The 276,806-nt window shown below is 33.3% G+C and overlaps 19 protein-coding genes, 2 long non-coding RNA genes and 4 pseudogenes across 45 annotated transcripts; 8 read left to right on the top strand and 17 right to left on the bottom strand.

Moving 5' to 3' along the window:
* Window positions 1–5,958: 5,958 nt before the first annotated feature.
* On the top strand, window positions 5,959–33,459 carry LOC128180284 (uncharacterized). Its single transcript, XM_052848260.1, has 17 exons — window positions 5,959–6,049; window positions 6,298–6,358; window positions 7,509–7,654; window positions 8,192–8,295; window positions 8,769–8,989; window positions 9,262–9,362; window positions 16,243–16,339; window positions 17,355–17,437; window positions 23,989–24,153; window positions 24,479–24,547; window positions 26,529–26,640; window positions 27,174–27,290; window positions 27,702–27,853; window positions 29,753–29,835; window positions 30,480–30,618; window positions 30,812–30,979; window positions 33,058–33,459. The coding sequence occupies exons 2-17, from the start codon at window positions 6,313–6,315 to the stop codon at window positions 33,238–33,240; spliced, it is 1,986 nt and encodes a 661-aa protein (XP_052704220.1). The 5' UTR covers window positions 5,959–6,049; window positions 6,298–6,312; the 3' UTR covers window positions 33,241–33,459.
* Window positions 33,460–37,637: 4,178 nt separating this feature from the next.
* On the top strand, window positions 37,638–61,774 carry LOC128180099 (monocarboxylate transporter 12-like). Of its 4 annotated transcripts, none has more exons than XM_052847940.1 (6): window positions 37,638–37,873; window positions 48,913–49,739; window positions 55,143–55,286; window positions 55,961–57,043; window positions 58,876–59,001; window positions 59,382–61,774. In XM_052847940.1, the coding sequence occupies exons 2-6, from the start codon at window positions 49,502–49,504 to the stop codon at window positions 59,561–59,563; spliced, it is 1,773 nt and encodes a 590-aa protein (XP_052703900.1). In that variant the 5' UTR covers window positions 37,638–37,873; window positions 48,913–49,501; the 3' UTR covers window positions 59,564–61,774. The 4 variants fall into 4 exon arrangements, with proteins under 4 accessions (XP_052703900.1, XP_052703901.1, XP_052703903.1 ...); XM_052847941.1 differs by lacking the exon at window positions 37,638–37,873 and adding an exon at window positions 38,100–38,246; XM_052847943.1 differs by lacking the exon at window positions 37,638–37,873 and adding an exon at window positions 39,096–39,235.
* Window positions 61,775–62,121: 347 nt separating this feature from the next.
* LOC128181339 (E3 ubiquitin-protein ligase TRIM56-like) lies at window positions 62,122–65,563 on the bottom strand. Of its 2 annotated transcripts, XM_052849703.1 has the most exons (3): window positions 64,145–65,563; window positions 64,025–64,057; window positions 62,122–63,926 (listed from the first exon to the last, which is right to left on the bottom strand). In XM_052849703.1, exons 1-3 carry the CDS (start codon window positions 65,307–65,309, stop codon window positions 63,280–63,282), a joined length of 1,845 nt encoding a protein of 614 aa, XP_052705663.1. In that variant the 5' UTR covers window positions 65,310–65,563; the 3' UTR covers window positions 62,122–63,279. The 2 variants fall into 2 exon arrangements, with proteins under 2 accessions (XP_052705663.1, XP_052705664.1); XM_052849704.1 differs by lacking the exon at window positions 64,025–64,057.
* Window positions 65,564–65,999: 436 nt separating this feature from the next.
* Window positions 66,000–69,163, bottom strand: LOC128181078 (uncharacterized). The gene is made up of 2 exons (XM_052849334.1): window positions 69,096–69,163; window positions 66,000–67,529 (listed from the first exon to the last, which is right to left on the bottom strand). The coding sequence occupies exons 1-2, from the start codon at window positions 69,098–69,100 to the stop codon at window positions 66,062–66,064; spliced, it is 1,473 nt and encodes a 490-aa protein (XP_052705294.1). The 5' UTR covers window positions 69,101–69,163; the 3' UTR covers window positions 66,000–66,061.
* Window positions 69,164–89,570: 20,407 nt separating this feature from the next.
* On the bottom strand, window positions 89,571–95,381 carry LOC128180794 (leucine-rich repeat and fibronectin type III domain-containing protein 1-like protein). The gene is made up of 2 exons (XM_052848950.1): window positions 95,285–95,381; window positions 89,571–94,155 (listed from the first exon to the last, which is right to left on the bottom strand). Exon 2 carries the CDS (start codon window positions 93,833–93,835, stop codon window positions 92,312–92,314), a length of 1,524 nt encoding a protein of 507 aa, XP_052704910.1. The 5' UTR covers window positions 93,836–94,155; window positions 95,285–95,381; the 3' UTR covers window positions 89,571–92,311.
* Window positions 95,382–100,876: 5,495 nt separating this feature from the next.
* On the top strand, window positions 100,877–105,519 carry LOC128181168 (serine/arginine-rich splicing factor 10-like). 5 transcript variants are annotated; one of them, XM_052849462.1, is made up of 12 exons: window positions 100,877–101,016; window positions 101,293–101,409; window positions 102,704–102,807; window positions 102,916–103,039; window positions 103,232–103,270; window positions 103,456–103,485; window positions 103,804–103,836; window positions 104,012–104,044; window positions 104,207–104,239; window positions 104,478–104,507; window positions 104,610–104,672; window positions 105,058–105,519. In XM_052849462.1, the coding sequence occupies exons 1-12, from the start codon at window positions 100,952–100,954 to the stop codon at window positions 105,176–105,178; spliced, it is 792 nt and encodes a 263-aa protein (XP_052705422.1). In that variant the 5' UTR covers window positions 100,877–100,951; the 3' UTR covers window positions 105,179–105,519. The 5 variants fall into 5 exon arrangements, with proteins under 5 accessions (XP_052705422.1, XP_052705423.1, XP_052705425.1 ...); XM_052849463.1 differs by lacking the exon at window positions 103,456–103,485 and having other exon boundaries at window positions 100,899–101,016; XM_052849464.1 differs by lacking the exons at window positions 103,456–103,485; window positions 103,804–103,836 and having other exon boundaries at window positions 100,900–101,016.
* Window positions 105,520–108,971: 3,452 nt separating this feature from the next.
* LOC128179816 (probable serine/threonine-protein kinase pats1) lies at window positions 108,972–147,587 on the top strand. 12 transcript variants are annotated; one of them, XR_008243143.1, is made up of 5 exons: window positions 119,920–120,149; window positions 123,114–125,962; window positions 126,186–126,353; window positions 136,646–136,869; window positions 147,467–147,587. XR_008243143.1 is itself a non-coding variant. In XM_052847444.1 (5 exons), the coding sequence occupies exons 2-5, from the start codon at window positions 123,205–123,207 to the stop codon at window positions 136,647–136,649; spliced, it is 3,021 nt and encodes a 1,006-aa protein (XP_052703404.1). In that variant the 5' UTR covers window positions 119,920–120,149; window positions 123,114–123,204; the 3' UTR covers window positions 136,650–136,751. The 12 variants fall into 12 exon arrangements, 10 of the variants coding, with proteins under 10 accessions (XP_052703397.1, XP_052703400.1, XP_052703399.1 ...); XM_052847444.1 differs by lacking the exon at window positions 147,467–147,587 and adding an exon at window positions 127,256–127,346 and having other exon boundaries at window positions 136,646–136,751; XM_052847443.1 differs by lacking the exons at window positions 136,646–136,869; window positions 147,467–147,587 and adding exons at window positions 127,256–127,395; window positions 128,894–129,031.
* On the bottom strand, window positions 129,471–132,907 carry LOC128179819 (uncharacterized). The gene is made up of 6 exons (XM_052847450.1): window positions 132,798–132,907; window positions 132,647–132,699; window positions 132,427–132,555; window positions 131,042–131,147; window positions 130,890–130,933; window positions 129,471–130,801 (listed from the first exon to the last, which is right to left on the bottom strand). Exons 1-6 carry the CDS (start codon window positions 132,890–132,892, stop codon window positions 130,311–130,313), a joined length of 918 nt encoding a protein of 305 aa, XP_052703410.1. The 5' UTR covers window positions 132,893–132,907; the 3' UTR covers window positions 129,471–130,310.
* LOC128179820 (uncharacterized) lies at window positions 137,714–140,555 on the bottom strand. The gene is made up of 6 exons (XM_052847451.1): window positions 140,419–140,555; window positions 140,281–140,333; window positions 140,059–140,187; window positions 138,811–138,919; window positions 138,660–138,703; window positions 137,714–138,577 (listed from the first exon to the last, which is right to left on the bottom strand). Exons 1-6 carry the CDS (start codon window positions 140,511–140,513, stop codon window positions 138,087–138,089), a joined length of 921 nt encoding a protein of 306 aa, XP_052703411.1. The 5' UTR covers window positions 140,514–140,555; the 3' UTR covers window positions 137,714–138,086.
* A 222-nt stretch (window positions 147,588–147,809) lies between the features above and the next one.
* On the bottom strand, window positions 147,810–157,152 carry LOC128179818 (uncharacterized). 3 transcript variants are annotated; one of them, XM_052847447.1, is made up of 6 exons: window positions 157,011–157,152; window positions 156,865–156,914; window positions 156,639–156,764; window positions 149,412–149,562; window positions 149,262–149,305; window positions 147,810–149,173 (listed from the first exon to the last, which is right to left on the bottom strand). In XM_052847447.1, exons 1-6 carry the CDS (start codon window positions 157,145–157,147, stop codon window positions 148,683–148,685), a joined length of 999 nt encoding a protein of 332 aa, XP_052703407.1. In that variant the 5' UTR covers window positions 157,148–157,152; the 3' UTR covers window positions 147,810–148,682. The 3 variants fall into 3 exon arrangements, with proteins under 3 accessions (XP_052703407.1, XP_052703408.1, XP_052703409.1); XM_052847448.1 differs by lacking the exon at window positions 156,865–156,914; XM_052847449.1 differs by lacking the exons at window positions 156,639–156,764; window positions 156,865–156,914.
* A 2,337-nt stretch (window positions 157,153–159,489) lies between these two features.
* Window positions 159,490–164,616, top strand: LOC128180841 (uncharacterized). Its single transcript, XR_008243261.1, has 3 exons — window positions 159,490–159,984; window positions 163,099–163,210; window positions 164,479–164,616. It is a non-coding gene; the product is annotated as an uncharacterized LOC128180841 (long non-coding RNA).
* Window positions 164,480–169,119, bottom strand: LOC128180840 (uncharacterized). The gene is made up of 2 exons (XM_052848998.1): window positions 165,938–169,119; window positions 164,480–165,697 (listed from the first exon to the last, which is right to left on the bottom strand). Exons 1-2 carry the CDS (start codon window positions 166,168–166,170, stop codon window positions 164,509–164,511), a joined length of 1,422 nt encoding a protein of 473 aa, XP_052704958.1. The 5' UTR covers window positions 166,171–169,119; the 3' UTR covers window positions 164,480–164,508.
* Window positions 169,120–184,051: 14,932 nt separating this feature from the next.
* LOC128180626 (uncharacterized) lies at window positions 184,052–188,570 on the bottom strand. 2 transcript variants are annotated; one of them, XM_052848769.1, is made up of 6 exons: window positions 188,466–188,570; window positions 188,318–188,367; window positions 188,093–188,221; window positions 186,103–186,232; window positions 185,953–185,996; window positions 184,052–185,864 (listed from the first exon to the last, which is right to left on the bottom strand). In XM_052848769.1, the coding sequence occupies exons 1-6, from the start codon at window positions 188,546–188,548 to the stop codon at window positions 185,374–185,376; spliced, it is 927 nt and encodes a 308-aa protein (XP_052704729.1). In that variant the 5' UTR covers window positions 188,549–188,570; the 3' UTR covers window positions 184,052–185,373. The 2 variants fall into 2 exon arrangements, with proteins under 2 accessions (XP_052704729.1, XP_052704728.1); XM_052848768.1 differs by lacking the exons at window positions 185,953–185,996; window positions 186,103–186,232 and having other exon boundaries at window positions 184,054–185,864.
* Window positions 188,571–188,587: 17 nt separating this feature from the next.
* On the bottom strand, window positions 188,588–190,312 carry LOC128180625 (uncharacterized; annotated as a pseudogene).
* Window positions 190,313–190,768: 456 nt separating this feature from the next.
* LOC128182237 (uncharacterized) lies at window positions 190,769–193,595 on the bottom strand. Its single transcript, XM_052850830.1, has 2 exons — window positions 193,353–193,595; window positions 190,769–192,493 (listed from the first exon to the last, which is right to left on the bottom strand). The coding sequence occupies exons 1-2, from the start codon at window positions 193,593–193,595 to the stop codon at window positions 191,765–191,767; spliced, it is 972 nt and encodes a 323-aa protein (XP_052706790.1). The 3' UTR covers window positions 190,769–191,764.
* A 1,331-nt stretch (window positions 193,596–194,926) lies between these two features.
* On the top strand, window positions 194,927–196,153 carry LOC128182236 (uncharacterized). The gene has a single exon (XM_052850828.1). It carries the CDS (start codon window positions 194,927–194,929, stop codon window positions 196,151–196,153), a length of 1,227 nt encoding a protein of 408 aa, XP_052706788.1.
* An 8,008-nt stretch (window positions 196,154–204,161) lies between these two features.
* LOC128182235 (uncharacterized protein F54H12.2-like) lies at window positions 204,162–205,544 on the top strand. Its single transcript, XM_052850827.1, has one exon. It carries the CDS (start codon window positions 204,162–204,164, stop codon window positions 205,542–205,544), a length of 1,383 nt encoding a protein of 460 aa, XP_052706787.1.
* Window positions 205,545–211,573: 6,029 nt separating this feature from the next.
* LOC128180623 (golgin subfamily A member 6-like protein 2) lies at window positions 211,574–213,393 on the top strand. The gene has a single exon (XM_052848765.1). It carries the CDS (start codon window positions 211,574–211,576, stop codon window positions 213,275–213,277), a length of 1,704 nt encoding a protein of 567 aa, XP_052704725.1. The 3' UTR covers window positions 213,278–213,393.
* Window positions 213,394–221,460: 8,067 nt separating this feature from the next.
* Window positions 221,461–227,549, bottom strand: LOC128180624 (uncharacterized). 2 transcript variants are annotated; one of them, XM_052848767.1, is made up of 6 exons: window positions 227,414–227,549; window positions 227,268–227,317; window positions 227,047–227,172; window positions 222,613–222,712; window positions 222,463–222,506; window positions 221,461–222,374 (listed from the first exon to the last, which is right to left on the bottom strand). In XM_052848767.1, the coding sequence occupies exons 1-6, from the start codon at window positions 227,530–227,532 to the stop codon at window positions 221,773–221,775; spliced, it is 1,041 nt and encodes a 346-aa protein (XP_052704727.1). In that variant the 5' UTR covers window positions 227,533–227,549; the 3' UTR covers window positions 221,461–221,772. The 2 variants fall into 2 exon arrangements, with proteins under 2 accessions (XP_052704727.1, XP_052704726.1); XM_052848766.1 differs by lacking the exons at window positions 227,047–227,172; window positions 227,268–227,317; window positions 227,414–227,549 and adding exons at window positions 224,612–224,740; window positions 224,836–224,885; window positions 224,982–225,225.
* An 8,289-nt stretch (window positions 227,550–235,838) lies between these two features.
* On the bottom strand, window positions 235,839–237,051 carry LOC128182234 (uncharacterized; annotated as a pseudogene).
* A 5,875-nt stretch (window positions 237,052–242,926) lies between these two features.
* LOC128182233 (uncharacterized) lies at window positions 242,927–246,078 on the bottom strand (annotated as a pseudogene).
* Window positions 246,079–251,284: 5,206 nt separating this feature from the next.
* On the bottom strand, window positions 251,285–256,323 carry LOC128180628 (uncharacterized). 2 transcript variants are annotated; one of them, XM_052848770.1, is made up of 6 exons: window positions 255,819–256,323; window positions 255,669–255,721; window positions 255,448–255,576; window positions 251,798–251,945; window positions 251,650–251,690; window positions 251,285–251,567 (listed from the first exon to the last, which is right to left on the bottom strand). In XM_052848770.1, the coding sequence occupies exons 1-6, from the start codon at window positions 255,917–255,919 to the stop codon at window positions 251,440–251,442; spliced, it is 600 nt and encodes a 199-aa protein (XP_052704730.1). In that variant the 5' UTR covers window positions 255,920–256,323; the 3' UTR covers window positions 251,285–251,439. The 2 variants fall into 2 exon arrangements, with proteins under 2 accessions (XP_052704730.1, XP_052704731.1); XM_052848771.1 differs by having other exon boundaries at window positions 251,864–251,945.
* A 3,060-nt stretch (window positions 256,324–259,383) lies between these two features.
* LOC128180629 (uncharacterized) lies at window positions 259,384–265,507 on the bottom strand. The gene is made up of 5 exons (XM_052848772.1): window positions 265,402–265,507; window positions 265,252–265,304; window positions 265,031–265,159; window positions 259,671–259,811; window positions 259,384–259,553 (listed from the first exon to the last, which is right to left on the bottom strand). Exons 1-5 carry the CDS (start codon window positions 265,500–265,502, stop codon window positions 259,399–259,401), a joined length of 579 nt encoding a protein of 192 aa, XP_052704732.1. The 5' UTR covers window positions 265,503–265,507; the 3' UTR covers window positions 259,384–259,398.
* LOC128180630 (uncharacterized) lies at window positions 261,042–261,695 on the bottom strand. The gene is made up of 3 exons (XR_008243242.1): window positions 261,414–261,695; window positions 261,263–261,315; window positions 261,042–261,170 (listed from the first exon to the last, which is right to left on the bottom strand). It is a non-coding gene; the product is annotated as an uncharacterized LOC128180630 (long non-coding RNA).
* Window positions 265,508–271,082: 5,575 nt separating the features above from the next.
* LOC128182232 (multiple epidermal growth factor-like domains protein 10) overlaps window positions 271,083–276,806 on the bottom strand; it is an 8,946-nt pseudogene continuing 3,222 nt past the window's right edge.

The following is a 276,806-nucleotide window of genomic DNA, read 5'->3' as shown; positions in this document are numbered from 1 at the left end:
TTATAAATTGTTAACTTAGTGAATGGATCTATTTGCGCCATACAAGTGCTGGCACACCAAAAAAGGAAAACTCGGAATGTAGTTATGGTTGACGTGTCATTAAAACACTAACTGAATTTGTCCATGAAATTTAAAATCATACATTTATAAAAAACTCTGAGCTCGTACATATGCACGTGTATCAAAATTGATAATAAATCGTATACGACTTGGATTTTCGATGTTATTTTGACTATAGCATCTTTTTATATCCTTATTCATGATTCTTATGACAATTCTTTATTGCGTATTGTGGTCGAACGAATTCCGCTGGTGAATAAACAATTTAAAAATACACGCAAAAACGATTTTAAAAATCCATCTTTTTTCGAAAATTATAAACCTTTGGACTGTATTAAAAGGTAATCACAGAAGTTTTATTACATGGTGCCCCGCCTTGTTTCCAACGCCCTTAAATCTTGATATAAGCAGGATTCAGAAATAAGCCGATTTCGGAACAAAAATAGGCCTTCTATACCTTGCACTAAAATTCCTTAAAAAAAAGCTTTTTCTGAAAATAAGCTGTAAAATTGAATGTCATTTAACATGCCATTGAATAATTCGAAATTTTAAACTGAAATTTTCTTTTTCATTTTATCTAGAAGATATTCAACATTTTGATATTATGTTTTAAAAAATACATATTAAATGCAAAAAATGTCAACCCTCATTTAAAACCCAAACTTTGAAATATAAAACCTTTTTTTTTTTTGCATCTTATGAATAGTCTTATTTAAGTTCTGAAAATGTGCAATGCCATCAGGTGCCATTAATTACAAATCAGGCCATGATTTAAAAATAACACGGTTTGCATGGAAAATAAACACCATCTTTCTTACCAAATATACTTTTTAAAAAATGATAGTCGCGGTTTATTTGTAAGATTTTAGGTTCGTTGTTCTTTCATGAAAAAACAAAACAAAACACACCATGTTCTTTATAATGTTCCAATGGGACATGTATGATACGATTGACTGAAGACGGATGTTTGGGATGGGGTGGGGTATAGGGGGTTGGAGGGGTGGGGCTAAATTCTTAAAACCATGATAAAGGAATTATAAATCACAAGATCTGACTTGTTCGTGTAATTCAGATAAGAAACCACACTTAAATATTACGTGTAAACATTGGAGTGAAATGTTGTCAAAACATGTTTTCTGAAAATTGTAAAACTTGTTCTAATACAACTGGCATTTTTTTTTTTAGATGTAGGCAATTATGGTACTCTTCAGCATACTTACTGTCCCTTTGCGACACACAAGGTAAAATTATATCATGCTTTTAGAATTCTACATTGTCTACAACTCGCAACTGGGAGTCTAAATGAGATTGAAAACATTGAGAACATATCAGGCTGAAAAGTGCTACTGTAAAGTAAATTAGAACTCGGGTATGTCATGTTTCACATTTCCAATGAATACAAATTGTCACAAAGATATGAATGCGCTTCCAAACCCGCTGGTGTATTGGTGAATAGGAATAATTATACCGGTGTCGTTTTCCTTTAAAAAGTGAAAACTAATCAGTATCCTTTACTAGATTAAGTCACAATCTATATTGATGAATTCAAGTTGATAAACATTGTAAAGAAAGTTGATTGTCGAACGAGTATTCAGAATTTAAAGACAAAATTGGCGAGGAACTCTATACTTGTTACGAACTAAATTCCAGTGATCTTAATGAGAAAAGCCGGGGTAAATTAAGCCAGATTAGTTTGCTCTTGAATATATGTCCATTCACTTAAAACAAGCAGTATTTCTTGATCTAGCATTTAAAATGTGAACTTTGGGAACAAACCTATAAGTACCATACAGATGCTGCCGCACAAGAAAGGAAGTTAAACTTTAGTCAGCTGGTGTACCGTGAAACGTCATTTGGGTGTCTTCAAAAAATTAAAAACATAAACATTTATTTACAAACATTATGCCGTAAATCTTCTTCATTTGAACAATTTAAAAGATTTTCACATTTTGATTGAGGGGAGTGCTCCTAGTTGTTTGTCTTTTTCTTTATTGGGGGGGGGGGGTGTAATGTTGTTGTTTAGTTTTTGATCTGCACAAATCAAATCAATACCAATATATTAAACACATACAGATTTGCGAAGGATGTGATTAAATTGAATATAGAGTGAATAACATAAAAAAATTTCTATACTTGATCTTGTCATTTGCTCTCTATTCCTCGAATTCATATTTTTGATGACAAGGTCCAACCCAAACAAGCTTAGGTTGAATGAGACTATTATTGCTACTGTGTTTGTCTCTTTACAAACAAAGGATTCCAAATAAAAAATGACCTTTTTAAAAGATTGCATGTCGGCTGGACTTGGGATTTGCAGGTTGTCCGACATTTAGTTTAACACGCAAATAGAAATAATACAGAAACACAATCGCTTTTCCCCCGTTCGCTTGGTTTATGAAATAAGATAACTTGGAAAAACCCAATAGATTTCAAAACCTGATTAATTTTGTAAGCCAATATGTTCTCGTTATTATATTTAATGCTGCATCGTTTTCTGTAACTTCCTTGTACAATCTATGTTGTTGTAACATATAAATATAATCCCAGTTGTCTAGAGTAACTCATTTATTTCTAACACAATATACATTAGACAATTCATTTTCCGTGCGGCGACCTAAATTCCAATAATGGAAGCTGTTATTAGTGTTGTAATTTTTTTCCCTTGATTTTTTGTCATTCCCCAGAACTCTTTTGGGAATTTCTGTATTTTACGTTTTTTATCACATAATGACATTATGGATAATGGGTCTTAAATAACAAACTAACTTGGTACCAGGGTAAGTACCTGAAAATGAACGTAAATCGGTTAAAGTACACAATTGTTCAGTGAGAATCAACTTTATAAGTTCATTGGGATTTTAATGCATGCTTGCAATAGATACTTCTTCCTAATAAAAAAATGAAATAACACAGGGCGATAAACCGTCTTTAAGCAAGTCCTTAAAGGTGGCTTAAAGGTGGCTTGAAGGATATACGATCTTTAAGCCACCATTAAGCCATCTTTAAGCCACCTTTAAGCCACGTTGAAACTAAAGGTAGCTTAAAGGTGGCTTAAAGACCGTCTTTAAACTACTTTTAAGCATCTTTAAGCCACCTTAAAGGAGAACTTAAAGATGGTCATTCATCCTGTGTAAAAAATAAACTAAGAGGCCCGCGCAAAAAATGGAAATACACGTATATAGTTTAGTTGACCAGGAAGTGTTTTGTTTGTCGTCATATCAGTCTGGACAACGATTATGTACATGCATTTTAGTTTATTTAATCATATTTTAATACATACATCATGTATAATTCCCCCTTTTTCTTACGAAATTTCATTAACATCCATACATGTAGCGCTTTGGAAACTGACATGACTGAAATCTACACGCCCTGAAACCTTCGTCGATCTAAGAAAAATCACGAACTGCAAGGAAATATTATAGTGATGTCAGCATCATGTTGTAAATTTTGAATTTACTGGGTGGCAGTTGATACAAAATTTACAACAAGATAACTAGGTGGCAGCAAATGCAAAGTTTACAACACGACAACTAGTTTTCATGTTGTAAATTTTGCATTTACTGCCACCCGGTAAATTCAAAATTTACAACATTACATCAGACTCAGATTTCCATTCAAGACGATTTTGCTGTTTCTTTTACCTGACGTACATGTACTGATGAACATTAAAAATAATTGATACTGACGTACAATCAATTCATAATTTATCAAAAGAAATATGTAAATAAAAACAAGAAAATGCTTTCTTTGATGATTCATGTGGGTTATGAAGGTAGCAATCATTGCAATGTCGCCACCTTCATATCCTGCATGAGTCACATTTTAATGTATAATTGGATATATACAATAAACATTTGTATATAACCCCCCCCCCCCCCCCCCCAGTAAATGTCTTTATATTGGTGAATTTGTTAAATCTGCAACAAAATATGAGTGTATATACTTAGGAATTTTTGGTACATTGTTTCCAGGGACGTATACGAAAAGACGAAAAGGGCCGCATAAAAAAAATATCTAGTAATAACGTGACATGATCTAATTATAACGAGATAATTATTTCGTAATAACGAGAAAAGATCTCGTTGTTAAAAGATCTCGTTCATACGAGATGATTATCTTGTAATAACGAAAAAAATCTCGTATTTACGAGAATTTATTTCGTTTTTACGAAAAAGAAACTCGTTTTTTTATGAAAAATATCTCGTATTACTAGATATTTTATGGTAACTACGAGTTATTACGAGTTAATTAGTTTGTAAAACTGAGAAAAGATCTCGTAATTACGAGATAATTATAAAATGCCGTTATCTTGGAAATCTATTAAAACATGTACATGTAGATGGTGGTTACCAAAATTTCACTCAATTTGATAACGCATCATGTTTAAATATACAGTCGAACATGTACGAATCCAGATTTTTTTCGGGAAGGGGGGGGGGGGGGAGGGGTCAAGGGCTAATTTTGCTTGTTTTGTTTGTTGGGGGGGGGGGGGGGCAGTCGATGCATTTTTTTTATCATAATTTTTATAACACCCCCCCCCCCCACACCGAGGCCTATTAACGGTGATTTTACTTCAATACTTCAACGAAAAAATAGGTTTTGATCTCTGCAAGGGGTAGGGTGTTTTTTTCTAAATTCGCTGAAATTAAAGAACTAATTGTACAAATGTGGCAATATAATCTGAGATGATGCTGCAATGCGCTATTTTTCTGTGGTTTCAAATATTTTTTCATTTAAAACTAGTTTATTGACCTCCTTTGTCTAAATAATGCAGTTTGATGACAATAATATATATTACAAACTATTGATAGTTATTTTTTTGTTGTTGCAAGACTATGAATAAATTAATATTATAAAGTTCTCACACAGAATAAAAAGAATTTTTAAAAAAAATCATAAATAGGTATAGTTGGATTAATGAAGCTAAAAAAAGAGGACACCCTCTGAATAATAAATAAAACCAATCATAAATATTTGACACGAGACTGGTTGAGGGACACGTACATTTATCGATCTGGTTGTTGATGTAGATATATTTTACCCAATGCGATTGTGTTGACCTTCCTCGTGTTAAAGTTCACATGGTTACAAAACTCGGTTTCGCTTACAAGTGCAGAGATTTTTTTTTTTCAAGGGGAGGGGGTCCAACGGATTGTCCAAGGGATAACTGTGTTTGTCATCGGAGGTGGTCCGGGGACTATATGTTTTTGAATTTTCTAAGAAGGAGGGAGGGGATGGACCCCCCCCCCCCCCCCGGACCCCCTTCTAGATCCGTGGATGACTTAGCAATGGTCAAAAGTAAGGATTTGGCCTCAGCACCATTATGGCATGTAGTAGGTACTAAGTAATTCCACATACTAACACGCACATGGAATTGAAATAAGTATTGAAATTGAATTACAATTATTTAAAATTGACTTGAATTAATAAAATATATATACTTAACACTAATTATACATTCCGGCATGTTTTATAGGGAAAGAGAGACCATCTCAATGTTGTTCCCTCGTTCAGGTTTGTCCGTACTATATATGAGTATTATCGAACTTTGTAATTAAAAAACCACATAAAGAAATTATAAAAATATTGAAAGTTTACGATATTAAAAAAGAAGATAAAACATGGTAATACATCAGTCTAGTATATTGGATATAACATGCTTAAGCTATAAGCAATCTATCAAATATTGACCATGTAACGAAAGGCCTATAAAAATATATATTATACTGTTATAAAGTCAATATTCACTATACATAAGAATTGGATATATGTGACTGGCAAGGATTTCATTTACACCCGATTTACAAATAATACACCAAAGATACTATCCAAATTTTATTTTACGAGTTTAACATACAAGTTTATATGCGTCCGGATTTTTAAGAGCCATCTGAAAACCTTTCATATGTTGTTTGCAAAGTTCGCGCTTGCGCAGACTATATTTACGTTGAATATTCGGGAAAACATCATCTGACATTGACATAAGGTTGGTTTATAATGTCCCTTTGAGTCCTTTTATGTGATTTTGAATGATCAGCAATAATATTTTCGTACATTTTATTGAATAATACTTGTCATATTAATTTTCTCTTAGCATGTCATTGTCAAGAAACTGAATGCGAATTATTTTAAAAATTGCTGCATTTTAATAATGTACATAATCAGTTCATGTTTTATCTGTTTATGATCGTATTGTATATACATTGGTTAATATGGAGTTTATCATCATTACAGCTGTAGAACGTATATATGGCATCACTGGAGATTGCCAAAGCAGGCTGGTTATGGAGACAAAGTACGTAAATTGAATTCTAAAGACTAGCTGTGTCAGTTAATTATAACAGCTGCATAATACACATGTAATGGGATAAGAGAAATAATGACGGACCAGACCAGGAATCGAAACTGAGCCCCCTGAATCTCTAGTCAGGTGCTCTACCAACTGAGCTATGAGGTGCTGGTATTTGAACCGATCTGAATGTCACATTCCTCCCATCTCGAAGATCACGTCCCCAGGCTCTTCCCCTGACAGTTCATTTTTTTCAGTTCCAGGGGTTGGTAATGACACCAAATGTAATGGGGATGGGAGAAATAATGATGGACCAGACTGGTAATCAATCCAGCTAGGCCTCTTGAATCTCTAGTCAGGTGATCAACCAACTGAGCTGTCTAAATTGAGTTAATTGTTATTTGAACCGGTTTGACTGTCACATTGCTCCCCCTGAAATGATCTCCCCCCTAAAAGATCACCCCCGTCTTCTCTTGGCAGGAGTTAACCTGTCAGTTCCAAGGGTTGGTCATGTCACCAAATGTAATGGGATGGGAGAAATAATGACCATGAATTGAACCTGGGCCCCCTGATTCTCTAATCAGGTGCTCTACCAACTGAGCTATCAGGCACTGGTATTCGAACCGATCTGACTGTCACACATATTATGCATTTTAAAACAGAAAAAAAAATATTGTGAATCCATTCTTTGAACTATTCTATTTAAAAATAATACTGGGACCATGCTGTACCCAGATCTGTGCAAAAAATTACATAACTTTAGGTTATGGACTCCAATATACTGTGGAATCATCAAAATTCCTGGGGGACAATTTTCAATGACTGCTTAAATTTTATATGTGCTTGGGGAGGTAATTTTGTGTATTTTCTTATATGGTACCCTCAAAAGAAATATGACTTTAAAACTCTAATTTGTTAATTCGTGGAGGGTGTTAATTCATAGTTGAGAGGTACCCACGAATTCCACGAAAATTGAGCCACCACGAAATCTTATGATTCCACAGTAATTGAACTTAAAGTCCCACATTCAGGCAAGTCAATTCATATGTATGGTAGGTGCATGTCTTATTACTGGTAGTTACCCAGTGCATCCTTGAATTCCAAAAAATGATGAAATTGTAATCCTGTATCATCAGTAGATTTTCATTTTAATTAGGTTCAATTTTGAAGAGATGGAAGAAAGAATGGTTTGTGCTCTACCAGAATGGAGACTTGAGATATTTTGAGAACCCAGACAGCCATGAGCCTGAAGCCCGCATTGTTGTCCCTGCTGTCTGTAAATACATTACAACTGGAACATCGGTAAGTTGTTTTTTTTGTTTTCAGGCACGTAGCATCAGGGGGGGCCATTTAATTTCATATTTCATAAAATTTACATATAAGAAATTGAATTATTATGGAGTTGGCCCCCACTTTGTTGGAGGATGTTAAGAATTGATATGAAAATAAGGTAATTAGGATTGAAATTGAAGTTATATACTATGCCCCCCCCCCCCCCCCCCCCCCCCCCCGGATTAGGATTTTGAAGATTTTTGGAAAGTCCTATTTCCCTTTTTTTTTTTTTTTTTTTTTTTTTTGGCTTGTCAAGATTTTTTGGATGAGTCTGACCCCCCCACTTTCAAAAACGATGCTACGTGCCTGGTTTTAATATTGTAACAGATATTTCTTGTTGATATCAGAGCAATAATGGCATATGATGTGATTACGGACTTTAATACAATATGTGTAAATAAAAATATGGAATATTATTATACCACTAGCTTTAGAGGGTCTCATAGTGGTATTGTTTTGGTATATATTGCCATCTTTTTACCTGTTTTATTTTTGTTAATTAAACAGGTGGATGCTACTCCTCCAGATGGTAAATCAAAAGATTGTTTACTGTGTCTGGTGATCAAGGATGGGGAATTGAAACTGTGTGCTGAAGATGCTGATGACATGAGGTATAATATTAGTTGCAGTCTTTAGCTCCTGGTCTGAAAAAATTTGGATGGACGACCTGGGAGCTACAGTGCCTCCCATAGTAAAAAAACCCTGCAAATATGGCGCACAAAAAATTGCGCTAGTTTTGGACTGTTATTTCTGAACACATTCAGTACAAATATTTGATTCCAAAAAAATTCCTTGGACATTTTACTACAGATATTATCAGGTAGCTTGCCTCTGTTATTCTTTTAAACACCATCATCAGCCCCTAAATTGAAGACATACAGTTTCTTTAGCAGTATTGTTAAAATGGTGACTATCATTTAAGTCAATTTCAATGTGAATTTAACATACTTTATTTTCCGAGGTCAGTTGGCGTGTTTGGGAAAAAGTCTGAAGCAAGTAAAGATAAGATATCGGTTGTTTATTGTCTGAAGAATCTTTTTGAAATTTATTAAATCTAAATTTTGTTTTCTGCTACTTGTACTAGAGCTTGGCAGATAGCATTTGAAGAGGCACGCACCATACTTCCCCCCTCTGGCAACCCCCCTCCATATAATGCAACTGTGATGTACCCCGGGCAGCAAGAGGTGCAACATCACTACCCCATACAAGTGGGGGGCCCATCCAACATTGTTTACACCAGCACCTACCCCAGGGTAGGAGGAGGGTATCCAGGCCAAATTATTGCTTTACCTGATGGGACCCAAGGTAAGTGAAAGTCATTATGGTGAAGAGAATTTTCGACATTCTCCATTGTTATTAAAAATGATTTGATTCTAAATGTAACATTGATTTAATTTGCTAAATGATGCATTTTAAGAGAAATATTTATATAACCTTTATTGTAAACAGTTGTAAACTAAAACATGTGATGATGGAAGGTGTATAAAGTACATGAATTGTGTAACATTTAAATGTGATATCTGTTTTTGGCAGCCAATGCCTTTGAAGTTAAGCATGTATGTTAATGCTTGTTTCAGTGATGCAGCCCAGTAATGTGGTGTACGTTAACGACCCCTACTATCACCGCCGCCGCTACGACTCCTCCGATGTGGCACTTGGGGTGGTGGCTGGTGCAGCGGTAGGATCTCTCATGTGGGGACCAATGTTGTGGTGGTAATCATGCCAGGCTATCTGCACAAGGCATTTCCATAGTAAACTACAACCCCCTTTCCACCTCTTCAAACTTAATAACTATTAGTTTAATTGTGAGATGGCAATTTACAAAACTGCATTAATTGACTCGTTACTTTGTTATTGTAATGTAATATCATATGACCAAAGAATTATTAACACATATATTTTAAGAATTGTAAGTCTTTGGTTGCATATGTTACACAGCTTAACTTGCTTTTAGATATTCACGCAGCAAATAGATATGTAAATATGTGCAATATTTTCCTTTATGGTTTTTAGCTCACTTGAGCTGAATGCTCTAAAGAGCTTTTTCTGATCAGTTGACTGGCTGTCTTTCCTTCTGTATGTAAATATTTAAGATTTTTCAACTTTTAAGTACCAGTAAAGCTGAATCGATTTCTACCAAGCTTGGTACATATTGATTAATTTTTTTTGAGTGTTTGATAATCCAAAAACTTTGAAAAAAAGTGGGCATCTTGAACACCTTTTCAACATTGGATCCCCAGGATGGGGCGCAAAGTTCACACTCAAGAACTATAATGCTCTAATTTGTGATAACACTATACAAATATGTAAATGATAGAGAGCAAAACTTAAGATCTGTTGTAATTATGACCCTTGTTATAAAAAAAAAATGGGCCTCCTGAGTGAGGTAAATAAGGTTCAATTATCAAAGGAATATTTTAGGAAAATCTTATAAAATGATGTTCTCAAGATTTATAATTGAACAATTTGATTTTACTTTTCAAGCATCCTTTTATACATAGTGTAGATGGTAATAGTTTTTTTCAATTTGTTCAGTCCCCAAACTTCTCCCTCTTAAAGTTCAGAAACATTTCAAAAAGGATACAATTTCAATTGCCAAGTGTTAGACAGGTGAGTGATGTGGCCCATTGGCCATTACATGTGCGGTATATTTTTACATTATATTACATTTCTTTAAGGCATAATATTGTATTTTGATTAAGGTGCCTCACTACACCTTGAAATAGTTCCTCAAATCAACAGAAAATTACTTGATTATGATATATAGCATGATGGATAAGAAGTATATGTGTCAAATCGGCAAAATAATGTGCAATTTTAGATAAAAAAGGATATTTTCAAAAATTTCATTCAGTATACATGAACAAAAACCCCAGGTGGAATCGAACTCATGACATGCAGTTCACAAGCCTGATACTTTAACCACTGAGCTATTACGATATACACCGAATCGATTGATACAAACAATTGAACAAAACATTTAAATCGCCATCTTGTGACGAAGTGTCTTAAAAAGTATAAGTCTCGGTGTAGTGAAGTACCTTAACAGCAAAATAATAAGGACATTTTACAAATAAAGTTTACAGCAACCTGTCTCTATGTTGATTTGTGTTAAAGAGTAGTGATTACTTATTTTGGTTTTGTACCTTTATATTGTTATCATTAAATTTATTGGCATTGATTTTCCCTGATGTCAGAGAATAAGCATTCCAATATTGTACCTGGTATTTCAAGATTTTTTGGGTGTGTAACAATTGTGTGTTTTATATTTCTTTTTTCTTATATTTCTTTTTTCTTTGTTTAATATATGATTTTATTGTTGATATACATAGAAGACAGAATTAAGGAAATGTCCAAAGCAGAATACCATCTTATATTATGGTTGCATTGTCACACAGCTGAGTTGTATAATAGGGTTAAATGGCTTTTTTCACTAAATATAATTTTCTCTGTTTATAGATGATTTTTCGGGTCATTCATTTTCCATTTGTATTAGTTTTTTGTACTAACATAGTGAAGGACCAGAGGAGTGCAATTTTTTTTTCAGAAGTAAACAAAATACTGAGTACCTTTTTTCTCTCAAAGCATCTTTTCAAGCTAATTATGAATGTTTACTGTTTTGTTGTGATCTCTTTGCTTAAATGCAGTTGCAATCTCATCATCATATTAATGCTTATGGTTGTTTTAATTAATATCCAATCAGTCTTTGACACAAGTTTCCCTGGTCTGACAGAAAGTCATGTGAGGGTGCAGTTGTTTCATGAAATTATCATAGTTTTCATACCTTCAAAAACTGAAGCATTTTGCTTGTTCCATAGGTGGATTGAAAATTAACGTTTGGCTCGGGGAAAAACCTAAAGAATGATGTTTTTTGTTTTTGTATTTTTTCTTTGTCAGTTTGCTTTGGTGTACAGCAATGTTTGTGCTTTGAGTGTTACCTACTCATAAAATTTCTAGCTTCATGTATATTAACCTGTTTTTGTTAAAATTGATAATAAAGAAATTGCATGTATACAGTCGTTTAATTCTTTTGTACATTTTTTTTTTACGCAGTTGAGAATTTATAAAAATTCATCGAAACCTTTTCACAAATGATTTATACTTGGAAACAAAAAAAGTAATAAATGATAGATGAACTGTAAAAATGCAATTGCAAATTTAACTGATTTTTTTTTATGAACTCTAAACTATATTTCATACTTTTCTTTTCTTTACATTGAAAGTCAAAGTAGAATGAAGTTTCGATGTTCAAAGAATTACTGATATTGAAGGGTAGTTGGATCTGTAGTAAGGGTCAGCACTGTATAAGAAAATACATTTTCAATAGTCATTAAAAATCTTGATTATAAATACAAAGGGTTATTGGAGTCTGGTGTATAGTGTCTTCCATTGGGATAAGTCTGGCCATTCATGTGACCACCATTCTTTCTTGAATATCTATAGGATATAATATATAATTATATATATAAAGTTTCTTTCCCTAGCTTACAATTCACCAAAAGAGTTGTTTGTGGGTAAACAATGTGCCATAAGTAAGATTCCCTTTGTAATAAACTTTGTCTTGAGCTGATTATCTGTCCCTTTGGCCTTTATCTGGCTCGCGTTTCACCCACATGATGTTCATTGGTAGAGGATGAACAGTGACCTTAAATCAAGTTTCCAGGTCAGATGTCAAGGTAAATGGCAAATCTCACTGTAACATTGATTCTCGTTTAGAGCATGTTTTCTGTTACATATACCTACATGTAATTGGCTCATTATTTAACTATTGCAAGCATGCACATAGTGGAGTGCAATTCTGTATATCTTGAACAAAGTTCTCAATTAATAGCAGATCCTTGACTAGGGCTAGCAGATCTAAGAGTAAAATCCTTGTCCATAGCATATTTGCAACTTTTTTCTTAAGTAATATATAGTATCTCATCTTCGGTAGCCAAGGGTGATGATCCACGGTGTTTCTCTATTCAAGAGAATACCGTGGATCGTCACCCTTGGCTATCGAAGATGATAGTATCTGTGTCTAAATAATTTGCATTGACCTTAAACAAAATGTCTATTTAGGTTAGATATGAAGGTATAGCAAATTGCTACGTGGAATGATCTTGTCCAGATCATTATATTTTTATGTTCTTTGGTTCATATCTGAATGCCAAAATAAAGAGGTCTTTTAGTCTCTTAATCTGGTCTGATTTAATGAAAAAATATAACGGCAAATAATTATTATTAGGTCCAGCTTGTTTTGTTTTTGTTTTTGTTGTTGTTGGAATTAAAGTGTACTGAGTCAAAAAAATATGCTGGCCTTCATGGAAATGGCATTAAGTAGGTTAAAATTGCGATTCAAAATGACGGACAACCAAACTTAATAATTTCTCTTTACAGTCTCTTCCTTATTGAAATTTTATAATAAATTGGACCAGCATATAGTATTAATATTGTATCACAGCAAACGTCTAGAAAATTAAGCTGGACTTCCCATAAAAAGGTGTTATAAATTCTGTAAAATCCTTGTTTTAATTACAGCTTTAAGCATATATTCACATGCTGCAATCTTGAACTGAAACTAAGTTCCATGATGAAGGTCAGTTTGATAGGGCATATTAAAAGAAGGACTTGCATGGGTCTTTCTTTCATCCTCTCCATGTATGGTCCTTGCAATGTTAGAATGATGCAATTTACATTGTTTATTGACAAATGATGAATTTTGTACATATTGGTTTTCATCAAATGGAACCCTCCCCCCTTTCCAAATTGCTGGATCCGCCTCTGTAGATGGTTTTGTAAACAGTGGTAAATAATAATTTACATGTAAGTATGTGATACGTTTGTATATAATTATAAGTATGTAGTTGATAAGATTTACCTTTTTAACTTCAATTGTCTCACTTTCCATATCTACATAATTTACATTCAACAAGAGGCCCATAGGCCACATCGCTCACCTAACTGAGCAACAATAGCCTAAATTAAAACAAGCGTTATAGAGCCACATACATACTATCTGGACAATGTATTAAAACAAATTCTTATGTCTTAAAAATTGTACTAATGTTAAATATCTGAAAAAATTATACTTATTTTATTTTCAAAATATACAGTTTGATATAATAGTCTGTCCTCCATTTTATACTTTTTCCTATTTTCATTGTACATGTATATATTGTATATTTATGCTTATTTACTATTTATACATGTATATCTACTACTTATCTATTAATTTATAAAATGTACCTCTGACTTTTGAACTGTATATAATGATTGACCTCATGCACCATTTCATGGTTTGAGCGAATAAACTGAATTGATTGAAATTGAATTGGTTCTTGAGAAGAATTAGAAATGTAAAAAATTTACAGAAAGACAGATGTACGTCGAACAAGCTCTCTTAAGCTTTCAGTTCAGGTGAACTAAAAATGGTGACGGACCGTGATTGTTGTAAAATAACTATAACAGAATCAGGCACATAGCACAGTTTTGAAAGTGTGTGTAGGGGGGGGGGGGTGGGTTGGGGGGGGGGGGGGTGGGTTGGGTGGGTTGGGGTTTTATCCAAATTAAAATCTTGACGTCAAGCTTATAAAAAAATTGAACCCACCCCCATGGCACGCCAAATTCACAAAAAAGAGCTTATCATAGTTTCACATTCGATAAAATAGGTTTACGTTAGGTTGTAAACTAAAGTTTTACGGACAGAAAACTATACTTAACGACGATATATATTCTATATATTTCACATCTGTAAACCATAGAACTATTGCGATCTTCCGCTATGTTTCAAAAGTGTAAAACTATAATTAACACTGAAAAACAACGAATCCAGATTTAATCACGATTGCAAAACGTAGTTTATCTGATAAATATAGTTTCAAGAGTGTGAAACTATGATTAACAAATCTAAACGATAGTTAAGGAATGTTAATTATAGTTTACAGGTGTTTATCTGTATTTATCAGCAAATATAATCATCGTAAAAGTTATTTGGAGACGGATAAACTTCGATTATCATTTGTTAACTATAGTTCACAACTTTTAAATATAGTTTTACAGATGAAAACTAAAGTTAACAAATCGTTAACTTTAGTTTGCGGTTCGAAAACTGTAATGAGTTAAATTACTATGCAGTCGATATATAAACCTAATTTATTAAATGGGCAACTATATGTTTATGTCCATTTTTGTCAGTTTGGCGTGCCATATCCCTCCCCCTAAAAAAAACAAAAGAATAAAAACAAAAAAAACCCAAAAAACAAAACAACAAACAAACCAAAAAGAACGATGAAAACAAAACAAAAAACCCCACAACTTTCCAAAATGAATCATATAAATCCTAATCCGGGGGGGGGGGGGGGTGTAGCGTATCTACTGTAGTGTACCTATAACTTAAGTACTAGCATTGCTAATTTTTTTCATTTCACTTTAGTTTTTGACATGAATATGGTCCCAAAAAAATGCACCCTCTCCTGATGTTACCTGCCTGAGATTTTGGCTGATGTAACCTGGAATTTGGACATTGAACTTTTTCGAGGAACGAGTTATCTAGGAAGTGTCAGCCCGGATGTTTACAATACAGAAAATGTGTCGTGTGCTGTAAAACACTTCGTCAGATAACGTGATAAAAAAAGGATAAAAGATAAGGTCATTTCAATGAAAAATGAAAGTTAAGTTACCAGATTAAGAAATCAAAGCGGTCATATAAGATATCAGGTAAATTCATATATTTTATTTATGTCTCTGATGAGACGAAGGGGTTCAAATTGTGTAGATTTGATGAATAATTTTACATGATCAGCTGATGCAATGAAGTAATTCGATTCATCATGAGCTGTACCAATTCATCTTATATTCTTATTTACATTTTTTATGAACTCATATTATTACATAATAAATACATGTACGTTTTATTTGTAAGTAAACAGGAAATATTTACATTTCCCAGTGTGTTTGAAATAAAACAATTAACAAATCGCAATCATGGTAATGTCAAGTATTAAACTTTATTAAACATTATTATACAGCAACTGACATACTGTGGGACGCAAGCACAGTAATTTGAAAAATTATTTGATTACCTCGTGATATTCGGAGAATTACTCCTTATTAACTAAATGATGAAAGATGTGTTTATTATTTTTAAATCAGTATGTGTAGTTTCTGTAAATTCTATTTACCTTACTGTGCACTGTGCTACTAAGAAATATTTCAAATTGTATGCTGTTGTTATAGATTATAATGTTAGAATATAAAACATATTTTATTTCATTTTGTTATTAATAGTACTTTGTGGGGGGTGGGGGGGGGGTGGGGGAGGCTGTTTATGCATGGATTGTACAATTTTGATTCCCAATCTCCAAAGCAACGAATATCTTGAGAACATTAAGCGTTTGCATGCATGGATATGAATGTTTAAGTGTGAATCTATAGTGAAAAAGGAGGAATAAGCAAATTGAAATGAAAACATATTATATGACTAAACCAGGAATGGTTATCAAATTTGATGCCTTTGGATCTCTAGTCTGTAGTTTGATAGGTGGAATGAGCAAATAATTAACATTGAAACTATGTAGCTAGAAGAGGAATCAAACCTGGGACCCCTGCATCTTCCACTGAGAAACCCAGGCAGATATCAAAGCTGCAACAACTTAACTAACAAATCTTTCAAAAGTTAATTGGGAAAGATATTAAAGATTTTATTACGTAAAGAAATTAATATGCAAAGTATAACTATTCATTATACTTCATATATTCAGGTCAAAGGTGTAATATGTTTTTATTTCATTAAGCAGACAAAATTTTGGAAAATAATACTTAATATAATCTGATTAGATCTGAAATCAATTTCCATTGAATTTTGATGTTTTTATTCTATCAGCTTTAAGAATTGATCATTATATTTGTTGATAGCAATTACCAATTTTATCTTATTGAGATAAAAAGTGAGACCTAGATATACATGGGTTAAAATGTATATAACCTGTGTAACCTAGAAATTTAATATGCGTACATGTACCTTAATTTATGTACTTGTATTAATTTACATGTTCATATACTTTTCAGTTGTACATGTAGTAATGTATCTAAAAACATATGTTGATAAATGCAAAAGTATACACTCTAATAGGATTGATTCAAATTTGTTTTGATCATAAGAATTTATGAGTTTGTTATTTGAACATTTTTATTGTGTTAGATACAAAATGATACATTCTTTGCCAATTTCTTATACAGAACAAGTCTGTGACAACCCGTAAACCACACACCAAATGAGGTTATCACTGGGGGGGGGGGGTTGGTTCTTGTGTTGATCATATAACAACTGATATTGATTTATCCTTTATCATTGCCACTTGAACGATAACTCAACTATTTGCGCTTTAAGTATGTGAACAGCAGTGTCATATTATAATGAATTGCAATTTTGGATGCACATATTGTACTGATTAGAAATATATGAAATATTGTTTACTGTGCATATCAAGTACAAAATATAGATATGCCAGCTAAAAGAAAGAGGAATCAAGGTATCTATAGTTGTAGATTACATTAGTATTTACATATAGTATCCAAACTTGGTAATTTATATGTTTTGATGGACATTTAGAAAGGGCTAATTAACTGTTATGCACAAAAATGAATCAACTGGATGGATAATACTAAATAATTTTTTTGTTCAATTCAGGACACAAGTCTACAAGAAAAATGAGTGCAAGAAAGAGAAACAGGAATGGAGATTTCATTGGAGAAGAGGCTGACCATCAATCTGTGAGTGCACATGATCCGAATAGCAGTGCAAATCAAAGTTATCAGTTTACTGTACCTTTATGAAGCATACATTTTACCTTTTCTCCTACAAAACTGGTGCAATAGCATTTTACGTGTATTGAACATATTAATGCATGGTCCTATATGTGTGTATGTAGATATATTCTGACATAAAATATGAATTAAGGTCTTCCGTTTCCAACGGAAGACCTTTCTATTATTGTGCGGGAAAAATTATTTTTCTTTTTTTTTTTTTTCTTCCTAGACGCGAACTTTGAGGCTTCATATCTTGCTTATTTCTGAACGGTTTTTGCTCAAATTTTCAGGGCTAATGTACTTTACAAAACACTATCTTAAGCAATTCATAAAATTTAGAATTCCCCTTCCGTTAAAGAGTTATTCCCCTTTTAAAATTTTTTAGGGCCTTTTGTTTCCAGACAAAGGCTCTGAGACTATGATAGCAGGGAATGGGAATCCAACGAATTTGAATAACAGAGACATTGTAGTTGTGCACATCTGTTTTTGTTTAAAGATTACGTTTTTTATTTAGGAAAAGGTAGGGGATCAAAAAACAGGATTCAAAAAAGTGCGAAACTTTAGACATATTTTCCTTTATATCTTTTAAACGAAAAATATTTTGTTAAGACATGTAGAATAAAAGTTGTGCAAAATATAGAGGGCTTTCATTTGACACCAATAAAAAAGGGCTGGCCCCTTAAATTAAGGGCCAATGGCCCCTAAAAAATTTTGCTTAATAACTCAAAAACGGTAAGGATTTTGATATGGCTGTCGCTGGAAAAGTTGTTTGTTGGGATCTCATAAAGGTCGTAACAATGTTATTTTGTATGTGATTTGTGTAGTATGAGTGTAAAAAGCTTTACATGTTGACATGTACATGTTTTCATTTGACAAGTTAACGAAAGTCTTTGTGCGTACAACTGGCATAAAGTTGCCGCAGAAAGTATGCTGGTTTATACAGGAGGCATTAATTCATAAGAATTTTTGTTGTTGTTGGAGTATACGCTTTTCCTTTAGGAGTTAAAATTATTGTTGTTAAGTTCTTGTAGTGCACAATCATTAAAAACGGCAATTGTAAAACAAAACATTCTTTTTCTTTTCTAGTAAACCTCAAAATATTGAATTAAAAAACTCTATGCATTACATTTTAGTTATTAACTCCATGCATTTAAAATCTACCTTGAATCAGAGCTGCATGTGTGTGTGTACCATTACGTAAGCTCTCCCTTGCCCGCGGCCGAGAAAATCGGTTACCATGCTCGCGGCTGGACTACCTAGCGGTCAGCGGTTATCTAATACACGAGAGTTGCGTCTCTCACATATGAGTTTATGTAGCCGCGAACTCAAGAATTGTTTTAGTTTTGATTACGCAAAATCTTTTGTGGATTAAACGATTGGATGTCAAGTAAGAAATAGTTCATTTAATTAATAAAAGCAATGTCATTCTCTAAAGCAATAATAGACATAGATCAATTGTGGGGTTTAAGTTTAAAATATATAACTTCTATTTGATAGAGTATGGTCATTATACTGCAAACTTTTCAAATCTTCCTTGGTTCTGAGCTGTGCGATTCTGTGCTTTGTACCTTTACGCAATCTATTCTTCGCCCACGGCCGAGGAGATCAGCCACGGATGCATTACCTAGCGGTAAGCGGTTATTTAATACACAAGATTCGCACACCGCGACTTACACTTACATGCATATGAACGTGTTTGAGTTAATATAGCCGTATATACAAGAACTGTTTTAATTTTATGTTATAAAAGTTTGTCCTACTTGTATATATATTTAATTAAATATTTGAGTGTAAATGAATATTAATGAATGATATTACTCCAAATCGGAAAAATCGTTAGACATAAACTAATGTTTCGTTTGTTTAAGTAAAGTACTTTAAAAACTGTACAATTAATGTTTTAAATCAACACCCCCCCCCCCCTCTCAAATATTAAACCTTTAAATGATGATCATCCCTCGCACATGGCTGAGGAGATCCGGCGCGAGTGGATAAGTGATCCGCCGTCGGTTCGTGTTCTTCTACATGTACCTTATGACGCGTTTATGTTTCATATTTTGCACGGACACAACTATATTTTATTATGTTTTCAACTATTATATTGGTTTAAGATGAAAAGATAAATTTATTTTACTTGTACAGCTGATTAAGCATTGGTGTATACGATAGCGTACAAGGTAGTTTAAAAATCAAATCAAATTATAATCAAAGTTCCATGTTACATGTTTGCGGTAGGTGCTAGCACGATAAAAGAATGTCCTGAGTTGAGACATTCGATGATTATTTAAAAGAATATTCACATGAGTTTTAAACAACTTTAGATTAGATTCTATCGGTCACATATTAATCACTTCTGTAGTTTTTCTACATGTTCGTTTCATTATGGAAGCGAACTCATTGCTGCCCCCCCCCCCCCCGCCCCCTCCTCCTGCCCCGCTGACAGGAGCTCGCGCTGTATTTTTTATTTTTTTTGGCGAAACGATATCAAGATCTGTCGAAAATCATTTTTGGTGGCTTCTTCTTATGTGTAACATTTTGTTTCACTTTCCCAACCGTTTGTTTATTCGGTCAGTCTGTGTTAATTCAATCGCCACGTGCGACCGAGAATCTTGCGAGAAGCTTCAGCGCACACAGCTCAGAACATATATAGCCCCGGGTCATCAATTGTTATGTAATTGAGTAACAGTTGGAATGGTGCTTTTACTACATAAAATATAAATAAAAAATCATCCAGAAAAAATGTTACCGTAACTCAATAGTCAATACCAAAAATAAAAATCCGTATGATTACAAACTGAAATCGGTTTTTCAGTATTCGGCGGGATTTGATTTTTCTTCTAACATTAGTATTTTTATTGGTTTCAGAGAATACGATGTAAAAATACAAACAGGAAATAAATCTGATATTATTTTCATTGATAATGTTGAAAAATATTTAAAATTAAATTAGTCACATTCGTTAGAAAACAATGTTATACAAACATCCGATAATTTTTTTCCTATGTCGTATCATTCGCGTAAATAAATATGTTCTGTACATATCCATGTACCTCAGAAAAAATTCAAATGATTAAACAAAAAAGAAAGTTGTAATTACTATTTCGGATTTTTTTCAAAGTAATTTAAGAACAAGAAATAAAAATGATTTAAATTTTTGACTCAATCTTCGTATATATTACCGGCGCTCCTTACATGTATAACGGCGTACAGTGTATATAGATTATCATGATCTATTTGAATTAAGTTCCATTCGTAAAGATTCCCATAATAATTAATTGCATGACTGTGTACATTGTAGGCAAATCCCTGTGCGTTTATTACGTCTTGTTTTCCGTTAACAGTGGTTTAAGTAATTAAAATAATTACTTGTAAAAATATCTGTAATCGGGATTCCAAAGAACTTACTTCCCGCAATTCATAGAAATGATCAGTATGTTTTCTTTCTATGTTTAAATTTAATTTTGTTCAAATAATTAATAAATTTTCTATCATTTAAATTGTGTGCTTCATCAAATACTGATTCCAATTACCTTGAAGTCATTAATTTTTCCATTGGCTATTGACAAAAAAAGAGACGCTTGACCATCCAATGAAAACAAATACACAGAGTTTGATTGACAGGTTCAGCCAGGTGCAGGTCTCACCCGATGTCCGAGGTTATGTGTGTCGCGAGTGGTCTCAATAAGAGTTATCGATGTAAATAAATTAAAAAAGATAAATGCTTATCAAAACATGCTCGTGTAAGTTAAAGTTGATTAAGGCTTGTTCAAACAGAAATCATATTTTGCTAACTGTATTTAATATTTTTTATGTATAGCGAATTTTAATATTGTACAGTCATTTTACCGGTAACGAATCAGTATGCGGTTTCTCGTGCATGCAACTATTATTATCGGAATTCCAAATGTTTTAATTTTTTGTTTAAATCGCGTTTCCCTTCTAAACTGTATCAAACCCGAAAAAATAAAGGATGAATTACGGAGACAGTAATTTCAACACCCCCTCCAGTTTCCTAGTTTTGAATTCGTTTCCCAGTATCGAATTAAGCGCCCTTTATCACTTCTGACCGAATATTTTGAGGCGAATTAATTTCAAAAATATACTAGAGGTACATGTTAATGGACTTATAAATGAACAAGGAAAAACAATTGTGGGAATATGTCATTTAAACAAATTATATGATCGTTATTTTTATCATACCGTTTTCCGGTCAAATTGAAACTGGACTTGAACAGTTTTCATTTCCGTTACTTTATAATATTGAATTTTCATACAAACACTTTATAGTAGTAATTGATGATAAGTAGTTGCCATTTTCCTTTGTTTTTCCCGTATATCTATCAATTTTTGCAGCCAAATAATACTTCTGTCGCAATGAACCGTAACTAGGAAAACTACACGTGGTTCTATTTGAAGTCGTAATTTCATTCAAAGCTCCATTATTATTTGCTATGATGTATTATCTTTTTAAATAAATTATATTTACTAATTATTCACTAAATAGGGATCAATAACAAACTTATTTTCATAGTTAGGCTTAATTGTTTTCACACTTTCGTTTTTTCTGCTTTGAACATCCGGCAGCCCATATCTGGGGCACATTTTTAATTTGTAAACAATTCGGTAAATAATCGTGCAAATGGCAAACACTGATATAATATTTATTTCTATGTTATAATCACCTAGCTAGAATTTTTTAAAACCTCAACTTTGTCTTCCACCAATAATTTTTCTAAAAATTATTCGATACTGGCAAATATTCGTTACCGGTAAAACTGTACCAGTACTGAAACATCGTATAAAACGTTATATATACATGTACTCTGTAACAAGTCGTCTTTTAATACATATACCTTTCTTTTGTTTGTTAAAAATAAATTCAATTTTGTAAAAAGATAAGTATATCATTTCTTCTAGATTTTTTTTTCATGAAAATACCTACAAGAGAGTTTTGCCAATCACAAACAGTTTAAAGTACATGTAATGTAAAACACGGGCTCCATTTTGAAACAAATTGTCAGAGAGTTCCGAATGAAATCATGGTTCTCGCACGCTTTGCTCGAAACGATTTAAACGCATTGTCCGAAATTCTGCACGCTTTGTCCGAAACGCTAAACGGTTTACACGAAACGCTTCACGATTCACACGAAACGCTAAACGGTTAATACGAAACGTTTTTCGCACGTAAGTCGCACGCTTTTTTTTGTTGTAGTAGTACGTTTCAGGGTCTGTAAATTTTGTCAGCACGCAACAATTCTTAATTGCACATTGTCTTCAAAAATTTACAAATATTTAAATAAAGAAGTTATCTTAGAGAAAAGGTTACGTGTTTTGTAAACGGGTTCGGTTTAAAATAAAAAAAAAAACCACAATTCCTGACATGACACATGAGTACATACTGTTTATTACAATGCTTGCTACCCTCTGAAAATTTAACTCGCCATTAAATATCTCATTTTTTAAATAATGTTTGTTACGATTACATAAACTGTATGCGACAAATAGTTTTCCTAAAACATTTTCTTATTTTCTTTTTCAAAACACGTTTTATATGCAGGCTTTCAATCACAACACGTTTTTATAACAAAAGCAGAACTGAAAGTTTAGTAATTATAATCGTTTGACACCATATCACATATATTTTCAACTCGCAGCAACAACGGAAGACCTACTCGTGGCTTTGCCACGAGCTCTGCTCTAGTTTATCATTTATTTTAATTACTAACAAAAGCTGAAAAATGCAAAAAAAAAGTACTGAGTTTATACATTGTAGATCTATCCATAAATATCAAGTTTTTATTGAAGCCTTTATATGTATCCCAGACAACAGATTTCATTGATTGGGCAATTGTCCACAATTATGGGTATACCCTTAAAACAGCATAGTACACTATAGTATAACGATGTAAACTGATGCCCACAAATAAAGGAAAACCACAATATCAAAATATGTTAGATTATGGTAGGTCATCATCAGAAGATCAATGAATTCAGCAAGAAGATTTTTTAGTCGACACCTTTTTTTTGAATTTATATAAAGAGGCCATTTGTTTGCATTCATAGTTAGGTAAAATAATCAATATTTACTTGTTGGCATGTATGAAATTAAGGAAGCCTAGTTGTGACCACTATTCACTGTTGTAATCACTAGAGTGCTACATATGGGTGGGCTGTCCTCAGGTGTTGGTCAGAGACAAGAACAAAAGATGACAAAGTTTCAATCTTTTAATGAGGATGATTATACACTGTGTTATCAAACTAATCTTTTTTTGTCCCTCGGGGGTATAAATTACATCCTGGTCAAAAATAGATGTAGTTTTTTCATATTGGACATGTGTCACCTATAGCAAAGAATGAAAGTTCAGAGATAAAGTAGTGAATGAACCTTGGTACTGGCTGTTTGTTCGGAGAGTTCAATAGTCGTCGTTTGGACCGTCACTAATAAAACAATCATCTGAATGCTGCAGATCTAAAGTGCAGCAACAATCTTTGACGACTGATACTATCAATATAAGTACTCTGGATTGGGTTGTGGTGGAGCATTTGAAATTTGCACAGACATGAGTAGAAGTGTTGTTGCTGACAGGCTCTGTCCTAGAATAGACAACATGCAGATTGAGAATTCAGTTGATAATAAGGAGAATGTGTTTCAATGCAATGGCAAACTAGGGCATAAAATGGTAAGATATACCCATGGCAAATTCAGTTCCTTACATTGCTTCATGATCACAGCTGATATTATAAATGTAGCCTTTCTCTTAATGTCATTGTGTCTTCGTCTTTGCATAAGCTGGTAATTGTCTATGTTGCACACAGCTTATTTTTTTTTTCATGTATTTTGTACTTTGATGCATTCATCTTTCATTAGAATCTCAACTCGATCAGTCTCTTGGTGCTGTGTGTCTTTACATTGGACAAATTTTTGTTGTAAATTCCCTAGTCATTCGATCATCCATTTGATTTTGAATCATCCAATTTCACTCTGCACATTTTTTGTACTGCAAGAAACCAACCAAGGCTCTTGGTGAGTTTAAGCTCCTGAAACCCTCTGGCCCAGGAAAACGCCATGTCCAGGTAAACGTTAACGAATATGCTAGACTTTTCATGAGTGCTTGCCAATGATTTTCATTCACTCAGTTTCTGGGGAGATCTATCATCTAAGCTATGAGCAGCAAAACTTGGTCAGGACTATGGACAACAATGTAGATGACATGTAACAGGTGTGACATATTGTCTCATTTATAATAATATGTAAAAGTGAGGAGGGGATCTAAAGTCTAAGTAACCTTACTCAAATTCATGAACCAGAGAAATTTAAAAGGAATAAAGCAAAATCAAAGAAAACTAAAAAAGAAATTGATGTGTGAAAATTCAAACATCCAGTAATTGAATAATTGATATTAAAAATTTGGGAAGGGGGATTGTGTGATTATGGCAACGGATTAACACTAGATTTAGACTTTATCATATTTTATTAGATGTACTTAGTTACTAGATAATTTTATATCAATGGAGTAATTGGCCTATAAGTTCTGAAAGTTTTTTGTTCAAACTTCTGGTGTTTGCTGCATGCTTTAATTTGATATCATTTTTCATCCATTCATTTATCTCACACTTAATTTAGTTTAGAGAAATGGAGTTGGTGGGTACAGCATGATGCATGTATTTTAACAATGTAAGCAGTACTTTATTTATGCAGATGTTATTGTCTCCACAATATCCCCATTCCTATTAACTTAACTCTCAAGAGCTCTATGGAAAGACAAGTACCCTATGATGTAAATTGTGTCTCTGTATAGTGTTGAGGAAGGATCTAGACAGAGTGTTCTCTTTAGGGGTTCCTTTCTAAAATTTGGACTTTGCTGTTGATTTTTATTTGCAATTTGATGTTGGGCTCTGCTTATAAATCTGACCTCAAGCAAAACCTGAGCGAACACAGAAAGTGTACATGTGAGATGTTGACATGAAATACCAATGTCACATGTATGACATATTACTCTAGATCTCAAGCAGGCAAAGTCCAATATCATATCAAAGTCCTCAAGATAATTACTGATTTGTATACGTAGAAGTGGCACTGAATGGAAGCTTTATTTGTATTGTGTGACGATGATAATGCACTTACATATGACCTTAATTTGCAGTAGGTGCTAAGTCCACATACCTATGGATGAAATCCTTGTAGGGTATACAAATGTAGGGTCTGGCTGATTTTGAATAATTAACCCAAAGTTTAATGAAACTTTTATTCTGCCTGCATGAACTTAATTATTCTCTTTTGAGAAGTGGACAGGCATAGCCTACATCCACTTCAAAAGAGAATAGAACTTAATATTCTAGAATTATGGTAGATGCTTAGCTCATCTAGTGTACCATGATATCATATTTGATAGGAAATCCCTCTTCTGCTCTATTATTCTAAGGCTTTGGCTACATAATAAACTCTGACTTATTCCACATGCATGAACGAAATGTTTTAGGATTAAACTGATCTTATGTGATTAAATGAGATTCATTTTGTAATCTTAACTATTTTTGGTGAAGAATATTTTATTTGTCTATGTTTAATTTCTTCTGCATTTATATACTGTAATATAATATGTATAACTATGTGCATGGCAATATTTCACATCAGTATTAATGATGGAGAGGGCTTATAGATACATGTATATATGCAATGCCAATTGCTTAGTCCAGTTACATGTATGTTATTTATATTTTATAAAATATGTTCTGATCTGATTTAATTAATTAAGGAATTTTAAAAAAGATTTCTATTTAAGATGTTCAGTCAGCTACATGTAACATTCTAAGGTTCGGATACATCATTATGTTTTAATACATGTATTATGCATACACATTTATCAACAGTTTCAAACTTTATTTTTTCTTTTTTGCAGCCACCAAAACAGTCGTTAATTTTTCAGAAAAATAAAAAATTGATTTCATGTATTTTTTCTACTTATAACAGTAGTAATATACTGTAAATGTACTCAAGGAATTCCTAGATGAGTAAATATGAAATCTAATATTGATATATTGTCTACATTGACAGCTAGCTTTGAGCAAACCTGCCCCTTTTTCGCATGATGAAGAGGCAACTGCAGAAAATGAAAGTGTTGACTACTCCAACAAAATTAGTCTGGAAATGGCCAAAGCGGGTAAAGGTATGTAACTGATGCCTATAAAGTTTCTAAAAAAATTGTACTTGTAATTTTGCGTCTTCTTCATCCCAATGTATAGCCAATCTAAGAGGAACAAGTTTACAAGTCTGCACAGTAAAATCAGATTGTTGATGCAATCTAGAATTATGTGTATATTACTTGTACAGAAATGTATTTCTGGAGAAAAGTAAAATCCACTGAAATTGATGGTTATCAAACATGGGGACAGGAAAAAAGAGATTTCCTGTTGCCAAAGTAGGATGCATAAAAATACTATGAAAAATGCATGTAAAAGTTAAGAGTTAAGAAAATTCTACATTTTATACTGAATTTTTAATCCAGGATAAACTTTTAATACATTTTTATGTATATATAAACACACAACCCTATATTTTGAAACCTACTGTTGGAAATTGGGCTTATGGAGATAAGCGTTAATTCCTAGGCATTTTATTTTATACCATATTGATAGATAGATCGAGTCATCTAATAATCAGACAGAGTAAGGATTTCATGATTTTCCTTATTTCAAATAGCTCCACGACCAGTAAGGGTGTATGCTGATGGTATATATGACATGTTCCACTCGGGGCATGCTAGACAGCTGATGCAGGTCAAACTTGCCATTCCAAACGCATATCTAATTGTTGGAGGTAAGGGGGATAACTTCAGAGGACTTTTATTGAACAAGCAAGCTTCCGAAATTCGATAAAAAGATATCTGACATATTGTTTGTAGCTTAATTTTGCAAGGTAGAAAAGGGTAGAAAACACACAGCATTTTGGAAGGAGACCATATCCCATTTTAAAATCATGCAATATTCATAATGTTATGCATTTAATTCCTTCATATTACATACTGTTTCTCCACTAATCACAATAAATAAACTTTTAAACTTTTTTAAATTCTTGCTTGGAACTGCTTGGCCAATTTTTATGTTGTAACATATGTTTTACTTCAAATGCAATATACATTTTAAATCCTTAGACATCTCAAAAATTTTTCAGTCTGAACAATGAAAGTTGAAGAAGGTTCGACTGTACTATTTATTTTCATCCATACAGTTTGTGACGATGCTCTTACACACAAGATGAAGGGGAGGACAGTAATGAACGAAGCGGAGCGTTACGAGGCTGTAAGACATTGTAGATATGTGGACGAACTACTGACAGGTGCTCCCTGGACGGTCACAGAGGACTTCTTAAAGAAACACAAGGTATCAACCAGCTTCAATTAAATAACATTTCTTATTGTAATTAATTGAAGCCTTGATTTTGTTTTGTTTTGGCAGTGAAAACTATCATCAAATTTACGAGGGCTGGATAGCTGCATCTTCGATAGCCAAGGGTTTTCGGTCCACTTTGCTCCCCATAAACCCTTGGCGGATTTCATTACGAAAACTCGGCGATGTGGTGGCTTTTTTGAAAATAAATATGAATTAAATTATAACTTAGGGAAAGCACAGAATGTTTTATTCATAGTGTTTTGTTAGGACCTGTACCGGGAGTGAAAAAGTTGATGATTTATATGAAAGCTTTCATGCTATAAAACCAGATATCGTTGTCGTGAATATTGCGGACCAAAGAAATTAAATATAAGAGAGCTCATTTACCTTTAAAGGGACTTAGACACGATTTGAGATCAAAAATTTATTTTTATTTTTTATGTTTAAAATAATACTGGTGCATTTTAAATGATTGACCAAAATATTGAAAGTTAAAGTCAAGTTACAAGCGAGATACAGAGGTAAGAATTGATTGTTATGTAAACAAAGCTCGAGTCTTATAGTTGTTTACAAAAAAATGTAATGTAGTATAGAATTGCCATAATTTAGACAAAATGACATGTAAAAAACAATTTAAACTAATTCAATATCTTCATAAATACTATTATCAACAAAAGAAAGTTACATTTGATTGAAACTTACACCAATACAACACATATGTAAAAATGACAATACAGTATTCGAGCTTTGTTTTAAACAAAATTAAGAATTATGAACTCTGTATCTTGCTTATAACTTGATATTTGACTTCCAAATTTTGACATAGCATTATAAACTTCTATATTTAACGATCATTGTGAACATTAAAAATGGATAAAATAAAATTTGAAAATTTTAAGTCAAATCGTGTCTAAGTCCTTTAAAAGCAATAACCATAAGCAGGAACGTATATACTAACGGGATAGGCAACTTCTACATGTACATTTGCCATGTTCACTTCCCATGCTATCACGCGAGTCTTGACAAGTTTGTAGAACTATGTTCAATCCCAGTAAAATATACAGGTTTTTAAAGCAATCTGGTTAGACCATCGATGGGGAGACACTGTACTCAAGAACTTGTGTCTCAACTTGTTAAAAGTACCTAATGTTTTACCAAAGATCAAACGTGTTTTCTTTTAAAGTTTATACACAAATGTATTTACAAGCACTGCGATTGGATCAGATACTCACAGCTGCAGCCAATCATAAAACGGAGCTTGTCAACGAGTTTTCGTTATGAAATCTGCCAAGGGTTTATGGGGAGCAAAGTGGACAGAAAACCCTTGGCTAGCGAAGATGGGATAGCTGTGGTCTTAAATGTTTAGAATAATTAAATGAAGGAAGTTGAATGGTCAACAAATTAAGCATCAGGATGTACCCTAGATAATTTTTGACTAAATCATGTAAATATAAGTTTATGGGGGGAAAAAATTGTATCTTAATTGTTAATGTAGATCTTATTGGTAATTTGTTGACCATCCAGCACCTTTAAACACTGTTAAAACTTTTAAGCATTGACACTAAGATGGATAAAAATTTTGAAAATTTCATTGCGTGTAGTACTGGTAGAGTTTCTTAATAATTTTGACAATGTTTATTGATTAAAATACAACTTCTATTGTTAAATCAAAAGGAGATTGTGAAAAGAGCAGCAGAAATGCCATTAAATGAGTTATTTCCCCCTTATATATCAACATCTATAGGAGTTTATGGCTTAAATATTTAAAAAAAACAACAATCAGGTACTTGTTTATAATTAAAAGAAAACAAAATAAATGATTTATTCCCCCTTTTGTTTAATTGTTTAATTTAAAGTTGTTATGAGTCTTGATAATCTGCTGACTTTCAGATTGACTTTGTGGCACACGATGATCTACCCTATGGAGCAGGAAACACGGAGGACATTTACCAAGGTCTCAAAGACAAGGGCATGTGAGTTTCTCCTACATACATTGCAAACCTATGATGCCCTTTGATGCTCCTATCTATCCTACTTCAGAAGCCTGTTCTAAGCTCTTGAAAAATGCTGATTTAGTCTTTATAATTTAATTGTGGGAATTAACTTGGAAATATGCTGTAAATGTGAAATTTCTGCTTGGAGGTAATTTACACCTAATACACAAATAAAAAGTATTGGGTTTAATATCCATCAGTTAGCTGACTTTCTTGTGGATCAATTGTATGATAACTGTAATTACATGTATATCTATATGATTGTGTAATATGGAGAAATGCTGGGGTAAATTATGAAAATACTTTCAAGGTATATTTAAATTGTTTACATCTTGGATTCTCGTACATGTGTAACTACCAATACAGTAAAAACACGCTTAGAATGTTATAATGAATTGACAATCATAGTGATGTGATTTTCATTTCCTGCGGGTATTAAACATATTGTGAAGTTAACTGATACCGGTATAACGAATTACGTTTATAATGAAGCAAAATTGGCAGTCCTTTTTACTGTACCTAGAAATATCCATGCATGAATTATCTGATCATTATTTGTAAAGAATTTAATAAGAAAAATTGTTAGTGGTTTAGAAATAAAAAGAATATAATTAATTTTATAGGTTCCTGGCGACACAGAGAACTGAAGGTATATCAACAACTGATGTCATTGCCAGAATCATCAAGGACTATGATCTCTATGTTCGCAGAAATCTCAGTCGAGGCTATTCTGCTAAAGATCTCAACGTTAGTTACATGAGGGTGAGTTGCATCATTTTCTACACCAGTCCAGTATAGAAATTCTTTAAGCAAGATTTATTCAGTAGAAAAAGGTGGTGCAGATTACTGGTATGACTTTTTGATGAAACTATAATAAAACTGATCCATACATTTGTAATTTCATTGCTACTCTTTTCTTTTGATATCAAATATTGATATTTTTTGTTGCTTTCAGGAAAAAAGAATACAGTTTGAGACCAACTTGAATTCCATCAAAGACAAAGGGAAGGAACTGATAGACAAAACCAAGGACAAGGGACACGAACTTCTACATCGTTGGGAGGAGAAATCCAAAGACTTTATAGGAAACTTCTTGGAAATGTTCGGCAGGGATGGAAGACTGGTAGGTGATTTAAAAAAAATTAATTATCTGTATTTGTGATTCTGTCTATAATGATTTCAAATGTGGGTGGTAGACGTCGTATTTCAAAGCCAAATTTCTCCTTGACTTCAGATGTACACTTATAAAGAGTGGCACTAGGAAACTGCAGACAAGCAAGGTTAGGGAGATGCTTGATTTATACCAATAAGTATTTGATTTGAGATCATTGTTTCGCTCAGCTACTATCATACTCCAACATTTGCACTTATCTTTTTTTCTTAAAAAAACTTATTAAGATCAGATCGTTTGATCATAAATGTAGATTGCTTCACAAAGATATAAAAAAAAAAAAAACTAATGGAAGGCCATTTCCTGGTGGCCTATCGAATAAAGTGTGATGATGTCAGGTATATAGGAATGATTAGTAACCAGTCTAATTGGTCTGGGCCATTTGACATTGTGGAACATTTCTGATGTCGGAGCACGATACACAGGGTTGAGTCACCTGTCAGGCACGTAGCATCGTTTTGAAAGTTGGGGGGCCAGACTCATCCAAAAAATCTTGACAAGCCAAAAAATAAAAGGAAAACATCACCGTTCATTTCTTTATTTTCAATGTCATTTTTTACATGGTCCCAAAGAAGTGGGGGGAATAACTCCTTCATAATTCTATTTTTTATATGTAAATTTTAGAAAAATCATTGCTGTGACAAAAAGTAGGGGCCAGGGCCCCCGATGCTACGTCCCTGCCTGTACCAGAGGATTGCTCTTCCTTGCCATTTAATTTGGATAAAGGACTATATATGATATGGGCCTAAAATGGCCCCCTAAAATGAACATCATCATTTTACTGTAATTCTTTGTTTTCTTTGTACAGATATATGTGATGTTTTTACACAATGTTCATTTTGATTCAAGTGCCAACAATTTAGAAATATGACATCGTAAAGGCAACTTTTTCCTCTATTTTTGCATTTTGAGCATAAAACAGCTTGTTTTCAAGCAGTTTTTCTTTCAGATAACATAGCTAGAGCGCATGCTTGAACAAACAAAATATTTTAATCAGAGATGTATCTAGCCAAGGCTAATACGTGACAAAAAAATTTTCCTTGTTCAAGCATGCACTCCATATTTCCCATTCATAAAAAGATAAGAAAAATGTCAATTTTTCACTGATTTTAATTGAATTATAAAAATGGTATCAATTCTGACGTCACATACTGCCAGTGATTGCAAATAAATCAAATAAATGGGTGAAAAATAAATTTTACATCAACTCTTCTGAAATATAACATAATATTTTATTGTACCAGAAACACTTTCAAAAATGGCTATTTATGGAGGCCAGATTTGACTCATATCATATATAGTTCTTTGAAATCAGTGATCTTGTTACATTAATTAACTTCTTTTGGAACTGAAAAAAAAAGTTATGAAAAAAGGGAAATAACTGTTGAGAACGTATATTAAAAGAGGATTTACAGTTGAATAAAATTACAGTGTGCACACTTTTAAGGATTTGCTTATTGTTATTAATACCGTAAACAAGGTTGCATAGCAAAGTCAGAGACAGCAAGGAAGGGGCAGATCTCTCCCTTTTCAGATTGTTATTTTCATAGTGATAACTGCAGGTTTGACCATTTGTAAAGCCAGGAAATTATACTATTTAGTAACAATTAAAATATATCAAATATATATCTGACTGTCACAAAATTGCCAGTGACCATCTGGTTGGGTGTCTAAATGATCATTATGATATGAACTTTAATTGGTTTTTCTTGTGAGCCTTAGGATGTAAAGATATTCATATTCTTGACTGGATGACACTCTCAATGTCATGGACACAATTTAATAATTTGACTATACACTGATAGTAATATTCATTTAATATACTGTAAACACACACATATATGGAATCATTTTGCAAATTAATTACATGTACTAAAAAATACAATTTAATCAAAATTAGATCCCTCCAGTAGTAGATCACAATGTGTAGCATTCCGCTTGAGAGGATCAAGTGATCTAAATTTAATTAGATTGAAAAGATGAAGAATTGAATCTTGATATAAATGTAGTTTGTTCTTCTCATTTTGTAGTCAACGTGGATCAGGGCCATTTCTCCACCAGCCAGCCCTACCCCAGGGGAAGGGTCCCACAGTGAAGAAGATGAAGATGAAGAAGAATTGGAGCAGATATTTGACCACTCCAAAAAACCATCATTCACAGCTGGCCCTCCTCCCAAGAAAGGCCGCAAATCTCCCTCAGAGGACTCCTCATAACTGCTGCTTCATTTTATTTCCATTTGATTTATAGATACTTGTATATGATGGCATATCTGAGACTGAGTTGGAGCTGTTATTTAAGTTGTGATGTCTGTACCAGTCATTATTTGTGGGCTGTTGTTGATTGTTTTGCAGTCTTTTATATACCATAGAATTTTGTCTTCAAACATTCTTGTCATAGTTTTCATATAGTTCATACATGTATTTTATGTATTTTTAAAAAAAAGGATTTTTTTTTTTGGGGGGGGGGGGGTTGAGATGGGAAGGATGGAAGTTGAGAGGGTTGGGGAAGAGATGTTAAAAACTGTCATGATGTTAAATTACCTATGAAATGTTCTTTCATTCATGTTAAACTTCAATTGTTTAACACTGTTTTGTTTGTTCAGGGTTTTTTTAAAATTGTGTATTGTGTGTCAAAGATTTACAATTATAACTACAAAAGGTAAATGTTAATATATACAGTTAGGACTTAAACCTAGAGGGTGATAGGCTTGATAGAAGGAGAAATTTTGTTTTCTTTATCGTTAAAGTCTATATTGCTGTTTTTATGCAGGTGGAAATTGAGACATCAATTGATTTCTTCTGAGAATAAAAATATATACAAATTATTCATGGGGAAAGGAGGGGAGTGGGGGGGGGGGGGGGAATACATGTACCTAATTTTTAGGATTGCATGGAAACACATTCATTACTTTTCTAGGTCTCTTGATTCAGAATGCCGAGCTGAAATACCTTATTGTTGAAGATTTGTACATTGTAGGTCTAATATAAAGTTGATTTTTTTTCCCTTAAACTAAATTGTACATTTCTGTTAATCTGTTAAATGTTCACAATTGCCATATGTTTTATTTGTATTTCTCTTTTTTTTTTTTAAATTGAATGATATCAGTTAACATCTTTTACACTAAAGAATAATTTGATTCTTGTTGAAACGCCTGAGTTACTTGGTTAGCTAAATAAATTTATTGTATAATATGATTTGCCCACATCACAATGTAACACGCAAGCAAATTCATACTGATCCTCTTGACATTACTTTTGAATTTTGTACAAATCATCATTTTTTCAGATAATGGCAAGGTTTATTTAAATAAATTTAATTTCTACCTAAGTTTTATTAACTTGTGACATTTTATAAAGAAATTTAATTTCTACCTATATTATATATTTTATGGTGTTTATAAATGAATTAAATTTCTACCTATGTTTTATGAATATAACTTGTGACAGTTAATAAAGAAATTTAATTTCTGCCTATGTTATATGAGTATAACTTGTGACAGCTAGTTTATAGAACGTAAACTTAACAGAGGAAAATATTAAAATATTCCTTTGATAAAATGAAGATTTATCTCTACCAATACAAATAATCAACATTCTTTTTTTATGCATAAGAACCATATATCATGGCCACTCGTACACATGTAGGTGCTGTGGCATTATTAGATACATTTGTAGTTCCATTTCTGCAAGCATGCATGTTCATGTAGAGTGATATATGTTTTACTGTATTAAATTATAATCTAGTCTAAATTGTAGTCGAATCATACTTTGAAATTTACAACTGCTTTTTTATTGTGAATGTATTATCATGGAACTTAGTGGATATTAGATTTTTTGCTGTGTCTATGTTTAAGAAAGCAATTCAAGGGGAACAACTTCGGTTGTACTACTAATTCTAGTGACAGTGTTTATTCTTGTCAGTCATATATATCTTCAATCTTGAGACATGCTTCCTATTTTTTTTTACAACCATCGATATTTGTTATCTACATTTACATTTGTATACATGAAATAAATCTATTATTATATACCATCATTGTTTGTTTACTTAGTACATAAATAAAACTCTTTGATCTCACTCACAAAAAATGGGAGGATCTATGATTATTTCCTTGGGATACTATATATAGCTGGTCTAAATGATGAAGTTGATAAAGACTATGTATATCGTTAGTCAACAATCAACTCTGAGGACTATACATGACTTGAGTATAGATTACAAAAGATTTTTGCATTGAATTAGAATCATATTTGCTAAGAACAGGAAAGTAATTAACATCAGGATCAGTCAGTTTTGGGTAAGGAGTATGTACCTGGTGTGTGCATGCATGTAATGAATACACTAATTGCATGTCTACTTTTTGTTTTATTCTATTTATGAATGAATTTTGAATCTGACACTACCAAATGGGGGCTTTTTCTCAATTTCAAAGAATATTGTCATTTGCATACAGATAATCTTAATGGCCGGTTTCAGATAAAAGTAAAGAATTTTATAAAAGCATAAAGTCACACTTCTAAATTAACATGCACTAGAACATCAGCACATGGAAGAAAAGTGCACCAAAACATGTTGGGTGAAGTCATTTTCAGAAATGGGTCATTATATGCATTGCTTGTAAACTGTTTAACCTTGAACTAAGTGCATGAAAAAAATGACCCTTTTACATTGAAGCTGTTATGATAAGGGGAAGGAAAAAAGAGTAAGTTTATTTTTAAGAGTGTTGAGGAGTATTAGATGTTTTGCTTGTGAACAAAGCTATCTGACAATTTGTTTTTCTTTTCCATCAAGAAAATTACATAATCTCTACAACCTTATAGCCTTATTGCGCAACAACTAAGAAATCACAAGGATTAGCAATTGGGTTTTGTTTTAACTCTAGCTATCCATGAAAATAGAAAAATATATGTGCGCATTTTGTCATATTTTGCGCTTTACTTTTGTGTGTTAACAGAAATTAAAGCCGAGTTAATTATAGATGTATTTCATAGATAATGAAAGTAATTGTATTTGACATTTACTTCGAATGCGTGATTATTATCAGACAAATTATAACAATTTTGTTATGAAATGAAATCATATACGAAACTTGTGCGCATTCTCCCGAATTTTCAAATTTATGAGTTTGGTTTATGGAGCTTACGTTGAGGACATTTTAATTCGCATGTAAAATCCTGATTATTTCAAACTATATACATGTAACATTAATACATTTTTTATATTTCTAAGTACTGTGGTTTCATCAATTTTCGTTGAATACCAATTTTCGTGGATTTCGTTGTTAAGTTGATCCACGAAATCAAATATTCATTGAAGTTCAATTTCAACTAACATTTTGTATTGATAGGATCATTAGCCACGAAATTACGTATCCTTGAAACTGTGGTTTTTTGAAAATCCACGAAAAATGATACCCACGAAAATTAATGAAACCACAGTACATTCAGAAACCTGAAAACATGTCTTAGATATAGCCATGTATGACAACTTTTAAGCCTTGTTTGATGTGGGTGTATCAAGATTTTTAAATCAATGAAAAACCAAACATTTTACTTGATAAACTAGCTAGAACTACGTTGTGGCTGTTGCTAGACACATTATGGCTAAGTGAGGCATGTTATCCATATATTTGTTAGAAACAGATTCTGGCTACATTTTATCGAACTTTATCTTAATAATGAGCAGATAATTGCAAGGTTTTATTTACACAGAAAGGTTCAATTGATAATTTTATCATAGTCGTATTGGCAAAGATGATAAACTATATAAATTGCTTATCCAAATGTGCCTAACACTGATAAACATTTTCATTGATGAATACCGGTAAATGGAACAAGATGATGATATTTTTAATTATTTTTTTTCATTTGAAAGTTATAATTGAGCCAAATTCAGAAGAAGGAAGATAACGTCCTAAAACTTTACTACTAGCTGCACTATACATTTCTGCTGATCCCTATGCTGCCTTTAAAAAGTATGAGGAAAACATTAGTCAGTCTCTCTCTCTCTCTCTCCCTCTCTCTCTCTCTCTCTCTTAAAAGTAGAATGTGTAACAATATTATTCAAACAAGTATTTAAACGCAGTATATTGCAGGTAATTGCCCATCATCTGATAATGTAACTTTATAAGTACTTTGAGGAAGAAATTTATATGTATATTAATTGTTTTAATATTTATGTTAATTTAAAAAGCATGCATATGTAAATTGTGCAGGTTATATGTGTCTATACATTTCCTGATATCCCTGCAGATAGTAAACTCTGCATTTCCTGAGAGTATCTTAAGTTTAAAAATTGCCAGCTAGGATATTCAATGTTTATTGCACATGTTTTTTTAAAAATTGTCTACTAGCTAGCCGACATGCATATAGGCATCCTTTTTTATTTTAAATTGCCTCCCCAATTGAATATTTCATATCTTAGTTTGCTTGCATTAAATATATATTTATATCAAGGCAAATATGTATGTACCCACTTGTGCATTATTTAAAACAAGCATTAATAGATAAGTTATAGCTTACTATTATCTCATTATGCATAAGAAGCTATTTTTAACTGAGGGCAGTTTATTTATTTTCGGTGTCAGCTGTAAAACACTTTATGCCTCTCAAGTTCAAGTGGGTAGAAGTGACTGTATTAAGCCAGTGAGGAGATGAATCAGTTATGAGTTTGGACAACACGTCCTGTGACTTGCCACCGCTGATATTGGCCGCTTATTGATTTTTCAGGTGGAAGGATCATTCGAGAGTGAAGAATGCAGTGTCATAACATTTGATGGATTTTCCCCTACAACTTATTGGAAATTCTCTGATCAGAAGGAACAAAGAAAGTACACACTACATCAAGGTTTGTAGGGCATTTTATCATGAGTCATAACATGAATACATTATTTTCCTGGTTGTAGAAGGAAGAACTACTAATAAACACTCCTTATTTTTTTATTGATCGAGGTATTTAACTCAGACAACTGGATCAGCTGTTTTTTCATTTAAATTGCCACGCTGGTAGCATTTGTTATTGCGTCTTCACGCTTTCCACTCTATTTCTCTCACTTGCATCACATGTTAGTCACATGATCTCAGTGAAATCTGCAGGCTGAACGCATCAGCTGTGGATCACATGACTTCTTTGTGTACAATTGTTTGCCTTCTGTGTGATCAGCAGAACTAATCAGTGAAATTGTTGAGTGGAGATGCTGGTTTTCAATTCAGGACCACTGGTAATTGTCATTATTTAACTGTATATAGTCTTCAGTGTTGATTTTACTGTATAGTTTGTAATATGTTTTTCATTATACTATTATGATGCTGGGTAACAGTAACATGCATTACTGTATAATTACTGTAGATGCTGTATATTACTGTATATTACTGTAGATGCATTAAGGTTAAGAGATTACGTCTTCATTCAGCTTTAGATTTCTTGCGGATGCTGAAATTAAATTAAATCATGCAGCTCCTTTATTAATTGTTGCATGTCACGCATTTTTAAGAATTAAGGAAATATACAGCTCCAAACTGACTATAGCAGTAAAAGTTAATTTCCCTTGACTAATTTGTTCTTGCCTATAGCTCTCAAATAAATATCATTGATTGTAGAACTTAATACTTGTTCAAATATTGGGTGTTAATGGAAAAAAACAAGAGAAAGTTAGATTGCTCACAGTTATTCAAGTACAATGCAACGTCCAATACTAAACAAATCAGCTGATATATCTATGTAGTGTACCTGTAAATAAAAGAGTTTAAATGTTCATGCATGGCTGCTAGTAAGTTTTAAGTACAAGTACTGCGTAATTTGTTGCAAACACATCATTATAGCCATTAAGGTTTATTATGCTGCATCGGCAGGCCGGGGCACAATTAAGAGATTCGACCTGGACACCTGATATCAGTACCCGTGGAGAGCCACAAAGACATATGTCTGTTATTCAGATCAAAGTTATTATGATAGGTTACCTGACTCTTAGGGCAGATTATGTCAACACAGTCTTTGGAATTCTCGTATCTGCATGGCTTGGCATTGACTGAGTTTTTTAAATGCGTATTTTGGTATATATTTTTAGCTTTGAAAGTTTGTAAACAATCTCATAGTCACATTTTTCTGTGACTCGGATTCTAATTAGTTGTCTTGAGTGGATCATTATGGAAAATGTTTGATTTTCTTGGAATTGTAGCTATAGGGCCATCTGAAAATAAGTTGTAAAATGTGAGTAATTAAATGGGTACTCTCTCTCTCTCTGTCTCTATCTGTCTGTCTGTCTCTGTCTGTCTGTCTCTCTCTCTCTCTCATAATTTTAACACCTGACATTGCTGTTTTTAATTGAGTGTTGTTTTTCTATATATCTGTGAACCAAGTAATTAAGTTCATAAGAAAAACTTAAGGTATCAGCTGCTATATGAATTAAGCTTGTACAATGTACATGATCTTTATCTATAGGTAAGAATTGATCAATTACCCTAGTTCAGGTGTTTGAGAATGTTCTGTACTTTTCATAAATGTTGAGATTATATATATCTTTAATACATAATGCATCATTCTTGCATGTAGTAAGAGCATTACAATGAATTATTGCTGGGGAAACATTTCGTCTTAAAGTTCATATGATTGATATATATGAAGTTAATTACCATACCAAAGGCGAGTTCTTTTTCACATTTGTTTTACAAATCTGCAGTATATTAACTATGAATAGGGTTTTCCATATCCTTTGAATTTTTTTTTCAAGATGTTAACATGTAGACATATGCAGTGCTTTCAAAGATCTTTTTTTGTTGCTTTTATAGCTGACAAAACCAAAGTTTAGGTTAAACATATATGATTTGATAAAGTTTCATATTTTACCAAATAACTGACAGTATCTAAGCTAGTCTCCTGCCATGTAATTTTTTCATGAAACATTAACATTTTACTGAGCAAAATAACTCTATCCTATTGCCATTAATTTTATTGCTTGCATATATATGTAGATGTATATATTTAAAATGTACACAGTTTAATTTAGGCTCATATGAAGAACCCTCATTAATAATGCAATATTATTCAATCAGGAAACTTTAAAACTTACACAGAAATGGAGAATATCACTTCTTGATAAAATATAAAAATATTAAATTGAATGTAGATTTAATTCATAATCAAGTGATATTTTTGTCCTGTGTACTAGGTAATTATTTTCGTTGTAAAGTTTTCCTTCCTCGATGTGCGATGACCGAACTATTTAGGAGCAGCTGTGATGTTCAGGATTGCCGTAACTAATTATTATATATAGTGCTAGATCATGCATAAATTAAACCTTTCAAGCAATCCATTATCAATTTTTTTCAATCTATTGTGCGATATGTTGTGCTGTACAAACATTTATTGATTTGAGATGGGTTTTTTAAACACATTAAGTTCGGTTGCTATAGTTTGGACGATTTCTTTAATGTTTTATTAAGCCTTAGTTAGATCAAAAATAGAAAAAATCACCAGCTTTCAGGTGACATGACTATATATCTCCCAGAATCAGTGAAATGAAAATCAATGAAGCTTTGATTATCAATGTTCACAATAAATGTTAATGTACGTAAATTAATGCTGCTCCAGAACCAGAACTCTGAAGAAAGTTCCGGAAACCCGTGCAATAACCCATAATAAGAGCTGTGAATTATGCGTAAAGAATGTGACTTTTGAGTGAAAGTGTGAAATCTTTCGCAATTAGGTACCAAAAATTCTCTTGTTTTTTGTTATGAGTGATGAAGTAGTGCCGTTGTTATGTGATGTAGGCTTGATGTGGCAGCGATGCCTCTCAGTATTGTCAAAGCTAACGAGGGGTGATAGCAGGTAAACAATTTGCCCCCTGTTTTTGTTTTGCTTGCCTGCCAGTATATATAAGCAGGATGGGTATAGAGAAAGACCCCAAGAATTCTTGTACTGTGTCTGTTTGACATTGCTATGCTCTGGAAGTGATAATTCGTTCATTGAGTACAAGGTATACAATTTAGGTTGTTTGCATACAAAATACTCCTGGTGTAATATCCTGTGATACCTTATATGTATGAGCTATTGTCATATAATTTTGGAGATTATAAATGCCTTGAAGGCTATGTACCAAAAGTTTATATGACATTTCTATGTGTTGGAAGTACTTCGTGTGATATATATCTTATTTTCTTCAGTTAGTGAATACAGGTATGTTAAATATGATATATCATTTGAACATAGGCCTACATGTATATTTATATACACCATAAACATACAGGTATGTTAAATATGATATATCATTTGAACATAGGCCTACATGTATATTTATATACACCATAAACATTTATTTCATAGCAAGAAAATTTTGTGAGTATATATCTTCAGAACTTTGTTGGCTTGAATATTTCTTGTTAAGTCTTTTGAACTTGTGAAAATTTACTTACATCAGGCCTTGATCACTAAAATAAGTCACGGCATTTTTTGTTCAGTTAAAATTGCGTGTTAATCATAAAACAAAGTCATCATCAGTTAAAGCAGGTTTGCAGTAATAAATGGTGACAATTCCTTGTGATTGTAAACAGGAATATCATATATTTTGGTATGTGTACTAGCTGTCTTAAAGTAATCGTTCTTCTCGTCAGCCATCATTGTAATGCTGTAATTGGTTATCTCATCAGCTGCGAGTACCTGGAGTACTGAAATTGACCAATCTCTATCAAGCAGTGGAGATTTCTCCATTATCATACAAATTAATGTACATTGTTAGTAGATGTCTTTGTCATTGCATTGCATGAATCCAGACTCTATAAGGGATGCATGAACCAGACTTTTTGGTGTCAGCTTGTTCCAAGTTCTAACAGAAAGGTACTATTCTTATGTAAATTGAGTGAGGTCCATTAATTGATCACTTTGTTTCATCTTGCATCGTAGTCAGTTTTTCATTTCTCCCCTTTACATTTAATGAATTATTCATTGTCTGATTCTGAAGTAATTTTTATCAAGTGCATGCTGTGTGCTGCAGTCATATGCACACAGTTGAGGCAGCGCCCTGCTTTAAATTATAATGTGTGTATTACCATGATTCAGACTTTCTCGAATAACAGTTATGTAATACAATATTGTTTTTTTGATATTAACTTGAAATATAACATTATTGATGCTGTAAAAATATGTAAACATCCACTTTGAATAATGCTCAATTTTTACAGTAAAAAAAACTGATGATTTAAAACTTGATTCAAGTTAATGTCTTATCTATACTGCTTGACTGGTCCTACTGATGGTTTATCATATGCTCTATAGCTTCGGCGGAGCATCAAATGCAAATCTAAACACTTTAAATCTTTCGTATACAACCAGCAATTTGAAAAGGTTATGTGTTAAGCTTTATATGAAGAGACCTGCAGTCATCCGCTGTGAAGTTTGTGAAATTATATATACAGTTTCTTTCTATTAAATCTTGGTTTTCTTGTATAATGGATATAAAATGTCAAAAGAGTTAATTCATATTCATAACATGTTATCACTCCATTTTGTTGAATCAAAGGCTGGATGCAATTATTGCTAAATAATGTGTGTATTACTCTCTCTCTCTCTGTCATTAAGTTTAATTATTGTCATTATTTAACGTAGCTCTATAAGATAGCGATCACGTTACAAAGCATCAACTTAATGACAGAGAGAGAGAGTTTGAAGATAACCATAGTTAAAACAGGGGATTCATTATATTTTTCACTTTAAACTTCATACACAGTCTGTATGACATTTGCATGTAAGTGTATATTAATTCAATTGGCTCAGTTTTCACAGTTACCTATGTTCACTTTATCTAGTTTTCCCTGCAATCTTAAAATGAACAGATTATGTGGCAGTTGTTGAATGATAATTATATAAGAAAAAGAAAGTGGCTTTTATTTTACAGTAGTCTGTGCACTTAAGTTAAGATAATTGAATACAAATGCCCATTATGTAGCTATGATAAAGAATCATTCTTTTGGGTAAGTGAAAATATGCACCATATCATCTTGCACTGAAGAAATTGACTAGCTATTTATATAATTACAAAACGTTTGCTACATTTTTGTAATGGGAAATTTTAATCATTTATTAGCAATTATCAGAAATCAATATTCTTAAGCAATCAAATATTTGCAGTTTTTCATTTCTTTGCCAAGATAACTAATTTCATGCACAATGGACTAGGGATATATATATAGATTCGGATATTTGATAGTTTTTTTGCACTTTTAGTACTTTGATTAAATTTATGTTTAAGGATCATCTGCCGGTACTTGGATAATTTTATAAGGACTTTATTCACTGTTTTAACCATGTGAATTAATTACCGTAGCAAAAGAACTCTGTAACAACCTGGGGGATGGTGACCCAGAATATATAATTGTCAGGACAACTCTCAGTTGCAGTCACAGTTGCATTTTCAGTACTTTGATTCCATGATGTAAGGATCATTTAGTTGAATCATCTTACAAGAACTGTATAAATTGTTTAATATTGATACATGTTTACCTTGTGAATTAGCAAGATCATTCTGTAGCAATTTGAGAGGTGGTGGTGCATGACCTGGCAAAATAAAGCTGACAATTGATACCGGGGTAATTCATCCGGACAACACTCAGTGTGTTCACTTTGCCTTAGGTTCTTTTTTTTTATTGATTTCTTTCCACTTTCTAGTAGAAATTGTTTAATTACCCATGCATACTTAAATAATGTATAAAGTAAAATCAAAATAGCACTGTACATGAACTGGCAAATACTAGGGGCAATAGACTGACTCTCTATATTGTGAGGGTCAGATAGGGTCTGTTGTAGAGAAAGCTCTGCAGTTGGAAGCTAGAGTACATATACATGACCCAGCATATGGCGATGCAGATGCATGGGCCCAGGTTCAAATCCCCATCTGTTCTGTCATTTTGTTTTTTGCAGAAATGATGACTATTTGAAAATGTATTGCCTTATTACATTACCGTACATTCTAAAAAGTTTGTGATCTTAAAATGTAATTGACTTTATAATTATGTGAATTCATCATGGATATACATTTATCCAATTTGGATCAAGATTTACTGATATGTTGATTTTATGAATCAAATGAGAAAGATATGTAGTATGTGTTCAAATGTCCCAAAAATATCAAAACAATTATGTTATTTGTTAACTTATGAGTAATTTTTACTGATTGAATAGGAGTGAGAACCAAATGTCTATAATACAACCTTGTGCACCCCCATCCCCCAAAGACCCTACATATTTTAAGTCAATAAAGATAAATGGTAAACCAATATCTTTTGTCAGAGGGGGAAATATTTGATCGAGTTCATTAAGTAAAATACAATAGCTGAGTCACTGTCTGCATGCATTCAATATAAATCCCACAAAGTTCAATGGTACATTTATACGATGTAACACTCTGGGTAGAGCAAAGGTCATCTCTTAAAGCTCTTCACGCCTACCTCAGTATGTTAAAAATAACTTGTCAGTAAAAATATGTTAAGGATGATACACATCATAGTCATCATTAAGGATGTCACTTAGTCAATGTACTGTCAGATATGGCCTCCTTAATTGTATTACTTCAGACAAAACATATTCTTTTACACCAACAGGAAGGACATGTCTATGAATTTAGATGTTAACAGATTATATATATCTCATTGACAATGTGTCAAAGGGATTACCTGGGTATTACATTGTAACTCAGTATATGTCAGTGAGTAATAGAATCTATTTCTTTAAAACTTATCATATAGTCTATTTTAACATGAAATGCATGCATGTATGCATAATGAGATGCACATATCACCAAATTAAACTAACATTAAAAGAGTAAATAAATCATATGATTCTTTTATTACCTCAGTATTTTATAATGTTGTATATAATAACAAGGAACACATAAGGTTGTCATTATATAATCACATGTTCTTTTTCCTATGATGTCATTTGGAAGATAATTTGCATATTTCACTCTCTTGATAATTACACATTATTTGAGCCAAAAAATCATGAAAATGACATCAATATAACTAGCAGTTACCTATCTGATTCATACATGTACAAAAATAAATGCTGAACAATTTTTCTTCTTGGCCCATTTATCATGTTTTTACAACTACAAAATGTTAATTTGTAAATGTAAAAAAAAAGTCAACTGAAAGGTAATTTACCTGAATTTTGTTGACAATTAAAGAACATGTATATGAATATCAAGATAGTCAACCCCTATTTGATGTACGCTGTAAACTGAATACATCAGCATTAATTGGGAAGTACTGCATGGAGATGACAGGGACCACTGTTGTTTGATCTTCCCTTTTACTCCTCCCTTTATCTCTTGCTCCAGGTTATAATAAGTACCAGAATTAGCGAGAACTACCATAGGGAACCCATAAAGAAAGAATCATCCAGACTTCTCTTTGAAACTGCTGACTCTGATATATTCTTTGATATATATCTCTTAACCAACCCATTCCTGCTCTGTTTTCTTGTGTTTGTACATCTGACAACTTTAGAGGAACTTTACTGTTTGGAAGAGCTCTGAAAACAATGAAAAGCAAGGTTGTGCTACTTTTAATGAATTGTTAAGGAAGCTTTGTTTTGTAAACCACATGATGTCATTAACAATTACAAGTGAAATGTGCACATTTATTACTTTAAGTGATTACCTTTTGGAAATTATTCAAATATTTTTATTTTTCCTTCTTATAAGTTTTTTTACTCCGGTGACCTACTGTTATCCGTTTTCGCCTGTCGTTGTGCGTCGTCCGTCAACAATTTTACATTTTTAACATTTTCTTAAAAACTACAAAGCTAATTGTTACCATTTTTGATGTGAGGCATCGCTATAGTAAGAGGAATCTAAATTGTGGCTCTACCATCCCCGGGGCACCACAGGTGGGGCCAAATATGCAAAAAAAAAAAACCAAATTTTCAAAAATCTTCTTTTCTACTCCCATATATGTAAGGAAAAACTGGTTGCATGGTTATGATGTCCATGACGCCCTCTCCCAAATGTGAAATTCATGGCCCCTGAGTCATGGGTTCTGGCTCTAGGGTGGGGACAATATGGCCATACAGTTAAAATGTATTAAATCTTAGAAAATCATCTTCTCTGCTCCCATATAATTTTGTTAAAAACTAAATGCATAATTATGATGTCCATGAAACCCTTTACCAAAATTTCGAAATTCATGGCCCCTGTGTCAGGAGTTCAGACTCTAGGTTGGGGCCAAATATGGCCATATAGTAAAAATGTATTAAATCTTAAAAAATCTTCTTCTTTACTCTCACACATGTGGGCAAAAAACTGAATACATGGTTATGATGTCCACTAACTCCTCTACCTAAATTGTGAAATTCATGGCTCCTGCCAGGTCAGGGGTTCAGGACATGGGGGGGGGGGGGGCAATATGGCAATAAAGTGTTAAGGCATATAATGTTTAAAAAGTTTCTTCTTTAGAATTATTTTTACCAGGAAGTCCTCCACAAAAATTTTAAATTTCATGTCCCCTGGAGTATGGGTTTTGACTCTAGGGCAGGGCCAAAATGGATGTATAGATGATAATGCATATAATGTTTAAATATTGTGTTCTTTACTCCCACACAACTGAAAGGAAAACTGAATTCATGATTTTGTAGACCAGATCTTTCAGTTTTTCACCAAAATTATAGGTTTCATGATAGTTCTTGAAAGATTTCAGGCAGGGAGGTGGTCATTATTACAAATTTATAATTTTTCTACTCCAGAATGAAACCTAATTAAATGCATAAATTAGACTCCTCTACAAGTTTGTGTATGGGTTATATGCTACTCAGGTGACCGTTAAGGCCTATTTGCCTCTTGTTTATAGTATCTTCTCATTAATGAAAAATTTAATGAAATTAAGATACCAATTGGTTCTCATGAGTATAGATGTGACTCTGATATTTAGATACATATTATTTACCTATAACTGTATTAGTTAGTGTTGGTACAATACAATCTGATTAAACTCAGATCTTTGATCCGCTCCAACAAATTTAATGTCGCTACAAAAAGATCTTTGATCTGCTCCAACTAATTCGATGTTGCTACACAAAGATCAGATCTTTGTGTAGCGACATGGAATTTGTTGGAGGGGATCAAAGATCTGATTTCAATCAGATTGGGTACAATATACATGTATATAACTTTCCTATAAACTTCAAAAGTTATCCCTGAATGAAGCATGTGTGTCTCTGCATAGTAACTCTTTCTTTACCACAATTATATTGAAGTTAAAAGTTGTTCTGGTTCTGGATATTTGCAAAATTTTAAACTGGAATTTGAATTTGTTTGTGAGAAATAATTCAATACATCTATACATGTTTATATATGGCCCATTTTAGCAATAATATTGGAAGATGAAGAAAACTGCTTTAAGTCTTATATTGTTCATCAAATAGTCAGATCAGAGTCTTTGAAATAAAGAAGAAAAAAGGGAATTATTTTGGGATAAACAAGAAATAAATATAAATTTATATACATGCCTGGTCACATTCCTCTTAGATAATTCCATTGTATTAGGATTTTACTATCATGAGAAAGCCATTATACATTTACAAAGTGGTTGTTGACCTGGCCTTTTTAGAATTCTTTCATCTGCTCATAAAATTTGTAACTGAGGTACGTAGTACACAATAGCGTAACTTTTGTGTGGTGGTTGATTTTAAGCAAAAAATATTTCATTATCTTTTTGTTTTGGTGTGATTTTTCCAACTGCATCACATTAAATTTTATAGACAGCTGCAGCAAGCTACAACAATACCCGCCTCTTGAACACAAACTTTACAGATGGTCAAATCTGTGTATCACACATTGGTTACACAGGACAATACTCGCCTCCTGAACACAAACTTTACAGTTGGTCGAATCTGTGTATCACTTACTGGTTCCTCAGGTTTAACTTAGTAACAAGTTTTTTTGGCTATCAATGACAATACTCACTGTATACAGGGAAATATTTGCCCCCATTTTATTTTTGCCCCATTTGTCCTCATTGTCAGTGGGCAAATTTAAGACTAGGTGAATTCAAATGTCTCAAATTATCTCTCTAAAACACAACTGTGTCTGGGGGAATTCAAGTACATATATCAGTATATATGAAAAAATAGAAAAGAGTTTGCAACAAAAAAATTACAATGTACATTGTATTTTGGTTCTTTTCCCTGCAATGCACAGTATATATATCTCTATGCAACTTTAAAAACAGAAAAAGTTGCTGAGCCTGTTTTTTTGAGATACATGTATTATGAGGAAGCAAAGCTGCTCTTGATTATAAAATTAAGTCCTCTCTCTCTCTCTCTCTCTCTCTCTCTCTCTCTCTCTCTCTCTCTCTCTCTCTCGTTAAAGTGTATAATGAATCAATCATGTACAAAAATCTTGCAACCCTTGTACATTCAAGAAGATAGAGGCTATAGTTTAGAAATATTGTCTTGATGCATTGCAATAATTTTCTTAAAATTTTAATATCAAAATTTAAATTGTTGCTATTGAGTTTATTGAGTTATGAAAGCAACTGATGGTTGAATGGTACAGTTTATTGAGGAAGGCACCAGGTGCAGTAATATAGCTAGGATTATGCAATTTTAAGATTTATTGTTTTGAATTCATAAGGTAGCCTTTACTACACAAAGAAGGACAAAACAAAAAAATTAACTATTGAGAATTTATGTTCTCCAACCTAGTGATACAGCAGATCATATGTTTGTCGATTTTAACCTAGGTGAGGACCATTCAATATTGAATCATGTTTGACTTTGTTTAAATCATGTAGATGGCATGTTGAATTTAGAGAGATAAAACCACTTGACATGTATATGAATAAATAAAATGATTTGATTATGATAAACACCCGTCTTTAATTTGTTTGCTACTTTTTCAGAGGTAATCCGCTTGAAAGTGCCATCCTTCTAGGTCAAAAAGGCCATAGAAGTCTGTGATCACTGCGTGCTCTCTCTTCTGTTACCGGTAGATGACAGGGTCCGCCTTCCTGGCTATGACAACCATCTGAGCTCTCTGTAATAGGGAGTGGATTATTGGCAGAGGTTGCACTCTCTTCAGAGCACATTGTTCTCTGGTTTTGGCCCTGAAGCTCTCTGTGCAACTACAAAGCAATTGTTTCACTGTGTCAAAAGTTTTACTGTGAATTAATTCCATCTCACCACGCAGACTACATGGAAAGTCTTTATCCAGGATATTATACTCCCTTTCTCCTGATTCCTCAATCATTAGGAAAGTATTTGGAGCAGTCCAGTGATTATTTCCAGAGAGCTGGCGGTTAAATTTCCAATTTCCTGTTGGACGTAAAATTAACACATCTTGCATGGACTTCAGTTTGAAATCTGAACCAGCAAAAGTCTGAAATTGTTCATCAAGTGGTGCTATTGTTAGACATCATTGATTTCTCTGTTTGAAAACTGCCACATTTTCATCTTCATCGGTTTTTAAATTCATCAAATTTTTGAAGTGCCATGGGTCAAGGACGAGGCAAGGGCAAGCATGGCGTGGGGACAGACCACATGCCAGCCCCTCCTGATGGGGGGTGGGGATGGTTTGTGGTTCTGGGATCGTTTCTTCTACACGTTATCGCCGATGGAATCGTTTACTCCTTTGGGGTCTTTTACATGGAATTCTTGACATACTTCAAGGGAGGTAAAGGAGAGACAGCTTGGGTTGGCTCCCTTGTTCCAGGAGTCACATTGCTAGTTGGTAAGCTACATTTTACGTCTATATGTATTATTACCTGGTAATTCAAATTAACCTTGAAATGCTTCACCATTCAAAATATGCTGAAAAAAATCTTTTAAGTTGAAATATTAGAGCATTTGTATAAAGTGTTTAGATTATAACCACATGTATGTTTTGGTCATCATTAAAGCTGAGTATCTGATGTACATATGTCGTATTGATGATAAAACAAAGGATTGAGTAGACAGACTAAAATTATGATTAGTATGTAGCATTTATTGATATTTTAGAAAACAAAAGACAGATAAATAAATCGATTTTACATTAAAAAAAAAAATATTGATATGCACATTTAAAACAAATTTTGTCTATTCAAGATATTTTCATTATTCAATTAATATTTTCATTATTTAATCTATATGTGTATTTATATGGAAGGGTTTAAAAGTTTGAGTCTTACAATCACAAGCTAGGGAAAGTTAACAGGTTGTTGAACCCTGTCAGACAGACTGACAGACAGGGGGCAAACTCTTCTTCAACCAGCCTACACAACATAAAAGGCCATGTTAAGTAGGGAAACCTCTGAAGTTATCACCTTCACAAAGTCAATGTTGACAGTCAGTATTGATATTGATCATTGTCTGTCGGCCTGTCTGCCAATCCATGTAACCTTGCACTATATGATCAGTGAGGTCCTCACACCCAAAGAGGATGATGAGCTGTTGAGTTATCGGCTTAGCAAGCTAATGTTTCAAAGAAGTCTTTGATGGGGGACTTTAAAGAATCAATTTAGCAGCCTTTTTTCTTACGAAACCCCTAAAGTCACTTATCAGAAAATGAGATTTATTATTCACTTCCACATGGCACAATAAAATACAGGGAAACCAGTTGAAAACTAAATGTGTAGTAAATCCTTTTTAGCTCACCTGAGTAAATGGCTCAAGCAGTTGAAAGTTTGCCTGCTGTCTATGGTTGTCATAAAGAATCACTGACAATCAAACTTGAATTGAGCATTCCTGTTCAATTGATAGTTGACAGTTCAATTGATGGCCCAGCCCCACTTCCAAAAGGGAAAGCATAAGAAAGGGAGAGTGAGAATAGACAGAGATGATTTAAAAATCTTCTCTAGAACAAAATAGCTTGTACTATTCAAACTTTTACATAATTTTACCTTACACACATGTAATGAATTAAATCAAGACACTAGGGGATAGAAAAGGGCTGTAACTGGGATTCAAAGTTCTTCATAGACTTTCATGTGGGTCAGAATTAGGCCATTTAGAGGTAGAAATTCAATTCTGCACAGAAAATATAATGAAATATCCTCCTTAAGAAATTGTGAATGAGTTCATTTGTAAAGGTATGGTAAAATATAATGTGAAAGATTAAAGCAAATGGAAAACTAATTAAGATTTGTTAAATGAAATCAAGCTAGTGTGGAACAATATTTATGATTATGACCACAAGGGACCAGAAAGGGCACAATGCTTGTGTCATTATATATTTTCTGTTTTTTCATTTAAAGTCAGAGAGGGATAATGTATTATCACTCATTAATCATAATTATGCATCTAAAATTCCTTTCAATAAGATGATTGTTATTTTGTAAACCAGTATCTGAAGGAGCATAAATTATCTTGTTGCTAATAAGATGAATAATGATAATAATTGCTTAAAATAAATATGCAAAAAAAGTAAATGTTATTATCTTATTGTATTTAATATAGTTAAACTATGAGTTCCCAATATACTTGTGTTGAACGACATTGTTGCTCAGGTGAGCAATGCGGAACTCGGGCATCTTATTTTGCTTGTTTACTGCCAAAAGTTCACATTATAAGTAATACACTCCAGTATTGTATGTAATTATGAAGCTCCTTCGCGATAAAAGATTAAGTAGAGCATCCTTGCGCAGTGCATTTTATATCTACATGTTATATGATGTATGTACACTGTATATGTATTGTAATCTTTGACCTTTGTTAAATGCACCTGATCATGCAACTGAATTCATTCTTTGGCTTGCATCACTCATGACTGTTTAATGATTTCATGTATTACTTACTAGGGGAAAATTCCTCCACATCACATGCTCTCCCAGGAATTTATAATGATAAGATAAAAGCTATTTTGACTAAATTTTTAAGGAATGAAAGCGTGCAATATGTCATTATAATACTTGTACATGTAAGAACACAAATATTGATTTTGATGACCAATCTTCAGCCTATAGGAATGTTTTCCAGAGGTAGTCCACCGGGCCCTACCACCACCCCTAGCTTCCCTATTATTCCTTCCCACTAAAACATCTTTCCAGAGATTTCTTTTGACGAATAGTTATAATTTTCCATACTATATGATAATAATGGGAAAACATCCACTTAGAAAAAGAGAAATCTATGTAAAATCAAGTGCCCCTGTAAAATGTGAGGTTTAAAAAAGGACTGGGATGCAGTTGAGGACTAGGGGAGGGGGGTAGCAGGAGGACTAGGGGAGGAGGGTAGCAGGAGGACTAGGGAAGGGGGTAGCAGGAGGACTATGGGAGGGGGTAGCAGGAGGACTAGGGGAGGGGGAGCAGGAAGACTAGGGGAGAAGGGTAGCAGGAGGACTAGGGGAGGGGGAGCAGGAAGACTAGGGGAGGGGTAGCAGGAGGAATAGGGGAGGAGGGTAGCAGGAGGACTAGGCGAGGGGTAGCAGGAGGAATAGGGGAGGGGGTAGCAGGAGAAATAGGGGAGGAGGGTAGCAGGAGGACTAGGGGAGGAGGGTAGCAGGAGGACTAGAAGAGGGGTAGCAGGAGGAATAGGGGAGGGGGTAGCAGGAGGACTAGGGGAGGAGGATAGCAGGAGGACTAGGGGAGGAGGGTATCAGGAGGACTAGGGGAGGGGGAGCAGGAAGACTAGGGGAGGAGGGTAGCAGAAACATTTTTTCTTCTAATATATATCCCTTATCAGAGACATCTTTTTTGAATTAATTTATAAAAGGAGTCTGCACTTCCATCCACTCCTCCAACCCAACAGATTCGTTCATAATGAGTGTTAAATTTAGGGATTCATACACTGAAATAAAGAGGGTATCAATAAAGGAATTGATCATGTAACATCTTTAATGAATCAATGCATAAGATGTTCGTTATGCAGTGCTTAGAGGTTCATGGCAAGAGGTTTTTTACTTGGCACCACATCATATTTAAAGGATAATAAATATCCTAGCTATACTTACTTGCTATGACTAATATATTCAAGTATTATCCAACAAATGTTTTTGACACTCAATAATTCTTGCATGTTTTCAATAGATTATAATGATTTTTTATGCACAGGAAACTATTTATAAATCAATATCAAATACTTAATTGTGACCCAAGTTGATATATTTCAGCAACAGAGAGATAGGGTTTTTACCCTTATCGAAAATGTTAATAAGTGTAAAAACTTTAAGAAACCATGCAGTCTTCCCTCTGATATCAGAAATACCAAAAAAGTATGGCTTCAACAAGTGAAGTGAAAGAATGAAGAAGAATGTTTAGAGATGGATATAAATTTTATGACTTTATAAGATATACATGTACTTTGTTTCTTTATTATTGCATTGTTCAAACACAATGAACTTGACTATAATTACCCATTGATCACTAGCATAGTACTTTTTAGTTACTCTAGTAGCAATTGGAGTTTTTTTTCGAAGAGTGATACTCAGGGTACTTTATATATGTCAGAATATTAGTAATAGTTAATCCTGTCTCTAAAATGTTTGGTCTAGAGAGTGAATACTGAAAAATGAGGTCATTTCTCTGAAATCTAATTTGATATTTTAAATCACTTGTGATAGTAATATTTTTCCTTCCCTTTAAAGGTGATATGTTTCACATTTCATGATATGATCATAGTATGTGTTTCACCTTTAGACCTTTCATGGGTTTTATCAGTCTGATGAGTTTGGTTAGGCAGAGTTTGATATTAATATCTTATGAACTTGAACTTTGAAAAGTTTGAATGATGTGATGTACAGTACTGATCGTACCCAACCTAACACCAGAGTAAACTGTAACTAAACTCGCGGTTTACTTTCAGGGTTTACTCCGGGTTTACTACTGGTTTCACTTTTGGAAAAAAAGGTGATATGTTTCACATTTCATGATATGATCATAGTATGTGTTTCACCTTTAGACCTTTCATGGGTTTTATCAGTCTGATGAGTTTGGTTAGGCAGAGTTTGATATTAATATCTTATGAACTTGAACTTTGAAAAGTTTGAATGATGTGATGTACAGTACTGATCGTACCCAACCTAACACCAGAGTAAACTGTAACTAAACTCGCGGTTTACTTTCAGGGTTTACTCCGGGTTTACTACTGGTTTCACTTTTGGAAAATTTGTGTCCAGTTGGCCCAGGTTAACTTTGGGTTTACTCACGCCACGGTCCTCAGTTGCGGTTTGCTTTTATGCAGAGGTCCTCTGTAAACATTGAAATCTGAAGCAGACCTGTCTTTTATTTAATTATCTTACTTTCTGTAATTCCCACCCCTTGTATATTCCAAATATACATTTGGTGTCTGTCTCAGGGGTCTTTTTCTAATTGAGGTTTACTCTCTTGGTTTACTTTGGGTTTACTCTGGGTTTACCTGGGGTTTACTCTGTGTCCACTCTAGTAAACCCGTAATAAACCCAGAATAAACCCAAAAGTAAACCCAGGGTTATAACCTTTCTGTTAGGTTGGGTCAGTACTGTACAGTGTTTGTGCAAAAATATTTGGTCAGAAAATATTAAAAAATCAATAAATTCAATTTCAGTAGTTTTCTGTTCTTGGTAATTTAGAAGTATAAATTGCATAGTATGATATCATTTAAATTTCGTAATGGGAAGGTATGATTGGAAGAGTTGAGCTCCATTTGGATGATATACAAGCATTCTCTCTTGGTTAAAGTGGCTTAGGGGAGAAAAACAAGGGCCAGGAAACATTATGGCAGCTAATACAGAGCCCTGATGGCAGGTTTGATGGCTAGTGACCCTTGATTAGGTCTGTAAAAGCCATGGTTATTAGTTGTCAGATTTATTGAGTCTGGATCCGTTCACTTGAATGGAATAGAATGGACTTCCAACAACTCGGGCTTTCCTCATTTTTCATCCATTGACAAGTATAACAATGTAATTTTGTAAAGATGATGAATCTTAGAGCTTCTTCAGCAGCATTATATAGAACCAGCAGCTACATTTATGCATGTTTAAGTTTATGATATGACAGATTCGTTTTTCTCTGTCACTGAACTTAATATAAGAATGTCTTACATATACTGGTACTTCTTAAGCACATAAAATGAGTTCATTTCGGTCTAAAAAAAACTCTGTTCTTTATTACATGTACATCATCATGGTAATGACACAATTAATACTTTGTTTTGACCACGTGTACTATTTATTTTTTAGGACCAGTAGCCAGTGCTTTGACCAACAGATATGGCTGCCGTGCAGTCACCATTGCTGGAGCCATTGTTGCCGCCATTGGTTTCATCCTTAGTCTTTTTGCACCCAACATATACTATCTCTTCTTCAGTTTTGGTGTTTTATCAGGTAAATTTTGATAATGCTCAAACTTCAGATGGTTAGCAACTAAGAGAGACAATATATCAGCTGCCCATTAGCAATTACTGCCAAGACTATGATATAACTTTACCATGGCAACCCTTTTTGATCTGACTTAATGTTTTTTTTCCCTTCCATTAATCAATTTGCCCAGGTAGAGTAGCACAGTACACTTGAAGCCTTTTTGTGATTTTTTCTTTTTTCTTTGAGATAAGTCTACTTCCTTCAATATGAAGTTTCAATGAGACCTTATCTTGATAGTTTGTCAAGTTCATTTCATACTGAGTGATAATCATTAATACCTGAAGTTTTTAAAAGCACTTAAACCCAATTCATAGGATTAATTGAACATCAGTCTAACTATAAAATGTTTTCTTTATTATGTAATCCACTTTATAAAGGTTAATATGATAAAAAAAAAGAATGAACCTGCTGCATGATGCTGATTTTTTTATTAATACATGTATTGAAATTTTTTTTTCAAAGTCACAATCCTAATACTTGCAAGAACAAATAACGAAAAGCATCTGATTTTTTAATTAATACTTTTACATTAAAACTGTTTTGTATGGCAGATTTGGAAATAATCTTATGGTAATAAATTTCAGGTAGTTATTGAAATGAATCTATTAATATGTACATGTATTCATTTTAACACACAGGTTTAGGATTTGGACTGATGTATCTTCCGGCCATTGTCAGTGTATCCCATTATTTTGACAAGAAAAGGTCCTTTGCAACAGGAATTGCAGTGTGTGGATCAGGCATAGGGACATTTATCTTTGCTCCAGTTTCAAAACTCCTTGTTGATGAATATACGTGGAAGGGTGCTGTCTTGATAGAAGCAGGAATTATTTTGAATTGCATTTTATGTGGGGCCTTATTCAGACCTTTGGTTGTAAAACATGAAAGAGCAGATACAGAATATGATGCTAAAAAGTCTGAAAAGTCGGAGAAAGAAAAACTAATGAAATCCGCAGAATCTAATGGTGTTCACCAGCAAGATCTTCCTGACATTCAGAAAACAGGAACCAAAGACACTTTGGCCATTCCAAATAAACACATACAGAGTTTAAAAGTTGAAAATGGAACTGACATTCTGTTCAGAAGTGAAGGGGCCATCAACAATATCGCCTCTAATTCATTGTCACAGTCACCATCCAAGCAGTCCTTCCATCGCCAAACATCCACTCGCTCACACCAAGCGCCAGTAGCTGGTCCCATGTATAGAAAGGACATCTTCTACAGCGGAAGTCTCATCAATATTCCCCAATATCGATCTAACCCAAACCTTTACGTGGCCAGCATAACTTCCCTCCCCGACGTTGTGCCGGACGACCAGGACTGGTGCCTGTTTCGTTTCCTTGGCCTCTCCTCTGAAATGAGAGATGCCATCAGACAGATGATGGACTTCTCGCTCTTAAAAGACGTCATTTTTCTTCTTTTCACCATTTCGAACATTTGTACAAGCATTGGGTTCAACATGCCATATATCTACCTCCCAGATCGGGCTCACGAGTATGGAATAAACAAGACAGATGCCACATTCCTGATATCTGTCATTGGGATAGCCAACACGATTGGTCGGGTGGTGTTCGGTTGGATGGCGGACAAACCGTGGGTGAACCGCCTGATGCTCTACAACACCGCCTTGTTCATCTGTGGTGTGGCTACTGCTCTCTCTCCTCTCAGCAACAGCTATCCTTTCCTGGTTTGCTATGCTGCAGTGTTTGGTGCATTTATAGGTATGATGTAATTTTATTTTACATGATGTTAAAGCAATATGAGCTCTATTTCTTTTGTTGATATATTTTTTTTGTAACATAATCATGCTATTAAGACAATTCTGAATGTAACATAAACCTTTATGATTAAAAAATTTAAATTACAGAAGCTGAATAATGTTATTTTGCTTGAAACAGATCCTTTAAATAGCTTTTCCAACAAAAAATATGACATTTAATTGTTTGTAAGACATAATACTTTTTGTCATTAGTCTAGTTAATGACACATTTGCAATAGAAATTTCAAACATTTAAAATTGTGGCTCATATGTTGCTTAATCAGAATTTAGAATTCAAATATTTTGTGATTGATTTGGAGTTAATTGAACCGTTTCACTGAGCATTTTCCCCTCATCGCTATATTGACAGCAATTTACTCGAAATTGAAATCTTCACAGATGAATAAATTCTTTTTCAATTTGAAGATGTAATATAAATACAACATGTAATGCATTTTATTGATTTCACTGCTTTACAGGTTATGTTGAAAAAAAATTAGCAGGCTTGATATTAAATGAATATGTATCATTTAAAAACAGACTTTTAACATTAACGCAAATTCATGATTTATCTGAGTGGAAAAGAAATCAAAAACCTGCTTGATTTAGAGTAGACATTTGACAAACATAAGTAACAATATTTTTGCATTTGTCATTTGAAAACAGACTTCTAAAATTGACGCAAATACATGATTCAAGTGGAGTTAATATCGAAGTTGAAGAACTTTCTCGGTTTAAATCAGACATTTGACAAACAATAGAAATGATATTTTTGCATTTGCTTGATGATTTAAAACCCTGTTCACCTGCGATGTCACCAATAGTGAAACACCATCCCAAGATTTATCTCTTCTTAAAATTTTCCCACTTTACCTCTGCATTTTAATTTTCTTCCAAAATAAAACTGACAATCCTAAAATATATGCCGTAAGAGCAAATAAGAGATGTTCAAGGGCTCTTTCTTACGTGCATGATGAATTTATGAATGCTATATGTTCCTCTATGTTTATCCATACACATGATACAAGTGTCATTAAAAATTTCGACTGTTTCAAGTACTGTGGCACAAGTGGTGTTTTTCTAAATCTGTCGTGTACCATTGTCATGTAACTTTGGAGTGTTTTTGAGAGTTGTCAATCACATGATGATGATTTGAACCATCAGCTGATCATGATGGCTATATGTTTAAAATAACCAAGGAATATTCAGGTATCAAAGCAATAACTTTATGCTTAAGTTTGCCTAAAGATACGACTCCTTTTATGTCTTTAGTACAATTTATTCGTCGACACAGGACAAGAAATGATCAAGGAATGGCTATACATGTATATAGCTTTATTGACACTTAATAATAATTTTACAGACATATATACGTAGATGCTGTTAAGAGACATAGCACATAAAGTCATGCTTCAAAAAGTATTATGTTATTATTAAAAAGCATTTTTTCCGGCTCTTTCTCAGAGCTGTATAGACTCCTTCATAGTAACTGCTATGCTGCTCTTTTGCTGGACATAATGGCATTGTTTGGTGAAATATGATGATACAGTCAATTTGTTTCATTCACTGGTACGTACATCATTTAATTATCAATGACTAAATCTGCAGCAAAGTACATGTATATTAATTTGCCCTGCAAGAGAGTATAGTATTGCAGTTATTGTGATGGGGTCTATTTTGACCGTGTCAAAGGTCCATATGGGACTCTTTTCAGAGTAGTAGAAACTTGCTGAATGTTTCCTACATGTGCATATACTGCTAGAATTTTTCATTGTATTTTTTTCTGGGTTATAGGAGTGTATGTGGGACTGACCTCAGTTGTCCTTGTGGACCTCCTTGGGCTTGCCAAACTGACCAATGCCTTTGGACTGCTGTTGATGTTCCAAGGTCTAGCCACATTCATTGGACCTCCAATTGCTGGTATGGAGAGAGAGAGAGAGAGAGAGAGAGAGATGTATATATAATTCCATTTTTCAGTTCTTTGCCGGTGATAACACTACATATGGATTTTGTACTATACAGTCCAATAAATTCAAATGACGTATAATCAAGGTGCATGGAGGGTTTGCTTATTTACATTCAAATAATTACTTGAACAATTGCTGAAAATTACATAAATATCAGTAAGAAGAAATCATTCTTTGAATATTATGAGGTGATAATTTGGTTGGGGCATGATCAAATCTATCATGAATATAAAAAAAGTAGATATTCAGTTACAGTACTATTACAGTAATATGTCCTTATAAATGTACCTACAGTATATAATTACTAATGAATGTTGAATTTTATGATTACAGGTTGGTTGTATGATGGCACAGGAAGCTATGATATTTCTTTCTACGTTGCGGGTACCATGGTAGCCATTAGTGGAGCCATGCTCTACTTTCTGCCATTGGTTCAGAAATGTCTTGGTAGGAGACCTCCGAAAGATGAAATAGAGTTATCCATCCCAGACCAAGAGACGCAAGACATGGCATGATGAAGTGGTTTCCTGGTCATCATTTTTCTTAATGGTGAAATGAGAGCTGAAATCAACTGCCTAATGAAAGACATACAGCTTCGAGAAAAGGTCTTCTAAAGGTGTGGAATATTGCAGGACTGAGTTTTATATTGGATAAATGTCATCCAGAATTTTATGATGATAGTCTGACAAGCAAGAGGATGATTATTTATTATGCTATTTGACAAAGCAAATTTATTTTAGAGCTTTTTAAATATCTACTATTCCTTAGACGAAATGAAATGGTTGACTCAGTTGAAGACCATCAGAGGTCATTCCAGAAATGATTCACTTCTCCTTTGTTTTTGACTTTGAATTTCATACATATTACAAATGTACTTATGTTTGCTATTATTATATCATTGGGTATCACCTTTACACGTAAACTAGCATTATTTAGATAATATATACCTATAGAATAATACATACATTCTTTTTTGGTATAGAGATACTTAAATATTCTTTAGCTTGAATAATGATTTTTTAATCTTAAAGTTATATGGTATTTATTACAGTCATGTATAATTATCACTGATTTGCCTCAATATATGGTGATTAATCACATGTAATAATTTTTTATATTACACTGCAATGTTCGATAATATGTCACAAAAAATGCATACAATACATTTGAAGCAACTTAGGCTCATAAAATAAAAATACATGTATATTTAAAAAAGAAAAGGCTAAAAAAAATTGATAAAAAATTTTCCCTGTGTTTTTGGAAAAAAAAAATGATTTCAATTCAACTGTGTAATTTTCTTTGCCCTTGATAATATAAGGGTTAGGGATAGAAAACACAGTCAAGTAATAGTAAAATTGAAAATCTTATACCATAAAATATCATGGGAGAGCTTCTATATGTCAGCTAATTCAGAATGTGAATGGAAAGGGTACATTAATAGTTGATATCTTTGTAAATGTTTATAATCGTAATAGCTGGTTTTCATTTTAGTTTCACTCAAACATTTTTAATCCTTGCAATTAGAAATTGTTTACATGTACATGTAGCTATGTATTGTTAGTGGTTTTAGTACCTAATTATGTATTTCACTGCTGTGTATTTACTGTATTTGATCATCATAGTGTGCCTTGCATTCTCAGTTTATCAGACAAAGGGAGATCATACATAATTTTTCTATTGATGTTGATATATTGACATTTTTTGAATAGGAGTTTTATATTACTTAAGGATATTATTAGATTTTTCTTCATCACAACAATCAAATATATTTTATTCAACCTTTTGCCAATGATGAATATTATTTCTTTTTTAACTGATTTTTTTAACCCATTCAACTTTTCTTAACTAAAACAAAATCCTTGAACATTTCAGGGTTGATCTTATTCTGCCTATTTTGAATTTAAAACAGATTCTAGATAAGTGGGCATTTGTGGTTATTTTTATCACACCAGATCATCTTAAACCACAATATTTGATTGTGCAATAACTGTTTATGAAAATGATAAAAAAAATATTGTAAGCTAGTCAATGATTTTTAATTTCAAGAAGTTGAGATGTAGTAAATGTTATTTGTGGTTGAATAATTGTACAAGTCTTCAAAGCAATATTTAATTTAATAATTTGCAATATTAATTGTTTTCTTGTTGGAATGTTGTATGCTATGTTCGAACATTTTAAATTTCTGCTGTTGTCTTTATGCACGTCTTACAATGTATTATTATATGTTCTGATTTATTCTTAATTATAAAGTACATTAATTTTAGGTATTAGAACTGAAAGACTTAAACATGTTTGATCTTTTTAAAGAATTTAATTTATTTGAGTCCCTCTTATGTTGATTTTTTTTTTAATAAATTTTTAGATCTCTACACATGTACGGGATACAAATAACCACACAAAACATTGATGTTTTTAAATAGTAATTAAAAAATATTTTTAGGTATGTACATGTACAATAGGTATGCTTGTACAAATAGTTGGCTTTTTAAAAAAAAAATCAAATTGAAATACTCTGTACCTGTACTAAAAAACAGCTGGCTAGTTTGATACACTATCATGTATGCTATCACAAGTTGAGTTCATCTGAATTGAAGGAGAGTTATTACTGATTATTGATGTTATTATATAACATTTATATTTTAATCTCAATAAGTGCACTAATTGAATGTGAAAATATGACTGTTTATTATTGATTAATTATGTTATAAAATTTATATTATACTTCCCACAGTGTTCAGTGTTCATTTAATAAACAGATACAGAGACATCTTGTCAAACAAGTTAAACAGTAGGCCCCTGGGCAACATTGCTAACATGAGTGATAACTTTAAAATATTTCATTTTTGTACCTAAAAATTCATATATGCACATATTATCCTGGACACCCATTCATTTTTTTCTTCCGGGGGATGGGGGTGGAATCCGAGGCATATTTTGGTAATTTTACTATGTAAATTTAAGAAATGAATTTTCCCGACCCCACCCCCCACCCCCCCGCCCTGCCCCGCCCCAAATCTATATCCGTGCCCCCAGTGCCACCAACACTTTTTTTCAAAGCTTTACAACAAAAACGAATCTCTATCTTGTCTGTCAGAAGATTCTTGTCTGTAAGCAATCAAGATATCTTTCTATACTACTTTATTAAAATAATAGACTCGAATTTTTGGGCTTTAATACCGAGGAATCGGAAGAGTAATGATTTTTGTTTTATATATTTTTGTTTCATTGGTACTTGAAGATTACCAATTTGTTGTTATTGTTTTTCAGTCAAGCTTCGCCAATTAATAATTTACGAAAATTCCTTTAAAAAATTCGGAAATTATCTGGATTGTTTAGATTTTACAATCTTGCACATGCGCATTACATTTCATGCTAAATCATGGAAGGCTCTTTAGTTTAAGTATCCACAATATCGTAATTGCATGGATAAACTCAGAAACGATGTTACAAGTACATGTACGTGTACATTTTCATTGAAAATTTGCCTTATATTCTGTTCATCAAAGGAATACAGGAGATAACTCTAACTCAGTGCATTTAATATGAAATATCCCGAGAGTTCCAAATGTCAACATGGTGTGTAAATTCGAAGCGGGTAAAAACGTTGGTGAAAAAGTGTTCATAAAAATGAATTTAAGATGAAAATTTGACCGAGTGTTATTTTCAATGCAGCCTCGTTAATTTTCTCGAAAATCGTTTCGGAGCGATTCTGCATTTTTTTTTAGCTACATTACGGGTATATTGGAGGCATCTTAACTGTGGTGAAGGCCTGTTCCGAGACACAGTACTAGTGTAGAGAAATTAATAGCATTTTTGTAGTCTTAAATCTTGGTTATGTAAATGTCAACAATACGGTGTGTCGATGTATCTATTTCGTAAATGTCCGATAAAATATGCAATGTCAACCCGTGAACGCAAGGGTAAAAATCTAGTTTTATGTGTCATTGAAATCATTAGCATCGTTGAATACATTTATCTACACGTATCAAAGTAATAATATTTGATTTGAATAGTGATGAAGAGTTGGGGTTGAACTTCAATATGAAAATTATTCAAGACTTTTAACAGTTTCTGGACAGGTATTTTCTAAATACACGTACAAACTGTTGTCAAAATCGGTAAGAGCTACCTCACTCGTAGTTGCTGGGTCAACAAAATTCGCGTTATATCCATATTTACATGTAGCTATGCAAATTTTCACTGATAGAACACTTTAAAAACAATTATTTCACTACTCGCTTTGCAAATGAGCAGGAATTTCTTGTATTTCGTTGCCTGTTCTAAGAGTCATGTCAATTTTGACCTTACTGGGCCAGTGACACCCAAACACTGGCCACAGGGGTCGGGTCACCTCTAGATTGGTAAAGGTATAAAGGTTCCTCTGGTTGGTACAGTCAGCAACAACCAGCTTCCGCCGATCTGTGTCCACCAGGAATCCATACGTCACGTCCACCACTGTTCCCGCGTCAATTCCGGAGAGAGGGTCGTGAGCCAGGTTGCGACCATCATGGCGACACCACTGGCACAGCTGTTTGTGTTCCTCGCAGTGTTGAGCACAAAACGACCAAGCGTTTCTATGGTCATATACGTAATGCCCCGAGTCAACATCACTTCGTCGGTTGATGATTCCGATTTCAAACACAAAATTTACATTGTCCAACTGCTTGTGTATTTTGAAGCTGACATGAACCTCGAAGTAGTGTTTGCCGGGATGTTGAAAGGGTCTGCTGCCGACCACTCCCCGGTACTTCCTCAGTCTTCTCTCACTGTGTGGAAGCTGAGCTGTGTAGCCCAGGCTCTGGTTTTGAAGAGATTTCAGATTCTCGCTGATTTTTCGGTACTGATGAACTGTGTCAGGATCGTACACAAATTCTGGACCTTTTAGTGAAAGACAGAAAAATAATAATTTAGACGTTTTCATCTATGAAAGCCAGTCTCCAAGAAATTTCTTGAAAAAAAAGTGACGGAATACATACATAGAATATCTCCAAGTCGGATATCACCCTCAACTGCAAAATAGGACATGGATATCATAAAAAGTTTTAGAGTTTTAGTTATCATAGATGCAGTTTCATTAATGTATACATTTTACTTACTTGAAGGTGTACGCGCACCTGTTGTGCCAACATCAGTCCTCCCACGCTTCCAACTCAATTTACGCGTATGAACAACTGTGCTCAGTTGCCCCATTCCAGTCACAAACCTCAGAAAATCATCATTCATTTTCACGGGCTCAAAGGAGGGAGATTCTACCTGCAGTGTTTTCTTGAATTTCTGACCTGTCAGCATTTTAAGCCTCCGATACAGAGTCAAGTGCAGTGGTATGAATTCTGTTGGGTCGGCGTGGTTAGTGATGCTATTGGCGAACTCTTTGGCATTTGTCACGTCATTGATATATGTCTCTATATGTCTGGATCTATAGATCATTGCGGATTTTTTGTTTTCACACAAGGCAGCAAGCTTGGATTTTAGTTCCTGTTTTCGTAGATCAAGCGCCTTGTGGCATGCTTCAAATGCATGTTCAATTTCTTGCTCTATCTCGTATTCTTTAATGTCGATGTTTAAGAGTTCCTGTTCTGTTTGTTGACTTATCATTTTAGCAGTATTTACATCGTTTTGTAACATCTTGAACACTTTATTCAATTCAGCAGTTTTCTGACTGTGGATATCTTTAACATTCACAATGGCGTGGCCTTTCGTCTTGTCATGATCACACACAGTACACGTTGTACACACCAGCTGATCACATTCTTTCTTCGTGCAGTAGAAAACTAAAGGTTGACCCTCGTGCCCTGGTTTTGTACACTTAAGTTTCCTTCGGAACACCTCTGGCCCACTGGTCTGAAGTTGTTTGATGTCTATTGTGGGATGAGTTCTGGACGCAAGACTCCTCCGATGCGCACGCGTGCAGTCTAAGCACATGAAGATATAGCACTCTTTACAGAAATCGGCTGCGATGTTGTCGTCAGGACAGTCTTTGCAAAGAATGTCGGAAGATCTCTTTCGCACCTTTAGGAACTCTATCAAATTCCGTCTGGTGGAATCTTTTGGAAAGACGTAGATCCCATCGCTTGGCAAAGCATACTCTACTTTGCAGAATGGACAAACCATCAGGTTTCCTTTCAAGATTTTCTTCATACATGACTGACAAAATGTATGAAGACATGGAAGAACTCGCGGGGTGTGGATTTCTTCGTCGAATTCTTTGGTACATATTCCACACAACAGAAACTCGTCTTTGACATCTTCAGCACGAAGCATAATGGATAATGTTTTCACATGGAAACAGACATACGATTTGAATTTTGTTTTTGGGTGAATATTGAAATTAGGATACACAACACTCAAACCACCCTGTTCTAGATCAATCTTTACAAAAGAGAGTTGAATTATTGAAAATAAAACTATGTCCTGTTTTTTAAAGACTTTCAAAAATTACCGGCGCATTTGATTTAAGACAATGGGAAAGATTGACGAGCATTTAATTGTTTAGCCTTTGTAATAAGTGTAATACTATATAGTATGACAGGTGTATTTTTTTTTTTGCAAGATTAAATACATTTCAAAATAGGCCAACCATTTTGAGTTTAAGTGGAATATGTTATCAAAAAGATTTCAGTTGAGGAATAAGTATCATTTTAGGAACTTCAATAAATAGATGCCTCATACATCGGGTTTTATTATTTTCATTTCTTGCAATTCGTTCAACATCGAAAGTTGCTCTGAGTTTTAATTACATGAAGATGAAATATAGAAGGAGTGGAATTCAATCTGGCCCCGCCGTCACCAACTTTCATCAAACCAATACTCAGCCTCAAGCCTGACTTTTGACCTCAAATTCATACACTTTTCTCTAAGGATTTGAGTTGAGTGATTTGAAAATTTTGGTGGCGGCGTGGCCTGGTCTGCGAAGATTACATCCTCTTGCAGAGAGTAATAAAGAGCATAAAGTTCAATTAATTGATAATTTTTTATTCATGATATTGCTTTCTATACTATAAAACTGAATGAGTTCAATGATGACTACAAACACGTCCAAATGTAAACTTGGTGACAAGGTTGCCTGGTGTGTTGTTCATCTTCATCCACAATGGCCAGCTTGAGAATTGAGAGATGGTCCCATAAAAGAAAGCCTGTTTCTCATTTATGAATCTCTCTGGGAAAATTCCTTGAATATTTGTCACCGACCACCGTTCATTTTCCACGGAAGGTCCGAATGTGATGCTTTCTGAGTGAGTCATTAAAAGGCCAAGTGTATTGGCACCTGGAACCTGCATACTGAGGGCGTCATCCGACAAAATGGTAAGATTTCTCTGCACTGAAGCATTTGGGATTTGAACCGTTGTATTTGTCAGTGGGTTGTTAAAGGCTGTCATAACTTTACCACTTGTGATGTTTCTGTGTATACGCTTGTCTAACACAGATATAAAGTAGTTTCCATTCTTTGGAATCATATCAAATGTTAAGTATCCCTCTATATTAAACAGGTTCAAACTTCCTTTACTGTATATCTGCGTAAAGGACGATCCATTATAATATAGAGTTACGGTTTTGTTCATCAAAACTTGCTGAATTCTCATGTCTACATGTGGTTGTATAGGTTGGTTTGGTTGTGTTACATTAACCAAAGGTATCTGAATGTCAGGTTTCCCCTGGGCCCGTCGCTGATCGATAACCTTTTTGAACTGAGTCCACGAAGTTTCGTTCGGTTCTTCAAACTTTTTAGGCGCTTTCGTATATTTAGGATAGGTTGAATTAATTAGTTCCATTATATCGTCTCTCAAGCAAGAAAAATAAGGGCACTTCCAGGATAGAGACGAGTAAAATAGAGAACCGGGCGTTGATCCCATCTCCAACCATGGAAGAAACTGCGAATGCCTTGACCAAGTATCCACAGCGACAACGTTTGGTTGTTTAGTCGTTGCAAGGTCGGAATAGTTTGCAAAATAAGAGAAAAGTTCAACAGCGTTGTAGTATTTCCCCGCCGAATATCTAGAATATTTATCTGGATCCAAAGCATTAGGGTACTCTAGAACGAAATCCAAATTAAACACCACAACGTCATTTGGAAAAATCTTGAAGGGTACAATCCCACCCTGCTGAAACATTCCGTTCACAGGATCATTCGCAATATTAAACACTTCGTTTGGAACGTCGGATAACGGATTTTGGAAAACGTTCAAGATGTGTCCGGTGTGAATGTCCCTATAGACCAAAAACTCTCTAGACAGAGACATATAATCGCCATCTTTCGTAGGATACTTTTGACCAATATTGTAACCTTCTAAGTAAAACAGTTTAGTAACTGTCTGTCCGGGTTTTCGGCCATAGACGGTTCCATTGATGTAGTTAATTACTTCAGCATGTGGGGTGAGCGAAGATGATGTTCGTATAATGGATTCCAGATTGGTCTTTGGGTCGTTCAAGTCAAACTGCAAGGATACTTTCACAAGTACCACTAATACTGCAAGTCCCAATAAGCTGAAAAATAAGTCAAAAACTAGTAAAGATATATAATTTACAGGTAAAACACGGCGGAAATGTTACAAAGAGAATCACGTTGTACAGTTTAAAGCGACCTGAGCGTTAATTTGTTCTCAACCTGTACCCATTCCCACTTAGCCAACACAGATCTTCCTGTATTTTACCAGTATTTCTTCAAAATGTTAACGTTGGCCAAGTGGAAAGACACCAATTTTACGATGTTTCATTTTATTATTTAAAACTACATTTACAATATAGATTAAATGATGGTTTATAAATTAATGATTTTACTTTTAAAATATTGGATATACATACTAAAGTCTTGTAATTTAAATAGTCATTATTTTTTTTTAATTCATGGAATTAGAAGATTTGTTTACACTAGACTTAATTAGTTGATGAGAAGTTATGAACATCATATGCCCATGGAAAAGACGAGAAAAAGAACCAATGTGCTTTGCAAAACATTTATTTTTTTTCAAATTCTGAAAAAACCCGAAAGATTTACAAACTAGCTTTCTCGTTTTTAATGGAGATAATTCGAAGTATAAATTTATTCATTTATCAAGACCCAAATAATATGCCCTACTTGATAACTTTAAGAATGATTATACTGATCCAGTTAACTACCTTATCAATATCTCGTTCTCTTGACTTGCTACTATAGGTCACGTGTACATGGTATCTTGTTGTCCAGAAATGCAGTCATACCTTAGGGGCAATCGGTTTTTAGAACGCAGTTCGAAATTGAATGGTGAACTGCGTTCTAGAACGCAGTTCGTAATTCAAAATTTAGAATTCATATTTGGGGCCCGAAATTTTCAGGGGCATCTACTAGTGGTATTTCACTACCACTGTGAAAATATGGTGATGCAGCTATCTCTAGTTTTTAAGAATCGGGCTTATATGCAATTGAATGGTGAACTGCGTTCTAGAACGCAGTTCGCAATTCAAAATTTAGAATTCATATTTGGGGCCCGAAATTTTCAGGGGCATCTTCTAGTGGTATTTCACTACCTCAAAAACTAGAGATAACTGCATCACCATCTTTTCACAGTGGTAGTGAAATACCACTAGTAGATGCCCCTGAAACGCATTGTATGTGGTACATGTAATTACATGTACATTGCAAGTAGACAACACTAACAAATGTACATGTGCATGTATATGGGCCTTTTTCAGAATGTATATGGATAAATCAACCTAATGGGCTAGCCTGGACGATTTCAAGAATAAAAATTTAAAAAGTATTTTCTCTCGATCATTTTTTTCCCAATAGGACCTCTTATCTTTATATCTGCATTCACTATATAATATAATATAGGTATGACTCAAATTAAATCACAAAGACAATTCCTCCTTTCAATTTAATTCAGCTAGTTTAATCTGTGTATACCTATTTACAACATTTCTTCTACCAATTAATTTTATGTACATGTGACAACGAATCATTATCTTTGCAAACGTGAACAGTTTTAGAAACATTAAGGGGAAATACTGTTTTTTATATTTGTGTATAGATATTTAGTACAAATTACGCAAACATGATAAACATATACTTACTACATTTCTAGCGATTTCTATAGCTGAAAGGCTACCAGATAAGATGAGCTGGGTGGGTTTATGTACTTATCTTAAGAACAACGTGGAAGTCGATATGTGTGATTTCTGTGATATGACTTATCTAAGAGTTTCAATTGCATGTAAAATGTGATGCTATTCGATTTACAACGTCATGGAAAATATAATTCATACGTATTGATTTTTATTTTGTTTCCAAAAGTCAGATTAGCAGGTGTTAACGGACTTTATTTTTTAGCTCACCTGAGTTAAACATGTGAGTAATCTCAATTTTTCTATGTAATAATGCATATCTACAATAACCAAAAAAAAATACAAAAGCAAAAACAAAACAAAACGAAAACCAACAACATTTAGGAAAAAAAAAACCCCACAAAAACCAAAACGAAAAACAAAAATTTAAAACAAAACATTAAACTGATCTATAATTTTTTTCTTTGGAGGTTTACAAGAGTCAGGTCCTCCTCTTAAGGGAGAAACATTAGAAAATAATGAAAAATAGGGTATGCTGTTTTAAAACATATCATAAAAACAAAATTTGCATTTGTAGCTAGATTTAGCTTTTTAATCCATGGTCCCTACCTCTGGGTTAGACAGAATCTACTCTAGCCAGAAGAAGGAAAGATTTCAAATCGAGATGGGAGACAATAAATGAACAGATATAATTACTTTAAACGCTCATCCGAAGATAAATAAGAGGGGCTGAGTTATGGAATTGTCAAAGTGTTCAAATAACACGTAAATCATTCTATTATTCATACATTTGGTGAACTTAACAAAAATGATAACGAGAAAATATTTGGCACTGATCTCCATGTACCAATAAATACATTGGACAGAAATAGCACAGAACTTACCTTATTCGAATGAAGCTAGTTTTAAAGGATTTTTAGAACCTATTTAATTAATTAGCAGACGTAATTCAGAAAAATTATTTTTCAAAACTCGTCGAATAAAAATTATTTAAGAATTTTCATCATATGTAAGCATTACGAAAAAAAGTAAAATGGGAAAACATATCATAATTTTGTTTTAGAACACCAGGCATCGCATTGGTGGCATGCATGTTACATTCATTGTTAATTTATTTTTAGTTAAATTGATTCATTTTGATATTAATGATTAGTTAAATTCTTTTCCATGCACCAAAAGTAATATTTTTATATTCTGTTTAAGTCGTAGAAAGATATTGGGTACCTGATTTCAATCATGTTGAGGTCCGTAAACTCGCAACAGTGATTTTAAGGTCCTTAGGGCTAAACATTTTTAGTGATCTATTTGTCAACTACTTGCTATATGTAACTGCTTGCAGGTTTACGTCATTGATAATCATTTGTCTCAATTGTTCGTTTGACAAAGAATTTTAAAAAGAAAACATGGAAAAACTTTGTCAACATCATAGATAATGACACATGACCTAACTATGATTTTAAAAATCTCCTAGTAAATTAATTAACATGCCGGTTAAATATTATGTCTACCATAAGAAGAATTCTATAATATAAGATCGGAACCAAGGGAGACAATGCTAATCATAACTTAAATACATGTAATACAATAAATCTATGGATTACCCCTCTTTCATTTACAGCTAATGGACAGTTTTGACACTGATAGGTCTATTGGTATTCTGCGTGTATTCTGTAATTCCTTTTGATGTGTTACATGTCAAGCCAGGTATTGATTTTCTACTTGTGATAAATGATTCTAGTCGTTTTAATATCGAATATATGTGTATGTTACTCTCAGGCCTGATTTCTCTCTCCTGTTTTTTTTTAAAGAAAGGCGACGATTTTTATCTATAAAACACCCGTCATTGACCGATAATCTCAGAGTACACACCAAATCAAAAATCTATTGAACGGTGCTTAAAATTTGCCCATGAAAGTCAGGTAGAGACTAATTATCTCAATGATTCTTAGATGGGGTATTGTGACAGCCTAATGACGTTGCATTTCATTAATTATATTGGGTGATTAGTCATACCTGGTAAAGCTGTCGGCTGCTGCGGTGTGTTGATAATATACACCTGATCGGACGGCGGTGACTCAAACTATCAATATTACACTTTTTTTCAGCAGCAGTAGCAGACAGGAGACTGTTTGACTCATTATCCAGATCAAGTTCACAAAAAATATTGAAAAAGGTATATCTTGTTTCTGTCAGTTATGATTGATTTTTCTCTCCTGAATGAAATTACTTTCGACGTTCGGGATGAATATATGTATAACAATGCCACTGTATTACTTTCCACACTTTGAGTATTTCTGATTTCATTGTAATGTAGGACTAAACTATTTATTTGCAAAATTATCGCAAAGGATTTTTAACGGACAAAATAATAGAATATAAAATTCTTCAACATCTGTCATATTATACAACCTATAGTGATAATGACAATGATTTGAGTATATTTGTCGAATAAAGATATATTCTACAATCAATAATGCAATGTGTGGATATTAAGGTTTTCTACAGTATTTATAAAACATATATATTTTTTTTATTCCTTGCAAATTTTTACTGAATTAACGAAAAGGTCAATGGGAATTAATATGCTTGACACAGGTAAATATTTGTTTCATGGCATGAGATATTGTTAGTGTCAGCGAACAGATGATATACAATCTTTTTTATGAGTGTCCACTTACGTACGTAAAGATAGCAATTTAACATAGCATGTCATTCTACTTTCATCATGAAACTACATCATATTATCATATTCAATATAATCATTATCAATATGTGCAGAAAACTATACATGTAAATGTACATCGTGGGTTTGTGTGTGTGTGTGTGTGTGTGTGTGTGTGTGTGTGTGTGTGTGTGAGAGAGAGAGAGAGAGAGAGAGAGAGAGAGAGAGAGAGAGAGATTTTTCCCATCGTTCATCCTTGGTTGCAACGTGTTGTACTATAATGCTAACAAATGCACGTATTTGGCCTTTCGTATGAAACCGTGATATCTACTACTGCATAGTCAATTCTAGTCACATCACCAAGGTGTGAGATATATATTGATGATTATACATACATACATACATATATATATATATATATATATATATATATATATATATATATATATATATATATATATATATATATATATATATATATATATATATATATATATATAATATTGACCATAAATCTTCTCAGTCATTTTCTGATATTATTGAAATGAAATTATGTAACGACTAAAAGGTCAGAATTTAAACCATCGGTATCTTGTTGTACATTCCGCCTTATATCAGGGAAAGAAATCCTAATTAATGAAAGTAAATCATTACAGGTAGTCGGAAGATGGGGAGGTATGCTAATGCGAACAGGTGTGCAACATGATAGGTAATTATTTATGACACAATTTGATATTTATTCCGAGATGTACTCTTAAATCTTTGTAACGGGAAATACGATTGTGTTTTTTTAAAAGGATTTTTCGAGAATGGAGATATGCAATGACTACGCAATAAAATGTATTTGGGCGTTTTATAAATAATAAATTTGTGAATTAGTCTAAATATTTAACAATATAAATGTAAAAACACAGGTGGAACTTACTAAGGTATAGAGGGAGGGGGTAAAATTTATCTTAATATCTTTCTTGAATAATCGAGTGCATGACCGGGGATAAACACGGTATCATTTAATTAAGATAAAAAAATTTTTTCCTACAAACGTTACTGCATTTAACGTTTAAACGCGTCTGCTGCTATTTGCATGCATTTAATTACCACAACATCTCTCTCTCTCTCTCTCTCTCTCTCTCTCTCTCTCTCTCTCTCTCTCTCTCTCTCTCTCTCTCTCTCTCTCTCTGAAATCGGAAGACTATGAGTAAGTGTAACGGACGGGATTTAAATGATTTTGTACCTAAACTTTCGAAATTAACCTCTCGTCGAATCACGCAAAATCTCGCCAATTGCATCACCTGAAGCTCGTTCATCTCAATAAAATGCAGTGGTGTCTGACCCGTGGATTAATCTAAATCGCTTAAAAAACAAGGGACAGATAATGTTCATGGCCATGATAAAAAAGTCCATAAACAGATTCTCTCCTTGGTTCATCGGGTAATCGACCCAGTGCTTCAGTTTCGTTAATCATTATGGCTTGTAAATTTGATTTTATCTTAATTTCATTGCTCTTAAATCCGACTAACTGACAAACAGGAGATTAAAACGATTGATGACTTTCCATGAAGACCCATGATTCTGCCACTTTCATCCTCTGAAGCACTAGATATATGCTAGCACAGATGTGCATATTTTTTTCTTTGAGTGAATTTAACACTTATTTTTGCTCTGATGTTTTCAATTTATCATTATATTATATAACAACTAAAGTGATGTAAGGGCAATCTGATATTCCTTCAATTCTTAGCTACATTGTATTTTTGTTGTGTATAAATGCAATAGATAATAAAATGTGAATAAATTATGCACTCAGTCACTTGTTTGGCATGCGTTATGCAATTTAAGATTTTAATGAAATTATCTCTTCAATTATGTTTTTTGTTGCTGAAAATACATCCATCAAAATTCTGTAAAACGCTCTGATTGGAATTTCATATTCGCTGATTATGTTTCGAGATTTCTTGGGACAATGCATGCACCCTGAATATTTGCCTAATATTTAATAAATGTGGACAGTCTCGTGCATGGATGGATATTAGACTTTCCGTCTGAATTTTTTTTATTTGAACAACCGATTGGTTCATTGATCTTCCAAAGATTATCTAATGATTACGTCATTTGAGTAAACCTGATAGTCGAGGAGATACAATGGTCAAAATGCTAACCATGATAAAGGGTGTGCTTTTGATTTGACATGGAAAACAACCAATCTATTCAAAAATAAATATAGGATATGGTGACTAATATAATTAAGCTACGTTTTTAGGTGCACTGCGTGATCTAATCCTGTTGATGTTTCGCAAATAAGAGAATGTTTTAAACTAATTTCGTCTGGTCTCAATGCGATGCTCTGTGGACCTGCAGGAAGGATGACCAAAGAAACCACGTGACTCCACTCGAACACCCGCATGGCGCCAGGAAGTTACTGCCGCTGTGAGTCAGGGTCCGGTGGAGAGAGAGGGAGATGGAGGGGGTTGAGGCACCGATCAGCTCCGCCTTTTCAAAGAGACTTGTTTCTGATGTAGCACAAGAGATCGGTAATGCTGTGGGAAAATGCAAAGTAATAAACACGGTGATAGATCGTTTCATCCTGGGCTCATCTATTCCTCTCCAATTGGAACAAATAATTCCCACAAGCTCATTACCGACAGATAACAGAAATAGCGCGGTAGCATCCGGTGATGAATTGGAAAAACACCTAGGAAATTAGCCGGTGCCTCGGTATCAATAAAAATGGATTGATTTTGGGTGGAGGGCTGACCCAAAAAGGGTTGCAAGATTCGAAGTCTGAAATTGTCACAAATGAGCCGATTGCAAACAATCAATAACCAATGATTTCAACGGATGAAGCTCCTCGAGTTAAGGATAAAATGGCATTAACAAATATAGATCGCTCGTAAACTTTTCGAATACGGCTTTCAGCTATAGGAAGAAAGCCGCACCTGTGAGCTCGCATCGCACAGAAAGCAATTGATTATGGCTATAGAAATCATGATCTTTTTTTTTCTTTTGCTTTTGACGAGCGTTATCTTTCCAGATGTCAAAAGCCGACATCAAAACGGGAATAAAAATATTCATTTCACTATTAACCTTTGAAGCCAAAATTTAATTTCCACCATTGACTTCCAGTTTAAGGTCACTTTCATCGCCAGCGAAAATAAAGTCGCTCTCCGTTTTTCCTTCCTTCGACGATCAACAAAGCGCAAATTTTACAACTGTTTGGTCAATGAAGCCCATGCTAATCAGGAGCAAAACATTCAGACATAGTATTGATATGCTGAACATACTGCCGTATAACGTTCTTCTTTATGGCGTCCACAGCGGGACTCTTTGCCTTCGCCAATAAGACAAATGACCAGCAATATCTTATCTCGACGGGACCAGTTAGAGTTTGATTTATACGCTAAGTAGCTGTTTCATATTCATCTCTGTATGTTATGCACTGAAATCTTGCGATTCTCCCTGTCTTGTATCAGGTTTCGAAAGAATGTTCATTTTCGGTCTTTATCAATTTTTACATTTTCTAAATTTCAGCAAAATGCCTACACCTGCGTTGAAGAAGACAAAAAACTCTCTCTTTTTATTAACACTATTATGTTATAATCGTACTCCCCTTGTAATATCTTGTAATATTACTCCGATAGTTTACAAAGAATGTAACAAGTGCATGATACACCTTAGATGGTTTGCACCTTTGCAATACTGTTTGCACTACTATCTTGCACATTTAGTAATTTACAAGTATATTCATTTTTATCTCCGGAAATTCAACGGGGTTCGATTCAAATCATAGCGACAAAGCAGTAGGAAGCGTATTAACAACGAAGATCAGGCAACATGTTGCATATATATATTAACGTAGGTAAAATCACCACTTCCCTTGACAGATGGTGTTTGTAAATTATAAGTCTTGGCAATCCAATATCTCCCTGCAAGATTCTGGCGCCAAATATCACGCTCAGAACCAAGAAGGATGAGATGTGTTGCAACATAATCATACCGACCACGCCGAAATCCTGTCAGCGCTTATTTCAAAGGAAGTTTATTCTGATTACTCCAAGATTTTTTTACGCCAGGATTTTAAAAAGAATAATGTAATTTGCTTTGAAAAGTTTATTAACCTATTATAAAACTTAAATAAATATTTCTTCTTTTTTTACGCTGCTCTCTTCGATACCGGTTGTTTACACTACGTATATTCATTTTCAAACCACCAACTTTCCAATTGGCAAGCTTCGCTAGGCTCGGCAATAGTTGGAGAAATAAACAGACGAAATATTGATTCCAAATATGTCCTAACTTTGACCTCAACTGATCCTGATTCTGTTATTGATATTGATATACATGTATCTCTCTCTGAGAGAGAGAGAGAGAGAGAGAGAGAGAGAGAGAGAGAGAGAGAGAGAGAGAGAGAGAGAGAGAGAGTCTGATAATAAATATAGTTTCTTTATCATAATATTTATTTGCAGAGCTTAACTTTACATTTTTAAGTGAACACGACATTTCTGACTATTTCGAGATATTCTACAAAGTGGAATCAGCAAAGAAATAGGCAAGGGCTAGCTGAAGGTTTTGTAGTGTGTAATTGTAGAAATGTATATATACAGCGAGTTCAGTTATGATGAAAAAAAAGCTAACACAGAAAAATGAATGAATGAAAGCTAGAAGTGCATGAAACTTCAAATGAAAGAAAAGTAAACTTTTGTGTAATATCAAGTTCAAAGCTTCTGTGTAAAGTCAACTGTTTCAAGAGATCTTCAAATTTCAAAGCATTTATGAAGTAGTACATGTTCGTAAAAGGTTTCAAGCATATAAAAGCCTTCAGTTGTAGTTCCTAGGGTAATTGGTCATACAAAAGTGCAAGAATATATGAAGTTATGTAAAACGACGTGTATTTACTACCGACACATTACATATGGTATAATTGTTGGTATGCAACAAAACAAAGCATGTTTTGGTTAATAAAATTAATGTTCATGAGTTTAATCATCATAACTTCTGGTACACTACACACCTGACCAACGCACGTACTTCTACCAGGTGCGAATAGTGTTTAATATGGACCAGGGTTAATAAAATTTAATAGCTTGCAGGACACGGTATGCATTGTTATATGTTCAAAGGTAAATCTGTATGTGATTGCAATAAACAAAACTTGCTACAACGCTATCAAAACACTGAACCTTGATACATTCGCAGGTGTGAAATAAAAACTCGAAGCACAATATCCGGATTCATACGGCAGGGTCGTATTTTTTGGCTGTACTTGTGAAATTAAGACCAATTAGAATAAGAATTTGAAAAATTTAATCCCAAACATATGGTTATTCTGTTCTTTGTTAAAATTCATATGCACTGTACATGAAAAGAATTTTGTAGAACATATAACGTGCTATATTTACAAAATAACACATGGGCTTTCTTTCTCTTTATCTTTTTGTGGTTTTTTCGTCCTTATTTTAATTTTTTTTTTCAACTTGGAAAAAAAAGAAAGAAAACACAAACGCGTGCTTAAGGCAGCTACTCTAATTAGAACGAGCATTAATTAAGTGGAACTGTACATGTCTTAAATACGTTAGTATGAAATTGAAAAAGAACTTCCTTTCTAAAGGTCGACTTGAAAAGAAAACGACCTACTTATAACTTTTTTAAAAATTCATTTCCTCGGATTTGATAAGATCTTTTCCTGTTTGGCTACGAAAACCCGTATCGTTCCGCATGTAATTGCCGTACTCTATATCAGATGATACCGTGGGTTTACACGGACTGAAATTAAGTCTTTGGATTGGATTATAATCTCTCATCAGTGAATAATAACAAACGGCACTGCCTGTAATAAAATGATCGTTTACTGTAGATTAACTGGAAAGGTATAAATGTCTGCGGAGATCTCGTGCCTAAAATAAACGGATGATGGTCACTGGCCCCGTGTAGCCCCGATACAGCGGTTAATTAAATTATAATCATGATCTTGTATCAATGATCTTCCCCGATTACAATTATAAATAAGATGGCCCTGATATTTTTTTTTTCATATCAAAGAAACTGTTTTTCTTTTATATATCTGTAGTACATGATAATAGATTAGGTTGTTTACAATATTTAATAGACGCTCTTGAATATTCGTTTACATGTACGTGTTCTGAACACAATTATAGATAGATATTTTTGTACTTGTATCAAATATTAAATTAGACTGAAGAAGTGTACATGTGTCTTTGAAAAGTAAAACATTTGCGGAAAAAGTATAGATTTATTAAGATTAAACGTATATTAAGCTAATTTAATCTTTTTTTAATCAACTTGGGGTTCACTCAGATCTTTCATTTGATAAACAATTACTTTGAAATACATATTGCGAAATGTGCCAGTGATATTGATCTAGTACGAGTGGGAACAGGAGGAAACGTTATATAAAAAAAAACAATCGCGAAGATTGATGGAACTTAGTAACCTATATATCTACATGCAGTAAAAACGGCATATCCAACTTTCAAAAATATTTCAGTAAAAATTAAAAGTATTCTATAATATCCAGCATAGAAATATTTGGTAAATTAAAGAATACCATAATATATAAAAGAATGTTTGAAATTGAAATGAATATTCCCGTAATCAAGATTTTAATGCATGCACTTGCAAGTGCATTAAAACATCTTGATTTATAGAACACTTAAAATCACATGAAAATGTCAGACATCAGATAAATTTTAGAATTTATAACATTTCTGTTCGTGATTATTTGGTTTAGATAAAAAAAAAATTGTAAAACATCACGGGTCTGTGACATAACATTCACGAATGTATAAAAAATTATTTTCACAACATCGGAGAACCTCTTCCTTCTTCAGCTCAGCGTTAGATATCTGGGCCTTGTTTGTGTATCGGCTTTGAGAGATCGAGACACATGACACATTGGCGCATAACACAGCTCTGTAGGTGGTTTCTGAATTTATGCAGATGTGCGAACAGGAGATGCGCACAGGTATTCAAAGTGACAGACGGCAGGTATTAATAACCAACACCTGGCAGCGGTTTTAGTGCAGTTCCCTGTATAATGTTGCCTTACAACGCCTTTTAATTTTGCAAAACAGCAATACTAGAAAGTTTCCAATTTTAATGCTCGAAATACGATATATTTTATACAATATCTAATTATTTGAAAAAGTGCATCGATGATGAAATCTTCTCTTTTTATTTGTTATGGTGTATTTAGCTGAAGGCCATTTTTCAGAATCGCTTTATATTTCCTTTTTTTTCTAGATCAAAGATGATTGGTAAAAAAGCAACCGTGTTTTTTATTTAGAGTTGCCATTCATCAGCGACCAGAATCAATACACAGATTGTCATATATTTGATTAATCTATTGAAGGCGTATTACTGGTCGTAAATCAAATTACTTTGTTTTCATTAAATTGCTTTTGTCAAGCGAAACTTTATCGATAACAATTTTCCCATTCGCCATTGAGCGCTGCCAATTTTATGGGTTCTTGATTTTCTACAATATAATAATTATATATATATATATGTGAAAAAAACCCATTTTACTCGAGGTCATTTACTATGTAGATGTCATTTAGACTTTTTTTTCAGAAAAAACTAATGTCATTGAACACTAAAATAAGTTTCGTAAATTGATAAACTCAACAAAAAGTCTGTTGTGAACTAACAGACAATTTATCACCTCTGCAAATGCCATTCTTTGCAGGTGCGGAACAGTAACTCTCAAGAGACAATATTCTGACCACACAGGGTAACCAAATTTCATTTTCTTTTATTTCTGTTTCTTCTAATATGCACCGATTTGCTGGTTCCCCACTGAGATAAAATGGCGGATCATCTACTGCAATTTGCCCCCGTGACGTCAGAACAAAGGATTTTTTCTTAAAATGTCTTGTGACAATCATCACTTCAAAAAAAATATATGACTACTCTACTCAGACGTCTTTTGAATAATTCCTTTTTATCTACAAAGCAGTTAGATTTTACAATGTATTTAAAAGGATTTTTAAACAAATGTAATTGATTTTTGAAAAACTTCAAAGATATGCTGTTGCATGGAGGTCGAAATAGTGTCACTATAACATTGAAAACCTTATCAGAAAATTGGAAGTCTTTGAACGTAGGGCTGCACGAACTTCTTGTACATGAAAAACTCCCCTGTAGTCATTCATCAAGCTCTAGGGCCACTGTCCATTGATCTAAATGACTACCTGACAGTTAGATCATGGGTCAAAACGGGTGTTGGTTTGTGATGGTTAGGGTTTGGGTTTCATGACATGTCGCCAATTCAAAACTAAATTGATATCCCTACAAATCTGTGTTGCTAAAACAGGATAGGCAAAAGTGAATTGATTTTGACAATGAGTGTGAGTTTATTCATTCTTAAGCCGAAAGACATGCATATCGGATCACATTGTAGTAATGAATATAATACACTTTAGGAAGTAAATATTATACTAAAGACAATATATCACAGAAGATACACTTTGTAATTATGCATTAGAAATACTCAAAGATTGTTCATGCACTTTATATTTTCAGCAAAATGTTCTTAATTAAATTTCAAAAAATAATCACATTTCACTGTAAACATAATCCATGAGACAACTTTAAACATTACATCAAATTCATCTGCTAAGCAAGCTTCTGATAGATTGCCAATCGTATAACAGTGGCCTTAATTAGAATATGAGATACTCCATTATTCCTTGAAATGAAAGAGAAAAATTAATATCAACGATTCCCTCTACAACTCTACGCACGTCTTATTTCCGAACCTTTGTTTTGTTTTTGTTTCTTCCTTTTTTTTGTCTTCTGACAGTTTCTCCCATTGACGTGCATCACCAGATGGTGTCTTGTATACGGCTGTTGTCGGAACTGTGGGGGATCCTGTCAATAGGTGCAACATCTGGGCTCACGATGCCCCATCGCTGTGACAATCATCCCCTAAGTACATGGCCTTCTTGCAGACATTCAAAGAACAATACAGCATTGTTTACAGTTGTCCGTCTATCTGTTCTATCAGAATGGCTGTGAGAGATGAATATTTTTATTAGGTTTGTCAGTAATTTCTGTATCATCAAAAACATTTTTCTCGGAAAAGATTCCTGGTCATGTAACTCGTATGTTTCCCCCGTTTGTATACAATGTTTAATTTGCCGATAGACAATTGGAAAATTGATATTGCTATAAAAAGAGAAAAGATACAATTATCTTTAGTTACTTTGTGCTGGTTTTAGTTCATCATATTGAGGTGCCTGAATACATGAAAAAGTTTAGTATTAGAATAAACTGTTTTTCATTTAGTTATAATTGGAAGGAGACAAACAATCTGCTTGCTAAATTGATGTAAACATTATTTGATGGTACATTGTAGGTTATCGAGAGAGAAAAAAACCCATTAATAACAATAATGATTATAAAAAAACTGGGTCAGAGAGTATTTTAACAGAGAGAAAGCGTTTAACAACACAAGTATTTCGCTCCATCGATGAAGAAAAAGAACAAAAGGTTCGCCAATTGATTATGAGTTAAAATTTACTGAGCATGCATGCAAAATGTAAGCATACATTGCATCATAAACTGATAAACTATTATTTGAACTTGTCTTTAGGAAATTTACTATACTGATGCAGACACATAGTATACCTATTTTATTCTGGTATTACTTTATTTTCACTCGTCCATTGCCAACATGTGAAACAACATGAAATGATAAAACGTCGATTTCCCCTGACTGTTTAGATGAGCTGATAAATTTTTACGGATATAATTTCGTTTGCGGCTGGTTTGTAAAGAAAACTCGCTACTATTGATAAGCAGAAGAACTGACATGTTCTAATTTTTGTTACAAAAATAAAATGCCAGTATTTGCGATAGATATAATTATTTACATTACGAAGCTGTCTTGGTTTAGATTCGTTTACACCAGACCCCTAAGTCTGCATGACTCCAAGCTGCCAATGTTCCTGATCTTGGCAACAGGTATAGAAATATCAATTACTTTAATAGTACTCTGTGATTAGGATAAATAAATAACGAATAGTATGGCTGTTTCTGCATTACGATTACAGAATGATACGGAAAGTTCGTGTAACAAAACATAGACTACATGTAATTGATCATGATTAACTAACCTAAAACATACAAATTCCAGCCACAATTCTTTACACCTGCCCCAAATAAATGTCAACTTTAGTTTGATCAGCCATTGGTAGAGGATTCCTCTTCAGATTTAAACAGTCTTTGGAATGGCACCGGCTCCGGGCCTGCTTCATCGTGTTGGTTATGGTCGTAAATTGTCTTTGCAAGCATTCATTTACTGGTATTTACTATACTCATACAACTTATTTGAAATATTATTTTCGACTTCTTTAAGAGATTCCGTTTAAAGGATTTTGTAGACGTTGTTACTTGTGATATAATTGAAAACTGGACGTCTGCATGCAACACCAATCATCGGCAATTAGCATAATCATTTTGGTTACTGTCTATGTATTTACAAGCTTGAGGCTTTCACCAAATTGGAAACAAATGGACATTATTAGAAACATAGTTTTAAAGCTGCTTGGTCCGATTTTTTTGTAATTACAGTATCAAAATTTTTTTCATACAAATCATTTATCTTAGAAAGTTATGGACTTTCTCCTATTTACACCAGCAGAATCAGTCTCCTTTCAAAGTTAGAAATATTCAAAGTAAATAAAAATAATTTCTGTTTGGGCAAACGAAAAAACAAACCAAAATGCATCACGGGAATGTTTAGAAAAGGAAACTGCATGGTTTCGTCCCCCGAATGTTTGGGGTTATTCGACCCGCATGCTATGCATCGATTGTAAAGAAAGGAGACTTTAGAAATATTGGCTAACAGAACGTACACATGTTTATTTGTAATTTGTTTGATCATTTCGACCTTTATTTAAAGCGATGTCAAATTCGTAATAAAACCATTCCCGTCTCGTCGTCAGGGGTGGAATTTAACATGAGGCGAAATAACGCGGTACCTTTTAATGTCGTTTGTTTTGTTAGCAAATTTTGTACGTATTTTTCTTCATTGAATTTTGGCATAATTGACAGGTAAAACTACTGCAATGTCTATTTTTATACATATACTAAGCACAGCCATCGTTTAAAAGCGTGCATAAAATTTGATATAAAATCGGACCAAGCAGCTTTAAGATTTTCATTTGCCATTTGCTTTCAATGTGATGATGCGCCTGTTTGTGAAATGGTATACAAACTTATTCCAAAGAGGTCAATGCAAAATTGATGAGTTATTTTCATTTGACAAAAAATTGAAAATTGGCACTGTATGATTTGTTATTTTATTTAAGAAAACAATTATTACATTAAAAAATGTAATTATACAAATCGACAAAAGATTGTAATGGCCTGTTGTCATGGTTGTATAGTAAAGAAAAGGTAAGTATCTTGAGAGCTGGAAAAAACAGGACAATATACAGCTGTTTGTTGGACAGAAATTCGATGGCAGAAAATGTTCTCGGAGGAAAAGCTGGGTATACATACACATTGACAGTTGTTTGAAGTTTGCATGATATCTATTAATGCCTACATTGTATACAGAGGCAGACATCTTCTAGAAGTCTAGATCGATAGTATCAATATATCCTGTTGCTTATCATACGGGAACAGACTTCCGGTTCGTGTGAAGTCCAAACGTGACTATAACTAATTCATTTGTCGGTGTTCGTTTTTCAGCATTTGCAATACTTAAAGAAAGTGGTTTCTAGATTGATACACGTAATCAAATAATCTTATATATGTTTTTTAAGTAAGGCATTGTGTGTATCTCAAGTTCACACAGACTGGCACGTTTGCATGGGGTATATTCATAGCAATGACTGTGACCAGTGAGTCCAAGTATCGTATTTTATCCCTCGTCTCTCAGAGATACACATATATGTCGTTACATTGTATATATTTCATTATATCTTGTACCCGACATCTATACAACGGCGTGACAGGCGAAGAAAAGGTGTGTATTTCAGTACAAACAAACCAAGACATGAAGAGCTAGCAAGGAGGATTCAAAATGTCTGACACAGCACGAAAACCTCCAGAAAGACATTATATCTATGTATCTCCAAGAGAATTATCGGATTACTGACATCGGATATTTTTATGAAGGGGTCTGTGCCTGTCACTTTACCTTGTATTTTTGACATCTTGTTAATCAAAGGCGTTTTAACCTTGAGATACGACAATCAACGGATAAATGTTAAATACATATGGTATTTTTTTTTATCCAAAAGCAGATAAATGGTATTTTTTATGTTAGGTATTTCGTATTGTTTCTTTCCCTTCATTTGTCTGATTACTTAATTGACGATATGATATGTATCCAATTATAAATGTTTTTTTTTAATCCAAAAGCAGATAAATGTCATTTTTTAAGTTGGGTATTTCTTATTGTTTTCCCCCTTTTTATATCTGATTAACAAAATGAAATGTATTCAAATAAGTATTCAAAGTCGAATGAATTCTTTATGATATGAAAAATGTTATCAATCGACTTCAAAACAAAAAAGTTGCGAGAGGGGTTGTTCTTTTTTCATGTTATCACGGCACAATGCATTTTGGAATGGAGGAAAAAAATCAATGAAAGTTCGCCGCAGGGGAGACACGGAGGAGTGTTTTTATCCGTGGAATGGCGCTGCGTGTGAACTGATGTGTATTCACTCAGAAAATAAAACGCTCTGAAATGCTTTTTAGTCCTCTTCGTTGCTTTTTTCGTTTTATTTGCACGACTTAGCTCTTGGTTTAAACAGTTAATCAGCATCGATTTCGCTTTAATTCAATTTTTAGAATTTATAGTTCGGTTGTGGGTTACATTTATTTTTTTCTCCAAACGTTGATTAGTTTTTCCGTGTTTATATTACAACTACATAAATGTTCCATATAACAGTACATGTATATATATATATGAACACATAAAGAAGTCCTAAATTAAATTCAGCGTGAGGAGATCGAGCTGATGAGTAAACTAAATGTTGTAATAAAAAAGAAGACATTTTTAGAACATATAGCAAGTCTTGACACGGTGAAAACGTCAAGTGGACAAGCGTAAAGATAAAATCAAACACACCACAAGAGAACGCAGACGTTTGTACTATGACCGTAAATCAGAGACACCGTGTGTTCCTCGAAGCAAGAAGACCTCTTGAGGCATTTTATGAATGATACCGATGGACACCAAAATGTTTTGCAACAATATTCTTGACGATTTTTGAAGATAGTAATAAATTTAAAATAAACGCTGTGCAACACAGAGGAAAGGCAGGTAGAAAACACTAGTAGACATGCCTTGCCAGCTGTTTTCTGAATAATGCAACACCACACTAATTTGTAATGATTGGCACTATAACCCCACAGTTTGTGTTAATTTTCATTATTTTAAGGGTCTGTTGTTTATTCTTTTATATGAGAAAAATAAACTTTGTTGATGATATGCGTCAAGTCGAATCATGTATGAAAGTGTTTCTCCAAGATTATTGATTTTGTACATGTAATATCCTTGGTTTTCTCCACTTTTACTCCGATTCTGTCACAACAAGGGTTCCGTCGCTGACAAGTGAGAAAATATCGTCCAATTTTATACAGCCACTTCAGTTGAGCGTCTCAAATTGACGCAAGTTATCGCATATGAAGTCATTGATTTTTTCAATCGCAATTTACTGGAGTTTGGAATTAATTTTTTACCTCCATGACAGAAGAGCTCTGGTAAAACCCACTTGAGATTGTACGACCGAATCTGTGCAAATATCAACACAAATCTTCCGCTCTTTGAAAAGACAGTTACTTGTTTGAAAACCCTGCTTGAGTCATAATCCAATAAGACCAAAATGAGACACTAAGGGACCCTTATGATAACATTTCAATATTTATCCTACGGTTCAAAAGACCTTTTCGATCAGGATGACACTCATCAAACTTTGGAACCGATTATCCCAAAGTTGTATTGCAAAACTGCGCTGTATTTGCTAAAGATGAAAGGAGCCATACTCGTTGATCCACGAGAAACGAACTTAATTGTTTCGATCAAATTGTTGTAGATTTTGTCTAATACATTTTATTAAAAGCTTATTATCTATGATTTGGCATAAACATTGTAAGTACAAAACTATAAAAACCATACATGCATTGATACATGGAGATCACTGATACATGGAGATTAATTAAATGCTTGAACCACTTGCTGCTGGTAACCCCAGACCTACGTCCGTGCATTTCCGGTGTGAACAGCGCTTTTTTTCAGAAACGTCTTATTATCGATAGAGCAGAAAGCCATCGGGGCATCCACGCTTATGGAAACAGAAGTTTTTGTCTGGATTTTTTGTTTGTATGAACACCGATGCTTATCATCCTAATGGACCAATTTGACTGGATTACCGCTTTTGCTATCGTCCTTTGTTATGTGGTACTTAACATTGTTTTATTTTGGTCCACCAAGCACGCAATTGCTGTGTCATATTTTCAGGAGAAAGGCAGGAAAGAGTCATATTCAGAATCATAATACACTTAACATCGATCCATGATGCATTGGATTGTTATAGACCAATAAAGCACAGATGCAATAGTGTTTTCTTGAGATCTTGCAGTCATTTTTTTTTTCATTTTGATATAATTAGCGTAAACTTCAATTCAACCTACGGCGGAGCAAGAAAGATTCCTATGTTCTTGCTTCGCTGCAAATCACACCAAACTCTAAATAGGAGAGCAGTTTAAATGAGTTAATCAGGGTGTCAAGAAACTTAGAGGTATCTCGATACCTGCTACCCTCTAATCCCCGCACACTTAATTAAAGCTTGGGCAGACATTAATATTTCTTCACAGGTGTCTGGTCAATTTTTCATCTTGCGGATGTCAAGAGTGGGCAATGGCTACAGGGATAAATCTTACTGTAAATAGCAAACACTCCATGCAGATACACTTGACTTACTCTATCTAAATCTTGATTTGAATTGTACATGATTTTTGGACTTTATAATTTCCTTCAGGCATTGTTAAAGAGATCATTATTTCGCGGTTTGGTGAATACGCGCCATCTCTTGTTCCAGTAAATTCCCTGAATGTTAATTGCCTATACAGGAACTGTCAGAAAGGAGAACTTATGTTAAAGGGGTTTTAGACTACGATTCATTGTTGTGAGAAGAAATCTGAAACCAGGCCGTTTAAGCAGTCGCTTTACACTAGATTGTTGTGTTGAACTTACATAATTAAAATTTGAAATACGATACTTTTAGTATTTGTTTTTTTTATGTGTATAAAAGTCTCTAAGTAAAGGCTAATGACATCGAACGGATGCAATCTTTATTTTTCTTCCATAATCTCTATAATGAATATTTACGATAAACTTAACTGGGATACTAGGCAAATAAACTTTGACTGAGATGAGTTGCAAAGTAAGCTGTGAAATTCTCTTCCCTTTCCTTGCATGAAGAAGGGTTCTCTTTGAAGGTGTGCATAGAATTAATTTCATGAAAATACAACTTCTGTGTTCTTCGAAGAGACATTCATGTACGAAAAAGCGTGGTTTGCACATGGGGGATTTCGATAACAACATGTTTGGCAAAAGAAGTTGTCCGATAAAGATATAAGCTTTCTTCAGATCTGACGGTTGGAATGCTTTTACAATGGAAGAATAAGTTCATCAAGCTAATTACGATTAACTTTGTGACAGTTAAACAGACAGAATACGTATTATTGTTTACAGTTGGGCTGTAGAAAAACCTTGAGTAAATTTTACGATCACAAGCATACTTTCGCCAGCGCCTGCGATTGCCCTGTTAACGAACAGCAATATTTATGAAAGAAAAAATAGCAACGAAGTAATTGCATTATGGAAAATCTGTTCAAACTTCACTGACAGTGAATAAATTATTGATGAACTTTTAAAACGTTGTATTTAGACTTGAAGCAGCTCCTTTTATCAACAATCCAAGAATATTATCCCTCGTGCTATTTTTGTATCGTTGTGGAATTAGAACAAGACATGCAGTTTATTTCAGATTTGATAATCCATTTGTAACATAAGCTACTCAATGTAAATTGTTTTTCATTCAAATGAGTTCTGACTAATCGATGATAAGAGATTTTTCTTCAAATTTCGTGCACTGATAAGAGCGTAAAATAATAATTAATATCCCGCGATAAGGATCTCTTTTGTTCCTGCGTCTTACGGAGCTTTACGTAGCCTGTCAAGTTAGTTTGTAAATGATGTAACTTAGAGTTAATTACTTAGTACACCATTGTATAGGAAACGATATTACAACAACATACCTACACTACCAGAGAACTGACATTTGACATTGAGTAACGGCCGCGCTAATAATCCTAATTAGGGACAACATTAACAACTTGTTCACATTCACACAATTGGTGACCAAATCCATGTTTCCTGTATGATCTCTTGAGACATTTGGAGACAGGCTTTGATATAGAGATTCGTGTCAGCGTGTGGCCGCAGATTGCTGGGTACTAGAAGGACACTTGACTAGAGTCCGGATCTTTTGAAGCACTCTATGTTACACATTTATTCTCATTATTTTAAATCAATCCCTGAATATTAAGTTTTTCCAGACATAACTACAAATTTTGATATATCTAAGTTTCAAGTATTCAGCTTAATGTATAGCTATCGTCTGAAATGTCATAAAAGTTTTGAAAAATGTTTCCAAATTCATAACCTTTTTTCTCTTATCATCGAAAGAATTACAGAAATGTACATATTTTGAAGAGGGAAGTTTATATCTTTTGAATCATCCATCATTCATGACGGAGTCTGAACGCATCTCCTCAACTGTTTTGCATGTATGATATGTCGCCGCATGCAACGAAAACGCTTGCTATCGCCAAAATGCCATTACTTTCAGACGTCTTAAAGTTTTTAATCAACATGCATCTGATGAAAAGCTTCCCACTGGTGATGAGTTGGAAACAGATGCCCTGTGTGGTATGGAGGTATATCTACAGAGGTTCTCCCGCGGAATTAGTGTTTCCCTTTCTCTCCAGCAGACGTTATTGTTCGTCTGTCTTATGTCAGGAGAAAGGACGACGAAGCTGGGATATAAATATTTAATTCCATGTAACAAAAGTTAACCCAGAGCACCTGTACTCAAAGGATTACTTTCTAGCACCTGCGATATCAATTTTATTCATGTCGGAAAGGGCAACATACTTCTAGGATAAAAATAAATTTTTCGCACTCCTTTCAAACTTTTAACACATTGAAGATATATTTCATAAGGGATACGGTAAGGTAATGCTTGATTCGATTGATAATAAATCCGGGTTGTTTTGAGTGAATTCTGTCCTATTTGGTGGATATGTCCGAACTGAAACCTGTCAAAGGATGTCCATTAGTAAATTGCGAAGTAAATAGGGACGCGACGTTAGCGTATTAATGCTAATTCACGCCTACGTCAATCCGAGGGAAGACTTGTAATTAGGTTCATTTACCCCCGACTCCGTGTAATTATTTCCTGTCCAGATTGTCAATTAAAATTGCAATCTTGAAAGGCATATATTTAGTTCGAGCATGTATATATTTTCATTTTTCAATAAACAAGCTATTTAAAAAAAGTTCTTGCTTTTGGCACAATGTTTCTCTTCCAAAAATAAAGGTATGTTAAACTAATTTTGGCAAATTTGATATGCTAATAAACTTTAAGTGTTTATCAAGGACCAGAAATATAAAGCAATTAATTTTCCTATTTTCTGAAATTGCGCGAAGGTGTTAAAGGAAATCAAGACTTGATTAAGTCTTGATAAATTATAATTCAATTATAAAAAAAAGAGAGTCCACGTTCATAATTTCTTGTAATGTTTTATTTTATATTCATTATTTTTTTTTACTGTAAAATCATAAAAAACAAATAAATACGCCATACATTCATGCAGTCAATTCCTTTCATCCCACATTTCGTATTCTTCACACTAACACCTTCTATCAGCATCAAATGTAACAATCAATACATCATTATATATTTACATCTGCCATTAGGTTTTTTTTTTTACAAATAACAACGTACAAAAATACAACCAGAACACAGAACCGGCAGTTACGTATAAAACAAGAGATAATTAGCAAAGGTCTTGTAGCATAACACTTTACAAACATCGTGGCGTCACCAATTACGTCATTTTATCTACCCCAAACAAATTGTACGTCTGGTTCAAACAATTAACTTCTTGTTAATAAAATCTGTCTTAACACCATGAAGACATTAATATGAAATAAAAATTACTAGCGCATGCCATTCGCGTTTAGATGACAATGTCAGCCTCGGGGCAGCTTCGGGTTTATGGAGAAGCTATCAGATCAGATCTCAAGTGACCATAACGTGTACATACGAGTGGAATACACTTCTACTACATGCAATTAAAATACAGGCGCACAATGCTCGTGTACATAGGTACATGCAATTTTGTGAAATATGACCACAATAAATATTTCAAAATGAAATATTCAACTAATTTTACCATCCTCGTTCAAACACTCGATCTGATAATTGTCTGAAAGGGACACGAAACTCTAAGTACTGAAAAAATCCAGCAATTAGCAGTTTCTAGCAAATGTTTCAATTGATTCTGAATTGGGCTTGTGATAAACAAACGTCAGGAACAAATATTTAGTCACAATCTATACATAAAGAAAATTTTAACTTATTAGGTAATTTCTACCAAAAATAAGCCAAAAACCACACAGAAAAATTCTTAAACAAATTTTAGGGGAGTTTAAGTGTTTAGGTATCGATTTTTTTGTACCCGAACAAGTTACCTTACCATTAATATTTGATAGAGAAGAAATACTGGTTAAATGGGAAGAAATATACGTGGGGTCCAAGTATTGACCCGTTTAAACTGTTTTGTTCAATACATTAACATGCAAACGTTATACTACTGATTCTGGCACCCCCCTGTGCGAGATGAAAGCTGGGAATATATCTGGAATAACTTACAACATAGGAAAGCATTAAATAGAATTTATCAAAATTGGATCCTTTTAGCACCAAATTAAAGTCAAAGTAATTCCGTCTGTTAAAGCATACAGACCAATATAAATTTATTTCTAATTCCAAAATTTCGTCGATTGGAGTTTGTTCAAACATGCATAAATATGTAATGGTTTTGAATGTGCCTGACAATTTACAACATGCGTGTTCTGAATTAGCACTGGGTCGAAAATAAATGCAAATTATCTTCCGCTTTCCCCGAGAATTTTTACTGCTTTATAATAAACGAATGGCCAAATTAGGGACTTAATTCCCAGACTAGCGTGAAACCGGAAAATTATCTCAATGTGTCTGTGGGATGAATAGGACTTGATGGCAGTTAGTTTCAAGTACTAGGTTATATGCATATGGTTACTGTGTATTATTCTCCACTTGATGTATGTACATCAACCAACATCCGACTAGGTCGGCCCATTTGAGTAACAAAAAAATGTTCTATGATTTATAAAATATCAAAATAGCAAGAGGGGCATAGACTAGTAGATCATTCCAAGATTTTCATGGAAAAAGGATATCTACAAAGTCATTCCTTAATTACATTTTGATTCTATTTAGCACAAAACATTATGTAATTTATAAAGAAGCCACGTAAATTTGATCTGGTAAAAGAGTTAGTATTGGGTTTCATCTTGCAGAAAGATTGTTATCTGCCGGTTTATTACAAGTTAATTGTACAATTTCTGACCTCAATTGTCCCCTATCTGCTTTTGGAATGATGTTATCTCAGGAGGGCGGGTATATGAGCAAAGTAGATGTTCTTTGTGTGTGTCGAAAGAATGCTTTCGGTCCAAATTTAATAGCCAGACGAAGAAGACTGTAATTTAACCCCACAGCGCGTTTAAGTACACAGTGTGATACAATCCTACCCTGTAATTCACCAATCATTTCATCTTTTTTTTCTAGTTCTGTATCGTCACTAATACAGCCTTATACAAATTTCGGGGGATACCGCCAACAAGTGCTCCACGGTAATGAATTTTGTAATAGATTCTCATAAAATTACCACAGCCTAAGTGATTTTCTAAAATGACGTACAGATCTGATAAAAGAGAAAAACATGCAAGATTAATGACACGATCGTGGACCAATGAGAAATGTATCGCCCAAGGCCTCTATCAGCGATGACTGCTGTTCATATAATCTACAAATTAGCAGTAAATTAAACTGTTTTGCACTTTTCTGCAGAAAGAGAGATTGTTGTGCGATTATGCACCATGGACGTTATAAAACACTCCAAATAACCAGTAGTTAGGGTCAGAATTATTCTATGTTTTTTTTAAGCGAGATCACCAAAAAACTCACAAAATCGATCGATTTCTTTGTTTCATTTGTCGACTTGGGGACAAAGACTCGTCCATTTTATTCAGGTTTGAAAATCCGACATAAAGGCGAGAAGATTCCTTTTCAATATTGCACATGATTCTCCTGACGAGGAGAAGGTGAAGCTAAGGTTAAGCCCTGCTCTTATTATGACAGCGCCTTCCATTAGATTTTAGAATTAGCTCAAGCTTCCTTAAAGAACAAAACACATCCTAGACTTGATTATTCTGGAGAAGCAGTTTTTCTGCCGGCGAGAAATTGTTCACAGGGGGCGATTTTTCATTCACCGGCGGTGGGTGATCGCGAAAAAGCTTTTCATGGTGACGATAAAAAAAGTGAAAAATGACGACACACGCAATGAGAGTGAGAATGAATGTACCAACGACAGCGCCTATTATGTCCACCACTGTGTAATCCGGGGACTCTTCAGAAGGAGACAAACGGTGCTCCATGCTCATCCCTGCTTTTGTAGCATTTGCATTAATAACATACACTTTCTCACTTGGTTTGGGTTGTTTCTGAAATATAGTTTTGCTATTTTTCTCCTCTATTTTAGCAGAGAGTGTTGTGGCTTGTGTTGTTGGTTTAAGGGTTGGTGGTTTTTCTGGTTTGGGGGTATCGGGAATCCCTACGTCACGTGGATAATGCGTTGGCCAGAAAACGTTAAGGGACAACGTGACGTTTCCCGCCGGATTGCTGGCCACACACTGATATTTGACGTTGCTCACAGAATGAGGATTGCTGATGTACATCACACCCTCATTATCCTTGATTTGTACAAGGTTAGGTTTGGGTGGAAATGTTTCAGATGAATTATCAGGCTTTATCCAGTGAATGGTAGGAACCGGGTCTCCGCTAGCAAGACACGTTAACTTACCGACGCTCTCTTCAAATATAAGATCTACGTTTTTAAACACTGGCAACTGGCACGTAAAATCATCTTCAGTTAAAGCACCGAAGTCTTTGCCCCTTAAATTAGGTGGGGATCGACAAGAGGGCTCCTCTTTCGATGGTATTTTGTTTTGATTGTTTTGATCATTGTTATAGAAGTCAAACAGCCATTTCAGCTCACAGTTGCAATGAAAGGGGTTATTCCCCAATCTTACGTGACTTAGTTTTCGAAACAAATAGAGCCATTCTGTTCCAAAAGTTTCTATCTTGTTTTTATCTATCCACAAAGCCTTTAACGTCCCATTCAAAGGTTTAAAAACTTCGATTGCAAGAGAAGAAATGGCACATTCGTGAATATATAATCCCGTTGTTCTAAGTCCACCAAAAGCGTTTGTGGACAATTGTATTCCCGGGTTGTCATTTAAAAACAAATGTTCCAGGGTTAACCCTCTGAACGTGTAGTCATCAATGGCCTTGAGACGGTTTTTGCTGATATCCAGCCACTTTAACTTTGGTAAATCGGCAAATGAATCCAAGGAAACGTATTCGATGCCGCATCCTTTTATAAAGAGCTGTTCCAGTCGGGTGTAAAAGGAGAAATTACTCCTCTGCAAAGTTGTCACAGAAAACGGGTTGTCGTTAAGATTTAGCTGAATTGTATCGGCAGGTATTCCGTTAGGAATCTGCAATAAGCTTTTTCTGGAACAGTACACGTTTTTGGTAAGAGAAGGGCAAAAACATGCACCGGGGCAGTATGCACTATCTGCAAATACATGTAAAAATTCCCACACAAGGAATATCCACTGTATCAACAGCCTACTGCGAATATTTAGATGAGGGAACATGGCTGTCCTGAATTGAACCTGCTATTTCCTTCATAGCTGATCGACATATTTCATTTTAACAGTGTATCTCACTGGCCGCGTTTCCGCTTCTCTCCTCACAGAGTGTTCTCATCGAGTGTGCTGTATAGATTTTCTACGCTATGCTGCGAACGCCCCCTGTTGTCGTTTGCGGGCTTTAATATATATTCATCATGCGCGTAATCCCGGTTTGCATCTGAATTGCTGGATTATTATGTATCAATTACAGTTAATTCACAGCGCTACTTTAGCCTACAGGAACAGTTTGTGACTGTGCGTTTCAACCACGCCCTTTGGTAACACTGCAATGAAGAAAAAAAATATACGTGGAATTCAAAATTAAGAAATATCTCAACCTGTAAGAAAATGAATGATTTATTGCGAGTGAAAGACGAGATGCCTTCACGTGTTGTTTACAAATGTTATTGACATTTCAATTTCTATGATAAAATTGCCCAAAAATATTCATCGATTTGCTTCATTTGTCATTATGGATATCGGGGATCTCATAAGCTAAAAATGTAAATTCATTTAAAGGCACTTTCGCTCTCAAGTGTGGGAACCTTTTTTATAAAAATTCATTGTCGGTCGCGCAGGTGAAAACAGGTATGAATAGGGAGCAGTGCGAGTAAACCACTTTAATTGTAAAGGAACGTATAAGTATTAATTAAATACTTTGTTATATCCTGTTCGATGACAAGTAAAAAGCAATACACGATTAAATAATTAACAGGTTTGGCTGGAAATGAACTGTCGAACAGATAATTGCCTGCATTCAGCGATTGGAATGCTTTACGCATAATAAAGCATTTTAATGTTTGTAAAAAAAAGTAACGCTTTGTGTATGAAGAAAAATCAATATAGACTATTAGAATGGCAGGATGTACATTATCTTCAGTATGACTTTAATATATATACGCAATGCAAATAAACACTCAATTGACAAGACGTGAAATGCCCATAAGAAGGTATTTTATTGATTTGAATAAAATGCCGTGTAAATGTTTACTACACAGGGGGATCAGCCGTTATGCACACAATCTCTAACTGTATACTTTATTATTGGGGGTTATAATAAATAAACCGATTGCCATGGACAATAAAAACGACCCTTCTCTGTCCCGGTGGATGGCATCGGAAGAACTGTGTCCCTATCTCGTTTAGTACAGGTTTAGATAGATTTTCTAACAGCTTTTCAATCCTTTTTCAAACACATAGAGTTAATGTGATTAGTCTATGGCGAATATTACCTTGGGGTGAGATGACGACCTCAAAATTCTAGTTTATCCGTGAACATTACCCAATGATTATGGAAGAGATAGAAAGATTTCGGAGTTAATCTATACACAGAAGCCGCGAGGCTCAATTTCGCTGAGAAGAAATTAAAAGTATTTTTAAACTTTGCTAGCGTCATAAAGCGGAATGACTTACCTTAAGCCACCAAAATCGCTACTTTGTAATACCTTGTAGTACAAAATAACGTGTACACGTATACCGTAACTGAATTGTCCCCTGTATTGGAGTAACGTGGACACATATACTCGCAACGCCACGATAAGTCCCAACAAAAATCTCAAATTATTGATATCAAGATGTTCTAGATACAGGCATACATACAAATCCAATGCCTTGTGTGGGCTTCGGTAAATGGACTGGGGTAGATACAAATGTTCCTTGATTATACGTTACACCGGCCGAGCGGTAATTGATTGGGGATCGAACGACAAAGACTGTCTTGTTTGTCTATTACGAGATTTGTCGCCAAAATGCCAGAGGCCCCGAGATGTACAAATCTGATAGTGGTGAACTATGACAGATTCTTCTTGAACTTCAGTGGAAATTTTGATGTATTGGGTTTCAATCGAGCTCAATCACGCTTTGGGGGGAATATGATTGATCTGTATCTTAATTTCATTTCTGATGTTTGGCGAGAAATTGATTTTTTTTTCTCTTTTATTTTTCATGATTTGTTGATAGGAATGGGTGGAGGGGTTACTGCTGGAAGGTAACGTACGCGCTGATACAAAAACAACATTTGATTGAACAGTAAGAATATTATTACCTAATTTTTTTTTAACTTAATGGATTTCCATTTTGTAACTAAAGGGTGTTTTTTTCTTAAATTAATGTTTGTTATTGTTTAAGAATGGTTAAAATCTTGACTTGCAAATATACGCTCGCTAAATTACTTTAGAAATTTATTTCATTTCATAAATCCATATAAGATGGGAAAAAAATCCTACAGTTCAATATACGTAAGAACATAGTAACGTAATTAAGTTTTTGTTGTTGTTGTTGTAATGATCAGATCATTTACAACTTAAGCCAGAGCCATCATTCACATTAACGGGTCGCTCACAATAACCTCGTCATATGCATGTAAGAAGAAATTAAGAAATTGCATGTTCCAACTCATTAAAGTGACATGAGATTTTTTTAACCATGAAGAATGGGTTCTGTCAAAATGGCCCTTGATTTTACACTGCTTGAGGTACACTTTTGACTGGGTCTGGTTTACCACTAGGAGATTATGTAGCTGATCTCTACACCACAAGTAGCTTCCTCTTGTCTTAAACATGAAGAGGTCAATTACAGTTAACAGTCTGAGTGTAGATCTCATTGTGTGTACTCTCCAGATTATAGCATTCCGTGTTTGTGTGATCCAGCATGTTGACTGTGAATTGCTTTGTTCCATGTTTTTCATGTTTCACAGTACTAAAAACTCATTTGAGTGCATTGTGCAACGTGATGATTTCCAATTTCCAATGCGAAGCAGTAATTTACCAAGCTTATCCTTGCAGTACTCCGTCTAAAGCAGGATATGATAGACGATAGGCTTTTGTAAAAGATGGAACTCCCTTGGTCACTTCTATAGCGGATGTAAGTCTGCAAGTGCAACTGTCCTTCCCATCAAAATATATATAATCAAGCCGTGCTCTAACGCCTGTCATGTAAGAGTAGGAAACATTTCCACAGAACAAACATTTAGAACTACCTAATCCAATCAGAGATAATAGAAATGCATGCATTCTTTTATTTGCGGTTAACGCCTCTCTATTTTTAAACTGAGCTTTTGTTTGAAAATGTTCCTAAATTGTATTTTTCATCTTTATTTAATTTCCTGCCAATAAAACAGCGTTGTCACGTTACGCCTTCCGTGAGTTCAGCATTAGGTCTATATGTTTTTCCTATTAAATCTCTAATCTTATAAAATCATATCATGAATTTTCAATTTGAGGAAAATGAAAGACAGTTAAATAGAATAATTGCATCAGTGCATGCACTGGTGCAAAAGTTTACCCTTCAGTTATCCTTTTGGTGGCATAATCATCAGAACAAAATGCCCCATTCACAGAAAATGAGATTTATATCAAATCATCTACTATTGATCTTGAAAGGGCGGGATTAAACATTTTTTTTGAAAAAAAAACAAATAACCAAACTGACTAGGCACGTTAAAGTTGCTGTAATATTTCGCTGCTGATGAAGTTATCAATATTTGTTTCGAGTGAATAGAGTAATTACATTGAGTGGTGCTTAATTTTCTAAAATCTATGAGGTAAAGGGAATATGTCTATATACATGAAGTACCAAGTGGAATTCTAGTACCAAAATATCATTCAATGAAGACTGGTTCTGTATAATTGTGTTCACACCGTACATCTACTTGTTTGGACAATATCCTTTTATTCCATAATTATATTCCTTTAATTAGACTAAACCAATAATACTGTGTCCTAGATTTTGCTGTCTTTTTGTATTTTTATGCATTTGATCATTTTCTGTTGGATTCTATAGCTAGATGTGACCTAATTGATAAGCCATAGTCATCATCATAGATATTAATGGTAAAGGGATGCATGCAACGTCTAGTAAAGGCAAGGGATACTTAAAGCTGTTATATATCTAGACAAAAAAAAAATGTTTCTTTGGTCTTCGTCCAAGTGAATACTACAGAAATAAACAAGTTCGCCATTTAATGATTATCGTCCGTCTGCTTACAGTGGATGACCTCCAGGAAAAAAGCACGTGCAGTGGCGATGAAAGATGGGGGTTCGTCTTGTTTACGGAATAAAATGGTAATGTCTTATGGTCAGAGGATTCTTTCTCGGTAATAAGCGTAATTATGTTATCTTTGAAGGGTACGGTCTTTCAGGAATTGCTCTGAAAATGAAGATGTTAACATGGGAATAATTTTCTTATCGCGCTAGAAATTTGGTTCTCGTGGAGAAGAGAAATATTTTCCATCTCAAATTTTTAAAAATTTTAGGAATGTTATTCGAAATCGTATTGTGAAATCCTTCATTTAAACTCAAAACAGATGAATCTGTTGAGAATTTTGACAGTTTAAATTCATTACGATATTACTACCAGTTTGATAATTATGATGGATTTGACACCGCGACATGTGTCTCTCACACACACTCACACACACACAAAACCCAAAACTGATAAAAAAAAAAACCCTGAATGACGGATAAAATTCAAGTCGATTGTAAATTCTTTAAAAAAGAACTTTCTATGAATTTATAGTTTTGAATCTGAATCGTAGATAAAGAGCAAATTATTTCCGCATTCCGTGACAGTACTCATTAACACTGTGTGAACTTTTCCGGGATTCCTCATTTATAAGATTTGGACTGGTTTTTAGTGTAAACAAAACCATTAATCTAAAGTGATGTTAAAAAATATATATGAATATCTCAAAGATGTGCCAAAAATCCCCGGGGAACTGGACGAAGTTGTTACAGAACGGAACTACTTTATATCATATTGTGATTAATGAAAAAAATAAATATGAAAAAAGCAGTTGGGAGCGGAAAGATAAAAAATAACGAATTTTTAGATTTAATGGATGCATATCAAGCATGTTTGTTCAATGTATTTTTTGTGTTTGATTAAAAATGTTATTAAAATTGTTGATTCGGTTCATCCCATGTTTTATCATAAAGTTATCATAAGTTGTTCGACATTTTGTTCATATCAATGCTAACTTAAACATCAGACTGTTTTTCTCCACTCAAAATTTGTGGGATAGTGCCAAATGGGTGTGTTGTTAGCAGCTACGTTTTAATGAATTTCTGTCTTTAACACTTTGCATATGATGGAAAAAATATCAAAATAAAATGTTATGCATTAAAATGAAAGAAAGAAAGAAAGAAAGAAAGAAAGAAAGAAAGAAAGAAAGAAAGAAGAGGGAGTTATTAAAATTATGCTCTCTCTCTCTCTCTCTCTCTCTCTCTCTCTCTCTCTCTCTCTCTCTCTCTCTCTCTCAAAATTGAAAAGCTGTGGTCATGCATAGACCTAGGTCTCCTTTTGATCCGCCAACGATAAAGTAAAGAGCCATCTTTATTCTTACACGATATGCATGCAACCACTGAATTGGTGGTTCTACAGAATCCATGCGCGGATCCAGAAAATTTTTCCAGGGGGGGTCCGAAGGATAATTGTGTTTGCCAGGGGAGGTCCGAGGCATATTTTCGCGATAATTTTACTATGTAAATTTAATAAATTTTCATTTTCCAGGGGGGGTCGGGACCCCCCCCCCGACCCCCCCTCTAGATCCGCGCATGGAATCTGTATTGCCTGCAACATTTACGACAATCATGTTGCAAAATTTACGACAGTCATGTTGCAAAATTTACGACAGTCATGTTTTCAATTACATAATGACGGCCATCACATAGATGCAAGTGTTACATGCAGGTATAAATAATGCATACAAAACCTTGCACGAATCACATAAAACAACGAGCTAACGAGGAACATTATCGCCTTGATTCCCTATGTCGACAGTTAAAGCAAGTAATGGTCGCTATTGAACTCCCTCGTATACAGGGAGCATGTTTGGAGTACGCGCGTACATGTATACATGTAATGGTAGCGAGTGTAATTATGACGGACTATGTAGAGATATTGAACTTTCGATGAACTCAGTCAGGGAATGAAGGAAACGATCGCCATTTTCTTCCTCACTTCTAAAATAAACTTTGAACTGGTGTTGTCATTTCTACTGGTTGTAGAGTTACAGAGATCCGTTAATCGGTCCATTTTATAAATTGAGCACGCTGCGTATATGTACCGGTATAAAACCATGTATGTATGCTCAGAAAAAGAAAATTATTAGATGATTTTAATTTAAATATCATTTTAGAAATATCCATGTACTAAATAAAAAATACTCTAATCTATTTTAAGATTAGAAGCGTCATGATTATATATCAGAATTTACCGTACAAAAATGCAACATGTACCGCAAATTTATTTTTCATTAGCGTCTGCGGTAAGAAAGACAACTCTCAGTCAGGACGCTGACGTTATAATTTTTAGGCAGCAAAGTTCCAGAATGAATTCAATATTTATTAGTTTTTTTTACGATATAAAATGGTTTGGAACATTTTAAAATGCTTTTTTTTTTTTATAAACCGCAAACATTTAACGCTTTTTATAAACCGCAAAAAGCGGTTTATAAAAAAGCGCAAAAATGTCCAAAACCATTTTAAATTTAATTACTATGATATCGTATAAAACTAATAAATATTGAAGTCATTGCTTATAAATTATTTTTTGGCTATAAATTGTAGATAAAAACAGTCATCTGACATCAAATTCTACAAAACTCAAACATAATGTCAAACGGATATATATGACGTTATACCACAAGGGCTCGTCACGAAGTTTTTCAACCTTTTATATATACCACCTCTATACTATAAAATACACAAGTTGTGTATTTTATAGTATAGAGGTGGTATATATATAAAATGTTAAAAAAAACATCGTTACGAGCCACTGTGGATATATACCCTTGTTATGACTGACTTTTTTCTCTCCGTACATGTACTTTAACAAAAAAAACCCCCAAAAAACCAAAACAAAACAACAACAAACAAACAAACATAGAGATACATTTATCCTGGATCCTTATTTTGTAGTTCTCTCTCTCTCTCTCTCTCTCTCTCTCTCTCTCTCCCAAAAAGGATGTGCATCACGCGGTTCGAAACATTTCTGGTACAACCGACGAAAGCGTTAGCGCCGAGCCTCGTTGTGAAATTCAGGTGACCGACATTGAGGGTAGATCGAAAACTTTTCATCATAATGTCTCGTTACTCCAGACCACCCAACTCTTCATTATACGTCAGAAATGTCCCTTCGACTGAAAGGTTTGATAAAAGATTAAATATTGTTGCAAAGTATAAATCCTGACATAAATTGAAACGGAATCTGTATGCAAACGTTTGTCGGACATCATAAACATGGCAGCGATCAGAGAATAAAGCCGTTGATAGAAATCTTGTAAAAAACGAAAATTATTTATTTTCAATATTGACAATCTAAAGTCCTAAGATATATAAAGATTTTAAGGTTTTTATTTAATTTGTGTAAAATATGGTTGAAATTGCATGAAATGCTTAGTTTTTCAAAATAATTGATATTAGGGCAGAGGAAATGGCGGAAGAATTGCGAGCATTGTTTGGTAAATATGGACCCCTCACAGATGTCTACGTACCAGTAGACTATTACACACGAGATCCCCGAGGTTTTGCTTATGTACAATATCCTTTATTTAGACTGACTAAGTCTGTTTCACTGTTATCTTCACTTGTGCATGTGATTGATTGTTCTTGTTTTTTCTTTATCAGAGTTTACAGTTGGTTGATGACGGTGTCACGTTTCAAATTAAAGTAGGACAGTTTGACAAAGGTTTCTTAAAACAAGAAAGGCAAAGATCTTGTCAAGCAAAAAGCCTCTCAATTGTACAGACACAGTCACAGTCAGTGTGCATGTTGTTACGAGACACAACAGTGTCCTCGGACAAATCTACGCACTGCTACTAAAGTACAGAAAAAGACACAGTCCCATCAACTTTGCATTTTCAGTGCAGCTGATAATTTGAGGTTTATGAAAATTTCATTCTCTTATCAATATCAATTCTTACTACTACACAACCTTTGTAATAGAAATGAATTTAAAAGGGATGATAGATAACTGCTTTATGCTAAGGAAACAGTTGCACATTGGCATATTCTTATGATTTTCAGAAGTGAAAAATCTCAATGATAATTTAAAAACCTTTTTTAAAATTCATAGCATGTTTTGTCTGTGCAACTGTAGCCTTTTTTTGCATTAATTAAAGCCATTGTAATCTAATATTCAATGTATTTGCTTTTTGTTTTTGAATATTTGATTTTGATTATTATCAACATGTTGATTGATTATATTATATCTAATTTGACTGTTTGATAATAATACTGTATTGATGTTAGTTAGTAGTTAACCTGACTGACCAAGACAAAGATTACAAGACAAGTCACAGTCTTCAATTCAAGTCACAAGTCAGGGCCCAACAGATCTATCAAGGAAAAGATAATTAAAGTAGCACAAAGCAAAGTCAAAGAGTTCAAGTTAAAGAAAGCAAGTGAAAGCACTGAAAGAGCAAGTTACAGATATCAAGTTCAAGAAAGCAAGTCAAAGCGCTCGCACACAGAGAAAAAGTCAAGAATGTCAAGTTAAAAGCAAAGAATCACAAGTCAAGGGACGGTCGTTATACAAGCAGAGGTAATGATTTGTCAATCACTACAAGTCTTTGCAGAGTTCTAAAGGTTCTGATAGTGATTTGGTTTACACAGATGTGACAGTTACAGGTGACAGCATCAATAGCCTAAAGTACTGGTATCCACAAGTTTGCTTTCAGTGCGCTTTGTCAACATTGTTTGAAAATCCATTTATGTTTTCATTTAAGAATAAAGTTTTCTTATTACTTTTGAGTTGTAAAGTAAGATTTTGTACAGTAGTGTCAAGCTTTACTTTCATTGTAAAATAACCAATCAGAATCCTTAACTAACCCACGTTTGAAGATTCTCGAGATGCAGATGATGCTCTCTACCACTTAGACAGAACAAGGTTCTATGGAATGGAGCTTGAGGTGGAATTTGCCAGAGGAGATCGCAAAAGTAAGTGGTCGATATGCCAATGAAAGACATTAGTGAATTGTAAATGCAGTTTAATCCAAGTGGTCCATCCGAGTGGTAAATAATGAATGAAACTTGATCCCATTTAAGCACCAAATCAGATGAGATCAAAGGACCGTGGAGGAAGACGAAGCTCCCCGTACAGAGATAGCTACTATGGAGGCGACCATGACAGGAGACGGAACAGGAGGCGATCTAGGAGCAGAAGTCCAAGGTGGGTACCTTTAGTAGGACATATTAAATGTTAGGATAATGAGTGTTAGTAAACACTAATCATTAACTATAATATTGGTTGAAAACAACAAAATAACACACATCCACCCCCCCCCCCCCCCCCAAAAAAAAAAAGTTATGGGTTATTTTAATGTGTATGATATATAGTAAATTTTTTTCTTCTATAATTCAGATACAGATCAAAGTCCAGAAGCCCCAAAAGAAGCCGAAGGTAGGAGAGTTCATAAAGAGAAATGATAGATACGTTTCTAGAAATAAGAAATGGAGAGTATGAGAACTTCATAAGATACAAATGTAATTTGAAGGGTATTTTAAAAATGTTGTCTTTTAAGAATTAGTTTGTAGTAAATCTTTATATTAGTTGGGATAAGTTATTCGCGTTGTCACATTTTTCAGGAGAAGTAGATCCAGGACACCTGATAGAAGGTAAAAGTGTGTGACATGTTAGTCACTGCATTTGGAATGTTTACATAAGAAAGTACTAAGCATTCGTAATTAATGAATGTTTCACGGTAGCTAAAATTAATCAACCAGATTGGAAACTACTAAAATTATTACTCTCAAGAAATAATTTCTAAGTATATTATGAAAAAAAAGTGTTGAGCATACTAAAAGTTCTTAAAAACCAAAAGAAGCGTGCAATATTAATTTCATTTACCAGGAAGTGGTATGAATAAACACATTAATATTTGGTTTGAATCCAATAATTTATTGAGGTATATTATTAGAGATATACTTTTGCAGGAGGAGTAGGTCCAGGAGTCCTTATGAGAGAAGGTAAATGGTTCAATCAGATCTCTCTGTCTACTGCTGTCTAAACAGAAAGTTTTATGGCTTAATCTAGATTCTACTTTAATCTGTAATAACAAAGTATGTTTAGTATCAGAATACAGCAAGAGCATGTTAACTGTCATGGTCAGATCCATACTAATGTAGTGATATTACTTTACAGGAAGAGTAGATCCAGGAGCCCTTATGAAAGAAGGTAACTGCATAGAATTCTGGCTCTGTTAGCACAGTAAAATGTGTTTGTGTAGTTTTCTGATACCTGTCTAGAAAGTGTAAAATTACCTCAGTTATTATATACATCAATATTTAATCATCACAACCAAACCTTTAAATGAAAATCTGGTTGATTATTTTACAGGAGGAGTCGATCTAAGAGTCCGTACGAGAGAAGGTAATGAGGATGTCTTGATATGACTATTCTTGTGTTGGTGCTCTACTCTGAAACATGCTAATGATTTTGACAGAGGAAATGAAATTTATTAGAATAGTTTGAGCTTAGCTACAGTATGAATGACATAAGGTGGTTGAATTTTTAAAACTGCAATTAGAACATGATCTGAAATAGCTTAGTAAGTACTCGTATTAGACTATAAAAAGGGTCTACATATGAATTATTTAACTATTTTTAGGAAATCCAGAACCAGAAGCAGAGAAAGGAGGTGAGAGCTTGGTGTAAAACTATTTGATTGTTTTATGTCTGCAAATATACCGTAATTATATTAGGAATGAATTCACTGAATGTATTGATTGTTTCATAACAGAAGAACACCATCAAGATCTAGGTCAAGGTCATATGAGAGACGTAGGAGTGGCTCCCCCAGAAGGTATGAACTTTTGTTCTTGTGGGTGGAGTTGATTTGTGTAAGATAGGTGTGTAGCTAGCTACTTTTGGTAAGGGGTGAGATCAAAAGATCTATGACGTGAAAAACTAAAGTCAATTAGTTTTAGGGGAGGTTAGGTTATGGGTGCAAACGTTTATGTCATATGACATTGATAATAACATTGAAATGTCTATTTTACACCAGACATCATTTTCGTTAATGATACTTTAACAGTACTTGATAACCCAACAGATCAACATTCACCATATTTAGTTTTGAAAGGGAAGGGAGATCTTGATGAAAACTATGTGAATTTAGTTTTCTGTCTGACACCAAACTTTTGATCTTACCCCTGTGGTAATCCATAATGTGGAATCTCTATAAACAGATCAAGGTCTTACAGTCGCTCTGCCTCAAGGTCACCAGGACATGGAAAAGAGGAGTCGCCGGCAAGAAACGGTCACAGTCGGAGTAGAAGTCGAAGCCCTCCCCCTGTCGCTGACCATTAAACTTTAATGATTGAACAAGACTTCCATTTTTAAAAGATTGACGTTCGAGCAACAAAGAATTTCTTTTTCTTGTGAACAAATGTATCGGACAGATACACAAACAAGCTTTTTTCCTGAACTTTTTATATTTTTTTTCTCATTTTGAATGTATTACATTGTTGTAATCTCATACGGATCAAGCTTGCCACATTATGATTTATATTCATTAGAGTTGTTCAAATATTTATTAATTGATCAAAAAGTCATCTGTTTTTTGTCAATTAACAATAACATCAGACATATTTTTTTTAGCACAGAGAACACATTTCTTTTGTCTTGAAATAAATGCAGTGTTAAAAATAGTTCATGATGTTTTTCTTTGAATCGTTTTGATGTGGATCCTTTTATTTGCAGACTGTTTAACTATGGACAAACTTATGAGTGTTCAAAATGTAGAAGATGAGGAGATGTGCATGTTTAAAATGTAATACAACAGATAATAAATTGTATGCTGCTGGATTTAATCACTTTTACCAAGAGCTTTGAAAAAGATGCAAAACCTGTGTTTATTGCAATGTAAAAAAAAATTGGTGGAATTACAGAACCAATTCCTTTTTCGGTTGATATTTAACGGGACTATCTTCTTAAATAAATTTGCATACCATAATGATGTCCCTATTACAGAAGAAAAAAAAAATCTTTACAATATAACATCACAACTACATGAGGTATTATGATTGAATGAGACTTCAGTGGTCATTTTTAGAATGAAAAGTGCTCAGTTTATGAATATTTGCCACTTTTTCAGAGTAGATGAACTGTTAAAGCTACGTACAGATAGTGAATATTCCTTACTAAACACTAAAAAAGTCTCTTGCTACATTTATTTCTGTGCAATGATCAATTTCTTAATGAACCACAGAAGAAAGTATGTTTCTTTTTCTTTTTTTTCTATTCTCCCCCTCTTCAAAGCATCTTTCACTCTTTCTCTTCAAATATTCAATTATTTTTTTGATCAAGAAAAGGGGGATTTCCGGCCATCTTGTACAGATGAGAACTAAAAATGTAAGAATCTCTTTGAACAGACTTGTTTACGCCATTACGCCATTTGGAGACTGACCAAAACTGTTGTCAAAAGACAAAAAAGCAGTAAATATATTTAAAACATATTCATATTTTGTATGTACGGAAATTGTCACACAAGTTTTCATCACTTAGAAGTGGCGTTGAAAGCATATTGAAAGGGGTGGGGGCTAGACTTCTCAAAAAATCTCGTCAAGTAAAAAAAAGGTCTTATTTATGGTTGTGTCGTTAGAAAACTGGAAAGAGGGGTGGCTGAACCTCCTAGCCCCCCCCCCCCCCCCCCAACCGGTGGTCCGACGCCTATGCGAAGAGTACTTTAGTCATTATAATAATTAAAACAGGCATTGTTATGTACTTGTGAATACAATTTGCGAACAAAACCTACGTAATGTAAAACATATTTATTGCTTTACAAGATGGTCAGACATCCCCTTTAAACTACAGTTTCAATGCGGATGTACACTACATTTTCTGATCAATGTTTTGTTTATTCTGTGGCGCCAGTTTCAATGTCTCCCATCCATGATGTATGAAAATCTCCATAAAGCTTGGAAAACCAAAGCAACTATATGGACCAGTTTGCTAAATCTGATTAAATATGTACTGAAAAGACATTCGAGAAATAAACCTATAATTATAACCGATATAAGAAAAATAAATAAAAATTTATTAAAAAATATTGACTCTTTGAATAAGGGCGACTCGATAGAATAGTACATGTAGACAACCAGAGTTATCTTAATAGAATTAATTTTTGTTCTCTACGTTCATTTCAGGCACGAAGCATCGGGGAGCCCCCCCCCCCTTTTTTTTTTGCACAGCAAAGATTTTTCTTAAATTTGAAAAATCATGAAATTGCCCCCCCCCCCCCCCCCGAACAATGAAATTGAAGTTGAAGTAATACTTGCTCCCCCCCCCCCCCCCCACCCGATTAGGATTTTAAAGCTGCTTGGTTCGATTTTTTTCGAAATTACAGTATCATACAAATCATTTATCTTACAAAGTTATGGACTTTCTCCTATTTACACCAGCAGAATCAATCTCCTTTCAAAGTTATAAATATTCAAAGTAAATAAAAATAATTTCTCTTTGGGCAAACGAAAAAACAAACCAAAATGCATCACAGGAATGTTTAGAAAAGGAAACCGCATGGTTTCGTACCCCGAATGATTGGGGCTATTCAACCCGCATGCTACGCATCGATTGTAAAGAAAGCAGACTTTAGAAATATTGGCGAACAAAACGTACACATGTTTATTTGTAATTTGTCTGATCATTTGTCTGACCATTTCGACCTTTATTTAAAGCGATGTCAAATTCGTAATACAACCATACCCGTCTCGTCGTCAGGGGTGAAATTTAACATGAGGCGAAATAACGCGGTACCTTTTAATGTCGTTTGTTTTGTTAGCAGATTTTGTACGTATTTTTCTTCATTGAAATTTGGCCTAATTGACTGGGAAAACTACTGCAATGTCTATTATTATAGATATACTAAGCATAGCCATCGTTTAAAAGCGTGCATAAAATTTGATATAAAATCGGACCAAGCAGCTTTAATTAAGGTTCTGGAAAGTAATTATTTTTTGTTTATTTTCTTTTCTTTTTTTGCTTGTCAAGATTTTTTGGATGAGTCTGCCACCCCCCCCCCCCCCTTTCAAAAACAATGCTACGTGCCTGCATTTTCATACATAAATGACTCGAACAACCAAAGCCGTTTTTTTTTAGTTTTGATTATAATATATAATAAGATAAATTCAGTTATAACTCAGAATTGATTTTCTTGGTGTAATGAATCAGTTCAATTTTTTCAGTAACATTCTGTTGAACATTAACACGTGTAAGAGTTATCGAACATAGCTAAGGATCCATTGCATCGAGAAAATTAAAATTGCATATTTTATTTCTAGAGCTAGTTTTAAGTCGTGAAAAAAAATGATACAGTTTGTAGCTACATTCTGAGGCGCCAGTATTCTTATAACGTCAGGGATGATCCTGGGTCACGGCACCCACTATATGAGGATGAGGCGCCAGGAGCTTATCTCAATAGAATCTGAGAGTAACTGTTTTTATTAATGGATTTAAAATCATTATCGGGGAAAAAAGACTATTACTACATGTATATTTTTTTCTCTGTGTCTTTTTTTGATCGCACATTTACAGGAACAAAACTTTATTCACCGGGGTATTGGATAAAGTAATTTGAATATTGATGAAATTATTTATCCTTATATATTTTTTTAATAAAACTTGGTTTTCCACCGTTATACAGCTTCAACATTTATAATTGCAATTGATCGTTTTTTCGATTTTGATCGTCCGTTAACGCACTTACGAGCAAACACTGGTGACAGCTTCGTAGAACTACAAAGATTTCAAAAGACCGAAGGAAATTGGAAAGGAAATGAGTGACGTTTCGTCAATAGTGACGTATTCATTCGCAATTCAATGCTGACGCAACAACTTCAGCTGCCCAGCGAGGTTCCACCGTCCATTTCCAATGCCCTCTTTTGGTTTTCTTCACTCTGATGAGGAATTTACAGGAAGTGAAAGCCAGACACAGAAATCTGGCACGCTCATATTTGTCGATATCAGATTATCAACATTGTCTCCATTTTTAGTCGAAGATAAAGAGAAGAATGTTCCTTGATCGGCATAATGAGGCATGGCCCTATTTCTATCGATCCCTTTCAAGCCCTGTAAATACATTAAACCTCCGAAGTTTTAAATTCTTTGATCAATGCGATATTCTGGTTCTATCACAAATCAACGTATGCTTGGCGAACCTTAGTAACAGGCGAGAACTTTAAATCTGAGAAATGGGCTCGCCGGTGTTTCTCGTTCTGGAAATGGAAATTACTTTCTTCCCTCGTGAAACAAAAGTTGACAGGTAGGGTATCTGATTTCTTATTTATTGTTGTCACTCATCTTCGGAATAACTAAATATTGACGGTGACCTCCAGATTATGTGTTTTTAACACATCTGACAGCTTGAAGTGTGTTGACAAGTTTGTATATATGAATACACAATGTAAATATGTATATATGTACCTAAAACTTCAGATCATTGTCAACGCATGATCTGCAAGTCCGTATTTGTGTGAACTAAACAAAAAAGAGCGCTGATTTTTTGTACATATCTTGGCAAAGTGTCATAGATGTGTAGAGTACTAATGAGATATTTAAACATTGATGTGTAAGGTTGTATGGTATTTTTTTCTTGCTTGTAATGAATTGTCAATCTGTGCACACCTGAGTATTTTCTTTAGTATACATACACGGGTAGGTATGATAGCTGTGGTTTTGGAACGATCTTTTCATGTATATAGGTTATCAATGATTAATGATGTTTTATGTCACATATCGAAACAAAATTCCTACTCGTTTAGTAACCGTCAAGTCTCTCTCTCTCTCTCTGAAAATGAACCAACCATATCAAATATTGCCAGGAATATATCAGCTATTTAAATTAAAGTTAATTCAGAATGTACGGTTAATTAAAAGCGGCAAATCTTATTTTGCGTAAGTGACCCCCTCCCGATCTTTTACCACAGGGATACCCATCATAACTTGTGTTGGCACCCCCACTGACGAAAACAAGTTTACTTGTCCCAGCTTTCGTTCCCATTCTATAACGTTAATTAACTGAATTATGTGAACCCCGGTCTAAAGTCATTAAGCCTGCTTATTGCATGCAATGTTTTCTTTCGAATGTTGGTTTACGCGGCGAGGCTATTTAATCTTTAAGCTGCCGAGATTAATTAAATAAACTTAGATTGGTTTTATGGGAATCGGCATGGACGGAGCTTTTATTGTCAAGAAGACGACAAATCCAATAAAATTTTGAAATATAAAGAGCTGATTTGATAATCCATTGTAATCTTTAATCCTAGCCTCTTGCAGTTGTTGTACATTATTGCAAGGTGCAGTTGGTATGTAAGGCAGCCAGTAAAAGGAAAGTCCATTCATGTATTTTCTCACGTTCAAACGATTAAAAGAAGAAAACCATTTTAAATATACATATTTTTGACACGTGAAATAATTTTTTTTTCACCGTTATCTTTCTGTAATCTTTTGCCAGTTTTAAAATAGACATTTTGTGCTAAAGAACACACGTTCCAAGTGATGCATATAATTGTTTTATTTACACGCTCTGCGAAAGTCAATGGGAACGGGTAACCTGATGCAAGGAAAGCCATTGTGTATTTTACCTGCATACAAACAGAATCAATGCTCAGTAAACAGGTGTAGATACAGTTGTTTGGAGCCTTTTAAACACGGGTGTCGTCATGTCCGTCCTTCGTCAATGCTGGATTAACTCGAACTGTTTGTTGATATCGGGGGAACCAAAGATCAATTCGTACCTTGACATATATAAATAAATACGTGACATTAGAGAGAGAGAGAGAGAGAGAGAGAGAGAGAGAGAGAGAGAGAGAGAGAGAGAGAGAGAGAGAGAGAGAGAGAGAGAGAGAGAGGACGGACAGACGGAGAGAGAGAGAGAGAGAGAGAGAGAGAGAGAGAGAGAGAGAGAGAGAGAGGTGTCAGTTGTAACAGGACGTTTCATTTTGTCACGACTTTTCTTGAAAAACAAAATAATGGTAGCCAAGGGACAAATGTACCTATTTCCTTTATTAAGAAACCATCATACGCGTGCGATGTGAGGGCATTGTTTTAATATTTTAAATATAATTGATTGCAATGGTACAATCGTGCATGAATGAAATGTCTATTTTACTGCATGGTACCTCGGGCTTTAACTATTATACCGTCTTGATCTGTGTATAAAAGGGATTGATTTCTTAATCTCATTAAAATGTTAGAAAAATGGGACTAAATGCTTAAATCTGGTTAACATTCCAATGGCTAGGGTGCAACTTATAGCGCTGTATGCACTTCTAATGAATTAAGGGGTCTGACTGCAATGGTAAGTGAAAATTTTACTTATTCTCCATTTGCAATTCATTTTAATTCATGTAAGCATCCCCCGATCACCAATAGTTCATAGTTTGATGTTCTTTATAATATTCTTCCGTGTTCCGTGTGTGGAGGATTTCCCAAATTGTTCTGTCTATGGTCATTAAATTTTATTTTAATTTGACAAAAAAAACCAACAACTTAATGTTAAAAATACTACGGATCAACTTGTCTATGTTAAAGTGAGATGTTTTTTATTGATATTTAAACAGCAGGATATTGCTAACTAGAATCTAAATAAAGAACATTTCAAGTTATTTGATAGATTTTATCAGTTTATGCCCTTTAATAAAATTGTGAACAATTTCACAGGATGAATGACCATCTTTAAGTCCTCCTTAAAGATAGCTTAAAGGTGTTTAAAGGTAGCTTAAAGACGATCTTTAAGCCACCTTTAAGCTACCTTTAAGCTATAAGTATTGCTTAAAGGTGGCTTAAAGAAAACGTAAAGATGGCTTAAAGGCAGCTTAAAGACTATCTTTAAGCCACCTTTAAGCCACCTTTAAGGACAACTTATAGGTCCTTAATGTCCAAACTTCTTTAAGCCACCTTTAAGCCACCTTTAAGCTACCTTTAAGCCACCTTTAAGCCATTAAAAAAAATTTAATTCAATATTGTGCTTAATTTCCAACAAAATGTATTAAATTTATGAAAGAAAAGGTATTAAAACGGTTTTTGTTCTAGAAAGAAAAATAAAAAAAAAACACAAAAAAAAAACGGCCACGGCGAGAATTGAACCCAGGACCCTTTGTTTACTAGCATCACCACACATCCTCTGCGCCACGGCAACTTACATATAAGTGAGCGTTTTTATATCCTATATATCAGTGGATATTGAATCACTGTATTGAATGTGTTTACTTGAAAAGATTTTGACAAACCATTCAGTTTGTAACAATCAATTATATCTAATTTATAAATTACATGCATGCATGTATTTAGAATGAAATACGGAACTTGGTCTTCAGTGAACAAAAATATATTATACCTAAATGGAAACCGTTAGGTTCACTATAGTAGGCTTTCTTAGTTAAGAAATTTAAACCGAGTAGATATACGTTCATCTAATTTATAGCTATAAAAATGTAAGAAAGAAAATGAAATCATTTCTTTTATTAAATGCATTGATACTATTAAGGTATTTGTTCAATTTCCCGCAATTTCCCGGTTTTCATGATCGCGGCGCCGTTCCAATATGTTTAAATATTTACAGGTAATTGTATGTACATGTACATGATTTTTAAACTATCAATTCTATAAAAAACAAAATTACCAATTACCGGTGACGTATTTACTGCATGTGGCAATTGCAAATGACTTGTACATACAATTGTATGATGTGCCAGGCCGGGTATATTTGACATATTTACCCTTATACATATATTTAAATAATCAACCCCTATTTATGATCACCGGTACATTAATTAATTAGCCTCAAGATTTTACTCTTACATACATGTATCGTTAATTTGTAGACGTAACATCTTTGAAACCCAGAGCTAGGAATAATACTTTGAAAATGAATTACAAATGTAAATTAACTTTTATTCACTAGACTTATCGTATACTCGTACATACTAAGATTCAACGCCTTTAGAAACCCTGACGTGCACCTGGGCACACGACACACCTGTTGTGTATATCTTGTATATTCTGTGTTAGTTCCAGGGGTTTTCTTAAGTTGGAAAAACAATAGACTTTAATTAGATATACACAAACATGCACCTGGGCACACGACACAACTGCTGTGTATATCTTGTATATTCTGTGTTAGTTCCAGGGGTTTTCTTAAGTTGGACAAACAATAGACTCTAATTAGATATACACAAACGAACAAAACTATGTCTAGACAAACAAAGCAGTAATATCCTGCCCGATATAACAAAGGCAGTTGAGAGTCTTTTCATCTTTAACATGTATCTAGCAGATCTAGAGTTAGAAATAATTAAAATTGAAAAAAAAATACAAACCTTAAACCGATTAACAAATTAAATCATGCATTTTTGGTTCATTATCTTTATTTTGTTTAATAACCGGATGAACTGAGAGAGAGAGAGAGAGAGAGAGAGAGAGAGAGAGAGAGAGAGAGAGAGAGAGAGAGAGAGAGAGAGAGAGAGAGAGAGAGAGAGAGAGATAGAGAGAGAGAGATTTTTCACCGATTAATTTATAATAGGAAACAAACATACTTGAATTAGTTTTATGCACATATTAAGATACAGAGACTGCGCTCATACCTACAATAATTTGAAACCCCCCAAAAATTATAAAGAATTTTATAACGGCAATCTGTGTCCATCAGAGCGGTGCTGATGATAGCGATCTGTGTTTAATGGAGCGACGATTAAAACCGCCTGGAACACCCCCCCCCCTTCCTTGGAAATTATATTATCACTCGGATGACCCCCTCCCATCTCTATAAAAGAGCTTTTGCATTTAATATATGTTTTTATTGTTCAGCTTGATCAATATTGACTTAAAGGCCACTTAAAGACAGTGTAAAGGCAGTGTAAAGAGAGCGTAAATGCCACTTAAAGATGCTTAAAGGTGGCTTAAAGGTGGCTTAAAGGTAGCTTAAAGAAGTTTGGACATTAAGGACCTATAAGCACTTGCTTAAAGGTGACTTAAAGGCGGCTTAAAGGTTGTATAGCCTTTAAGCTCCTTTAAGTCACCTTTAAGCCACCTTTAAGGACTTGCTTAAAGATGGTTTTTCGCCCTGTGTTTTTAAAAGGAAATTAAGCAATGAGATTATAGTGCATATAATCAATTTTCACCCGAAATTAAAGATCTAATGATTACACTTTAGGAACTCAAGTGCTGGGATTAACATTGACTGGTACATCCATGTAGGTTAAAGTGCGAAGAAAAAATGGACTTTATTATTAACCACCCATGACATAACACAAGGGTTTGGGAAAAAACTGAAGTATGATCTAGAATTATATTCCGCATTCATAAGCATTGTGCAATGTAAACCCATGTGGATTTTTTCGATGTTGTTGAATGTGTACTATGAACCAACTTAGTCTATTGTACACGCCCGAGAGATATCCTCAAGATTCACAAACAACTGTAACTCGGGCGGATATTTCATTTTTGCAGACATACGTGTGCTCTTTCGTTTAGAAATAAAATTACAAATTTCATGTTATCCTCATGCGTCTCGAGGAATAATTTGTTGCCAAAAAAATATCACACACCCGTTATCAATTAACCCGTTGACGTAAAACAGTTTCAACATAGTAGTTGTGTTCATTGACCTTGTCCACTTCTTTCATTCGTTCGCGTGTAAATCTCAGTAAAAGTGGAAGCTGTTTCATTGCCAAGAAACGTAACTCTTCATATCTTCGATCTGATAACTTGCTGCCCGTTCTTTTATTAGAGGTGTTACGGTGAAAAGTAATATATTACTAAAGCAGCTACAAGTATGTTGCTTAAATCATTTAGTAACCGCCATAAAACATAATTCAATCGTCTATCGGCCTTGATATATTTTAATAAACAAACCATGAATGTTATTTTGTCAAATATAATGAAGATAAGGAAGATAAACATCGACTCCATTTTTATCCCACCAGTATTACAGTACACAACTCCAATGTCTTTTATTGACCAAATAATGTGTTCCTGACATTTCTATTTGATATCGTCTGATTAAATCGAACACATTCTGTCCGCCATGTTATGACATTGTTTGGAAATACACAACCCGTCGACATTTCTTGATATTAATTAAGAGCATTCCTATATACATTCATATATTTGGCATGTTATTGTTTTCCTGCCCCTGAGAACCTTGTTCAGCAGTGATGGGTGTGAGCTGAGAATCTCTACCTCTAACTTACAAAGCCTTTTGATTAACAGCGACATTTCAACTTCAACTGAGTTAAATCTTTAATTCAAATTCTTAATGACGTCATACTCGTTGAGACTCGGGTTGCCTTACTACATGTAAACACGGTTGCTGATTATTGTAGCTAGCTGTTGCATTATTCAATGAACGTTACATGCAAAGGCACAACATTTCTTCTAGACGAGTTGGTTACGAGTTCATTTGTGGTTTCTATCTACGATTTCCCTGGCTAACATTGATAACATTGAGGCGGTTTGTTCGCTTGGAAATTCTGGTTTGTATAAGTTCTTGTTGTTAGGTTTCTTTTCTCAGAGAGAGAGAGAGAGAGAGAGAGAGAGAGAGAGAGAGAGAGAGAGAGAGAGAGAGAGATCTCACACGCACCTCTCGAAAAGCTTTTAAATATTTGAATGTACTCGATGATCTGATGTGATCCCATTGAACTGTTTTACAAAAACTTGTCTATAGCTGTTGATCAAGCTTCATATACTTCAAACTAATCTTATATAAAGTGGTAAAATTCATGCAATATAATTTAAAAACATTTTTAAGCGTTTTCCAATTAAATTTTTCTCTCATTGTCATTGATTTGATCATTGCCGAACTCAAAAATATGTGAATTTTTTTTTAATTCATTGAACAATTACCTATATTTATTTGTATCCCTTCCTTGATGTATCAGAAATAACTTTTTGCACTTTTTGCAATTTTGGTACTATTTATTATTTTTTCTGGTAAAAAAAAAAAGAACAAAGAACTAGTACGATTGCGTGGATATTACGAATTATTTCAGTTATTATAGGTCATGCATGTATATCGATAACTCTACGTGCTATATTTGAATACAGGGAAGTATATCGAAGCAAAAATAACGGTGCTAGTACCATGAAAACATTTATTTTAAGGTTCAGTGTTGTTATGCTGGGGTAGGGAAGTTGGGTCCTAATACAATCTGCTGCCAAAATATTTGATTATCAATCATATTTGTAAAACTGAAATATTAAGGAAAAAATATACAGTGAAGAAGATATAAGATCGGATGATTTAGAATTGAAATTCTCTTTGTCCATTAATAAACAACTTTATTCCTCTTTCACTTCCCGCTAATTCTCTCAAATCAGCGGGTGTAACGTGTGTAACTTAGCCTTACAGTACAAGTCATACAGTGTCAAAAGAATCGAAATTCACAACACAGACATTGTCAGAACTAACATGTCACATTCGTCAATAATTCTCATTGATTAAAAAAGAGCAAATTGTTCAGAACAATTGCGATCAATTCAAAATTAAAGATTCTAGATGTTTAAAAAAATCTTATATGTTAACGGCAATCAATTTTTCCAATTGCATCAAAATTAAATCAAACAGCTGATTTATAGATTTTGTTTGCATGGGCTATATACATCGTAAAAACAAATAAAAGGTTTGTGTAATAGACAAGCACATTAGAGGGTATGGTAAACACGTGCTTTTATTCTTATAATGATGATAAGACGTTGATAATGATTATCATAATTCATTCATAAGACATATATTTGTAATTGACATTCCTTTATTACATGTTTGTAATTGCCACTCCTTTATTACATGTTTGTAATTGCCATTCCTTTATTACATGTATATGTTATTGTCATTCCTTTATTACATGTTTGTAATTGCCATTCCTTTATTACATGTATGTAATTGACATTCCTTTATTACATGTATATGTAATTGTCATTCCTTTATTACATGTTTGTAATTGCCATTCCTTTATTACATGTATATGTAATTGTCAGTCCTTTATTACATGTAGTAACCTTAAAGGTTGAAGCTTGTGCTCATTTTTCCTTGGGTCGTTTTAATCTGAGAAAACTAAGGCCCTGTTGTTAAAATTTTAAATAAGAAAATATTGATCCCTGGACTTATGATCTATTTTACGGACAGTGCAATATTTCGGTTAATGACACACATATTCCGTATACTAAGTAATTATAATACGATGTACAATTCAAATCAAAGGGGAAATTTTCTTTTTTCTTTTAATGTATAGATTGCAATAAATAAATTCCGGGTCTGAGTTCTCTAAATCTTTGAATGTTCAGTTTAATATACAACGGTTGTAAATATTCTTTAAATACATTGTGCATCCTGACAGCAATTGTAATGAGAAATATGCGTGATTTCAGGATGTTTTAGCGGGCCATTTATATGTCAATTTTCTCGTCAAAGACGGTGTTTATATGTGTTGTATATTTTCATATCCTCTTCAAACAAATTATAAAATCCGTTAATGGAGAAAAGAGCCCCTTTCACGACAATAAATTTGTCGGGAATGAGTTCGATTATCGATGGATAGACTTGTAAGAAATTTTTTTTAAATCAGATGCTTGAAAAATCTACCTGGGAGTAAATTCACATCGCCATGCAGCTCTATACCTGGTTTGACATGTTATGTATGGGAGTGTACTTTATAACACTGCCTTTGTACAAGTCTGTAATGCTATTTCACCGTAACCATTTGATAATATACAGTGGTACAGGAGTACTGTGTAATATTGGATCAATTCGATAAAGATGGATTTTCACTCATCAATACGTTTTATATGAGTTGGTTGAATTATTATTAATTTAAATACATGGAATTTAATTTCACCCACGAAAATTAAACGACAAAAACTGTTATTTAAAGTTTACCTTCTTGACCATCCCACTCAGTCCCAAAGAAAATAAAAATAAAAAAAAAACCCCAAAAGTTGAAAAAATGATTTTGCTGAGAAACAACTAAGAGTAGAATAAATTGATGCTGAAAACAAGCCAAACTCAATGTCTCGTATGTACAATGAATTTGTCATTTCTTATGCAAGAACCAACTGTTGTAGCAGTGTAGTAGAGCGAAAGTTTACTTGTGTCATTTCAGAAGTCTGAGGCAAAAACATCTTGGATTTCCTATGTTTTATCGATTCATATATGGCGTTTTCAACCGCGTCATGGGTTGACAAAGCTAATGAAATTGAAAAACGAAATGCTATATTCCTACGTTTGTAGGATTTAATAACTAACTTCGATGTATGCAAACAGTCTTGTCCTTTTGGTTGACCATGTATTTTTTTGGATATACTAAACAAATTGGAACTCATTGTTCTTAATTTGTTTGAAGACAACCAGGCTTTACTCCTTTTTTTCTAGGAATCTGTAAAACTTTTGATACAATGTGGCGTCTAGCGTTATTCGAAACAGGTGTTCAAATCCTTACTTATGTCAAGTCCGATATCAACATTGATGGCGTCTATAAATATCAGCGCGTTTTTCAATATAAGCAACAAAAAAAACTGTCCTTGGACAGTGACGGATTCACCCCCGGTCCCTAAAAGCAGTAGAAAGGACTGAAGCCGGGGATCTGGGTGTCAGTAGGGGAATGTTCCCTGTATGATACTCGATATTGATGAACAACTCAAGTGTCAAAGGTTGGCACTTTGTCCGTAGAGTATAAACTATGTTTATCCATATCTCAGGATTACAATATCTACCCAGGGTACACGCTCGTTTGTAATTACGTTTGATAAATCGGTATTATATTACCGGTAGATGTGCACCCTTAAGCACTCGTCGGATATTTATTCTAAAATACTTCAATCGTCAGCGAATCCAATAGAAAGCTTCCGATGGACACTTTCACTGTGGTTATAAATCTCCAAGAACGGGAAAGGCATGCTGTCGCTTATGATCCGAACGCGTCGCTATTTACCCTTATATCAATACAATTGCTTTAAATCCCGGCTTGTATTTTCACAAAGGTATCTGACAAGTTTGGTATTTGCTTGTCATAATCATAAATCAATATATTTTCTGGCCTGTCTCTTACCACTTTCCAGATAAAGCGTGGTTTCCATGATCTGAAAGAGAGTTTCGGATCCCCTCCTAAATCATGGTACCGGACAACGATTGTGAGCATGTAGACTTGTTTTATAGAAAGAGGGGAGTTTTTTTTTTATATTATTCAAACCATATAACCAAAATGAACCTAGAGATAAGACAGCAAATTCTGCAATATAAATCAAGGAAACTTAAAATACAGCTATTCCCAGAAGCATTCTTTTTTCTCTGTAAAGTTGTACATGTATGTGAACATTAACTCTATTTTAATATTGTCATTATATTGAGCACTTGGTAGTTGAAAAGGAAAATAAGCTATATTTATTTCAATACAATTCTTATTCAAAGTTTTTTTTTCATTTGAACTCAAAAGATGAAGCAGCATAGTTTAACTTCCAGTCTAATTACTATATTTCAAGTTAAGAGCCATGCATTTTATTCAGATAACATTAAGTTTTCTATCTCAGTTGAAAATATATTATTTCAACAAGAGAGAGAATTCTGGTTCCTTAAAAATCTGTTTTTCATCATGTCCACATACTCAAATCACCTTATGATCAAATATTGTCTTCTCTTCGTGTGCATTGTTTGAAGTAGGTAAAACCTTTCAGTGGGAATAATAAAGATGATATTTAAAGTGCTCTGTGTTTAGTTTGATCTTTAATTGTATCTTGAGTAAATTAAACCCAAGACTAACATTTCAGAGTCGTAAGAAAGAATGAAAGGGAAAACTGTCCTACTTTGTTTGCTCGGCAATTATTTGAATTACATGCAGTATGTTTTAAATTCTTTTCAACAGGTCACACAAAAAGAAATGTATTTGGCACTTCGTTTCAAGAATATTTGCTATAAACACACAGAAACCAACAAATATTTCGTTCTTTGCTACCCATTGATGGTTGAGAGACTGCTTCTTATTGGCTGACAAATTTTTCAAGCATTTTTGTGATCCCACGTAGCGACGTTATTCATGATCATTATAAAGTTTGCTCATGTGAAGCCTTCTGAAGAATGCTTTTATAATTTCTATAGGGATTACAACATTTATCGGAAACTCTTTGAATATAAAAACGCGTATGACAAGTGATTTAAAGGCTTGTAGCACATCGTAATTTAACATTTAAAGTTAGTTTTCCCTCGATATTGTCCATATTGAGCAGTGGCTGTATTTTTCTAGTTTAACATTGTTCGTTAATTTGAGTGTGTTCAGGTGGATTATTGTCAAACATGGTGAGTATAATAGTGTCATCAGAGGGGAAACCCTAGCGATATCACATCTCTAATGGTGATAATCTGGCTACATACATTCGAAATCGACATCACTATGTCTATTACTTCGAGATTTATGATAAATTTTAATAATATTTTCGTAATATTTTAATTGTCTCAAAATGTTGAATATGAAAACAGGGTATATCTCAAGTAGTTAAAATTGAATACCTGTACTGACACACCGGTATCGAAAAATCCTATATTTTAAAGCCAATGGGCAACTATTCGTATTTAGAAGTGATTAACCATGTGTATTTCTTACGAAATGGTCTTAAACGCAATTGTCTTTCTTAACGAAACTGAGCTCTTCAGCTCTTAAGTAAACATTGAATAAGAATAGAAAGTACAGCATGAAGCAAAGTTAGGCCGACACAGAGTAACTGTTGTTCATTCTTGTATAACCAGTTAACGACTTAGCACAAAATCTAATTACTTTGACATAAATACATTGGCTACTTATCGATATCCCAAACCAAAATATTGGTTCCCTCTTCTTTGTCCCCCGACTGAACTGAGATATTAACTATCGATCGTGGCCCGATCTTCGTATTTGCACTAGTCCTACGCAAATTAAAATAAGTAATTTCGTACGAAGTTCATTTCAGACGTCTTGGTTTAAGTATTGAGCAAGAAGGGTCACGTATCCTTGCAATGCAATGTGCATTAAAGCTAAGGAACCCTGTTTGGTGTATTAAATATCTGTCACTATTTGAAAGTTTTTTTCCCCTTCGATTGACTTGTTTTAAGGCACTTCATTTGTCCATTTAAATGCAGTTTGACAATGATCTTGTCTGGGGGCTACCGAGCCACAATGGTATACCGTTATTGGATTGGTTAAGGATTACCGGATAATGGAGAGAGTGTTTTCTTACTGTCGCTACCCCGTCTCTTGTGGATACTTTTAAAAGTCTTGTCGTCGTCGTGTGGTCAACAGATGGAGTGTTGTTTGGAATAAATTAACTTCAAACTCTTACTAAATAAGGAATTGACGTGTCTATATCATGGAAATGGATTCGATTAATCACGTAAGCGTGAAACATTATGATATTTTAATTTACTAATCACAAACACCGTTGTCAATTTATTGTAAATATAAATAACTAATTAATGATTTTAAACAACTTTTTAAATTTATGATGTGAACAATTTTTGTGTATCGTTTCCTCTATTTGTTTGCATATTACCTGGTTCCGGGTTGGTTCCAATTAACAAAAGAACTCCTCGATAAGGAGGTAAATTGAGACAGAAGTTGACTGATTTAGCCGTTCCTGAGCAACAAGAGGAAGAATAAATATTTTAAAAATTAATTATTCATAATTGCACGCTAATTGCTGTTTTGTTACACTACTTATGGTTGTTAAACAATTTTATCCTCAAATAGTTCTTTTCAAGTGAGATATTTTTCAAATTTGTAATTATTTAAATTCTTAAGAGACTCACAACCAGTAAAGTACAGTCATTTAATAGCTAAAACAAGGACTTTTTTGTATTTTTTTAACAACAAACCTGTTAGTTAAAATATTTATTTGTCCAAACAATGGCATCGACAGGATCTTTTATTCAATACTTTCTTCGGTATTGAACGTAAATTAAAAATGCCAATCAATGTAATTTTCTATTTGACTCTACATATTAAAGAACACCGGTTTTTTCTTCTGTTAAGTTTATTTTCAATCAGTCTTGCGTGTTGATAGGTACTTTTATTTAACTTTTTCTGTAGTCTTATTCATATTCTGCCCACAAATTGAGGAGCAAAATAAGCAGCTAAAAAATATCGCATTTAAAATAAAATTATGAAAATAGTAGCGGTAGCGTGAATTTGTTAAAAAGAAGACTGGAATCAAAATAATATTCACTTACATTACATTTCAAATTAGCCAAAAAAATTGACATCTATTTCATTCCAAACGTTCAAATATTGAAAAGTTCTACTATTTAGACAGTTGCAGACATAGATAAAAACATGACCAGACCAGCTCATCGAGGCATAAAATTGTATTCCGTACCAAGTCCTCATAAGATCACAATTAAGATTGTTCCATCACGGCTTTCAATGAATTATTAACTACCTTTTGGTCCGATTTCATTGCATTTATATTGATATGTTGTGAATGTAAACATTAATTTTCAATTTGATTTGACAATTTAACGGGGATGTGAATTGCTCTATCAGAAGAAATCACTATTAAGGTCTGTCACGGAAGTCTTTTTGTCTGTGAATTCCATATTTCTAATGTACTTGAGTTGATAATGCGATCTGCTAGTAAATTTGAGGCGACAGATAGTTGGTTACTTGGAACTGAGTTATTTTTGTTGTTGTTGCTTTTAAGGTTTTTAAAAAAATTATTTATATGTATATAACTTGTAATGTCTATAAAACTATTTAAAATTTTTTATATGTTTTTGTGATAAACACTTCTTATCAACTTGAAATGTAAGGGTGGAGTTTGTTGAAGAGCACCTGGCCATTAGCATACATGTACCTTGAATGCACAGAAAACGTTCGTATAAACATATAATGCATTGATACTGTATACATGACTTAAAGGAAGAATGGAGAAACCACAATTTAAAAAAGAAGGAAAAAAAAACAACCCAAAGTAGACCAAATGTCCTTTGAATAGAAATAACTGTGTAAGCTATATGCACTTCAAAGTTTCAAATTATCTTTGTGAACGAATGACCCGATAAAGTTATTACTGACAGAATTATACAAACATATTAGCGTGGTCAGTGATAAAACCGCATAATGTATGTTAAAGGTAACACCTGAAACAGACTTAAAGACGGGGACCACCAATTTAAAGTTTGACTGAATTGAAGTTTACTGTAAATGAGCATGCTGTTTCCCCTTTTGTTGTCTTGCGAGGCTTATTTTTGATTTCATTGATAACAGTTTTATTTACTTTTTTTTTTTTACAGAATGTAATTAACATTACCGACAACCCTTTCAAGCCAAACGTTGCGAGGAGAAGCGTTCAGACGGTGCCGAGTACATCAGATCGGCGTCAAGATGAACAGGCGTAAACAGCCGTTGCAGACGGCATCGCATGCAACGCAAAAGAAACCTCGCCGTGTTAAAATTTCAAAAAACCTAGCCCCTCCTCTAATGGCACACCTAGGATACCAAGGTGCGCGTCACTTGCATCCCCAGCGTCTTCCAACCAAATCAGCGGAGAAGACGGTGTCGGTCCGACTTCTTGACCTTGGAAATGAGACCATCGAAAACGTACAGAAAATTGCCGAGACAGTGAAACGACTGATGGTTCCGGGACTGTGTTTGAAATCCATCCCCGAAAACTTAACGGACCGACTTGTAGTGCTTGAAAAACTTGATTTAAGTAATAACCAGTTGTCCGATGGAAGTTTACCGGAGTCGATGAAAAGGTTAGAACATTTAGTGGAATTAAATCTGAATACGAATAATTTTACAAAAGTTCCACCGGCTCTCAAAAAATTGAAATCCTTATCAAGGCTTGATCTCAGTGAAAACAGTATTGATAGTCTGAATGGATTGGATAAACTACGTAAAATCCAGATACTAGTCGTAGATAATAACAAATTGACTTCAGTTTTTAAGGAAGTTTGTCATCTGAAAAGGCTGGAGATTTTTCGGTGCAGAAATAACTATGTTAAGGATATCGGCGTTGAAATTCGGCAGATGAAACAGCTTAGAGATTTGGATATCTCTAACAACAAATTATCAATTCTTCCAACCGACGTTTTGCTTCTTCCGAGTTTGGAAACACTGAATGCTAGTCGAAACAAAATAACGAAGATTCCAGCTTTCAACATTAAATTACACAATCGTCACTATGTGTCGGAAATTGATCTTTCGGACAATCAAATTACAGTATTTCCTGGTCATCTTTTACGAATGACGGAGAAATTGGATTTGAGTAGCAATCAGATTAAAATTCTCAATATGAACGCAATGAAAGAGTTAGAACGGAATCCAAACCAGGAGTTAATAGTTGACGACAATCCGCTTGTCTTCCCACCAGCAGAAATAACTGGACAAAATGCTATATTAGCATATATTCAGGAGGCTCGACTGAACACACCCGTGTACCGTGGAATGAAGATTTTGGTTATTGGATCGCATAGAAGTGGAAAATCAAGTCTGATTCAATCTATGGTGGACAATCAAGCAAGGCTGGCAGAAGATCTAAATGAAAGTGTTGCTGGAATTGATCTTTACGACTTAGTGCTTGACTGTGAAATGAAAGTCAAAAATGAAGAGGATGGAAAGATGCAAAAAGAAATTCGTCCCCTTCAACTTTGCCTTTGGGATTTCTGTGGACATCCTTATTACCAGTTTCCACACTACTTGTTCTTTGAACAACCTTCGGTTGCTTTACTAACTTTCAACATGAAAGAGTTTACTCCGCAAAAATTCAACGACATGATAGGATGCTGGCTAGATTGGATGATTGCAAAGACAAATAGTCTAAAGGTTGTGCTAGTTGGAACCCAGTGTGACAAAATGTCAAAGGAGAAAATCAAGGAAGTAAAATCTGAAGTGAAAAAACAGATGACCGAATTCAAAAACTACCACGAAAGTATTCTTAATGAAAGAATTAATCACATATCCCAGAAGTCAGAGATCTCACCAACTCTTACTGAGAGGATGTTTTCGTATAGGAAGCTATTGATCTTTACAGATACTTTCACTGTACAATCTGACGTCATAGCTACATCATCAGCAGAGTTTGTAGGGTTTGACCAGCTTCGAAAAAGCATTGAACTAATCGCAAAAGACGAAAACCAGTTCCCACCAACTCCGGAGTATAATTTACCACTCGTTTTACACAAAGTAAAGACATTCTGGGTTGATGTCGAAAACTATCTAGATGAGAAATCCAATTCGATGGTGGTTCCCATAATGCCTTGGGATGAGTATGTCGAGGAGGTAACAACAAAGTTTGGAATGAAAAAACAAATTAAAGACATTACGCAATACCTTCATGTGACTGGCAAGGTGCTTTGGTTTTCCACGGCACCCGTTCTTTGTAACTATGTGTTTATACGCCCAGCCTGGCTGTTTGAATTACTACGTAATATATATCGTCATGATTTCGAAGAAAAAGTTGACTTTGCCACTGACGATACTTACAAGCAGATGGGATTTTCGCAGACTCGATTTGACAGAAACAAGAGAGAGTTGCTGCAACAAGGAGTAATGGACAAAGACTTTTTGCGTGCCATCGTTGGTTACCTTATTCCCCCTGATATGAAAGAACAATTCAATTTCATGTTAGATATACTTCTTCGAGGTTTCAAAATAGGTTATCCCGCTGCAAAAAAGACCAAGGAAATGACATATAATCTCAGCCCTGAAATTGAAAATGTCGACAATGTTTCCAAAATATTGATACCGTGGATTAGAAACACAGAGGAACCTGAAGAGGTGACATCATTATGGGAAGACCACAACGACCGGGAAAGGGTAGCTGCCTTATTGAGATTTCCAAAATACATGCCGCCAGGTTTGTTCGAGCTTTTGTGTGTTGGTGCACAAAAAGTGGAGAAGCATAATCTTACCTTCAAAGCACATTGGAGCAACGGTATTTTAGCTCGACACAATAAAATCGACGCTGTACTGATGATTAGCTATACAAATGGCCCAAAAGGGAAGGGTGCTAGTTTGAAGTATGAGTTAAGAGATGACAGCCCAGACCCAATGTATTATCCAACAAGGCCAGCGGCAATGTGGACAATACTTCTTCCGCTTCTACAAGACTTTGAAGAAATAATTAAGTCATTTAAAGGTACTAAACCTATTATACTTTAGCTGTTTAACAGAATTGTACAAAGATCCTCCACCTCCAACCCAAATAAAAAAAATCACAACCACCCCCTCTAAACCCTATAACCCCCACCCCCCTTAAAAAACAAACAAACTAAAACCCCCAAAACATCAACAACAGCTTTTCTTCAAACAGATATAGGGTGACTTCTTTTATAACTCAAATAAACTTGTTTTATTGTTAGGTGTCCTAGTCGAGAGACAGATGCTCTGCAAGTTTTGCCAAAATCCTTCTTTCCTTGGAGAATGGAATACGCCAAAAGAGACTCAGAATCTGCCGGAGAAAATCTGTGAAGTTTGCAACGAGAAAGTAGACACTGATACTTTGGTTCAGCAACGAGAGGAAAAAAGAGGTAACTTTAGTCATATCGAGGGTTGGGTAAATGTTCATGCTATGGTTGAGTTTTTTTGTGATATTTGAAATTAGAAATTTCAATTGATGGGAAGTTGCCCGTAGTTGTGATTGTGTTTTTATTATTACGTCAACGCTATTTTGATGTAAAAGTCGACTCATTTTGTTTGTCAAGTGATAAGCTAGAAGTAAACCTCCAGAGCTAAGTGATTTATTTTGTTTACATTTCCAGCGGAAGGTATTGTATTTTTATATTATACAATACTGTACAAGCACTTTCGCAAACACATGTGCTGGTCTTGAAATAAGTTGAGGGAAATTATGTTGTGGATTCTTCTGATTAGATTAGCGTTATATGACATAATTAAACGTACACGCAATTCTGTTTATTTCTATTTCAGATGGAATAAGTATGAGACCACATTCTATTTTTGCAAACTAAAATTCTTGGTGAAATGCTATTATTTCTGTATAAACTCTTTTCATTTATGATTACTCTGTTTGATCATATCATACTTTCCGTTTTTTTTTCATTCTATTGTATTGTACCATATAAACATTTAGTCGAACTTTGAATGCGTTTCATAACTTATTAGCATGTTGTTATGACTATCAATTTATTTCTCACTAATCTATTTAATGCCTTGTAGAAGCGCAAAAAACGACTAGATTGTTCACTGAAGGATAGCGTAAAAAAATCATGTATTAATAAAATGCAATATGTAAAATCTCATATGGTTCGATTTGCTTCATGATCTGAATATCGAACGTTACTGATTTTTTCAAAGTTACAAATTATAAGTTTTCAAAACTTTTGAAAAAGTTAAAATGGCAAACAAATCTGCTTTGTTTAAATATAACATGCAATGAAATATTTCAAGGATGCCATTGGTTGTATTTCAGTTGACTTAAATACTTTAAGAGCTCGAATTGCTGCGCAGGCGCAAGAAGCCGCCAGGCGCGCTCGCAATTCAAATCCCGTTGATTCCGACACGTGAGTACGCAGGCGCACTATACTGTGCAGCAGACTTCAGGATTGCCATGTGTGTTTCTAATCTGTATTCTGTTTTTTCTTTTACCTCTAACCAGGAAAAATACTAGCAATTTTTTTTTTAATTTTTGTTTTTTAATCTCCTAATTGATTACATAACATTTTGATAACAATGCAGTAAATGTAAAAATAGTAAAATGCGTGTTGTACGAGTGCAATTGTAGGAAATTACGAATTCAGCGAAGATGAACATGTACAGTGTCTATTTCGTATTTAGGAAATGTCAATTCTTACCTTGTTTTTTTACACGGTTATTTTCGCCATTTGTTTATTTCACTCTTCTACATTTGCAAATGGTTTCTCCCGTCTAGAAATCGCATAGAAACTTGTATAATTCTCATCATCACAGTTATTTAAAACTTGTTTTGGAATTCGCCAAGTGTTAAATTATAGCGAAAATATATCGAGTGCAAAAATCCCCCTCAGCCCCGTATACAACCTTCTTAGAAAAAAAACCCAACTGTTACAGTTATGCGGAATTTTAATCAAGAAACAAACCTAAGAACAAGCGAATCTGTTAACTAATAATGTCAAAATTAACGAGCTGTTTATCTTTTAATCAAGAAATAAACCTAAGAACAAGCGAATCTGTTAACTAATAATGTCAAAATTAACGAGCTGTTTATCTTTTAAAGCGAATTGTTTTTTTAATTTCCTTCTTTTAAGCAAAATGATTTTTCACATAAGTAGATGTTAATATTTATGTTCAGATAGTTTTAGTTTTTATAATATTATGTAGTTATTTGAGACTTTAATGCGCAGCATTGGAGTCCAGAGAATATTGCTGATTCGCTTTACATATTTTCGCAAACACTTTATATGGATACGACCGATTACAGATACAGTAAACTCATACGTCCTAAGGATTTAATTTTAACTGAGTTTCACTGTAATTTGTAATTTTTGCCTATTTTTAAACAGCTTTAGAACGACTGTTTAATGCTGTATTCTCTTGTGTCTGACGCTTTGCATACATCTAGTTGTGTTAAACATTATCTGCATTGTTGAAGTACTGTAACCATGTATTAGATATATATTCCAGGTTTATTCATATGATTTGTTTTTATTTTAGCACATCACGTTTAATTGTGAAACTAACTAACATAGTTATATGCAACATGATTATTGCACAATTTGTTTGTATTAGTAAAACTAGTATTTTGTAATAGAATAATATGTTGTTAAAACGATAATCATTATTTTATTAGAAATGTTGTAATTACAAAATGTGAATGTTGTATTTTAGGATTTTTTAGCTTAATTATCATTACATGTACTTTATTTGTAGTAAAAAATATCCAATAATATCATTTTTCATATAATTAAAAAAAAACCTAACAGCACCGGATGAATTATAATTAATGGATGTGTTAAAGTATCTATATGTACTGTTAAATATAAGGGATGAATATTGTCCTATCGTAATACCTGGTATAAGTTTTAAACATTATTGTATCATAAACTAAATCTATATTGCCTTTATTTTAAAGATGACGTGCTGCTTAAGTTAGGAGAAATTCGAGCACGAAGAAAAGGCGCCATGGCTAAAGGAATGACTCTTCAGCAGATGCTTCACGAAGAAGAATTAGATAAACCACACTATGGACGAGAACGACGCAGAAACGTAGGGGTGATTCAGACACCTGATATGTCTAGTCTTCTGCCGATCCCAACCATAAATGTAGGGTCCGGAGAAGAATCAGAAACTGTTGAGGCAGACGATGCGACACCGGAAAATATGGAGAATATCCGCGCACTTTTTCTCTTGAATTTTCCTGTCAATGATGACGAGCAAATGTCAGCAACGGAAACACGTGACCAGAGTGAAAGCGACGAAGTTGTTGATTGAAATCGACAGCGGACAATACGATAACTACAATCACTTAAAGTACTTTCATCAAAGTATGACATTCAAAGAGTTTTGAGAGCCTTGTTATGTCAATCTATTATAATAACTATGGATAAGTGAGGAAGTTTTCACTCTGTAGAATTCATGATTTGTTTAGATATGAAATTAACGAGAGTCATTGCTTTGTATGATTTTGCACAGTTTTACAATTAAAAAAATATGGTGCATTGTAAGTTTTAATAACGCAATAATGTTTCTGTTTTGTTTCCATTAATTCATGTTTGGAAATCTGATATGTTATTTGTTAGATTTTAGTATTATATGTTACAAAGGAATTGTTTGTATTGCACCAGCTGTTAAAATTTCGCTATCAGACTTCATTATTCGTTGATTCTTTAAATGTTGTAAGGGTGGTGATGGCTCATTCTTAGTAGCTCAAATCTATATATTACGTTCATATATTGTTTTATTGTATCAGTTATGTATACATCGTTACATTGATAAAATTTGAAAATAAAAACGTTGTTCCATAGATCAAAATGATTTTTTTCCTTTATAATAAACTATTTTTAATGATCTTCAACAAAAGCACAAACAAATCTTAGTTTGTAAAACGTAACGAAATGTCTTACAATACAGTAAACGATGTCTTTACAAAGTATAAACAATTGCTATCATATGTTTGAAAATGGTGATATTTAGATGAAGTACAGTGTTGAGAGATCCATTTTTTTCGATGAAAAAATAGGTACTTTATACTTTACATTAATTAACCATGTTTTCCATCAATTTGTTCCTTGAGAAAAATATAAATGAATCACGAGTCAATCTAACATTTTTTTCTCACATTCATTAACTTTATGCACATACACGTACCAATCTGATATAATGTCTATGAATAGCATCATAGGACATCCTTAAAACACCTGATGTTTTCAAAATAGTGAACACTGTTACTGTTACTGTTATGTATATAACATATGTCATTTCATATAAACATTCCTGTAATTTGATATCAATATCAATTCACAAAGAGGAAATAACGCGTGAAGTATATATTAGAACAGTTCTGTTGATTTTGTAAAGCTATACCTTAGTTTTTTCCTATCTCTAGTGCTTCCCTTTTTGAATTCATCCAGTGCCCGTAATAATTCCTTCTGATGTTTCCTTTTCTCTTGATGGATTGAAGGTTTTGATTCAAGCTTCTCTGTTTTAACAATGTTTGAAACTGAGGACGCCACATGAGATGTATCTTCCTTTACGTTTGTCATGTTTTGTATTTCCAAAGGAGTTGAACACTTATTCGGGATTTGCATGTGGTCATTTTTATCCGACACTGTAAGTTTTAGAATGTTGTAAGTTCCATCCATAGAGTCGTCACATCCATAATCATTTCGTGAGGTTGTTTCTGTCATGTTGTTTGAAACTGTAGTTTGACATTTGCCGTAGCTTGTTTCTGTGTCATTCGTTTGAGATAAATCAATTGTCCTCGGCGTTTTCGATATACTATATCTACTATTTTCTATTGGAGCCATTTCATTTTTGGAACCTGTTAAACACAGGATTGCTGATAATTATTCTCAACATTCTTAAATACAATAATGCTTTTTAAGTGATTATTAGAAATGTTTTGCTACCATATTCATCCAGATCAGAAGGTTTTTTAGTCAGCATCCGTTGTCTGCAAACAGAAATTCCTGAACCAATTGAATATTTTTAAAGTAGAATTATATCAATCAGTATTCATTTTCAAATCAAACAAAATTAGATAAATGACATTGGCGTTTACCTTAGAATGCAGAAGATTCTTAGACAAAAAATGAAACAGGGTACGATACAAGAAGCCAAAACGGACAATGTAATCCATAATGCAGAATTCGCCGGACTAGAATTATCTATCAGAAAGTAAAAATCATATGCATGTAACTTATTTTCCGTTAAATATCGGAAGATCTAATATTAATTTGATTAATTCTAAGAAATTCCTTCAATAAGTACTCTAAAAAAAACCACATTAAGTTTCAAAATAGAATTTTTTATCAATTCTATCTAATCTAGGCATATTTAAAGACACATTTAAAAATAACCCTAGTATTCATTTGATGAATTGACAAAAGACACTGTGTATGAAAACATGCGTTTATTTATTTCAATGCTTTTTATAAGTTCCTATTGTAAAGAAAAGTAAATGATGGATTTTGCTTTATATGCATATTCAACCACTAACCCTGACATACCAACAGATTCATATTACCCGATATACGTTGTAAATTATTTTTCCTACCGTTTCATTTGAAGAATGCGCCAATGAATATCTAGTAAAAATCATTTCAGAAGTGTTCTCCATGTTGTGCAGTATTGCCATGAAAACTAAATCATCTTTCTGAAGCCATTTTTGATTAACCGAGTTTATTACTGCTTTAAACCCCAGGTAATGTTACTGTCCAATTCATTTCTACTCCCTAAAACTGGACGGTTAACTGACTTTTAGGACATCTGCAGATAATTGGGGTTAACACAATATCCAGAAACACTACAGCAGAGAAAAAAACCTACATAAATACCGGTTTCGTCAATTTCGCGCATTATTTTCCATTATTTTCTACCGCTATCATCACAACTTAATACATTTATAGACAACAAATCATGAATTCCAATCGAGCATTCATGATTTCTGCAGTAACAATTGTATCCGTTAAAATCACGCTGTTGTATGCACAGGAATGTGCGGCGTATTCATATTTGTTCATGCTTATTTTGTGTTTCAATGCAAATTTATAGGAATAAAGCCAAACATGATTGTCGATCTTATTATGCCTATTTGTGAACACACACGCACCGTTCACAGTTCAATATCTGACAGAATGGACAGTTTTCGGCTTGATTATATCATTAAACAATTTTGGTGGCTCCAGATTTATATCACATGAAAATACATATATGCCTTCTTGAACACGTGCGCATAAAGTACCTAATTATGCACTTTTATTCCGTTTTCAAAAGAGCGTAATGGCTTTAATATTATGTCTTATTTCTAAAATGTGGTCCAAATAAAGGAAAAAATGGCTCATTTCATTTCTTATAGCACTTTTGAAGTGAAAATGTGTTCACAGCCGTTCCCCACAACAAAATTAATTTACATTTTTGCAGTTGTATAACTGTAGAAGTACTTACCCGTTAAATTTAAGCATCCTTTGACTCTATCACATGGTTGACAGCCACATTTTTCTAAGCATAATCTGCCATAGTAATTTGGAGGACAGTTGTCCTTACAATTTATCCCGATAGTTCCTGACCAACACTCTTGATAATAACCAATGGAAAAAAAATATATTTTTGTTTTCAAAATATGAATAAGAATAAGCTGATAACAAATAGTACAACAACGATTTACCTTCACAGGAGCTCCCAACAAGACGATAGTTTGGACAGCACTTCAAGAGGCTTCTAATGAAATCTTGACGTTAAAGTTGCCTTACTTGTTTTAAGTATAAAGTATAAAAACAATATAAAAATCTTTCAAATAACCTTCACAATTAACTTACCTGTCTGACACATTTGAACATACTCCTGTCATCTCCGTGGATGTATAAATGATAAACAAAAATATAATGATTGAAAATATGAAGAACACATGCATGCTTCATGTCGGAAAACATACTAAACTATGGCGAAAGTTTATTCATATCGATATAAATACGGAAATATTCCATAACTGTTGACAAAGTCAATACATGGGCAAATCAGTATGTGTACTTGAGATATACAAACATGAACCTAGTTTGCTAGGTTAATCAATATACATGTATAATACATTTGAAAAAATTGAAATTTATGCTACAATGTACGTAGCCACACTAAGATCATCAAATATTAAAAAAAACGAACTCTAATGAATTTATAAATTTAACTTTGAGATAATTGATAAAAAATCATCATGATAAAGCGAATCGTCCAATATAATTCCAGAATTAGCGGATCCCAAGGGTCAAAATTACATTTGTACGTATTAAATCAACTTTTAAACTTCAATTTAGGTCTACACAGGGATCAAAACTGCTTTGGCTGCAATATCAAATACTTTATAGGATTGTCCACAGGGGCCAAGCCCGTTTTAACATTAATTTCAATGTAACCATAAATAAAGAAAGGGGTCGAACTCTGACCCAGATAAAAAAACTACCAGCTCGCTTCAAAAGCCTAATAAATCAATTAATTTTTAAAACACTCGCAATATGCATGTATTTTTTTTTTATATAAAAGTAATGTCTGAGATACACTCATGCCGAAATTCAAGTTGATGGGTCCTAAAATAGCGGAGATATACGTCATTATTCTCTCGAAGTCGCCAGTTTATTTTTAATCGGAAATTTACCGGTCCAGGGCTCACGATCGGATTTTTCCTATGACAACAGCAGTATTGCAACCAGTCGAGAAACATTCGCACTAATCTTTTAAAATCTTACATCAAACGCAAGCTACTTACATACAAAAACTCCGATAAAATTCCTTCAATACTCTCCATACTGAACTTTTATTCTGCAACCACATTGACTTCTGACAGGGCCAGCCATTTTGACGTCTTCGAGAAAGACTGATTCTGATTGGACCATCAGGAATATTAACCAATGAAACTGAGTTTTACATTAGCTTTCACAATGGCCGGTCTGGTCAGAAGTTGATGTGGCTGCAGAATAAAAGTTCAGTTTGGAGAGTATTTAAGGAATTTTATCGGAATTTAAGGATGTTAGCATACGTTTGATGTGAGATTTTAAAGAATTACTGCGAATGTTTGTCGACTTGTTGCAACACTGCTGTTGTCATAGGCAAATTCCCATCGTGAGCCCTGGACCGGTAAATGTCCGAGTAAAAATAAACTGGCGACTTCGAGAGAATAATGACGTACGTATATCTCCGCTATTTTAGGTCCCATCAACTTGAAATTTTGCATGAGTGTATCTCAGACATTACTTTTATGAAAAATACATGCATATTGCGAGTGTTTTAAAAATTAATTGATTTATTAGGCTTTTGAAGCGAGCTGATAGTTTTTTTTATCTGGGTCAGAGTTCGACCCCTTTTTTTATTTATGGTTACATTGAAATTAATGTTAAAACGAGCTCGGCCCCTCTGGGATTGTCTTTGCAAATAAATATCTTTTCAATAAAAATTTAGCAGACTCTGCTGTATGCAGCTTCCGAAGAATAGATGAAGGGGATACTGATCACTTATTTTATGAATGTCATACTGGTACTGTAGAGAAATAGTGGTGTGATTTTGAAGAGTAGATTTTGATACAGTGTAAAATTACATTTAATATACAATCAGTTGTTTTTTGAAATTATAAAATAAAGAAATTTATAATTTTTGAACAATAAACTCGATAGCTATTATTGTGGAGCAATATAGTTTTTCATGTGAAAATAAACATAATCCAATACATTTAATACATGCATTGAAAAAATGTGGTGTATATATATATATATATATATATATATATATATATATATATATATATATATATATATATATATATATATATATATATATATATATATATATTACATTGATAGTCTGAAAACTACAAAATCTTCATTGAAAAACAGAAATCATGTGGAACATAATTTAAGCGTCAAACAGAAAAAAGCTCTGCAAATCTTACAAAATAAAGATGCAATGATTCTCAAGAAAGCTGACAAAGAAGGAGGAATTGTGTGTATGGACAAAACTTTTTATAAAACCCTTGTCCTTCAACATCTAAGTGACGATGACTTTGATGTAAAATTACCAGAAAATCCCGACAAGAAAATCATGAGAGATTTGAAACGCCTATTAAAAAATATAAACATTTATTGAAAGATAAGGAACCGGACTATCTTACAAATTTTGAAGTAAAAACTAGTAAATTTTATGGACCTCCTAAAATACATAAAAGTAATTACATTAAAACCGCTATTAAAGATCAGAATCAAGCATCTATTACTATTACTGAACTCTTGGATCTGAAACTTTTACCAATTGTTGCGAGCCCAGCATGTCCAACACATAGACTGAACAACTTTGTGGACATCTTACTTAAGAATATATATGAAAAAGTCCCTAGTTACATTCGGGATAGCATGGATTTCCTCAACAAAATTCCTGAAACAACAGACCCAAAATCTCTCCTAGTAACAAAATTCCTAAAACAACAGACACAAAGTCTCTTCTAGTATTATTATACAAATGGTGCCTGTTTGGGTGGGTAACAGTGGAAATTGACACCCCCCCCCCCCGAGAAAACCATTGTTAGCCGACGCGAAGTGGAAGTTGACAATGGTTTTCGAGAGGGAAGTCAATTTCAACTGTTATCCTCCCAAACAGGCACTATTTATTTTATTATACTGAATGTCTTAATTGAAAAGAAATTATTACTGCTTTTACTCAGAAATGACGTGAATTCTACGGCGAACCGAACACGCATAATTTACGCGCATGTAACAATTTGTTGTGCTACCCGTTGCCAAGTGTATTGCTAACCCTGAGGGTAATAGAACGGATTATCAACTGTGTCTAGACCAACAGATTTTAGTATTTCACATGAAAGTATAATAATTGATGTTACTAGTTTATTCATGTTTACAAATATTACGCATGATTTTGGATTACAAGCTATAAAATTTTGGATAGAAAAACACCCAGAGCTTATTCCGAGAGTCTTTTCACTAGACTTCATTTTAGATTCAATAAAGTTTATTTTGGAAAACAACACAATTCATTTTGATGGATATTTTTACAAACAAATCAAGGGGACTGCAATGGGACAAAAATGGCGCCTACCTACAGTATTTTAATATTGGGATATTTTGAAATATATGCTGTATTCTATTGTTTTGACGCTTTGCATACATATAGTTGTTTTAAATTTATCTGCATTGTTGAAATACTCAGTAATGTAACCATGTATTGGATTTATATTCAAAGTTTTTTCCATTGAATTTGTTTTTATTGTAGCACACCACATTTAATTGTGAAATTAATTAACATAGAAATATGCAAATGATTATTGCAGCTTTTGTTCGTATAAGTAGATCTAGTGTTTTGTAAATTAATATATATCTTGTAATAACGATAATCATCATTTTGTTTTAAATGTTGTTATTACAAAATGTGAATGTTCTATTTTTAAATTTGAGAGCTAATTAACTATTATTGTTTTGTCTTTAGTAAAACATATCCAATGATATCATTTCTCATATTAAAAAAAACCGGAATGAATTATAATTTATGATTGGGTTGAAGGGTTTATATGTTTTGTTTAATATATGAAGGATAAATGTCCTATCGTAATACCTGGTATAAGTTTTAAACACTGTTGTATCATAAACTTATTCTGTTTTGCCTTTATTTTAAGATGACGTGCTGCTTAAGTTAGGAGAAATTCGAGCACGAAGAAAAGGCGCCATGGCAAAAGGAATGACTCTTCAGCAGATGCTTCACGAAGAAGAATTAGATAATCCAAACTATGGTCGCGAACGACGCAGAAACGTATGAATGATTCAGACACCTGATATGTCTAGTCTTCTGCCGATCCCAACCATAAATGTAGGGTCCGGAGAAGAATCAGAAACTGTTGAGGCAGACGATGCAACCCAGGAAAATATGGAGAATATCCGCACACTTTTTCTCTTGAACTTTCCTGTCAATGATGACGAGCAAATGTCAGCAATGGAAACACGTGACCAGAGTGAAAGCGACGAAGTTGTTGATTGAAATCGACATCGGACAATACGATAACTACAATCACTTAAAGTACTTTCATCAAAGTATGACATTCAAAGAGTTTTGAGAGCCTTGTTATGTCAATCTATTATAATAACGATGGATAAGTGAGGAAGTTTTCACTCTGTAGAATTTATGATTTGTTTAGATATGAAATTAAGGAGAGTCATTGCTTTGTATGATTTTGCACAGTTTTACAATTAAAAAAATATGGTGCATTGTAAGTTTTAACAACGCAATAATGTTTCTGTTTTGTTTCCATTAATTCATGTTTGGAAATCAGATATGTTATGTGTTAGATTTTAGTATTATATGTTACAAAGGAATTGTTTGTATTGCACCAGCTGTTAAAATTTCGCTATCAGACTTCAATTTCCTATTATCATATAGTTATTTATTTATTCGTTGATTCTTTAAATGTTGTAAGGGTGGTGATGGCTCATTCTTAGTAGCTCAAATCTATATATGTACATTTATTGTTTTATTGTATCAGTTATGTATACATCGTTACATTGATAAAATTTGAAAATAAAAATGTTGTTCCATAGATCAAAATGATTTATTTCCTATATAATAAACTGTTTTTAATGATCTTCAACAAAAGCACAAACACATCTTAGTTTGTAAAACGTAACGAAATGTCTTACAATACAGTAAACGATGTCTTTACAAAGTATAAACAATTGCTATCATATGTTTGAAAATGGTGATATTTAGATGAAGTACAGTTTTGAGAGATCCATTTTTTTCGATGACAAGATAGGTACTTTATACTTTACATTAATTAACCATGTTTTCCACCAATTTGATCCTTGAGAAAAATATAAATGAATCACGAGTCAATCCAACTTTTTTTTCTCACATTCATTAACTTTATGCACATCCAAGTACCAATCTGATATAATGTCTATGAACAGCATCATAGGACATCCTTAAAACACCTGATGTTCTCATAATAGTGAACACTGTTACTGTTACTGTTATGCATATAACATAAGTCATTTCATAAAAACATTCCTGTAATTTGATATCAATATCAATTCACAAAGAGGAAATAATGCGTGAAGTATATATCAGAACAGTTCTGTTGATTTTGTAAAGCTATACCTAAGTTTTTTCCTATCTCTAGTGCTTCCCGTTTTAAATTCATCCAGTGCCCGTAATAATTCCTTCTGATGTTTCCTTTTCTCGCGACGGATTGAAGGTTTTGATTCATGCTTCTCTGTTTTAACAATGTTTGAAACTGAGGACGCCACCTGAGATGTATCTTCTTTTACGTTTGTCATGTTTTGTATTTCCAAAGGAGGTGAGCTGTTATTCGGGAATTGCATGTGGTCATTTTTATCCGACACTGTAAGTTTTAGAATGTTGTATGCTCCATCCATAGAGTCGTCACATCCATAAGCATTTCGTGAGGTTGGTTCTGTCATGTTGTTTGAAACTGTAGTTTGACATTTGTCGTAGCTTGTTTCTGTGTCATTCGTTTGAGATAAATCAATTGTCCTCGGCGTTACCGATATACTATATCTACTATTTTCTAATGGAGCCATTTGAATTTTGGAACCTGTTAAACACAGGAAAGCTGTTAATTATTCTCAACATTTTTGAAGAAAGCATTTCTTTTGAAGTGATAAAAAATGACTTACTACCATATTTGTTCCGATTAGTAGGATTCTTAGCTCGCACTCGTCTGAAAATTTAAATATATAAACCATATAAATATCTCGAAGTAGAAATATACAACATTATTGCGTTTTTAAGCTTAACAAAATGAGTAACATAAGATTTTTTATTTACCGAAGCATAAAAAAGATTCCTAGAGAGAAAATGAAACATATCACAAAACAAAATGCCAAGGCTGACAAAGTAAGCCATGTTGCAGAGTTCGTTGGACTTGGATCCTTGCCTATCAGAAAGACAAAATCATAATAGTTATTTTAGTGAATACCGGTTACGTTTTTTTTTTATCTCTTTTAAAACTAGCACTCTTTACATACTTACAAGAAAAACAAAATACACACGTATCAGAAGTTAAAAAAAAAAAGAAAAAGACAGTTTTCAAATTAACCCTTTTCATCTGATTTATTGACAAAGAACAATATGAAAAAACCCATACATCTATCTACATGTACTTAAATTCATGTTCATGTTCGGGTGGTAAAGAAAAAACGATTTGCGCATTGTCCACTACTACATGTAATCTTGAATAATTTCTAACTGATTTTATATTATCTGATATAGGTTGTAAATCCTGTTTTGCTACCGTTTTATTTGAAGAATGTGCCAATGGAGATAGTGTTAAAAATCAGAAGTGGTCTTCATGTTGTGATGTATTGTCATAAAATTGAGACACCTTTGTAGCGTCCTTTTTTGATAAATTAAGTTTAGTAAATTTTTAACTTTTCTGCAACCCGGACAATGTTTCTAGTTACTGCTCGTTAAGTTTCTACTCATTTTAAAATAAACTGTGGCTTTTTGACAGTTGCAGATAATTTAGATTAGCACAAATGCACAGGAACACAAGAGAAGGAAAAAATGAATACAAATTTCTTTAATTTCGCAGATTTTTACTCATCATCATTATGAATTCAAATAAGCGAAACTTAATGCAATTTTAGACAACAAATCATAATTTTCATCAAGCAATCATAATTCCATGTAGTAACAAATATTTACATTCTATGTGTATTTTCTACTATGTTTGATTGTAATACAGAGTTCTATATAGAATTATTATAGAATAATTATAGAATATAGGAAATTAAGGTCACCACATTGCAGCAAAAAAAAACAAAACAACACAATCCGCCTATTCATATTGCGTACACTTACTGCATGTCAAAATGCAAATTTATATAAATAGAGCAGCTGTTTTATCTATATAAATATGGCTATTTTCTATCACAAACGCGCATTGAACCGTCAAATATCCGACAGGATGGGAACATTTAATCTTTAATAAATAGTTAAACCACTTGCTGACCTCAAATTACAATAAAATTGTATTTTGTCTGCATTTTGTAAGTGCATTGCATAAAAACGTACCCGTTGCTTTTGAGCATCCCGTGACTCTATCACATGCTTCACAGCCACATTTCTTTGAGCATAATTTGCCGTAGAAATTAGGAGGACAGTTGTCCTTACAATCTACACCATAAGTACCCGGCCAACATTCTTGACAACGAAAATGAAAATAAAATGATTTTTTGGTTTTTCGAATAAATATATTATAAATAGCTGATAACAAAATTAACAAAAACAAATTACCTTCACAAGAGTTTCCAACTTCTCGATAGTTTTCACAACATTCCAAGCGACTTCTAAAAAATCTTGACATTAATGTTGCGTTACTTTTGTTATAAATTTATTATAATGATTATTCAATAATTATTACAGTTCACATACCCATTGGACACATTTGAACATACTCCAGTCGGCCCTGCGGATGCATGGATTGTATTTACCAATGTAATGATGTAATATTTGAAAAACACACACATGTTTTAAGTCGGAAAACCAATTTATTTATGCCGAATGTTTCAATCTATTTACATCAATATTAAGGCGGAAACACTCCAAAACTGTTGACAAAGTTAACTAAAGGGCAAATTATTACACTGGAGTTATTCAAAACATGAATTTTTAATTGAATATAATTCATCTTTGAAGAAGAAAAACAATTCGTTAAAAGCAGCAGTGGAACTACATCAAGGCCTGAAAAGAAATTATGTTTATATAATAAAATATAAAAAAAAAATACTTCAAAATTCCGATGAATTTTATAAATTGAATTTTACTTGGAGATTATTGGATTAAAACATCATGAAGCAGCAGTCTTTCTAAGATGATACCAGACTTAGTGGGTCCCCAAGGGTCAAAATACAATTGTATATTATAAATCAAATTTCCTTAACAATCGATACAGAGTGTTTCAAAGACACGCTAGTCTTTACAGGAAGTGTGAACTTTTTATCAAACTTGTTAATTTATTTTTTAACAAAGTATCAAACGATCCCTAGAGACTGTAACTTACGTTTTTAAGCGGAGAAAGGACGCTGATCACGTGACTGTTGTTGATCACATGACATATTTATGGAATATATAATAATCAGTAATAAACACTGTGGACGTCAAGTTTTTAAAAGCTGTAGATATAATAAAAAAGAAAGACATTTAAAAACGAGAGACATCTCCATTCTGTTTTTTTCCCCCAAGAAACCTATTTTTTTTTAGTTTTTAGTTAAGTAGTCAAACATATTCTGATCAGTATTAAGGAAATTTTCCTTCCTCAAAATGAATTGTTGTCATTATCAAAACAAATGGAAACCAAACAAATAATTTCCTATCAAATTAAATCTTTATCATTTAAACAAACATCCCTATTCATATCAATTGTTGAAAGAGTATATTACAAGATAAACTTTGTATAATGGGTTGAATTACTTTTTAACTCAAGTCTCCGTATTTCATCATTTTAAAACAAACAAATATTTTATCTTGTTTAAAAAAACCCGAGAATTTCTTTTACTTTAGATACTACTTTAGATAGTGTGCACTGGTTATTCTAAAGATTGCGAAAGTTCCATCCCCATGAGAGAAATAATGCAAACATATCTTTATATCTCGATAGCTTTTAGAGGTAAAATATCCTGATGAAATTTCAACAGCATAAACATTTTTTCTTTCTTTCCCCAGAAAAATAATACTAGGATATAAGGTAAAAATTCATTGAAAAGTATATCTTTTATTTATCCTTAATGAACTCTGCAAAAAATTTTACCCGATAATTAATTGATTAATTCAAAGTTTCAATCATTTAAATCTCTGTGTTTTTTTCTGTGCAATATCACGTCAAAAATACTTGGTTCTTTATCAAGACAGCGTTTGTATATGTATATATGAAATATTTCCCGTGTTATTTGCGTTTTGTGGAAAGTCAGTGAAACTTTTGACCGGCAGCATTTGATTACTGACGCGTTTCATATCAGAATTGTTCTCTGAGTAAATTGATACACAATTTCAAAGCCCGATAACTCGAACTTACAAGTATACCTATTTACTGACTATTTGGACATTAGCAGGGTGTTTATATCCAATGAATATGACTATATCTACTGGATATTTACAGCTGTTTTTATTCTTTAAGGAAAATTGCTGTCGGCAAAATACAATTATGTCACAATTCTTATGTTTAACGAGTAAAATGCGTGAAGTCATAGTGTGAGTGATAAAATAATGTAAAAAGAAAATAGAGATTAACATTAAAAAAAATGTCAGAAAAGATTAAATAAATACAACTTATCATCATTTACGCAAGCAATGGTGTACAGTTCTCTAAGAATATCGATCAACACATCACAAAACTGAAAATAAATCGATACCCGTTGTTATATTGTACAAATACTCACTTACTGCTTTTGAACATTCGGTGACTTTATCAAATAATTCAAAGCTACACTTATCTGAGCATAATATTCCTTAGAAATAAAGAGGACAGTAGTTCATACAACCTATCAATAAGTTCAAATTTCTTTTTTTTATATTTGAATTTAAATAAGTGTATCGCCTTCCAACATAAATTGGGACCCAGCACTACCTCCTTTGTTGTTACATGCCTCAATAAAAGTTAACAGAAACAGTGATATTATTTTGTACAGAAGTTATCTCTCTTATCCGAGGGACATTCTACCTTAATCTAAAAAGAAATAGTTGATAGAAAAATTACAAATATAAATTACCTTGAAGTTTAAAAAAAAATCAGAATTACTAAGTTCTCGATAGTTTGAACAGCACTGTGAGGTTTTAATAGAAATCTTGACGTTAAAATGGCTTACTTTTCTGTTATAATTACAAATAAGCAATACATGTGGAATGTTTTGTCTTAATAAAGTATTGCGATCTACGTACCTTTTCGGCTCTTTTGAATAAATTCAATACTCTCCTTGGGTGTATGAATGATAATTACAAAAAATGTGTGGATGTGTGTGTGTGTCCTGTTGACATAATCAATTATGACAAACTATTTATACCAATGGGGATATATCAAAACATTAAACAAACCCGTGTTTGTGTTGACCATTTAATACTATTTACATACATAATTTAGAATATATACATGTAAAATATACACAGAATATTTGATATTTGAAAACGGAAATAATTATATGTTATTCAATGGTACGTGATACCTTTATTATACCAAAAAGCGATGACATGGTTTTATTCTTATATATTCTCTATATACGAGGGTTGTCCCAAAATAGCGTAGACAAGTGGCGTTATTCAGTTGATCGAAGACAAAGGAAGATGAAATTTGTGCCACAAATGGTTCAAGACATTCAAATAATGTTTTAAAATCAAATATTGTTTGAGATTAAATTAGTGAAATGAAAGCACGTTCGATCAGAAATTCGACATGCGGCGCAATGTCAAAAACAAAAAGTTAAAATCAGTATAATGAAATGAAAATTGCGAGGAAAAGTACTTTTTGAATGAAAAAATTCAAATAAAACATACATTGATATTTGATAATAATTCTATTAGTTACTGAGAAAATGTTTTGGCTATAACAAAACTTTTAAATATTTTATAGCGCGTTTAGTGACAAGTTGAAAAGTTAACTCGTAATAAAATGACGATGTCAACGTTTAAGGCGGCGCAGCAGTAATAGATACAATTTTGTAAAAACCATGAAAATAATCCTAAGCGGCTTTGGAAGTAAATGAAATTAACAAAATCGATTAGAAATGCGTTTTGTGAATAAGTAATTAAACAACATTGAAAAAAATTGAACAAGTATGATGACAATAAGTGAAAAAAAAGAAACCCAGAACGATATCAATGGACGTCAAAATGCAGAACGACACATTTCGGTAAGACGGACGTTAGACAACAAGTAATACAGGACAAGTTTGGATCCGACAGATCGTTTGTACTTAGAAAATATATATAAAAAAACTAGAAATATATGTTGAATGTGCACTCAGGGTACATGTTCAAAGATGATATTTTTTCTAAGACATTTTCGGAAATAAAACGTAAATGTTATCGTAACACGATGTGGAGGGTTTAGCAACAACGTAAAACTGGAAAGTTTCGACGTCGCACATTGCGCCGCCTGACAAAACTTGTTGTTGATAATTATTTATTTTCTCGAGAAATAAATAAAATACAGATTTGAATTTTTCAGTATTGTTTGCTAAAGGGTCATTGAAGAAAACAGAAGTCTAATGAAATTGCAGTGAACAAATTATGAATTATGTGTCCTGTCTACATTATTTTGGGACAACCCTCGTATTACCGATGATTTGAGAAACTTGATAAAATACAAGTAAAAATTAACATTTTTTTTACATACATTAATTACATTTAACGAACATATATATACGTCGAGTATTTACTTCATGTCATACAACTACAGAGAATTAAATGGCACACCTAAGAGGAACCCGGTGTTTTCTATCCGAATTATTTTCAATTCATCATTAAAACATATGACAGTTGAAAGAAACCATCTCCTTAGTGTAATATGATAAAAAAAATATGAATGTACAACAAGAAAAAGCATCAGCTGTGTAAGTAGTAGAAGTAAAAAAGAAATCATTTAATAGTGAGTCTGTTCTCATCTCTTAGTTGGACATTTTGATTTTCAAATCTGCTATGATCAGTGGATCCGCTGAAAAATCATATCCCTGAGTCATACTTCGAGGATATACATGTGTCATGATGATAACAACTGACTTTGTAAGCTATACTTACGGTTTTCCCGTCTCTTCAATACCATTTTATGTTCGCGATAATTCTCGTTGATGTTTACTTTTCTAGAAATTAATTATATTTTTTTTTTGGAATCATGGTCCACTGTACTAGCAATGTTTGAAACTGTAAAAGCGGCCCTTCGCCCCGTGTAATGCGTTACAAGTAGCTGTCAAATACGTTCCTACTTACTAAATGGTTTTAAACTGTGGCGTACTTAACAGCTGCAGATAATTGGTAGAATCACTAATACACCGAATCGCATCAACTGGATCTCCAATTTCGCTGACTATTTTCAATATATCATCATTATGTATTGAAGTAATCAGATACATTTGTACAAAACAAATCATAAATTCCAGTCACACATTCTCTATTTCAACTGCATCCTACCCGCCACCACTACCTTTTTTTTACATGAATAAAAAAAGTATAAAGTGACAATTTTTGCGTACGCTTGTTTCATGTCACAGTGTGCATTTATTGGAATGTTAAAAATTAAAACGTTTTTGTCGAACTAATACTGCATATGTATTAACGCAAAGGCGCATTGAACCATGCAATATTGTAGATTGGCAGTTCTCGGATCTTGAATCATTAAACATCATTGATTTATTTGCGTAGGTGTATTGTAGAGGTACTTACCTATGACTCTATCACATGGTTCACAGCCACATTTCTCTTAGCATAATCTGCCGTAAAAATTAGAAAGACAGTTGTCCATACAATCTGTCCCATGAGTTCCCGGCCAACATTCTTGTCAATGAATAATGCAAAACATTTAATATTTCGTTTTTCGGGTATAAATTAAAAAAAAGTGATAACAAAAATAACAAAAACAGATTATCTACACAAGAGTTCCCAACGCGTCGATAGTTTTCATGACATTCCAAGCAGCTTCTAAAAACATGACGTTAGTGTTGCTTTACTTTTGTTATGAAATACACAATCTATGTAAATCTATTAATTAAGTTCAACAGTTCACATACCCATCTGACACATTTGAACATACTCAAATCAGCTCTGTGTATGCATGAACTGTATTGAAAAATGTAATGAAGTAATATTTGAATAACACAGACATCTTGTAGAACAGAAAATTTATTTATTTATGACGAATGTTTCAGTTTATTCACGTAAATATTAAAACGGAAACACTCTATAATTGTTGACAAAGTCAATTATAGGGCAAATTATTATTATGATATATACTTGAGCCTAGTTTTAGGCTAACTTGAACCTAGTTTGCATAACTGTTTTTCATATATGATATAATTTTTAACAAAAAATTAGAAAAAAATTCCTTTATAATGCATTAATGTAGCTACAATTAGGTCTTAAAAGAATTAAAGGTTTATAAATACAATAAAACATTTTTTGAAAACCCGATTTCCAATGCATTTTACTTGGAGATAATTGGTATAAAATCATCACGATGCAGCGATCCATCCAAGATAATACAAGACTTACTGGGTCCATAAGGGAAAAAAAATATATGTATAAAAGGAGCCTTTGATATTCTCACTTCCGTGTTTAGGCTGAAAAACTACGCTGATCACATGACTTTTGTTGATCAGATGACAGTTGTTATTGAATATATAGTAGTAAGTAATAAACATTGTGGACGTCAAGTTGTTTGAATCGTTTGTATAATCTTTTGATATGTTAAAGAAGATCTCTCCATTTTGATATATGCCCAAAGAAAGGTAAAAAGTTTTAATGGTTGCTATTTGGATACATGCTCATCGAGACCCAAAAGGTGTGTGTCGATTGATTATTTCAGAGCGATTGGACGCATTGTCAAAAACCTCCTTTAAGAATGTGAATTAAAACTGTTTATAATGTAGTTGTGCTGTTTATAGTTTCTATAGTAGTTTGAGTAGTAGCTCTAGATTTTGTTTTCTTTGTTTTTCCCATGTAATGTATTTCTTTAAATTTTGTCCTGAAGAAGGGACTTGTTGTCCGGAAAATTTGACAATATCTATTGTTCGTGTCGTTAGTCATTTTTAGTGCTTTATATATTCAGTTTATTGGCTTAGTATCTATATATTAGATCTGATGCTTCCGATCCGATATATATATATATATATATATATATATATATATATATATATATATATATATATATATATATATATATATATATATATATATATATAATGAAAAAAAAAATAAAATAGAAAATGCACAGTTCCAAAATTTCTATTTACTAGCGCTTACTGGATTTAAGATTGATAGTCTGAAAACTACAAAATCGTCATTGAAAAACAGAAAACCGGTTAAACATAATTTAAGCGTCAAACAGAAGAAAGCTCTGCAAAACTAACAAAATGAAGATGAAATCATTCTCAAGGAAGCTGATAAAGGATGAGCAATTGTGTGTATGGACAAAACGTTTTATAAAACCCTTGTTCTTAAAGATCTAAGTGACGATAACTTTTATGTATAATTACCAGAAAATCCCGACAAGAATATCATGAGAGATTTGAAACGCCTATTAATAAAATATGAACATTTATTGAAAGATAAGGAACTGGATTATCTTACAAATTTTGAAATTAAAACTAGAAAATTTTATGACACTCTTAGAATACATAAATGTAATAATATTAAAACCGCTATTAAAAATAAGTATCCAGCATCTATTACTACTACTGGACCCTTGGATCTGAAACTTCGACCAATAATCACTGTTGAGGCAGACGATGCAACACAGGAAAATATAGAGAATATCCGCGCACTTTTTCTCTTGAATTTTCCTGTCAATGATGACGAGCAAATGTCAGCAACGGAAACACGTGACCAGAGTGAAAGCGACGAAGTTGTTGATTGAAATCGACAGGGGACAATACGATAACTACAATCACTTAAAGTACTTTCATCAAAGTATGACATTCAAAGAGTTTTGAGAGCCTTGTTATCTCAATCTATTGTAATAACTATGGATGAGTGAGGAAGTTATCACTCTGTAGAATTTATGATTTGTTTAGATATGAAATTAAGGAGAGTAATTGGTTTGTATGATTTTGCACAGTTTTACAATTTAAAAAAAATGGTGCATTGTAAGTTTTAACAACGCAATAAAGTTTATGTTTTGTTTCCATTAATTCATGTTTGGAAATCGGATATGTTATTTGTTAGATTTTAGTATTATATGTTACAAAGGAATTGTTTGTATTGCACCAGCTGTTAAAATTTCACTATCAGGCTTCATTTTCCTATCATCATATAGTTATTTATCTATTCATTGATTCTTTAAATGTTGTAAGGGTGGTGATGGCTCATTCTTAGTAGCTCAAATCTATCTACGTTCATATATTGTTTTATTGCATCAGTTATGTATACATCGTTACATTGATAAAATTTGAAAATAGAAACGTTGTTCCATATATCAAAATAAACTTGTTCTTTTATGATAAACTATTTTTGATGATCATCAACAAAAGCACAAACAAATCTAAGTTTGTTAAACGTAACAAAATGTCGTTCAATACAGTAAACGGTGTCTTTACAAAATATAAACAATTGTTATCATATTTTTGAAAATGGTGATATTTAGATGAAGTACAGTGTTAAGAGATGCATTTTTTCCGATGAAAAAATAGGTACTATTATACAAATTTACATTAATTAACCATGTTTTTCACCAATTTGATCTTTGAGAGAAAAAACACATGTACAAATAAATCACGAGTCAATCTAACATTTTTTCACACATTTATTAATTTTATGCGCATACACGTACCAATCTAAAATAATGACTATGAATAGCTTCATAGGACATGCTTAAAAACACATGATGTTCTCATATACAGTAAATAATTATTAATTGTTATGCATATAACATATGTCATTTCACAGAAAAATTGATATCAATATCAATTCACAATAAGGAAATAACGCATGAAGTATAATCAGAACAGTTCTGTTGATTTTGTAAAGCTATACCTAAGTTTTTTCCTATCTCTAGTACTTCCCTGTTTGAATTCATCCAGTGCCCGTAATAATTCCTTCTTATGTTTCTTTTTTTCTCGATGGATTGAAAGTTTTGATTCATGGTTCTTTGTTTTAGCCAAGTTTGAAACTGAGGACGCCATCTGTGATGTATCCTCTTTTACGTTTGTCATGTTTTGTATTTCCAAAGGAGTTGAACTGTTATTCGGGATTTGCATGTGGTCATTTTTATCGGACACTGTAAGTTTTAGAATGTTGTAAACTCCATCCATAGAGTCGTCACATCCATAAGCATTTCCTGAGGTTGTTTCTGTCATGTTGTTTGAAACTGAAGTGTGACATTTGTCGTAGCTTGTCATTGTGTCATTTGTTTGAGATAAATCAATTGTCCTCGGCGTTACCGATATACAATATCTACTATTTTCTAATGGAGCCATTTGATTTTTGGAACCTGTTAAACACAGGGTAGCTGATAATTATTCTCAACATTCTTAAAAACAATAATTCTTTTGAAGTGATAATAAGAAATGTATTGCTACCATATTCATCCAGATCAGAAGGTTTTATGGTCAGCATCCGTTGTCTGCAAACAGAAATTCATGAACCAATTTAATATTTTTAAAGTAGAAATATCAATCGTTATTCATTTTCAAATTAAATAAAATTAGGAAAATGACATTTACGTTTACCTTAGTATACAGAAGATTCTTAGACAAAAAATGAAACAGGTCACTATACAAGATGCCAAAACAGACAATGTAAGCCATAATGCAGAATTCGTCGGACTTTCGACTTCCTTCGGGCTAGAGGTCGTTTGACTTTCGTCTTTCGCCGTCTTATCTATCAGATATTACGATCATATGCATGTAACTTTAAATTTTTTTTTGTTAAACATCGGTTATCTTTTTTAAACTCTTCAAAAAAATAACAAAATAAGATCTTTCATCCTGTATTTGGTATGTAACAACAATATTTGATATACGGGGCGCGAAAGATCTAATCTTAATTTGATTAATTCTAAGAAGTTTCTTTTTGGCGTAATTTGAACATAAAACCCACACACACGTGCCCAAGATATGAAGTTTTAAAAAATGACCTTTTATTAAACTTTCTCTAATTTAGGCATATTTAAAAACACATTTTAAAATTATCCTCTTTATTTTGATTCTATCTCAATTTTTTTTAAATCGATTCTTCTTTATAATTTCACGTTGGAAAGGAAAATGAATAATATTCTACTTATAATCTTGACATATCATCAACAGATTCATATTTCCTGTCATAAGTTATTAATTAAGGTCTTCCGTTTCCAACGGAAGACCTTTCTATTATTGTGCGGGAAAAATTATTTTTCTTTTTTTTTTTTTTCTTCCTAGACGCGAACTTTGAGGCTTCATATCTTGCTTATTTCTGAACGGTTTTTGCTCAAATTTTCAGGGCTAATGTACTTTACAAAACACTATCTTAAGCAATTCATAAAATTTAGAATTCCCCTTCCGTTAAAGAGTTATTCCCCTTTAAAACATTTTTAGGGCCTTTTGTTTCCAGACAAAGGCTCTGAGACTATGATAGCAGGGAATGGGAATCCAACGAATTTGAATAACAGAGACATTGTAGTTGTGCACATCTGTTTTTGTTTTAAGATTACGTTTTTTATTTAGGAAAAGGTAGGGGATCAAAAAACAGGATTCAAAAAAGTGCGAAAATTTAGACATATTTTCCTTTATATCTTTTAAACGAAAAATATTTTGTTAAGACATGTAGAATAAAAAATGTGCAAAATATAGAGGGCTTTCATTTGACACCAATAAAAAAGGGCTGGCCCCTTAAATTAAGGGCCAATGGCCCCTAAAAAATTTTGCTTAATAACTCAAAAACGGTTAGGATTTTGATATGGCTGTCGCTGGAAAAGTTGTTTGTTGGGATCTCATAAAGGTCGTTACAATGTTATTTTGTATGTGATTTGTGTAGTATGAGTGTTAAAAGCTTTACATGTTGACATGTACATGTTTTCATTTGACAAGTTAACGAAAGTCTTTGTGCGTACAACTGGCATAAAGTTGCCGCAGAAAGTATGCTGGTTTATACAGGAGGCATTAATTCATAAGAATTTTTGTTGTTGTTGGAGTATACGCTTTTCCTTTAGGAGTTAAAATTATTGTTGTTAAGTTCTTGTAGTGCACAATCATTAAAAACGGCAATTGTAAAACAAAACATTCTTTTTCTTTTCTAGTAAACCACAAAATATGGAATTAAAAAACTCTATGCATTACATTTTAGTTATTAACTCCATGCATTTAAAATCTACCTTGAATCAGAGCTGCATGTGTGTGTGTACCATTACGTAAGCTCTCCCTTGCCCGCGGCCGAGAAAATCGGTTACCATGCTCGCGGCTGGACTACCTAGCGGTCAGCGGTTATCTAATACACGAGAGTTGCGTCTCTCACATATGAGTTTATGTAGCCGCGAACTCAAGAATTGTTTTAGTTTTGATTACGCAAAATCTTTTGTGGATTAAACGATTGGATGTCAAGTAAGAAATAGTTCATTTAATTAATAAAAGCAATGTCATTCTCTAAAGCAATAATAGACATAGATCAATTGTGGGGTTTAAGTTTAAAATATATAACTTCTATTTGATAGAGTAAGGTCATTATACTGCAAACTTTTCAAATCTTCCTTGGTTCTGAGCTGTGCGATTCTGTGCTTTGTACCTTTACGTAATCTATTCTTCGCCCACGGCCGAGGAGATCAGCCACGGATGCATTACCTAGCGGTAAGCGGTTATTTAATACACAAGATTCGCACACCGCGACTTACACTTACATGCATATGAACGTGTTTGAGTTAATATAGCCGTATATACAAGAACTGTTTTAATTTTATGTTATAAAAGTTTGTCCTACTTGTATATATATTTAATTAAATATTTGAGTGTAAATGAATATTAATGAATGATATTACTCCAAATCGGAAAAATCGTTAGAATAAACTAATGTTTCGTTTGTTTAAGTAAAGTACTTTAAAAACTGTACAATTAATGTTTTAAATCAACACCCCCCCCCCTCCTAAATATTAAACCTTTAAATGATGATCATCCCTCGCACATGGCTGAGGAGATCCGGCGCGAGTGGATAAGTGATCCGCCGTCGGTTCGTGTTCTTCTACATGTACCTTATGACGCGTTTATGTTTCATATTTTGCACGGACACAACTATATTTTATTATGTTTTCAACTATTATATTGGTTTAAGATGAAAAGATAAATTTATTTTACTTGTACAATTGATTAAGCATTGGTGTATACGATAGCGTACAAGGTAGTTTAAAAATCAAATCAAATTATAATCAAAGTTCCATGTTACATGTTTGCGGTAGGTGCTAGCACGATAAAAGAATGTCCTGAGTTGAGACATTCGATGATTATTTAAAAGAATATTCACATGAGTTTTAAACGATATCAAGATCTGTCGAAAATCATTTTTGGTGGCTTCTTCTTATGTGTAACATTTTGTTTCACTTTCCCAACCGTTTGTTTATTCGGTCAGTCTGTGTTAATTCAATCGCCACGTGCGACCGAGAATCTTGTGTCGCTTCAGCGCACACAGCTCAGAACATATATAGCCCCGGGTCATCAATTGTTATGTAATTGAGTAACAGTTGGAATGGTGCTTTTACTACATAAAATATAAATAAAAAATCATCCAGAAAAAATGTTACCGTAACTCAATAGTCAATACCAAAAATAAAAATCCGTATGATTACAAACTGAAATCGGTTTTTCAGTATTCGGCGGGATTTGATTTTTCTTCTAACATTAGTATTTTTATTGGTTTCAGAGAATACGATGTAAAAATACAAACAGGAAATAAAACTGATATTATTTACATTGATACTGTTGAAAAATATTTAAAATTAAATTAGTCACATTCGTTAGAAAACAATGTTATACAAACATCCGATAATTTTTTTCCTATGTCGTATCATTCGCGTAAATGAATATGTTCTGTACATATCCATGTACCTCAGAAAAAATTCAAATGATTAAACAAAAAAGAAAGTTGTAATTACTATTTCGGATTTTTTTCAAAGTAATTTAACATTGTATTGAAAAGAACAAGAAATAAAAATGATTTAAATTTTTGACTCAATCTTCGTATATATTACCGGCGCTCCTTACATGTATAACGGCGTACAGTGTATATAGATTATCATGATCTATTTGAATTAAGTTCCATTCGTAAAGATTCCCATAATAATTAATTGCATGACTGTGTACATTGTAGGCAAATCCCTGTGCGTTTATTACGTCTTGTTTTCCGTTAACAGTGGTTTAAGTAATTAAAATAATTACTTGTAAAAATATCTGTAATCGGGATTCCAAAGAACTTACTTCCCGCAATTCATAGAAATGATCAGTATGTTTTCTTTCTATGTTTAAATTTAATTTTGTTCAAATAATTAATAAATTTTCTATCATTTAAATTGTGTGCTTCATCAAATACTGATTCCAATTACCTTGAAGTCATTAATTTTTCCATTGGCTATTGAAAAAAAAAGAGACGCTTGACCATCCAATGAAAACAAATACACAGAGTTTGATTGACAGGTTCAGCCAGGTGCAGGTCTCACCCGATGTCCGAGGTCATGTGTGTCGCGAGTGGTCTCAATAAGAGTTATCGATGTAAATAAATTAAAAAAGATACATGCTTATCAAAACATGCTCGTGTAAGTTAAAGTTGATTAAGGCTTGTTCCAACAGAAATCATATTTTGCTAACTGTATTTAATATTTTTTATGTATAGCGAATTTTAATATTGTACAGTCATTTTACCGGTAACGAATCAGTATGCGGTTTCTCGTGCATGCAACTATTATTATCGGAATTCCAAATGTTTTTATTCTTTGTTTAAATCGCGTTTCCCTTCTAAACTGTATCAAACCCGAAAAAATAAAGGATGAATTACGGAGACAGTAATTTCAACACCCCCTCCAGTTTCCTAGTTTTGAATTCGTTTCCCAGTATGGAATTAAGCGCCCTTTATCACTTCTGACCGAATATTTTGAGGCGAATTAATTTCAAAAATATACTAGAGGTACATGTTAATGGACTTATAAATGAACAAGGGAAAACAATTGTGGGAATATGTCATTTAAACAAATTATATGATCGTTATTTTTATCATACCGTTTTCCGGTCAAATTGAAACTGGACTTGAACAGTTTTCATTTCCGTTACTTTATAATATTGAATTTTCATACAAACACTTTATAGTAGTAATTGATGATAAGTAGTTGCCATTTTCCTTTGTTTTTCCCGTATATCTATCAATTTTTGCAGCCAAATAATAATTCTGTCGCAATGAACCGTAACTAGGAAAACTACACGTGGTTCTATTTGAAGTCGTAATTTCATTCAAAGCTCCATTATTATTTGCTATGATGTATTATCTTTTTAAATGAATTATATTTACTAATTATTCACTAAATAGGGATCAATAACAAACTTATTTTCATAGTTAGGCTTAATTGTTTTCACACTTTCGTTTTTTCTGCTTTGAACATCCGGCAGCCCATATCTGGGGCACATTTTTAATTTGTAAACAATTCGGTAAATAATCGTGCAAATGGCAAACACTGATATAATATTTATTTCTATGTTATAATCACCTAGCTAGAATTTTTTAAAACCTCAACTTTGTCTTCCACCAATAATTTTTCTAAAAATTATTCGATACTGGCAAATATTCGTTACCGGTAAAACTGTACCAGTACTGAAACATCGTATAAAACGTTATATATACATGTACTCTGTAACAAGTCGTCTTTTAATACATATACCTTTCTTTTGTTTGTTAAAAATAAATTCAATTTTGTAAAAAGATAAGTATATCATTTCTTCTAGATTTTTTTTTTCATGAAAATACCTACAAGAGAGTTTTGCCAATCACAAACAGTTTAAAGTACATGTAATGTAAAACACGGGCTCCATTTTGAAACAAATTGTCAGAGAGTTCCGAATGAAATCTGATAAACGTTTCACATGGTTCTCGCACGCTTTGCTCGAAACGATTTAAACGCATTGTCCGAAATTCTGCACGCTTTGTCCGAAACGCTAAACGGTTTACACGAAACGCTTCACGATTCACACGAAACGCTAAACGGTTAATACGAAACGTTTTTCGCACGTAAGTCGCACGCTTTTTTTTGTTGTAGTAGTACGTTTCAGGGTCTGTAAATTTTGTCAGCACGCAACAATTCTTAATTGCACATTGTCTTCAAAAATTTACAAATATTTAAATAAAGAAGTTATCTTAGAGAAAAGGTTACGTGTTTTGTAAACGGGTTCGGTTTAATATAAAACAAAAAAACCACAATTCCTGACATGACACATGAGTACATACTGTTTATTACAATGCTTGCTACCCTCTGAAAATTTAACTCGCCATTAAATATCTCATTTTTTAAATAATGTTTGTTACGATTACATAAACTGTATACGACAAATAGTTTTCCTAAAACATTTTCTTATTTTCTTTTTCAAAACACGTTTTATATGCAGGCTTTCAATCACAACACGTTTTTATAACAAAAGCAGAACTGAAAGTTTAGTAATTATAATCGTTTGACACCATATCACATATATTTTCAACTCGCAGCAACAACGGAAGACCTACTCGTGGCTTTGCCACGAGCTCTGCTCTAGTTATTTTTCCCACCGTTTCATTTGAAAAAAAATACCAATGAATATCTTTTAAAAATCATTTCAGAAGTTTTCTCCATGTTGTGCCGTTCTGCCAGGAAAATTAAAGCATCTTTTTGACGCTACTATTTGATAAACCGTAAAAAGGAAATTTCTTACTGTCTTGAATTCCGGGCGATGTTGATGTCCAATAAATTTTTACTTATTAAAACCGACTTATAGGGCAGCTGCAGATAATTGGGGTTATTACAATACACAAAAACACTACAGAAGAGAAAAATCTACATAAATACCGGTTTCGTCAATTTCGTGTATTATTTACCAACCATCATTCCTATGAATTCCAACAATTAAATACATTTATTTATGGACAGGGAATCTATTTTCCAATCGAGCATTCATAATTTCTCCATTTCTAATTGTATCCTTTAGAAACACGCCGTTGTTTGCATAGGAATGACGAATGTAAAGCGTGTCATATTTATTCAATTTATCTATATTATGCCTATTCGTTAACGCAAACATACCTTGCACTGTTCATTATCTGACAAAATGGGCAGTTTTGGGCTTAATTAAATTGAAGTATTAAACAATTATTTATCGTTTGGTTGCCTCAGATTTTAATTAGATTAGGAAGATGGTACAGTTTTTGAAAACATATGCACTAAATTTAAAAATCTATTTTACTCTCATGAAAATACACATAATTATAATCATCTTGAACACTTGCGTGCACCAAGTTGTACACATATATTCTGTTTTCAAAAGAGGATAATGACTTTAGGATAATATCATATTTTTAAAATGTAAACCGAGGTGATTGAAGAGGAGAATGTGTTTGTTTGCAAAAGTAGCCTACAATAGAATTTATATATTTCATGTGATGTCACACAAATTAATTATGTGATTTTCATTGTGAACGATAGCTGTGGGCATATTTTTCTATTAAAAACTACTGAAGAATTGGTGTCTTTTGCTAAGTTTTATAAAACATGTGGGAAAATGCTCTATTATTGAGGTCACCATGACCCTCTCGATAGTGTCATCGGGTAACTATTTATATATTTTTAAAATATTCTTGTTTAAAATAATGTTACATTTTAATTTTTTGTGATATGTGAAAAAATACCTTTACACAGGGCAAAATATGAATAAAACTGTACGCAGCTCTTTATGTTTGCAATTCTGTAGCAGTGTCGTATATATACTTACTTGTATTTGAGCATCCAGTGACATTATCACATGGTTCACACTCACATTTCTTTGAGCATAATCTGCCGTAGAAGTTAGGCGGGCAGTAGTCTTTACAATTTACGCCATGAGTTCCTGGCCAACATTCTTGACAATGATAGACGCAAATTAAAACATATATATTTGTTTTTTAGAGTCTCAATAAGAAATAAATGTATCTGATAACAAATGTACAAAAACGAATTACCTAAACAGGAGTTTCCAACGACACGATAGTTTGGACAGCATTCCAAGGGGCTTATAATGAAATATTGACGTTATAGTTGCCTTCTTTGTGTTGTCAAAGTATAACACAATGTAAAATCTTTCCAATTATAATCATAGTCAACTCACCTGCCTGCATTTGAACATACTCCAGACATCGATGTGGATGTATGAATTATATACACACATGTGATGTAAGAATAATATACCAACATGTGATAATTGAAAATGTGAAGAAAACAGACATGATTCATGCCGGAAAACATACTCGTTTGTGCCGAATGTTTCTGTTTATTCATATTTATATGAAAACGGAAATATTTCAAACCTATTGACAAATTCAATTAGTTGGCAACAAATGATTTTATATACTTGATTATGCAAACATTAACCGTGTTAGCATAAGTGTTATTTTTATCTATAATGCATTTAATTTTGTTAGTATCCGTATTATGCTACAATGTACATGTAACTAAATTAAGGTTTTAAAAGAAATATTGTATATATCATTAAATATTTAAAAAAAACCGTTTAAAACAGTAAATATACAGAAACCTATCTGATATCTTTATGCATAAGTCATTAAAAAATAATCGTTAAAAACGCCATTATATTCAAAACGTACATTAACCTCAATATACCAATGAAGATGAAGGGAGCTATAAAACCGTCTGACGATGTTTGAATCGTAAGCAACTGAAAACGCGTTGGAACTTACTTTCTTAAAAACGATTATCAAGATAATTGAAAACCAAGCAAATAACTTCAAATGAAATAAAATGTTAATGATTTGAATGAACTTTCAATTGCATGTCAATTGATGAAAGAGTACATTAGGCGATTCTAAACTTAGTATAATGAGTTGAATTTTTTTAAACTCAGGTCTGCATTGTAATTTTTTTTATATCAACCAATGTTTTATCTTGCTTAAGAAGATATAACTGGATTTATTTTACTTCAGACAAAATGCATGATGTACACTGTTCATTCTATGGATTCTGAAAATCACACCCTATCGGATAAATAGTGAAAACACATCTTTCATCCTGGTAGCTTTTAGAGACAAAATGTACCAACGAAATCTCAATAGCATAAACACATTGTTCACCTTTATTCCAGAAGGTAAATGCGGTAACAATCCATCCGTGGATAGTATACATATTTTATATATCCTGAATGATTTATACAAAATATTGTTTCCAAAAATTAATTTAAAATTCATATCGTTCGCCACACTTTTTTTTGTTTAAAGAATTATTGTACCGCTTTGCTTTTTCTATATAAAATTACGTCCCCTTTTCTAGCTTCTTTATCAAGACAACGTTTACGTACATTGAGAAATATTTTGCGTGCTGTTTTCTTATTGTGGAAAACCAGCGAAACTGTCAACCGACAGCATTCGATTTCTCTCGCACTTTCTATCAGAAATATTTTTCAAAGCCCGATAACTCGAACATGCAAGTGTATTAGCAAGAAACTCTGCATCATCGCCAAATAGTTCTCTTCGGTATTATGAAATACTTATTTACTGACTTTTGAACATTAGCAAGGTATCAGTAAATGTACGCAGCTAGGTTAAGGCCTCCCATAGATTTCACCTCATGAATATCACGTGACATTTCATGACGTTAGCTCCGCCCATTATTCATGTTTTCATCTTTTTCCTACTTTCGATATAGTAAAGCGATCGCTGTTAAAATTTATCGATTGATTGCTTTAAATAATCATTTTGAATTTTATTTTAAACAATATTGAATCGAAAATCTGTGAATAAAGGCGTTTATTTCTTAAACTTGCATTGTCGGTTGCTTACCATCCGCGTCAACACAGCGCTTTCACTCGCCTTGTTTTGGTTGCGAACAGCTGACAGCGGTGTGTAAACATTTTCATAAAATGCATGTCCTGCAAGACGCCGAAAGTGGAAAATGCAGCTCAACCATCGTTTAAGAGATAATAAAGGTATGTTTTAATACAGGATATGTCGTGGTGACCTTTTCTTTTCAAAACATTTGCTCTTTTCAGTCCATGCAGTGTACCTACACATGTGTTGTTTTGCCCATCTTCGCTGTTTTGAATTCTTATATCTAATTAGGCTATACATTTATATTTTTTTGTGTATTGAACTACACACCAGACACTGTAAACATTGCACTTGAAAGAGGTGGGGTTCCCAGGGTACACAATTGTAGAATGCTGTACAAAGTGCATGCATGTTTGCATGGTGATTACACATGTTTTGCACTTCAGTAAAATTTTGGATCTTAGATGATATAACTCATTTTGCTGGATCTGTGCTTACAGTAGATATCTATAACACTGTTTTGAATTCTTATTTGTTATTTTGCCATATATGTACATGTGTGTCTTAGTTTGTATTGAACTATTTTATACACACCATAATAGGATACACTGTAAACATGCGGGGTACCATGGTACACAAGTGAAGAATGATGTAATCATCATGTGCATGTATGCATCATGAATTCTTTACTTAATTTTAATAAAACAATATTGTATCATATTGTCTTTCATGGCTTTGTTTATGAAATAAAAATTCAGAAAGATTTGCATGTACATATTTGTATGTGCTGCATGAAATATATTAATCATTATAGTCTGTCCCGGGTTTTCGCTTCCACGATATTTTGACAATATTATCAGTGAAAATAAGATAATATTTCATTAAAATGTGGATATTTCTAAGGTTATAAAATTTCCAGACAAAATTACCGTTACCGGACCGCTTAAATATTTTCTGCTGTTATGTTATGAGACGATTTCTGAAGTCTACGGGATTTTTCAATGTTAATTTCGGCCATTGCAGTCAAGCGTACAAGGGAGTGGTTATTATTTTTTGTTGCACATCGAAATAAAGCGCAAAAATAAAATAAAATATTCAATTTCAACTTTGCATATGTTATTGATAACTCAGCTGTTTGGTAATGTTGTAAACTATCATAAGACAATTTAAAGTCAGGAAAATATAAAATTCAAGCCGAGTGTGACGCGGTACAACCAACGATGCACAGGGCTTGCCTCGAACTGACGTGTCTAAAGTTTATAAGTATACTCTCGTCGAAATATCAGCGCATCTGGAATAAAGGTATGTAAACAGTATTTGGGACATTTAACATATATAATAGCAGTTCATGATATCAGTACTTAATAGATCTTTATGAGTATCTTTTTGAATCTGTAAAGCGAAAGTAGGACTCATTAATTGTGAAACCGCAGAATATATAAACATCAACATACGACAATTTGATCTGTGACAGCCAAATAAAAACGTTTCTGGTAACACCCTCATATTTAATGTGACACCTAGTTATGAAAAATGAATTGTGTTTGCTGTAGTTATTTAATGGGTGGTTGGTGGGACCAGAGACATATTTATGTCTCTGGTGGGGCCATGGAAGTGGTGGAGAACATTGAGATGGGATTAACCCAAAAATATTATTAAAAAGGAATATCTATAATCATTCCAGTTTTGAGATGTACTCATCTCTAATGCCTGCTTAGAAATGTTTTTGAATTATTCGTTAATCAATTGGTACAAATTTATATAATTTTGATAAAATAGATGTATTATTACTTAAGTGTATAACGTTATTGTTTTCATTTATTTCAAAAAGGTTAACCAGACATACACTTATGTGCATTATATGTCCCGTGAATAACCAAGTCTCGGACAATAATTCACGATATGATATTAGCAGTGTTCGATTATGTCCATGATAATTATAATCAAATTAATGTGGAATAATTAACACATCATCACAAAATGGCTGACCGCTGATCGAAACGACATTTCGTTTTATTAAGTGGATTTTATGAACAGTAACATGTAACATACTTCATAGCCGAGTGGATAACATGTCGGACTAATGATCCGTACATCACGAGTTCGAATCTCGCAGGGGCTTTTGTTGTTACTTACTGGATAAATTATTTTAGATATTGATTTTTTATCCCCAAACTGAATGCAATTTTTTCGCTTATTTTACATTTGTACAGTTTATTTATTATATCTTTCATTATAAAAAAAATGCCTGTTAATTTGAGTGACTTTTTCCTTGAACTTGGCTTTTGATTGCATGGCCAAGTGTATTAATTTATTTTATATAATTTACATGCATGAAATGATTATTTCAAAACCGTCCATTTAGGAGATTAAGTTTACTGTGACATCATACGAGTAAAATATTTCCAGAAAACCAAACAGCTCAATTTTAAAGTCCATTCAGGAGTTTAAATATATTGTGACATAATACAAGTAAAATATTTTCAGAAAAACAAATATGCTCAATTTTAAAGTCCATTCAGGAGGTTAAATTTACTGTGACATCATACGAGTAAAATATTTTCAGAAAACCAAATATGCTCAATTTTAAAGTCCATATAATCAGAAATGTATATCATAATAAAGCTCCATGAAACCACTCTATGCTCTCTACTGAATTTAGTATAGTTTATCAAATATAAACTACCTGGTATGCTAATAGAATAATCACTATATCGGCTTTTTTTGAGAGTTCCAATATTCATTCATCAATAAAAATATTGTGTAGAAGTCATAAGTAGGTTAAATTCTCTTCACTTCTCAAAGTAAAGTACAGTCAATCTTCGTTATCTTGAACAATAGATGGGACTGTTTGAAAACTTTTAGTTATTTAAGTATTCAAGATATTGAGGGTAAAATACTTAAAAGATAAGTAATTGGGACTTATAAATCACTTATTCATTGTGTTTGAGATATCAGTGTTCGAGAATATAGATAAATAGAACTGTAATAGTATATGGATAGAACTGTATATGGGTTCTTCATGTATTCTTACTCAGCTTGCAATTTACAGCCCCTTTTATATCCATATTGATCTGATTTTAGCATCATGATGGTATTTTTAAATAAAAAAAAAATGTAATTATAATTTTATAATGTTTATTTTGCACAAAAGTTCATTCATGGATCTCATAACATGACAGATAATCATTATTATATATCATTTTTAATAGTTTTTTGATAATTATGAGATGTTTGTTATTTTTAATTGCAGATGTTGATATAATCACAGTTTCATGATATCAAATTACAGCTCATTTTCCAGGAAAAAAATCAATAACAAACATTTTACTAGTGATACATGATTTCTCCAAAATGAACACATATACACAGGCACTGATAAACTGTTTCTCAAATTAGCAGTTTTTTAAAGTCTTAGTGTATAATACACTAATTTGAAATAATAGATCCCACAATTGTATTTCTCATGATCATAATAAGAATTATATGCAATCAATTGTAGGCAATCTCTATTCAAAAATGAAATATAATATTTAAGAATGATATACAACAAATCCAAAATATGCACTATCACAGTCAGTACATGTGATTAAATTTAATTTAATGAATTCAAAAGAATTTTACATGTTACTTGCATTTGTAAAATATGCAACAAATCACAGATAGGCAATACCACAGTTATCACATGTTATTTAATTGAAATTAATGAATTCAAAAGTATTATACATGTAATATTTACATTTGTAAAATATGCAACAAATCACAGATGGGCAATATCACAGTTATCAAATGTTATTTAATTGAAATTAATGAATTCAAAAGTATTATACATGTAATATTTACATTTGTAAAATATGCAACAAATCACAGATAGGCAATATCACAGTTATCAAATGTGATTCATTTGAAATTAATGAATTCAAAAGTATTATACATGTAATATTTACATTTGTAAAATATGCAACAAATCACAGATGGGCAATATCACAGTTATCAAATGTGATTCAATTTAAATTAATGAATTCAAAAGTATTATACATGTAATATTTGCATTTGTAAAATATGCAACAAATCACAGATAGGCAATATCACAGTTATCAAATGTGATTCAATTTAAATTAATGAATTCAAAAGTATTATACATGTAATATTTGCATTTGTGAAATATGCAACAAATCACAGATAGGCAATATCACAGTTATCAAATGTGATTCATTTGAAATTAATGAATTCAAAAGTATTATACAAGTCACCTGCATTATTATTCATATTTAACAACAAATTATTATGTACACATTGTGAGAAAATGGATTGAAAACTATATTTGAACACTGCTTGTGAATAAACATTTTTTTCTTTAAATTTCAAATTAATTTAAAACATGAACATTAGTAACAATTGAATTCCCTATTCCAGAGAGAAAGATGATCACAGTAGAAAGATTGATACTATAGATGAAAATCTGCTGACAAAGCCATTCATAACATGCAGAAGAAGAATAGTTCAAGTTTCACTTCTCAAAAGTCAGGTATACTAGTTCAGTATTGGGACTGCTTTTTATAACTTACCATCTTAATATATAGAATCATTGAAAATCAATGAAAAGGAATTAACAATGAATGGAAAATATCATATTTACAAGTAGAAATCATTTTAAAATTTATTTGGGATTTGTACTAGGTTCAGTCACCCTAAACAAGCGTGCATTCTTAGCACATTGAATTAGTCATACATTTGTAGTCATCATGCAACAGACTGATTGGGAAGGGGGATTCCATACCCCCTGGAAAATGTAAGTTTATTAATAGGCCTCGAATGCATCAATCATCTTTTATTCGTTTGGTTTTGTCTCCAGAATAATTGGGTTTATTCAACCCACGTGTTATGCATTGATTCTAGAAGTAGACTATAAGTGAATAAAATGTACACAGGTAACCGTTTATATCTGGTTTGCCAAAACATTATAACCTTTATATATAGTGATATCCAAGTCGTAATAAAATCATAGCCGCCTCGACATTGGGGGCAAATTTTGTTATACAGCGATATAACGCGGTACCTGTTCGTTTGTTTTGTGAACAAATTTCGTGCATCATTTTATTCATTAAAATATAGTTTGAAAGAGAGGTAAAATATACCTGTCAATTGTATAACTAATTACTGTAAAACATTCTTATAACTAAGTGCCAGGGACGGACATTTTTGCTTCGTTATAAGAGCAATTCATTGTATCTGTCAAGTTTACAACAAGTAATAAACCCACAGGGAATTAAAAACAAGATGCTTAGTTATATAAAGCAGTCCCAAGTATAAAGAAATGAAACTAATCACTGATACAAAATATTCAAACAAGTTTTTAATTACCAACTTGTTAATAAATAATACTTATAATAGTATGCAAAATGCAAATGGACAATTATAGATTAGGTTATAGAAAATATTTTCCATTCAAACAATATATTGAAATAGAAAATGTCATGGCATTGCAAGAAAAATGATTTTGGAATTGTGAAGTGAATATCTTCACATTGCAAGGGTGAGAAAGTGTTAAACTTTTTGCAAAATGATTGAAGATGTGTTGTGTCTTATCTTTAATGTTGTGTTGTTGTCAGAATGATAAAAAGTATGATGCATTAAGTAAAATATTAATGAATATACATTTTCAAACGTGTTTTCCCCAAAATTTATATCGGACTACATGTATAGAATACTGTATTGCCATTTTAGAAAATTGATAATAATTTATGAAGTTATGTGTAAATCAGTGATTAATTTTCTTTCTTTTACCTTTAAAAGGGAGCAGTTCTCCAGACACCATGGGAAGACTCATGAAGGAGCTGGATTCAGACCATACAAAGCGTTCCAACATTGGACACACTTACCTGACTTTAGAGAGGGCTTAGTACATATGCGGTGACTCCACCTCTTACACACTTCACACTCAACCCATACAATCTTTCGAGACTTTCCAGGAGCATTGTAATCACCACATATGCAACAAGTGACTTCGTCGTCAGACTCCTCAACGAAGCCCATGGATTCGTCAGAGTCAGAGTCATTTTCGTCATCACCAGAATCTGTGTCCATGTCACTGTCACTGTGTTCCGAGTCCGTCAAGTCTATGACCACAGGAGCAACCTCCTCATCCTGGACTCCGTCGAGTTTCCACAGTTTTTCTTCGACCTCTCTTATCACGTGACTCTCCACCTTACGCCACTTCTCAACCCCATAAGTTGATCTAGCCTGATTAAAGAGTTCCTTCACTTTCTCTTTCTTGAATGTGACATTGCTCCTGGCGACGAAACTTTTTAATTCAGCCCAGACCAACTCAATAGGATTAAGCTCACAGTGATAGGGAGGTAGACGCAAAACTGTGTGACCTGCTTTCGAAGCCAAATCGTCTATTACATATTTAGGACGAGGTTTATGTTGCTTCACCAATGTGATCAATTCAGCCTTGATCATTCCCGGAGTGTAATGAATACCCTTTCTATCAAGCCAAGACTGGATCTCGGCCTTCGATGCCGACGAAGTCGGACACTTAGACTCAGGATCCAGATGACTGTGATAGGAAGCATTATCCATCACTACGACTGAATTGGTCGGTAGGTTAGGGAGCAACTGCTCAGTGAACCACTTCGTAAAGTTTTCTGAGTTCATCTCGTCATGATAATCCTGGTTGCCTGTTTTCGACTCAAAAATGAGAGCAGATCCCGGGATCATACCCACAGCCGAAGAACCTGCATCCACAATTATCAGACGAGAGCCTTTCCCAGATGGGACAAAACGCCCATGACCTCCACGATGCGACTCAAAGGCAGAGGTAGATGTCCTAGGACAGTCCACCCAATCTCCCCTCGCTACATGATTGGTGTTCAACCAAGTCTCATCCAAATACACAATAGGACGACCCTCCTCTCTAAACTTCCTAATGGACCTCAGGTAAGTATGTCGCATACTTACGATATCGTTCCTGTCTCCAATGTAGCGTTGGTTGGAACGAGTTTTGTAGAATCTGGAAAAAAATAGACATGATATTTTTAATACACATACTAGTACCACTTTTCATTATCACATGTAAGCGAATTATTGATGGTATGATATGTTTTTATATTATGTTAATTGATTGATTGAATTGGGAAACATTTTTTCATGAATATGGCATATGCTCAAATGATTTACACATTTATTAGACAGATTGAAGGTGACTTGCAGTATTGCAGTAGGAAAATGAGATTCATCTCTATGTGCTTACCTGAACCCAAGATCCTTCACAAGTCTCCCCAATGGAGACTTGGTGATCCTGACTCCCTTTTCTACTAGTACATCTGACAGTCGACGAAGTGAAACGTACTGGCCCTTCAACTGCATATCATGAATGGTCCTCTTCACCAAATCTGCATCGAAGTCATCAAGCTTTCTACAGGGACCACGTTTCTTCTTAGGAACAGGTACAGGAGGAGCTGCCTGAAGATCCTCCACCACCATCTCCACAGGGTCGACAACAACCTTCTTTTTCAGTGTTTTCACACTTATCCCTAATGATGTTAAAAAATATTCTACTACCCATTTGTATTTATTAAGCTACATGTACCTGAGTCACTCAGCCTCACATGATATTTTTTGATGTTGATTTTTGTCTATTATTGTGCACTATCCTTCAAAAATCATCTATAGAAACGGTTTTCAAATAATATCATGGGCAAGTGTATTTAGCTCACCGAGACAAAGTCTGGGGGAGCTTATGCTATACCCCGGCGTTGGCGTCAGCGTCCAGACCTGATTCAAGTTTTTGGTGCACTAGGTCCTGTATCTAAGTTATTACTATCTTCACCAAACTTGCACGGATGCTACTTAGGGACTTGAAAGACTTGGATATGATATGTTTTTATATTGTATTATATAATATTATAATGTATTACTTGTATATTGTATCATATAAGATATTATTGTATAATATGATATTGTATTACATAATATATTATTGTATCCCATGATAATGTATCATACGATATTCAATATTGTATCAAACCATATTACAGTTTCTGATATCCAAGATTATTAACTATGATTTTCATATAATATGATAAAGGTGGTCTCATAAAGCTGATGCCTCGTCTCGGTGAGCTTTGTAATAAGCTATATATTACAACATGCAGCAATATACTTTAGGCCACATACTGGTAACAGTATTGTTCTGGTGAGTATTGTCAACCAATATGTAAATGCTGATTTTACAATCACTTAAGGTAAAACACAGTAATTTCAACAGTTGTCATGTTGTAAATTTTGTGTTTACACCCACCCAGTAAATTCAAAATTAACATTACATTATGACAGAAATACCAGTATCGAAATATATCACTTGATACATTTTGTACCATGATTAAAAAATAATGAAATTCTGATTTTCAACACACTATTTTTCCATAGTTATAAATGTAGCCATTTTATGCAAATTTTTTTCTGTTACCTGTTGCTGAAGATAATCTCTTCATGGGGTCGTCAATGTTTCTCACATGGCCTTCTTCTTTTTCTTTTTGAAATTGGATGTAAATCATCTTTAAAATATCTGTTGCCTGAGGAAGAAAATTGATATTGCACATGTGTAATATACTATGCAAGCTGATACAAGCTTTCATAATTACCGATAACATTTAGTATACTGGTATAATGTATGTACCTAGGTATAGGGTTAACTTTAGACTCTACCAGGAGCACTAATTTTAGCCCAACTTTTCCACTAATCATTTTCAGTTGAAAGATTGTCAAGATCTCACATCAATATTAATTTTTCTTAATTGCAAATTTCATGATTCCTTGGTTAAACTTTTACAGAGAAATAGAGAGTAATTTTTTAAAATCTTATTTTGCCAGAATAGGATGGAACAAAGAATATTGACCTGGGTTTAAAATTGACCCGAGAGTCATATTTCAATGTTGAATACTGATTTGGGGTGCTTTTTTCAATGTTTTCGCAATGAAAAGGATAACAGCAATACATTATTTTGCAGAATTGCTTTAAATGGCTACAAAGGTATAGCTGTTACCTACATATTATTTGGGAAATAAATTGTAAAACTCTTATTTACCTGTACTTTATTAATCTTAGTATGCAAACCCAACTTCTAAGTGCATGACTTGTATGTGTATACTGTATATATACAGTTGGAACTTCGGTATCTCGAACACCGATATCTTGAATACAATGGATATGTCGAAGTGATTTGTAAGTCCCAACCAATTAAATTTTAAGTGATTTACCTTGATATCTCGAATACTCGGATATCTCGAGGTTTTTAACCAGTCCCATCTAGTTCGAGATAACAAGGTTTGACTGTATTTCTGTATTAAGGGGAATGTGGGGCCATCTTATTCCTTTGAAGATAAGAATGTTAACATTTTTTTAACTGGCTTGTTTCTGCCCAAAACTGACCAAAACTATTGCCAAAAGATACAAAAGCATTAAATATGAAGTTCAACATGTCATTTTGTTTGAAAAGTATGCGTACGAGAACAGGATGATGCCTTATATAATCACTTAAAACAGCTTTCAAACTGTGTAGGGGATACCAATGTACCCCCTTCATATTTTTCCAGATTTTTAAATCTTCAAAATAAGTCTGTAACTGCGCAGTTTGACAGCCGTTCTAAGTGATTTAAAAGACATTGTCCTGTTCTTGTATGCATACTTTTCAAACAAAATGACATGTAGGACTTCATATTTCTTATCCTCCTCAAATGAACAAGATTACTGCACACCCCCCTTAAAATGGCCTACAGTATAGTGCAATACTTGCATATGATATTCACACCCATAAATTTGTCCATTCACAACTTTCTGGGATATGAAAATTGTAAAAGGCTCATATTTAAACTATATTGCACATAAACGTCCATTCACAATTTACATTTTTTTCACACCCCCTTTGCCCCTCCTCCTTAAAAATAGAAAAAATGTTCTTGGAAATATATCTTCCCATTTTAATTTGCACACCTATATTCATGTTGCAAGTTGTGAATGGCTCATGATATATTATTATAGACTTTAAATTTTTGACTTCACTTTATCATGTAGTGTAAAACTGGCCCAAGACCAAATCAGGCTAGCCTAAATATATAATAAACATATGGGTGTAATTGAACGGGGTGCAAAATGACTTGGCACCCATTTGTATTTTAAGGGCAAGGTCAAATATTTTATAGTGACATCATACGAAGCAGACAGCAGTGGAAAAGTTTGATTTGGATTAAAAATTGGATTCTTAGCATTCATAAATTCGGGACATTATTTCAAACTGACTATGATATGTGTGTTGATCATGGATCCTTGTGGTCGTAATTTTGTGAAAATGTATTGTGCACCATTTGGAAATTACAGGAAGTTTACATTTTCAATATCAGGTACAGTAGAGTTATCATTTAAACTTATATAGATAGAGTTATACATGATTGCATATGTATGAGGCATAGGATTTTAACGTTAGGCCCATACAAAGAAAAAGTGAAGTCAAATATATTGCAGTCATCGTAAAGAATCTGAAATGATATGACTGACACAATGAATTATTGTATACCTCCATAGACTTCACTGACTTCGCTGACTTCCCCTTCTTGGAACTCGGCATCTTATTTTGTGTGATGATATATGTATACGATAGATATATATGTTTTAGAATTATATGGTCTATAGTTTATAGTCGAATAGCAGACTATAGGATATGTTTGGTTATCCTCGGAAGCTGTATGTTTTAAACTTGGACAAATACCGAAACATCCCGAAAGCCTGCGCGAACAACGGCAACGTGCTCGACGTCAGCATACGTCATCGACGTAACGTTACGATTCTTCACGAATATCCTCAAATAATTACAGGCCCCTTCCGAAGTGGCAGCCATTTTCTGCAATGTTAAATTCCCGTAAGGTTTCAATTTTCGCTCGTATCATAAACCAGGTGGACATTGAGAAGCAATTTTATGGCAGATAATCTAGGCATTTTTCCTTCTAGTGAATGAAACACTTTTGGGTAAAGAGATAATTATGATTATCGAAATATTTGGCAAAAAGTGGTGGAAGCAAAAACCCGGGACAGAGTATAATATATTTCATGTGTTAAATATGTGCAGTAATGCTTCATAATAATCTGATAATAAACCCCAACCAGTAAAATCCAACATATGTGGTGGTCAGACTCGACCGCTTTAGATCAGACTGCATAGTGACTAGATAATATTTAAGAGGCACAAGCTTGAAACTGACCTGGTTTGTTATTATTCACTACCTGATCCACATGTACATGCATACAATAACATATACATTTCCTCAACAGCAGATTTTTTTTAAATTAACCAATGTAAAACTTACATGCTATTCTACAATTTATTAAAGTATTTTCTTAGAAGAGGATATTTTAATCTTAAAATTGAAAAGAACTTCATATTACATTAAGGTCAGAATTTTAGGGTATTTATGTTCCCTGATATTCATAATACAGTCTTTTCAAGATTTAATTTTTTAACAGAATCATTGTTTTTTGTTTTGAGTTATGGTCTATCTATATGTTAAAATACATACATGTATTGATTCATTTCTCGGTAAAGTTTCCATGCATAGCGTATGTATACATGTACGTTGTATACAAACAATTTTGAGATAACAAATAGATGTGTATGTTGGATTAATATGTTACTGTGCTCAGATACATCAGCTTATGTGTGACTTTATGGACAGTTCATTGCTAGAAAAAAAATATGAAACTAATGGAATTATAATTTAGTAAAAGATTATTTCGAGAAGAGATATACTGTATATCAAAAGAAATTGAATATTTACTATTACACTTTGAGTAAAGCAGACTCTCTCTCTCTCTCTCTCTCTCTCTCTCTCTCTCTCTCTCTCTTAATTTGATATGTGTTAATAGTTTATATCTAAGATATTTGGTTTGATTTTTGTACTGCTATCTTGTCACATGCACAGATCCGGAAATTTTTCCCGGGGGGTGGGGGTCCGAAGGGTAATTGGGTTTTTCATGGGGGTCCGAGGCATATTTGATAATTTTATGATGTAAATTAATTTATTTTTATTTCCCGGGGGGGGGGGGGGGGGGGGGGGGGGTCGTAAAACTTCCCCCTTCTAGATCCGCGCATGTTGTTATACTTATAACGCTGCATGGTCAGTGTATTTTTTTTTAAACAAATATTAATGTATTTGCTATGCATATGTTCTCACAGATAATTTCTTTTTTAAATTTTAATTTCAGCCCAACATGGACTTCTGCTACCACCTGGCGACATGGGTTTTGCGGGTCGATTCTTGTGGTTTCAACTCTTGAGGTTACCCTGTCATCCCTACCCATATATTCCCTGTGTTCTACAGACTATTTAATGAAAAATTAATGTTATAATGCATAAACATGATGGATAAAAAAGTGCTCATCATCATGCTTTGGTGTATTTTGAATGTGTTAAGACATTATTAAAAACAAAATTAAAGCTGTTTAAAAAAATTACAATTGTGAGTTTTGAAATTTTGTTTTTCAATAAAAGTATATTGTTTTCTTAATTTTGTATTCATTTGATTTGGGTCTAAGGCATATTTGCAATGATTTTACTATGTAAATTTAATACATTTTCATTTTCCAGGGGGGTTGGGACCCCTCTGACCCCTCCTCTAGATCCGCGCATGGACACTTCATAACAATATCAAATTACATATTTAATAAGCAGGGGTGGATTAAAGCAGGCATGTAGTATAAGATTGGGGCGGGGGGGGGGGGGGGGGGGGGGTTGCCCCCCAACTGTTTTGAGAGTATGTAAAGAAATTTAATTTTTTTTTTGCTTGTCAAGAATTTTTGGATGAGTCATCCCCCCCCTTTCAAAATCGATCCTACGTAAATCTGGCTTCTTATTTCCTTTGCTTTAGCCTGTTATCTATACACTTAAATTAGTCTGAAGTTATATGAGGTAGACATTCATAGAAAACCAGCCCCCACCCCAGACCTTAGATCCGCGCATGTGGTTCTCTGATTTTGTTCTGGTGCATTGAGGAATTCATCACTCCATTCTGTTTAAACTGAACAAAAAATAATAAATTCATAATATTCCTGTGTAGTTTACGAATTGAAAGGTTCAAAAGGTTAATAAAATGTGCAGATAAGGAATAACCAACGATTAACAAGGTAAATCTTTAAATTTTCCGCGCTTCCCAACGCCAGATTATCTGCCCTTGATCCTGATCATCAGTGCGTTTGAAAATCGGCTAATTTGCTTAAAATCATATATATCTGTCTAAAATTGTGAAAGTTCAACGATATCCAGTCAATTCTAAGGATTGTGTTTTAACTTTTTTATGTTCATCAAATACCAGTGATTGTAAAAAGTGCTGGGAGCAAGTTGTAGCTTGAAAGGAAACATTTTTTTGACACGTGAATTGACTTAGTTATCGACAAAATTTCTAAAACTTGTACGATCAATGCTAAAGTTAAGCATGTTGCTGGTACTGCTATAGTTGCTCCCAGCACTTTTTAGATTAAGCAATTAATTTTCTTTTAAGTGATATAAACAACAATTTAATATTTCATTCGTATATCGTTGAACTTTTGCAATAAATGAAGTCATATGTAGCTGCTCTATTTTTAGCATATCACGTGATAAACAGCTGATGCGGTGACTGTGTTCCGGTGAAAAATGTCGGGGAGATCGGTAGTAACATAATGATGTATAAACTTTATCATTGCCATATTTGGATGAGTTTGTAAACTTTGTCTGAAATTAAGTCTGTTTTTAGTGCATTTATTTCATACGGTAATCCATGGGCGTCCTTAACCTAGCTGCGTAGTTATACATGTATCTATTCGATATTCATAGTCTGTTTTTACTTTTAAAGTAAAATTGTTGTTAACTAAATACAATTATGTCATTTTTGTTTAGCGAGTAAAATGCGATAAAACCTAGTATGAGTGATATGATTTAAGCATAGAAATAGAAGATCTTAAAAAGAAAACATATATCAAAAAAGATTTAATAAATAGAAATAAAAATATTATATACCCAACCAATAATATTCTTTTCCTACAAAACATCGATAAAACCATCATAAAACTTTCAGAATGAACTGACAAACAAATCTTTATAAAACACAAAAGCTAAACACCAACTGGCGTTTTTGGTCATGGCTTATTTATTGAACCTGCCACCCAATTGGTGAGCAGGTGCATGGCTGTACAATCAATCAATCAATCAATCAATCAATCAATCAATCAATCAATCAATCAATCAATCAATCAATCAATCAATCAATCATCACATCAACAATCAATTGTTCAATCAATAAGTATCCATAAGTGATCAATCAATCAATCAAATTGTTTGATCAATCAATATAAATCAATGGCATTAGCAACAGGATTATTAAACCAATCAATCCATTATTAATCAATCTACTAATCAATATAATCATCATTGTCAAATGATGAAGTAAGCCATTTTAATAATCAATGAATCAAATAGTGTATACATAGCGCATATTCTACCACTAACCTTGACATCTTATCAACAGATTCATATTATCTGATATAAGTTTTAAATTATTTTCCCTACCGTTTCATTTGAAGAATGCGCCAATGATTATCTAGTCAAAATTATTTCAGAAGTGTTCTCCATGTTGTGTCGTTTTGCCACGAAAATTAAAATATCTTTCTGACGGTATTTTTTGATAAACCGAGATAAGTAAATTTCTTACTGTCTAAATAGACTATCTTATCATGCCTTTTCGTTAACGCAAACGTACCTTACACTGTTCATTATCTGACAAAATGGACAGTGTTGGGCTTAATTAAATTAAAGTATCAAACAATATTCATTTGGTGGCCTCAGATTTTAAAAAGATAAGGAAGAAGGTACAATTTCTGTCAACATTAACACTAAATTTAAAAATCTATTCTAATCTCATGAAAATACACATTATACCATTTTGAAACATTGTGTGAACCAAGTTGTGCACTTTTATTGTATTTTCAAAAGAGTATAAATATGTCATATTTCTAAAATGTTGTTCAAGATGATAAAAAATGGTATATTTTCTCATATTAGTTTAGGAAGAAAATGCGATCTCATCCGTCGCCCAAAATAAAATTGATATATTCCATGTTACACACGTATCACAAGATAAAGTTATAATGTGAACTTCATTGTGAATGATAGCTGCGTACACATTTTCCCATTGAAAACTATTGAAGAATTGGTGTTCTGCTAAGTTTTAAGAAACATATGGGGAAATGCACTTTTTTATGACGTCAAAATTACCCTTTTGAAAGTTTCATCAGGTGGCTATTTATAGATTTTCAGTTTTCATGTATTCAAATGTTTTACGATATCTTTAAAATTACTTTCAAAAAGGGCAAAATATGACTGATACTGAACGTAGTTCTTTATGTTTGCAATTCTGTAGCTGTGTTATATATATACATACTTGTATTTGAGCATCCTGTCACTTTATCACATGGTTCACAATCACATTTCATTGAGCATGATTTGCCGTAGAAATTAGGTGGGCAGTAGTCCTTATAATCTACCCCTTGAGTTCCCGGCCAACATTCTTGACAATGATAGACGCAAAACATTTTTCATTTGTTTTAGAGTCTCAATAAGAAATACATGTATTTGATAACAAATGTACAAAAACGAATTACCTAAACAGGAGTTTCCAACGATACGATAGTTTGGACAGCATTCCAAGGGGCTTGTAATGAAATATTGACGTTAAAGCTGCCTTATTTGTGTTGTGAAAGTATGAACAATGTAAAATCTTTCCAATTACAATCATAATCAACTCACCTGCCTGCATTTGAACATACTCCAATCATCGATTTGGATGTATGAATTATATACACACATGTGATGTAAGAATAATATATCCACATGTGATAATTGAAAATGTGAAGAAAACAGACATGTTTCATGCCTGAAAACACTCATTTATGCCGAATGTTTCTGTTTATTCACATTAATATAAAGACAGAAATATTTCAAACCTATTGACAAATTCAATTAATTGGCAACAAATGATTATATAAACTTGAGTTATACAAACATTAACCTTGTTAGCATAAGTGTTTATTTATCTATTATGCATTTAAAGGTATATGTGGCGTATTTGGAGTAATATCTTTCACATAAGTTTGAGTAAAAGTATACATCATGTTTCTTATAATTAGACGTTTCGCAAACTCTAGGCCCGTAAAACATGTTCTTTCTTTAGTTATTTTTCTCTAAACTTTGCTACACGACTTGTGAATATTAATGTGATCTGTCATTTGTAATGCCACTGCGCCTGAGTGCGGGAAAACCTAGTATGGAAAACAGGATGGAAGAACAGTTTGTTTACAAATTAGAACTACATTTTTGTATTTTTTGTGTTAAATTAGATAATTCTTATATCAGATGATACCCGAAGTATTATTAGTCCGTTATTCATTAATGTAGAACGATATAAATTGCTTATTACATGTAGGTGTAAAAAAGATAAAACACGATTTTAGCATCAACGACACGGTCAAATGAGTGAATACCCCCCTTTCCCTATGGATGTATGTACTGAGAGTGTTTATTTATTCTTTATTAAAAAATTCCTCTAAACGAAAATCCACTTCTGGTTTATAAATCCTAAAGTAAAGACATGGAACACATGGAGCACATACGAACCTGACTAGCAAAACCCCTACAACTTCATGATAAATACTTAAGTTTAATTCGGCTCTAATTCCTATTTCATCAATCTACATGGTCTCCGATGACAATCTTTCCTTTGTTTTTATCCTTGTCAGTCTCTCTCTCTTTTTGCCAAATCTGTCAAACTTAACGGTTTCCCTATCTTTCTCGTCGTCGCCATTGTTGTTGTGATAGACAGAGCGTGGTATCACGTGACCGTTTTAAAGCAGGGTTTATTCAAATGCTTAATAAATAGTGGACTCCATAATAAAACAAATGTTTATTAATTTCTATATCTTTTTAACCCGATTGATATAAACTGCGTAATTTAATGTGAAGATCTATCTTAATATAACATATTTAAATGAATAAATAAATAAAATATTTCTTAGCATGAAAAAATACCCCACATATACATTTAATTTTTTTAAGTATCCGTTTTATGCCAAAATGTAACTACACTAAGGTCTTAAAAGAAATATTGTTTATATATTGTGTTTATATCATTTAATATTTAAAAAAACGTGTAAAAAAGTATACAAACATCGTTATGCACAAGTCAATCACACATTTTCTTTAAAAACATCATTATATTCATACTATACATTTACATCAATATACCGATGATGATGAAGGGAGCTATAAAACCGTCTGACAAGGTTTGAATCGTAAGCGACTGAAAACGCGTTGGAACATACTTTCTTCAAAACGATTATCAAAATAACAAAAAATCAAAAAAATAATTTCAAATGAAATAAAATCTTCATTATTTGAATGAACATCATTTTGCATGTCAACTGATGAAAGAGGCCATGCTAAACCTAGTATATTGAGTTGAATTGGTTTTCAAACGCAGATTTTTAATCTTTTTATATCAACCAATATTTGATCTTTCTTAAGAAAAGATAACAGGATTTATTTTACTTCAAACAAAATGCATTATGTACACTGTTCATTCTGTGGATTCCGAAAATCACACCCCATCATATAAATAGAGAAAATCTTTCGTGCTGGAAGTTTTTAGAGAAAAAATGTACCAACAAAATTTCAACACCATTGACACATTGTTCACTTTTATTTCAGAAAAGTATAAACAGGGTATGCAGTATGCGAGAAAAAATGTACCAACAAAATTTCAACACCATTGACACATTGTTCACTTTTATTTCAGAAAAGTATAAACAGGGTATGCAGTATGCGAGAAAAAATGTACCAACAAAATTTCAACACCATTGACACAGTGTTCACTTTTATTTCAGAAAAGTATAAACAGGGTATGCGGTAACAATCCATTCCTGGATAGTATACATCTTTTATTTATTCCTAATGATTTATACAAAGTATTGTTTCCAAAACATATCAGAACTATTTTAGAGTCGTCTTATTCAAAGCCCGACAACTCGATAACTTGCAAGGGAACAAGCAAGAATCTCTGCGACAGCGACAAATAGTTTTCTTCGGTGTTATGAAATACCTATTAACTGACGATTTGGGCACTAGCCAGATGTCGTTATAGTCAGTAAATATGGTTATATCTACTCAATATTCATAGTCTGTTTTCGCTTTTGAAGCAAAATAGTTGTTAACAAAATACAATTCTGTCACCATTCTTTGTTTAACGAGTAAAATACGATAAAACATAGAATAATTGATCAAATGCATGTAAAGAAAAATACAAAACATTTATCAAAAAAAGATTTACTATTATAGTAAATTATTAAATTATATAAAAAAAAAATAAAAATATACCCGCACAATGATAATCTTTTCCTTCAAACATTGATAAATACAACGTAAGACGTTCAGAAGCACCTGACAAATAAATCTATATTTGTAGCTGTATGGTACGAATACTCACTATTCGACGTATTCAAACATGCTCGAACCATATCCGTGGATGTAGGAAAGATAATTATAGATGCGGCGAGGAAAAATTTAAGTAACACAAATATGTGTTGATGAAAAAATAACAATAACAAACCGTCAACCTTATTAAAAATCCAACGAAATAAAAATTCAAAACAGAGCAACACGGACCTCGAAAAAGATAGAGGTAGGATCAGGCGCCGAGGCAGATTGTGCATCCTCTTCTGACTGGTCACACCCGCCGTTTGCTCTTATTCGTAATCGGGAAAAAACGTAAAAGGCCGTAGACGATTAGGTGATAAATTATGGTCTAACAATGAGTATGCCTCGCCTTAGAAACTGTTCATACTAAGAGCAAGCTCTTGCGTATCGAATTAACTGAAATACAAAGACACCATATGCAGGTGATGAATGTATACTGCTACATAAGTAAGGAAAGATTGAAGACATCGCGTTTATCATAAAGTTTTATGGTAAGGTTACCATCAATGTCCATTTCCAGTAAAATATCCAAATATGAAACAGATGACGCAAACTCTGTGATCTCGTTCATTTCAAGTTCACTGGGATATATCGAGTCGAAATAAGTATGGAAATAACAATTGTTATTTGATAATGCGTCGTCGATATACCTGAATGTTGAGTTGAAGGACACAGCGAGTGATTTATCTTTTTCACCTTTAAGTTTTTGAATAAATTCTGCTTCATAAGAATACAAAAATAGGTCTGCTAACAATCGGGCACAATTGGTACCCATGGGAATTTCAACAGATCGTTGGAAGACTTGATTTCCAAAAACTACATAGATGTTGTCTGTCAGAAACTCAATCATCTCTTTAATGTCAACTTCAGAGCACTTGTGTGTGCAATCAGAATGGTTTTTAGATATGTAATATTTTTTTAGCTTTCCAACGACAAGGTAAGCATTTTTACGACTTTCATTTTTATTGAAGAAACAACTGTCGTTGATATAAAAAAGCCTAGATTTTAATTTGTCATTGGGAATGGTTGCATAAAACGTTAAAAACCGTACGTATAATTGATTTTGGTAAGATTTTGTGACTCAAAGTTTCTAATAGTTCTTGAGAGTTTTTTAGTATTCAAAATTAATTCACACCACCTCTGGAGTATATTGTAATACAGTAACCTTAAAGATTCTCCTTCACTACTCTAAGAATTTTAGTAAGGAGTAAAGAGAAAGGTTTGGTAGAACATTTACTGGAAACTGCTATATATCTCTGTTTGTAAGGACGTTTGTCAAGCTTTGGAATCCAGTACAAATAATGTAGATCAAAATCATTTTGTCTATTGGGGAAGTTAAAGATATCCATAACCGATTTATGATTTTGAAGTGTTTCCTGCTTGAAAAGACTGCTATGGGTGTAAGTAGGATTACCATGTGTAGAACAGGAACATAGTTCTTTGAAAATGCAATTAATATAATGTGCTTTAAAAACAAAGACAATGTTGTTACTTGCCTTATCGACAGGGACCAGTACATACTGATCGTGCAATCTATCAAGTTCTTTTCTCACTTCTGCTTTATTGAAAACAAAAGGATAGATGATTTTTATTTGACCTCTCAGTCGTTTAATACGAGATTTTAATATACATCTGATGCTTTAACCTACTCTGAGAAGGTATCAAGGTCTTCTTTTTTAGATTTTGCCCATCGCTTGGCGTAATCTTCAACAGAATTCATGATATGTATAAAATTACGACGCCGTGTTAAGGATCTAGGTTCCCTAAATTTTGGTCCTTTCATAATAAGTGATCTTAGGTCTTCGCTGTTAACTAAATCAACATCTCTCACGACCAATTCAGTTTATCAATAAGATCAAAAGCAAGTGTTGTATATAAGTATGTATACACATTTGGTTAATCAAAACACTAAAAAACTTGTGTACGTGTTGACCAATTAATTTTATTAATATATAATTATTTTTAGGATTAGCTGTCCTCAAGTTTAAAATATTCATTGGTATGAGATGAATCAGTTTTATTTATTCGTTACATGGATATGCCACTTTAAGGATAAAGTAATAAAACCAATATACGCATCTCATGGAGTGGCGTTTAACAGCACTTCTCTGTGTTAACTTGATTTGTCCATTTATATTGTACTCTATTGAATCTGACACTTTGCATACATCTCGTCCTGTTGAACGTTATCTGTGCATACGTATTAAATTTATATTAACGGTTGATTTCTTTTACTTAGTTCATTTCAATTGTTGTTATTTTAGGAAATCGCAAGTGATTGGGAACTCTATTAAAATTTATATGACATTTTGTAGCAATATGAATATTATTGTGTATATATATATATATATATATATATATATATATATATATATATATATATATATATATATATATATATATATATATATATATATATATATATATGTAGGTATAACTAATATATTTGAAAAGAAAATGTTATAAAAAATACCCATATAGTCAGCATTTGAGAACATGTCTTTTGTTTTCATAAACACTAATTAAATACTCATCTCCTGAAAAACAAAAACCATAAGATTTCTACAGAAGAAATCGAAAATCCAAAAGTTTTCAAAACAAAAAATTATACCAGACTAAGAGTGTATTTCTACGAGATGTATACATTAATATTTGATATTTGAAAATGGTAATAATAATATGTTATACATTGGTACGTGATACCATTAATATATGAAAAAAAGGGATGAAATGATTTCATTCTTATAATATAAATTCAGTATATATTTTCGTTGATTTGAGAAACTTGGTAACATAAATAAAAATTAACCTTTTTACATACATTGATTACATTTCAGGAACATATATTTCCATCAAGTATTCAATATTACAACTACAGAAAATCAGATGACACACCTAAAAGGAACCCGGTGTTTTCTATCAGAATCATTTTCAATTCATCATTATAACATATGAAAATTGAAAGAATCTTTCTTGTCGGTGTAATATCATTTAAAAAAAATGAATATACAACAAGTAAAAGCACAAGGTGTTATATAACAGAAGAAAGAGAGGAAATCAGTCAATAGTTGGCCTGTACTGATCTCTAAATTTTACATTTTGATTTTCAAATCTGCTATAATAAGTGGATTCGCTGAAAATCACATCCCTGAGTCATACATGTATGTAAAGGATATACATGTATCATAACAACTGTCTTTGTAAGCTATACTTACGGTTTTCACCGTCTCTGGAATATCATTTTATGAAAACACCCGGCGTTCGCAATAATTTTTTCTGTGGTTTCCTTTCCTCGCAATTAGTTATATGTTTTTTAATACATGGTCCACTGTACTAACAATGTTTGAAATTGTAAAAGCGGCCCTGCAGCACGGGTATAACGTTACCAGTAGCTGTCAAATACGTTTCTACTTACTAAAGGGTTTTAAACTGAAACTTAATTAACAGCTGCAGGTTATTGATAGAAACACAATTACTCCGAATCGCAACAGAAGTGATCTCCAATTTCGCTGACTATTTTCAATATATCATCATTATGAATTGAAGTAATCAGATACATTTGTACAAAACAAATAATAAATTCCAGTCATGCATTCTCTATTTCAACTGCATCCTACCCGCCACCAACTACCGTTTTTTTTTTACATGAATAGCAAAAATATGTAGTGACCATTTTTGCGTACGCTTGTTTAATGTCACAGTGTACATTTATTGTAATGTTAAATTAAAACGTTTTTGTTGAACTAACAATGCATATTAACGCAAAGGCGCAATGAACCATCCAAAATCTGACAGATTGGCAGTTCTCGATTTTGAATTATTAAATATTATTGGTTTTTTTTGGCGTAGGTGTATTGTAGAAACACTTACCAGTTGTAATTGAGCATCCTATGACTCTATTACATGGTTCACAGCCGCATTTCTCTTAGCATAATCTGCCGTAAAAATTAGGAAGACAGTTGTCCATACAATCTATCCCATGAGTTCCCGGCCAACATTCTTGCCAATTATTAATGCAAACCATCTAATATTTCGTTTTTCGTTTAAATTAAAAAAAGTGATAACAAAAATAACAAAAAACAGATTATCTACACAAGAGTTCTAAAAACACTGTCTAAAAACATGACGTTAATGTTGTTACTTTTGTTATGAAATACACAATCTATGAAAAATGTATTAATTAGCAGTTACATACAGTTTACATACCCATGTGACACATTAGAACATACTCCAATCAGCTCTGTGTATGCATGAACTGTATTTACAAATGTAATGAAGTAATATTTGAATATCACAGACATCTTGTATAGAACAAAAAAATTATTTATTTATGCCGAATGTTCAGTTTATTCACGTAAATATTAAGACGGAAACACTCTATAATTGTTGACAAAGTCAATTATAGGGCAAATTATTATTATAATGATATATACTTGAGCTTTTTAACTTGAACCTAGTTTGCATAAGTGTTTTTCATGTATGATATGATTTTTAACAAAAAAATTAAAAAATAATCCGTTATAATGCATTAATGTAGCTACAATTAGGTCTTAAAAGAAATAAATGTTTATAAATACAATAAAACATTTTTTGAAAACCCGATTTCCAATGCATTTTACTTAGAGATAATTTGTATAAAATCATCATGATGCAGCGATCCATCCAAGATAATACCAGACTTACCGGGTCCATAAGGGTAATAACATATATGTATTTTTATGTGTATTTTTATATGTAGTTTTTATTGAATATAAAGTAGTAAGTAATAAACATTGTGGACGTCAAGTTGTTTGAATCGTTTCTATAGTCTATTGATATGTTAAAGAAGACATCTTCAGTTTGATTTATGCCCAAAGAAAGGTAAAAAGTTTTAATGGTTGCTATTTGGATACATGCTCATAGAGATCCAAAAGGTGTGTGTCGATTGATAACTTTAGAGCGATTGGACGCATTGTCAAAATCCTCCTTTAAGAATGTGAACTAAAACTATTTATAATGTAGTTGTTCTGTTCATAGTTTCTTTAGAAGTTTAAGTAGTAGCTCTATATTTTGTTTTCTTTGTTTTTCCCATGTAATTTATTTCTTTTGTCCTGAAGAAGGGACTGGTTGTCCCGAAAATTTGACAATATCTATTGTTCGTGTCGTTAGTCATTTTTAGTGCTTTATATATTCAGTTTACTGGCTTAGTATCTATATATTAGATCCGACACTTTAAAGATGCTTAGTGTTGTTAATTCTATTCTGTGCTTTATAAATGCACAGTTCCAAAATTTCTATTTACTAGCGCTTTCTGGATTTTACATTGATAGTCTGAAAACTACAAAATCTTCACTGAAAAACAGAAAACATGTAAAACATAATTTAAGCGTCAAACAGAAAAAAGCTCTGCAAAACTTACAAAACGAAGATGAAATCATTCTCAAGAAAGCTGATAAAGGATGAGCAATTGTGTGTATGGACAAAACTTTTTATAAAACCCTTGTTCTTAAACATCTAAGTGACGATAACTTTTATGTTAATTTACCAGAAAATCCCGACAAGAATATCATGAGAGATTAAAAACGCCTATTAAAAAAATACGAACATTTATTGAAAGACAAGGAACTGGATTATCTTACAAAATTTTGAAATGAAAACTAGCAAATTTTATGGAACTCTTAAAATACATAAATGTAATCATATTAAAACCGCTATTAAAGATCAGTATCAAGCATCTATTACTACTACTGAACCTTTGGATCTGTAACTTCGACCAATTGTTGCGGGTCCAGCATGCCCAATACATAGACTGAGCAACTTTGTGGACATTTTACTTAAGATTAATGTGAAAAAGACCCTAGTTACATTCGGGATAGCTTGGATTTCCTCAACAAAATTCCTAAAACAACTGACACAAAATCTATTCTATTAATATTTGATGTTTCTAGTTTATATACAAATATTACACATGATTTTGGATTACAAGCGATAAAATTTTGGATAGAAAATCACCCAGAGCTGATTCCGACAGACTTTTCATCAGACTTCATTTTAGATTCAGTAAAGTTTTTTTTTTGGAAAACAACACATTTCATTAAAATGGAGATTTTTACAAACAAATCAAGGGAACTGAAATGGGACAAAAATGGCGCCTACCTACAGTATTTTAGTAATTGGATATTTTGAAATATATGCTGTATTCTATTGTGTCTGACGCTTTGGATACATCTAGTTGTGTTAAAAATTATCTGCATTGTTGACATACTCAGTAATGTAACCATGTATTAGATTTATATTCAAGGTTTTTTCTATTTAATTTGTTTTTATTGTAGCACACCGCGTTTAATTGTGAAATTAATTTACATAGATATTTGCAAATTATTTTTGCAGCTTTTGTTTGTATAAGTAGACCTAGTATTTTGTTAAAAAAAAATTATATCTTGTAAAAACGATAATCGTCATTTTGTTATAAATGTTGTAATTACAAAATGTGAATGTTGTATTTTTGGATTTGATAGCGTAACTATTATTGTTTTGTCTTTAGTAAAACATATCCACTGATATCATTTCTCATATTAAAAAAACCGAATGAATTATAATTAATGGATGTGTTGAAGGGTTTATATGTTTTGTTTAATAGATGAGGGATACATTTTGTCCTATCGTATTACCTGGTATAAGTTTAAAACATTATTGTATCAGAAACTAATTCTGTATTGCCTTTATTTTAAAGATGACGTGCTACTTAGGTTAGGAGAAATTCGAGCACGAAGAAAAGAAGCCATGGCAAAAGGAATGAGTCTTCGGCAGATGTTTAACGAAGAAGAATTAGATAAACCAAACTATGGACGAGAACGACGCAACGAAACGTAGGGGTAATTCGGACACCTGATATGTCTAGTCTTCTGCCGATCCCGACCATAAATGTAGGGTCCGGAGAAGAATCAGAAACTGTTGAGGCAGATGATGCGACACAGGAAAATATGGAGAATATCCGCGCACTTTTTCTCTTGAATTTTCCTGTCAATGATGACGAGCAAATGTCAGCAACGGAAACACGTGACCAGAGTGAAAGCAACGAAGTTGTTGATTGAAATCGACAGCGGACAATACGATAACTACAATCACTTAAAGTACTTTTATCAAAGTATGACATTCAAAGAGTTTTGAGAGCCTTGTTATGTCAATCTATTATAATAACTATGGATAAGTGAGGAAGTTTTCACTCTGTAGAATTTATGATTTGTTTAGATATGAAATTAAGGAGAGTCACTGCTTTGTATGATTTTGCACAGAATTTTTAAAAATATGGTGCATTGTAAGTTTTAACAACACAATAATGTTTATGTTTTGTTTCCATTAATTCATGTTTGGAAATCAGATATGTTATTTGTTACATTTTAGAATTATATGTTACAAAGGAATTATTGCACCAGCTGTTAAAATTTCACTATCAGGCTTCATTTTCCTATCATCATATAGTTATTTATCTATTCATTGATTCTTTAAATGTTGTAAGGGTGGTGATGGCTCATTCTTAGTAGCTCAAATCTATATCCGTTCATATATTGTTTTATTGTATCAGTAATGAATACATCGTTACATTGACAAAATTTGAAAATAAAAACGTTGTTTCATATATCAAAATAAACTTGTTCTTTTATGATAAACTATTTTTGATGATCATCAACAAAAGCACAAACAAATCTTAGTTTGTTAAACGTAACAAAATGTCTTTTAATACAGTAAACGGTGTCTTTACAAACAATTGTTATCATATTTATGAAAATGGTGATATTTAGATGAAGAAAAGTGTTAAGAGAAGCATTTGTTTTCCAATGAAAAAATAGGTACTATTATACAAATTTACATTAATTAACCATGTTTTTCACCAATTTGATCTTTGAGAAAAATACATGTACAAATGAATCACGAGTCAATCTAACATTTTTTTCACACATTCATTAACTTTATGCGCATACACGTACCAATCTGATAGAATGTCTATGAATAGCATCATAGGACATCCTTAAAAACCCATGATGTTCTCATAAACAGTAAATTATTATTAATTGTTATGCATATAACATATGTCATTTCACAGAAAAATTGATGTCAATATCAATTCACAATAAGGAAATAACGCGTGAAGTATATATCAGAACAGTTCTGTTGATTTTGTAAAGCTATACCTAAGTTTTTTCCTATCTCTAGTGCTTCCCTGTTTGAATTCATCCAGTGCCCGTAATAATTCCTTCTGATGTTTCTTTTTCTCTCGATGGATTGAAGGTTTTGATTCATGGTTCTTTGTTTTAACAATGTTTGAAACTGAGGACGCCATCTGAGATGTATCCTCATGTACGTTTGTATGTTTTTGTATTTCCAAAGGAGTTGAAGTTTTATTCGGGATTTGCATGTGTTCATTTTTATCGGACACTGTAACTTTTAGAATTTTGTAAGCTCCATCCATAGAGTCGTCACATCCATAATCATTTCGTGAGGTTGTTTCTGTCATGTTGTTTGAAACTGTAGTTTGACATTTGCCGTAGCTTGTCTCTGTGTCATATGTTTGAGATAAATCAATTGTCCTCGGCGTTTTCGATATACTAAATCTACTATTTTCTAATGGAGCCATTTGATTTTTGGAACCTGTTAAACACAGGATAGCTGATAATTATTCTCAACATTCTTAAATACAATAATTCTTTTGAAGTGATTATTAGAAATGTTTTGCTACCATATTCATCCAGATCAGAAGGTTTTATAGTCAGCATACGTTCTCTGCAAACAGAAATTCATGAACCAATTTAATATTTTTAAAGTAGAAATATCAATCATTATTCATTTTCAAATTAAATGAAATTAGGAAAATGACATTTACGTTTACCTTAGTATATTCTTATAGAAGATTCTTAGACCAAAAATAAAACAGGTTACGATACAAGATGCCGAAACGGACAATGTAAGCCATAATGCAGAATTCGTCGGACTTTCGTCTTTCTTAGGACCAGTCTCATCTACCATATTTTATAATCATATGCATGTAACTTATTTTTTTGTTAAACATCGGTTATCTTTTTTAATTTCTTAAAAAAAAAAAAATAAGATCTTTCAAGCCCCCGTATTTGTTGTGTAACAACAACATTTGTTATACGGGGCGCGATAGATCTAATCTTAATTTGATTAATCCTAAGAAATTTCTCTCTAACGTAATTTGAAAAAAACCTACACACACGTACCCAAGAAATGAAGTTTTAAAAATTGACCTTATATTCAACTCTCTCTAGTTTTGGTATAATTAAAGACACATTTAAAAATTGCCCTCTTATTTTGGTTCTGTCTCAAATAACACTGTGTAAGAAAACGTGCGTTTTTTTTTAAATCGATGCTTCTATATAATTTCATGTTGGAAAGAAAAATATATAATATTCCACCAATAACCTTGACATATAATCAATCGATTCATATTTTCAGATATACTTTGTAAATTATTTTCCCTACCGTTTCATTTGAAAAAAAAAACCCAATGAATATCTTGTAAAAATCATTTCAGAAGTTTTCTCCATGTTGTGCCGTACTGCCAGGAAAATTAAAGCATCTTAGTGACGCTACTATTTGATAAACCGAATTAAGTAAATTTCTTACTGTCTTGCAACCCGGGCGATGTTGATATCTAATAAATTTTTACTTGTTAAAACTGGACATTAACTGACTTATTGGGCAGCTGCAGATAATTGGGGTTATTACAATACACAGAAACACTACAGAAGAGAAAAAAACTACATAAATACCGGTTTCGTCAATTTCGCGAATTATTTACTACCCATCATTCCTATGAATTTCAACAATTAGATACATTTATTAATGGACAGGGAATCTATTTTCCAATCGAGTATTCATAATTTCTCCATTTCCAATTGTATTCTTTAGAAATACGCCGTTGTTTGCATAGAAATGACGAATGTAAGGCGTATAATATTTATTCATTTTATCTATATTATGCCAATTCGTTAACGCAAACATACCTATCACTGTTCGTTATCTGACAGAATAGGCAGTTTCGGGCTTAATTAAATTGAATTATTTAACCATTATTTAGCATTTAGCTGCCCCAGATTTTAGTCAGATTAGGAAGATGGTACAGTTTTTGAAAACAAATGCACTAAATTTAAAAATCTATTTAAATCATGCACCAAGTTGTACACATATTTTCTGTTTTCAAAAGAGAATAATGACTTAAGGATCATATCATATTTTTAAAATGTAAACCGAGGTGATTGAAGAGGAGAATGTGTTTGCAGTAGTCCCCTGCAATAAAATTTAAATATTTCATGTGATATCACACAATAAATCAATTTATGTGATCTTCATTGTGAACGATAGCTGTGGGCATATTTTTCTATTAAAAACTACTGAAGAACTGGTGTCTTTTGCTAAGTTTTATAAAACATATGGGAAAATGCTCTATTTATGATGTCACCATAACCCTCTCGATAGTCTCATCAGGTAACTATTTATATATTTTCAAAATATTCTTGTTTAAAAATGTTACATTTTAATTTTTTGTGATATCTTAAAAAATTACCTTTACACAGGGCAAAATATGAATTAAACTGTACGCAGCTCTTTATGTTTGCAATTCTATAGCTGTGTTGTATATATGCTTACTAATGATGTCAAAATTATCCTTTTGAAACTTTCATCAGGTGACTATTTATAGATTTTCATTTTTCATGTATTGTTTAAATAAATGTTACATTCAAATGGTTTGCGATATCTTTAAAATTACTTTCAAAAAGGGCAAAAAAAAGAAATACTGAACTGTAGTTCTTTAAGTTTGAAATTTTGTATCAGTTCTGTATTGTCCAAGTACCTACCAGTGGCATTTAAGCATCCTGTGACTTTATCACATGGTTCACAATCACATTTCCTTAAGCATGATTTGCCGTAGAAACTAGGCGGGCAGAAGTACTTACAATCTACGCCATGTGTTCCTGGCCAACATTCTTGACAATGATAGACGCAAAACATATATATTTGTTTTTTTTGAGTCTCAATAAGAAATAAATGTATCTGATAACAAATATACAAAAACGAATAACCTACACAGGAGTTTCCAACGACACGATAGTTTAGACAGCATTTCAAGGGGCTTAAAATAAAATATTGACGTTAAAGTTGCCTTACTTGTGTAATAAAAGTGTAAAACAACGTAACATCTTTCCAAAAATAGCATCACAATTTACTTACCTGCTTGCATTTGAACATACTCCAGTCGATGTAGATATACGAATACTATACATATATGTGATGAATGAATAATATATCCACATATGATAATTGAAAACCTGAAAAACGCAGCCATGGCCCCTCTTCCCCTACTCTAGGCGACGCAAACACAGTGGGGTCGGACAAGAATGTTTGTAGTGCTTGTTGCAAGCGGTACAGAAATAAATCATTGCCCAGGCCAGAAAGATGTACCTTGTCTCTGGCAAACAAACCAGGGCTATCAATGCGCAGCTCTGGATATTTTATATATTTTCCACCCAATCTTTTAAGTGCAGATGCAACAGCCCTATTTGTTCGCTTCCTAACCTCTTCTAAAGCTACTGGGTTCCTCCCACCCCTCCATACACCCCTGGGCAGAATCTTGGACCAAACTAAAGTGGTGGATGGCATAAGTCTTGAAAGTTTTTCCAAGGTTTTGATAATACTAAATCGCAGTTCAATTGATTTAGCCCCGTTTTGCATAGGGATATTATTGCCTCCGCAATGTATGACCAAAATCTGAGGTGAATCTTCTACCTGAAGCAATGTCTTAATCTTAGAGTAAAGTTGACCCCACCTCATGCCCCCTTTGCCCTGCCAGAAAATGGATGCCTTGTGTCTATCAAGCTGTAAATCAGTGCCCCGGCAAGACTTTCTTGCATGACAAAAAGCATGTTTAATGATGGATGACCCAACAATCCAGATTCTTGTATGATCTAAAAAAAATTTACATACATGTAAATAAAACATGAGAGAAGGTTGTCACCTTCAATACCTTAACATTTTTGAGAGGAGCTACTGTCTGATATAATTAAGCAAGCAAGAAGATTTCCATCTACCCTCAATTGCAATAGACTGCTGACTTGCTCCTGATGCCCAAGCATTAGATGCTGCACCAATACGGAATGAATGTGTCTTGTACAACTTAGTGTCTAAACCTAATTTCTCTAGTAACATGTTGAAAACTGATACTACCTGGTATCTAGTCACCGGACTTCCTGAAATATGACAAAACAATGACCCCCTACACTTCGGCCTCAACTGTAAATATAACCTAATACAGGACACAGGACAAACAATCTTATGTGTAGACTTAAGTTGAATGGCAGCCCCCCTACCCGCCTGATCAGTCTTTGAGTGATGAAGTACAATTTTAATTGTGTTGTCCAGTGGTGAATATGACACATTTTGCACTTGGATAGCATGCCCCACATCCTGCTTTGTGTTTTGTACTAACTCGCCCATTCTGAAAAACCCAAAGAATGCTGTAACAAATATAGTTGTAACAAGTGTGGATTCATAATATGAATGGTAGATGCTTGGGAGGGTCTGGACCATGGTGGTTAAAATCTGCAAGGTAATTGGTTTTCTAGTGTCATGGTGGGGATTGCTGCGGCTCAGGCCCAGCAAAACTTTTTAAAGTAAAAAATCTTGGGTCCTGTCTGGGAAGCCATGTAATTTACAGTGGTAAGAAATACCTGCAACATATGTTTTAATTGTGTTGGCTGAAAATTTCTGCAGTGATAGATATGATACAAAATTGACTAAATCTGACTGAGATGGGGGCCAAACTGGCCGACTTTGATAGACTCGACAAAACAAATGGAATGCATTTACTGCAGTATCATATAGTTTGCGGGTATTGTTTGACAAAGCATAACTCAGAAGCTCCTGGGATCTAAGCTGTAAATCATGTGCAGAAATGATGCAGGAATTGCTGATGGCTGGCTGTTTGCTCCTGGAAAACTGGCCTTGAATCGATTCCATTGCTGTCGGGAAAGAGAATCTGCTTTAACATTGTATATCCCTGCTATATGCTTAGCTTTGAACTGAATATCAAGCATCAGACCTTGCAAAACTAATTGCCTAGGCAAATACATGACTCTTTTGGACTTTGAGGTATTACAATTGAGAATTGAAACTAAGGCTTCATTATCAGTATGAATTATTAGCCGTTTACCAGACAGATTGCTGCCCCAAATTGCAAAGGCCATAGTTATATGAACTAGCTCCAAAAATGTTATGTCCGAGAAGATATCTGACGCCTTCCAATGGTCCGGCCAACCCAAGTATGCCCAATGATGACCAAAAACTGCCCCGCAACCTAAATCAGCATTACCTGCACTATCTGTATATAACTGGAGATCAAAATCATTTGAGAAATTGACCAATCTATATGATGTAACTCCATTGAAATTTTCCAAAAACATTAACCAAGTGTCAATATTCCTTCTTATTTCCTCAGTAACCCTACGCCTGTGATAAGGACGCGACAGCCCACAGGATGCATCATTCAACCTTCTAACAAATGCCCTACCAGCTGGGATAGCACGAATACAGAAGTTCAGCAACCCAGTTAATTCTTGAAGTTCTAGTAAAGTTACTTTGTGTCTTTGTAAAATATGCAACAACTTGAACTTTAACTGCTGAATTTTGTCCGAGGGGATCTTAACAGTCATACTAGATGTGTTAATTTCTAAGCCAAGATACACTAGACAGTTTGCGGGACCAAGAGTTTTGTCTTCAGCTAACGGGACTCCTAACTCTGTACAAATTTCCCTAAAAACACCCATCAGATAGGCACAGTCCTGTGATCTAGCTTTTCCAGCTAGTAAAAAATCATCCAAATAATGCACTATGTTGTCACAACTTGATCTGTCCCTAAATACCCATTCTAAAAATGTTGAAAATTTCTCGAACGTAGCACAGCTAACAGAGCAGCCAAATGGTAAACACTTGTCAATAAAAATCATGTCCTGTATCTTAAAACCTAACAACTCAAATTCAGACATGTGAATCGGTAGCAATCTAAAGGCACTTTTAATATCAAGGCGAGATATTTGTGCCCCGGGACCCAGATTAGCTAACATACAATGGGCTTCATCAAAAGAGGAATATTTGACTGAACACAAACTTTTGTCAATAAAGTCATTAACACTAGATCCAGATGGGTATGATAGGTGGTGAATGAGTCGAAATGAGCCATCTTTTTAGGTACCATGCCCACCGGTGACAACCTTAGATTAGGAAGTGGTGAAAACAGAAAGGGGCCTGCAACCCTCCCCAAAATGAGTTCCTTGTTGACGGCCTGCATAGCTTCACGCTGCAAACAGTACAAAGATTTAAGGTTTTTAGCGTCTGATGCAACCCGTGGACCCTGGTACCCAAGCTTAAACCCATATGTAAAACCCTGTAATAATTCAAAAGCAGCTAGTTGATCTGGATAGTGAGCGAGATATTTACTTAAGTTTAGGACATTAACCGGAGAGTGAGCAATGGTGCTAAGGTCTAAATTGGTGGGTTGCTTGGGGGGCTCTGGGACGCTGAGGTAGGGCAGGTCTAGCATAGGTGGACGTGGTTGACTGCATTCTAGGTAACTGAGGGCGCCAGGATGTTGAAACGCTGTTTGGCCTGTAAGTTGAATCAGAGCCTGAACTGCGTCTGCATTTGATATAGGGGTGATTTAAAGAACACAAAATGCACTCATGCTTGTATTGACATACACTTTTGTTGCATTGACCTTTATAATTGAATTCATAACATCTAAGGGGGATGTTTTGTGTAACAGACCCTTGAACAGCCAGAGGGCTGTACATATATAAAAGCCACAACTCTTGGTCAACAACAGCAAATGACATATTTGGATTACATTCTTTTTTCAAACGGAATTGGATGTCATAATCTCTCCAGCCGAGAGCTTTTGCACGACTAGCCCCTAGCCTGATAGTATGCATATATTTGAATAAAGCTGTACTGCACTCAGGGTGTGCTAGGACATATATAGAGGCATAGACCAGAAATGCATCAGTCCATACCTGAATATCTGCAATAACCGTGGGTTTGTATTTGGATGACAAGGTAATGTTGCCACCTTGCATAGAGAAGTATTTTGTATCGTCATTAGGATCAGATTCATAAGTGCGATCAACTAAAAGACCCAAGTTAACATACTCGCCGTTAGCTATTTTTAGCTTAAGGTTATTGGAAACATTGTGAGTAGTATAAGGCCCCTAGATAGGGGGGTCAACTGAGGTCAAATCCAAAATGGCGTCTAATATTATTTAGGTCAAATCCAAAATGGCGTCGGAATAAAGGTAAACAAAGGCAGTATAAAGTGAAAACGAATTTATTGAATGAAAACATGCAATTAGAACAAGAAAATAATGATAAACGGTTAAAGTTAAAGTTATTAAACATATTTACATTGAAGAAATAATCCTTTTCTCTCACGGATTTCGGTTTTTAATCGAGGTCGGGTTCCTCCACGAACATGTTTTGATTGTTGATTCTCTTCATTCGGCCCGGTATTTTTTGTTCGATTTTCATTTCCTCGTCCCAGTCTTCTTTTTTAGGTTTTTTGGTTGGTTTTTTTCTCTCTTTTTTGATTTTCTTGGGTGGTTCATTATCTTCAATATCGGAAGTTTGAATGACTTCTTCGATTTTTGGGCAGTCCTTGGTCCAATGGCCTGTTTCTCCGCAAGTATAGCAAGCGCTTCTTTTTTGTGCTGTTTTCTTTTTCTGTTTTTCGTGTGGGCATTTATTAGCCCAGTGTCCTTCTTCCCCGCAATTGAAGCATTCGTTGGATTTAGTTGGTGCTGGTTTTACGTTTTCTTTTTCAGGACAGTTGGTAGAATAATGTCCCTGTTCTCCGCAAGTGAAGCAGGTAAATTTTGGTTTGATTTCTTCGGCGCTGTTAGTTTTTTTTTTCTTTTGGTATTCTTCTTTGTGAGGGCATTTGGGTGAAAAGTGTCCTTCCTCTCCGCAGGTATAGCATTTATAAACGGTAGTCATTCCTGCTTTTTTTTGCTGTATTTCTTGAATTTTACGCGAGATGATATCGGTATGATTACTAATTTCACTGGTCATGACTTCGAGGATATCCAGAATTCCTTTTTGAAGTTTTTTCAAGATGACGTCGGTATGATTAGCAATTTCATTGCTCATGACTTGCATGGTATTCAGAATTCCTTCTTGAGTGGTAGTTATAATTCCGAAGTCTTCCTTGCTCATGTATGAGGGATCCTCTTGATCATATGCCCCTCTTTCTAATGCAGCCATTTCTAAGGCTACGGGATCCTGCGTCTGGGTCAAGAGAGATGGATCATAGTTCATGATTTTTATAGAATGATTTTATTTAATAAAAAGGCCTGTCTTATATACCCTCGTTGTTTACGTGATTGAAGTTGTTATTGTTAAAATCTCTGTAGCTGTTTGACCTAAAAAAACAAGTGAGTTTGACGTAAACACCTGCAGGTGTGTAGTAGCCTTGAGAAAAAGTTCGTAAACATGTTTGTCTGAGGGTATATAATAGAGGGTTTTTGATCATTTCAAAAAGAGTATGATACTAGAGCAAATATGGATATTGCTTCATTTTCCTTTGAAGGGTATTTGTTGGTGACGAAATGGAACGCGTTGGCGACCGGGGAGAAACGACAGAGATTGAAACAGATCGTGGAGATGAGCAAACAAATCGACAACCTGAGATGGCTTCAGAAAGTACTGATAATGATTGCGGAAAATCCGAATCCCGGAAGATTGCCGACGATTTATTGGTTTGCGGAGGGAGCCAAACCAGGGTTGCTGCAGAAATTAACCGGGGTGACTCTAAAAGAATATCAGGAATGGAATTGTATGAAGAGAATGTTTACCCGAAAAGGACGAGAATGTTCTCACATAATTCGGCAGATCGATCAAATGAAAATTGCGGCTTTAGAGTTTGCCTACATGAAACTAAAGAGAAATCTGGACATGCCTCAATGTTTGATTGTAGAGGACGACAGCGAGGACGCTCAGCCCATGGACGAAGAAGCCATTGTCCCGGACGTGGATGTGTTAAAACAAGAAACCCAAGAAACCCAATAAAAAAAGTAAGATTTGATCCTGAATTGAAAATTTACGAAGTTCCTAACGAGGATCGGACGAGCGAATGGATGACCGCTGCAGCAGACCGGATTCGATTTGAACTGCGTATTGAAGAGATGAGCCATCTCCTTGATCCGCTTTTAAGAAAACGCTATGAATTGTATACCTGGTTTTGGCGTACTCCTTACAACGGTTACGAACTTTTTAGTGTGCCTGGACATTTGATTAAAAAAATTGTATAAGTTGATTTAATATGTTTTGTGTTCTGAGTTAAAATGTGTTTTTTATTTGAGTTATTATGTTAATAAAAATTGATTTACCAAAAAAAATTTTTTCTATGGTGTATCTTGAGTACAAAAGAGTTAAAACCAATGATATGACGTCATAGCCACAGCGCGTGCTGAAACTGTCGATTTCAAGGTACTTGAACTATTGTGAACTCTGATTTCCTAGACAACTGTCATTTAGTTGGGTTGAAACTCCGCCCCTTTTGTTAAGCTCCGCCTTCTTATCGTAAATAGTGGCGTTTTCTATCCCCGCACTTCACTAGTTACCTAGTATTTGCAGCTATCACTTAAAAGATGTCATCGTTTGTTCCTGTTGGAGTTAGCTTTCCTCGCCTGTTTACCAGACAAGTCCTCGAACTCTGGGATTACCAGTTTAATGCCGTGGAGCAGAGGTATGAGAGAGTTTGTTTCCGGGTGCTCCACATGTTTGAGCCAGATGAGAATCCGCAGGGCAGTTTACTTGGTGAAGAGTTTTTTCCTCCCAGACCAGTGCTTGTCCAGGATCTGCCACCTTCAGAGCAGGAGAGATTGGGGCCTTCTCCCACCAGTGTGCCTCCTCCGAGACCACCGCCACCCAATTTTGGAGCCGTTGCACCCAGGACCCCAGTTCCAGCTATTCCTGTGTGCGGACCAGCCATCATGCAAGTTCCACAAGTTGCAGCTATTCCTGTTAGCGGACCAGCCAGCCCGGATCCTGTTAGCGGACCAGCCAGCCCGGATCCTGTGGAACCATACTCACCTACGGATACCCCTACTAAGAGGTATACCCCCTCACCACCGCTATATTCTCCTGACCGGTTACGCTGCGACCAGTCCTACTATGTGGCCAGGCAGGACCACCAGTTTAGACTGCCTGAGTGTCCAGTTCCTCGGACCTCGCCGGTGCCATTTTCAGCGACCAATCCGCCTCTCCAGCCCGCTCCGGAGCCCCGCCGCGGTCGAGTCATTACCACTAGGAGAAGAGCGCCATCTCCACCCAGAGCGATTGGTCGAGGAAGAGGAGGACCCTATCCTGTAGGGCGAGGGAGATCGGGAGTCCATATCCCGTCCACAATTCCATCTGAGAGGTCCGCTTTTCTCCGGCCATTCCAGCGGGCTAGGAATTTATTCGCCGACTTCATTCCTAATATCGACAGTCCGCCCTCTCCTCCTCCCATGGTACGGACATTTCCCGGACCCCCTGGTGTCACCCAGTCGCTGCCTCCGCCTCCCAGGACCCCCTCACCGCCTCTTCCGGATCTTCCAGCATCGAGGGAACCATCGCCAGACATCATGCTGGAACTCTACGAGCACACCCGTCACCCCGTAGATCCAAGAACTCATTTGACCATTTTACCCAGTTGGAGCAAGAAAGCGATGAAAGAAGAGATGGGAGAGTGCGTCATCTGCTACGGGGATGATCGCCATTTGCAGGTGCAGTGCCAGAACTGCAGAACCATGAAGGTTTGCTGCACCTGCGTGGTTGGTGTATACCAAAGCATCAACTCCTGCCCTGTATGCAGATTCCGGGGAGAATTTTAGAAGAGGCAGCCCAGCAGTCCATTCATCAGGCAGGCTAATTCCATCAAGCCCCAACGGCCCTTTTCAGGGCCACCCATATTTTTCGAAAAGATGCTATCTAGTACAGTACAATAGAAACAAAATATGAAATAAAATATGAAACACCAGTCACATTTCCCTCATACCCAATCATGTATTCTTACGATTCACTCTCTCCTTTTCAATTGAAACACGAATTTACTATGGTGGTAGCGGGTCCTTCAAAATCGGGGAAAACAGAATTTGTAAAAAACTTAATATTAAATAAACATTGGATCTCCCCTCCCCCAGACAGAATAGTTTGGTGTTATCGAGAATGGCAACCGGCCTATGAAAGTTTAAAAGATCAAGTTAAGTTTATTCGCGATATACCAGAAAACGACGAGGAATTAGTCAGTGATTTTAGCCTACGCCACCTTTTAATTTTTGATGATATGATGGGGGGGAAAGCCATCGAATCTATTGTCGATTGGTTTACTCGCAAAGCTCATCACCGTAACACCAGTGTGATTTACATTACTCAAAATGTATTTGATCGAGCCGTTCAACACCGGACGATTAGTTTGAATACTCATTACATGGTGTTGTTTAAAAATCCCAGAGACAAATCTCAAATCACGGTTTTGAGTCGACAAATAGATATGCCTAATTTAATGTCGGCTTATTTAGATGCTACTCGCATCCCTCACGGATATCTGTTAGTAGATTTGAGTTCACAGACTCCCGATGAATTGAGATTGAGAAGTCAAATGTTTGAGAATTTAGTGGTGTACATGCCAAGAGAAATATAAATAAAAGGTCACGTACGATTTATATCATTTTGACTTGGAACATCATGGCAGGACAAAAGAAAATTTTGAGACTCCTGAAACTTTTGCAGGGAGAAAAAGATCCAGAAAAGAGACAAGAGATCATCGAGTTAAGTCGTAAGACTTTATTGAAATGGTTTTTGATTGGGGCTAAGAATTTACTGAAAGGGACTATTCCTATCGATAAGCAAACTCAACGTTTTATCGATAAACATCGAGAAGATTTGAGCGTCATTGCTAATAAACATGTCAATGATGATAATAGATTAAAAGCGATTTTGAAACGAGGAGGTGCTGGATTTTTAGGTGGGGTGATCATTCGTCACTTGTTGAAATGGAATCTGAGTAAAGAGAGAATTGCTAAACCTAGAAAGAGTAAAGCAAAGAGTAAATCAAAGAAGAAAATAACTCAGAAATTAAATATAAAAGATTTTGTAAAAACTCCTCCTCTGAGAAAAGACTTACCTGATTGGATTCAGGAGCAAGTAGATTTACATCGACAAGGTCAAACAGATCAAGCCCCACCTCAACCCCCTAACATGGATAAGATAACTAGAACTCCTGGGGGTAAGATGCAATTGATGGTTAGATTGCCTTATCAGAACCCCACCCCTGGAAGCCCTGCAAGTCTTGTAACCCCTAATGTATCTTATCAAGATGAAAATTTAGATGCTACTCTCCCCTACATGGACGATAAAGCCGTTCAGATAATGGATAGGGCTATGACAGGACCCATAGGAGCTGCTAGAACCAGTGACAATATATTGACGTCTACCCCCGTAAGATCTTCTCCGTCACCCTCAGTATTTGATCACATTCTTCCTTTCTCCCCTTTAACGGGACCTGTATCTCCTGAAGTGCCTGTTGCCTCTACCCCTAAGCGTAGACCCTCTCTGAAATTAAAGAAGAAAGCCAAAGATCCTTTTGCGGGGTTAAAAAAACCATGGGAGAAAGTTTATGATCCTGATCCGGTGAATAAAGGATTGAAAGGTTTAAAATATTTTTGCCCTCACGATGGTGTTGGATTCCGATTGAAAGAAAATTACGATCGTCATATGGCTACTGCTCATCTTCCTTCTATCAGTACCTTTTTGAATAGATAAAAAAAATTCCCTATAAAAGACGTTTAAAAAAGAGATTTTTATCAGTTTTTCATCATGGCTTCAGATAATAAGAAGAAGAAGACCAAGAAAGCAGTTAAAAAAGCAGTTAAAAATAATTCTTGTGAATGCCGGTTGAGACCTCACATGCCTATGTTTCAAGTCTTAGTGTCTCCTGAAACCTCAGAGAAATTAAGAAATGAAGTGTTAAAAAATTGCAGTGGTGATTGCATTCATAAAATTTGTGAGGTTGTTTATAACCTATTAAAAGGTAACATTCCTTTGTCCCCTTCTCAGAAGCAAGAACTCTCTACTAAGAAGCACATCTTGAGAAAACTAGTCAAACCTCAGAGTAATAAAAAAAGAAGACAATTGTTGGTGAAACAAAAAGGAGGGTCTCTTCTTAATTTAGTTTTAAGGAAAATTCTAGAATTTGTACCAAAATGAGTCGTAAAATGGTATTAATTCCCGAGAGTATGTTATTGGAATTAAAAGGTAAATTACCTAAATCTCCCGAATTTAATGCTGCTATTGGGTTAGGACAACAATTAGATCAGATTGAATCGAGATCAGATTTGACCCCTGAAGAAAAAGCAGCTCTGTATGGGCAACAATTATACCGGTATCGAAATTATTTAGCTCAAGCTCGTATTCAACAAAATCCTCTTGCTGCTGTCGCTGCTGCCGCTGCTGCTACCCCTTCCCCTACTGCTGCTGATGGTGCCCCTGCTGCTGATGGTGCTGCTGCCCCCGATGATGCTACTCCTGCTGTTGCTGTTCCTAAAACCAGGGAAATGGATTCGCAAGTAATCAGAAGTGTTTCTAGTAAAATGCAAAGAAAAGCAGGGCTTCTTTTAGATCACCTTAAAAAATCTAATGTCATACAATGGAACGACGATGGAGAAATTAGTTATCGAGGAGAACCCATCCCTGGTTCTAATATCGTAGATTTAGTTACCAATACAATGAAAACTAAATCTAGTGCTAGGTTACCTCCACTGCCAGGTTCTAATGAATTTGCTCAAGCTTTGAAAGAAACCAAAGTCCCTAGAGAATATGTGGTAAATCCTAACGTTATAAAAGCTATGGAAAGACCGGGAAAAATCAGTACCCCTATAACACCTAGAGCCCTTGCTCCCCTAAAAGAATATGATGATGAGGATGATGATGATACTGGATTTCACGATGCCTCTAGTATTACCCCTAGTAGTACTTTTATGACTCCTAAAAGAAAGAAAAAAAGTGACATCTTAGACTACGTTTTTTCTCCCTCTCAACCCTCTGGTATAGGAAGACAAAGAAAAACTCTTAGATGGGACGTCTTAAGAAAATAAAAAAAGAAGAGAAAAAAGAAAAGAATATAGACTCTGTGTTAGAAAATATTTATTATGATCCTAAAACAGGGTATGGCGGAGTACAGTCATTATATCGCCAATTACGGGCCAAAGGCTATTCTATTTCTTTATCTGAAATTAGAAAATGGCTCAAAGAACAAGAAGCTTATACTCTGCATAAACCCATAAAAAGAAAATTCATAAGAGGACAAACGAGAGTGACCGGTATCGACGAACAATGGCAATTAGATTTAGCGGATGTCTCTCAATTAAAAAAAGACAATGACGGTTATACTTTTTTACTGTGTGCTATTGATGTGTTATCTAAATATGCCTGGGTAGTACCCATAAAACAGAAATCGGGAAAAGAAATGATTCGGGGATTAAAGGAAATTATTAAACAAGACGGCAGACAACCTCTTCGCATTCAATCAGATCAAGGACGGGAATTTACCAACAAGGAATTTATAAGTGCTTTTAAATCCATTCATTTTTTTACTACCCGAAATGCAGAAACTAAAGCCAGTATCGTAGAACGATTTCAACGTACTCTGAAAGGAAGAATGTGGCGGTATTTCACTCGTCAAAAAACTCGACGTTATGTGGATATTTTACCCGATTTAGTATATGCTTATAATCACAGTTACCATCGAAGTATCAAGAGAGCTCCTGCTGAGGTCAATTCCTCCAATGTGTTAGAAGTGTGGAAAACATTGTACGATAAGAAAATAAGTCTTAAAAAACCTAAGTTTAAAGACGGAGATCGAGTGAGAATCAGTAAAGCTAAACGTACCTTTGAAAAAGGTTATTTACCGAATTGGACTCGAGAGATATTTAAAGTATCTCGTTTAATCCAGGAATCTGTACCTTATAGATATAAGGTAAAAGATTTTAACGGAGAAGAATTAGAAGGCACTTTTTACGAATCTGAATTACAGAAAGTGACTAAAAAAGACGAAGTCTATGAAGTGGATGAAATTTTAGGCTATAAAAAGGGACGGGTTGGAAAAAAATCCATTTCTCTTGTCAAAGTGAGTTGGAAGGGATATCCTTCCAGTTTTGATTCATGGATACCCCAATCGGATCTCATTCTTCCAAAATAGAACATTGGAAACTATGCTGTGGAAAAATACCTAGAGCTGAAATTATCTTTTTTGCTCAATTATTGATTTGTATTACTTTAATTATTGCCTCTATTGCAATGTTAGCCTTACACGATACGAATCGAGATTTCTGGATGGTTATTCTTAGCTCGGTCATGGGGTACATTATGCCCAGTCCCAGCCCTCCCAAGTCTAAACATGACCTACCATAACAATAACAACAAACAACAACAACAACACCTGGGGGTCCCTTATTGACGTCATTTAACCTTGAAAAAACCTCCATATAAAGAACACTCTGAGCTGTTATCGGCATACTGACCAAAATGAGTCGAAGATATCAATATCGTTGGAAAATTGAATGTGCCTACCACGGAAGAACAGACAAGAAGGCTTCTCACAAGGGAGAATGGCTACCTTCCAAGACCGCCTGTTACAAAGATTTTTTAAAGGAGCGTGATTTAATGGAAGAGCATGATCAGGCTTATTTGTACAAGAGAGTCGTATTGCCTAAACACTTTCTGGTCTTTGGAAAAACCCAGTATAACCAGTACAAGTACAAAATAAAAGCAGCCTTTTACCGTCAGGAGCCAATGTGGACCATGTACGAATCAAAATGGGGAAACCGACTGGGGAAAACTTTAATGGAATTGAAAAAATTTAGAAGAGCTGGATACTCTTATGTGGATTGTTGTGACCCTGTCGAGTACCTGTATATGAGAAAACCTTTTCCCATTGATCATCTTCCTCCCTTTGAACCGAGATCCGTAGCCAAAGAAATTGAACACGAATCCATGGCTCAAGGAATCATAGATGTCAAAGAACGTTTTCCCGAGATTGATGAAAAAGCCGCCCAGAAAATGGAGAGGGTCATGGAAGAGAAAAATGAAGACATGGAGACGAAGTGAATGTTAAAAAAAAACTTTCTCATGTTTAAAAAACTTTTTTTCTGAATTTGTGTTGTATGTTTGAATTAAAATTTGTTCATATATAAATAAACTTGTAATTTTATTTTTTATTCATTTTGAATTGATCATGGATGCAGGAGAAGGTTTTTTCATGACTTTACCCAGTGATGGGTCCCATAAAACATTTCCAGAAAATACTCTGGCCCAATTTAAAACGTTATTACCTCAAACCGTAGATTTAACGGATGGTGAATGGGAAGTGGGTCTCACTGAAGTTCAATATCCCAGTAGTATTGAAAACATTTCAGAAAGCGAGGCCTATGTAGATGTACTCTTTGAAAACAAATATCAAAACATGATAGATAATCCAGACCAAGGCAAAACTGAGCGATTTAGAGAGGAACAATTAAAGGCTGTTAATCTGAAAAATATCTTACCTATGACCGACTGGAAGGACTCTTTTTATAATAATAATTTTAAGAAAAGCGATGCTAATAAAAAAATCCCACCCGAGGATACGAAAATGACCATTCATAGAATTTTTTTTAAAAGTGGAGAGTATGCTAATGTTGACGAACTGATTAATGAAATCAATCTGGGTCTGCAACGAACGTTTAGAAGACTGTGGATACAGTGTGGTGGCGGTGTTCCACAACAAAGATTGACAAAAGATCAGCTATTAAATTTAAGTGCAGACGAGGCAAGAAAAGCATTAGCTAAACAAACAGAAAAAATAGAAGAGAGAATACTATCTAACAATAACCTGCAGTTGTTTCACGACAAGACTTTTGACCGATTAGAGTATCATATCAATGGAAGGAAATTACGTGAAGAATGCCTTTTTGCCATTCGTTTTCCTATCTCCTTAGCTTATAAATTTGGATTTGATAATGCTGCTCTTTTTCTTGAAAGTAACCATGACGTTGGCAAATTTATTGCTTTAGCTACAATGTACAATCAAGCTCAGGGAAAGAAAGATGCAGAGTTAGGGGCTGGTCATACCAAATGGATCAACGTGGCTTATCATCCTCGTTACAGCCTTGACTTATCAGTAAACCTGAAACAATTATTCATTTACTGCGACATCGTAGAACCCCAGATCGTAGGATCTAATCAATTAAAATTGCTGAGAGTGGTCCCCATCCACGCAAGTTACCCCCCAAGTTGGGATCAATACCAATTTACGTGGGAACCCAGAAGAGTAGAATATTTGAAATTGAGTAAGAAACATTTTGACATGATTGACATTCAGATCAGAACTCCTTTAGGAGCCGTATTTCCTTTTTTAAGTGGAAGAACGGTGGTAAAACTTCATTTTAAAAAAGCCTTTTAAACATGGAGCTGTGGATTCTGATTGTTACTCTAACACTATCGACAATTTTGATATTTAGTTGGTGTATTGAATGTATCAGACGATATTGAGAGTATATAAATAGAGAGTTATTTATAATTTGACCTCATTATCAATCAACATGGCCTATAGACATAGACGAAGAAGAAGGGGTCAGAAAGGAGGATTTGTACAATTACTACCAGCTCTAATGAGTGCTCTTGCCCCCACGGTAGCAGGAATGGCACTTTCTAGAATTTCTTCTAGATTACTCCCTCAACGAGGGAGAGGAAGAAGAATAGTAGCAAGAAGATACAGATATAGAAACAGACCCTAATTCAAAAATGATATAAAAAGAGAAATCACTAAGTATATTTTTCAGTCTTGATGGATGTTTATAGCGGATTATTACACCAAAGAGGTCACGGAGGCTTAGGTACTCTCCTTAAATTAGGAGGGTCCGTAGCGGCCAGTGCCTTAGCACCTCTCGTCGGAGATTTTGTTGGAGGTTTGATAAGAAAGAAAAAAAACAAACAAACGGGCCAAGGTTTCGTGACTGATGCCCTAAAACAAGGTTTTAACGTCAGTAAAAATGCTTTTTTACGTGGGGTAGGAGTCAGAGATGCCATAACTCAAGGCCTGAACACCAGTAAAAATACCATTTTACATAATTTAAGAGTCAGGAGTAGTAATAGACTTAAAAATATTGCTATTCCTTTAGCCGATAGTCTTCTAAGACAAAAGCTTCCCCTTATGGGATCTCCTATCATAGGTTCATTGCTTAGTGGTAAAGTGATACCAATGATAAAAAATAAGCTAGACTCAGCTATTGAGCGAAGAGTTAATCTCTTAATGCCAAATCAATGGGGTAGTGGGACAAGAAAAAGAAGAAGAAGAAGAAAACAAAGAGGCGAAGGAGTAGTCAGTGACCTAGTCAAAGGAGGAATGAAACAACTCCCTAAATTAATTAAAAAGGGAACCCGATCGCTATTAAGAAGAGGAATTAAAAAAGGAATAAAAAAAGGAATTGAAAGAGGCGCTAAAAAAATCATTAAAGAAGGAACTAAACAAGCGATACAGACTGCTGCTAAAACAGGCATAGATGTCCTGAAAGGAAAAAATATAAAAGAAGCGGGTGTTGCCCGAGCCATACAAGGCATTCAAAAAGCAGAAAAAATTTTAGAGAAAACAATTCTAGCGAAGGGAGGACCTACTAAAAAAAGAAAAAGAACAATAAAAGTGGGAACAGGTAAAAAAGCAAGACTCATGGATATTTTTGACTGACCAATGCCCCCACCCTATAAAAAGAGAGTCAGACCCCTCACCCTAGACAGTCGAGTACCTTAATTCAAAAGTCACACACACACTTTTTTTAACCTTCAAAAATGATGCACAGAGAGTCATGCATGTGTGGGATGGACAATTTAGAATTGTTCCAGGTTCCCCCCACCAACATAGCCTTGGAAGAATCGAAATGGATGGAATATTATCCCATTTCCAGTACCCTCGATTCCGATACAGCTCCCATTGAATTCGATATTCAGGGACAGGGAGACGAATACATAGATCTCTCACAGACTTATTTACAAATAGTTTGTAAATTCACGAAAGCCGATGGCACTAATTTAGAGGGATTAGCGGGAAAATCCACTCCCGTGAATAACATCATACATTCTTTGTTCTCAGAAATCGATCTCACTCTGAATGGTAAAATCGTTACCCCAGGAACAGATACCTATCCTTACAAAGCCTATTTAGAGAAATTACTTTCTTACAGACCCGAAACCTTAGACTCTCAAATGTTTGCTTGCAGTCTGTGGGAAAAAGACACGGCAGGACATATGGATGATTGTAATACAGCGACTGCAACTCTAGGTAAATCAGAATATACTGTGGCTAGTGACAAAATCACCATAACTCCTGCAAATATGGCACTGAGCTATCCAGCCGGTTCTCAAAACGACGGGTTGAGAAAGCGCCACAATGTCATCCACGACAGCAAAAAGATTACTTTAATCGATCGTCTGTATCTAGATCTCTTTCAACAGGACAAATTCATTCCCAACGGAGTAGATATTCGTTTGAGATTTAACCGAACAAAGTCTGATTTTTACATGATGACTTTGGCAGGGAGTACAGGAAAAATAAAACTTCTGAACGTGTTACTGTGGGTCAGAAAAGTCAGACCTACTGCAGCCGTGTTGAATACTGTCAACGAGAGGTTGAACGTAGAAACGGCCAAGTATCCCCTAAGACGGGTAGACGTTAAAACGTTCACCATTCCTACAGGAACCCAATCCAAAATCAGCGATCATTTGTTTCAAGGGCAAATGCCAAAACGAATCGTTTTGGGTCTGGTAGCTAATGACGCTTTCAATGGCACTAGTACTAAAAACCCGTTCAATTTCAAAAACGCCAAAGTCAAAAGATTAGATGTCACCATCAACGGAGAAACCATCAGTACCCGACCCTTTGAGCCGGATTTCGAGAACGACTTGTATCTCAGATCTTACTTGAGTCTGTATCAAGGGTTGGGAAAATTCGGTGCCGATTGGGCCCCAGGAATTAGTTTCGACGAGTATAAAGACGGCTACACCTTGTGGTGTATAGATTTCACCAAAGATCCGGAGGCACAACTAGACAAGTTTCATCTGATTGAAACAGGAAATTTGAGAATCGAAATTCAATTTGCAGAAAACACGCAAGAAACTCTGAATTGTTTAGTCTACGCTGAATTTGATAACGTGCTAGAAATCAACAAACAAAGAGAAGTCAGCACTGATTATTAATGGATACCTATCAATTGAAAAAAGTCTTAAAGGCAGATTTAGGATCTTCTTTTGCAGGTGTCTATGCCCTAGATATCATTCCTAAACATTTAAATTTTAAAGAAAAAGCCATGGTCATAAACACAGATCCTCAAGATCAACCGGGAGCTCATTGGGTGTGTTTATATTTAGACGGAGATACGATCGAATATTTCGATTCTTATGGATTTCCCCCCTTGTATAAGGAAATTCAAGAATTTATTGAAAGAAACAGTCATCACATGATATATAATGGAAGACGTTATCAAGATTTTACAAGTAAAGTGTGCGGGGAATATTGTGTCTATTTTTTACATCATCGTCATAGAAGAGGCCGTAAAGTATTAAAACAATTATTTCCTAAACACTGGACACCAAAACAAACAGATCGCTACGTGAGACAATGGTTCAATGAAAACTATAAAAAGCCTAAAACGCACAAAGGTCAATGCTGTAAGAGTTACGATCAGACTTGGCAAGAGAGGGCACCTAGTTCAGCTCGTGAATGAAACACCTGGCTGTGACACGTCACGTAGTCCAGTACCGAGAAACAAACTACTTTCGTTATTGAGAGGATATAAAAAGACAGCTCAAATCATTATTCGTCACAATTTGGATGGGGAAGTGCCACAGTAAAGTAAAACGCAACAATAAAATGGAAGGAGAGATAAGAGCTATAATCGCGGTACCCTTAGCGGACGGCGGTGTTGGATACATGATGCCAAAAGTCGAATGTCCTCCCTCAATATTTGAACCGATGGAAGTAGAGAAGATGGAACCAGAGAAACTTTATTTGATAAAAAAGGAGGAAGAAAAAGAGAAAGAAGGAGAGAAGGAAGAAGAAGAAGAAGAAGAAGAGAAGGAGGAAGAAAAGAAAGAAGGAGAAGAAAGAGAGAAAGAAGAAGAGAGAGAGAAAGAAGAAGAAGAAGAAACAGATGAGGAGGAAATAGAAGAAGAAGGAAAAGAGGCGGAGACAGAAATTTTCGTGGTGGAGAAAATGGAGGAGGGAACAGATCAAACCCCCTTAGAAGTGGTCGCATCCGATTTCCAAGAAATATTAAATGATCTCACTGGTACTGAAGAGGACGGTGACTGGATCGAGATGCAAGCTATGGCAGAAGACATCGACACGGACAAATTGGTAGAAAACATGAGTCAACAGGAGCTGGAGGAAATCGAGGGAGCCAAAGCAGACAAAGTAAGCGGGGTTTACAAAATTTGTACGGATTACGGGAAAGCCAAAGAAGAATTGACGGGATTATGGCTGAATTGCGAAACATACAGCAAAATGGTCAACCGTTTGGGAGGAGAGAAAAGAAAAAGAGAAGAGGAAAAACAAGAAGAAGAAAGAAGTAGGAAAAAACTACGAGATGCTAAAAGACAATTACTCTACCAGTCTTACCTGAAAATGAAAATGCTTGGGAACAACGAGGAACTCCTGAAACTGCTCCAAGTGTGCAGAGTGATGGAAAGAATTAAAAATATGTGAAATCCGTGTGAAATCCGTGTGAAAAAAAATCAATCTGTGTATATACGTGAAGTTTTTTTTGGATTCTTTAATCATTAATGGTAAATATGTTTTTTTCTCATTACTAAATGTCTTTCAAAAATCATGTAAATATGTTGTATGTTTGTTTGCTGAGTTTCCAATTAAAAGTTTTTTTTGCATTTGAAATCCATTGTTTATTATTTTATCATATAAAGAGGACTCTGGTCCTAAGAAATAAAACAAGAGGTGATATTTTTTTCATATATTTTATTCGAACAAACAAGTTTAATAACCAAAAGGAAGAGTCTTAAAATCATCAATGATCTGCCGTTTATCATATACAATTTGATATTTCTTAGTAAAATGTTTGGTCAATAATTCATGTCTCTTGGTTCTCTGGATTTTATGAGGATAAGTGACCGTCACTTCATCCAATTCTTTAAAAATCATTTTCTCTAAAGCCTTCATGGTTACGATTTGAGAAGCTCGATGATTCAAAGTAAGGCCTTTGACTTTTTGCACGCTTTTTCCAGTATCTGTTTCAAATGCATAATTCTTAGGGCCACCAGACATGAATTTGGTAATATGACCTCCCTCCAATTCGTCGGTCCATCCTCCTAAACTATTGACTATAGTAGGATTATACAACCCTTCTACGTGTTGATAAATAATACTGTCGGTATCGAAATAAAGAACCCGATCTCCTAATTTTTCTAAGGTGTCGTATAAATGTAAACGAGCATGAGCAGTAGTAAAAGCAGCTAACACCACGTTTCCAAAGGGGCAGTCTTCGATGAAATCTTGTTTTTCCAGATAATTAATTAAAATCAAATCTCGTTCGGGTTGTTCTAAGTTGTTTAATAACTCAACTCCTTTGATTTCAAGAGTGCTGTCCTGTAACATTCTCGTCAATTGTTCTTCTTCGTTCAAATATTCGATTTTAGGTAATTGAAGGCGCTGAGCAAATTTTCCCCACAAACAATTCAAAAATAACTTGGCAATAGTTCGTTTCACGGGATTTTTCTCGATTTCTATAGGGTTCAACATCAATTTCTCTCGATCAAATATGTCGCGGATGTAAGCTACCCGTTGTTCCTCGGTCTCGCAATCGGGGGGATATCCAGAGGCTTCCTGTTTGATTTTCAAAAACGTGTCAATGTAACTGCGAAAGAGATCCTGACTTTTTTCTGGAAAATGCCATACTTCGTAAATTTTCTTTAACTGGTATCCGCATTCTAAGGCTTTTTGAAGTTCGCTAGTCACCCAAGTTCCGGTAATACAGCGTTCAGAATCTGTATGCTGACAGCGATACTGAGGATCTTGACAAAGTTTTTGGGCACAAGTACGACATAAGGGAAACAATAATTTTCCTCCGGTACGATAGGGTAAAACGGGATGATAGAGACCCCGAGGGGGTAAAACCTGACATTGAATCAACCCGAAATAATTAGAAATCTCCTCAAAATTCTCCGTGATGATTTCTGGATGACCCATGGGAAAAGGTCTATGTTTCAAAACAAAAGGATATAAAGAACAAACGTCTACATATCTCATGTCTCCCTCGGTACAAAATAAACGCGTGGCATTGGTGCGCCCCCCATACAAAGCTTCCCTAGGATTCAAAGGATCTTGAAAATTTAAATTGCCCACAAACTCTTGCAATTCACAATTATTTTTCATTTCCAAATCAAAATCGTGTTCCCAAATAGAAACTACTTTATACCCCTGTTCTCTCAAATGATGTTCTCTAATTAAAGTCTGTTCGTACAACGTCCCGTAAGTACAATCGACTCGATGAGGATGATTTTCATTCTCTAAATCAGAATGACATTGAGGGCAACCGTGCCAGTAACATCCATGAAATTCGTACACGGTATTCGATTCTGGATCGTACCCGTCTACGGTATAGGGCCCTAAATTTATTTCTCCCCCATTTTTAGCATGATAAATCCGCCGCCCGTCTCGACTCATCCAAGCTAACCAACGACAAGCTTTCATTGAAAATTGTCGGGCTGGGTCGTATCCCAAATTCGGTATGATGGCAATACTGTCTTCCGGCATGAATCCTCTTCGATAGGCTAAATTAGCAGTACTGGCAAAAGTAATGGCTTCTTGAAAAGGATTGACTTGTACCAAACTCTGTATGGTCTTTCTAAATTGAGCGCAACATCGTTGTAAAATGTCTACGTCAGAGATACAGTAATCTACGAATTCTTTTTGAAAATCAAACAATTTGCCTTCTTGTTGCCGATACCAATCATAAAACGCTTTTCGTCCAGAACAAGTCATGTCGTCAGGATTGTAATAAGAAGCGGGGGGATAGGGACCCACATAATTCTGATTTTGCTCCGTATTAAAAAAATGGGGAAAATATCCTTTCTTCATTTCCTCAAATCCAAAAGCCGAAGGCATTTTTGATAAAGCAAAAGGCAAATAATTATAAGAATCTATAAATTTCAAACCAAGAACTTCCATCGATAAAATCTTAGTTCCGTTCATGATCACCGAGGGAGTTATGCATGCAGTATGCACCAAATAATTCAAAATAAATTGCCCATCGTATCCCTTGAAATTGTGAGCTATGACAATGGCCCCTTCGTGCAAAAGCTGAGATTGACTTTTTTGTGTAGCGTGAGGCTGGGCCTGAAAAAGCCATTCCATGAATTGTTTCAAAGTTTCAGAACCACGAAACAAATGGCGTCGAGGGCCTAAATGTTCACAGTGAGAACAGGACTGATCTACCTTTAAATGATCACAATGCTGACACACACGATGAGCTACACATAAATTAGGGACGTGAGTTCCATTTTCTTGAGTACATTCAAAATCAAAATAAATGTACATTTGAAGTTTTTTCCCTCTCTCTTTCAGAGTAGGTTTGACTTGAACAAAACATTGGTGATCTTTCTCGACCATTTCTCTACAAATCTTACACCATTTTCCGTCCCCACATTTGTGATAAGGGAGTAACTTTTTACTCATCCATTTTTGACAGTGAGAACATCGATCCATTAAACTGCATACACTAGTTTCAGAGTTTTTACTGTAAGACTCTAAATGTCTCTGATAACAAATCTTGCTTTTAAAATACCCCTTACAATCAGAACAAACAATGCTACTCCCATCGGAAATACATGGGGTGTCCCCCAAACAAAAAGAACAAAGGTAAGGACATTTGACTCTATGATCTTCAATGTGACTATAACCTACATCGCAATAATCGCAGTAATATTTGTTTTCGGTCAATCCAGGCATAGACAAAATAGTATCGTAGTGTTCATCATCCAACAAAACATTCAAACATTTTCCATTTCCTTTTCCTTTGTAAATAGCCTCTAATTTCAGTCGAGAAGAGACCGTTTTAAATTGAAATATTTTCAATCGATATTCAGGAAGCAATACTTCTTGTAACTTGTTCCATTCCTCGGGACCGCAGGGCAAATTAGCATCACAATGAGCTTTTTTCATCAACTCTAAAGCTTCTTTTTTCTGCTGGGGGGAAAGAATATCATTCCTTTTAATACGATCCCACTGTTTTTTCCAACGGGGCAATTCCAAGGGATCCGAGGGGCGCTGACTGTGTAACCGAGCTACAGCAATAGCTCGAGGGAGACAGAGATGATCACCTACATTTTTAATTTTCAATACAGATCTTTTTCCTTTCTTAAACTTCTCTTTATTAGCATGTAGATGTCTGACTTTTTGACCTCCGCTTCCCTGAGGATATTTGACGTGAAACAATTCAAATTCAGCAGATCCGTCCGTAATAGTAAAATCTTTTTTCGATTGCTGCACTGCCTGAACTTTATTCAAAATAGTAGCTTCGTTCAAATTCTTTGATTGAGTAAATTCATACCAAATCTCAGAATCTAAAGAGGGATGGCGCAAATTCAATCTCAAATAATCGTTAGGATTACATTGCATGCGCTCTTTCACTTCTTTCAACATGTCGCTCAATAAACGTTTCACAAAACCGCTATCTGATTTCTGAGGGAAAGGTCGAAAGCTGACCGTATATACATTTTGTTTCACTTTAAATTTGCGAGATTGTCGCCCCCTGTCTAATCTAACGTTGTAAAAGTCAGAAACCACTTTTTTCTTAACAGCTTTTCTGACCGCTTTTTTTTTCTTTAAAAGTTTTAAATTTTCATCAATCAATCGCTTTCTCTTATATCTCAACAAACGAGATTTATTCAACAAAATGCTTTCGTCTACATTCATCTCTCTCGCTTTCAAGGGAAGGATCCAAAATGAAAAAAATATTTAATAATGCTATAGTTATATTCATCAAAACATGTTTACGAACTCATATCAAGGTCGCTAGACAGATACGTCAGAGTATTATAATCTAGGTCACACAGCTGTCTAGGTCACACAGCTGTTGTTTACGTCGCAGCTACATTGACTCAAGTCACGTACACGGAGGGTATATAACACAGCGTTTCTCTTCAGTTCCTCACACCATTGAATGGAGAGCATTCAGAACCTTATCGTGGAAAAAATCAGAGAGAAATTCAGCAACATGGCAGAGGAAAAGAAAATCAAAGAAGAAATGACTGAGATTGAGCCAGCCAAGAAGTTTGGATTCTCATCCTCCGAGGAAACAGAAGAAAAACCAGCATTTCTTCTAAAGCCTCCCAGAAATGATAGCGGAGAAACTTACTTAGACATACTGAAAAGAGAAAAGCAGGAAGACAAGGAATTCTACAAAATGATAGTCATCCAGGAAAAAAGAAGACTGGCTAAAAACCCTCACTTAGTGACAGGAACCTTTGGACCCGGAACAGGCACAAAATCTCTCTACGACAAAATACAAGACCTGCTCAAGGATTACTATTACCCAGAAAACGAGTTCAACAGGCTGAAATTGGACGTCATTCTAGCAGAAAAAATGAAGGAAGAGGCTGAAGCAGAACTAGAACAGAAAAGAGACGTGGAAACGGAACTGCAGATCACCAAAGAAGAACTACAAAAGGCCATCAAAGAAAATCAAAAAGCCACTAAGAAAATTCAGGATTTGAAAGAAGAAGTCGCAGAACAAGAAAAAGAAATTGAAGAGCAAGAAAAAGAAAATGACGAACAGGATAAAGAAATAGACAAACTGGAAGAAGAAGTCGAAAACCTGCAAGAAAAAATTCACAAACTAGAAAAAGCTCCTCCCCTATTCTTCTCCGAGGAAGAGTACAAAAAACTAAAAACCTTCAATTGGATAATAGAAAACGAACTAGAGAGAGCAGAAATGAAAAATACTGCACTGGAAGAAAAACTGACCGAAAAAGAAAACGAACTGCAGGAATTGAAGGACAATCTCCAAGAAAACAGAGAAATAATGAAACGCATGGAATGCGAAATGGAAACTTGGATCGACTTCGATTACGTACAAAAATCCAAGGAATTGGAGAAAAAACTGGCTGAAAAAGAAAAAGAACTCCAACAAAAGGATGACATGATAACTCGCATGGAGGCCAATTTGTTCACTTATATGGACAGCAATGCTAAAAAATTCCAAGATAAAGAAACAGTCCTGGATAAAAAAATGACAGAAAAAGAAAAAGAGCTCCAAGAATACAAAGAACATGTCAAAGAAATGGAAAATATCAACCAGAAAATGAAAGATGAAGTACAAGCCACTCCCTTATACGATACCTCAGAAGCCACAACTTTCATCCGAGAAATTCAACGGAAAGCTGATGAACAAATCCAAAAAGCTAAAGAAAAATTGGCCCTCATGGAAGCAGAAGTCGACGCACTCAAGATGGACAACAAAGAAAACGTCAAAATATTCGCAGAAATACTGGACCAAATCCTCCCCCACATCAAGGATATGACAGAAACTTTCAACGAAGCCGACGAATGGGTGAAAGCAGCAGCCACAGGAGAAGCAAGAGAAGCATGGAGCATCTATGTCGAACCCAAAATCGCCACGGAAGAAAAATTCAAAAGTCTCAAGGAACTCTTCACCGAACATTGCAAAAAATTCTGCTTCGTCAGAAACGGAAGAACCCACAATATCAGCGGGGAAATTCAGCTGAAAAAACCACTCAACATCAAAGAACTCAACAAACTCCTGGGACCAAACATCTATCTGAACGGAGGACCGAAGGAACAAGCCACTGAAAAATGGTCCATGGCCGCGAAGTTCAACGAAAATGATTATTTCTCGATCTATTTCACGGATCAAACCCTCAAAGGCGTTGACAAAATCGAGTGTGATATCAGAAAATGAACGTTTCCGAGTGAAAAAAATTCGTTTCCGAGTGAAAAAATTTGTTCTTTATTAACATTTTTCTCCTTTAAACACTGTATATATGTTCATTTGTTCATTTATTTGCTTTGAATTCAATAAAATTTGACTTGTTCTGTCTATACTGCCTTTGTTTACCTTTATTCCGACGCCATTTTGGATTTGACCTAAATAATATTAGACGCCATTTTGGATTTGACCTCAGTTGACCCCCCTATCTAGGGGCCTTATACTACTATTGTGCCCTGTTCAGCGCTGGTGGTTGCTTATGGGTAGACATGGTTTGCCTATTTAGGTTAGGTGAGGTGGGGAAATCAACCAGATTCGCACTATGCTGGGGACCAGATAGATCGACCAGATTTACACTATGCTGTGGACCATCCGAGCCAGCGCTGTCTGTTGCACCCGCTTCCGGTCGCGCGGCTTTGCACGTGGTGCAGGCGGGGCCTCTCGAACCTTCCTTTTTGGCATAGTTTACTCATTAAAAATAAAAAGAATAAATCAACACATATAAATTGTGTAAGATAAAACAAAGAATCGTCGGATGTTTTGAAAACACGTGCACGATCGAGCAATTGCTACATGTGCCGTATTACGAACCGATTAAATCCATAAAAAATCTAATCTTTAAATTGTCATCGGCGATTGAAAGGTTTCAGAGAATTAAGAATTTGTAATAAGAATTCGTCGTAACAAAATAATTTACACAAAACGACGGCATAACCAAAACATTAACAAAATGGTTGACAGAACCTGAAACAAAAACACGTCTTACCTCTTGAATTTTTTAAAGGACTGATGCAAGTACAAAAATGACGTCACGGGATTGGCTAATAGCCCAGAATTTAAGGCCGATGGTAAGGCTAATACCAGGAGGCGCAGATTATTGTGGGAATAATAGTTGTGAAATACATGCCTAGATTTACGAGTTGATGATAAAATAAAATGTTAATATGATGAAATCTAAATATGATTTCCCTTTGATAAATGGATTTAACTCTGATAAGTTAAATCTTATTATAAACTTGAGTTATACAAATATGAACCTTGTTATCATAAGTGTTAATATATCTATGATGCATTTAATTTATCCATTTTAAGCCACAGTGTAGCTACACTTAGGCCTTAAGATATAGTTTATATATTGTTTTCATATCATTAAATATTTAAACCATATAAAAAGTATATATACAGAAACAAATGTAATATCTTTATGCACAAGTCAATAACACATTATCGTTAAAAAAACCAATATTTATTTACCTATATTTACTTCAACATACCGATGATGGTGAAGGAAGCTATAAAACAAGATTTGAATCCTAAGCGACTGAAAACGCGTTGGATCTTACTTTTTTCAAAACGATTATCAAAATAATTAAAACCAAGAAAATAATTTCAAAGGAAAAAAATCTTCATCATTTGAATGAACATCATTTTGTATGTCAATTAATGAAAGAGTACATTAGCCCACGCTTAACCTAGTTGAATTGAGTTGAATTGATTTCTAAACTCAGATTTTTAATGTTATTATATCAGCCAAAATTTTATCTTGCTAAAGAAAAGAGAACAGGATTTCTTCAAATTCACACAAAATGCATTGTGTACATCGTTCTGTCTGTGGATTCCGAAAATCACACCCCATCATATAAATAGTGAAAACATATCTCATACTGATAGCTTTTAGAGGTAAAATGTACCAACGAAATTTCAACAGCATAAACACATTGTTCAATTTTATTCCAGAAAAGTAAATCCAGAGTATGCGGTTACAATCCATTCATGGATAGTATACATCTTTCATTTATCCATAATGATTTATCAAAGTATTGTTTCCAAAAATTGATTTAAAATTTATATCTTTCGTCACATTTTTTTAATTCAAAGAATAATTGTACCTCTGTGCTTATTTTCTAGATAAAGTTAGATCTACTTTACCTGCTACTTAAAACAACGTTTGCATGTATTAAGAAATATTTTGCGCGCTGTTTTCCTATTGTGGAAAACCAACGAAACTGTCGACCGACAGCATTTGATTACTCTCGCACTTCATATCAGAAATATTTTTAAGATTGTCCAATTCAAAGCCCGATAACTACAACATGCAGGCAAACTAGGAAGAAACTCTGCATTATCGACAAATTGTTCTTTTTGATGATATAAAATACATATATTTAATGACTATTTGGACTTAAGCAAGGTGTCGATACAGTTGGCAAATGTGGTTATATGTACTCAATTTCATAGTCTGTTTCTACTTTTAATTTTTTTAGTAAGTTATTGCTTACGAAATACAATTATGTCATTATAATTATATTCTTTGTTTAGTGAGTAAAATACAATAAAACCTAGTATGAGTGTTATACTGTATATCCGGGTTGTTTTGCGTGTCACAAAATTTGCGAAAATGGGAAATATTTTAAATTTGCATCAGTTATTTTTTGCGATTTAAAAAGTTTGTTATAGAAAACGATATAGGATAAAATTTCTGCGTATTTAATTATTTGCGATTTAAAAGAGATCACGAAGGAACCCAAAATTAGATCATCGCGAAATTTTCCGGATATACTGTAATATATGCATAGAAAAAGACCTTAAAAGAAAACATATATGAGAAAATATTTATAAAATAGAAATAAAATTATCATTAACATTATAAAATTTCCAGAATGAACTGATAAATAAATCTATATCTGCAGCTGTATGGTACAAAGATTTCTACAGAAAAAATCGAAAATTTAAAAGTTTTAAAAACAAATTGTTTTACAAAAGTATGTGTACATTGCTATGAAACGTATACATTATTTGATATTTTAATTTATTCATAATAATATCTTATACATTGGTACGTGATACCTTTATTACACGAAAAAAAACGATGACATGATTTTATTCTTATTGAAACTTGATAAAACACAAAGAAAAATTAACCTTTTTTTTTACATACATTGATTACCTTTCATGAACATATATATGTCAAGAATTTACTTATACAACTATTATAAAGACATTTTATAACAAATCGCAAATAGTTTGCCAATACTTTTCATACTCAGCAAATTTACAATTCGTATGTGTACATTGACTATTGACATTGAATAAACACAAATACACTGAATCGCAACAGAAGTGATGTCCAATTTCGCCGACTATTTTCAATACATCATCATTATAAATTGAAGAAATCAGATACATTTGTACAAAACAAATCATAAATTCCAGTCACACATTCTCTATTTCAACTGCATCCTACCCGCCACGAACTACCTTTTTTTTTACATGAATAACAAAAATATAAAGTGACCATTTTTTGCGTATGCTTGTTTCTTGTCACAGTGTGCATTTATTGGAATGTTAAGAATTAAAACGTTTTTGTCGAACTAATATTGCATATGTGTTAACGCAAAGGCGCATTGAACTATCCAATATCTGACAGATTGGCAGTTCTCGGATTTTGAATCATTAAATATTATTGATTTATTTGCGTAGGTGTATTGTAGAAACACTTACCAGTTGTAATTAAGCATCCTATGACTCTATCACATGGTTCACAGCCGCATTTCTCTTAGCATAATCTGCCGTAAAAAATAGGAAGACAGTTGTCCCTACAATCTATCCCATGAGTTCCCGGCCAACATTCTTGCCAATGAATAATGCAAAACATTTAATATTTCGTTTTTCGGGTATAAATTAAAAAAAAGTGATAACAAAAATAACAAAAACAGATTATCTACACAAGAGTTCCCAACGCGTCGATAGTTTTCACAACATTCCAAGCGGCTTCTAAAAACATGACGTTAATGTTGTTTTACTTTTGTTATAAATATAAAATACACAATCTATGAAAAATGTTTTAATTAACAGTTACATACAGTTTACATACCCATCTGACACATTTGAACATACTCCAATCAGCTCTGTGTATGCATGAACTTTATTTACAAATGTAATGAAGTAATATTTGAATATCACAGACATCTTGTAGAACAGAAAAACTATTTATTTATGATGAATGTTTCAGTTTATTCACGTACATATTAAGACGGAAACAGTCTATAGTTGTTGACAAAGTCAATTATAGGGCAAATTATTATTATGATATATACTTGAGCTTTTTAACTTGAACCTAGTTTGCATAAGTGTTTTTCATATATGATATATTTTTTAACAAAAAATTAGAAAAATAATCCGTTATAATGCATTAATGTAGCTACAATTAGGTCTGAAAAGAATTAAATGTTTATAAATACAATAAAACATTTTTTGAAAACCCGATTTCCAATGCATTTTACTAGGAGATAATTGGTATAAAATCATCATGATGCAGCGATCCATCCAAGATAATACCAGACTTACCGGGTCCATAAGGGTAAAAAAAATATATGTATAAAAGGAGCCTTTGATATTCTTTCTTCCGTTTTTAGGCGGAGAAACGACGCTGATCACATGACTTTTGTTGATCACATGACAGTTTTTATTGAATATATAGTAGTAAGTAATAAACATTGTGGACGTCAAGTTGTTTGAATCGTTTCTATAGTCTATTGATATGTTAAAGAAGACCTCTCCATTTTGATTTATGCCCAAAGACAGGTAAAAAGTCTTAATGGTTGCTATTTGGATACATGCTCATAGAGATCCAAAAGGTGTGTGTCGATTGATTACTTTAGAGCGATTGGACGCATTGTCAAAAACGTCCTTTAAGAATGTGAACTAAAACTGTTTATAATGTAGTTGTGCTGTTTATAGTTTCTTTAGTAGTTTGAATAGTAGCACTAGATTTTGTTTTCTTTGTTTTTCCCACGTAATGTATTTCTTTTGTCATGAAGAAGGGACAACCAGTCCCGAAAATTTGACAATATCTATTGTTCGTGTCGTTAGTCATTTTTAGTGCTTTATATATTCAGTTTACTGGCTTAGTATCTATATATTAAATCCGACACTTTGGAGATGCTTAGTGTTGTTGATTCTATTCACTGCTTTATTTATATATATATAATTAAAAAAAATAAAAAGAAAAAAGAAAATGCACAGTTCCAGAATTTCTATTTACTAGCGCTTCCTGGATTTTACATTGATAGTCTGAAAACTACAAAACAGAAAACCTGTTAAACATAATTTAAGCGTCAAACAGAAGAAAGCTCTGCAAAACTTACAAAATGAAGATGAAATCATTCTCAAAAAGCTGATAAAGGATGAGCAATTGTGTGTATGGACAAAACTTTTTATAAAACCTTTGTTCTTAAACATCTAAGTGACGATAACTTTTATGTCAAATTACAAGAAAATCCCGACAAGAATATCATGAGAGATTTGAAACGCCTATTAATAAAATCTGAACATTTATTGAAAGATAAGGAACTGGATTATCTTACAAATTTTGAAATGAAAACTAGCAAAATTTATGACACTCTTAAAATACATAAATCTAATAATATTAAAACCGCTATTAAAGATCAGTATCAAGCATCTATTACTACTACTGAACCCTTGGATCTGTAACTTCGACCAATTGTTGCGGGCCCAGCATGCCCAATACATAGACTGAGCAACTTTAATTTGTAGACATTTTACTAAAGATTAAATGTGAAAAAGTCCCTACAATGTAGTTACATTCGGGTTACCTGGATTTCCTCAACAAAATTCCTAAAACAACAGACACAAAATCTATTCTAGTAGCATTTGATGTTTCTAGTTTATATACATATATTACACATGATTTTGGATTACAAGCTATAAAGTTTTGGATAGAAAAACACCGAGAGCTTATTCCGAGAGACTTTTCACCACAGACTTAATTTTAGATTCAATAAAGTTTTTTTGGAAAACAACACATTTCATTTTGATGGAGATTTAACAAACAAATCAAGGGAACTGCATTGGGACAAAAATGGCGCCTACCTACAGTATTTTAGTAATGGGATATTTTGAAATATATACTGTATTCTATTGTGTCTGACGCTTTACATGCATCTAGTTATGTTGAACATTATCTGCATTGTTGAAATACTCAGTAATGTAACCATGTATTAGATCTATATTCAAGGTTTTTTTTCCATTTAATTCGTTTTTATTGTACCACACCACGTTTAATTGTGAAATTAATTTACATAGATATATGCAATTGAATATTGCAGCTTTTGTTTGTATAAGTAGACCTAGTATTTTGTAAAAACAAAAAAAATATATCTGGTAAAAACGATAATCATCATTTTGTAATAAATATTGTAATTACAAAATGTGAATGTTGTATTTTTGGATTTGATAGCTTATCTATTATTGATTTGTCTTTAGTAAAACATATCCAATGAAATCATTTCTCATATTAAAAAAACCGAATGAATTATAATTAATGGATGTGTTGAAGGGTTTAATGTAATGTTTAATATATGAGGGATAAATTTTGTCCTATTGTAATACATGTACGTGGTATAAGTTTAAAACACTGTTGTATCATAAACTTATTCTGTATTACCTTTATTTCAAGATGACGTGCCACTTAAGTTAGGAGAAATTCGAGCACGAAGAAAAGGCGCCATGGCAAAGGAATGACTCTTCAGCAGATGCTTCACGAAAAAGAATTAGATAAACCAAACTATGGTCGCGAACGACGCAGAAACGTAGGAATGATTCAGGCACCTGATATGTTTAGTCTTCTGCCGATCCCAACCATAAATGTAGGGTCCGGAGAAGAATCAGAAACAGTTGAGGCAGACGATTCGACACAGGAAAATATGGAGAATATTCGTGCACTTTTTCTCTTGAATTTTCCTGTCAATGATGACGAGCAAATGTCAGCAACGGAAACACGTGACCAGAGTGAAAGCAACGAAGTTGTTGATTGAAATTGACAGCGGACAATATGATAACTACAATCACTTAAAGTACTTTTATCAAAGTATGACATTCAAAGAGTTTTAAGAGCCTTGTTATGTCAATCTATTATAATAACTATGGATAAGTGAGGAAGTTTTCACTTTGTAGAATTTATGATTTGGTTAGATATGAAATTAAAGAGAGTCATTGCTATCTATGGTTTTGCACAGAATTTTACGATTAAAAAAATATGGCACACTGTAAGTTATAACAACGTAATAATGTTTATTTTTTTGTTTCCATTAATCCATGTTTGGGAATGTAATATGTTATTTGTTAGATTTTAGTATCATATGTTACAAAGGAATTGTTTATGTTGCGCCAGCTGTTAAAATGTCGCTAGCAGACTTCATTTTTTTATCATCATATAGCTTTTTTTATTTATTCATTGATTCTTTAAATGTTGTAAGGATGGTGATGGCTCATTCTTAGTAGCTCAAAACTATATAAGTACATATGTTGTTTTATTGTATCAGTTATGTATACATCGTTACATTGATAAAATTTGAAAATAAAAACGTTCCATAAATCAAAATAAACATTTTCTTTTGTGATAAACTATTTTTAATGATATCAACAAAAGCACAAACAAATCTTAGTTTGTGAAACATAACAAATGTCTTTCAATACAGTAAACGATGCCTTTACAAAGTATAAACAATTGCTATCATGTTTTGGAAAATGGTGATATTTAGATGAAGTACAGTGTTGAGAGATGCATTTTTTTGTCGATGAAAAAATAGGTACTATTATACAAAGGACTATGTGCGGTATGGTCAAATATCTGCCCCCGATTTCAACCAATTTTTTTTAAATAGTATCGTATAAAAATCAAATCTTTACAAATCATTGTATAGAGGATGCCTATAACTTTAATATTAATTTTAGTCATCATAGCTTGTTTGCTGTTTATCTATGACGTCATCTAAATGACCTAATTCCCGCAAATTTGCAAACAAATTCGGAAGTATAGAGCGCAGGTCTGCTCAAGTGCGATTTTAACATATATTTTTCTTCAGATAGTTATACACATTATGCCTAAAAATGGTACTTGAGCAAGTCTGCGCTCGATGTTTCCCAGTCGAAAAACCATCGGAAAACACCCATATTTTGCTACAAAACAACAATTTATCAAAATAATGCAATCTTCATGACGTCATTTCTACATTATGACGTCACTGTGGTGATAACCTTTAATGCCTTTTTTCCAATATGATTTTAACTATCTTTCACCTTATTTTTAAAGCTCTTTTTAAAACTTTGATTTGGGGGGGGGGGGGGGGCAAAAAATGAATAAAACCGCACATAGTCCTTTACATTAACTAACCATGTTTTTCACTAATTTGATCTTTGAGAAAAATATAATTGAATCACGAGTCAATCTTACATTTTTTCCACACATTCAATAACTTAATGCGCATACGCGTACCAATCTGATAGAATGCCTATGAATAGCATCATAGGACATGCTTAAAAACACCTGATGTTCTCATAAACAGTAAATAATTATAAATTGTTATGCACATACCATATGTCATTTCACAGAAAAATTGATATCAATATCAATTCACAATAAGGAAATAACGCGTGAAGTATATATATCAGAACAGTTCTGTTGATTTTGTAAAGCTATACCTAAGTTTTTTCCTATCTCTAGTGCTTCCCTTTTTGAATTCATCCAGTGCCCGCAATAATTCCTTCTGGTGTTTCCTTTTCTCTCGATGGATTGAAGGTTTTGATTCAAGCTTCTCTGTTTTAACAATGTTTGAAACTGAGGAAGCCACCTGAGATGTTTCTTCTTTTACGTTTGTCATGTTTTGTATTTCCAAAGGAGTCGAACTGTTAATCGGGATTTGCATATGGTCATTTTTATCCGACACAATGTTTGAAACTGAGAACGCCTCATGTACGTTTGTATGTTTTTGTATTTCCAAATGAGTTGAACTAGTACTGTTCTTCGGAATTTGCATATGGTCATTTTTATCCGACACTGTAAGTTTTAGAATGTTGTAAGCTCCATCCATAGAGTCGTCACATCCATAATCATTTCGTGAGGTTGTTTCTGTCATGTTGTTTGAAACTGTAGTGTGACATTTGTCGTAGCTTGTCTCTGTGTCATTTGTTTGAGATAAATCAATTGTCCTCGGCGTTTTCGATATACTATATCTACTATTTTCTGAAGGAGCCATTTCATTTTTGGAACCTGTTAATCACAGAATAGGTGATAATTATTCTCAACATTCTTAAATACAATAATTCTTTTGAGGTGATTATTAAAAACGTTTTGCTACCAGATTCATCCAGATCAGAGGGTATTTTAGTCAGCATCCGTTGTCTGCAAACAGAAATTTATGAACCAATTTAAAAAATTTTAAGTAGAAATATCAATCATTATTCATTTTCAAAATAAACAAAATTAAGAAAATGACATTTACATTTACCTTAGTATACAGAAGATTACGATACAAGATGCCAAAACGGACAATGTAGGCCATAATGCAGAATTCTTCAGACTTTCGTCTTCCTCCGAACTAGTGTTATCTATCAGATTTTAAAATCATATGCATGTAACTTATTTTTTTGTTAAATAACAGTTATCTTTTTTAAACTCTTCTAAAAATAACAAAACAAGATCTTTCAAGCCCCCGTATTTGTTATGTAATAACAACATTTGATATACGGGGCGCGATAGATCTAATCATAATTTGATTAATTCTAAGAAATTTCTTTCTAGCGTTATTTTACAAAAAACCACACTCAAGTACCCAAGAAATGAAGTTTTAAAAATTGACCTTTTATTCAACTCTCTGCAATTTAGGCATATTTAAAGACAAGTTTTAAAATTACCCTCTTCATTTTAATTCTATCTCAAATAACACTGTGTAAGAAAATATGCGGGTTTTTTTTTTGAAAATCGATGCGTCTTTATAATTTCATGTTGGAAAGAAAAATAAATAATATTTTACCAATAACCTTGACATTTTATCAACAGATTTATATTTTCTGATATAAGTTGTAAATTATATTCCCTACAGTTTCATTTGAAAAAAAAAATAGCCAGTTTATATCTTGTGAAACTCATTTCATGGGTTTTCTTCATGTTGTGCCGTACTGCCACGAAAAATAAAGCATCTTAGTGACGCTACTATTTTATAAACCGAATTAAGTAAATTTCTAGCTGTCTTGCATACCGGGCAATGCTGATGTCCAATAAATCTTTACTTGTTAAAACTGTACATTAACTGACTTATTGGACAGCTGCAGATAATTGGGGTTAATACAATACACAGAAACACCACAGAAGAGAAAAAACAACATAAATACCGGTTTCGTCAATTTCGCGGATTATTTACTACCTATCATCCCTATCAATTTCAACAATTAGATACATTTATAGACAAGGAATCTATATTCCAATCGAGCATATATAATTTGTCCATTAACAATTGTATCTTTTAGAGACATGCATATGAATGACGAATGTTAAGCGTATTATATTTATTCATTTTATCTAATGTATATTATGCCTATTCGTTAACGCAAATGTACCTTGCACTGTTCAATATCTGACAAACTGGGCAGTTTTTGGCTTAATTAAATTGAATTATTAAACAATTATTTATCATTTGGATGCCCCAGATTTTAATCAAATTAGGAAGATGGTACAGTTTTTGAAAACATATGCACTTAATTAAAAAATCTATTTTACTCTCATGAAAATACACATTATTTTATCATCTTTAACACTTGCGTACAACCAAGTTGTACAAATATATTCTGTTTTCAAAAGAGGATAATGACTTTAAGATAATATCATATTTTTAAAATGTAAACCGAGGTGATTGAAGAGGAGAATGTGTTTGCAGTAGTCGCCTACAATAAAATTTATATATTTCATGTGATGTCACACAATAAATTAATTATGTGATCTTCATTGTGAACGATAGCTGTGGGCATATTTTTCTATTAAAAACTACTGAAGAATTGGTGTCTTTTGCTAAGTTTTATAAAACATATGGGAAAATACTCTATTTATGATGTCACCATTACCCTCTCAATATTCTCATCAGGTAACTATTTATATGTTTCCAATATATTCTTGTTTAAATTAATGTAACATTTTAATTTTTTGTGATATTTGTAAAAAATACCTTTACACAGGGCAAAATATGAATAAAACTGTACGCAGCTCTTTGTGTTTGCAATTCTGTAGCTGTGTCGTATACATGCTTACTTATGACGTCAAAATTATCCTTTTGAAACTTTCATCAGGTGACTATTTATAGATTTTCTTTTTTCATGTATTGTTTAAATAAATGTTACATTCAAATAGTTTGCGATATCTTTAAAATTACTTTCGAAAAGGCAAAACGTCAAATACTGAACGTAGTTCTTTATGTTTGAAATTTTGTATCAGTTCTGTATTGTCCAAGTACCTACCCGTGGCATTTATGCATCCTGTGACTTGATCACATGGTTCACAATCACATTTCATTGAGCATGATATGCCGTAGAAACTAGGCGGGCAGTAGTCCTTACAATTTACGCCATGAGTTCCTGGCCAACATTCTTGACAATGATAGACGCAAAACATATATATTTGTTTTTTTGAGTCTCAATAAGAAATAAATGTATCTGATAACAAATGTACAAAAACGAATTACCTAAACAGGAGTTTCCAACGACACGAAAGTTTGGACAGCATTCCAAGGGGCTTATAATGAAATATTGACGTTACAGTCGCCTTCTTTGTGTTGTCAAAGTATAAAACAATGTAAAATCTTTCCAATTAGAATCACAATCAACTCACCTGCCTGCATTTGAACATACTCCAGACTTCGATGCGGATGTATGAATTATATACACACACGTGATGTAAGAATAATAAACCCACATGTAATAATTGAAAATGTGAAGAAAACAGACATGTTTCATGCCGGAAAACATACTCGTTTATGCCGAATGTTTCTGTTTATTCATATTAATATGAAGACGGAAATATTTCAAACCTATTGACAAATTCAATTAGTTGGCAACAAATGATTTTATAAACTTGAGTTATGCAAACATGAACCTTGTTAGCATAAGTGTAAATTTATCTATAATGCATTTAATTTTTTTAGTATCCGTATTATTCCACAATGTAACTACACTAAGGTTTTTAATGAAATATTGTATATATCATTAAATATTAAAAACCGTATAAAACAGTATATATACAGAAACCTATCTGATATCTTTATGCATAAGTCAATAACAAATTATCGTTAAAAATAATCCATTATATTCAAAACTTACATTTACCTCAATATACCGATGATGATGAAGGGAGCTATAAAACCGCCTGACAAGGTTTGAATCGTAAGCGACTGAAAACGCATTGGGAGTTACCTTCTTAAAAACGATTATCAAAATAAATGAAAACCGAGCAAATAACTTCAAATGAAATAAAATGTTAATGATGTGAATGAACTTTATATTGCATGTCAATTGATGAAAGAGTACATTGGACCATACAAAACTTAGTATAACGAGTTGAATTGTTTTTAAACTCAGGTCTCCATTTTGATTTTTTTATATCAACCAATGTTTTATCTTGCTTAAGAAGAGATAACAGGTTTTATTTTACTTTAGACAAAATGATTGATGTACACCGTTCATTCTATGGATTCTGAAAATCACACCCTATCAGGTAAATAGTGAAAACACATCTTTCATCCTGGTAGTTTTTAGAGGCAAAATGTACCAACGAAATTTCAATAGCATAAACACATCGTTCACTTTTATTCCAGAAAAATGTATGCGGTAACAATCCATACATGGATAGTATACATCTTTTATAAATCCTGAATGATTTATACAAAATATTGTTTCCAAAAATTAATTTAAAATTTATATCGTTTGACACACTTTTTTTTGTTTAAAGAATTATTGTACCTCTTTGCTTTTTCTAGATAAAATTACGTCCCCTAATTACTAGCTACTTTATCAAGACAGCGTTTACGTGCATTGAGAATTATTTTGCGTGCTGTTTTCTTATTGTGAAAAACCAGCGAAACTGTCAACCAACAGCATTTGATTTCTCTCGCACTTCATATCAGAAATATTTTTAGAGTTATCCCATTCAAAGCCCGATAATTCGAACATACAAGTGTATTAGCAAGAAACAATGCATCATCGCCAAAGAATTCTCTTCGGTGTTATAAAATACTTATTTATTGACTTTTGGGCATTAGCAAGGTATCAGTAAATGTAGTTATATCTATTCGATATGATAGTCTGTTTTCACTTTTAAAGTAAAATTGTGGTTATCTAAGTACAATTATGTCATTTTTGTTTAGCGAGTAAAATGCGATAAAACCTAGTATGAGTGATATGATTTATGCATAGAAATAGAAGACCTTTAAAGAAAACATATATCAGAAAAAATTTAATAAATAGAAATAAAAGTATTATATACACAACCAATGATATTCTTTTCCTACAAAACATCGATAAAACCATCATAAAACTTTCAGAATTAACTAAAAAATAAATCTTTATAAAAGACAACAGTTAAACACCAATGGCTTATTTATTGAAATTGAACATGCATTTTAACTACCGACCTGCCACCCAATTGATGAGCAGGTATATGGCTAAGTTTTATAAAACCTATGGGAAAATGCTCTATTTATGACGTCGCCATTACCCTCTCGATATTGTCATCAGGAAACTATTTATATATTTTCAAAATATTCTTGTTTAAAATAATGTTACATTTTAATTTTTGTGATATGTGAAAAAAAATACCTTTACACAGGGCAAAATATGATTAAAACTATACGCAGCTCTTTATGTTTGCAATTCTGTAGCAGTGTCGTATATATACTTACTTGTATTTGAGCATCCTGTGACATTATTACATGGTTCACACTCACATTTCTTTGAGCATAATCTGCCGTAGAAGTTAGGCGGGCAGTAGTCCTTACAATTTACGCCATGAGTTCCTGGCCAACATTCTTGACAATGATAGACGCAAAACATATATATTTGTTTTTTTGAGTCTCAATAAGAAATAAATGTATCTGATAACAAATGTACAAAAACGAATTACCTAAACAGGAGTTTCCAACGACACGAAAGTTTGGACAGCATTCCAAGGGGCTTATAATGAAATATTGACGTTACACTCGCCTTCTTTGTGTTGTCAAAGTATAAAACAATGTAAAATCTTTCCAATTAGAATCACAATCAACTCACCTGCCTGCATTTGAACATACTCCAGACATCGGTGTGGATATATGAATTATATACACACACGTGATGTAAGAATAATATACCCACATGTAATAATTGAAAATGTGAAAAAACTCAGGCATGTTTCATGCTGCAAAACATACTCATTTATGCCGAATGTTTCTGTTTATTGATATTAATATAAAGACGGAAATATTTCAAACCTATTGACAAATTCAATTACTTGGCAACAAATGATTATTTAAACTTGAGTTATACAAACATGAACCTTGTTAGCAGAAGTGTTTATTTATCTATAATGCATTTAATTTTTTTTAAAGTATCCGTATTATTCCACAATGTAACTACACTAAGGTTTTAAAAGAAATATTGTTTATATCATTAAATATAAAAAACCCCGTATAAAACAGTATATATACAGAAACCTATCTGATATCTTTATGCATAAATCAATAACACATTATCGTTAAAAACTCCATTATATTTTAAACGTACATTTACCTCAATATGCCGATGATGGTGAAGGAAGCAATAAAACCATTTGACAAGGTTGGAATCGTAAGCGACTGAAAACGCGTTGGGACTTACTTTCTTCAAAAACGATTATCAAAATAATAAAAAAAACCAAGCAAATAACTTCAAATGAAATAAAATGTTAATGATTTAAATGAACTTTGTATTGCATGTCAATTGATGAAAGAGTACATTAGGCCATGCTAAACTTAACATAATGAGTTGAATTGTTCTTTAACTCGGTTCTCCATTTTAATCTTTTTTTATATTGTAATCGTATAGTGGTTATTGTAACGTCACGGCACCAATGTAATCGTATAGTGGTTATAACTTTAATTTATACCAAGAGTTCAATGATATACTAGTCGCTAAAGTAAAGTCAGTCTCAAATCTGTCAGTTTTTTTTTTTTTTTTTTTTTTTTTAAAAGGTTCTAGAAATTTATATCAACGCTCAATCACTCTGTCACATATTTACGAGCATTTCAAAATCACACTAACTCTAGCCTAAGTTCCAGCTACATGTTAATGAAAACACTTGTTATGGTACCATATATTTATTAATGAGCAAATGTTATATGCACAAATATACAATTATACAAACTTCCCGTTATCACCATCCTTACCAAGTAACAACGTAAATGTAAGCCTGCCTTAAAGTTAATTGAAAGTCCAAGTAATCCAAACCTAATGCCAACCCACTTAGCACGGAATAAACGCCTTGCATGCTACACAATGGAAATTTAAGGGACAATACACTTAGCGACGCAATGAACGAGACGGGAAACGGAGACTGGGGCCCACCCATCTACCCGGGGAAGTGAGTTGACTCGAACCTTAGAGAAGATTCCACGTTAACTGCCGGACTAGGCAAATCCTGACTTTATATACACCGCGCTCTGGGGGTGTGTTTCTCTTAACCAATCAGAACGACTATATGTATTTATAACTCAAACCAGCTTTTCCCCACATCATTATGAATAATACAGACACCTTCCGAATAATACTTAAACAAATACAGCCAATCATATTTATCGATACGTTTTGCTTAAGCTATAATATATGAACATGTGCTTGACATGTGACCATGCTTAATATAATCCTATCACACTATCAACCAATGTTTTATCTTGCTTAAGAAAAGAGTACAGGATTTATTTTACTTCAGACAAAATGCATGCGGTATACTGTTCATTCTATGGATACTGAAAATCACATCACATCATATACATGTACATAATGCAAACACATCTTTCATGGTAGTTTTTAGAGGTAAAATGTACAACCAAATTTCAACACCATTAACTTTTATTCAAGAAAAGTAAAACCAGGGTATGCGGTAACAATCCATTCCTGGATAGTATACATCTTTTATTTATCCCTAATGATTTATACAAAGTATTGTTTCCAAAACATATCAGAAATATTTTAGAGTCGTCTTATTCAAAGCCCGACATTTCGATAACTTCTAAGTGAACAAGCAAGAAAGTCTGCAACAGCGACTAATAGTTTTCTTCGGTGTTAATAAATACCTATTTACTGACTATTTGGACACTAGGCAGATGTCGTTATAGGCAGTAAATATGGTTATATCTACTCAATATTCATAGTCTGTTTTCGCTTTTGAAGCAAAATAGTTGTTAACAATATACAATTCTGTCACCATTCTTTGTTTAACGAGTAAAATGCGATAAAACATAGAATAAGTAATCAAATGCATGTAAATAAAAATAGAAAACATTTATCAAAAAAGATTTACTATATATAAATAAAAATTAAAATATACCCGCACAATGGTAATCTTTTCCTTCAAACATTGATAAATACATCGTAAGACTTAGAATGACCTGACAAATAAATCTATATTTGTAGCTGTATGGTACAAATACTCACTATTCGACGTATTCAAACATGCTCTAACCATATCCGTGGATGTAGGAAAGATAATTATAGATGCGGCGAGGAAAACTTTGAGTAACACAAATATGTGTTGATGAAAAAATAACCTTATTAAAAATCCAACGAAATAAAAATTCAAAGCAGAGCTACACGGACCTCGAAAAAGATAGAGGTAGGATCAGGTGCATAGGCGGAGCATCCTCTTCTGTCTGGTCACACCCGCCGTGTGCTCTTATTCGTAATCGGAAAAAACGTAAAAGGCCGTAGAAGATTAGGTGATAAATTATGGTCTAACAATGAGTATGCCTCGCCTTAGAAACTGTTCATACTAAGAGCATGCTCTTGCGTATCGAATTAACTGAAATATAAAGACACCATATGCAGGTGATGAATGTATACTGCTACATAAGTAAGGAAAGTAGACAATAGAAAAAATTGAAGACATCGCGTTTATCATAAAGTTTTGTTGTAAGGTTACCATCAATGTCCATTTCCAGTAAAATATCCAAATATGAAACAGATGACGCAAACTCTGTGATAACGTTCATTTCAAGTTCACTGGGATATATCGAGTCGAAATAAGTATGGAAATAACAATTGTTATTTGATAATGCGTCGTCGATATACCTGAATGTTGAGTTGAAGGCCACAGCGAGTGATTTATCTTTTTCACCTTTAAGTTTTTGAATAAATTCTGCTTCATAAGAATACAAAAATAGGTCTGCTAACAATCGGGCACATGGTACCCATGGGAATTTCAACAGATCGTTGGAAGACTTGATCTCCAAAAAACTACATAGATGTTGTCTGTCAGAAACTCAAGCATCTCTTTAATGTCAACTTAAGAGTACGTGTGTGTGCAATCAGAATGGTTTTTAGATATATAATATTTTTTTAGCTTTCCAACGACAAGGTAAGCATTTTTACGACTTTCCTTTTTATTAAAGAAACAACTGTCGTTGATATCAAAAAGCCTAGATTTTAATTTGTCATTAGGAATGGTTGCTTAAAATGTTAAAAACTGTACGTTTCGATGCAATTGATTTTGGTAAGATTTTGTGACATCAAAGTTTCTAATAATTCTTGAGAGTTTTTTAGTATTCAAAATTAATTCACACCACCTCTGGAGTATATTGTAATACAGTAACCTTAAAGATTCTCCTTCACTACTCTAAGAATTTTAGTAAGGAGTAAAGAGAAAGGTTTGGTAGAACATTTACTGGAACCTGCTATATATCTCTGTTTGTAAGGACGTTTGTCAAGCTTTGGAATCCAGTACAAATAAGGTAGATCAAAATCATTTTGTCTATTGGGGAAATTAAAGATATCCATAACCGATTTATGATTTTGAAGTATTTCCTGCTTGGAAAGACTGCTGTGAGGGTAAGTATAGGATAAATACCATGTGTAGAATCGAAACCTAGTTTTTAAAAAATGCAATTAATATAATGTGCTTTAAAACAAAGACAATGTTGTTACTTGCCTTATCGGCAGGGACCAGTAATACTGATCGTGCAATTTATCTAGTTCTTTTCTCACTTATACTTTATTGAAAAGAAAAGGATAGATGATTTTTATTTGACCTCTCAGTCGTTTAATACGAGATTTTAATATACATCTGATGCTTTAACCTACTCTGAGAAGGTATCAAGGTCTTCTTTTTTAGATTTTGCCCATCGCTTGGCGTAATCTTCAACAGAATTCATGATATGTATAAAATTACGACGCCGTGTGAAGGATCTAGGTTCCCTAAATTTTGGTCCTTTCATAATAAGTGATATTAGGTCTTCGCTGTTAACTAAATCAACATCTCTCACGACCAATTCAGTTTATCAATAAGATCAAAAGCAAGTGTTGTATATAAGTATGTATACACATTTGGTTAATCAAAACAATAAAAAACTTGTGTACGTGTTGACCAATTAATATTATTCATATATAATTATTTTTATGATTAGCTGTCCTCAAGTTTAGAATATTCATTGGTATGAGATGAATTAGTTTTATTTATTCGTTCCATGGGTATGCCAGGATAAAGTAATAAAACCAATCTACGCATCTCATGGAGTGGCGTTTAACAGCATTTCTCTTTGGTTAACTTGATTTGTCCATTTATATTGTACTCTATTGAATCTGACACTTTGCATGCATCTCGTCCTGTTGAACGTTATCTGTGCATACGTATTAGATTAATATTAACGGTTGATTTCTTTTACTTAGTTCATTTCAATTGTTGTTATTTTAGGAAATCGCAAGTGATTGGGAACTCTATTAAAATTAATATAGCATTTTGTAGCAATATAAATATTAATAAGTATATATACACGTAGGTATAACTAATATATTTGAAAAGAAAATGTTGTAAAAAATACCCATATAGTAAGCATTTGAGCACACGTCTTTTGTATTCATAAACACTAAATAAATACTCATCTCCTGAAAAACAAAACCATAAGATTTCTACAGAAGAAATCGAAAATCCAAATGTTTTAAAAACCAAACATTATACAAGACTATGCGTGCATTTCTACGAGATGTATACATTAATATTTGATATTTGAAAATGGTAATAATAATATGTTATATATTGGTACGTGATACCTTTATTATACGAAAAAAGGGATGAAATGATTTCATTCTTATAATATATATTCAGTATATATTCTCAATGACCTGAGAAACTTGGTAACACAAGTAAAAATTAACCTTTTTTACACACATTGATTACATTTCAGGAACATATATATGTATCAAGTATTTACTATTACAACTACATAAAATTAGATGACACACCTAAAAGGAATCCGATGTTTTCTATCAGAATCATTTTCAATCCAGTATTATAACATATGCAAATTGAAAAGATCAATCTTGTCAGTGTAATATAATTAAAAAAAAAATATACGACAAGAAAAAGCATTAGGTGTGTAAATAACAGAAGAAAAACAATAGTTGGCCTGTACTGATCTTTTAGTTGGACATTTTGATTTTCAAATCCGCTACAATCAGTAGATCCGCTGAAAATTCAGATCCCTGAGTCAAACGTCAAGGATATACATGTGTCATAACAACTGACTTTGTAAGCTATACTTACGGTTTTCTCTGTCTCTGGAATATCATTTTATGAAAACACACGGCGTTAGCAATTATTTTTTCTGTGATTTCCTTTCCTCGCAATTGGCTATATGTGTTTTGATTTATGGTCCACTGTACTAACAATGTTTGAAAATGTAAAAGAGGCCCTGCAACACGGGTGTTACATTACCAGTAGCTGTCAAATACGTTTCTACTTACTAAATGGTTTTTAACTGTGACTTTTAAGTGATTATATGTTTTCATTATGAATGTTGTGCGATAATGACAAATATTAACTTTCATAATTTAAAGATTGGTTTCTCAATTTATGAATGGCACTATCCGATTACAAGAGATATTATCCTTAAGGTGGTTTGGGACAATTCCATGTTGTTACATATCGTTTATCGAAATAAACAATAAAATGATGTGTAATTATATATTAAGTAGTTTCTTTCCCGATATTGTCACTTAACAGGGAAGCGCAGTGGGTTAGAGGGTTTACTACGAATCTGCAAGTCATGAGTTCAAATCCTGCTTGGGCTTTTACAATTTTTACCTCTCCAAATATTTTTAAAAGCTATTTTCTAGTTAAATATTGTAAAATTTGACAATTCTAAACCGATGGAAATATTTGAATTATAACATACATTAATCCATAATAATATTGACAGATGTCCCATACCACCTTAATTTATATAAGTATCCACTTTGACATAAAACTGTACAATAACAATGGATTTCATGTTACATGTATTCAAATTTTAATGAGTGTACATATCAAACGATTCTTATTATCATATATTTTTAAGCAAAGTTTACAACATTAGCATATTGATAAGATGATATTTGAGAAAAATACAACAAATAACAATCTTTTAACTATATATATAACCTGTTTAATATTCATGGATTATTTGGTACAATAATGAACGTTAAAAAGTACATATAACCACCTGATATGAAAACAAAAATGCCTACATGTAACACTCGTTTACAAGAAATACTTGAAATGAGCCTTTGCTTCAAATGGAGCAAAAACAAAGACTCCTGACCAGTTATTAAAATGAAATATGACTAGCAATTCTTTACAAAGCTATGCAATAAAATATGCAATAGAAACAAATTTCAACCTTCAATGAATATATCAGATAGATAATTTCAATTTCAGAATAAAAAATACAAAATTTGTGAATTGAAATATTCATTATTCAGTTACTTAAGAATAATAGATAGAGATGTGCAATTAATTTAAATTAAGAAAGCTATCATCACCAATTAATACATGTGTCCCTATTAGCCAAATAACAACATCAATAATACATGTAGTGCTATTAGTAAAATAAAATCATCAATTTATACATGTAGCGCTATTGGACAACTATTATCAATTAATACATGTATCACTATTGGCCAAATAACAACATCCATTCATACATGTAGTGCTATTAGTAAAATAAAATCTTTAATTCATACATGTAGCCTTTTTAGACATCTATAATCAATTCATACATGTAACACTATTAGACAACTACATGTGTTAGCATTAATAACCAAACAAAATCAATTCACACATGTAGCACTTATCTATTAGTCAAATAAAATCATCAATTCGTACATGTAGTGCTATTAGACAACTATTATCATCATACATGTTGCACTAAAAGCTAAATAACATCATCGATTCATACATGTAGAACTAATAACCAAACAACATCAATTCATACTTGAAGCACTATTTGCCAAATAACATCATCAATTTAAACATGTAGCAATGTAAGACAACTATGAACATTAATTTATGTATGTACGTTTCACTATTGGCCAAATAACATCACCAATTGATGTAGCGCTGTTAGCCAAATAACCTCATCAATTTATACATGTAGCACCATTAGTCTAAAAACATCATCAATTCAAACATATAGCACAAAAAGCTAGCCAAGTAACATCATCCATTCACACAAGTGCTATAAGATAACTTTTATCATCAAATCATTCCTAAAATTCCATTTTCTATCATACATCCTTTATTGATACATGTAGCCCTATTAGCCAAATAACATAATCAATTCATACCTGTAGAGCTATTAGTCCAAACATTATCAATTCATGTACATATAGTGTTAATAGAGGACTAACATCATAATTCATACATGAAATGTTATTAAAGAACTGACAACATTAATGTTTTTATCAAACTTACATTATCAATTCATTCTTGTAGCACTATTAGACAAACAAAATTATCAATTCATACATGTAGACCTACTAACCAACATTCATACATGTAGCACTTTTGGCCAAATAACATCATCAATTCAGACAAGTGACCTTAGACAAAATTTATCATCAAAACATTAATGAATTGTTATTATCTAGCTTACATCCTCAATTGATACATATTTATTACATGTTTGTCTATTAGAGGTCTAACAATCAATTTATACCTGTAGCACTATTAGATGACTTACATCATTCATACACATATAGTGCTATTAGAGGACTAACATCATCAATTCATGCATGTATCACAATTAACCAAATGATATGATCAAGTGACTGTGATACTTCATTGCAAACTTTAAATTGAAATTCTAGCTGGCAAGAGTTTGAACAATAACTTAACTAAAAAGACAAATTCTGATTTTCTTTACATCAATACTAAAAGTATCAACATGTATACATTTACACCAGTGTGACAGTATCAGGAAATTGGATACCATTTCAAGAATAACAGATATCAGAAGTAATCACCCTCACATTCAAAGTGAAAGAGTATTTCCTATACGAAATTATTCTTAACCAAGTGTCAGTTCAGAGACAATACTGGATAATACTTGGCTATGTTCAACGGCAACAAGATCACTGATTACATTTTGTAGATCTTCATCATTTTCTGCACTTTCCTCGCCTTTCACTATGTTGGATACTTTCTGCTTTTTCAAACATAAGTTTCCAAAGAAGCTTCTAATCTGTTGAGGAGAGAGCCATTCATCTGGAGAAAACACTCTGTTTCCCTCTCCATCTGTTTCAGATCGTTGTCTAGAAGCTGTGGACTTGGTTTTTTCCCCGTCTCTTCTCCATTTCTGAACAAGCCAGTGAGGTAATTTCTCACCTTTCCAGAAAAGCGGGATGTCTTTTTTCTTCGTTTTAGAGCGTAGCCATGGCTTTCACAGAAATTTGTTGGTTGTTCAAAAACCACTGGGACAGATGAGAGAATTTGTTGATTAAGTCGAAGTTCACTGCACTGTGCTGACCAAAGCCTTTTACTCCTGTCCTCAAGGGTGTCCAACTGCTGTTCATCATAGACATGCTGACCGACAGAAAGGTGTTGGACAAGTTGGTTCTCTTTCCTAAATACTTTGATGCAGTCTGGATCAATGCAAGGAAAATGGTCCTGTTGTTTAACTCCTTGAATGGTAGTTGGCTTTGGGTCTGGCTGTTTCACTCCAGAGAAGACCTGAAGGATACCACATGCATATAGTAATTAATAAACTTGATAATACCTACACTCAGAAATAACCATATACCCCAGGTATTAAAAATATGTTTTGTGTTCTTAAAATTTGACAATATTTGTTAAGAATCAAATAAACATGTAAAAGCAATTTTTTGAGTAAGATTCTAAAGCTATTTTGCAATGGCACATCCTATAAACAGTTTTTAAGTTACTGATTTCACTCTAATTACTAACACTGATATATATAATTCTAGAAATGTTTAAGCTGAGCATATTAGACTACTATTAGTAACAATATGTACTCTAATATGCTGCAATTTGACAAAATGTGTCATTTTGATGCAATCCATCATTCATAACTGTAAAATGATTGAAATAGTTACAAAGTACTTACCAAGTTCTCATCTTTCAATAGCAACTTTTCTGAAATTCTAGTCATATCTTCTGCTGAAATAAGCTTTCCTCTAAGGCCATATGCTTTATATGCCATCATTCCATCGTTTTGAAAAATGAAATTGTTATGCTGTGATATCTGGAAGGATTTGAGCTGTCCGGAAAGCACTGGTGTTTAGGGTTCAGCTAAGAGATCTACTACTGAGATGTAGGTGTTTCTGATGCCACCATGACTTTCAAGTGCCAACTTCATCTGTTAAGCATTGAGGATGTCATTACCTTCATTCACATAGTTCAGCATGTGAAGTCTGCAAGTTCCAGTCCTAGAGTCACACAGGTCCTTGTCTGATTGATTGTACTCCTTTATAGATAATGGCAGCTCATCACAGAATTTCCACAGGTAGGACAGCATTTGCAATGCATGAGAGCATCCAGCATTATCTGATCTAATATATGCATCCCTAAGATGTGGATGAAGAGACTTTAATGTCTGGAAAGCATCACCAAAGATCTGACTCACCAAGTGCCAACCCTGCTTACCTTCTTCAATGAGATGAATCATAGAAATAATGTCAAACTTGTTATTGTTGTCAATGTCATCTGAATGTGGGTGACAGATAACAGCACAAATCATGTGCCAACTAATGCCCTGCTTCCCAAACCACTCACTCTGTGTCTCACGGAAAGTCTGAGGCAAGTACTTCATGGCCCAATCGGCAATTATCAACACCTCATGTGACTTCAAGTTTTGGAGAATGTTCCTTTTACACAAGTCCTGATTAACATTCCTGATTAAATGATCCCTCAAACTTTCTCTGCTGACACCCCAAAGTCATGTTTAACTTCTTCCCTTTCTTTGATGCTTGGAAAATTTGTACCCTCTATTAAGTCATGAATTTCGGTTCTAACACTGTACATGATGTCACAAGACTCACAGGTACCAGTGTGAGCATGCTGGCACTCTTCTTCCGACAATGCATATTGTATACAGTGTTGAGCACAGTCACTTTCAGGTCTGATGTGACTTCCAAACCCACTCTTTAAATGCAGCTTCAAAGTGTCAATCTTCCCTTTAAGTTCAGTTATTCTAATCTCTGGAAATGCAAGATTTGACACAATCCTCTTCAAGGTATCGATGCCCTCTAGACCATCATTAACAAAGTTGTCCAAACCATGAAGAGATTGAAGCTGGGAGGCTGCACATGCCTTGATAATTTTGTAAAGAGTTGCCCTGGATGGAGAAATTAGAGAATTCTCCTTGCAGTAGTTTTCATATGCGGTAATAAGCCGAGAAGCAATCATTGTTCTAATCATCTTTGGAACTTTCACTGTAAGGCCTGAGGATAACTTCAAGTTTTTTTATCCAAAACCAACAACTTGAAGATAACACGGAGCAGAAATGAATTCAATAAAGTGATGAATTTTCTCCTTTGAAAGACGTAGTCGGGATATTTTTGGTGGAGTTACATACTGTCCAGGTCCATGTGTTGAAGCGTACTTTCTTGCAGCATCAATTTTGTAGATGGTCAATCCTTCAATAAAAGTCTGAAGCTCTGACTTGGTGTACATTCCCACAATTATGGACAAAATCTGTATCTTAGTTGTATAATCTTCAGCTTTTCGGTAAGCAGTGAGTTCTACAACAGTCTCTGTGAGGGGATCTTTAGGTCTGGATTCCTGATCTTTAGGTTTTATGCTTTCCAAGACATCCTTCATCAAGAGGGAGCCCTGGGATGGTGCAATGCTTTTACAAACATATTGGAAGGCAGTACGAGCTTGACGTATGTAGTACATTCTCGTTGAATACTGAAGTTGATCTAGATCCATTGATGGCTGTGATTTTAAAGGGGAGTACTTTACATCTGACATTAATTCCATAGCTTCATTAAAGATTTCACGCTGTGATCTTTCATCTTTGGACCAATCAGACCCCACAGTTTTCTGAGATGACAGAAGATCAAAATCTAAAAATAAATATAACAACTAGATCGATCTCGTTACGAGTAACGAGTAGGTCTTCCTTGCGATTTCTGTTTTTAATCATACCATGAATAATCGATATAATTTTAGAATTACCCCCCCCCCCCCCACACACACACACACTTTCATATAATGTATACAAATCCCTAATTACGTAATAAATGGGTGTTGCAATGAGTTTTCCAGATAGATATTGCTACAATTAACAACTTTGTTTTTATAATGCATTACGAGATCTTAATCGTTTTTATGTAATTTGTAATAGACTTTACGAGTTTCTTGCCCTCCCCCCCCCCAAAAAAAAGGGGCCAGCCCCTTTTTCTTGATTTCTTTGGAAAGGTCTTAAAAATACTAACAATTTTTGTTCTTACACCCATCTAAAATTGTTTATCATTTTTGAGATACAAATGTATGAATATTTTAGGGGCCAGCCCTCTAGATCCTTAATGGGGACAGGAATTCGTGTTTTGATAAGTGGAATCGATTTAAATCATAAATTCAAACATTTTCTCTTCTATCATGTCTAACAAAAAATGTCTACTTCTCTAGTTATATTGCATCAAAGTTTAAGTACTTTGGCCCCTAAAAATCCCTAATTACGTAATAAATGGGCGTGGCAATAATTTTTTCTAATAGATATTGGTACGATCAACAACTTTGCTTCTATATTGCATTACAAAATCTTTATCGTTTTTAAGGTATTTGTAATAGAGTTTAAGAGTGCCTTTGCCCCTAAATAAAGGGGCCAGCCCCTTTTTTTTGATTTTGTTGGAAAGAACTTTTGATTATCTACCACTTTTGTTATATATGTTTTAACAAAATATCAACTGATAAAAAGATATAAATCAAAACGTGTGAAAATTTTGAATGAAAATTCGTGCCCAATTTTCGTGCCCAGGCGAGCTCCATGAAATGGCGCAACAGGCATTAAACAACTACATGCTGCACAACTTCAAACTATAGTCTACCTATCCTGAAAATTTCAATTTCATATCTCTTATGGTTTCCGAGTTTATAGCTGCACAAAATGGGTCGTCAAAAATTACAAAATGGCCGACAATTCGGTACCGGAAGTGACTACGAAAAAATTAAGGAAAATGTATAAAGTTTAGATCACGCCCAACCATCTGTGAAAAAATGGTTGAGATCGGTCGAATAGATTTCGAGAAATCTCGTGCACAAAATTTGGAAAAAAAAAATAATAATAATAACTAGACACGATCTCGTTGCGAGCAACGAGGAGGTCTTCCGTCCGATTTTTAGAATATGGAATGACCTTACGCTTGATCTCCGCCAACGGAATGATCCGGAAAATGAGGCGGGATCTATGAGTAATGGGTGAAAGACTATCTATCCCTTTGGTGTCCCTTATTTGAGGGATCAGCTCCTTTTCATTCAGTCTAGTCAAAAGGTATTTTTGTGTACCACTAATAAGTGTTTAGAAATTTGGTTACCGTTTTTGAGATATCTGGGAAAAATCGTTTTGATATCCGGTCCTAAAACTCCTTTTAGGGTCCAGATAACAAACAATATATGGTTGTACATTGTTAAGCTCAATATTTTGAGCATCTTTTGTTCAATATTGCTTTCCAAAGTTTTCCTCCATTTTGAGATATTGAGCATCAAAGTTGTAGACTTCTGGCCCCTTAAAATCCCTAATTATGTAACATAAGAGTAAATGATTGGCATGTATAGGTAAATAACATTAGAATGAACATAATTGCTTCTATAACGTATCACAAAATCTTTCACAGTAAAAAGTTATCATCAAAAGACTTTAGAGCCCCCTCAGCCCCTTATTTGAAGGACCAGCCCCTTTTTCATGATTTCAAATGAAAGCTCTTGTCAATTCAAACACTTTTTGTTCAAAAAGTAATTACAAATTTTGTACCGTTCTCGAGATTACTTGAGAGGGTCGTTTTAGGGGCCGACCCTGTAACTCCCTTTAAGGACTGCATAACAAATAAATTATGGTTGATTATTGTTAAGCTCAATAATTTGAGCATCTTTTGTTCAATATTGCTTATCCAAATGTTTCTTCATTTTGAGATATTAAGCATCAAAGTTTTGGACTTTTGGCCCCTTAAAATCCCTAATTACGTAACATAGGTGTAAATGATTGCCATGTATAGGTAAAAAACCTAAGAATGAACATAATTGCTTATATAACGCATCACAAAATATTTCACGGTAAAAGGTTATCATTAAAAGACTTTAGAGCCCCTTCAGCCCCTTATTTGAAGGGCCAGCCCCTTTTTCATGATTTCAAATGAAAGCTCTTGTCAATTCTAACACATTTTGTTCAAAAGGTGTTTACAAATTTTGTACCGTTCTCGAGATATCGGGAGAGGGTCGTTTTAGGGGCCGACCCCGTAACTCCTTTTAGGGACCGCATAACAAGGAAATTATGGTTTCAGATTGTTAAGCTCAATATTTTGAGCATCTTTTGTTAAATATTGCTTATCCAAATGTTTCTTAATTTTGAGATATAGAACATCAAAGTTTTGGACTTCTGGCCCCTTAAAATCCCTAATTACGTAACATAGGAGTAAATGATTGCCATGATTAGGTTAATAACCTAAGAATAAACATAATTGCTTCTATAACGCATCACAAAATATTTCACGGTAAAAAGTTATCATTAAAAGACTTTAGAGCCCCCTCAGCCCCTAATTTGGAGGGCCAGCCCCTTTTTCATGATCTCAAATGAAAGCTCTTGATTTAATTAAGTTTTTTTGTTCTACATGTTTTAACAAAATGCTTTCAAGAAAAGAGATATTCAAAGAAAACCAAGAAAAATCATGACGCCTTTTTTATCTTAATTTTCAAGCTCGGGCGAGCTTCGGCGCTCTTTGAGATAAAGATGATTAATGACCATTAGACACTATTTCAGTCTTTCGTCTATCAGCCCTGAAAAGTTCAACATCATATCTTCAATGGTAAAAGAGGAGTTCTCGGTACAAAATACCCCTATAAAAACTGATAAATCCACGATATCTCGAGACAGGAAGTGACGTCATCAACAACAAAAATTTCCAACAAGGTTCAGATCAATACCTATCAGAACTGAAAATTTGACGTAAATCGGTTGAGCCGTTTCCGAGAAATCGCGTGCACAAAATCAGTAAGAAAAAAAAAAAATAATAATAATAGGGAAAAAGAAACCTAAGAAAAACAATAAGGTCTTCCGTTGGAAACGGAAGACCTTAATAAGAAACAGTACGAAAACAATAAGGTCTTCCGTTGGAAACGGAAGACCTTAATAAATATTATATATATACCGGTATATTCCTTCAAATATATTTATTCAAAGTATTACACTAAACCCAGCTGTTGGATACACGCATATATTTATATATATATATACATTTGAAACATTCAATTCTGTATGAACTTTTTCATGATGTCACAATGATCATAGCATGCGCTTATCTCTTGTCGCTTGGATTATTGTAAACATAAAATCTCGATAATTTTAACAGTTCTGAACGATTTGTTTTTTTTCAAACGGAAATATAAGTAATATTCAGCAATGTTAAAAAGTACACTGGGATATGAAAATGAGGAAAGAGGGTGTGATATAATGGTGGAAGGAAACTTACATTTTTTCATCAGAAAAGTCATTTAAATCAGCATTTAAATGCGCAAGTCCGTAAATTCAAAAAAGGGTTTTTTTATGTTTTGTTTTTGATTTTTTCATGACTTAAAGAATACCATAATAACATTGCATGTTTTTTTTTTCTTTTTTAACAATGTAACTTAACAGTGAATGACTAGTTGCTGTATTTCTTGTTTGTTATGTTTCATCCTGATTATTGATGAAATACAATGTAAGAGTAAGCTCCCAAGGCACTCCGAATAAATCGTTTACATAAAATTCATCATGAGTTCACCGTTCACTTTGTGCTTTTGCTTCAATTGCGTTATGCGTTCGCTCATTGCAAATTCCATTCAGAGTTCGCTAACCATTCAAGTGGAAACGTAAAACGCTTCATGGACTGTAACTGTAGTCATCAGAATCAATCGCTGCACAAAGTTTTATATTTATCAGGCAAAGGGTTCTGAATTGAAAGATAATGAGTGCAAGATTTACTTTCTAATACACTTCTGTATATGAGAAAGCTCGCAGACAAAGTGGTTCCTAAAAATTCACAATATTGCTATCTGGGAATTAATATAATTTTAACTTCATATAATCAGAATATTTTTATCTGAGGGGCACATGTATTTGTCGTACCTGAATATGTTGTCTGAGAGCATGGTGCACTATCGCTTTTGGTATTTTCTGGAGCATCAATTCTTCTATCCGTGTCTAAAAATAAAATTGAAATCTGTATGTATATATCCAAAATAGCAAATTAAACTTTGTCTTTTTAGTTTGTACAAGTCATACTTCACAAGGACCAATTGATGATAGGTCTTCGTATTGAAATCTTGAGATTTATATTCTACATGTAATTCATAACTGCACAGCTGCACCTGTACATGTTGCATGTGAACATGATACACAATGTTTTTTTTCTAAATGGGTTGGGATCACCCCCCCTCCTCCTCCAAATAAGAAATATTTTTCAGGTATGTGCTATATTATAATATATGAAATATAATATATAACAGAGCATTATGCACTTGATATCACCTTACCTGATATTTCCATACTGTCTTCAGGCACAAACAGTTGCCTTTCATTCTCTTGGTCCTCTGAAAGAACAAAAAAAAGCTCACTTAACCAATGTATTATTCATTCAAAATGATGATTAGCAACAAAACAGCCACAACACTAGACAATACAAATGATTCTATTAAATTGTAAAATATAATTTTTTGTCTACTTTATACCTCTTGGGTGAGAAAAAGATCCATCAGCATTCATTGCTTCAGAATTTGTAGTTCTCTCTAATAAACAGCATATTTCTACAAAAAAGTACATGTAATGTACATGTATATAATATCATCTAATATAACAGTATATGTAATCTATATAAATCTTATTTCTGATTTTCATACACAATATCTAATGTACATACATGTATTATACAAATATCAATTGGATATCCCAAGTGTTGATTAGTTGAACTTTATTGACATATTATGATATAACTAAATACAAAGTGTAGACGATTACAGATTTTGATCCAAAAGATATTGTTATTATCAGTTATTCTAATGTTTTCCAGCTAAACAAGTTTTCAGCATGAATACAAACTAAGAGCTATCTTAATGATAAAAATACATTAGCCCTTTGAAATACCCTTTGATTTTTTAAACCTTTGTATGTGTCAATCTGTGTTATTCTCTTAAATGCTTCAGTGAGAGAAGCAGGTCTGGCATACCCCCCCCCACCCTTCAATATCTTTGGTATGAAAATATCAGACAACATTTGTTCTTACATGTAGTACTCCTCAACCCCTTGTATTTATATTTTCTGTTTCATATATAATGTGCAACAAAGAGTTGAATACATCATAATAATTCAGTCAATCAATTGTGTAAGAAACACACCTTTCAACTCCTCCTTCATATATGCATTATTCTTGAAACAGTTTTTATGCTTCTCAATACATCTTCTGCAAACACCCATTAATGGTAAAATTCCAAAATTCCAAACATTATTCTGATGTATCGATGAATTAATTTCCCTTAAAACATTGGTTCAATTGCTGTTCATTAACAGAGTTTTTGTTCATTATCAATGACAACAGATAAGAAAATTGAGATCAAGCATGGGTTTGAAACAGCACTAATTCATTCCTTGAATAAAAAAATTGTTTTCAAATAAACAAGTAAATTTCAAATTTAAAACACTTTAACACTATAAAAAATGTACTGTGCATATACATCTTTTCCATAGAATGGCATAGATATCTAATCAAATGGAAGGGGGGGGGTAGTTTTAAACCGATTAGATATTGACATGATTGATACATGTTGTAGGTTCTAGCAATATTTACTGGTACACATAATTGGAATGTTATATAAATATTTTTGGTATGTTAAGAAATATGCCATTACGTAAAGGCGAGGGTTTTCTTACCAGAACCAGTGGGAACATGTGTGCTCAGCTTCATCCATATCTCTCGGCTTTGAATGAATGTTATTCCCCTCGCGACTGTGCCAGATTGAGATTTGTCATGTAGTGGATGACAGCATGTTCTCCTTTTTCTTTTCCATTGAATCCCAAATTCTTGCCTGTGTTTAGCACATATACGCCCGCTGAACTTTGACAGCCTCAGCCCATACACACCAGCACGGTTAAGAATTAACAATGGTTCTGGTATGTGTGCAATTTCTGACTCAGAGGTACATTTAAAAAATCTTAAGTGTGCTGAAGTCTCTTTCTGACAGTCTTGAAGTATATAATCTGCTTTCTCTTTACAATTTTCACCAAAACTACATTTCAACCCATCCATCTTGTTGACATCTGCTTTCTCCAATCATTCTTCTTTATCTTCTTTACATGAGAGTTCCACAAAGGGAGATAATTTAATCTCTAAAAGTTCGGAATTTAAACACCGGAATATAAGCTTAATATTTATTTGCAACCAAATTTCCATTCAGGTATATTTCTTTATGGATAATTCTATTTTTTTAACCAAGAAGATCTAAATTTAAAACGTTTCTTGTGGTTTTATATCCTGCTATGAGAAGTTGTGTGTTTTGGACATTACCTATCTTATTATAATATTTGATCATCTAGCTTAAAATCAAAGAATGAATTAAAAAATATTTGTGCACCAAATCAAAGGTATTTGTATCAGATGTTATGTGAATCTGACTCTAGGTATGATTAAACTCTATTTAATACTTAAATGACTATCTGAAATTAGCCTTATTCATGCATGAAATTTATCATGAATAATGAGCTAAAAATAGAAATGGTCTTATCGGGGGGATTTCGGTGGTGCAGATAAATTTAACCATGAAAATTTGATAAAATAGACAATATACTTTAGATATATCCAGATGAACTATGAAAATTAATCTACACCTTTCATTATAAAATTTTGATCTTGCATGGTTCTATCGTAGACTGCCTCTTAATTAACAACTGCAGATAATTGACAGAAACACAAATACACAGAATCGCAACAGAAGTGATCTCCAATTTCGCTGACTATTTTCAATTTAGATAATTGATAGAAACATAAATACACAGAATCGCAATAGAAGTGATCTCAAATTTCGCTGACTATTTTCAATACATCATCATTATGAATTGAAGTAATCAGATACTATTGTACAAAACAAATCATAAATACTAGTCACGCATTTTATATTTCAACCGCATCCAACCCGTCCCCAACTACTATTTTTTTTACATGGATGACAAAAAATATGACTTACCCATCTTTGCATACGCTTGTTTCATGTCACAGTGCAAATTTATTTGAAAGCTAAAGCAAAATATTTTTGTCTAACAATGCATATGGGTTAACGAGTTGAACCGTCCAATATCTGTCAGATTGGTCAGTTCTTGGATTTTGAATCATTAAACAATTATTGACCATTTGAAACTGGTGAAAATTGCAATTAGATTTAATATTAGTTTGCATTTGCGTACAACGTGTATTGTAGAGATACATGAACTTACCTGTTGTAAGTAAGCATCCTGTGACTTTATCACATGGTTCACATTCACATTTCGTTGAGCATAATCTGCCGTAGAAGTTCGGAGGACAGTAGTCCTTACAATCTACACCTTGAGTTCCCGGCCAACATTCTTGACAATGAAAAATGAAAAGCATTTAATATTTCGTTTTAGAATATAAATAAAAAAACTGATTACAAAAATGTAAAAAAGGAATTACCTATGCAAGAGTTCACTACGCGTCGATAGTTTATACAACATTCCAAGGGGCTTCTAAAAAAAGTTAACGTTAATGTTGCTTTACTTTTGTTATGAAATACACACTCGATGTAAAAATAAATCATTAATTATCACAGTTCACATACCCATCTGACACATTTGAACATACCCCAGTAACCTTTGTGGATGCATAAATTGTGTTTACAAATGAAATGAAGTAAAATTTGAATAACACAGACATCTTTTGGAATAGAAAACCTATCGATGTATGCCAAATGTTTCACTTTAATCACATCAAGATTAAGACGGAAACACTCCAAATTGTTGACAAAGTCAATTATAGGGCAAATAATTATAATGATATATACTTGAGCTTTTTTAAGGTCAGACGACACGTTCCTCGAGAATCTTTTTTGTATCTCCTCGTAATAAAGAGTTCCAATAAAAATATTAAATTTATAATTACTTTAAAAATGATCAAAATTTACTTGGATTTGGTTATATGTCTAGATGGTCGAGTGGTTAGAACCGTGGCCACTCACTGCCAGAACGCGTATAGGTTCTAGAGGTCGTGAGTTCAAAGCCCAGTCCCGGCGGAGATATAGTTCTAATATACTGAATTTCGCTGTGCTGTATATATTATATGTATATCAGCAATTCAACTGTATTTTCAAGAAGATTATATAGGAAATTGCATACTCTAGTATTTTGCAGAAATTATGTTATGTAAAATTGAGGAACGTGTCGTCTGATTTTAACATAAACCTAGTATGTATAAGTGTTTTTCATATACATGTATGATACATTTTTTAATATTTTTCTTAGAATAATCCGTTATAATATATCAATGTACCTTTAATTAGGTCTTAAAAGAATTATATGTTTACAATGAAATATTTTTAAAAAACCCGAATTCCAAAGAATATGAATTCTTCTTGAAGATAATTGGTTTAAAATCAACATGATGCTGCGATCCATCCAAGATAATACAAGACTTACCTGCTCCATAAAGGTTAAGTATAAAAGGAGCCTTTGATATTCTCATTGCCGTTTTAAGGCGGAAAAAGAACGCTGATCATATGACTTTGGTTTATCAGATGACAGGTTTTTTTTATTAATATATAGTGGTAAGTACTAGTAATACACATGTAAATATTGTGCACGTCAAGATGTTTAAATCGTGTGTATAATCTTTTGATATGTTAAAGAAGATCTCTCCATTTTAAATAATGTTCAAAGAAACCCATATTTTCAGTTCCTGTTTTCGTAGTCGGACATATACAGATCAGTCAATTATCTAATTTTAAGTTCATAAACCGGGTGACATTCTGACGTTTTAATTTTACTTAATGTAAATAAACAAAAATCAAAAATGGTGAAAGATATATTTTCAATAATAATCTGCAAATGTCAATAAATCACTCCAAAGAATTTGGAGTCCAATACTTTTTTAGAACATTCTTGGTAAGCTGACAAACTTGCTTAAGCCAAAGACCGGAGTGTCCCCAAACTCGTCGCAACGTCATTTAAAAGAGTTTCATTGCTTCTCCGTTTTATATAAACGCCTTACAAACAAAAGGAAAACATGGATTGTTTATTTCATGTTCTTTGTTTTCATTTTAAATAGCGACATTTACATTTATTCTCATTTCCTGATTTTTTGTATTAAAAAATTAGTTATTTCTATGCAAAAGTAAACTTTATGTTAAATGTCTCTTGAAGTTTTTTGTTCATACTTTAGAACTGTTAATATTAGTTTTTATGTAAAAACTAATATATACATGTATAAATTTCCCTTGTTTTTATTGTAGTCTAACAATAAGTAAAACCAACACGATAAAATGGATGCCCTTGACCCCTTTGAGTTGTATAATATTTGTTAAAGCAAATGCTTGACCTAAAAAAGGTATTCTTCCGAGATTCTCACCTTGATGTTTATTTGCTGTGCCGCTGTGACGTCAAAAGTCAAATTTGATAAACCGTTTAGTAAGAATTGCAATTTTAGAGGGGTCAAAAACACGACGGTGGGATAACTTAGCATACAGTATTACTTTCATTTATTATACGTATTTATCGTGGTATTACTTCTATGCGTTCAGGGATAAAAACTCCATTTTTTTTTTTGTAAATCATCAAATGTCTTTTTAACAAACGCCATATCAGTTGCTAGTGCTTAAAATATTTTTAATTATCGCAAAGTGTTCGTTCAAACAATCATTACATATATAGCATAGTACCCACTGCGTCAGATATACATGTATATCTTCCATCATATCAAATTATTCCGGAGTTAGAGAATTAATGTACATCAAAACGTATGACAGTTTGTAAAATGATGTATAGAGATTACATTTTTAATGAGCTACCAGCATAACGATGAATGGGAAAAAGTTATTGTGTCCTTCTTAATATATTGAGTTACATAATCAAACAACTTAAAGTCTAAAATCACCATATTTCACCTTTTGTTCAATTTAACAAAGAAGCTAGGCTAGAGGGGAGGGAACTTTTTTTTTTACTTTTATCTGGGTGAAATACAAAATCGGTTTAAATCCTGGTTAAAAAAATCTACTGACTTGTACGGTTTAAGCACCTAGTATCTTTATCAAATGAACAAGTGATCATTTCATTTTTGCAGAATCTTCTATAGAATTGTGGAGGACAGTTTTCCGGGCAGTCTATTCCAACCTTACTAGGGAGGCATACTTGTTAAAGTGACAAAAAGTTCATGATACAAAAACTTTAAAGTACAATAAAAAAAAATTAATACCTCGATACAAGTTCAACTATTTCAGAGTTGATATAAGTATTTCTGTACTACTTTTGCAAGAGTTGCTAGCAACATTTTTAAAGCATGCCAAAGGATCCCTATATTGGATACATTGATGTAAAGGTAAAAAAGTAAATTACAATATTTGACGAGTTTTGAAATGGATAATGTTCTGTAAAATACAATTCACCAACCCACAGAAAATAATAGAACAGATTCCTGAATCTTATCCGGTGGAGAAATTTCACAATAAAGTAAGATGAAGAGCTCTTTACAGCGAATGCATAGTTTCAATCAAACAATAAAACCCAGTCGGCTTTAATCGTTGGTACGCATTTTCATCAAAGGTTAAATTGGAAACAGGATGACAATTGATTTAAATACATTTCCCGTGTACGAATGATTGCACATAGCACAGCGCATCACGAGTTCCTTTTGCTTATTTTAGACTGAGTAATACTTGAACACGGTTTCAATCCACACCATTTGTAAGTGATAACATGCTTATTAGAGGAACTTTTAATTTAATCCAGCGAATTTAAATTTAACCGGTTTTAAATACGGTAAATATACTGAATCCTGCTGATTGTAGTGCAGTTTGTGTCTGGTGGCTGTTAAATAAATATCAGGCAGCTTTCAAATATTAAATATTTGGCAAACACAAGGGATTTTCTAGCGGCTACCGAATTATTATCTGGTGGCCGCCACATAATTCATCAGACGACGGCCACATAAGCTTTGGCGTCTTGTCAGAGCAAAATACTGTAAACCAACTTTAATTCGTCGCCTGGTCGTCGTGAATATTTCTCGCTGCGAATCAATCCTTTGTCTATAGTTTTTATAACAATATAGGTCGTAATAAGGCTTGGTCGAGAAAATTAGTCGTCGCAAACCAGTTTATCGTCAGTTAATCGCGAAATAAAGTCGCGGCGAATAAAAATTGGTTTACAGTAATCACTATAAAGTTCTCCAAATAATAATATCAAATACACAAAAATAAAATATTCGTATTTTTTCCTATTTTCCTCTTGTCTCTTTTTTAAATACATATATTTTTATTGCAAGGGGACCTGTATCTTCACCCGATTTACCTTGAAGGCATTATATAAAAGGTAAGCGGTTTTATAATTTAGTTAATATTTTTCACGATTATGCTGTAAAATTCCTGATGAGAGCTAATTCAAACGGAAATATTTGTTCTTTTGTCCAAAATTTCCTTTCTGTAAAAGTTTCATACATTATGTCAATATGGTAAATAGAGGATTTTAATATCGTTTCAATTTGTCATGTTCATAAATATTGACAAAAAGAAATTTTCAAAAGAAATCTTTCATCATACATGTAACTTTTAAATAAATCAGTTTTTGAAATGTTAATAAAATTGCTAAAATTATGCTTCAAAAAGTTTAATTTTATAAAATATGCGTGACATAAGCCGCCATCTACAGATAAAATATACACAAAAATCGTATTTTTATCATTTAGTGAGCATGAATCATTTTTGAAAAATTCTTCCGTACTTTTTGACATCTTGTAAACAACCATCTCAACTATTGCAAATGATAAACAAAATGGCTTTATCTAGATTTGTTATCTTAAACTCCCCGAATTCAGGGTTATAATAACTCCGGATAACTCAGGAAGAGTTTTCATTCTCTAGAATAATATGTTTGGATATGAAACACATCATACACCATTTCATGGAAATATTTTTAACTGCGTTCATCTATTATGATAATATTATTATCAATTTAGAGTGAGGAAATAATTAATGGAATATATACCAGAACAATTCTGTTAACTTTGGTAAAGCTACATCTAAAATTTTAACATTAAAACTCTAGTGATTCCGTTGTAAAAACATCCAATCAAAAATATATTTTGAGGAATTTTCTTGCAATGGATTGCATTTTTTGATTCAAGGTTCCCTGTTTTAACAATGTTTGAAACTGTAGACACCATCTGAAATGTATCGTCATCCACATTTGTCTTGTTTGGTATTTCTAAAAAAAAAGTAGAAATTTGTATTCGTGATTTGCATGTGGTCAGTTTATCCAACGCTGTCAGAATGGTGTAAGCTCCATCTTGAGTCCACATGACCATAAACATTTTGAGAGCTTGATTCTGTCATGTTATTTAGATCTGCCAGGTTCTGTGTAGCTTGTTTCTGTGTCATTGGTTGGAGATGGATTAATTGTCCTCGGCGTTAACGTCCCACTTCGTCTACGATTATGTGATGAAACTTTTCGATTTGTGGCATCTAGTAAATAAAGGATAGTTGTTGTTTATTCTTAACATTAAGACAAATAATTCTTTTAAAGTGAATAGAAATGTTTAACTACCGTATTCGGCCAGATATGTTGGTTTTGTAGTCACTATCCGTCTGCAAGCATAAATTTATCAACCAATTCAATATATGAAGCATAAATAAACATCAATATTGCATTTTCAAACATAGTAAAATAAGAAATATATTATTTTTTCATTTACCGAATTATACAGAAGATTCGTAGACAGATAATAAAACAGATTACGAAACAAGATGCTAAGACTGACAACGTAGGCCAGGTTGCAGAGTTCGTTGAACTTTCATCTTCCCCCGACGCAGACGTGGTACTACTCGTATTTTGATCCATATCTATCAAAAAGTAAAATTAATATTAATTATTTCCTTGTAAGTAAATGTAATTTCTTTCAACACTTCTAAAAATATCCCTCTTCATGTTGATCATATTAATCAAAATTAGATCTTTTACGCTTCCGTATTTTAAACGTCGTTGTGATTTATCAAATACGGGCGCATAAAGGATCTGATTAAAAAAAAACCCCAGACACGTATCTGAAAATTGAAGTTCGAAAATTTCAAATGTCCTTTCTTCTCTATCGTAACTAAACGTTGATAAAGCCACATCTGAGAATCATTTTCTTCATTTCATAAATTGATATAGAGCAGTACGTAAGAAAAATACCGTTATCTAGTTCAGTGCATGTTTATAATTCCATGTTATAGAGAAAACAAAAATGATTCGAGCATGTTCCTTAACTAATCTTGACAAACATGTTTTTTTGTTTTTGTTTTTTTTTTTTACAGATTTATTACGGGCCGCCGGAAGGCGGTCCGTTATTTGATACACATTTAAATATTGTTACTGCGTTTCTGCGGTATAGTTCTTTTTTAATAGAATTAATATTATGAATATTTTTTATGAATTAAAAGTAAATTTGCATGTTGAAATATGTTTTATGCCTTTTAAAAAATATCACATATTTTTTGTTTTACTCGTAAATGAAAAATAGGTCATACTTAGTAGATTGTCGTGTTTGGCGCGTTTTTATCGAGACTATAATCCATTCGGAAAATTCCGGTATGCGGGACATACTAAAGACCTGAAATACTAAAGACCTGAATGTCATTTAATTTGATATAAATGATATATTTGAATTTCTTTCTGCCGTGTCAAAAAAAATGACTTTGTGTGTGTATTTTTTTTATATTTCCATGTAAAATGTGGTAGAAAATATCATGACATGACATCCATATCAATTATTTACGCAAAAATATGACAGAAATGAAAATTTGAATTGACTGGAAAATTTGAACTAATTAATTTCTATTTTATCATTTGGTCCCTTGAAATCATATAAACTAATGCATTTACTTTTCATTCAATACAATGCAACAAAAAAGAAATGGTTTGAAATACATAATCTCCAAGAGAAAAATGATGAGTTGAACTTTGTATTGTACAAATCAATGTGTTTTCCATTACTTCATACTATGGCAATAATCAAACAATTACCGTTAGAAATGCTTACAGTATCCAACTCGATTCTTTATGATAATAGTAAAATGTTAAACTTCAAAACAAGTTGCTGAAAGTATATTTGAATTTACCATAAAAATTAGTACAACCAACTTTTATTTTCGTCTCTGTGGTGTGTTTTTATGTAAACAACCAATGATTCATACAACAATTATATTTTTGCGGCCCATTTGACGCTTGCGTCAAGATGATTTCTTGTATAATCTGAAATAAGTTGTGAATTGTTTTCAATACAACTACATTATGTAGATGATAACCCGCGCAAGCGCGGGGATCAATACTTAACGAATGAATGACATAATGCTTTAATGTTGAATCATATTTTTTTTCGCATATATTGTGTCCCATTTTTTCTGTATTGTATTCCTAACCTACTCTTTATTATTGAAATAAAAATAAAACAAACTGCATAGCTGGATATTTAGGAAAGGGATGAAAAATTTAAACTGAATTGGATGATACATACATCAACATGGCCTTAATTTTTTTTTTGTTGCAGCTAAGTGGAAAATGGTAACAATATTTTTTTCAACCAGTGAGTGGGTATTTAGGACGTTTAACTTTTGTTCTTTAGGTCAAATTGAACTAAATTGTTTATCCCTGTCCCAAACGTGAAGACTGTTAAAGACTGTTTCGAAAACAAAAAAATTAAGAAGGGTGCCCCCCCCCCACATTTAATTTCCACGTTTAATAACATGATCTGTTTCTTGTTTACAAATAAATGTATAAAGTTTACTGCCATTCTGTCGTGGTATTAAAATGTATAAAATTAAAAAAAAACCGCTAGTGGATGCATATTAATATGCATTTTTGGAACCAAAGTTGTCATATCCAAAGTATCTCACCCTACGCTTTCCGCCGTTCTGTAAATTAGTCAAATCGCATTCCTGGCCACCCCGTTCTGAATAACAAATTCTTTCAATCAAAGGTAAAATCGCATCAAATTTTTCCAATTTATTTATTAACTATTTGTATTTACAATGTACCAAAGATGTCCCATCCAAGGAATGAATATCTGCCCGCGATGTATGGTGAACCCGTCCTACACTTTTCGCCATGACGTTAATTAGTCAAACCGTGTTCTTGGTAAACCCATTCTGGAAAGTTTGCTAGAGGTAGCTAGCTCCTATTTTTTAAAACTAAAATTGTCACTTAAGAAACGAATTGCCTTATTTCTTTTATTGAACATTTGTCAAATCTTAACTTCTATGTGTAATCCAGGTAAGTCTAAATAAATATATTCACTGGTTACGTTATCAATGAACATTATTTCATTGCAAGCATATACTTTGATGTAAACTACCCCTGACTTGTATCCGCTAAAGCGTTTCCCCCACCTAACTGACATTTTTGCTATTTCGAGCTGGTTTATCGATAATGAAAGTAGGTTTTTGATTAATCTTACACTAATTACTTATCAGGTTAAATTCGACTATAGCTTACGGATATCACATAACACGTGTTGAAATACCAAAGGTGTAAGCAGTTATGCTGGTGCAGGCATTTTTTAGTTTATTGGCAAAACGTTTTAATTTATAAGTATAGATTTGTTGGAGAATATGCCGATGAATAAAATCATTTTTTAAAATGATTTTATAAGTGGTCTTCAAGTTGTGGTGTACTGTCATGAAAATTAAATCATCTTTGTGGCGTCATATTTGGATAAACCGATCTAAGTTAATTTATTACTGCCCTGCACCCCGGCCAATGTTACAAGTAGCTGCCTAATAAGTTTAAACTTACTTAACAATTAACTGTGACTTTTGCAATTCATTGAGGTCAACACAAATACACAGAAACATATCTGAAGGCAAACACTACAAAATACCGATTTCTTCCATTTTGCTTATTATATTCTACTTATCATCGTTATGAATTCAAACAATCAAATATATCAGTAGGCAACAAACCATAGATTCCAGTAAAGCAATATAATTTAGTGTTTAAACAGATATATCTTACAGAAACGCACTGTCATCTACCTTTGTTTTGGTTTGAACATATTTTATTGTATATATAATATACAATGGGTTCGAACACAAGTTCTTGCAACTTACAAGGTTCTCACCCTTTGTTTGAACAAAAATGACAAAAGCTGGGCGTATCTATATTGCGTACACTTATTTCATGTCATAATATAATGCAAACATAATTTGTCTATCTGATTATGCCTATTTGTTAGCTTAAACCGTTCAATATCTGACAGAATGGACAGTTGTCGACTTTATTTCATTATCAAACGCTGATTCACCACCTCTTTAAATGAAATCAGATTAAAATGAATGTATTTTGTAGGTGTATTGTAGAAACACTTACCCGTTGCATTTAAACATCCTGTGACTTTATCACATGGTTCACAGCCACATTTCTTTGAGCATAATCTGCCGTAGAAATTAGGAGGACAGTAGTCCCTACAATCTACACCATAAGTTCCCGGCCAACATTCTTGTCAATGACCAAAATAAAGCAGTTAATACTTTTTTTTTTCGAACATGAATAAGACATAACTGATAACAAATTTTACCAAAACGAATTACCTTCACAAGAGTTTCCAACGGCTCGATAGTTTTCACAACACTCCAAGCGGCTTCTAAAAAACCTTTACGTTAATGTTGCCTTACTTGTGTCATGAAAATATGAAATCAATCAATGTAAAATCTATCCATTTAGTATTACAATTTACATACCCATCTGAACCGTTTGAGCATACCCCAGTCAGCTCCGTGGATGTACATGTATAAACGATATTTGAAAAAGCAATGAAGGAAAATTGGAATAAAATAAACATGTTGATTGTCGGATAACCTTTTGATTTGTGCCAAGTGTTTCAATATAACATAGAGACGGAAATATTCCATTACTGTTGATAAAGCCTACTAAAGGCTAATTAATATAACATATATGAGTATTTCAATAATTATCATAGTTTGTATACTTGTTTATCATTAACTTTTATGAAAAAATATAATACGTTTTAAAGGGTTCTTTTTTATATCAAGGAATTAAAAAAAGGACTGTCCTTGAATTAATAGTATGTAATTGAATGTAGTTTGAGAAAAAACCCATCACGTTGCAGCGATCTGATCACAAAGATACGGGATGAATCAATTTGCTTAGACATCATAGGAATTGCTGCCAGGATTCTGGAACAAGGAATAAACATTTTTAACAGTTTGTTGAAAACAGCAGATTAACCAGTTGCTATTTGGATCAATAAATTTTTACAGGGAGAATTAGCCAACATTAAAACGAGTTATTACTTTTTGTCCGTTTATGTAACATAATCGCATACGAACTTAATTTTAATTGGTCGAATGTCAGAGTAAAGTTTAATTGCCGTTCAAGTCCTCCATTGCAACCCCTCGAGAATTTATACTTCCTAGAGTTCAATTGATATGTGCACGGGCAAAAAGGTAAATTCATTATGCATTTAGAAATGTTTATTATTTTAAAGACAAAATTTGAAATAACATGTCACCAAATAGAAACATAAGGAGGTTACAATTGATTTCGATTAAAAATGACACTTTGTGACAGTCTAATCATTGTACAGCACGACTGCTTTTAATCACAGGCACAAGTACTATTAGTAGTACATTTTAAATAGAAAAAAGGTGCCATTGTTGAGGGGTACTTTTACATCTCATTACGGAAAACTTAAAATGTGTGTGCTTTTCTATTTTATAAAAAAAAAAAAATAACAGTGATCTTAAAAATAATATACAACAAAACGTATGACAGTTTGTAAAATGATGTGTAGAGATTACATTTTTAATAAGCTACAAGCATAACGATGATTGGGAAAACATAAGTGTGTCCTTCTTAATATATTGGGTTACATAATCAAACCACTTGAAGTCTAAAACTGCCATATTTCACCTTTTGTTCAATTCAGCAAAGAAGCTAGGCTAGAGGAGAGGAAACTTAGTTTTCTGACTTCTATCTGGGTGAATTACAAAATCGTTTTAAATCCTGGTTCAAAAAATCTACTGACCTGTTCGGTTTAAGCACCCAGTATTATCAAATGAGTTACGTGAATATTTCGTTTCTGCAGAATCTTCTATAGAATTGTGAAGGACAGTCTTCCGGGCAGTCTATTCCAACCTTACTAAGAGGGCATACTTGTTAAAGTGACATGAAGTTCATGATACAAAAACTTAAAAGTATTACCTTGATACAAGTTCTACTATATCAGAGTTGATATAAGTATATATGTATTACTTTTGCAAGAGTTGCCAGCAACATTTTTACGGGATGCCAGAGGAAACCTATACTGGAGACATTGATGTAAAGGTAAAAAAGTTAATTACAATGTTTGACGAGTTTGGAAATGGATAATGTTCTGGTAAAATACGATTCACCAACCTGTAGGAAACAATAGAACAGATTCCTGAATCTTATCCGGTGGATAAATTTCACAATAAAGTAAGAAGAAGAGTTCTTTACAGCGAATGCATAGTTTCAACCAAACAATAAAACTCAGTTGGCTTTAGTCATTTGTACGCATTTTCATCAAAGGTTAAATTGGAAACAGGATGACAATTGTGTTAAATACATTTCCCGTGTACGAATGATTGCACATAGCACAGCGCATCATGAGTTCCTTTTGCTTATTTTAGACTGAGTAATACTTGAATATGGTTTCCATCCACAACATTTGTAAGTAATAACATGCTTTTTAGCGTAACTGTTAAATTAATCCAGCGAATTTTAATTTAACCGGTTTAAAATACGGTGAATATACTGAATCATGCTGATTGAAGTGCAGTTATCTGGGGGCTGCTAAACAAATATCAGGCGGCTTCAAATATTAAATATTTGGCAAACACAAGGAATTTTCTAGCGGCTACCGAATTATTATCTATTGGCCGCCACATAATTCATCAGACGACGGCCACATAAGCTTTTATCAGAGCAAAATACTGTAAATCAACTTTTATTCGCATGCGAGAAATATTCCCAAGGTTAGCGAGAGCCTTTTCGTCGCCAATATTTCTCGCCGCGAACCAATCCTTTGTCTATAGTTTTTATAACAATGCAGGTCCTAATAAGGCTTGGTCGCGAAAATTAGTCTTTGCAAACCAGTTAATCTTCAGTTAATCGCACATTTAAGTCGCTGCGGATAAAAGTTGGTTTACAGTAATCACTATAAAGATGTCCAAATAATGATATCAAATAAACCAACATAAAAGATTCCTATTTTTTCCTATTTTCCTCTTGTCTCTTTTTTAAATACATATTTTTTTATTGGAAGGGGACCCGTATCTTCACCCGGTTTACCTTGAAAGCATTATATAAAAGGTAAGCGATTTTATAGTTTAGTTAATTTTTTCACGATTTTGCTGTAAAGTCTCCGATGAGAGCTAATTCAAACGGAAACATTTTATTTGTTCTTTTGTTTAAAATTTCCTTTCTGTAAAAGTTTCATACACTATGTCAATATGGTAAATAGAGGTTTTTAATAACGTTTCAATTTGTCATGTTCATAACTGTAATGTTGTCGATGAAATATTGACAAAAAAAAATCTTTCATCATACATGTAAATTTAGATAAATCAGTTTTTGAAATGTTGATAAAATTGCTAAAATTATGCGTCAAAAAGTTGAATTTATTAAATATGCGTGACATAAGCCGCCATCTATAGATAAAATTGTATTTTTATCATTAAGGGAGCATGTATCATTTTTGAAATATTCTTCCGTACTTTTTGGCATCTTGTAAACAACCATCTCAGCTATTGCAAATGATAATAACTTATAATAACTCCGGATAAGTGAGGAAGATTTTTCTTCTCTAGAATAATATGTTTGGATCTTAAACGCATCATACATCATTTCATGGAAATATTTTTAACTGCGTTCATTGATTATGATGATATGAAAATTAAGTTAGAGTGAGGAAAAAATTAATGGAATATATACCAGAACATTTCTGTTAACTTTGGTAAAGCTACATCTAAAATTTTAGCATTAAAACTCTAGTGATTCCGTTGTTAAAACATCCAGTCAAAAGTAATTCTTTTTTTTTTTTTTTAAATTTTCTTGTAATTGATTGCATTTTTTAATTCAAGGTTCCCTGTATTAACAATGTTTGAAACTGTAGACACCATCCGAGATGTACCGTCATCCACTTTTGTTTAGTATTTCTAAATGGAGTAGAATTTTTAATCGTGATTTGCAAGTGATCATTTTATTCAACGCTGTCAGTTTAAGACTTTTGTAATCTCTACATGACCATAAACATTTTGAGTGCTTGATTCTGTCATGTTATTTGGATCTGTCAAGTTCTGTGTAGCTTGTTTCTGTGTCATTGGTTGGAAATGAATCAAATGTCCTCGACATTAACGACCCACTACGTCTACGATTCTCTGATAAAACTATTCGATTTGTGGTATTTAGTAAATAAAGGATAGTTGTTATTTATTCTTAACATTTAAATTTATCAACCAATTCAATATATGAAGTATAAATAAACATCAGTATTGCGTTTTCAAACTTAATAAAATAAGAAATATATCATTTTATCATTTACCAAATTATACAGAAGATTCGAAGACAAAAAATAAAACAGAATACGAAACAAGATGCTAAGACTGACAACGTAAGCCATGTTGCAGAGTTCGTTGGACTTTCATCTTCCCACGAAGTAGACTTGATACTACTCGTATTTTGATCCCTTTCTATCAAAAAGTAGAACTAATAACAATTTTTTCCTTGTAAATATAGGTAATTTCTTTCAACACTTCTAAAAAAATATCCCTCTTCATTTTGATCATACTAATCAAAATAAGATCTTTTACGCTTCCGTATTATCAAATACGGGAGCGTAAATGATCTGATTTAAAAAAAAAAAAAAACAACCAAGACACGTATCTAAAAGTTTGAAAATTTCTATTGTACTTTCTTCTTTATCCAAAGTAGAAGTTGTTAAAGCCACATCTGAGAATCATTTTCTTTATTTGATTAATTGACAAAGAGCAGTATGTAAGAAAAAATACCTTTATCTAGTTCAGTCCATGTTTATAATTCCATGTTATAGAGAAAACAAAAATGATTTGAGCATGTACCTCCACTAATCTTGAGAAACATGTATTTTTAACAGATTTATATAGTTGTAAATTGTTTTCAATACAATTTTATGGAGAATATGCCAATGAATAAAATCATTTTTTAAAAAGATTATATAAGTGGTCTTCAAGTTGTGGTGTACTGTCATGAAAATTAAAGCATCTTTGTGACGTCATTTTGGATAAACCGAGTTAATTTAATTTATTACTACCCTATACTCCAGGTAATGTTACAAGTAGCTGCCCAATAAGTTTATACTTACTAGTCAATTAACTGTGACAAATCGGACAGTTGCGATTCATTGAGGTTAACACAAATACACAGAAACATATCTGAAGGCAAACACTACAAAATACTGCACTGATTTCTTCCATTTTGCTTATTATATTCTACGTATCACTGTTATGAATTCAAACAATCAAATATATCAGTAGGCAACTAACCATAGATTCCAGTAAAGCATTATAATTTAGTGTTTTAACAGATATCTCTAACATAAACGTACTGTCATCTACATTTGTTTTGGTTTGAACATATTTTATTGTATACATAATATACAATGGGTTCGAACACAAGTTCCTGCAACTTACTAGGTTCTTACCCTTTGTTTGAACAAAAATAACAAAAGCGGGGCGTATCTATATTGCAAACACTTATTTCATATCATAATATAACGCAAACATAATTATGCCTATTTGTTAGCTTGAACCGTTTAATATCTGACAGAATGGACAGTTGTCGACTTTATTTCATTATCAAACGGGAATTCATCACCTCTTCCATTGCATTCAGATTCAGATTAAAATGAATATATTTTGTAGGTGTATTGTAGAAACACTTACCCGTTGCATTTAAACATCCTGTGACATTATCACATGGTTCACAGCCACATTTCTTTGAGCATAATCTGCCGTAGAAGTTTGGAGGACAGTAGTCCCTACAATCTACACCATGAGTTCCCGGCAAACATTCTTGTCAATGACCAAAATAAAGCAGTTAATGTTTCTCTTTTTCGAACATGAATAAGAAATAACTGATAACAAATTTTACCAAAACGAATTACCTTCACAAGAGTTTCCAACGGCTCGATAGTTTTCACAACACTCCAAGCGACTTCTAAAAAAACCTTTACGTTAATGTTGCCTTACTTGTGTCATGAAAATATGAAATCAATCAATGTAAAATCTATCCATTTAGTATTACAATTTACATACCCATCTGAACCGTTTGAGCATACCCCAGTCAACTCCGTGGATGTACATGTATAAACGATATTTGAAAAAGCAATGAAGGAAAATTGGATTAAAATAAACATGTTGATTGTCGGATAACATTTTGATTTGTGCCAAGTGTTTCAATATAACATAGAGACGGAAATATTCCATAATTGTTGATAAAGGCTACTAAAGGCTAATTAATTTAACATATATGAGTATTTCAATAATTACCCTAGTTTGTATACTTGTTTATTTGATATGTATCATTAATTTTTATGAAAAAATATAATACGTTTTAAAGGGTTCTTTTTATATCAAGGAATTAAAAAAAGGACTGTCCTTGAATTAATAGTATGTAATTGAAGGTAGTTTGAGAAAAAACCCATCGCGTTGCAGCAATCTGATCGCAAAGATACGGAATGAATCAATGCCTAGATATCATAGGAAATGCTGCCAGGATTCTGGAACAAGGAATAAACATTTTTAACAGTTTGTTGAAAACAGCAGATTAACCAGTTGCTATTTGGATCAATACATTTTTATAGGGAGAATTAGCCAACATTAAAACGAGTTATTACGTTTTGTCCATTTATGTAACATAATCGCATACGAACTTAATTTTAATTGGTCAAATGTCAGAGTAAAGTTTACTTGCCGTGCAAGTCCTCCATTGCAACCCCTCCAGAATTTACACTTCCTAGAGTTCAATTGATATTCGCCCGGGCAAAAAGGTAAATTCATTGTGCATTTGGAAATGTTTATTATTTTAAAGACAAAATTTGAAATAACATGTCACCAAATAGAAACATAAGGAGGTTACAATTGATTTCGATTAAAAAACACATTTTGTGACAGTCTAATCATTGTACATCACGACTGCTTTTAATTACAGGCACAAGTACTATTAGTAGTACATTTTGAATACAATAAAGGTGTCATTGTTGAAGGGTACCTTTACATCTCATTCCGGAAAGCTTAAAATGTGTATGCTTTTCTATTTTATCAAAAAATAAAAAAATAACAGTAATCTTAAAAATAAATATACAACAAAACATACGACAGTTTGTAAAATGATGTGTAGAGATTACATTTTTAATGAGCTACAAGCATAACGATGATTGGGAAAACATTATTGTGTCCTTCTTAATATACTGGGTTACATAATCAAACCACTTGAAGTCTAAAATTACCATATTTCACCTTTTGTTCAATTCAACAAAGAAGCTAGACTAGAGGAGAGGAAACTTAGTTTTCTGACTTCTATCTGGGTGAATTACAAAATCGTTTTAAATCCTGGTTCAAAAAATCTACTGACCTGTTCGGTTTAAGCAGCCAGTAATATAATCAAATGAGTTACGTGAACATTTCGTTTCTGCAGAATCTTCTATAGAATTGTGGAGGACAGTCTTCCGGACAGTCTTTTCCAACCTTACTAAGAGGGCATGAAGCTCATGATACAAAAACTTAAAACTTACCTCGATACAAGTTCTACTATTTCAGAGTTGATATAAGTATTTCTGTATTACTTTTGCAAGAGTTGCCAGCAAAATTTTTACAGCATGCCAAGGGATCCCTATATTGGTGACATTGATATAGAGGTAAACAAGTTAATTACAATGTTTGACGAATTTTGAAATGGATAATGTTCTGTTAAAATACAATTCACCAACCCATAGGAAACAATAGAACAGATTACTGAATCTCATGCGGTGGAGAAGTTTCACAATAAAGTAGGGAGAAGAGTTCTTTACAGCGAATGCATAGTTTCAACCAAACAATAAAACCCAGTCGGTTTTGGTCATTCGTACGCATTTTTATCAAAGGTTAAATTGGAAACAGGATGACAATTGATTTAAATACATTTCCCGTGTACGAATGATTGCACATAGGACAATGCATCATCAGTTCCTTTTGCTTATTTTAGTCTGAGTAACACTTGTACACGATTTCCATCCACAACATTTGTAAGTGATAACATGCTAATTAGCATAACCTTTAATTTAATACAGCGAATTTAGATTTAACCGGTTTTAAATACGGTGAATATACTGAATCATGCTGATTGTAGTGTAGTTATCTGGTGGCTGTTAAATAAATATCAGGCGGCATTCAAATATGAAATATTTGGCAAACACAAGGGATTTCCTAGCGGCTACCGAATTATTATCTATTGGCCGCCACATAAATCATCAGACGACGGCCACATAAGCTTTTGTCAGAGCAAAATACTGTTAATCAACTTTTATTCGCGTGCGAGAAATATTCGCAAGGTTAGCGAGAGCCTTGTCGTCGCCAATATTTGTTGTCGCAAACCAATCCTTTGTCTATAGTTTTTATAACAATGCAGGTCCTAATAAGGCTTGGTCGAGAAAATTAGTCTTTGCAAACCAGTTTATCGTCAGATAATCGCAAAATTAAGTCGCTGCGGATAAAAGTTGGTTTACAGTAATCACAATAAAGTTCTCCAAATAATGATATCAAATAAACAAAGATAAAAGATTTCTTATTTTTTCCTATTCTCCTCTTGTCTCTTTTTTAAATACATATATTTTTTTTATTGGAAGTGGACCTGTATCTTCACCCGATTTACCTTGAAAGTATTATATAAAAGGTAAGCGATTTTATAGTTTAGTTATTTTTCACGATTTTGATGTAAAGTCTCCGATGAGAGTTAATTCAAACGGAAATATTTTATTTGTACTTTTGTTCAAAATTTCCTTTCTGTAAAAGTTGAATTTTAATAAATATGCGTGACATAAGCCGCTATCTACAAATAAAATATACACAAAAATCGTATTTTTGTCATTTAGTGAGCATGAATTATTTTTGAAAAATTCTTCCGTACTTTTTGGCATCTTGTAAACAACCATCTCAGCTATTGCAAATGATAATAACTTATAATAACTCCGGTGAAGTGAGAAAGATTTTTCATTCTCTGGAATAATATGGTTGGATATGAAACGCATCATACACTATTTCATGGAAATATTTTTAATTGCGTTCATTTATTATGATGATCTGGATATTAATTTAAATTGAGGAAAAAATTAATGGAATATACTGTAAATTCCTTATATTACGCGAGTACTTAATACCGCGATTCCGCTGGGTTGCATCAAATCGCGAGAATATAAAATCGCGAACCTTGAACTTTTCTCCTTTATTCTTATAGTTTTCAACTCTTTAAAAATAATGGCGAGATTTTAAAATCCGCAAAGGATGCTTCTCGCGATTTTACGCGGATATTAATTCCTCGCGTTTAATTAGGAATTTGCAGTATGCTAGAACAATTCTTTTAACTTTGGCAAAGCTACATCTAAACTTTTAACATTAAAACTCTAGTGATTCCATTGTAAAAACATCCTGTCAAAACTAATTCTTAACAAACAAAAGCGGGGCGTATATATATTGTGTACACTTATTTCATGTCATAATATAATGCAAACATAATTTGTTTATCTGATTATGCCTATTTGTTAGCTTGAACCGTTCAATATCTGACAGAATGGACAGTTGTCGACTTTATTTCATTATCAAACGATGATTCACCACCTCTTTAAATGCAATCAGATTAAAATGAATGTATTTTGTAGGTGTATTGTAGAAACACTTACCCGTTGCATTTAAACATCCTGTGACTTTATCACATGGTTCACAGCCACATTTCTTTGAGCATAATCTGCCGTACAAATTAGGAGGACAGTAGTCCCTACAATCTACACCATGAGTTCCCGGCCAACATTCTTGTCAATGACCAAAATAAAGCAGTTAATGTTTTTCTTTTTCAAACATGAATAAGAAATAACTGATAACAAATTTTACCAAAACGAAATACCTTTGCAAGAGTTTCCAACTGCTCGATAGTTTTCACAACACTCCAAGCGGCTTCTAAAAAACCTTTACGTTAATGTTGCCTTACTTGTGTCATGAAAATATGCAATCAATCAATGTAAAATCTATCCATTTAGTATTACAATTTACATACCCATCTGAACCGTTTGAGCATACCCCAGTCAGCTCCGTGGATGTACATGTATAAACGATATTTGAAAAAGCAATGAAGGAAAATTGGAATAAAATAAACATGTTGATTGTCGGATAACCTTTTGATTTATGACAAGTTTTTCAATATAACACAGAGACGGAAATATTCCATAATTGTTGATAAAGGCTACTAAAGGCTAATTAATATAACATATATGAGTATTTCAATAATTACCCTAGTTTGTATACTTGTTTATTTGATATGTATCATTAATTTTTATGAAAAAATATAATACGTTTTAAAGGGTTGGTTTTTTTTATATCAAGGAATTAAAAAAAGAACTGTCCTTGAATTAATAGCATGTAATTGAAGGTTGTTTGAGGAAAAAAAACCCATCGCGTGGCAGCGATCTGATCGCAAAGATACGGGATGAATCAATTTGCTTAGACATCATAGGAAATGCTGCCAGGATTCTGGAACAAGGAATAAACATTTTTAACAGTTTGTTGAAAACAACAGCTTAATCAGTTGCTATTTGGATCAATACATTTTTACAGGGAGAATTAGCCGACATTAAAACGAGTTATTACTTTTTGTCCATTTATGTAACATAATCGCATACGAATTTAATTTTAATTGGTCAAATGTCAGAGTAAAGTTTAATTGCCGTTCAAGTCCTCCATTGCAACCCCTCCAGAATTTATACTTCATAGATTTCAATTGATATTCGACCGGGCTAAAAGGTACATTCATTATGCATTTGGAAATGTTTATTATTTTTAATACAAAATTTGAACTAACATGTCACCAAATAGAAACATAGAGGTTACAATTGATTTCGATTAAAAATGACATTTTGTGACAGTCTAATCATTGTACATCACGTCTGCTTTTAATTACAGGCACAAGTACTATTAGTAGTACATTTTAAATAGAATAAAGGTGCCATTGTTGAGGGGTACTTTTACATCTCATTACGGAAAACTTAAAATGTGTATGCTTTTCTATTTTATCAAAAAATAAAAAAATAACAGTAATCTTAAAAATAAATATACAACAAAACATACGACAGTTTGTAAAAATATGTACAGAGATTACATTTTTAATGAGCTACCAGCATAACGATGATTGGGAAAACATTATTGTGTCCTTTTTAATATACTGGGTTACATAATCAAACCACTTGAAGTCTAAAATTACCATATTTCACCTTTTGTTCAATTCAACAAAGAAGCTAGGCTAGAGGAGAGAAAACTTAGGTTTCAGATTCTATATGGGTGAATTACAAAATCGTTTTAAATCCTGGTTCAAAAAATCTACTGACCTGTTCGGTTTAAGCACCCAGTAATATAATCAAATGAGTTACGTGAACATTTCGTTTCTGTAGAATCTTCTATAGAATTGTGGAGGACAGTCTTCCGGGCAGTCTTTTCCAACTTTACTAAGAGGGCATACTTGTTAAAGTGACATGAAGCTCATGATACAAACACTTAAAAGTATTACCTCGATACAAGTTCTACTATTTCAGAGTTGATATAAGTATTTCTGTATTACTCTTGCAAGAGTTGCCAGCAACATTTTTACAGCATGCCAAAGGATCCCTATATTGGTGACATTGATATAGAGGTAAACACGTTAATTACAATGTTTGACGAGTTTTGAAATGTATAATGTTCTGTTAAAATACAATTCACCAACCCATAGGAAACAATAGAACATATTCTTGAATCTTATCCGGTGGAGAAACTTCACAATAAAGTAAGTAGAAGAGCTCTTTACAGCGAATGCATAGTTTCAACCAAACAATAAAACCCAGTCGGCTTTGGTCATTCTTACGTATTTTCATCAAAGGTTAAATTGGAAACAGGATGACAATTGATTTAAATGCATTTCCCGTGTACGAATGATTGCACATAGCACAACGCATCATTAGTTCCTTTTGCTGATTTTAGACTGAGTAATACTTGAATACGGTTTCCATCCACAACATTTGTAAGTAATAACATGCTAATTAGCGTAACCTATAATTCGATACAGCGAATTAAAATTTAACCGCTTCAATAAACGGTAAATATACTGAATCCCACTGATTGCAGTGTAGTTATCTGGTGGCTGCTAAATAAATATCAGGCGGCTTTCAGATAGATATTTGGCGAACACAAGGAATTTTCTAGCGGTAGCTGAATTATTATCTAGTGGCCGCCACATAATTTATCAGACGGCGGGCACATTATTTTAGGTAGCCGCAATAAAGTATCATGGCACAGCAAAATGAATATCTAGCGGTATCCTAATGGTATCAAATAACAAAAAACAGAGAGATTCAAAATTTTCCCTGTTTTCGTTTTGTCTTTGTAAAAATATATTTTCCGTTGGTAGGCAACCTGATAAATGCAATACATCAACGGAAAGCGATTTTATATGTACTTAAATTCTCATGATCACAATTATGCTGTAGATTTTCTGACGAGAGCTGCATGTAGTTCAACAGCAACGAGTTGTTCCTTTGTATAGTGCATTCAATATATCCTTTCTCTCTAAAATTATATATACTGTGATAATAAGAATACAGATTTAATAGCGATTTAATTTTCAATGCTTATAATTGTAATTTTCTTTATAATTTACAAACGAAAAGAAAATTTCAAAATAATCCTTATTTTTCATTGTAATTTAGACATGAATCAATTTCTAAAAATGTAAATGAAATTACTTGAATTCTGTTATATAGTTAATGTTGAATTATATTCCATCACTATCATTGCATATAATTTCAGTGTGACCTTAGCCATAGTCTACAGATAAAATATACACGAAAATCGTATGTTGGTCATTTAGTGAACATGGATCCTTTTTTTTAAAATCAGAACTTCTTGGCATCCTGTTAACAAACATCTAAGCTTTTGCTTATGATAAACAAAACGGCTTCATTTAGATTTGTGACTTAAAGACCTCAAGTTTTGGTATACATATACTGGTTTATTCGGAAGATATGGGGAAGGGAGCATACTTTTCATATGATTAGTATGACGTAATCCAAGGTGTTCCTAAGTACATGATAAAAGTGAATCTGTAAGCTTATACAATAATCGATACCGTCTGTGTCATGTTACTTGTATTAGAGGTTGAAAGGGTACTGGGGTCCATAGTGGAACATATAGTGCATATACACAAACTTTTAAGAAAATATTTGACATCAATCGGACAGCTAAGTTTATTATGAAGAGATCAAAGTGTAATTTTTTCATAAAAATGTGAAATTTATTACCCTTGGGTTAAAGAATCTGGTTTGTGTTTATTTGAAGAGTGGCTCAATTGCTTTTATAGTAAGTATGCGTTATTGCTGTGAAAACTTTCTCTAATATCTTTACATCGTGCACGCAAACTGAGTACATAGTTAGAAGGTTGGGCGTAAAGAAAAATAATGAAGCCCACAAAATAAAGACTATCTGTCAATATTTGGCGACAAAAGACATTTTGCCTGAAGAAAAGGCGTCATATCAATCAAAATCAGTGATGAAAAATGAACATGTAAAATAAAACCCATGATCCTCGGGCTAGGAGTTTTTTTTTGCAATCGTAGCTTAAATTGTAAACAATATTGGAGAACATAAAATAACCCTTAAATATTTGTAAAAATACCTGTCTTGTTGTTACTTGTATCGATAACAATCTGGTCATAATATGAAATCCCCCAATCATTACATGCACTCAACTTCAAAAATATCTTATTTTTATTTCTTGATCTGTTACCACTCAAATAAGCATTGTTTTTGAGCAAAATACGTCTTTGTCATTCAAATAATTTTCAAAATGCCATTTTATAAGTCATTAAGAAAAATTTTACTCTACAAAGGTGTCCTATAAGAAGTTTGGATCTCATAATTTATATTATAGTCTGCAAAAATGATAAGTACGAGTTTTCGTGAATGTTGCAGAATAATATCCGAGGTCGAGAAATGTTGTTTTGAAATATAAAAGCCGAAGCGTCAGCCGAGGCTTTTATATTTCAAATAACATTTTGAGACCGAGGAAGTAATCATGCAACATTTACGATAACAAGAATTTTATTTTTATTCTACTAACAGCCCAGTATTTCAACAGATCGTTTCTAATAGAGAGACGATCTAGTTCATTTTGACGGCTGTTCCGTGTAACCCCAACGGTTTTGTTAGTAATGTTTACATGTATATCGTTCAAAAGAATCGCATGCAGATGACAGAATTTTTCTTTGGATTTTTAATACTCATCACTTATTCATAAAATATCTTTGAATCATATTCCTACTATTATAATGGCAATTTAAGACTATCATTACTACTACACGTTATATACTTTATGCAATTCAGTGAAAATGTGCTGGGGAGGTCCCAGGAACAGCCGCATTGATCTCTTAATAATAAACAATTGAGTCAATACGAATTGTTTTAACTGGAAATAAAACGTAAAATTGACATGGTTTTAAAACATTTTACGGTTTGAAGTTGTAATTTCATGATCAGTTCGAGACACATAGGTATTTCTGATCTGATGATTTACTGATGACGTTCGTGGTACTAGTATATAAGAGAAAAATGTCCGCGGCATCTCTCTGATCTCAGCAATAACTGTAGTAGAATTATCAACATTGGAATAAAGAGGCAAATATATATATATATATATATATATATATATATATATATATATATATATATATATATATATATATATATATATATATATATATATATATATATATATATATATATATATATATATATATATATATATATATATATATATAAAATGTGTGTCATTTGGACATTACAATTATTAAATATATACAATATATTACGTGACAGCAAAGTCACTGACAATATAATAATATTGCAATCGAAAATGAGGACATGAATTATTCACACTGTATAAATTGTAACATTATTTAGTGTAAAATTACCTTAACAGTATATCTGTACTTTCGAAAAAAAACCTTAATTTTTTTATATTCCTCTTTTTAAGCAATTCGAGGTGCAAGAATGTTATATACTACTAACATGATAAAAATATCGTGTTTTTAAAAAAAATTATATTAGTCCTTTTTTTGTGAAAAGGCCATTAAGAGGCTTTAATTGAAGCAAAATTGAATATTTGTCGCCCCGTTCAAAAAATTAACCTGCTAAATATTCCTAAGAAGAGAATTTTTTCTGACAAAAATTGATGATGTTTCAATTTTTTTTACCATTAAAGGTTAAGTTACATGCATACTTATCATATAAGCAGGGTTTTTTTCAGCCAAAAAAAAATACAGCTCATATTGCTTTAAATAGTATTGTGTTGGCAATTTTTTTTTAATTATGTTGATAAGACACCAATCTATATTAAAATCGTGCAGTTTCATAAAAACTTTAAAAATGCAGTTTTTCTTTTATTTTTTTTGTTCGTTTTGATTTATATTGTTAGAATTTAAAACTAGTTTTGAGACACACATATCAATACCTTTGTTAGAAGTTTTGATAAATGATACAATTCATTTATTGAATTGATACGAGTATTTTGACAGTTTTCTGACTCAGTTAATTTTTCCATAAGAAAACAGGTATTTTCGTTTAGCTAGCACCGCTTTTAAGACATTAGGTAACGATATTCTTCAAACAAACGGCATTGAAATTCCTTCATAAATGCGTAGAACGATATCGTGTTTTCTATAAAAGGTTTCCATCGGTATGATTGCCTGTAAAATAGTTACAAGCCGTTATTTATTTTCAACATTTTGTGTTTACAATGTAGTTTTAAAAAGAAACATTTAAAGTTAAAAATTTCTATAATTTTTGTGAGGTTTACAAAAAAAAGATGTTTTTATTTACTGTGTTGAATCACATAAGTAGTCCTTGAAGTTTGGTCGAATCTGTTATGAAGATGCTATATTTTAGATACGTTTACATAATAACTTCTCATTTTAGAATTTCAAACTTGAATTCTTATTACTGTTTTTGATATAATATCAATTCAATATTCAAAAACTGATTAACATACACATATATAGATACCTGCAAATACAACCAACTGTGAGGCATACAATGAAACAAATTGCAAAACAACCCAATGACATAGTCAAAATTGTCAGCAAATGTAACCTCGGTGAACTGCTTTTCTGTTCTAAAAGAGAATAGATAAGCTGATATAATAATTAGAGATTTATAACAATATCATTGCAAAAAATTCTGACATTTTTAATAGGAAAGAGTTAAACGTTATAGGGCGCATTATCTTTAAGAAGAAACGACATTTGACGAATGAAATAAAAATATATAATATTTCACTTCTTAGATTGCTTTGATCATGAAATGCAACTGCCATCGTATTTAACATTTTATAACATCAACAAATGAAAAAGCCTTGTTGGAATAAAATAAAAAATGAAGGAATAAATAAGGGTATATATTTATTAAACTAAGCAATGCATTAAGTTATGAAAAGATTAATAGAATCATTCATTATTACGAGTGTGGGATAATGAAATTCCACCGAGGGGACAAGATTCACGTTGTAGGACGAGGCTTTGCCGAGTCCTAGACCGTGAATCTTGGCCCCGAGGTGGAATTTCACTATCCCACACGAGTGTATAATGAATGATTATTTTTCTCGCATTATAATACCTTAAAAAATGATGTTTGACAACTTTCTGTTATGACGTTCAAGAGATTACTTTCAGTTCATCCCTCCGCGTGATTCAAATAGTGCAAGTCAAAATGAGAGCATATAACAGTTTTTTAAAATTAAAAATATGATAAATTGTAATTGATTAAGCAAAACAATTACTTAATGAATAATCTCAATCCACCATTTTGCATTTCCCTACAACAGACAACGTTTGTTTACGTTTTAAAACGGCGTAGTAATACACAGTGTAAGACAGAAAAATCTCACACTGCTGTCTCACACCGGACAAACGTATCTCACATCGGTGATAATGCGAGAAAATAAAAATCAAAAGTTACAATACAACGAAATTGATTAGTTTAGGGCACGACTGCATGTATTTATAATTAAATATCAGAATTGTTCATATTTTTCAGTTCATTAAAACATGGTGCATGTATTTTTTAAATGATTCAGAAATTATTTCACAAAGAGTGATTTATTGATTGTTAACAAAATTGGAAACATTAAAGGTGATTTTATTTTCAAACAAATATATATGAATTTAAAAAAACTAGAATTTAAATCATGTTAAACTCTAGTTTTTTTAAATTCATATATATTTGTTTAAAAAAAGCGGTTTGATTTCATTGCATTTTGAAAATAATAATTGATTTCATAAATTGTTCAAGCTTTTAAAAATTACTTATAATAGCATGTATAACAATATTTTCATATAGAAATATGAAATATGAAAGTATGAAATTTAGATTAAAAAAAATATATTTTTGTTGTTGTCTTATTCTTTTCGTCCGACTATCTTTCCGTCTGTCTGTCCGTCCGTCCCGTTTTCTTTTCTCACACGGCTCTTACATTTTACTCCCTAAACTTATCTTCTCTAGGAAGCTAATTCGCAAAAACGATTTGGAAACTTTGTTTTAATCATAGGGGTCAATTAGTGACAACAAATGAATTTTTACATGAAAAAACCCAGGTTTTTATAGATAATTTTACAAAGTATCCAAATTATATCCGAGGGGATAATGAAATGCTAAAAAGTGAACTGTTTAAAAAAAATGGTTGTCATAATGTTAAATTTTTTATGCAGTAATCAAATCATCTGCTGGAGTATGATTGGAGGTGTCCTGTTGATGTTTGGGAAGGTTTCAATTTTTTTTCAATTAAGGGGTAAAAAGACAGCAAACAAATAACTCTCAAAAAGAAAGTTACTCAATAATAACCTTAATTTCACCAAAAATCTTAGAAATTATAAAATCTACCAAAAAAGCAAGGTCATTGGGTCATTGGGATAGGAGTTACCCACATGGGTCCAATTCCACATATAAATGGGATATAATACTTGATTTTTTCCAGTTATGGAAAGCAGGGTGTCTCAAAGGAGTCATAACGTATTTAACAATTGATGTGCCTTATATGGATCAAGAATATATATGGTTTGGGGATAGGGGTCTTGCATGTATATGAAATGACATTAATAACTTCAAACAAATGCATCTATCTATCTATCTATCTATCTATCTATCTATCTATCTATCTATCTATCTATCTATCTATCTATCTATCTATCTATCTATCTATCTATCTATCTATCTATCTATCTATCTATCCATCCATCCATCCATCTATCCATCTATCTATCTATCTATCTGATCATGAAAATTCTTTTCTCATTGATGATTTAAAAATTCATGGGAAAATTGTAAAATGCTCTTGTACCTATTTCACTAACAATTTTGAAAATTTTTGTGAAATTTCTTAAGTGACAATAACAATATTATCAATGTGAAGGTCAAATAAAGGAAAATTGTACCTTTTACTGCTGTCATCAATGCAGCCTTCTTTAACATACCGGGTATGCAAAATCCTTCTTCCAAAATTATATTACACAGATATTGCAACTTGCTTTTCCGTATTTATATCACATGTAAGAATTTTTAAACTTTAAAATTTCTGATAACTGCTTTAAAAAAAAACAAAACACTTTTTCAGTTGAATAGGCAAACAATTTACATCGACGGCCAAATTTGATCACTGTGTTAAATCTTACCCATGACACTGGGGGTGCATTAATTTTAATACAGAGTTAACACATTGTTTAACCCTAACACACTTTTGAAAAACACTTATCAATTTTTTTTAACTTTTACACAGTTAACACAGTGTTAGAGTTACATGCTACCACCTTTCAAATGACCGGGCCCAGATGTTGAAATTTCGCTTTAAGTCATCTTTTTCCAACATCATATAGTTATTTACTTTTTGATTCTTAAAATGTTGTAAGGATGGTGAGTGGTCAGTTATAATATACACATCGTTACATTGATAAAATTTGGAAATAAGAAACTCATTAAAACTTTTCGCTGTTTTTTTCCCACGTTATTCAATAGATAACAATAAGTCTTTTCCTTTATGATGAACTCTTTTTAATATCTTCTACCAAAACAAAATCACAAAACCCTAAACAAATCTAAGTTTTTGAGATATATCACGATTTAATAGACGAATGTCCACAAAATGTGAAAATTACAAGTAGATTTGAAAATGGGAATATTTCAATGATTCATATATAGTGCAGAACGATGCTTTTATTCATTGTAAAAATTGGAGCTGTTATACTAATGCACATTAATTAGTCACGTTTTTCACCAATTTGATCTTTGAGAAATTTATATATTACAAGTCAGTCATGGTAACGTTTTCTTCCCATATTCATTAACTTTGTGCACATACATGTACATGTGCATGTATTTATCTTACACAATTTCCATAAAAAGCATTAAGGGACTTACTTAAAAAACACTTGATGTTCTCATAAGCAGTGAATAATTAATGTTATGCATGTAACATATGTCATTTAATAGAGACATTCCTGATTATCATATCAATATCAATTCACAATAAGGAAGTAATGCGTGAAGTATATACGAGGGTTGTTCGGAAATTATTCAGAAAACATGAATATTTCCCTTTCTAAGTAACTAATTAGGGTAAAAATTGGAATAAACATTCAAGAAACCCCAACAAATAATTAAACAAAGTAAATTAAAAAAATATATATTTTGTTTACAACGTTAGATAAAGAAATCGGTGGACGGGGTACCCGGCGCAAGCAGGCATAAACTAAGATAAAATAAAATTTTCAGTTTAAACTGAAACATCTTCTTTTTAAGTGTTCGGTAACTTATAGTTTATGATAAAAGAGATCAAATCATACAATGTATATGTTTAACTTGCTATTTTTTGTGATTAACTTTTAGTAAAGTTTAACTAGTGTTCCAGTTGAAATATGGATATGGTAAAGATATATTGACCAAGCAATAGAAATACGACAACGACGGTATATTGATTTTTGCGTCAAGGCGGCGCTGCGAATACAAATTAGTGGAAATCTCGAATAATGACCTTACAAGGCCAGCCTATTGCTTAAACAAAAATTATACGATGACAAGGACTTTAGTTTATCGTTCTTTTTTCACTGATTGTTTAACTGGGGTTAAGACAAATGGACTAAAATCAAATACTTTTTACACACTTGCTAATGTCAACAGTTCTAAAATATGTACACAAAATAACGGTAGGTGACATTTCACGACATTCAATTAGAAATAATTCGATTTATTTTTCACAAAAATCAAGAATGAAGAGAATATGCAAATGTTGCCATCTTACAATGTATACAAACGATGAGAACTGAAGATTGAATTTTAAATTCTGTTTGTTTGTAAGGTGTTTTTAAAACATATTACCAATGAAAAGCGTTAAAATGACGTTTCGATAAGTTTCCGGTTGATCCGGGTCCCTGGACGAAGGCTTGTTGGTCAATATACCACTAATAGTCTAGTTATGCCATGGACAAGAACCTTTTCACACTGATCAATTCTAACCATTTGAACGTTTTGGTGAAATTTCAGAGCTTTATCTTTTCCCCAAGGAAATAAAAGTAAATGACTCAATAATTTCCGAACAGCCCTCGTATATAAACAATTCTGTCGGTATAGTAAGGCTTTATCTTATTTTTTTTTATCTCTAGTGTTTCCCTTTTTGACTTCACCCAGTGCCCGGAATAAAACTTTGTGATACTTTTTTTTTTTTTTTAATAAAAATGGATTGCATTTTTTTGCTCATGGTTCTTTGTTTTAACAATGTTTTCAACTGAATATGCCGGGTGCGTCTCTTACCCCAATGTACCCCAATTAACCCCAATGATACCCCAACGAACATTGAAAGACCCCAATGATATCAAGTATGTTCATTATTGATACACTTAATGAATTTTATGTACCAACAATTTACACACATGAATGAAATTTCAACTACGCAGCGTTTTTTCAACGATTGATTTCCCATTGAACCCATTGATATTCCAACCAAATTTCTTTGATACCCTCAATGATCCACAATGAACTGAAATGAGCTCTGTGCAATGATTCATTCCCCAATGAATTTTAATTTTCCAAATGATACAGAAATAAATCTCATTGATACAAGAATATACCTGTACTTAATGAACAATTTAATCCCAACCAGACCCTGATAAACATTATCTAACTAATGATACCGTATCTTGGCTGTAATGATACCAGTAGTAAGGTAAGCCCCAGTGATACTTTGATGAACCCCGATAATATTTAATCCCCCCCCCCAACAAGTTTTTTTTTTTTGGGGGGGGGGAGGGAGGGTTATAGGAAACATCTTGTCAATCAGTCTGTCTGTGCAGAATTTGTGTCTGGTTAATACAGACCCTGAAACGTACTACTACACCATAC

This window comes from Crassostrea angulata, chromosome 4 (genome assembly GCF_025612915.1).
Source record: "Crassostrea angulata isolate pt1a10 chromosome 4, ASM2561291v2, whole genome shotgun sequence".
In the NCBI taxonomy this organism is placed as follows: domain Eukaryota; kingdom Metazoa; phylum Mollusca; class Bivalvia; order Ostreida; family Ostreidae; genus Magallana; species Magallana angulata.
The sequence above is the reverse complement of the archived record's forward strand: the minus strand, read 5'-3'. Positions and strand labels throughout refer to the sequence as shown.

Bases quoted from the DNA above. Each gene is read 5' to 3' on its own strand.
- LOC128180623 (XM_052848765.1), top strand. From the start codon at position 211,574: ATGGCAGAGGAAAAGAAAATCAAAGAAGAAATGACTGAGATTGAGCCA.
- LOC128180628 (XM_052848770.1), bottom strand. From the start codon at position 255,919: ATGTTTATTTTATTCCAATTTTCCTTCATTGCTTTTTCAAATATCGTT. The intron at 255,722-255,818 runs GTATGTAAATTG...AAGGTTTTTTAG, and splicing joins TGCTCAAACGGTTCAGATGG to AAGCCGCTTGGAGTGTTGTG. The intron at 251,568-251,649 runs GTAGTTAAACAT...TTTATTTACTAG, and splicing joins AACATATCTGGCCGAATACG to ATGCCACAAATCGAAAAGTT.
- LOC128180284 (XM_052848260.1), top strand. From the start codon at position 6,313: ATGGCATCACTGGAGATTGCCAAAGCAGGCTGGTTATGGAGACAAA. The intron at 9,363-16,242 runs GTAGGATCTCTC...GAAACTATGTAG, and splicing joins GGGTGGTGGCTGGTGCAGCG to CTAGAAGAGGAATCAAACCT. The intron at 27,854-29,752 runs GTATCAACCAGC...GCTGACTTTCAG, and splicing joins ACTTCTTAAAGAAACACAAG to ATTGACTTTGTGGCACACGA.
- LOC128180099 (XM_052847940.1), top strand. From the start codon at position 49,502: ATGGGTCAAGGACGAGGCAAGGGCAAGCATGGCGTGGGGACAGACCAC. The intron at 55,287-55,960 runs GTAAATTTTGAT...TTTAACACACAG, and splicing joins CAGTTTTGGTGTTTTATCAG to GTTTAGGATTTGGACTGATG. The intron at 57,044-58,875 runs GTATGATGTAAT...TCTGGGTTATAG, and splicing joins AGTGTTTGGTGCATTTATAG to GAGTGTATGTGGGACTGACC.
- LOC128182236 (XM_052850828.1), top strand. From the start codon at position 194,927: ATGTCATCGTTTGTTCCTGTTGGAGTTAGCTTTCCTCGCCTGTTTACC.
- LOC128180629 (XM_052848772.1), bottom strand. From the start codon at position 265,502: ATGTTTATTTTATTCCAATTTTCCTTCATTGCTTTTTCAAATATCGTT. The intron at 265,160-265,251 runs GTATTTCGTTTT...GTCATTGACAAG, and splicing joins AGTTGGAAACTCTTGCAAAG to AATGTTGGCCGGGAACTCAT. The intron at 259,554-259,670 runs TAATTTGGTAAA...AATGTTAAGAAT, and splicing joins TTGTCTTCGAATCTTCTGTA to AAATAACAACTATCCTTTAT.
- LOC128180794 (XM_052848950.1), bottom strand. From the start codon at position 93,835: ATGTTCCCTCATCTAAATATTCGCAGTAGGCTGTTGATACAGTGGATA.
- LOC128182237 (XM_052850830.1), bottom strand. From the start codon at position 193,595: ATGAACTATGATCCATCTCTCTTGACCCAGACGCAGGATCCCGTAGCC. The intron at 192,494-193,352 runs GTCATGACCAGT...CCCCCTATCTAG, and splicing joins GAATTCTGGATATCCTCGAA to GGGCCTTATACTACTCACAA.
- LOC128179816 (XM_052847437.1), top strand. From the start codon at position 123,205: ATGAACAGGCGTAAACAGCCGTTGCAGACGGCATCGCATGCAACGCAA. The intron at 125,963-126,185 runs GTACTAAACCTA...TTTTATTGTTAG, and splicing joins AATAATTAAGTCATTTAAAG to GTGTCCTAGTCGAGAGACAG. The intron at 126,354-128,893 runs GTAACTTTAGTC...TTTATTTTAAAG, and splicing joins GCAACGAGAGGAAAAAAGAG to ATGACGTGCTGCTTAAGTTA.
- LOC128180840 (XM_052848998.1), bottom strand. From the start codon at position 166,170: ATGGTGGTGGAGGATCTTCAGGCAGCTCCTCCTGTACCTGTTCCTAAG. The intron at 165,698-165,937 runs GTAAGCACATAG...ATTTTTTTCCAG, and splicing joins GTGAAGGATCTTGGGTTCAG to ATTCTACAAAACTCGTTCCA.
- LOC128179819 (XM_052847450.1), bottom strand. From the start codon at position 132,892: ATGCATGTGTTCTTCATATTTTCAATCATTATATTTTTGTTTATCATT. The intron at 132,700-132,797 runs GTAAGTTAATTG...AGATTTCATTAG, and splicing joins TGTTCAAATGTGTCAGACAG to AAGCCTCTTGAAGTGCTGTC. The intron at 130,802-130,889 runs GTAGCAAAACAT...TGTGTTTAACAG, and splicing joins TTCTGATCTGGATGAATATG to GTTCCAAAAATGAAATGGCT.
- LOC128182235 (XM_052850827.1), top strand. From the start codon at position 204,162: ATGTGTGGGATGGACAATTTAGAATTGTTCCAGGTTCCCCCCACCAAC.
- LOC128181168 (XM_052849462.1), top strand. From the start codon at position 100,952: ATGTCTCGTTACTCCAGACCACCCAACTCTTCATTATACGTCAGAAAT. The intron at 102,808-102,915 runs GTAAGTGGTCGA...ATCCCATTTAAG, and splicing joins TGCCAGAGGAGATCGCAAAA to CACCAAATCAGATGAGATCA. The intron at 104,673-105,057 runs GTATGAACTTTT...CTCTATAAACAG, and splicing joins AGGAGTGGCTCCCCCAGAAG to ATCAAGGTCTTACAGTCGCT.
- LOC128181339 (XM_052849703.1), bottom strand. From the start codon at position 65,309: ATGCTTCGTGCTGAAGATGTCAAAGACGAGTTTCTGTTGTGTGGAATA. The intron at 64,058-64,144 runs GTAAGTAAAATG...CCTATTTTGCAG, and splicing joins AGGTGCGCGTACACCTTCAA to TTGAGGGTGATATCCGACTT. The intron at 63,927-64,024 runs GTATGTATTCCG...TTTCACTAAAAG, and splicing joins CCGACTTGGAGATATTCTAT to GTCCAGAATTTGTGTACGAT.
- LOC128180624 (XM_052848766.1), bottom strand. From the start codon at position 225,118: ATGTTTTCCGGCATGAAACATGTCTGTTTTCTTCACATTTTCAATTAT. The intron at 222,713-224,611 runs GTAGGTACTTGG...AAAATCTGATAG, and splicing joins AGGATGCATAAATGCCACGG to ATAACACTAGTTCGGAGGAA. The intron at 222,507-222,612 runs GTAAATGTAAAT...TTCTGTTTGCAG, and splicing joins GTAATCTTCTGTATACTAAG to ACAACGGATGCTGACTAAAA.
- LOC128179820 (XM_052847451.1), bottom strand. From the start codon at position 140,513: ATGTGTGTGTTTTTCAAATATTACATCATTACATTGGTAAATACAATC. The intron at 140,334-140,418 runs GTATGTGAACTG...AAGATTTTTTAG, and splicing joins TGTTCAAATGTGTCCAATGG to AAGTCGCTTGGAATGTTGTG. The intron at 138,704-138,810 runs GTAAATAAAAAA...TTAAATTTTCAG, and splicing joins GGAATCTTTTTTATGCTTCG to ACGAGTGCGAGCTAAGAATC.
- LOC128180626 (XM_052848769.1), bottom strand. From the start codon at position 188,548: ATGTGGATATATTATTCATTCATCACATATATGTATAGTATTCGTATA. The intron at 188,368-188,465 runs GTAAGTAAATTG...TTTTATTTTAAG, and splicing joins GTATGTTCAAATGCAAGCAG to CCCCTTGAAATGCTGTCTAA. The intron at 185,997-186,102 runs GTAAACGTAAAT...TTCTGTTTGCAG, and splicing joins TTCTATAAGAATATACTAAG to AGAACGTATGCTGACTATAA.
- LOC128179818 (XM_052847447.1), bottom strand. From the start codon at position 157,147: ATGTTTTCCGGCATGAATCATGTCTGTTTTCTTCACATTTTCAATTAT. The intron at 156,915-157,010 runs GTGAGTTGACTA...TTTCATTATAAG, and splicing joins GTATGTTCAAATGCAGGCAG to CCCCTTGGAATGCTGTCCAA. The intron at 149,306-149,411 runs GTAAACGTAAAT...TTCTGTTTGCAG, and splicing joins AGAATCTTCTGTATACTAAG to ACAACGGATGCTGACCATAA.